The sequence below is a fragment of the Amblyomma maculatum genome, chromosome 6, assembly GCF_055883805.1.
Source record: "Amblyomma maculatum isolate TAMU_Amacu chromosome 6, ASM5588380v1, whole genome shotgun sequence".
Lineage (NCBI taxonomy): Eukaryota > Metazoa > Arthropoda > Arachnida > Ixodida > Ixodidae > Amblyomma > Amblyomma maculatum.
The window spans coordinates 143,122,714-143,411,071 of record NC_139349.1 but is presented as its reverse complement, the minus strand read 5'-3'; the positions used below and the strand labels follow the sequence as shown (position 1 = coordinate 143,411,071).

Below are 288,358 nucleotides of genomic sequence, written 5' to 3'. Positions count from 1 at the left end.
CAATAGCGGAGGTCACGGAAGAGGCAGAACAGCGCAGGCTAGAGAAGGACTAGAAAAATGAGACGAGACAAGTAGCACTCCTTCGCTTTCTAGCCTTTGTCCATCCAGCCTGTGCTGTTCTGCCTTGTGGTGAACAAAATAGCTAGAGAGGTGTTATGGAAGTCACAGACAGCATTTTGATGAGCAATTCATAATTTCAACAAACTGCTACCTATATCTAAGGTATAGGCACAAATCCACTGCAAATTGAGGAGGTAAGGCCAACACAATCCAGTCTGTAGAATAAATTTCTATGTGGAACATTATCGAAAGCCTCCGAATAATAATAATAATTTGTTCACAGGAAAGAACAGGCGCAGTATCTGTCAAACTTTCACTGTGGACACCTAAATCGCATCATGAAGGAAGGGAGGAAGATGGGAGCGAAAATTCAAAGAGAGAAAGAGGAGCCATAGTGGAGGGCTCCGGAGTGATTTCGACCACGTGGGGTTCTTTAACATGCGCTGACATCGCACAGCACAAGGACGCCTCTTCTTTTCGCCTTCATTGAAACGCAGCCGGTGGCGGTCGGTTTCGAACCCGGGTACTCCGGCACAGTATTCGGGCATCTTAACCACTGCGCAACCGCGTCAAGGCACGAAGGTCTTCGAGAAGTCTAAAAACAGCCCATCTATCTGGTCAAAGCTTAGCTGTAGCGTGAGATGCGTCGAGATTAGTCTCGAAGGCAAGCGCTACTAATTCCGTATTATTCCAGACATCCAGGATCCCTTAGCTGGTTCGTCTCGATGTTTCTGCGCTGGCTTTCAAGATATATACAAGCGGAGCAGACGCCACGCAAGCGGAGGAAGCGGCGATCGCCCTAGCGTGCGTTAGTACGGACGCGAAGGTGATCGTCAGTGACAGCAAATCGTCAGTAAAGAGTTTCTGCAAAAGCAAGATATCATTACGCGTTGAGCATATTATCGAAAAGCAAGATAGACAGAGGGATCACCCTAACCTGGGCCACCGCTCACTCCAAAATACCAGGAAACGAAGTGGCCAATGCCCTTGCCCAAGAGCTCATTATCCGGAGGGTACGCTGACATCAACCTAACTTTAAGGTCGAGACGCTCGCGACCTACAACGAGATCATTGAGCGCTACAAGTTAGAACGGCGGAAATATCCACCCCCAGATAGGTCCCTCACATCCACAGAGGCAGTCACCTGGCGCCGCCTGCAAGCCAAAAACCACCTGTCTCCCAGATGGAGATACCTCACGCAAACTGGAAATCCGGAGGACCAGTTCTGCAGATTCTGTAGTGATATAGGAACGTTAAAACATATCCTCTGGGAGTGCAGCCACTCCCCGGGCTACAATTTATTCAAGGACGCAGAAGCATGGGAGACCGCGCTTCATAGCGAAGACCCGGCGACACAGGCCAGCATTTTGCGTCTGGCAACCGAAGCGGCCAACCGCTTCGTCAACTAACCCCTGCTCCTTGGGGTGACATCGGGCTCCCTGGACGCCTGCGAGCGGTACCGGAACTCCAGTGTCACTTCTTCCGAAGAATAAAAGTTTTCACTACCACCACCTCAACTTAACGCTGCCGAATGCAACGGGCATTCTTAGTTCGACAACAGACGAGCACGCTTGCTGTTGTTATCGCCGCCGCCTGGTGGATTAGTTCTTTTTCGGGCGCAAGTCAGCCTGATAAAGTATTTATTTAAAGGCAACTGAAGGGGTTAATTCAACTTAAATAACGGAGCCGAATGTGTGAAGGCTAATGTTAAATTATCCTGAGTACATGGCAAAAATTAATTAGCCTTTTCTAAGCGTGCAGCGGAAACACCGGAGCGTTTTTCTTTTCCTCTTCCTTTTCTTTCGTCTCTATTTTCTCTTCTCTCTGCCCCGCCGTGGTGGTGCAGTGGTAAGACGCCCGACTACTGTGCCGGAGTACCAGGGTTCGAACCCGACCTCGGCGGCTGCGTTTCGATGGAGTCGAAACGAAGTGGCGTCCGTGTGCTGTGCGATAGCGCACGTTAAAGATCCCCAGGTGGTCGAAATTACTCCGCAGCCCTCCACTAAGGCTCCCCTTTCTCTCTATCCACTTTCACTCCCACCTTCATCCCTTCCCTTACGGCGCGGTTCAGGTGTCCACAGAGCAAGTGTGACAGATACTGCTCCTTCGCCTTCCTATGAACCAACCAACCAACCAACCAACCAACCGCAGAGCATGGTGGCCAGTCAGTACATCGATGATGACGTCATGTGTTGAGGTGAAGCATTTCCAACGCATAGACGTTGGCGGAGAGAAAGAAAAGAAAGAAAGCGGCTTTGAGTGATTAACAGAAGAAATTGAAGGAAATTTGAAACGTCACCGATAATGACGCCATTGCCTAGTTTTCCCGCATTGCTGCTGTGCTATGGGGAGGAGCCTCATAATTGTCGCGATTTTATTTGTCGACTACGTCCTAACTTGAAATGTTAGAGCAAGGCCACCTGGTGAACTTAATCCACAAGTTTCATGTATTTCAATGCATGTATCTCCTCAGATCTCCAAAACGGTGCTCAACTGCATTCAATCTGCATTTAATTTCTTCTACATCGGGCTCTTTTATGTGGTTTCTTCTGGATTCGTCTGCCTGTGCTTCTCACATCGTTGCAGCCACCTGTAAAGCTCGGTGAAGCACTGTGTGCTGTCTTACTCCCTGTGTCATGTCGAAAGTGCGCTGTTTTTCTTGGTGAGAATGTGCTTCGTACTGACGAGAAGCAGTTCGATAGAGATGGGGCTGTCAGCTTACACAACGCGCGCTATAGTTAATGATCAGTAAGAAACCCGCGCTGGATGCAAGAACACCGGCAACAGTGGCATTCCTCTGTAAATGCATGGTGTGGAATTTTTCGCGGCCTTATCGTTGGGCCATGCTTTGTTGAACGAAACATGATAGGCAAGAGTTGCAAGGAGTACATTCTAAATTATGTGATTCCGGACTTCGTGCCAGAACGTCCACTCAGCCTTGTGCGTGTGACGTGGTACCAACACGATTGAACACCACCACATTCGCTATCTTGTGCTGGGCGTTTACCTGATGTGAACGCGATGTATCGGGAGCGGCGGGCCCATTCCATGGCCACCGATCTCACCATAGTGAGATCGATTGCACCACTCCACTGGACTTGTTTTCTTTTATGAGGTGGAAGAGGAAACGAAAGTGGTGGGGGGAAGGGGGGGGAGGGGTAGCATGCAGTAAATGAAGTGTATCAAACAGCTCCGACAAGCCTCCAGTATTTCAAGAAGAACAGAATAACCACAGCGACCACAGCGGTGGTCAACGTCCCAGAAGACATCAGTGTGGGCTCTGTACGTTCAGTGAGAGACCGCACGCAGTTATGTATGGCGTGCAAGGCCACCATTCTGAACATTTTCTCTGAGCCCCATCAGCATTCCTACAAAAAAATAAACAAGTTTCATGACTGCAACCACAGTGATTCGCTGTGTTTGGCGAAATTGATACCTGAATTCCGGAGTGCCGAAGCTCTAAAAAGATTTTCATGGCGACCTCGGCGGTAATACAAAAAAAAAAAAAATATTTCGCAGGGGTCAATTCATTTGCGGGTCGTGGCCACACTCGGAAATCGTGATCACAGATTATATTTTGGCGGGCCAGGAGGCTCTAGCGGATGAGTAGCACGACTTTTTTAGCGCGGCGTGCGTGTGACATGTACAAGTACGAGTGACGTCAACGCAGGGGCGTGTGTTTGGGGCGCTCAACTTTCGCACGGAGCCCATTGCGCGGATCTAGAAAACTGAGGTCCTTAGCGCTGAAGTTGCGCGCAATTATATATTCGTTAATCTAACGATGCATGTAGGGTTGACTGAACAGCTCGGTACAGCTAAATAAGATGCTCGTTCATTACTAATCATTAGTTTTGCGGTATAAACGTGTAGCTGAAACAAATATAAAAATTGTCGACAGCATTTCCCTATCGCCTTAAATTCATTTCATTGTTACGATGCAGATATGACTCTGTGCTCTTTGTATTAAGTTGGCTCGACTTTTTTATTTTGCAGATATTTTTTGTAACTAATTCTGCACTCTTCGTTCCGTTTCTCTTGTCCTGTTTATGCTACGAGCTCTTTATCTTTTTGCGGTAAGACCTGGACTTAACATCTTCGCTAGGCACCTGACCTGCAGCTCCTAACTTTAACCTCTCACGTCTTGCTTTCAGCTTTTGTTTCTTTTTATCTTACTGTCCCATGGAGTTATTTATTTCCAGGGCCGCTGAATGGGTTGCATTCCGGATGTCGCAGAGCCCGACACCTCGACTGATTGATTGATTGATTGATTGATTGATTGATTGATTGATTGATTGATTGATTGATACTGAAGTCGTGAAGTCACGGTTACTATTACTGTTACTACCTTTAAAATTTGGTTATTACAGCTGCAGTCAATAAGTGAATTGAGCCTCGTTCAGTTCACATCTGTATTTATGCTGAACTGGTTTAAAAGCTCCGACAGGTTGCTTTTCTACGCAGAAAAACGCTAAGTAGGGGTGGATTCGAAGCTTGCGGAGCAGTCGACGGGTGCATTAGGCGCCTGTTGATTGCATGCGCTAGCAGTTCTTGCGATAACAATAAAATGCCTATTTAGGTTGCGCAGCCGGTACCGAAGGACGTCGTCAGGTTGAACTAAACGCTCTGGACGCGCCGCAAGCGCGCCATCTATCGACGTCGCGGCCAACGACAAAATGAAATCAGTGGAAGTAGCTGCCTTCTGGACGCTCTGGATTCTCCATAGGGGCGAGCACAGGAAAGCCCACGCTATGCCTCACTGAAATGGGAAAGAAGGTTACGAAAGCTACGCCACGAGTGCGCTATAATTACGACGGTTCGCTAAGCTGCTCGCCAGAACGCACTGTTTCTCACTGTCCTGGATGACTGTCTGCCCTGTAAATGGCTGTCTCGCTTAGATCTCGTGAATATGCGCCGTTCTTTATTAAGGCTCTTTTATTTTCGGCACGATCCCCTCTAGAATGACTGTGGTTAATATTATACGTGCCCACGCGTTCATGGCGCTTCCAAGACGACTGACACCGGGGAAGGATATTGGGCGGACGTTGCAGTGGTCATCGGGGCTAGCGTCAGTTGTAATCGTTGCGCAAACTCGCGAGGAGAGCGCGAGTACTGCATTATTACTGATTTCAATGAAGGCATAGTTAGGTGCACATTTTGATCATATCGTTTAGTTAAAACCTGAGGTGATTCGAACTGGTTTCGCATGACATGAACAATGATAACGAATGTTGAACCATGTTGAACGTACTGCTGCGACCAATGACATATGCCTTGATGTGCAGCGCACTGTGAAGAATCGTCACAGGAGGTAGGAATTATTCCGGAGCGCTCCACCTGAGTCGCTTTGGGACGTTCAATTTATATATCAAACCTTATGTGCCCTACAACAAACACTTATTTGAGCCGAAAGTTGGTTTTAATAATTTAGCAGTGCTACTTTGTTCATGCAACTAACATGCTTCTGGCAACTTCTGACAGTGTTTCTTACCAGAAATCTCCATTTATTCACAACTTTGCACACTTCATTCCAAGATATTTCGGAGCAGAAATTAAGGCAGGGGCACCAGCCTATCATATTACTTTTTATTGCATGATATAACGCTGTAACATGGACTGACAGTGAACCTTGTCTTAAACATGCCTGCTCAAAAAGAGTCAACATTGTGCGGTTCCTTGTGCTTTTGGGGCATTTTGTTATTGCAAAAACATTAGTACCTGCATTCTTAGATTTCTCCGTAGTGGCTGCGAAACCTACTTTGAGAAACCACCTTTAAAAAAAAAAAGTATGTGTATGACCGCCAGCTGGTTTCGATTAGAGGCTGAGGCAAAGAGACCGCCTTCACTGGCTACTGCATTAGAACACTGCGCCAGGCTCAGCTTTCCTTTTTTTTTTTTTTATTGCCAACCTCAAAACTTTATTTCACGAAAATTAATAGGCGAGGGATGAGGAACATTGGCTAAAAAAAAAAACGTCACTCTCACTTCAGGTTGCGTGACTAATTTTAAATTCACGAATGTTTAACAATCTTCCCATTCTCGGAAGCTACTCCAGAACTGCGTCTTGCGTCATGTAGCTTTCAATAGCACTGCAAACAGACTCGCAAAAATACTGTCTTATCATTCTTTCATCAATGTCTGCGTGGTTGAAAGCCATCCGAATCACCAAATACTATGATCATGCCAAGCGGTACTCTTCATTCTATGTGGGCAACATTATGATTCCGAAAGCACTGACCGGAAGTTCTTAATCGTGCGTAATAACCCCCCCCCCCCCCCCCGTTCAACAATAAAGAAAGCGAAAGGCTTCTCAACAATTTAAGGTGTGTAGTTCCTGGCTTTCGACATATCAAGCAGTGATATCCTCAAGGTACAAAAAAAAATCCTCTTTTAAATACGTTTTATCTTCTGCTGTATGGACACTGAGCTTGAAAAAGAAACTTTTTATTCCCTCTGGTACAGGCATACTTTTCACGCGTTTAAACATTGAGCCCCATGGACCTGCACAGTAGAACAATCTCTACGAGGGTATTGGAAGGAAGTCATCACATATATCCTTATAAAGTTTATTTCGCGACACAAACCAACACCTCCTAAACTTGTTCCAGGCCTGCGCGTCACGTGCCTCGACGTCAGCTACGTCACCACTGCCCGTCCCAGGCGACGCGCCGCTTCCAACTCTCCCCTGCTTGTTGGCGCTTGCTGCGTAGCCGCGCTCAGGCTTTCCATGAAGCTACGCGTGGTTGGTGCGCAAATGACGTGTAGATGTAGCACATTATCGTTGAGATGTAGGAAGAGTTAAAAAAAAAATAGAAAAGAATGAGAACGTTTGACAAATAGCATGTCGTGACGTTCGCTCCAGTTAAATAAATGCAAAATGCTTAAAAGCTTTACAAATGGGGACAAAATTTATTTGCGGCACAAATGATGAAACACAATAAACAGCCAACAATTGCTTTCATTATCACTTTTTGGTGACAGTCTTTAATTTGCGTGCTTTTGCATCAGCTTTTGCAGCAGCAGTGGCAGTATCGTTCCTGTCTTTACAATAATTGTTCAGGATTATATTTGTAGCACATTTTGCTGCCATATTAATTACAAGTTCTGGCTCATGGCCGTTTTCACATGTGCACAGTTCTTCGAACTCTGGCAGGCTTTTAATCACAAGGTGCTTCACAATGTCCCTGTGATTAGACATCTGCAAGAAGTTCGTGGCATTTACGGGCTGCAGCAATTTTTTTACAACAACTTCGGCGTGCATAACGATGGTAACAACACACGCACTGGGAAATTTTAAGCCCCCTCGACTGAGGTTCGCTGTTAGTGAGTACATATCCGTGTCTCTCTCATCATCTCTCTCAACAACAAGCTTTTCCTTGCAGGTGTCGCACTTCAAAACTTTCAAGACAGAGTGCGCGCAAAAGCCTGCAACATAGCCAAACACAGCAACACGTGAACTCAACTTGTCTAAGTCTTCAGACTCTACGGTAATGTCGAAAGACGCTTTATGTGGGGCACTTTGTGAAGAAGCAGTGTCTAGCAGATCATCATCGCTTAATGCCGGAAGGGTGCTCTGCAGTCGCAGCCTGCCTTCACATTCATAAAGTTGTCGGATGCTAATGTGATAGTGGCCTCCTGCCATTTGCCTGTACTGACCGAACCTGTGTTCGAGACCATCTGTCTGCACCTTTCCGAGAAGTACGTACTTGTAACCAAGTTCAACAGTACAGTACTTTGTGAACTCCAGCAAAGCGTAGGCTGAATGCCTCCAAGCAGTAAGAGTTTCTCTTGTGAGTGTACCATTGTCATGCTTATAAAACTCCCACACGTCCAACCAAGTCACTAAGGCACCCAAGAAGGTCAGCTTAGGGTCATCTGTCCTTGATGAAGCTGGCTGCTCGTAAACATCCCGATGGTGATACCCTTTGTGCGGTGTTTTAACATTTACAATTTTCCACCATCTAACGATTACTCTAACAAAATTTGCAGTCTGCTTAGCATGTTGAAATGCTGGCAAGTCACTGTGGGCATCTAATGCTTCAGCCACAAATTCATTAAATACCTGTAAAGCGAGCTTGACATTCTGTCTCTCTAAGTTGCTGGGGTTCAGTGCTTTTGAGGAGAGGTGGTAGCTGTATTTTAGGAGCTGCGAAGCTTCAAGCTTATGAAGCTCACGTAGTTCCTTGAAAGAAGCCCACTGTATGGCATCATGATGCACTGTGTTATTTGAAAGGTCAAACAGTGGGAAATAAAGGTTAGTTCCAGGATTTTTTTTATTTAACCAGTTGTTTCTAATGCACTTGAGCAAATGCACGGCATCTACAACATAAAATAAAGGCCGTGATGCGTCAGCCGGATTCGGATAAGCTATTTTCAGCTTGGGGGGACTTGAAAACATACTAAGGGCTTTCCTGTTGATCGAATTGTTATCCGACACAACAGCTAGCACTCTGAATCCAAGTTTTTCAAGCCCGAGGATGACTTCCTTCAGCACTTTGTGCAGAGACTCGGCATTCAGCGTTCGCACAGGAAGAATGTGTACAACTTCTCGAAAAGAGCTGAGCATGCTTTGCAACATAAACACATGCGCGGATGTAGCGGCCACATTGGAGTTTGCCGCTGCTCCACTGATATTGCCACCTTTATAATCAAAAAATGGCTGGATATGGATTTCATCTACCATCAGAACAATATCTTTTTCATATTGCTTCAGTTGTTTGGATCTGTGGGCGATGTACTTCAGAAAATTACCATTCCCAGATTCATTTTGCGGTGACAACTGAAATGAAGAGCAGACATTTCTTATTGTACTCGGATGTGGCAAGACAAGAACACAAGATGACCTAAGGAACTTGTATGCGTGAGGGGATATGGTGTGCAAAATACAAGCAAGCACCATAATCTCTGATGAATATTGGATGCGTTCCTTTACAAGCAATGTCACCTGTTCTTTCAAAAATCTAATCATATCCCTTTTGCTGTCTGTGATGTGTTCCTCAATTTTTTCCAGAAGAGCACAAACAATATCTGGAAGGCCATCAGAAGGACACTCGTCGCTCTCAATGCATTGCATTCGATTCAATATTTCCAGGAGAACATTGACATCCATGACCTTATTTGGCACCAAGTAATTTCCAAAACGCTTCAAACTTTTGCCCAAGAAACACACGCTTAACTCCATATCAACGGAGATGGTCACGGATGACTGCAAAACAGGTGCACTCTCGTTCACTATGTTCAAAAACAGCGCACAGTTAGGGCGATGAATGACTGCCCACACATCAGGTACACACACTGTCTTCAATCGTTCTTTCAGTTCAGGAAGCGAGAAAAAACTACGCTTAATTTCTTCACTGTGGTAGGAAGCTGCGGATTCAGAAATCGCACGAGCAAGGTCTGATGCTTCTCGGCGTGTTCGTTTGCTATCTGGTGATATTCTGGAAGGGCAGGCGTCTTGCTTTGACAAGTAGGATGGGCATCCCGGAAAGAGAGCAGGCACTGATCCTTTTCAAAGCCGGGGTATTTTCAATGAAACCTCGAGCACTCGCCCGGTCCTGGGATCCGTGTACGAAGTTTTCCGTTCAAGACATGACTCCTCGAAGTGCAGTGCGCATACCTGCATGCAAACAAAAGCGAAGGCATACTGATAATATGCGACTGCTAGAGCGAAATACCTGCTATATACTGTTCTCGTTCGATAAAAGGAATAATCGAATTGCGCTTCAAACGTAGTCTAGAAGCACAGTGTAACAAACAAATCTCTTACCTTGTTATTCTCTGTAGGAATAAAATCCTTCCTCGGTATCGCCCGCAGCCACTTCGTGCGTTGCACTTCGTCCTTCGGGAAGGAAAACACTTGGGCTTTTTCCCCTGTTCGGTAATTGCTTGAACATGCCGGTACACAACACTTGTTCGGCATGTCAAAACCAGCATATGCCGCAAAACATGGGCGCACAGCAACCAAATAGGGCAAGAAAACACACGCAGAACAGCAGCCCACTCGCACACGGCACAAAGCAAATATGGCGCGCGGCTGACTGGTGCGCCGGGACGCCGGGGACGCAGGGAGTAGGCCGGCAGGAAGTGACGTCACGTCGGAGCGCGCAGGCCTTGAAAGCTGTCTAGGAGGTGTTGCACAAACAAACATTCAAATTAAAATCAAACTGTCAAGACACGGCATGCCATTTACACTTTATTTGTCATGCGCGCTGTCAGTCTTTAATGCTGCGCTTCGAATGCCGTCGTCTTCATCATCTTAATCTCACGTGATAAAGTTGCACTAAAGATCTTAATCAGACCTCATTCCTCCGAATAAAAGCCTGAACCACTTGCTTCTTCACACATGCATGTGTTTTGACAAGCTACATTGGCGCTCAATTTTATGTCAGATGCCACAACACTTACAGTTTTTACAATCCTGTTTTATAAATATTCGCGTTAAAAGGTCGTCAACGAATCTGAAGAACTGAAATACATTCGTCTCTACTAAGGACAGTTTCAACGTTTTGTCTTTTGAGGCTAAAAAGACGTCGCCTAAATAGAAATCTGCACGCCCCTTCAACACATCGCTCCGTAGGTAGGTTCATCAACTTTCTTTCCTACGTGCGTAGGTGCAGGAATTGGTTAAGGTTTCTAGATCTGAAAAGTGCAGATCTGTACAGTTCTGTTTTTCTAGATGATTATCGCTCGACCCCAGTTACCGTTTTATGTAAATTATCAGTTGTTAGAGCGCCCACGTGTGTGCCTCGCATCTTCTCTGTCCGCGATTTACTTTCGGTGCATGTTTGGCAAAAACGCAGGCACGTACTGAACCCAAAATTATCCGGATTGATCCTCCCTAACGAAGTGAACTTGTTGCAGAGGGGTGAATTCTAAGCAAGAATTACGCTATGAGAGAGTAAACTAAGAGCAACAGGCCCTCCAGCGCACTCCTTTTTAAAAGGAGCAGGCTACGAAAAATCTTAGTTCATAACGCCAAAACGTAATAGCACGTAATCTGGCGCTGGAATTTCAAACACCCTTTAACGGTCACGTTAAACGTCACGTCACGGGCGCAATGAAAGTGATTAAAGCGCAGAATGTAATGAGAAGTAAAGGTCGCCAAGTGTCTCAAGTGATTCATATATAGAATGCAATTAATTTCGGTTAAAGAAAAATTCCAATAATTTTTGGATTTAGGCGGGATTAGAACCCGCTGCCCTCCGGTAGCGATCCAGACACGCTACCGACCAGGGTATGCAAGACACACTTTTACGTCTTGGGAACAGCGAGTGGCTTGTGTTTATGTCGCGTAGTCTTTCACGTAGTGTGCTACTTTAAGACTGTATCTGTGTGCTAATTCGTGTGCGTGTATATGCAGAGCACCACAGACTGCTATCACGTCATACTTATAATGCGGATCTTAAGTGTCTACTTAATTTCTGTGCGCACAAATTTGTGCAGTATGCATTAAAAGCGACTGGATGTTCGAAACGATCGATCTCGAACCTCCCGCGTGCAATGCGGCTGAACAGCTTATTACTGCCGCTCGGCGATTATGAATATAGCAACGCGATTTTCATTCTCACTAACCCATTTACGTGCAGAAACACTCCAGTCCATCGGAAGTCAACGCAAATATCCCAACAAATAAAAACGGGCCAAACATCGGGACATATGGTTATTTCATATGTCTGTTGATTTCCGTCTTTCCAGCCCAACCGAGCTATGCCCGCTCCTATTGAAGCGTGAATGGGAACATTTACTACTTCCTGCTTGCACTGAACCCATGGAGTGTTTCAAAAATGGCTACGAGCAATAGTCTTGATGCAGGCTTTCGGCAGAAGTGTGCAGCAAACGTATGTGACAGTTTAGTTTGTACGGTTTACGCCCCACAGTGACTAAGTTCAGGAAGGCTGTAGTGGAGAGCTCCGAAAATTTCGGCCACCTGGGTTTCTTTGACGTGCACTAACATCGCGCCGTACAGAATCGTCTTGCTTTTCGCCTTCATCGAAAAGCAGTGGTCACACAGCTGGTATTCGATCACATGTCCTTGTGTTGAGCCATCAGCACTAAGTCACCGCGTCGGGGCGAAAGTGAGCATACTGATACATAAACTAGACATGCAACAGTGGAACCTGGAGCTGACATTCGAAGCCCCAACATGAGTTTAACTGGTGCATGGTTACGTCGACGCAGCTCAAAGCAGACACAAACTGGCTTTAATTGAACAGGCCACCCTTGAGGGAACTGCCCAGCGAAGCTCAAAGATTTCAACGCGTAAATATGGCGCCTTCTGGGCGTTAAGGTGACGTAAGCAGTGTCCATGTAGCGCGTTATAAGCGATTAAGTGTATTTTTATGCCCAGAACAAATGGCATGACTTACGACCCTGCGTCGAAATAATTTTTCTCCGCGCAACTGAAACCGTTAACTTTCGTAGCCGTTGTAGTAAGTGAAAAGCTTTATTGCATAAAGTTTTGGATTCGCTTGGGTGGTGCCCTCAGTTCAGGGCCTCAGTGGTTTTCGTAGTCTTGCGAGCTGTGCCGATCAGTTTGAGCTGGTGATCAAGCTTCGAGCAGGACAGCGCTAGTAGCCTGTAGCGGTAGACCAGACAAAAACGGCATATATACAAACGTATGTGACGTCGGGAATTATCTCGCTCTCCAATTTACGTCACAAACATCAATCGATGATATAGCTTTGCATAGGCGCTGCCCCCATTTTAGCATCTCAAAGAACAAAAGCCAAACGTTTGCAAAGTATTTAAATATTTTCGCTGATTCCGGACTAGCGGTATTGTTGGATGCCATTTGATATCGTTTGATTCGAATTGCGCGAGTGATATCATAAACTAGCTCGACAATCACCGATAATAAAGGGCTAGAATAATCGCTCCCAAACTGTGGCTTGTGCATTAGTGTTGTTGTACGTGACGGGCAGATTACCGAACCTATTGTTGGCAATTTCTTCCAGTTACTTAATTCTAAACAAAACACTAATGATACGGTCATACGGTATTACAAGACTGAACTCCTTTGGCACAATAAGCTACGCTTACTGCAACCAAGAAGAGAGAACTAGTCGGAGAAAGTCGTCGACTTTTTTCCAAATAAGGAAGTTTTACACTCATATAGTGTCTACAAAACATTGTAGCAGACCTAATATCGCGTTAATTTTAAAACGGCGTTAATACTTTCAACACAAATTCAACGCGTCGCGCTGTACCACATTGAAAATGTGATCAATTGTTAGTAAATTAAAAGCCCAAAAGTTCAATAGGTCATTACTAAGAACTTTTCTTCGGCATCTGCTACTTTAACTTAATTAAAATTTACTTTTCATTTTTTAACTTTAATTTCGCGTTGTGGGCGTGAGCTGGTACTGATGTGCTGCTTCTGCTACTCTATAGTGACTTTATCCACTCTCTGTCCAATGTTAATTTTGTTTTGTTTTTTTGTTTTTTTTTTCTGAAGTGCACTGATCAGATTTCGTTCGTCCTATTTTTTTCTCAAAATTAAGAAATCTTCTATTGTATGGTGTCTCAAAAGACGTGGTCTGTAGAAATTTGAAACGAGTTAAACAGACATTTACTACGTGCGATTTTTATCACGACTAAATGAAGCATCTCTCGGAGCGTTGAAAAAAGCTTTTTTGCTATGTGTACAAACGCTGGACAAAAACAGCATTGGGAAATACCACGCTCTTTAAATATTTTACCCATTGCAGTATACTTGAAAGTCATATTTATTTAGTGGTGTTCTGTTTTATTGGGGCTACAGATTCGGCCACTTAACCAATTCAGTTTTGTAGGTGGACGTGGCACTCATAACGATTTGGGAGGAAGTGTGCGACCTCTCAAAAGACTATCGATGGCTAATTTATGGACGTGTTTTTTTTTTCTTTGGGTGATTCATGCATAATGTCTAACAAGCAATCTTATAAAATAAATCACGTAAGCAGAATGTGCCATAAGTCCTTTAAAGACTAGTTTTAGAGAAATTTGATTGTGCTTCCTTCCTGACTGGTAGTCGCTGGAGTAAATCATTGCACATGACTTTCTTTCTCACTGCCTTAAAGGGAATCACTAGAATACGCCATTTAATATAGAAAAAAAACTGCAGATTACTGAATTCGTAACCAGTTTCTATCGCGTGTTATGAATTACATTTGTATTACTGACAAATTTCATGTTTTCCCAGTGAATTGATTACTGTCTGAAGGTATACAATTTTACTGAAATTGTATGTTCATCATCATCATCATCATCATCAGCCTGACTATACCCACTGCAGGGCGAAGGCCTCTCCCATATTTCGCCACTTAACCCGGTTCTGTGCTAGCTGCATCCACTTGACCCCCGCGAACTTCTTTACCTCATCCGCCCACCTAACTTTCTGCCGCCCCCTGCTACGCTTTCCTTTCTTGGAATCCGGTTTGTTACCCTAAGCGACCATCGGTTATCCTCTCTTCGCACTACATGTCCTGCCCATGTCCATTTCTTCTTCTTAATTTCCACTAGAATGTCGGTAACTTGAGTTATTTCTCTGACCCACTCTGCACGCTTCCTATCTCTTAATGTTACCCCTACTATTTTGCAAAAAACGCACACTCGTTCACTGTAGCGTTTTTCAGCATGCTGACGAAAGACTTTTGATACCTCCACATGCTTGCTGAGGCCAAGCAGGAGACTAGCACCTCAGTAACACTGGGGTAAGCCATTCTAAAACTAGACTCATTTACTTTCGCAAACCACTCAAATCAAATTTTGTTGTCAGGCCGTTTTACTAGTTTTGATGTTCTAGTTTTAGCCCTTCTGCAGCGTGACTGGGAATTTTTTTTCGTGCATCTACGTCGCAGAGTACCCTACTTCTTGTGTACTGAATTCCACAAAGTTGCCTGGTAACTGTACTCTGTTGGATTACAGCACATATTACAACTTCACAAGCAAATTGTTCATACATCGGTTTATAATGTGGTACGCTTCACCATGCATGCTAGCTTTTATTCTTTCGGTAGGGTTTGACGCGCGAATGCTGACAGATGCTTAAAGGGAAACTGCACCGGTTTCAGATTTTGATGAATTTCGAGGGGCCGATTGTTTATAGCTTGCTGTTTAAGCATGCCAAATATCTTGGCGTTAGCATTTGAATCATGGGTGCAATTAGCAATTAAAACCGTGACTGTTATCAAGCTTCTCTGCACCACCAGTGACAGTGGGGAGGGGCATGATGACGTCATTCACGGTACCAGTACATTTCCTGCTTAGAAATGCTTGGTGTGAAGCAGTAAAAACAACGCCAACGAAAGCCTAGAAACGTTGTTTGGCGGCATCAAAAAAGGTACCGCAAGATGTGGGCGAAGGCAGAAAAAAAAAAAAAAAAAAAGATTATTACCGTCCGTCGTCATCACCGAGCTTCTCTGCACACTTCAATGCTGTGAGGAGAAGCTCGAGGTTTAATCGTCGATTACGCCATCAGTTTGAATACTAGCGCAAAACCACTTTGCATGCATTACAACAGCCAATATAGATTTGAATCCTTGAATATCGCGGAATTCTTAAAAAGTGATGCAGCTGCACTTTAAAGAGTACGTATTATGATATCGATGTTGTTTCGAGCACCTAGCTACAGCTGCAGGAATCTGTTCATGTATCTGCCAGTGCCCGATTTTCCTCAGCTGATCACAGAGTTACAGCGGCTCCTCAATGTATGCATAGCTCGGCACCTGGTAGCAGCGGGTCTCTTGTCGATCATCCCGTCCTCGTATACTGGTTTAGTTTGATTTCTAGTGTTTAACGTCCCAGGACGATTCAGGCTGTCAGAGACGCTGTAATGGAGGGCTCCGGATATATCGACCATCTGGGGTTTTTTAACGTTTCATCACACAGCACACAGGCGTCTTACTTTTCGCCTCCATGGAAAAGCGGTCGCCGCTGCCTGGATTCGATCCCGCATCCTTGAGCACAGTAGTCGAGCACCCTAACCACTGCATCACCCTCATGCATAGCATGGACGCAATAACCACATCATCAGTCCTTCTTCGACTTCACTGGTCGGCAAACCTTTTTGTTGTTGTTGTTGTTATTGCTTTCCTTAGCACGTTGTACGCCCTCTTATGCCCTGGGTCAAAAACAGCTAATAGAAAGTCTTCGCTTGACTTTTACAGGTGTGAATATGTATTTTGATACAGTTTTATTGATAGACTGTAGGTGGCAAGAGCCACTAAGGAGTCAGCTGCGACCTACAGCTAGAATGCCCACGCATATCACTGTACATGCACCGCAGTGCAGTGATGCAGTGCAATGCCCGAGGCCTGCGCGGTCGTCTGAGTGATTTCCGACAGCTGGTACAGAAGTACCAGAAGTACCGCTTTCCTGTGATTGTGATATGTGAGCCCAACATGCCATCTGCCTTCCGTATTTCTGGATATGTTCTGCTATGGCCTCGAGAAGCAGACGAAGCAAGCAATGTGATAGTGTGCGTACGCCGAGATATTGCGCGCTTCCGCCATTCTCTACAGCCCCACAACGCGAATCACTACATTTGTTTGATATTATCCTAAAACGACGAGTCTTTTCTTTATTATTGTGGGTGACTTTGATGTTCACCACCCTTAGTGGGGTAGTGCCATAATGAGCAATCGAGGAAGAGGCCTGGCAGACTTTATGCATACGCAACATCTCGTCAATATAAATTACGGTTCACTGACGTTTCTGCGTGGAACAACCTACAGCAGCTGCTTAGATGTGACATTTGTTTCTAGAAGCATCCATCCCTCTGTTTCTTGGTTCAGTGATGTGGAAACACATGGGAGTGATCACATACCAACGTACTGTAGGTATGCATAAAATAGTTTGCACCAGCCACTTCATCTCGTGTGCGATACACAGATTGGTCCGCCTTTAGGGCATCTGTGGAGACTTCCTGTGTTTCTGTTTATGTCCTGGGTTTTCGTCTGCCACCTCTACTCGACAAGAGAGCAGACATTTTCCTCTCCATTTTGCCACTTCCTAGTAAGGAAGCACCATTGGCATAATATTTGGAATTTGCTGGCAATGTCCGGCCATACCCACGCAGCGCAAAGCACTGGTTCAACAATGGTACACCGTTGACAGTGTATTCGCCGTATGCAGGGCCGGACATAGCCAACACAGTACCAATATAGGTCACATGGCTTATGTTGCTCGGGTACACAGGAATAGTACATTGTCAACACGCTGCAATATTGGCCGATAAGCTGTGCTACTTGGTCGGACATAGCCAACGCAATGCCAATATTTGTCCATGGCTTCTGTTTCTCGGGTTGACAGGAACAGTACATTACCAAACACGCTCCAAAATATTGGGCCGATAATATGTGCTTTTTGGTCGGACATAGTCAGTGCCATTGTTCCATGCCTTACTTTGTTTGGGTACACAGGAACAGTGCATTGCCATCATGCTCCGACATTGGGTCGATAATCTGGACTGCCTGGGTTCTTATTCGTGGCAGGTGGTTATTCCGTGCTTCAGGGGGCAGCTGGCAGAGTCTTCAGACACACGGTTGACAGCTTTCACTTTCTATAGGCCCCTCTAATGATTTCACATTATAATACAAACGCGCTTCTTAATCGCTTCAGGCTGCACATATACGAAATCCATTCTTGTTCTTCCTCCCCAAACTTCCTCAATTAAATCTGAGTGTCTCGCGGCCCTCCACAGCAGTAATCGACACCATTCCTTCCTATCCTCCCATCTCATACTGGAGTGTCACAATATTGAAGTAACAGCTGCCTTACCCCAAACAGCTGTTTTAAACAGTTACCATACACAGAGAAGTTTCTTTTTCTTTTTCTTTTTTTTGACGGCGCAAATTTAAAAAAAAAAGGAAACTTGCTTCGTATTTATTTTAGCTCTGGGGCTGTATTTCGGGTTCTAGGACAGACACCAGGTAGAATATTTCAGTTAGTTCAATAATTAACTAACCACGTGAACTAATTTTTTAGGCACTATATGTTGTATTTGTGGAATTAGAGCTCGTCTTCCAAATGTTACCACCGCCGAAAAAAGCTATTTAAGAAATTATAGCACGCTTTAAGGCACACAGATGCCAGCCTAATAGGTGACTTCAGATCGTAACGTAGCGGCAGCGAGGGCGACTTGTTTGTTTGCGTCTCTCATAGCGATTGAGGCTATGAGAGACGCCGTAGAAGAGGACTCCGGACATTTCGACCACATGTGCTTCTTTAACGTGCACTGGCATCGCACAGCACACGGGTGCCTTGCTCTTCACCTCGAGTGAAAGGCGGCCGCCAAGGCCGGGATTCGATCCCGTATCCTTGGGCACAGTTGTCAAGCGCCGTAATCACTGCGCCATCCCGGCGGGGCAGCGAGCGCGTCTGGCCTGTGTTGGTTCAGCTCGGTTGGGTGATATTAAGAACTGCAACAGCGAATAAAACAGCAGAAATTGTGAAGTATAGGCACTTGCTACTACTCTTGCAGTGCTTTTTGCACTTAGCCGCTACAAGCAGGTAGCGCATTCGTCTTAGCTATTTCGGATACTGCGTCGCGCGATATGCAGCTGTCGGTGCATATTTAGTAGTCATATACGAGAACATATTTTTCATGTCGCTGGGGGAAGGATGCGTTCTTCATTGCGCTTTCGCACTCAGTCACGCATATATGAAGGTACGCCACGACACTGGACGGCATGCAGCCATTGTGGCTTGTAATGAACGTATACGCTCGAGGAAAAACACGCAACAAGCAGCGCGATGACCTTGTGCGGTAGCTAGGGTACACTTCTATGCAAGCATGGCAAATTAGTTTTGCAATGGAATGAAATTGCATGACTAATTACTTTTCTCAAAATCTAAAAAATACAATTACATAACAATTACTCCTCCAGAAAGTAAATGCATTGCATTACAATTACTTAAGCAGAGTAATTTAATTAGCCCCGCCGCGGTGGTGCAGTGGTAAGACGCCCGACTACTGTGCCAGAGTACCCGAGCTCGATCCCGACCGCCGGCGACTGCGTTTCGATGGAGGCGGAACGGAGGTGGTGGTGGTGAAAAAGCAATGATTCTTTTAAAGACATTGTTCTTTATAATCAAACTTGAAACAGCCTTTACCCTCGCCCGAGTAAAGGTCTATCTAAGACGCAGGAGCGGCTTCTACTCCGTCTCTATACCAACACTCTTCTGTGCCCGACAGCACTCAAACATTTTAATCCTTCCTTCACGGGTAGTTGTCCGCACTGTGCGGAGAAGTTTTCGGACATCTAACACATGGTGGGGGCTTGCCCAATCCCACCCAGCTATTCCTCCTCACCCCAACCCCACTCGGGAGAACTAGGAGGTGACCCTGCTAGGCTGCTATGACCTGCAGGCCCCAAAAGCCTTGGTTGGGCCCGCCCGGGCAGCGGCCGAAACAGAGGCGTCGTGTCAGCTGTGCGATGTCAGAGCACGTTAAAGATCCGCAGGTGTCGAAATTACTCCGTAGCCCTCCAATACGGCTCCTTCATCTCTCGTTCCACTTTCATTCTCACCTTCCTCCCTTCCCTTAAGGTGCGGTTCAGATGTCCACAGAACGTGTGTGTCAGATACTGCGCCTTTCCTTTCCTGGGAACCACTTATTATTATAATTTAATTACTCTTAAGTTATTCCCTGCTTTACCACCATTTGATAACTAAGTATACCCAGCAACCAAAACTTCAACCCAGACGCGACGCATAATTTTGTTCGCCTTCCCGCCAAATTTCGTCAGACAAATTCCCTCCCTTTAAGGACATAGTTTTCAGCGCAAAGGCACGCGGCCAAAGGAAAGAAGAAGAAGGAAGACTATAGGGACGAACACAGCGATGACTCACAACTGTTTATTTTTCTACGCACACAAGTTATATACAGCCAGACGCGCAGGCGCATACCGTGCCAGGGAAAAGATAAACAAAACGAAACGCATCACACCTTTTATCTCAAGAACTTAGAAAGGAAAATCTTTTCTGCGTTGTACAAAACTGAGGTATCGCTAACACAACCTGACCCAGCCCTCTGAATATAATATGCTTCTATCGTTTAAAGAGTGGTTTTTAATTTGCTTTTACTTAAAATCCTGACTCCAGAAAACAGCGGTGTACAATCTTTGCAAGTAGCGCAGTGCGCGACAAGATTAGCACCTTCCTTATTCTTTAGATCTCTTGCGTGCTCCTTCCTTCTTCCTCTTTCCTTTGGCCGCGTGCCTTTGCGCTGAAAACTATGTCCTTAAATCTAGAATACCAACTAGCCCAACAACTAACTCTACTGAAGTATTCTCTCCCTCTTTCCTACAGCACGCGTTTTTGCAGAGATAAGGCAATGACAACAAAAAAGCAGTTCAGTTCAGTCGTTCAGTCGTGTCCGACTCTTCGTGACCCTATTGGCCATGTCACGCCACGCTTTCCGGTCTCTCACTATCTTCCTAACATCACATAACTTCATCTGCAGTGCCTCGAGGATGCCATCTAACCATCGCGTTCGCTGCCTACCCCTTCTCCGGCGACCCTCAACCTTTCCCAACATCAAATCTTTCTCCAGCGACTCCTCTCTAATCATCAGATGACCAAAGTAGCTGAGCTTTAACTTTAGAATTTGACCCTCCAATGAGCAGTCAGGGTTTATGGTCGACAATATTGACTGATTTGATCTTCTGGCAGTCCAAGGAACTCTCAAGAGTCTTCGCCAGCACCACAACTCAAACGCGTCAATTCTTCGGCGGTCAGCCTTTTTCACAGTCCAACTCTCGCATCCATACATCACAACTGTAAAGACCATAGCACGAGTTATACGGATCTTGGTTGGCAGACTAATGTCTCTGCTCTTTACTAGGCGGTCAAGGCTAACCATTGCTCTCTTTCCCAGAAGCAGGCGTCTCCTAATTTCATGGCTGCAGTCTCCTTCCGAGGTAATCTTGGAGCCCAAGAAGAGAAAATCTGTCACAGCTTCCACTTCTGGTCCCTTGATGCTCCAGGACTTGATAGGGCAAGACGCCATGATCTTTGTCTTTTTAATGTTCAGTTTAAGCCCAAACTTCTCACTCTCTTCTTGTACGCGCATCAGAAGTCTCTTGAGTTCCGCTTCACTTTCTGCCATTAAAGTGGTATCATCCGCATATCTAAGGTTGTTGATACGTTTTCCAGCAATCTTCACTCCAGCTGAAGACTCGTCCAGACCGGCCTTCCTCATGATGCACTCTGCATATAGGTTAAATAGGCAGGGCGACAGTATGCAGCCTTGCCTCACTCCTTTCTCAATCGGAAACCAATCAGTAAGACCATGCCCAGTTCTGACTGTGGCCTCTTGCCCTTCATACAGGTTCCTGAGGAGACAGATGAGATGAATTGGAACTCCCATCTCTTGGAGAGCTTGCCACAATCTGCTGTGATCTACGCAGTCAAACGCTTTCGCATAATCAATAAAGCAGAAGCAGATGGGTTTCTGGAACTCTCTTGCTTTTTCCATGATCCAGCGAAGGTTGGCAACTTGGTCTCTAGTTCCTCTGCCCTTGCGAAACCCAGCTTGCACGTCCGGAAGCTCCCGATCCACATACTGCTGCAGCCTACCTTGGAGGATTTTCAACATCACCTTGGTAGCATGCGAAATAAGCGCGATCGTGCGGTAGTCGGAACAATCTTTGGCACTGCCTTTCTTTGGAATGGGGATGTAAACTGACCTCCTCCAATCCTGTGGCCACTGAAGGGTTGTCCAAATCTTCTGACATAATGTATGCAGAATGTTAACAGCGTCATGGTTGAGGTTTTGAAGCAACTCAGCTGGAATGCTATCAATTCCGCTAGCTTTGTTCTTAGCAAGGCTGGCTAAGGCCCATTCAACTTCACTGTTCTGGATGCCCGGCTCGAGATCAGTGATCACAACCGTCTTATGTTGGGTTTGCACATTCGGGTCCTTCTTGTACAGTTCTTCTGTGTATTCCTGCCACCTCTTCTTTATCTCTGCGGCTTCAGTGAGGTCCTTGCCTCGTTTGTCCTTTATCACGCCCATCTTAGCACAGAAGCTTCCTTTGATATCTTTGATTGTCTTATACAGAGTTCTTGTGTTCCTTAATTGGCTGCTGTCCTCAACTGCTTGGCACTGTATGTTCAGGAAGGCATTCTTATCTCTCCTTGCTATTTTCTGAAAATCCGCATTGAGAACCTTGTATCTTTCTCTTTCCCCCATAACTTTTGCCATGCTCCTTTTTTCAGCTATTTGCAAAGCCTCTTCAGATAACCAGTTTGCTTTCTTGCATTTCTTTTGCTTTGGAACTACCTTAGTAGCAACTTCTTGTATTATATCACGAACATCAGTCCACATCTCTTCAGGCTCTTTGTCTTCTAGATCTAATTCTTGAAATCGATTCCTCACTTCCACAGCATATTCTAATGGAACTTGATCCAGATTATACCTGAAAGGCCTTCTAGTTTTCTGCGTTTTCCTCAATCGAAGCTTAATCTTGGCAACAAGAAGCTGATGATCGGTGCCACAATCGGCCCCAGGCCTTGTTTTTACTGCTTGTATAGCGCTTCTCCATCTCTGTCGGCAAATAATATAATCGATCTGATTCCTGTACAGACCGTCCGGTGAGGTCCATGTGTACAGGCGCCTCTTGTGCTGTTGAAAATGAGTATTCGCTATGGTCAGGTTGTTTTCTTGACAAAACTCTACTAGCCTCTGCCCAGCTTCATTTGGCTCACCAAGACCGAACTTGCCTGTAATTCCGGATATTTCTTCACTCCCTACCTTAGCATTCCAGTCTCCTATGAGAAAAACGACGTCTGATGATGGGGTGCGGTCTAAAAGGCATTGTAGGTCCGCATAAAATCTCTCAACGTCAGCTTCTTCAGCAGTAGTGGTCGGTGCATAGATTTGGATAACTGTTATGTTGAAAGGGTGACCTTGGATCCGAAGTGGAATCATTCGGTCGTTTTTGGGGTTGTACCCTAGCACTGCTTTGCCCATTCTTCTGTTTACTATGAGAGCGACCCCATTCCTTCTCTTGGATTCGTGCCCGCAATAAAAGACATAATGGTCGCCGGAGTTAAATTCTCCCATTCCAGTCCACTTGAGCTCGCTGATACCCAAGATATCAATGTTCAATCTGTCCATTTCTCGCTTGACGATATCCAGTTTACCTTGCGTCATAGATCTTACATTCCATGTTGCTATGTGATACATCTCCTTGCAACATCGGACTTTCCGGTCGCTTCCCGACACATCCACAACTGAGCGTCCTTTTGGTTTTAGCCCAGCCGCTTCATTCGTCCTGGAGCTACTAGGAATCGCCCTTTGTTCATCCCCAGTAACATGTGGGACGCCTTCCAACCTGGGGGGCTCATCTTCCGGCGCCATATCATTAATGGTATTGTGACTGGCCATAGGGTTTTCTTGGCAGGAAATACTGGAGTGGGTTGCCATTACCTTCTCCAGTGAATCACATTTTGTCAGAACTCTCTGCCGTGACCTGTCTATCTTGGGTGGCCCTACACAGCAGAGCTCACGACTTCATCGAGTTTCTCAAGCCCCTCCGCCACGACAAGGCAGTGATCCGTGAAGGGGAACAAAAAAGCACCCCGCCCTTTTTTCATCTCGTGGCGACGAGTATAACCAGGGATCAATGTGCCTAGCCGACGCAGCAGGAATGCCACTGAGCGCTCCCAAATAGTTTTAAACCCCGATAGTACTGCACCATCTGCCTCTTTGGCGACCCTTTGATGTCTTACATATCTTCCTGCTTGAGGAATGATTGCAGCTACACACAGGCCAACGAAAGTAAGATATTGGTTATACAGAACACCGCAGGTCTCAGATGCAGGGTTCTACTCAATGCTGTCTTTTTTTTTTTTACTGATTCGTCACCCTTGCCCAGGTAATCCGAGCGACGTTCTTGTTTTCGCGGCCTAATACCGGGCGTACGTAGTGCTTTCTAAAAAAAGAAAGTTTAGTAAAAATATTTAAAAAAAGAATTACTTAGATTTGTTACAAATTAGTGCCGTCAAGTAATTCATATTAGAATACTAATTCATCAGACCAGAAGTTATTCATTACATTACAAATTGCTGAAAAATTTCAATGATTTACAGCCATGTATGCAAAAACGCGCGTGTACCCACATATACAAAAAAGTTGCAATGCATATTTAGCATGTTTTCATGCTTACCAGCGCGCTGGCATAGCTCTGGCATGGTCTGTACGGTTCGAGCTCCGAAACAAACACGGTCTGTCCGGTTAGAGCTCCATTTCAGACCGGTTCGTCCAGTTTGAGAACCGGTCCGTCCGGTTTCAGTTCCATACCGAACATTGCCCAATTAGAGCTGCATACCGAACAGGGCTGTCGGGTTTGAGCGCTATACCGGTCCGGTATAAACCTGGTTAACCTTGCACAGGGCGGGTAACGCCGGCGTAAGATTCGAACCCGGCCTCTATGCTGCGGTAAAGACCAGTTTGGTTCGATGCGGAATTTTTCAATAGGGTGCCGTCTGCCGCTCCCCAACCAGGTCCCCTCAGCATTAGACAGCTTTAGTGTACAGCGATTCACGATCTGTTACCGTGATCTACGCGCATCCCGTTGTGAATGCTCCGATCTCCTTGACGCCGATAGACGGCGCCACATGCTGCAAGTCGGCACATAGACCTGCCGCGTCGGCACCACTCAGCGCGTGCGAACCGCAGGTCGCTTTAGAGATCTGTCAACCCTCCCACCTGGAGCTGACCAAACCAATACCATCTGGTGAAATCTCACGTCCCCTTCTCAACGCAAACCATCAAATGAGCCATTCATGGACTCGACCCCAAGAAGACCCCAAGAAAACAAGAGAAACCCGCATGAACTGACTTTGGGCGTTGGTCACCTGCATCAAGATCGTGGACACCCGCATTCTTGGTTCATCTACGACAGCGCTCCCCACCAGAGACATATAATATGGTGAGGCAACCAAAAAAAAGAAAATAAAATAATATGCCTCTGCCCGTGCCACTAGGTATAACAGGCTCAATCCAATCGAATATAAAAGAATTGGTCCCGAAGGACAAGCTTGGTCTGTGTTTGCACCCGTAGGTGAAAGAACCCGAAGGTTCCAAAAAAATGCGGGAATCTCTACGCAGCGGCCCACAGCCGGGAGCGGGCCCGGGGAGATCCCCCGTGATCTCCCCTGGGAAGTAGAGGGAAGGGATGGGACAAGGGAAAGGGAAATGGGATATAGGGAAAGGGTTATGGGACTATACGCGATGCGCAAAACGCCGACAACGCCACCTATCGCCAAAGCCGCAAAGCGTAGGCGGGCTCGGTCGGGGCGCTGTTCGTGTCAGCGTCTATGCGCGCGCGTCGTGTTTTCGTCTTTGGTCGCGGTTTAACAGATATAACGCCGCTGTCAACCTTTAGCAATGTCCGGGAAGAATTGCTGCGTAGTTGGTTTTTCGAACACACAATAAACCTTACCAGAAACTTGTTGGTATAAGTTTCAGTGATGCTTCACGAGAACGACCGGGGCCGTGAATCGCGGCTGTTCGAAGCAGAAAGCAATCAATCGCACCCAAATGACATTTGTTCAGGTTAATGTCATTTTTTCGACGCGCTGCTACGCGACCAAAGCTAATGCCATTTCCAAATTATGGCAATTGTGATTGATATGCAAATATTGTAGTACCTTCAATATGTGGCGAAGGGGAAGGCGCTGTAAACGAAAGCAGCCTTTAAATTGACATTCATGTCTTGCATACCTTGTAACCAACCTTTTGATTAGGGCTATCAATTACGAAGTTAGCGACTGTGTCGGCGGCGTTTGTTTACGAAAGGGTACGGAAGGTGCGCACGTCTGCGCTCGACAGTGAAACGCGTACGAGTTTCAACAACGTACACTTTCCGCACTAAAGCAAGTGTCAAGAGCAACACGTAAAATAGGTAGTATAGTGTACTGTCTGACGGCGATTTTATAGAAACTTCGAGTATCGCCCTACGGCGCAGCATACTACAACCCAGTTAACTCCCGTACGTTTTCGCCGAATCGTTCGCTCGGCGTATTAAGGCCCGTCAAAAATGCTCGAGCTTAGCCTCATCAAAAAAGAATATCGGAAATTCGTAACGCCTGCTACATCGGATGCCGCGAGCTTACTGCCCGCGAAGGCGGCCAACGACGGTGCTCTGGCCGTGTGCAAGGCCCTAGTCGTCGCTAGGCTAAACGCCTAAACGGTTTCGCATAAAAGCCGTAGCTGGACGTGCTTTGGAAATAGTAAATTTCCTATTCATAAACTGCCTTACTATCTGTTCAATTGTCTCACAAATTGTCTTACAGTAAACGGAAGGTGTAACTTCGGCGACGCCTTAGCAGCTAGAGAACGAAATAAGGATGAGCTGCGTCAAACCGGCGGCAGCTGCTAAAAGCAGAAATTTGCTTGTATTGCTTTTGTCACTTCTTCCAAAATCTCGTTACAAAACAGCGCTCCTCAGTAACGATATTTTTTTAGATTCCTTCCTCAAAATAAGCGCCTGATACTTAAGATGGACAGAGCATGCTTTTCTGAAGGTGGCGAAAGAAATCCGTCGTGTCGGCGACTTGGCGCCAACGGACCGTGGCAGCAGAAGCGACCTGTTCCGCCTGCGCTGAGTTGGCTACGGGTTGGCTGGCAACGATGAGTGCCAGTTTTTTTTGTTTTTTTTTTTTACGATGCTATTTGGCATATTTCACATAGATGACTAGCTGCAAACTTACAGGAGCACAGTAGTATTTAATGCAGATGGCACTTTTGTAGTTTATTTTAGGTGCATCCTCTCACCGAGTGTCTGGTGTCGACATAACACCTTTCCTCGTTGATCGCATTCGGATGAGTACCTCAAACTCGTATACCTAATGTCGTTTTCACCAAATGTCATTATATTTTCCCATGTAGTAGCAAACAAATATCATTTTGAACGAGCGTCATTCGATGGAAAATACATTAAATTTGCCGTGTAGCAGGGCTGAGTGACAACTATGTTTTCAGTGTTTTCTGCTTGTCATTGCCTCTTCCGTGAACACTTCTTGTTTAAACTTGGTCGCGTCCGCTAGCCGGAAAGATACAATACGCATTAGATTTGTGAATCGCTTAGCCAGACGATCTTTAGCGTCCATTGACATCGCACAGCACGCGGTTGCATTTTGCGTTTCGCCTCCACCTTAACGCGGGCATCACGGTCGACTTCGGTCCGAATAACTCGATCCTCCTCAGTAGCCTGAGCCACTTCGGCAGGTTATTGAACAGATATTTGCCGATGTGCGTTTTGAAACTTGCCATGCAATTACATTAAGACTAGAGCCAGTGTTCCTGTTGTCTGGCAAGGTTACGAAAACATAACATGTCGCTGCACTTGCTATTCAGACTAAGGGCTCTAGAGCTTGTTATAAAGCACCTTGTAATTCTGCAGTTGGGCGCGAGGGTGACACAAATGAAATGAAGATTATACTACAATAATAATATAGGATATAAAATTTAAATCTAATATGCTCTTGGCTAACCTGTGATGATGCAGCTTTTCAGATATTGCTTCTGCTGATATCTCAATCCCCCATGAAATTATCTACCCGCTCTGCCTTTTTGACGACGGAATACGTGCAATCCATGCCGTACAGGCAGTGGTAAAGCGCAAGCATGAAAAATCTGAACTCTTATTACAGGAGCCCAATATGCGCTATTTTTCTGATGCTCAGAATGCTGGTTTGCAAGCTCGCTGGCTTTTCCTGCGGTCGCACCGGTACGAAACCGCTCGCAGTTTCGACGACGCTGCCTAGTTTATTGTAGCAATATATTGCATATAGACGAAGCAAGCGTGTACCATTAAGCAAAGAAAGAACATTGGTTCATAGGTCAAGGAATGGACGAATTATGAGCTCCACTTCGTACGCAACCTTGTTGACGCTCGTCTGCAGCAGACACTGATGCATACGGAGCCGATGTAGTTCCAGACGGCCGTGATATCGAACACATGTACACTATTATAAAGTGCGATCCCCTTGCGCACACTGTCACCGCGGAAGTGCCCGCGCGAGAAGCGCACAAACGGCAGATCGCACGCGCGCACCACTTGCACGCTTGCCGCACGAGGCCCGCCTCGGGTTCCGACGGCCGCCGCTACGCTTTCAGTGGCGCCCCTATAGGCGCTGCGCATGGCGTATAGGAGGGATCGGGGCAGCTTAGGGATTTCTCAAATGATCCTGATTCGATTCGAGCTCCAATTCCTTGGCCTTAGTTGAGGGCGAGCACTCGCTTTAGCCAATGCACAGCCCTCGGCCTTCAAGCGCATTCACATCCACATCACGTTCGCCGGGTCTCCGCCACATGAGACAGGCTGCTGGGCCATATTGGGGTTCCCCGTCCCCCAAGTCAGGCTCCCTCGCCCCGACTGTACTAGGGCTACTGGAGGGGCGCATTTCGCCGTACTAAGATTCTTTCAGCGTTAAAGATCCCCAGGTGGTCGAAATTACTCCGTAGCCCTCCACTACGGCTCCTCTTTCTCTCTTTCCACTTTCATTCCCACCTTCCTCCCTTCCCTTACGGCGCGGTTCGGGTGTCCACAGAGCAAGTGTGACAGTTACTGCGCCTTTCCCTTCCTGTGAACCAATTTAACTTTAACTTATTCTTTCAGCCCTACTCCAAGGTACTAAGAGAGGTGCCCAGAGTCACCTGTTGTAGACAACCCTCCATTCACCATTTTCTCTCCAACATATTATGTTTGACGGCTAATTTCTGGTTACCCAAGCCAGGTTCACCGTCTGATTATGTCCGCAAAGATACTCGTGCACGCACCTACAGAGGTACGGCACTGAGGGGTCGCCACTCCCCTTTTTGGCCCTGAGTCAGCGAGCCGCGGTTCCCTTAGTACTTCGCGAGCAGCGCCACCGGGGCCTTGGCAGCGGGCTGGGCTTTCCCTCGGCCAGCACTACCACCGAGGACCAAGGGTCTCGAACCCCCCGCTTCTTCCGCGGTTAGCTAGCCGCGGTTCCTTGCGTACTACGCGGGCAAAGCCACCTTTAGGTGGCCGGCTGGGCTTACCCATGGCCCGCCTACTAACCTCGGTTCTGCGGGGCGTTGCCCCCTGGAGGAGGTCCAAGTCAGCGAGCCGCGGTTCCTCTCGTACTACGCGGGCAGCACCATTGTTCCCTTCATGGCCGGCTGAGCTTTCCCTCGGTCAGTCGTACCGACTCGGTTCCTCGCAAGGGGTCTTTACTTCCCCTTGAATGCAAGCATATGAACCAGCCAGCCGCGGTTCCTCTCGTACTACGCGGCTGAGCCATTGTTCCCTTAACAGCCGGCTGGGCTTTCCCTCGGCCAGCCAACTGACTCATATCATTGCGGGGTCTGACTCCCCTGAGTAGTTCTGCGTGTTCGTTGAAGATACTGACAGTGAGGGACACATGTGCGTTAGCACATTGTGCGACCACCCTCTTTTCCCAAGTTTCTGGCCTACTCGAAACCATGTAGGCTAATTTTACACCGTCTTTTTCGCCTTTTCAAGGCTAAAGGCAAGTTCCCCAGAACCTGGACTTGGTTCGCCCCAGCCGCGGCCCCGCGAGGACCCGCTCCCCCTGGCAGCGGAAACCAACGTGTCTGCGGCTGGGAGATGCGCTCTCTCGCACCGAGGGGTAATTTTGATCCAACGTACGGAGTCAGCTAACTGCATTTCCTTTAGTACTCTGCAGCTACGCCGCCGTTCCCTAGGCGGCGGGCAGGGCTTTCCCTCGGCCTACCGACCGCCCCGTACATTGAGAATTTTGTTCTGCTTTAAACCGGATTCCACGTGCCCAGTCCGAACCCCTTCAGACTTGCCCCCGTGTTGGGCGTCGGACTACGTGGGCGCGGCACGCTCACAATGCCGCAGGGAGTAAGCTGACAACCTCCCCGGGGATTCGCAACCCCTCAGTATAGGTTCCGGCTGCACCCATATTGACCGCTGGCCGTTGCAACTGGACAAAGCCTAGCAGCCTTAACCGCTCTGGCCTATCCAGCTGGCGGGGGGGTGCAGGTCGCCAGATCGGATTTGCCCCCACAGTCTCAACTTGCCAGACCTGGTGTACCACAGAGGTCTACCTATGCCACAAGTAAGACCAGCCATTCAGTCCTGCCAAATGCGCATGCAGTCGTGATAGCAGCCGGATGTGTGCCCAAGACTCAACATGCTGGTTTGCCTCCGGTGCGGCATAGAGGACGTAACGCTCATCCATCTTTGTCAGTCGAAGAAATGCGGGCTCTGCGGTGACAAGCAAGAAACTGACTTATGGAGTGTGTCAAGACACTGCAGCCAACAAGAACGCTTCAGCCACCACCCACCCGCAATAACGCAGAGAATGTAATGTCTCGATGGGACAGGGTGGAAACATTCACGGCCATCACCGGTTCAACTCCGCGAACGGGGACTCGATCAGCCGCAGCCAGTCAATGAGTCGATCCACGTCTGGGCTGGGCTACTTGGTATCTAGTACAATTGTGAGACATTATTCCAGCGCACGAAAAACACATGAACAAAGGTAGAAAAGACATTACGAATGCCGGTCTTCAACTGAGATTTATTCTACAAACAGGCATATACGAGTATGTACAAAAGGGAGCGCAAGGCCATAACAGTATTCCGAGACCAGAGAAAGATATGGGAAACATACACTTCAGGCACGTCATGTCACTCTTTTTTTTTTCCTCCCCTCTCTTCACATCAGCACACCTTTTATCGCCTACCTGGCTGAGGAGGAGGTGATGAAGGGTGGCTGTTCCTGGCCCTACGGGGCTTGGACTGATAGGGCCACGCCGCTTGTGGCGGGGGCTAGCCTGCCATCGAATTTTTATCTGTTGTAGGCCGTCATTGCACCCGCCACCGCTTCGGTGGTGGACGACGGCTGTTGCGACGCGCGTCTTTCTCTCCCTCTTCTTTTTCATGCTTCTCTATTTTCTCTTCTGTCCGCACGAGTCAGCGGAGGTGGCTCAGCTACAGAACCAGTAGCAGGCCCGAGCATTTTCTTTTCCTTCTTCCTACCGTCACAACTTGCCTACCTAGCTGACCCAACACATTTGTCTTGAGGTAATCTATTTCTTTTTTTCGCAGTGCCACAGAAGGGCCGCTGAAGCAGTTCTCTTCTGCATTTATTATACAGACTGCTTCAAACATTTCTCGGCTCTTCTGAGTTTTGAACTGGCGCAACACAATGTGTCATATTCAAAAACGCCTCGCATGCTGGCCTGTGTGAGCAAGGCGGATGTTTGGTTTATTGGGTTTATGAAGTTTTAACTTCCCAAAGTGACTCATACAGGCTATGAGAGACGCCGTAGTTGAGGGCTCCGGAAATTTAAGCCACCTGGGGTTCTTTAACGTGCACTGGCAACGCACAGCACAGAAGCACCTTGCTTTTTGCCTCCATCGAAAAGCGGCCACCGCGGCAGGGATTCGATCCCACATCCTTGGTCACAGTAATCGAGCACCGTAAGCACTGCACCATCACGGCGGGATCAACGGTGATTGTGGTCGGCTGGGTGACCTGCGCCAGTTAACGAATGAGCTGTCCTACGATGTTCGAGCAAGGGTTCGTTAACGCAGCGTCCCATATGTCAGATATATCGTCTGTCACAAGCGAGAGGAATGCTGTACACCACTCCAACCGCGCATTTAACTAGAGATTCGGTGTGCTTAATTTTGCACGTATATAGGCCTCTTGGTGTCATTTACTAGGCGACACATGCGTCCCAGCTTTTCATGGACTGAAAATGCAATACGCACGCCGCACTTGTCGCCGACCTCTTGACGCGGTGTGACACCTGGTGGAAGTAGGGCAAAACTACATGTGCTGTTGCGAACGCGCGTTTTCTGCTTGCATTGCGCCGCTCACCAAACTTCACCTCGTGAATCTGGCTTTCAACCACAAGGCCACAATTTGTGATCGGAACCTAGCCTTCTGAAATCGCCTTAGCTTCGTGTGGACACTGTCACGCACTTGATGCTCGCACGACTTGGCAAGAGCAGAGCGGACGCAACTTTTTGCCACAGCTCTTTTCACGCGCTTGAAATGGGCCGATTGGTAATTAAGAATTTGTTTCTTCGACCGTGACTTGTGCTGCCAACACACCCGCGTTTCTTCAAATATAGGACACGTACATCTAGGAACACGATGCGCCCTTCTTGAGGTAATTCCCGAGTAAACTTCATGCCGACCGCATCACTAGCAAAGATTTCAAGAATGTTGTTCACGATCATACCTCTATTCGCGTCAATCACATTCACTACCACGAGGTAATCGTCTGCATACCTAAACACTTTTTGCGTGTTTGCGTAGTAAAGGGACGCTTGAATACGCTTGTCAATGCCTATGCACACTCCTTCTTTGTGGATTAAATGGCGCTCTTTAAAGGTGACGAAGGGGGATGAAAGATAAAACCTTAAAGGCTCTAAAGAATTGCCGCTTGATAACCCTGTCTTATCCTGGAAGGCATCGGCCCAGTGTCTTCAGTTAAATCGCTTACTGCGGAAAAGTTCAGGATGAGGTATTGAATAGAACAAATCTTCTGGATCAATTGAAAACGCCAACACTTTTTTACTTGAAGCTTCAGACTGACAGAAATACTCAATAACACCATTTCAATTCTTAACCAGGAACGGTTGATGAAAATTCACTGAGTGTTTTCTTTTCGGTAAAACGCACAAAGATTATATACCATTTAGAGTTATTGTGAAAGAAAAGGGGTCTTGGCCGGACAGAGGCATGTGACACGTGGAGCGCGCGTCTGCCGCAGATGAGTACGGAAACTCAATATGTGTGCCTGTGTCCGTATGAATAAAAGAGTTGTTCCGCGCCGTCTTTCAAGCTCATTCACATTTAAATGAACCTAATATGGTATGAATAATAAACGGCACGTTTCGCTGCATTGTTTCTCGCTGAGCAGATACCCAGCAATGATTGTCCTGCTCAAAAGGGACGAAATCGAGGACGTAAACCTAGATTGTACCCTTGTTGAAATCATTCCCATCGAGAAGGGACAGAGGAGTGCCTACGTCCTCAGCGTCTACAGCTCTCCCAAGGATCCCACCCAGGAAGCACGTAAACTTCTAGACAAAATTGTGAGGAAGGCCAGAAGGAATCAGCTTATCATAGCTGGGGACTTCAACGCTCAGTACCCTGAATAGGGTTACGCGAAAACCAATGGAAAAGGCACATCAATACTAGGGAATATTCAGGCTCTGGGCCTCACGATACTGAATGCTACTACCGAATCCACGAGAACCGGCAACAGTATATCGAGGGACACTAATCCTGATCTGCCATTAGCTCGAAACGCGATCAATCCCATATGGCTCAACACCGAGGAAGGCCTTAACAGTTCAGTTCAGTCGTTCAGTCGTGTCCGACTCTTCGTGACCCTATTGGCCATGTCACGCCACGCTTTCCGGTCTCTCACTATCTTCCTAACATCAGATAACTTCATCTGCAGTGCCTCGAGGATGCCATCTAGCCATCGCGTTCGCTGCCTACCCCTTCTCCGGCGACCCTCAACCTTTCCCAACATCAAATCTTTCTCCAGCGACTCCTCTCTTCTCATCAGATGACCAAAGTAAGGCCTTAACAGCGACCACTATATTCTGGCCATTACAATAGAAACCAACTCCCTTAATAAGAGGGCATAGAACTCCTGTAATCACACCGACTGGGATAAATTAAGGAAAGACAAGGAAGGCAATGCGCCGTGCAGCATCTCGGACTTGGACAAGTGGGTCCAGTGTATATGCGTAGACGCATAGTAGTAGCATAGAAACAGACTGGGAGCAAACCATCATAGACTCCAGGCTAGCACACATATGGGAAGCCAGAAGCGCCTTCATGAAGAAATGGAAAAAGCAATCGGAAGCTCAAGCTACGCATTGTACGGCTTGAGAAGGAAATTGAAGGTCACGCCATTGACCTTACACGCCAGAACTGGTATCATGTATGCGACGAACTTAACGAGCAGCTTGGAAACAAGAACACGTGGAACATTCTCCGTCACCTCCTTGACCCAGCCCAGTCCAAGACAGTCAACAGAAACGCTATAGACCAGGTCATCCATGCATATCCCGGAAGCGGGGAATAATTGATATCGTCGCTACAAGAGTAATTGTAAACTCCTGCAAAGATGGAGATTTGTACCCGAACTACACGGGACGGGACAACCCAACTCTTGAAGAGCCTTTCATGGACGCAGAGATCTGGACCGCACTGTTTCAACTCAAGTCAAAACCTGTGCATGGACCAGATAAAGTTAATAATAAGATGCTGCGGAACCTAGATCTGAATTCAGTCACAGCGCTCACTGATTACTTGAATGAGTACTGGGAGAGTGGTAGCATACCTCAAACCTGGAAGCAGGCCAAGATGATTTTTATTCCAAAGCCTAACAAGATAATAAATCTCGATAATTTAAGGGCAATCTCGCTTACCTCATGCTTATAGGCAAGGTAATGGAGCATGTTGTGCTTAATAGACTGTAATACTATGCCGAAGAATACTCGCTTCTACCACATACCATGGTGGGCTTCAGAAGGGGGCTTTCTACGCAGGATGTCATGCTTCAACTGTCGCATGGCATCATTAACAGATCTAACAAGGTAAGTATGCAGACCATCCTGGCTATCTACCTAAGAAAGCATTTGACAATATCTCTCGTTGCACTATACTGGAATACCTAAACGAAATTAGCCCGGGGCGAAAGACCTACAATGAGCGCTCGGTGGAACTGCACGTGGGCAGTTTGAAATCCGACTCGATAAAGCTGGGAAACAGAGGCACCCCTCAGCGTGCTGTCCTCTCTCCGTTCGTCTTTAATCTGGCATTAATCAAGATCCCGGATACACTCGTTAAAATACCAGGAGTACAGCACAGCCTCTACGCGTACGATATTACGGTATGGGCAACAAAGGCTCTCACAGTTTAATCGAAGCCGCTCTTCAAGCAGCTGTAGACGTCATTGATCAAGAGACCAGGAGAGCGGGCCTCGAACGCTCCCTTGAAAAATCGGAGCTTACACTGTTTCATAAAGGCAAATTAAATGCGCCCTTGACGACAGTCATTATAAAGGACGTGGAAGTAACAGAGGTCTAAGAGATGAATATCCTAGGGCTCAGGCTGCAAACAAACGCTGGAAACGCGCCAACAATCAACAAACTCCAATGGGCGGTTCACTAAACAGCCAGACTAATAAAAAGAATTACTAATAGAAAACGAGGCATGACAGAACAAGACCTCTTCAAACTCATAGACGTCTTCATCATAAGCAGGATTACATATTACATAGGTGTTCTAATGTAGAAATCAAATGTGTACCGCTAGGACCAAAGGAAACCACTCTCGAAATAACAAGGAAACTTGCATTGGCACTTGATATACCCATTGAGGATGACGATGTTGAAGCTTGCCACCGGGTTACGACTGCAGGCAATGACCAAAGCCCTAATATTGTGGTACAGTTCAAACACAGGGAAAAGCGTGACTGTTTTCTGGACAAAGCTAGAAAACAGCGACTTACAACCGAGGACATGGACATAGAAATGCAGCCAAGCACCTTGATTTACATTAAAGAGCACTTAAGTCCAGCCATGAAGCATTTGTTAAGGCTGCCAACGGCAAAGAAAAAAAAGGCACTTGGCTGGAAATTTGCGTCGTATCGAAATGGCAAGATATTCACCCGAAAATCTGAAGGCAGCCCTATTGTTTCCATTGCCCATCTTGGAGATCTGCAAAAAATGACGTATGAGTAACAGATGTGAACAGGTTTATTGCAATTCCCTATTTTTAAATATGGGTTTTATGCCTTCTGAACTAAAACAGCTTATATCAGATAAAAAGCCAGCAATGACATTTTTCCATCAAAATGTAAGATCTCTAGCAAGTAAGACAGATGATTTAGAAATGTTAATTCACAGCTTCGCAATACCTATTACTGTCATAATGTTAACTGAAACTTGGCTGACGCCCACGTCGCATACGTTCCAGCTTTCTGGTTATCAATCCTTCTTCTGTAGTCGTCGAGATAAGCGACGGGGAGGCGTATACCGCTTATGCTCAAAGAAGATATTGTTGCTGAAACAGCCCACTATATCACTGGTATAACTCCAGATTATAAGGTGCTAACATTGCAAAGCCGCACAAATGTGTTCTCTGTCGTGTACAGGTGATGCAACCCGCTTCCTTGCTTTCCTTTGAAAAACTCTTCATTTATGAACCGGAACAAAAAAAAAAGATGAATCTTGTTTTAGGAGGCGAAGTAAATATAAACATGCTATCATCGTCCCAGCTACAAAAAGATTTCCAGTCTCTAATTAAGTGCCCCGCCGGGGTGGCGCTGTGGTTACGGCGCTCGACTACTGTGCCCAAGGAAGCGTGAAGCAGCCGGCCTCGGCGGCTGCGTTTCGTTGGAGGCGAAACGAGTGGCGTCCGTGTGCTGTGCGATGTCAGTGCACGTTAAAGAACCCCAGGGGGTCAAAATTTCCGGAGGCCTCCACTACGGCGTCTCTCATAGCCTGAGTTGCTTAGGGATTTTAAACTTCACTAACCAACCAAACCACAAACCAATCTAATTACAAGTTCAGGTTTCTTAAACGCCATATCTGCTGCAACGCGTGTGACTGTTGATGGCGCCTCTTTATTAGATGTGTTCATTTCAAACATCAATATCGATTCTTTAGAGGCTGATGTTGTGTACACTGACATTAGTGACCATCTGGGTATCATTCTGCTAGTTAGAAAAACCTCTCATGTAACTCGGAAAACTAAGAAGCCGGTTTATGTTCAGTCTATTACTTCACCACATCTTGGGGCTTTTCGCCACGGAATCACCAAACAAACTTGGGAAAGCGTTACGTTGCACAAGATCGTGACTCTGCCTATTCAGCTTTTATAAATATTTTCAAAACTTTATATAATGCGCATTTCCCACTGAAGAAACTTGCAATGACATCTAAGGCGTGAAAACCTTGGCTAACTACCGAACTTCTTGACATGATTAAACAAAAACATGCCCTGTATGCACGATTTGTGCAAAATCAAGATGGAGCACTGCTTGCGGAGTATAAAAAATTTAGGAACAGTCTGACAAATAAGCTTAGGGGAAAATATTTTTTTAGGTATATTTAGTGACCCTGACAACCAAAGAAGTGATGTAATTTGACGCAAATTGAATGCATTGCTGCATCTCACCTCCAGTTCAGCTATTCCAGATATTGTGTACCATGATGGAAAGCCACTTTCCGGAAAAGCAATTCCACAAGCGTTTAATAAAGTTTTCACCGTGAAACCGGACCAGTATGACGATATCGCAGTTTCTGCCAGTAGATGGAAATGCGGCATCGCTTTTCCTTATTGCTCCAACAAGTTCTCCAGAAGTTTTTTCCTCTATCAGTACCACAAAAAATATCAAGTAACTGGATGCCGACGGTATCCAAATTCGCCCTATAAAGTACGTGATTGATATTATCAGCCCTGTTCTTGCTCATATTTACAACATAGTATTGTCTACAGGTATATTTCCCAAGAAAATGCAGATTACCCGCGTTGTTCCCATCTATAAGCGCGGTGATAAGACAAGGCTAACTAATTATAGACCTATTTCAATCATTCCGGTATTTTCGAAAGGTATCGAGAAAATAATGCCCGATAGATTACTATCATTTTTTGAGCGCCACATCCTGCTCCATGACTTTCAACACGGTTTTAGAAAGCAACGTTCTACCGAAACAGCCCTCCTCACTCAAAAAAAAAAAAAAAAATATTATAGATGCATTCAGTAGTAAACAGATGGCATTAGGTATTTACATCGATTTCTCCAAGGCATTTGATTTGAATAATCATTCTCTATCCTTCTCAACAAATTAGAAAATTACGGTGTGCGTAAAACAGCCCATACGCTTTTTAAATCTTATCTTTTAGAATGCAATTTGTGGATGCCAACAATGCCACTTCCGCAATGAAGCCGGTTATTGTGGGTGTACCACAAGGAAGCATTTTAAGGCCACTTTTATTTTTGATCTATGTAAATGACCATTGTACATTGCACAGATAATTCTTCCGTTATTTCGTATGCAGATGATACGAAGTTTTTATTACAGGCAGTTTGTACGAAGATATTGAAAGTAAGGCTAACAAGACACTAGCTGATTTAAAGGTCTGGGCTGAGGTAAATTGTTTGAAAATAAACCTAATTAAAACGAAGGTAATTTTGTACATGCCTAGAGGTAAAGTGTTGACAGAACAGACGAGTCTGTTTCTTGGCTCCCAACCGTTAGAGATGGTGGACTCTGTTGTAGTCTTGGAGTACATTTTTCAAAGCATCTCGCCTGGAATGAACACATTGACTATCTCCGATCGAAGTTGTCGTCTGCCATCGGTGCCATTGCTCGCGTGCAGCGCATTCTCCCCGCCAAAGTGGAAATCATTCTTTACAATGCTTTAGTGTTATCGCTCATGCATGCGCAGACTACATTTGCTGCTGAAAAGAGCCGTACGTTATATTGCTGACGTTCATTATACTTTCACCACGAAGCCTCTCTTTCCACAATATGATATTCTTCCTGTATTTTGCTTGTACAATTATAGGTTGATGGTACGTTATAAAGATTTGGTTAAGTTTCGCAGGGATTATGCAATTCATCTGGCAAAACTACAGGTGAACGCAAGCGATCGTCAAACCAGATATATAGAAATGTGGCTCGTGCCCACACTTAGAACATCTTATGATGAGCAATCTTTATCGTACACGCTACCCTCGCTGCTAAACTTACTAAACCGGCAGGAGTTTGATCCTACCTGTCACCAAAAGGATATCATCAAATGCCAATTTGCCAATTTGCTTTTTCGCAGGACTAAATTAATAGATTCCATTTTGTTCGCGTCCTTATCGACAGCCTCTATTTTATTGTTAATTATTTGTACTGGCATTTTCGTTTATTTGTTTTTCTTGTGTTTGCCACTTGCAGTGTGTATTGTTTCATGCTCTTTGCTACTTGCTTATTTTTGCAAAATTGATGTATGACTGGCCGTCATATTGCTGTTTGCTGACTTGTAAGGGATTGGGACCTCATCAAGCTCCCTGAGCTTTTAGTCCCGTACTCCTCCTTTTCGAAAGAAATAAAGACGTGATTGATTGATTGATTGATTGATTGATTGATTGATTGATTGATTGATTGATTGATTGATTGATTGATTGATTGATTGATTGATTGATTGATTGATTGATTGATTGATTGATTGATTGATTGATTGATTGATTGATTGATTGATTGATTGATTGATTGATTGATTGATTGATTGATTGATTGATACTCCTCCTGTACTCCTCCGAAGAAACGAAGTGGAGAGAGTCGACGCCATCATATATGGCTTACAAAATAGCAATGGGCCTACCTAGTTCGCTCGACTCCCAACGATGAGCTTCTCAAACTCGGGGTCCACAATACCTACGAGGAACTCAAAGAAGCAAAACGAACTGCCCAAATAAGGCGCCTGTATAGCACGCCCGCCGGTAGGACAATACTTGAGCGGCCAGGTATTGAGGGCGAACCCCTACAAGACTTCCCTCAAACTATTCCAAGCGATATCCGAAAGAGAATCACCATCAAACCTCTTCCTCAGAACATGGACCCCCACGCACATCAATGCCGAATAGAAGCACGAGCTAAGAGCCTGCACAAGACGCTGAGCCGGCTACAGGATGTCATCTACGTCGCCGCCGCAGAAGTCGTGGAAGACCCTAATAAATATTCGATATGCGGAGTCACACACCCCAGCATTAACCCAGCGAGACTCGTTATGGTGCAGACGGTTTCCACATCCAGACCCCTAACGACAGAGGAGGCCGCTATCGCCGCGGTTATCGCCTTTACTAATGTAACAACCATAGTAAGCGACTCAAAACTGGCAATCAGTAACTTTGCAAGAGGTAGAGTCTCCAATCCCACCTCACAAATACTCACTGAAATGAGAGAACCTCCTCTCCTGAGAGAGATCGATTTAATATGGACCCCCGCTCATGCAGGGAATCCGGGAAATGAGGCTGCCCACCAATACGCTCGAGAATTAGTCGGCCGAGCTGTGTCGCAAAATCAGGAAACGGAACCTTTCGATGAGCCAGTCATATCATACCACGAACTCATCGCACATTACAAAGCAATAAGAAGAACACTCCAACTACTCCATAAAACACTGACCAGACAACAAGTCATATGGAGACAGCTACAGCCCTCCCCAACCCAAACTACATATCAAAATTCATAAATAAGGATATGAATCCCTTCTTTCGCTTTTGCGGGGAGAAAGGCAACTTAGAGCATATGATCTTGGCGTGCAAAGCCCATAGCCTCCCTCAGAACTCTTGCCTGATCCCTCTAAAAAAGCTTGGGACAAGACAAGGTCCAGCGATGGCCCTGACATTGAGTTCAAAGCCGTAGAATGGGCCGGCGTCGCCAAAGGTCTCCACGGCATGCGGCACGCTAGCTGACTTCCCCTATTCGTCCCACTTATTGTGAATAAAGCTTTATCAGCCTCAGCCTCGCTGCGAAGGAAGCAGTTCCTTCGACGAGTGTCCAGACATGTTCAAAGGATCTTCGTATTGCTCGGTGATGCGTATAACACCAGCAGTGGAGGGAGGCAAAGATCCACACCCTGGGATGTCGTTGCTTGTGAGTTGTCATGCATTCCGTCATTATGACGGATCAACACACCGCCATCAGATTCTCAACATGCATAAACTCATAAATCAACATGCATGAGAAAGTGCTGCTATTTATAGAGATTAACAAAATTTTCTTATTCACAACCTATTTTCTTTGGGGCAACCTAGTATATTAAGGGACAGAAGAGAGCGAGAGAGAGAGAGAAGACTTCATTTACACCGACATGGACCTCGGGGCAGGGGCTCCTCCAGGGGGGTGGTCTCCTTGCAGGCTGTACTGCGCCGTGGCCGCAAAGAAGGTCTTGGAGTAAGCCTCCCCCCCCAGGCGTAGGACGACCTTTTGTTCATCCGCATTTGGGCTGCAGATGTAGGACTTCCAGGTAATTTGATCAAGGGGATCAGTTTCTTTAGCTCCCGGAGAATCGGGGCATTGCCATATTAGATGATTTTGACTCAGAGGTACGTTGCCGAGACTGCAAGCCTCTGGGTCATCTGTCAACTCATTATGCAGAGTAACATGAGGAAAGAAACGATTGGCCTGAATTTTTCGCCAGGCCCTGCATTCTGAGGGTGTTAGGGACCTATCTGGTGGTGGATATATCCTCCTGCTTAGTCTGGGAGTCTCAAAGAGCCCCTTCTAGGTGATGAGGAGGTCTTTGTCTCCGGGCAGCGGGGTTTCTATGGCCGCTCGGGTGTATACATCTCGAGCGAGGCAATGGACAGCCTCATTGCCTGGTAGACCCTCGTGAGCTGGAACCCAGATGACTGAAACCTCCCGGTTTAATGGGTGCTTTCTCAGTAGTCTGGCCACCTGCTTGGAAATTAGGCCTTTGCAGAAGTTCCTAACAGGCGCCTTATTATCTGAGAGGATAGTTTTGGCTTTCGTGCCTGTACTTGCTAGCGCTATCGCAGCCTCTTCAGCTATTAAAGCGTTACGCGTATTAATGGATCCAATTACTTTCTGGGAGTGGTTCCCATCTATCACTGCTATGACCGCGGCCCCTTCTAGCCCGCAGGCAGAATCGCAATAGGCTGATTCCTCAGGAGGATCGTTTATTAGTTTGCTTTGAATAAATTTTGCTCTATGCTGTCTTCGTTCCTTGTCATGAATCGGGTGCATATTCTTAGGGATCGGTGCAATTTTGAATAGTTTCCGTGTCTCAAACTCCAAGAGTTCAGCGACATAGGGTGGCTCACCTGACTGAAGTTGTAGCTCTTGTAGCATTTTTCGGCCCACTACAGTGGAGTTGAGCCGCCATATCTGGACCAAGATTGAGATTGAGAAAGGGGGTGGCATAATGTATCCTGCTGATTATGAAGGCACGAAGCAGTCTTATTATAGGCAGTGTTCTCTGAGGCCTTTGTTCCTGAGAGAGATTCGCATGAATATCCCCGTTGCCTGGTCGGCATACGTCTGAAGATTTTTAAGGATGGTGGTGGTTTTCCTATTCTGCTGTAGGAAATACGCCAGGATTCTAATGGTGCTGACTCTCGGTACCTTGCTCCCTCCCACGTATACCTCCACTGGTTTGTGTAGGTGCGGTAGGTGGGATTCTCGGGTTAGTTGTGCTTTGCTACACATTGAGAACAGTTCAGATTTGTGAGGAGAGCAAGATAGTCATCGATCTATGGCGTAATTCTACTATACACACCGCTTCCTGCAGCCTATGCGATATATTGGCGCTGGAGCCTCCATCGGTCCAGATTGTGATATCGTCTGCATAGATGCTATGTTTGATGCCTTCTGTCTTATTAAGATGGGACGAGAGATCTTTCATTGCAAAATTGAAGAGTACCGGGAAGAGGACATATCCCTGGAGCGTTCCTCTGCCTCCGGTACGGATGGGTTCGGACCTAAGTCCCACGAAGCTAATTTCAGTTTTCCTGCAGGTGAGAAAATATTTGGCATAGTTGAAGCACTTGATTCCCACTCCAGCCGAGTTGAGGCCTTCAAGAACCGCTCTGTGCCCAACATTATCCAACGCCTTAGTGAGATCAAGTCCCAGGATGGCTCTATATGATGCATCGTCCTCGGGAGCATCCATGGTGCCGTGCTTTAATCTGAGCATGATATCCTGTGCGCTTAATCCCGGCCTGTACCCTACCATCTCCACTGGCCAGAGTTCCTTGGTTTCCATATGCTTTGAGATTCTGAGTTGGACCACTTATTCCATGAGCTTTCCCATAAAAGAGGTGAGAGATATGGGCCTCATGTTGGATAGTTCAAGTTTCTTGCCCGGTTTAGGGATAAAGACCAATTTGGATATTTTCCACTCCTCTGGGATTAAAGCCCCTTCGCAAATTTTATTCTTACTTCGCAAATGAAGAGTAAAGCGTCTTCGTCCAGATATTTAAGCATAGTGTTTGTGATATTGTGTGGCCCAGGAGCAGATCGTTTTTTGAGATCCTGCAGGACCGCCCTAATTTCTACCAATTCAATTGGAGTATCTATGGCCTTATCGCGGTATAGCAAGTTAGAGGGGGGCCGGGATCCTGACATGTATATGTTGCCTTGATTGTATCTAGCAGCTCCTCGTCGTCCCCTTGAAACTTATGCTTGATCTTAATCTGGTCTAGTCTGGTCCGTCTCTTAGTGTTATTGAGATCGATGAGGTAGCGGAGGATAGCCCAGGTCTTGGGAAGGCTCATGTTGAAGCTCATCTCATCACACACCTCAGCCCAGCTCCTTTCGGACAGATTGGCTGTGTACCACTCAATTTCCTTATTGAGGTTAGCAACCCCCCTTCTGAGATTTATGTTCCATTCCTTAGTTTTCCACCTGCCCTCCAATTATCTCTTGGATTTAAGATGATGTAGGAGGTGTTTGTCTAATTTTGGGACTTGAGGATTCATCGCCTGTTCTTCCGTTACCTCCTTTATATGCCGATTGAATTCTTGTTGCCACTCAGTCAGAGAAGACCAGGACTTATTACCTGCAGCTCCTCTGATGGACCTAAATTTGTCCCAATCGACTATTTTGGCTCGTAACGCGGTATCCAGAAGATTAAATCTGAGCCGTATTTCTATGACCATATTGGCGCGAACCATAGTAAACAGAAGAATGGGCAAAGCAGTGCTAGGGTACAACACCAAAAACGACCGAATGATTTCACTTCGGATCCAAGGTCACCCTTTCAACATAAGTTAGCCAAGTCTATACACCAACCACTACTGCTGAAGAAGCTGACGTTGAGAGATTTTATGCTGACCTGCAATGCCTTTTAGACCGCACTCCATCATCAGACGTCCTTTTTCTCATAGGAGACTGGAATGCTAAGGTGGGGAGTGAAGAAATATCCGGAATTACAGGCAAGTTCGGTCTTGGTGAGCCAAATGAAGCTGGGCAGAGGCTAGTAGAGTTTTGTAAAGAAAACCACCTGACCATAGCGAATACTCATTTTCAACAGCAAGAGGCGCCTGTACACGTGGACTTCACCGGACGGTCTGTACAGAAATCAGATTGATTATATTGCCGCGGAACCTTCAAAACTGTATTTGTTGTATTTTTTAACAGCCGCCAGCATACAGGCTTATCACTCTGATTCTGGACCGCGTATCAGTTCCGTAATCTTTGTTTGTTAATGCTCGATGTCGCGAGTCACACCTTTATCAGTTTCGTTGTAGCGCAAGATGCACCGAGATCTGTCTCGAAGGTTCCGGCCACTCGGGTGTCTTTCCACAATGTTCCAGCCCGTGCTGGTAGCTGTTTGCGACGTTATCTAGATTGTTCTGTGCAGCCTTTAAATTGAGCGTATACGAGTGTGATGAGCATTCCTTGTTCGACGATCGACGAGCACGTTTGTTGGTTTCCGATTGAGAAAGGAGTGAGACAAGGCTGCATACTGTCGCCCTGCCTATTTAACCTATATGCTGAGTGCATCATGAGTAAGGCCGGTTTGGACGAGTCTTCAGCTGGAGTGAAGATTGCTGGGAAACGTATCAACAACCTTAGATATGCGGATGATACCACTTTAATGGCAGAAAGTGAAGTGGAACTCAAGAGACTTCTGATGCGCGTACAAAAAGAGAGTGAGAAGTTTGGGCTTAAACTGAACATTAAAAAGACAAAGATCATGGCGTCTTGCCCTATCAAGTCCTGGAGCATCAAGGGACAAGAAGTGGAAGCTATGACAGGAAGCTATGACAGATTTTCTCTTCTTGGGCTCCAAGATTACCTACCCGGGAAGGAGACTGCAGCCATGAAATTAGGAGACGCCTGCTTCTGGGAAAGAGAGCCATAGTTAGCCTTGACTGCCTAGTAAAGGGCAGAGACATTACACTGCCAACCAAGATCCGTATAACTCGTGCTATGGTCTTTCCAGTTGTGATGTATGGATGCGAGAGTTGGACTGTGACGAAGGCTGACCGCCGAAGAATTGACGCGTTTGAATTGTGGTGCTGGTGGAGACTCTTGAGAATTCCTTGGACGTCCAGAAGATCAAATCAGTCGATATTGTCGACCATAAACCCTGACTGCTCATTGGAGGGTCAAATGCTAAAGTTAAAGCTCAGCTACTTTGGTCATCTGATGAGAAGAGAGGAGTCGCTGGAGAAAGATTTGATGTTGGGAAAGGTTGAGGGTCACCGGAGAAGGGTAGGCAGCGAACGCGATGGTTGGATGGCATCCTCGAGGCGCTGCAGATGAAGTTATGTGATGTTAGGAAGATAGTGGGAGGCCGGAAAACGTGGCGTGATATATGGTCCATAGCGTAACGAAGAGTCGGACGCGACTGAACTAAACTGATTGCCGCGAACTATTTAAATCTTTATTTGTTCCTGTTTGACAGTCGCTGGCATGCGGCCTTATCATTGTGATTCTGGTACACTTATCAATTCTGTATCCCGTGTTTGTTCATGCTCGTTGTCGCGATACAACGAGTTATCGTTTTCTTTGTCGCGAACGATGCGCCGAGATCTGATCGAAGATTCCGATCACTCGCATATGTTTCTACAATGTTTCGGGTTGTGCTAGTGGCAGTTTGAGACATTATATCTAGATTGTTCTGAGCAGCCTTTAAATTGAGCGTTGACGAGTGCGACGGGCATTCTTTGTTCGACGATCGACGAACACGTTTGTTGCTATCGCCGTCTCCGAGTTGCTTAGTTCTTTTGCGGGCGCAAGTCAACCCAATAAAGAGCTTCTTCAGTACAATCGCCGACTCTTCATTTGTGTCATCGACCTTGCCACCACCACGTGACAATATGGTCGCTGCCGTAGCTTTTCCCGTGTTGCACCATTCAAATGGGCCGCACCTGTGAGTTAGTGTAAGATCCGGCATGGTGTCTTTACAGACACTGTTAGCCATGCGTTGGGTGTCGCCGCATCCGTTATTAGAGACAGCCCATTGGATAATATGGATTTAAGCACGCCCTTCCCCTTCTGTTATTGTGTATTTATATCCCCATTCCTGGTGTTTAGCATTAAAGTCCCCGCAGATTAGAAGTGGCTCGCAGTCGGCAACCTTTAGTGCTTTTTTGAATAAGAGCGAGAATTTCGCATCGATGTATCTCAGTGGGCTGTATACATTGAGTACAAAGAGCTTCTCCTTCTTAGTATATCCTGAATGGACTTCAACCAAAAACGCTTCAATGTCTCCATCAACCTCATGTTGAGCAACTGCCGTATTGTGCTCAACCAGAGTAGCCACCAGAGCCGAGTCCCCCAGCGAGCTGCGGAAACACTTGTATCCCTTGAGGCCAACATGCCTGGCGTTGGTCTCTTGTAATGCAATTACCAAGGGTGGTTCTTCGTTCGACTGTATTATCTGCTGAAGGACCCCCCTTTTTCCTACGAATCCCCTAACATAGAGCATTATTTTAATCTCAAATCTGGCGCCACTAACCAGCAAAAGCGAAAGCGAGATATTCTTTGTGCATGCTGCGCTCCCTCACGGCTGTAATTTGAACCATAAAAAAGAAAACTTAGAAAAATACATCAACAAATGAATATTTTCATGCCTAATACAACCATAGCAAAGCAATTTCACTGACTAATAAATTAAAAATATTTAAAATAAGTATTTAATTCGCAATGAAGCGCCAGGACGTGATGTGGCTACCGATGATCCAACGTCGTTCGCGAAGCCAGCCACATGTAAACGCACGCATCCTTTCGCTTTCGCGCGGAGGTGGTGCAGGTGTAGTGTTTAAGACGAAGTATCCTTTTCTTTTCCAAGTGTCCGCGTTTCTTGCAGCAGAATGTTGAAGTCCTATGTTAGCTTTGTTTTAGTTGTGTTATTCGCACTACTTAACATCGAATCCACTTCTGGGAACTACCGGAGAAAAGATGTGAGTTGTTCACGTTCATCCACTCGAATGCCGGTTGCCACGTATCGCACTACAACACTTTACCTAGACAGAATAGATCTTATTTAAAGCTTCCGCTAAAGCGCCGCATTAGCAACAGAATTTACATAGCACTGGTTCCTCTTTACCTGGACTTTGCGGAAATAGTCGGTTATTAACAAGTGCAGCTTACTTCACTGAAGTAATCGATTCTTTACAAGCGCAGCTCGCTATTCGACACTGTGCCTACTCGTGACTGCCGTTTCTTATTCGTTATATGGGGTTTTATGCTGCAAAAGCAACTTTGGCAATGATGCGCCAGTTCGATGAGCCAGTGCTGTTCGAGGACTAAGCTGTGTGTTCACTTGATCCAATCAAGTGATAAGGGCAGCACATTTGAAAGTTGAAAGTGCTCTCAGCAAAGGCGTCCAGGGAAATGTTAGCATTTTGTGACTGCGAGAGAATCTTTTGAAATGGCTGTAAGCAAGAAAAAGGACGAGAGGGGCCTAGCAGCGAAAAAAAAAAAAATGCCATACCTCTACTCGGCATTGTATGTTTGGAACCAGAGTTTCACATACGTAAAAGAAAGCAAACGTAAGTGAAGCAAAATAAATATTAACGAAACTTTGCTTTTTCAGGCACAAACACTTGGTGAACGAGTTCAGCAGCTGACAGAACTCAGCTTAAAGCGCCCAGTGATCCGCCTGAATGGGGAGAAGTTCCGGCACTTCATCAAGGCGTCTCCGCGTAACTACTCGTTTATTGTGATGCTGACTGCATTATCACCGCAGAGGCAGTGCTCCATCTGCAGGTGGGTCTTGCTTTCCCATATAGCCGCGCGAAAAATTTCGAGCGTGTAATGGGCATTTGATTGCAGACAAGCAAATGAAGAGTTCCAGATTTTGGCGAACTCTTGGCGCTACTCTTCAGCCTACAGCAATCGCATTTTCTTTGGCCTTGTTGACTTCGACGAAGGGTCAGATGTGTTTAACATGGTAAGCTTCATTTCATTGTGTTTGCAACCATGACTGTGAGTGTCTCATAAAAGGCTTCTTCAAGCACGTAATTTGAGCTGAAAACTGTCACTTTGCATACCTATCTCGGAAACTGTAATGCATTGATCGGGCTCATATTGGGTCACAGGATTCCTCTGACTTTGTTTCTTCCATAACTGGACAGATTCTGAAAACCATTTTTTTGTCTGTCTGGTTCATGAATTCCATCATTTTGCTGCCAGACTGTGAAGCAGAGGTAGTGGGCGCATGTCACTGAATGCCTATTTCCAGTTTTTGTCATCAATTGCTGCCATCTTCCTTTTGCAGCTTCAGCAAAACTCTGCACCAGTCTTCTTACATTTTCCTGAGAAGGGCAAAATGAAGAGAGCTGACCACCATGACATTCAAAGGTGCGTTCATCCTGTCAGCTCTCTATATGAACTCACTTCAATACAGGTATTCGATTTTAATGAAAAACGAAACAGCATGTGGTTTTTGACAAAACGTTTTTCTTTTCCCTCAGGCTTGGGTTTGGAGCTGAGGGACTTGCTAGGTGGATTGCTGAGCGCACGGATGTTCATGTAAGTGGTCTCTGCCTAGTTTTCAGGTAGCTGTCAACAAAACCAACTCTGTGTTCACACATTTAGCTACCTTTGATGTGAAGCCACATAGCTTTAGCACTAGGCTCCAGCTTTTGATGCATTGTACTTCAACTTAATAACTTTCGTTATTACACGGTAGCTTCCGCCATTAATAGAACCAATGGCAGCTGATTGCAGATCACAGTGAGGCACTTTAGCATCAACTGTCGGCAACTGCAACGAAGACTTGGAGGTTTATGAATCGAAGTCAGTGGTTTGCTGTGTCAGTTAACTCTGCTACATTCCCTGCAGGCATGAAAGTTTGCCCTCCTGGCTAGTATAGATGAAAGTCTGCTGCGTTCACTAAACAGAAGCACGCATATATATATTCTTAATTGGAGAGATTGAAGAGCAAAACTGTTACAGCTATTGTAAGCCAGTTAGTATCTTTATCACATGCCAAGCTTCCAGTAATGCATAGAGTAACACCAGCATTTTAAAATGAAAGTAGTGATATTCAGTCGATAGGTGGCACATGGCCTGAAAACTTGATTGAAAGGTGCAATTTCGTTTCATGTAAGGTCCCATACAAGCGCTGCAGGAAAGCTCCGCCTTCTTAGTCGACTACCAATAAAAACCGTCTGTGCAATGGTACACCGAGATGTTTGTCACCAGCTCTTGGTCGCATCCATTTATTCGAAGGGCCAAAGTTGCAGTGCCTTTTCCCCATAAGCAAGTAGTATGTGTGCCATTTCCAGATCCGTGTGTTCCGGCCACCAAACTACTCTGGCACCATTGCCCTGGTCATCCTGGTGGCGCTCATCGGAGCCCTCCTCTACATGCGGCGAAACAATCTCGACTTCCTCTACAACAAGACTTCCTGGGGGATTGCAGCTCTGGTATGTGGCGACATCTGCTGGCACAGTCAATGGTGTAGTTCAAGAAATAGGTTGATTGTGCTAGTCAGAATATTACAGGTGTTTCATTTTTTAAGCTTTTGAGTATCAAGCATTTTATGTCAATGGTGACGTTTTAGAAGCCAGGTGTCATCTAAATTAGTCTTAAATAAACTTACCTGATAATAGTTCACAAGTGACAGCGAGGCTACTGAACTAGGTTTTTCATGTTTCAAGATGGCAGCTTTAAAATTTGGGGCGCACTTAAGGTTTGCGTTTAAAGGTATCAGGGACAGCATTAGTGATTCTCATTTGTGGGCTCCCCTAGCAGATCCTTGTTCGTGCATATGCATTTGCCTACTCGCTTAATCACTAATCTTTATACTTTATAACGAATAATTACTCCCTTATTACTGCGCATCTACTATCATCTATTATCATCGGATATAAAGAAGCCATACTAACGTGCTTGCGGTGGCATGGGGACAGTGTGCCAACTCTGGATCTAAGGGTCCTGAACAACAGGATTCTGATCTCACCCTCCATTCTTAAAGAATGGAAGCCCGAAAAATGGAAGGAGGGAAGCCCAAGTTGGTAGTGCCTGACCTTCAGCCATCTCACGTGGTCTCTTGGCATCACACAACCTGGTGACCAGTCAGTTCATAGTTGTATTTATTACCTATCAACTACCACCTGCCGCTGGCACGCCCATGATTTTTCGCTCACAATGCTGATGCCACATTTTCTGGCCCCCCTTAATGCTAGTGCATAAAAAAGTAGCAGTGGTTGTAGAGGCTGTTAGATTGGATGACTGGGGTGTTTTGTACGCAGTGTATAACTGTTCCTATGAAAGAGTACTGAATAAGAAAAAGGAGATGATGAAACTTCACAAAATATGCTATCAGGCAGAAATTTGATGAATATTTATTTGTACTTACGAGCCTATTACCCTGCTTTGTAAGTCGGGCAGGAATTGCAGTGCATGATTGAGCATCTGAACAATTAGAGAAGAATAGTGGGACTGAAAATAATGTGAAGAGAACCAGAATGATGTTCAACAGGCTAAGAAGGGAACAATAGGCAATGAAGGATTGGAAGTGGATTGGGAATTCATCTGTCTAGTGCAAGTAGTGACTGCAGATCGAAGCCATGTGATCCAGCAGATCCGAACTCGTGTTAAACCGCCAAAAGCTAGTGAAAATGTCCTGTGACATTGCGGCAACTGGCAAAGGCAAAAATGCCTTGCCTAATACTGAGGGAATCGGGAGTTACATCGTTTAAAAATTAAAATTTTAATTTTGCAAAAGCACGCAAATTTTACTATTAAAGTTTGGTAATGGATGTATTATATCTTGTGACCATGTACCAGTATGCATAACTGTTGCTAAGTGCATTTTCTTAACTGTTATACATGTATGTTCTATAAGTGGTCACACTTTCTTGAGAACTTCTAGCCAAGATGTGTGCCTAAAAGCAGTGCCGCCTGCATTCTTCAAATTGACGAGCGGAAACCTTCAGCAGCAACCTTTAGATTGACAGTGAACATGAGTATTTTTCTTTTTTCCATAAGTGTGCACAATAGCATACCGTATGTATAACAGTACTGTTCTTATGTGTAAGAGCTCATAAATATGAGCGCTAGCGTAAAGAGTAATGCATCAGTAATGAAGGCATGCGCCAAGATAAGTCACATTGTTCAGTGCATGGTCACTTCCTTGCTGCAGGCACTGCATCCGTTCCTGGTGCCTCGATCCTGTTGCAATCAATTTGCTTGCAATGCATTTAGTTATCATTGTTTCCTTTCTTTATTATTCTTTACTTATCATTGTGTAAAAATTATTTTCAAGGGTGCTTCACTGTTTTTTCGCAACTTTGCTGGGCTGCACATTTTAGAAACCGAGTTTTTTTGTTACACCAAAAAAAAAGTGTTCTTAAAAATCATTTTCCAATTCATTTACAAAGCAGTGACAAGATCTGGAGGCTGCTGCCGCATTCTTCATATCATTGGATAGAGCTTGCATAGATACCAAACTGTCCCAAATGTGGAAGCTCTGAACATCACCAATGTCTTTGCGTTCTTCCCATAGTGCATTGTGTTTGCCATGACGTCTGGCCAGATGTGGAACCATATTCGTGGACCTCCCTTCATGCACAAAACACAGCGTGGTGTGGTGAGTCGCTTACCTTTGACTCTCGGCTTTTTATTGCTCATCGTGCAAGCCTGCATGAAACCACTGAACCGCAGTGCCTTGGTTTAGTTCTGTTGCTACCAAGCATCAGGAGATCATGAATCCTTTTATTTTTTTTTCCTTACCTGCAGGCTTACATTCACAGCAGCAGTGGTGGCCAGCTCATTGTGGAGACCTACATTGTCATCTTCCTGAGTATCCTTTTGTTGAGCAATTTTGTGCAAATCCTGGCCTTCATCAGCTGGAAGCTCATTGCTGGGTACTATGTTGAAGCCAATCGTTGCATTGCAAGTTTTGAATCGAAAGCTTCACTACACCAGATAGTTCAAGTCATCGGGTATACATGGTTTTCACCTTGAAGGAGATTTAGAGGTTAAACTTGTGTTAAGCCTGGTGGTCGCCATGTGACTTTGTGGCATAGTCGCGCAGGCCACGTGACCACTGTCAAGGTCACGTGAGGTGCCATCGGATGTGCATGGTTTTCACCTTGAGGGAGATTTAGAGGTCTAACTTTTGTGTTAAGCCTTATGTTCGCCATGTGACTGTGGCGTAGTCACGTAGGCTACCAAGTGGCCGATGACCACTGTCATGGTCACCTGAGGTGCCGACGGGTATGCACAGTTTTCACATTGAGAGAGATTTAGAGGTCAAACTGCTGTGTTAAGCCTGGTGGTCGCCATGTGATTTTGTGGCATAGTCACTTAGGCCGCCAAGTGGTCCGTGACCACTGTCAAGGTCACGTTAGAGGGCGATAGGTGTATAAATAGGAGCCCCTGGGCTCCTGTCTAGGTTACAACACTGCGCGAAATGGAGGACGAACACCCTGCTACAGTAGCGCGTTGGAACGCGAAGAAGGCACGTCGAAATGAGGCCCTCAAAAGGCACCATGTCAAAGAGACCGATGAAGAAGGGCTTTACATGTGGAGAAATGCACAATGTGTTTAATCCAAGCTTGGCAATGAGCGTAGCCATGTACAGTACTCACGGATTGAAATAGGACACTCGGAGCGCGTGGCCGTCGCTGCATGCAGCGCCGCCCGTGGATGCTCATGGAACCAAGGTGCTGCATTGTGGTATAGCGCGAGGGGGCAACATCTAAAAAGCAGAACTGCTCCTTCCGGTCGCCAATAAGCCGGCCTGTTGTTACCACACTGCCTTGCATGCAGCGACGTTGAAATAGGACACTCGGAGCGCGTGGCCGTCGCTGCATGCAGCGCCGCCCGTGGATGCTCATGGAACCAAGGTGCTGCATTGTGGTATAGCGCGAGGGGGCAACATCTAAAAAGCAGAACTGCTCCTTCCGGTCGCCAATAAGCCGGCCTGTTGTTACCACACTGCCTTGCATGCAGCGACGGCCACGCGCTCCGAGTGTCCTATTTCAATCCGTGAGTACTGTACATGAAGCTTTTGCTTCCTTCCAGGGTTAACCAAAGTTAAACCCCCAGCTAATTTTTTATTTAGATAGGATTTGTACTTAACATTTTTTTGTGCTTTTTTGTATTCATCTCGCCCCTGTCCTTCGATTGCACCCTCAGGTAACGAGTGTTCTTTGAGACAGCCTTAGCTCGCACAGTTTTGCCCTCATTCTAAAACACCTTAAACTCTGGAAGTGATCTGTTTCCTTTCTAGGTTTATCTAGGTTTATTCTCATTGAGAATCCTGCTATGCAAACTGAGCACTTAACAACAATTAAAGGAAGCTCTAGGCTTTGAAATTGGGAATGCACTACTGCACACTAGTGCAGACTTGCTTCTTTGCTTTGAGGCATAACTTGTAAAATGTACAGACCTCTTTTTTTTTTATGCACAAGCATTAAATGGGTATGTTTTTAAGGTCGTTTCACCAGAAGTTTGTCGACAGGATTACATTCGAACGAAACAAGCAGTAAGAAAAGAATGGTTGCACTAGATGGAGGATTAAAAAATCTTGCTGGGGAAAAAATTTGGTGCATGCAGAATAATTAACTAATTAATTAGAGCCAGTTAAGTCAATCAGATATTGGGTATGTTTTCAAGGTCATGTCACCAGGAGATTGTAGGCAGGATTACGTTAGAACGAAACAAACAATAAGAAAACGAATGGTTGCACTAAATAGAGAATGAAAAATATCACTGGGAGAAAAATTTGGTGCATGCAGAATAATTAGTTAATTACTGCCAGTTAAACCAATCAGATGTCGGGTATGTTTTCATGGTCGTATCACCAGAAGTTTTCTGGCAGGATTACGTTGGAACGAAACGAGTTAGTATAAGAAAGCGAATGGTTTTGTAGATAAGTAATGAGAAAAACCTCGCTGGGGAAAAAATTTGGTGCATGAGGAATATTAGTTAATTAGACCCATTTAAGTCAATCAGACATCGAAATAGCCAAGGGGGTAATGTCAACGTTCAAGTGCAGTCACATGGTACCCAACTTCGATGGGGTACTCTTCTTTCTTCCACAAAGAATGCTTACGCATTTCCCCAATGTAGGTGCCGCAGTGATCTCAAATGTTTTTATATTTAGAGACCAGATTTCAAGGTTGTTTTTGTTTTTTCAGAAAAAACCTTTCATAGCAAGCAGAAACACATACTGAAGTGTATTATGGTGCTGCAAAACGTGCAGCATTACTCGTATTGATAGATTACACAAATTAGAGTTGAGGGATTACTGTCCTTTGGGGCAAGTCAAATCCACTGTTGTCATAGTGGAGTTTACTTGGTAAAGGGCGGTGAATGGTGTTGTGAGTATAAGCATGTCCACCTCAGTTTAAAACCGTTCAATGACTAGTTGACTGCAACAAGTCCAACTGTCTCCCAACTTGGGCCAGGCTGAAGGAACTGTCCTTAACAGCGAATCGCACCAGATGCCGCCATTGTCTTTGGCATGATTCTCATGAATGATGCTGCCGAGTCGAAGGGGGATCCCAAGAAGCGCAAAAGTGAGTTCCAAAAGACGCGTCTCCCTTGTAGGCACTGAGCATCGTTAACAATATCAGAGTGGAGGCGCACTGCTCAATTATTTTGTCACACTGTTTGCATTCTTGAGCATGTGGTTAGGATAGGCCATGTCTGGCTTACCCAGCTAATTTCTGCCAAGATTTTATTTGCAGTACATGTGATAATGTAGGAAGTATTTCATAGTTTTGAAGAAAAGGCAGAGTGCAGTAAGAGCCAGTTGTTTGAAGCCATTATGAAGACATGATGGACGCTGGAGAGTTCCAGTCTCTAATTGATGTGCTGTAAATTTGTTCTGCACTGCATTTCCTTTTATTTTTTCAATGTTAGATGTTGCATGTACTTTCTTTGGCTTCCTACTAGTCTGTTGAGTGTTAGCAATGACCTGGGCTGGAATAATATAACAATATTGATTCTATCCCACCAGCAATGACATCAAAATTGCGTGCGAGGTAACGACAACGTGAACGTCACCATGATTCTGAGGCGTGACTTGGTGTTTTACAGAAAGAACCAATGAGATAGTAAAAGGCAAACCCAAATGCTTTGAGTTGTTTTGCCTTAACAAAGGCTCATAAAACAAGTTCATTCTTGAAGAAAATTCATTTTCTGAGAAGTTAGTAGCAGTGAGATTGATAATAGATGTTGAATGTTATATTATTGCAGAAAAGTGTAAAAACCTGACAATATACGCAAAATTATCGCTTTTGAACAGTCATAGCTTCGTTTACAACCGTCAACAGCGCGTTCCGTATCCAATCTGTTCTTCTAGGCAAAACAATCATGCCGGTGTGAGATCAGCTGATGGCTTCAAGGCTTTTAATATTTTCGCTCTTCTTATCAGTTGCTATCGATCTTGTTTTAGGGTCCCTTTTCTGCGAATAACTTTGCAAACTGCGATTGGTCTGCGAGTTCAACATCGGCAGACGAAAGTGTTTTCTACGAAGCGTGGCCGTCGAGTATCGATGGTAAAAATTAGCATGTGAACATCTCATACCTGCACGGTTAGACACTGCCGAGAAGCACCAACCATTAATCAAAGTCGTGCATGCGTCGTGATATTGTAGCCTTTGCGACACAAGACTTCTGCCTTTTTTGAGGCCCATGATGCTAAGAATTCTGCCATGCCAGAGATAATCTTCCTTCAAAGATCTTTCGGCGCCCTTGGTAAGTGGATGTACTTCTGCGCATCAGCACAGACGAATGCTTGCACTGTGTACCGAACGCAGGCACTCACAGTTGCATCTGTCCTCTTACTCCCGCTGCAAAGCAATAAGCTTTCACGCAAAAAAATGCAGCAAGCACACCTACCTTCACAGAAGAGCGGTTTCGCAAACACCACCGAGTTTTTTAGCTGGTTCGCCGCACAGTCATTGCGGTTTCTTTCCTCAGTCAAAAGCGGCACTTAACTCATCTGCACGTCAATCGCGTCTCGGTAGGTGTTGCCGTCTCTCGAAAGAGCTACCGCAAAGAACAACGCTGCCATTTTTTATTCCACGCAGACAGGGCTACTCAAAACGATTCCAACGAAAAAGGGCATCTCATAATCATAATTAGTGCGTAAACATCAATTTGACGTCATTGCTTTTTTACTTTCTTGTGATGTCGTGTAACTTAACCTCATTACGCACACATTCAAAATTGGTCGACCACCCGCAGGGAGGGTGATAGCATGAACTCGTTTTCTGGTGGAATAGAATCGTTATATTATTACACCCATGATCTCTGCCGTGTGCCGTGACGCATATGGTCTTCACATGTGGCGAGTGCTTCCCCTCAGCCTTGGACCCTGTTTGGCTTTTCCAGTCATGGCCATTGTGGGTCTGCTACTGGTGGCAGTGTTCTTCAGCTTCCTCCTTTCCATCTTCCGGTCTAAAGCTCATGGATACCCATACAGGTGAGACTTCGTCCAGCTTTGGAGCGATTGATTTTGAAGAGCAGGGTACATGAGGCTTTTTGGTACCTTCCTTCCACCAAAGTACTAAAAAGCACCACAGAAATGCCGGGCAGGCAGAGACGTGCACACGCAGCAATATGGAGCCGCACTGAAAAGTTTGTTGTGGTTGCTTGTCTTGATCTGCTGTGCTGCACACAATGAGGCAGGGCAGGATAGGAATGTGGAGTGCGTTCTCTTTGTGGCACGTCCATCTCCACAGCCAAACCTGTGGCTGGCCTTTCACACAATGCTGCTGCGTAATTACCTGCTGCAATCTGAATGGCCACATTACGGGAAGCAGCACATCCAAGACGTATGTACTTCTAGATAATTCTGTGGATGGGACACTTATGTTAAGCAGTGTGTTAGATCACATAACAGGCACTTCTGAAAAAACTAAGCTTGGCAGAGAGACTAAGTAGCTGCTGCAACTCACAAGCACACAGTGCCAAACTTCCGGAACCTTGTGGCTCCAGACCCAACATGAATCTGGCTGTTAGGATGAATGGTGCCCATCGCAAGTTTCTGACGGAGACTTCAAAAGGGAACCCTGGTCACTATAGCTGAAAGTGCCATGTGCACAACACACAGGTACAGTCGAACCTCGATATATCGAACAGCGCGGTGATTGCAAAATAGTTCGATATAGCCGGAATTCGATATACAAAATCACGTAGAAAACGCGTCAAAAACTAGTACAAATCAATCAATGAACCAATCGTGGCACAGTGGCGCAATAAATACTCACTTGAAGTTTCAAACAAAGTATTTATTCCTTTGGCTTAAAGTACTGTAGCAGCGTAGCTTGCTTCAAATTGGCAACCGCGTGCTTAACCACGGCGTCCTCAACGTAGTCTAAACGGTCCACAAGCGATAGTCCAGCGCCTTCTATTGCGCCGCAGTAGCGGCGTACAAGGTCCAAAGCAGCTACAGCCTCAGTTGCAGTCGGATCAACCTCGGCAGCGTCTTCGTTTGGCCGCTCAGCAGTAACTTCCGCCGCAATCTCTACATCTGTCAACTCCGCCACTGTTCCGGTGCTGTCATCACCGCCAACGAAGTCATCAATGCACATGCTGAAAGCTTTGGCGACGCTTGACTTTTTTTCACCATTTTCAAGGCGGCGGATCACTTCCAATTTCGCAGCAAATGTCAGGGTCGTCCGCTTCTTCGCGTTTGCAGCCATCACAACACCGACCACGCCGTGACAGGCCTAGGCCACCTAGGCCACACACGGTAACGACTGGCGCAGCACAAGTGGCGGCGCCGAGACGCGGTTATTCGTTGACAAACTAAATCAGGCTAGCCACCCTAGCCCGGCCAAGCCGCCGCGTGCATACGCCGCTACGTTCAAATGGCGCCCTCAGCGCGACCGATGTATGCGGCGATCGTGCGCAGCAGTCGGGAACGCCCATCGCGCCGCCGCTATCTTCGAGGGCGTTGAGGGAAAGCTCGTCTCCTGTCAACAGAGTGCACATGGTTTGGGGTGGCGGAGTTCGATTTATCCATTTGGCAACCGACGCCGTTCGAAATAAAAAAATTAAAATGCATGCGATTTTCCGCGTGATATAGAAAGTGTTCGATATAATCAATAATTCGATATATTCGTGTTCGATATATCGAGGTTCGACTGTAATATTTAAATGGTTGGAGTTTCACATAATGTTTCAGTGTGGCTTGGCCGCAGACAAAATGCAGTGCTTAAATTTGACTGAGTTTATTTGTTGCGCTTCGCTAGGCAACACTTTTGATTACCTCATACCAGAGTGCTGCCTTTCTAGTGCTTCCTTAAATTTGACTTTCTAATGCTTCCTTGTTTTGCATGGCTGTGTTTATTGTGCAAGTCCCTATGTGAAGCCTGCGGTTATTTGCTGGGACCCCAAAGTTGTGGTGCAATTTCCTCTCACTCTTCTTCACCATGGCAATGCTTGCTCATCCAAAGTGCCTCCCCTCTATTCGTCCAAACTAGCTCCAACACTTTCCTCCCATCGTCTCCAGCCCACTTCTGCATGCCTGTTTTTTGCTTCGAATCTGTTGTCATCATCCACTCTTCCCCACTGCTTTCGCTCTTATGTGGCGGTTCCTTTGCTTCCACCCTGCTGCTGCCCTCTTTTTGTCATATTTTCGTTTGGGTGGTGCTCGGTAACCCTTAGTGCTGTTCCTCCCCTTTGCCTTTGCTAATTGAAATTTAGGACTTGGTTCTGCCATTTCTTGTTACCACCATGCCCCATTTTGCTCCTCTTCGTTCCAGCTTTCTCTTCAAGTGAGCTCCGTCCCAAAGGCAGTGTGGTTAAGTCACCTCCACGCCACCTCAAGCTTTTGGCCTGCGCCTGGTGGATTGCATTCACTCCACGCTTCGGCTCTCCTTCTTCGAGCTGTGTTGTACATACATACCTCAAGTTGCTTCCATTTTGTTTCAACTCTGATATATATCTCTTTATTGGTTGGTGTTTTTAGGTTTTTTTTTCTAATAAATTGGTACAAATTTGATGCTGTGCTGGCAAGTGATGCTTTCCACTGGAATATGGCACTCCCGCCGTGGTGGTGCAGTGGTAAGACGCCCGACTACTGTGCCGGAATTCCCGGGTTCGAACCCACCCACGGCGGCTGCGTTTCGATGGAGGCGAAACGTGCGTTTCGATGGAGGCGAAACGTGCGTTTCGATGGAGGCGAAACGAAGTGGCATCCGTGTGCTGTGCGATGTCAGCGCACGTTAAAGATCCCCAGGTGGTCGAAAATACTCCGTAGCCCTCCACTACGGCTCCTTTTTCTCTCTTTCCACTTTCACTCCCACCTTCCTCCCTTCCCTTACAGTGTGGTTCAGGTGTCCACAGAGCAAGTGTGACAGATACTGCGCCTTTCCCTTCCTGTGAACCGATTATTATTATTTGTCAAAGCACTTCTGCCTTCCAAGCGAGAAATTCATACACTACGTACAACAGCTGCACCCCAGGGAAAACTGCTAGTATGGATGTTTTGGAAACCACCATACCAGGCAATGCATGTTGCCATAACAGAACTGCTGCTTACGTCACATGAAAGTAGTCACTACAGTGCCACTTGAAACCCATGCATTAAAAATGTCTACGAGCTTATTCAGGACCATCTATATAGTCCCTTGATGGTTGCTTAATAAATCTTGAAGTTGAGCATATTAACATTAAAAAAAAAAAAAGGCTACTTTGCTGAACACAGTTCAGATTTGCCAGTTGCTAGTATTATGGGTAACAAAATTTTTCTTTGCTAGAGTGTTTCTTAATATCCTTGATGAGTCTTAAAACTAATTGTAAAAATGTTTCACACTTCTTGGGAAATGTTGTTACAAGCCTTTAAAAAGTTGTGTAGCAGACGACAGCATGCGTCATAGTTGCGATCTTTGCCGGATACAACCTGGTACCCAAGAGCCGCCTTGAGCCTGCTCATATTGGGAATGAACAGATTGCAGATTAGATTGCAGAGGCTAAAATAAGGCTTGGCAATCCTATGTCTGGTATAGTAAAGTTTTTCTGATTTTAAGCACGATCGCCATGCCGCAGTGAGTAGCTATTGGGGGCATGAACATGCACAAATGCAAGAATTTTTTGCAGTAGTGCAAAAATATAGAATTCTACGTCTTTTCTTTCACTTTGTATTCTTGTGGTGTTGAGGAGTCCTCCCGGTTTTGTCAGAATGAATCGAAACATTGCATCGGCTCAGGCTGGTCTCAACGAAAAATGAATTTTTGCAAAAGCACGTGGCAACGCCAGATCTCCTCAGTGACGGAAAGACAGAAGCAGGATCACAAAAGGCAGTTTTGGTTCGCGGCCATTCATTAGCACTGCTATAAATTGTTTGTTCATGTTGCATTATTATGACGTGGTCACTCACTGCAGTTTCTAAGAGCTACAGCAAGCTGCCAAAGTGCCACACTCAAGTTGTTCCATGCACGCCCATTTCTGCGTCATTCTGGCTCTTGGTAATGAGCGTCATTCAGTTTTTGTCTGGAAAGGAACAGTTTTTACGAATAATCGCAGACACATTTGCTTCTATTATGAATGCCATCATTTGTTCCTAACACACTCTTGACATACTACAAAAAGAAAGTTTTCTTACAGAACAAAAAATGTAAATGCAAGTGGCCTTTAATGACGCATGCATCATGCCTACAAGACAGATCCAAATCTCATACAATATAGATTATCACTCTTAAAATATTACTCTACATCTAAAACCATCTTCAGTATCAATGAGCTTGGGCAGTGTGTTGACTTCACTTTCATCAACCATAAAGCTTTTTTTTTTTTGACAGTCTCTGTTGCTAATGAAAGCAAGTAATTTCAAAAGTTTTCCAGATATGTTTAAAGTGTGCCATACACAGGAGTGGAAGCAGGCTCGAGCATTTTGGAGCAGCTTTGGAGCAACGAAACAATGGAGCATTTGAATTGTGTTTTGGAGCACATTTCCAAGGTCAAACACCTTTGATAATTGCAGTTTTCTTTTCCTGAAATACAAAATCTCCAATCTATTCTTTTTTATGCAAGTTTAATGCCTTTCCAATTTCGCACTCACCTCTGACATGACAAACAGCCATAGCATGTAAAGATGTATAATATAACACAGGCCGACCTTAGCAAAAACTTGGAACAGACTAGCAGCAAACGTAACGCTTGCTGGTGCACTTCATAACTGAACATCTAGTCTAACCTAATGTGTTTACCTATTTTGACTTGATAGATTCAATAGTCAAGTCTACCACTTCGATGCGCTCTAGCAGCGATATAAACTTTGAATTCAGATTAATGAGCATGACATTTCTGCTTCCTATCTTGTGCATATCTATTTTATTTATTCGGAATACACCTCAAAGCCCCCAGACATGGGGTATTACATGATCCCTTTTGATTCTATGCCTGGGTTGATAAATTTCTGAGCACATGGATATTTCATCTGCCAAAAGGGCACCTTCAGACCACAATAATGCGCATTGACAAGCTTGAAGCCAGTGCCGCTTCAGTGCTTTTTGCCTACCGTGGGATCGCAGACAACTGCAGCACAACCTTGATCGTCTTGTACGTTTGTAAATATGGTGGAGGTCTACAGGAGTGGAAGCAGGCTCGGGCATTTTGGAGCAGCTTTGGGCTACAGATAGATGGCATTGAAGGGTAGCCTTTTCATTCTACAGCTTTTTTACTTCCCTGCCTCCTGTCAATAGGTTATCATTCTTTTCTTGAGCAATGCTTGGGCTTCTTTTTAATATTTTGTCGATAGACCCCATATGCCTTTCCCAACACTCTTGAGAACCTTCCTAGTGAGCAACAGCTTTGGCGTACCAACCCATAACGCTTCAAGTATGGTTTTGTCTGCCGTAGGCCTGGCAAGCTTGCCACTGACAAAGGGGCTCGATGGTGAAGTACCTGCTTGTTTTCACTGCAGAACCATTAGAATAACACATGCAGTTTTTGCAGTCTTCAAGTTTTCTTCCTAACAGTTCACAATAGTTTGCGTTACCTGCTTCGCTTGTTGATCTCTCTTCTCTCCACCGGCAATTCAAAATGCTGAGAGGAGGTGCTAGGTCACATGCAGTGCATCTGTTTTTTCGCATTACCTTCGACCGCCAGTGGCTCATACTAAATTTAATTGCGAACATATTTATTATACTCCATGCTTCCTTCCCTTACAAAAAACTCATTTGTATTAAGCCCACTGCAAGATGCGTTCTATCTTTGCCACTGATGCAATGACATTGTTCCCGTGCTGTGCTAAATTTGATGGCCAAACATCAAAACAGCCAGTTTGGAGCAGTATTGGAGCAATATTGCATTTTGGAGCAGGGAAAGCAGTTTGGAGCAGAATGGAGCAATTGGAGCAGCACTTCCACCCCTGCATACACCTCATTTGCTTAGCAAGGTTTTTTCAAGCACCTATGTTATACTCTACTTGAATTTACCAATTTGTTGCATGATAATTTGGCTTGACAAAACTGCCTTTCCAGCCTCAAAATACTATCTTGGGTACTGCTAACTCCTGCATTAAAGAAATGCTGAGGCTTTAGGCCTTCGTGTGCAACAGCTCTCCCAAGCATTACTATTAGGTAAGCTTATTACAGTTAAAACTCTACTAATGAAACCCAATTTGACAAAGATACTGCAATTCCTCTTCAGGCGCCCATAGGGTCCAATGCTGTGGCTAACTCGAAATAACGAAACCAATTTCACGATCTGTCCCAAAAGCCCAAAAGTTCATTGATTGCGAGCTAATGTAACATAGCGGAGCACCTTCATCACGGTTTTACCAAAACTGCGCCATGTTAAATTGAACACAATAATGGTGGGCAATGTAGTAGGCGCCCATCATCTTCTGCGGCAGCGTGCTAGAATACACGAGGAGACAAAATAAGTCCTGGACACACTTCAAACTTGAGAAAAATAGGTGCGGTCGTTGCTTACAAAGCGCACGCAAGCAAAGATCACAGACATCTTTGCTGGGAGATAAATTGTATTCCCCTGGGGCTCTTCTTGTAGAGGTAACAATTTTTGTTGTTCTTCATACGCACTAGCAGTGTGGGCTGCTTCCGTGGGCTGCAGTTTCATTTTCGGAGCAGTTACACTTTGCCGAAATGGTGCCGCGGTAGGGTAGCTTTCTAGTTGCCGCTACGCCCCATAATCGAATGTTAAATCAAATCAACAAAGAAAAGGCTTAGGATTCGCAGCATTGTGCAGCATGAGGCACGGCATGTGTGGTTTTGCTGCACATAAGTGTCGCGCGCATTTCTCACCTGTTGCCTCTTAAATGACAGCAGTGGAAGACAGTGCCGTGCACTTGCAAGGCTTTAGTTTTCACATGACATTACACTCAGTTGTATTTGTAGCCATGTTGCATTCAAGTAAAGAGGTACCTCCACGACATGTAAACAGAAAATCTAAAAAATGAGAACTTGCACTAAGAACCGATGAGAGATATGGATTTTAGTGTTTCTTTCATAAGCCAACAAGACACATTTAGCAAGTAGCCATTTAATTAGGCAGCATCCTGAGGACCATGTCATCACCAACAACTAACATAGTGAATAGCCTAAGATTTCTGCCGGTCCAAAAGACTTTACTATAAAGGGTTTTTACTGTAATAGTTCAGAAAATGTGCCAATTGCTGGTAACACACTGTTATAGGAAGTAAGAGAATGAATTAATGCCCATTTATAACAATTTTATTCACATTTTTTTCCAATGTCTTTATGGTTCAAATTATATGTTTCCCCAAAAAAGTTTTTCCTCTTAATTACAAAGCATGCCATTGAGGTTTTATTCTACCTGATCTTTGTCGTTATGTGGCTTGCATAAAGACAAAGCACCCTCCACATGCAGCTTAGCATCCGAATTCTATCCGCAACAGATGCAATCGTCTGTAGCAGAGGCCACTAATATGAGACTCTGGATACATGGTTGACCTGTGTGATAGTTTCAAGGCACTATGAAAATTCAGCAGTGGTATTCACACTGCGCACATACTTTGCAGAGCTCGGTCAACTTAAGTTCATTTATGTTTTCCTTTAAACCAGCAGTGCCAGAGTACCTCAAAGGCATGAAAAAAAAAAAACCTCATTTGTCAACTGCTAAACCAGTTGACAGCTCTTGCCAGAAGTAAAGTCAGGCAATCTTACCTCTAGTCAGTGACCAACCATGTCAGCAGCTAGCTGCCGCTTACCAGCACCATGCTCGTGATTTCTTGCTCATAACACCAATGGATTTTCAGTGAACGGTGAGCACTAAAACGCAGCCACCATTCCAAGTGCTTATGCTGTCGTTCCCTACCCCATTTTGCGCTCTCCAATTCCATTTCTTACTTAGCCCACGGCGCAGGTGTCTGCAGTGGTGAGCAAAGCCTTCCTTTTATTGTGCCAGTCTCGGGAACCAACCCACTACTTTTTACATTTTTATGGCTGGGCTTCAAAGTTACCACCTGACGCAGGCTCCCAAGTTTGTTTTGTTTTTCCCCACAGCTATCACAAAGTGTTTCAAATAAGCACATTGAATTGGGGCAGGTTTCAAGTGTACATTTCAGTTCATTTTAAGGCTGATAGAACGCATCTTGGCAACGTTGAGGTAATCCTGACTGCATACCTATACACAAACTACAACGAAACAGCCCATACATTTAAGGATGCACAACACATTTGGTGTGACAAATTGTGAACATGATTTTCAGTGACGTGTTATAGGGTACTGAAACTCTTTCCTTTTGAGAATTGTTTTCTCGTATCAAGTGATCTGTTGAGGACTGCATGTTCAAGGTCTTTGTTGTGTGTCTAGAGTGCTCATCCTTTATTATATGTTGAATGTCAAATTGTTTGGGGCTCTACAGCAGCTCTGGTCGTTTGTACAGAACCAGTAGTACAACCTGCTTAGTGATGACCACCAGCTTTGACCATCTCCTAGAATTAAAATTCTTGCATTTCAGCGATGAGGACTAGAAGAGCAAGAAATTCCTGTCCCGAGGAAGACTGTTGGAAAGATGTAACCGGGTTTACAAGCCATTCTGCCAACCTTGCCACTCAGTTTTTCGCTCCCCTCCGAAGAATAAATGAGTGCCATGTATTGGTTTTTCAGGAATTTGTATATCCTGATGACAGGCACGATACACAACATGTTCCCATACATACTTACCATCAGCTTTAGTCAACTGTATACATTTCAACTGAGAATAAAAATTTTAGAAAAACAAATATGCACTTGAAGTTATGTGGGGCCGTATTTGACGTTTGTATATGAAACCAAAGCATGAGTTCAAATCAACGAGAGCCCACTTTAGTTAGTGAAACGAGAACCATAAGCCTCTCAACATTTGCACATGCAACTCAAAACAGGCCAACAACCATGTTCTTCCCGAGCATAGTTATGAGTGGTGGTCAGTGCAGTTTACGCCTGCCGGTGTTCAGTTCGTGCAGCCTTTTACAAACAAGAACTGGTAGTGGTATGTTATCAGTTGCGGAAAGCTGTACTGAACAATGGGCAGTAGAAGATTGGGGAATGTAAAGCAATGTTTGAGCTCCTTTTAAGCCACGCGTTTATCATGGATGGATACTGCCCACGGTTTGCTCAGTCACATGGGTTATTTCTTCAGCAACTTTCTCTGCATTTTATTAGATGCCAGCATGAGAGAAACATGGATGGATCAAGTTTGTAAACACATTTACTTTTAACACCAAAACGAAACACCAAACTGACTGTAAGACTTGTGCAGTGCAGTGGTTTGCGGAAAAACGTCATCCTTCAATACAGGCTGCAGCAGGAGTTTTTGAACAGTTGCGACTCTAATTTGATATACATGTAATGGTGCCAAGCAATCTCAAATTTTTTATCAATGTGATCACGATTGGCTTGCCCAGATATGAAGTCACTGCATCAAGGACATTGGGACAAATTCTTTATTGAATGGGATGGCGTATGAGTGTGCTAAGGCTGAACATTTCTCCCTCCAATAGAACGAAAGAAAAATAACATTGTTCTCGATGTAACTTTGAGCTACGCATGCCTTCAGCGATTCAAGTGAAAAGAAATGGAGACCATACGCTCCCAACAGCCTCACACCAAGAGCGATTAAAAAAAAAAAAAAAACGCTCTCGAAAGTGAGCACACGATCTGATGCACCATCAAAGAAAGGTGGAAAGGACACAAGAGAGTCGTACGCTGACACAGATGTGGGGTACGCCAATCATGAGCGGGGGGCACGAGATGTCCGAGTAATGTACAAGCAATGAGGGGTGGCACGATTCTGAATGAATGGCTGTTGGGTGACGAGAAGGGGGTAGTCCTGCTCCTGCTGTGGCTTCTCGTCGCGTTGAGAAATTCACAGGCCAGGGGGAGTGGGTGCCGGAGTACTGCCGCCAGTTGATGGATCTCCGCTCCCGGCTGGGGCCTCGCATTCGGCTGAGGGGAGGAGGACAGATGCATCCGCAACCCAGGTTGAGCAAATAAGCGGTGACGGCAACTTTTACATAGGAATTAGGCAGCCATTGCAAAGAAATCCTGGTTATCAACCTTAACCCAGTAGATACTGTTACAGAACTTACCACTGAAAAAGCATACCAAGTAATCCTGCTGTAAATTGTAACGAACAACTAGTTTCGACACCCAGAAGGACAAAGCCGAATGTAGATAGCTACCTTAAAGGGCAGCTACATCACTTTTCGAGAATTCCGAGATATTCAAGAACTCAGATTTGTATAGGCTGTAGTTAATGCCTGCAAAGTATTTCTGCACTAGGATTCAAACTGATGACGTAATCAACAATTAAAACTCAAGCTACTTACAGCACTGCAGTACTGCAAAGAAGCTCAGTGATGTCAGGGATGGTAACATTTCTTATTTTTGTTGCCTTCCCCACATCCTGCGGTTCCTTTTCTGATGATGCTTTCGGTAGCATTGTTCTTTCCTCAAAGCGAGAGTTTCTATGCGGGAAAGGTATGGTCAATGACGCTCACTCGCGCACCCCACCCATCGCAGTACAGAGCCCGATAGCCGTGACGGTTTCAATCGCTAATTGCGCCACTGTTTCTAATGTTTGCGCCAAGATATTTCACACGCTTAAACTGCAAGCTATAATCATTTGACACTTCAAACTCATTGAAACCTAAATCAGGTGCAGCTTCCCTTTAATCGAGTTTTGCATGCAACCATTCTGTACTGCGTAAAAGTGGCAGCACGTTGCCATATTTCACAAGCAAGGGCAAAGTTGCTTCTAATGGACATCGTGGAATATATGACAAGTTCAAAGGCTTCATGTTTGCACTAGTATCATGCTCCTCTCTTGGAGAGGCAGTTTTACACTGCTTAAGGCACTGTCACATCAGGTTAGGTTATTTACATGAAGGCCTAAGTCATATAATCAGTGTAATGCTAATAGTATCAGCAAGCTTTTATCAATGGCTAAATCTTGGAATTGCAAGAGCTGCATTATGACCCAAATGAGTGCAGATTCTTATGTGCACTGTTGGAGCAGTCAAACTGTACAGTCAGGGACAAAAGTTTGGGGGATGTGGATTTGTGGAAAAACATTTCTTTCTTCGTTGCCTCACTAGTCTTTCCTGTAATACTTTTCCTCTGAATGGGGCATGCATGTCCCCTCATGATTCAGCACATCATTTTCCATATTCGCCCGACTGCACAAATATATTTTTTCCATGAACTCAAGTCCCGCAAACTTTTGTCCCTGACTACAAACTATAAGTGTATAGTTACTTGTAGTAGACTGATCAAAATGCTTTGCAACGCACCATTACCCTTCTGCATAATCATAAATTCTGAACTGATGCACAGTTATATTAACGTTTTAATCTTAAAATAACAGTTAGCCTCGAGCAGAGATGTATTTGTTTCTAACATACAACATTTTGGGATACCAATGCAATACTCCTCTGCAGCTGATCATTTGCATCATACGCCTGTTAATGAAGAGTGACTTGCTACAGAACTCACTTTGAACAGGACGTGGTTTAATAGGTACCTGTCAAGTGCATGTGCTTCTGTGCCACAATGCACTTTGAATGCACATTAGAGGCCATTAAAAGACGCTCAAAATTTGCCTTGTGATGGAAAATTTGAAAGCCTTATACCTGTGTTACACAGGCAGTTTCAAGTACCATTCAGTTGAACGACAGTTCAGCTTTTCAACTGATGTCAAAGTGAACAACAGTTGGCTGCAGTTACATGAGACTTCTCACAAAGCTCAGTTCAATTTCCAATTCATGTGATCCTGCCATGTGTTATCAACTTATAAATAAAAAGTGCTTTGTTCTTCATAACAACGTTTAAGCAATATTTTCATGAATTATATAATTCAATCGAAATTTCTGCACACGTTCTCTCTTTCAAATACGCCACAAATGAACCTGACACAAAGCCAAGGCAATCTATTTTGAGGCACATTTGGCTTCACTGATTAGTCTTTTTTTTTTTTTTTCATTCTTTTTGGTGCCACTTTACGTGCTTGAGCTACTCATTTGACCAGTTGAAGTTGAAGGCTGGGACTTATATTAGACAGGACAACAACTTTCCGTGCGATTTGAAAGCACATGGCGGTTCCATGCGCCGCAGACTCAGCCGATTCGGTGCGTTCGCTGACAGCGATCTTCTCAGTTCACCAGTTCAACTGCAACCCCCGACCTCAGTTGAACCAGACTGCCGCTGAGATCTCAACTGCAGTTGCGCACTGCCGTGTAACATCGCTAACTGCTGCTTAATTCAACTAACCATCAACTGAACTGCCGTTGAAAGCACCTCTGTAACAATGGTGTTAGAATACTCTGAGGCTGGCATTGTCTCGTGATGAGCTGTGGCAAGCTTGTTGTTCACTGAATTAAGACGCCGCTTATCTGAGGGAGGGACGATTGATGAAACAGAGCACAGAAGACAATGACAAGACAAGAAGGCACGGGAGAGAGAGAGATAGACGAAGGGGGCAAAGTCTAGCAACCTGGGCTTGGGGCAACGCCGGGCGTGCACTGACTGTGTGGCGGCTGAGGAGGTGGAGGCTGAGGGGGTGTTCCTTGCTCCATCGGGGACGAAGCACGCTGGGGTCCATTCCCGTTCAAGGAGGGCGCTCCGGCTGCCATGGCTAGAGCGGGTGTAACGAGTAAACAGAAAAGGGGATGGGGAACGCACAAAAGGAGGCCATAAGGGGAGGCCGGGTGGGAGGGGAAATGGAAGACGAAACAAGTGTTACAAGGGGCACACCAATTCACACAGGACAAACACAAGACAAACTCCGAAAACAATCTAAACAATCTGGACAGAAGAAACAGTACGGGACATACAACACATGTTGCTCTAAAATTGATAAAGCGCAGACTGAAGCAACCTGCAGCAGCTGCTCAGCTCTGAGGGACCCATCTTCGAGTACCAGTCTCAGTATTAAAAATTAAAAAATGATTAGTGCAAAACTGAGTGCTCATTTCAAAACCGTACACTCAAGGCGCTCCAAGTGGTCGTGAGCGTATGCCGTACATTTTGAATGTCTCACCAGCATGGGCTTTGCTACCTGGCTAGTAAAATTAACTTTACGGTTGTAGTAAACCTTTACTATTGCACAGCATCAGACATTGCTTTCTGCCACCCTCTTTAGACATGGAGGTGATCCTGTGTACTGCAGCCCCCACATTTGTGGTGTGCTGAAGTTAACAAAGAATCATCTCTGAGGGTTGGCGAGCTCCAGATAGTTTAATAAGAAGTATGATGTGCACTCAAAAAAAAAAAAATAGCTAGCCAGGTTGCCCTTTAACCTTATATAGTAAAGGCACTTTCCTGCCTGGCAACTTCAACACTCGGCGTGAGACGAAGCAACTACACCTCATTGGGGCATAGTAGCGAAATGCCAGGGCCTGTACTGAATGCAAACCACTTAGTCACGCCGCTCAAAATATGGCACTAAAACAGCACCATTTAGCCTAGGCTCTGTGCCTTGTGCAACACCTGTCACAAAACTGTCGAAAGCTTTTCGATTTGTCGCAACAAATTATGTCCAAACTTTACGTCCTTGGCCTTCTCTTCTGAATATAAAGCAAAGGCTTTAATGCAGTTCCCGCAAGCAGTCTCTGCTCACAATTTTCAGAACCCTTCATGCACTTTGTGTAGGTAGCATGAAGACAGTGTGATCCTCATAAAAACCTTAACTGTCGCAGAGCTCACTCCAAAAAAGAAAATGTAGGCTACTATATTGAAACTGAAATTTTTTACACAAGCTACTCTTTCTCTCCTTAACAGCGATGAAAATACCCGGAATACTTGAACTACATTTTGAGCATTGCAGCAGTGCTTTACATAAATTTATTGATTTCCTCAACTAGTTCACAACTTATGAAAGCATGTGAGCACTGCAGACCGTGCATGCACGAAAGATTGTTCAGGAGGCCAGGTGTTCAATGCAAAGGCAATGTAAAGTACTATGGACAGGGCAAGGAAGGCAACACAATTTAGAACCACCAGTACGAAACTCTCCCTTTCCCCTACATTGCTATGGTCAAGTACTTTGCACTCTAGGGAATAGTTCTAGTCAAACTGTGAGTAGCAAGATAATTCTTTTGCAAGGGGCGTGCCAAGCATTGCTAAAACTCGCCCTCTCCTTCACGATAGCTCATCGTGCCTTAGGCACTGTAGGCTGGGTGATATTGTAATTTCTTTCTTAAAATGCCTAGATTAAAGAATGTCCATTACAACACAGATGCTAAGTTGCTAGAATTTATAACTGAACTAAAATACTTTTGGCCAATAATTCCCACTGCTTCTCAGAGTGCTAGCCAGTAAATTTGCACCGAGATAAAGGGCACTATGTGACATACGCCTCAGTAACACCAGAACTGTCACCTAAATATGACTTCAGGCTGATTCTGTGAACCCACTAATATCATAACTGGAGATGTGGACAGCTGCAATCAAGCTAATATCTGTTCTGGAAGTAGCGGGGTTAATGACAAGTGTGTAGCAAGTGAAGCTAAATTTGCTGGTCACATAAACAAAAAGAATTAGAAAGCATCACCTTAACCTGACATTACAAGCACACCACAAACAAGTGACAGCGCAAGCCACGTAAACGCATGGTATAATGAAGCCCTGCACTACACTACTTCAAGGACAGTAAGAAAGAAACGGCAGAGTATGAACGGAACGGAAAAGCACACGACCACACCTTCATTTATCCTTGCTTCAGGTAAGGCCGAGTGCCACAGACTAAGCACAACCAGGAGTAATCCTAGATAAAGCTATCACGAGTGCCAGACTAAGCACAACCAGGAGTAATCCTAGATAAAGCTATCACGAGTGCCAGACTAAGCACAACCAGGAGTAATCCTAGATAAAGCTATCACGACGCAGACACATAAAAGTATTCTTGTAAACCTTTTAACTCCAAAAAGCATGGAAAGGGGAAGATGCCACACTACGATCCATGGAAAAATTGAATGAAAAGCATGAGGCCAAACAGCAGCAATGTGGGAGGGCAAGAAAGAATACTGCAGAGAGGCAGCAAATCATTGGCAACCTCCTTTTGCAGCTGCAGACTGGCAGCAAATCATTAATCTGCTTCAGAAGCTGCAGGTTGGTAGTAAATCATTGAGGTAATCTCCTTTGGCAGCTGCAGAGTAGCATCAAATCATTAAGGTAATTGTCTTTGACAGTTGCAGACTGGCAGCAAATCATTGAGGTAATCCGCTTTGGAAGCTGAAAACTGGCAGCAAATCATTGAGGTAATGTCCTTTGGAAGCTTCAGGCTGACAGCAAATCTTTGAGGTAATCTGCTTTGGAAGCTGCAGCCTGGCAGCAATTCATTGAGGTAATCCTTTGGCAGCTGCAGGTTGGCAGCAAATTATTAAGGTAATCCCCTTTGGCAGCTGCAGAGTGGCAAATCATTGAGGTAATCTCCTTTTGCAGCTAGAGACTGGCAGCAAATCTTCAAGGTAATCTCCATTGGCAGCTGCAGACTGGCAGCAAATCATCTCCTTTGGTAGCTCTTGATGTAGCCTTTGAAAATTGCAGAATTTATAAGTCGTAGAAATCACTTCTAGCCTGCAATTACTGCACATATATACCGCTTCCTAAGAGACTGCAGCTTCTGAACTTTAGCTATGGCACTATACGGGAAGACCTGGCATAGAAGAAATGTGAAATGACCCAAGCCTTGGCAATGCCAAAAGGAGATCCGACAAAGAATTCACAGTGTGGCATTCCTGCAACATATAATTGCCGGACATCATGGCATGATGCAAGTTTTCTGAAATGAAGAGCTTGCCTTTACAACGACTACATTCCAACATGCTCCCACAAGAGTGCCAAATTTAGAAGAGAATTCAACAACACAATGCTGAATTTATTATTTCTTTGTTGCCACTTTAAATCAAGAGGGAGCGCAATTGCTACCGAAAATTCAGTGCAGTTCCTTGAAAGTGGTCCCAACTGTAAACTAACTGTCGCTGTATTTAGCAAGTTATCTGCTGCGAAAGTCGCAATGGCAGCACACCTCAAGGTGAAAGACTAAATTACGTACATTTGGCAGCTGAACAAGCAAGTCTTCTGCAATTCTCATGAAATGCTCATTTGATTAAATACCCCTTCATTCCCTGCTGTCAACATGGCATTTGCTTCCAATGGAATATCACATTACTTCCCCTCCAGTGCCAGGGACCTAGCTTCAACGACCACATCTTTCAAAAAATCATTGCAAAAGCCTCCATTCACTGTGTGAAGATGCTGGAAGGCAACTGCTGCCAAGGATATACATGCAAGGACACATCACATATGAAAGAACACTTTGCTAAGGCCAAGTAGCAAGGCTATGCCGCAATGCTAGATACGCTGCAGTGGGAGAAAGCACCCTGAAGGACAACAGCAGTGTGAGAAACCACGGTTCACAATGCACCAGACGCAAAAATGTTACAATGTGTGGTCCCAGGAGCTGCAGTCAGAGTCAAAAAACTAAAAAGGCGAGCGAGACTCTATCATAAAACATGGCATGGATGCCAAGCTAAGATGATTAACTCGAACTGGAGGCTATTGCCAATGTGCTTATTTGAGTTCGGAGGTCTTAACAAGGCACAAGTTCAACCAGAAAGTGACTCCATTTCATCTGTTGGCATGGCCCTTAAGTGGTCACCATGGGTCATGACCATGCCCAAACATGGGATCCACCCGTGGCAAACAGCTAACAGGGTGCGCTTCTTTCTGCTGCTGTTCCTCACAAGTCAAACTTACACACAACTTTTCCAGATCAGAAAACCTTAGCCAGTGGTACTCAATTCTTAAACAAATGCAAACTACCATATTTGCACGATTCTAACGCGCACACATTTTTCCTAAAATAAGCGTTCAAAAATAAAGGCGCGTTACAATCAGACTCAAAAAAAAAAAAAAAAAACTCCAAACCGAAACCTACATCTCAAAAACCGAAACGAAGCAGCTCAATGAACAATAGCCAGCCGCATTGCCATCGACATCAGCAAGCCATTTTGAGCCGGATCCATCCATGAGCAGATCCAGCGTTTTGATCGCCATTTTTCACAAACGTTCCGTTTCGCTGGTGTACCCAAAAGCTGCGTTGGATTAGTGCATTCACCCACAGCACAGTGACAAGATGGAAAGGCAACGATGCTTTCATTATGAGGCGTCGTTTAAGCGTAAAGTAACCCTGTTAGCAGAATAAGATGGGAACCGGGCAGCATCCCGTGCATTAGATGTTCCGGAGACATGCGTTCGCGATGACCATTTGTGGTCTGGGGACAGTGAAAAAGAGCAGTCTTCCGACTGACGGCGACTAGACTATGACGTTCCCATCTCGTGGTTGTGCTCGTGTGTTCCGATTTGTGTTCTTGAGTTCGAATAAATGTTTAGGCAACTTTCAGACGCTTTGCTGACTGCGTCATTCAGTGTTATTTTTGTGGTTTTCGGGCCTTAAATATTACTGCGTGTTACAATCGGGGGCGCGTTACAATCGTGCAAATGCGGTGTCTGGATAGAGCAGACCTCATATATATATATATATATATATATATATAAAGTATAAATCCAGGATATAAAGAGACGTACCAGGGGAATTTTAGAAATGTCTGCTGCCAAGCTCAAGCCCCGAGATTTACCTCGGTTTAATCCAACTGGCCTAATACACCGTGGCTGGCATGTCTGTCATGCTTGCAATATTTCAAAAATCTCAGGTTACATGTATTATATTCCATATAATGACTGTTTCCCATATCTAGTTGCACCATCTCAAGATAAGCTAGGAGTAGGCTGAAATCTGGCTACCTTGCACAACACCCCCCGGCTTGCACACCATCGCATAAGATTAAATCCAATAGGTATGATTATAACTGGTCACAATTCAAAATATGAACAATACAAATGAAGGGAGTTGGCAAGTTACCACCTCAACACACAGCTGTGACTCTCGTAACAAGAGCAACAGCAGTAAACGTGACGAGCGCCGACGACACAAGCACACACTGCCCTTCGTTCAACCATGCAGTGATCAGAACAAGCTGTATGCAGCTTTTTCTTGGTCTTTCACATGGCGTTCGAAGTTGGCTGCTACTAGTTGGATAGTTAAACATGCGGTGACAGCAATGGCACGTTTCTTCATGGGACACCTGCTTGTTACCATGGCAACCCAATATGACAGACCACCCCATGAACACATCTGCCCTAACAAATGCATTAGCTAGTTTCTGTGGTGGCCACAGTGCAGGTCAAACATACGCTGTAGATAGAAAAATGGCACTGGCTACAAATAAATGGCAAGCTGCTGCTGCAAAAGCACTACATGACACCAATAATCTGTCTAGTCACAAGTTCTAGCACGGTACGCGCACGCACACACACTGTCAACAAGCTTGTAGCCGGTCTGGTTCTCGCTCATCCACATATGTTTAAAACCACTTTCTTATGCAAGCATATTTGCATGTCTGCAAACACCTTTTAAGTACCATGTCCAGTAATTTTAAGAATGTGGATTGTAAGATGACTGTGTCTTTGCCTTCTCCTGTCGTGCACTCTCATTTCCGTCACTATTTTTTGCTAAAAGTGAACAAACTCGCCCAGCAACACCACTTCCAATTTACGAGTTGCAATAGTGCCAGCACGAGCTCAGAGAAAAGGCAAAGCAATAAAATTCCTTCATGCTCAGCGACAAGTTTGTTTCTTTTTTTTTTTTTACTACGAAAAGAAAGCTACATGGATGGAGCATCTGTAACTGAACCACTTGCCAACAGATTGGCCACAAGGCAGCCAGCTGGCTTACTGCATCACCATAGTGAGTATTAATAACTCTTTGAAATAAAACCATTAACTGTGATCGGTGACTAAAAACCTGCTGTGTAGAAAGAAGAGGCCTGGTTCTTACTTCCCCCACCCCTGTACTTTGGCAGCATTGCCAAGAAACGTCTTCATGGAGTAAACCACAATCAGAGGAGCCACAGCGTAAATTGGCATTTTGCACAGGCATCAATATAACACTGCTCTGCCCATACAGCACGAAGACTGTCAAACAAAACCTCCTGGAAGAGAGACTTCATTACTGCCGCGAGCCGCACAGACAGCAGGCAGCGTATGAGAAAGCAAGCCATCACAAAAAGCAAGGTGCAGCATCACAGAGAAAAATTTGATCAAAGTCTGCACGATGAAGTGCAACTAAGCATCAAGCAGGCATAAAGCACGTCTACGCAAATGCAGGTTCTGACATTCAAGCACAATTAGAGTGAGGCCAACTTTCTCTCATATCTTGGAAACTAAGCACAAAGTGCAACTATTGCTTTCAAATGCAATCCAACCTTACCTGCAAAGCTGCTTGCGACTACATGTGCCACGGTGACTTGTAAACACAAATCTTCCATTACTCGTGCAGAAAGGAAGCATGTGATGCCAAGGCACACTCGCTGGTACTTTGATACAAGCTCAAAGTAAAGGCTAACCTTCCAACAGCCTACTTTGCACAATCAGAAGCTTCTAAAGTTTCCGGGCAACACTGAACTGCTGTTCTAGTGCACATCCTTCTTTCGTTTCCTTCTCTTTAGTGCATGTCTGCAGAGAAAGCGAGAGAAGCCATGCAATGGCAGCAATTCATGCAGCAATATCATGAAAAAAAAAAAAAGTGAGAGAATCGAAATGGTGTCCACATCTTACTGCCACCTCAAATCTTGTGTGTCAGCAGTGCAAGAAAAGGGAGAAGGGGAGGAAGGAAAACAGCTGCAATTAGAAAACTGTAGCAATCAATGTAGCCATCGTCATGACGACATTGCTAAACACCCTCAGCGCCTCTGAAACTGAACTCGACAGTAGAGAATGCGTATCTTTTCAAGTTGATTGGGTGAGAGAGATAAATGCTAACTTGTGACTGCTATTTAGAAGTGACACAGGGAATAACGTCGAAACAAACAAATTCTTTATTTTGCATTACACGCATGGCATCTTGTATAAGCTTAAAAACAAAAAAAAAACTAAAAACAAAAGGACTTGACTAGACACCTCTGCACCACACTCTAGCAGCAGCACAACAATGGTGTTGCAGCATAACCTAACAACACAAGAGCACCAACAGACTGTGATGCTTTATGAAAATACTACTCTGCAATTCACATATATTATATCAAAAGCTTTGAAATGAAATGTGTGTGGAATGACCCCTTCCAGGCAAAAAAGGGCAGAGAACGCTGATCGTAACTGCCAATCATGACTCATGATGAACACAAAAGTCCAGCTTCAGGCCGGCTAATCACGTCGGCTACAACGTCTTCACTTGGAGCCGCTTAAGAGTTTATGGCCACTCGGTCGCGCTTGGCACACTTCAGGAAGAAGCCGGCTGTTTTGATATGTCTCCACTGTTTGTTGTAGCTCAGAGTGCGTTTAGTATGGATGTCCCATGAGAATGGAGGAGGAATGTTGCCGATAGGTGCCTGCCAGAAGAGATAAACACAAGCGCCAAAGCTCAGTACAGCTGCGGTTAAGCATGCGAAGTCAAGGCAGCGCTGCTCCGTCACCCCGCCAACAACCTTTGGCAAATCGGTGTGCCAACTTAGGAGAGACCACAACTAAATAAAGGCTGCCCACTGAGCATGGCTCTGCCTCCCCTTCTTCCCACAGCTTCTTCCCACTGAGCATGCTGTTCGCATACAGCCTTTATAGTAAAGTCACTCGGACCGGCAGAAATCTTTATGATATCAGTTGTTGGTAGTGACACGGCCCTGAAGATGCTATTTGTTTGACTAATTACTAAGCAATTCTTGTCACTTTATGAAAAAAACACTCTGAAATGCGTTTTGTTTCTCTCTTATTGTCTCACTGTGCAATCTCCTTTTCCTCAGTTATAACGATCTTTGTTTACATTTTGTGAAAGCACACATTCAGCATGAATGCAACGTGGCTACAAACACAACTGAGTTTCATTTTGTGCGAAAACCAAAGCCTTGCATGAATATGGCGTCTTCCACTGTTTCCATCATTTTAAAAGGCAACAGGCCAACGGATGAGAAACGTGCGTGACAGTCAAGCGAGGCAAAACCTCACAAGCCACGCCTCCACTTCTTGCCAGCACTGCCTCGTGCTTTGTCGCGTTCCACGTTCGTAGCCACCTTTTTTTGTACACACCGCACGCTTCTCTCACAGCTCCAAGACCCATGTAATGTTAACTTCTCTCAGTACTGGTGAGCCTAGCAGTACAGTCAATTAAAAAAAACACGAAATTTTCCTTTTTTTTCTCAAAAAAGAAAAATTTGTGTACGTCGCTGCGACCAGATGCACTTTACTATAGCCGTTTTTTACCAAAGATGTCTTTACTATAAAGGGGAAAGAATGTATAGTAGTCTATCGAAGACGAACTGCTGGGACTTCAGTTCACTACACCCGAGTTTTTACTATATCCGAGTTTACTATAGCGGGATTCTACTGTACTTCTCCTTTGGGCCTGCCTTCTCGTCCAACTTTTGCAATCTGTTCTGCTGCCACCAAACACACCAAATTTTTCAAATTTGCAAAATGCGTGAGCGTTGCTCTTATATCGACAGTTTCAGTGGCTGCACTATACAACAGCTGAACAAGACCAAGAGCCATTTTGATGAACGGTCACCATAGCAATACAAATCGGCCCAAGAATTACCAAGCCTGGCACCAAGTGGGCACACCCCCTTCCTCAGTAGCCTAACACATGCAGTAAGTCTCTCTTGTTGGCACGGCATGTGCAGCGATATGCACACGAGCGGGAGAGAAAGAGTGAGAAAGGAGAGTGTATAGGCAGCAGGTGTGCACAATAGCCAATCAATGCGCATTGCTGCTACAGAGTGGTTAGCAGTGCACACAGCATGCAAGCTTCTCAAGCAACCCACTCATTAGTAAGGAGCAGCACTGCCGGGCAGAAGCAGCTGGCGATTCAAAGCTGCAAACACAAATCAAATGTGTCAGAGCACTCACAATCCTGGTCGTCACTGAGAAAAATTAGCCACTCAAACTACTGCCAATGTTTAGGCACCTTCAAATGTATGAGAAATCCTATGCAATGTGCTTAAAACACAGCGATGCCAATCATTCTCCGAGACCGCGCACCAACAGGGGTGAAATATTTTTCGTCATTTCGTCCAATGAAAATACAGTCTTGATCAGTTTTTTTTATGGTGATTTCAAATATGTAATTACTATCCCAATATGTCAGTTGGTTTTCAGTATAGTTCACATTTTTACTCATTTGTTTATAGAAACAAGAGAAAAAAAACCACTAATCAGGAAACTATTATTAACAAGTGGACAGACATTATAAGGAACACAACATGGGAACTACTTTTTTGATCAAGGCAATATTTGTCATTTTACAACTTATTTTTGACGTGGGGGGAAAAGCGGTCGACAAACCAATTTAATTAAACCCAAAAAATTGGCAAGCAAAAACAAGACATCTGCTTACTCCCTTAAGAGCATGCTGCAATAAAAATTATTTCTTCATTTGCTGTAGATGCAAAGATATGCTCGTAAACTAGAAAATTGTCAAAGGTTTGTGTTTTGAGAAAACGAGAAAAAACATATAGAGATGGGATTTAATCAGCTCATCTGCACCTTATAAATTGGAATGAATGACCCAAGGACCGACTAAATTAATAGGTATGTAGGAAATGAGCTGCGAACTTATAAAATGTCGTTTTTGTTTTTTAATTTTTGACCCCTCAAGGGCCTTGTCTCCCCTTAACACTTTCCGCGCCTATTCCCATCGACAGCCCACTATCGATGCTTTCACAATTCGAATTTTCCCGCTTTCGAAGTGCTCCTTGACAAGTGGCGACCTCCAATGGAAAATACAGGAAACCTTCTTTCAGTTTTGCTTTTATTTTTTCTGCCGTACCACACCTGCCCAGATGGTCTACGGAGTCAGGTGATCGGTGCTCCTTGTTTACATCATGGCGTCGACGTCATGTGCTCCTGCTGCACGGAAACAGCCATTTCCGCAGAAGTTTACGCATCGGAGACCTCGTTTTTGGATGCGAACAGCAGCAGTGATGACTCGAGACGAATTCAGCTCTTCGTAGTCAACCTCGACTACTGTTTTCTTTCCTAACTCAGCGAATACTGTACACAGAAAGCTATAATTTGCTACTGCAATGTTGCATTGGTCCTTATTGTAAAAAAACGTATATATTTAGAAATTTTTTGTTTTATTTGTATGAAAAACTTTGATGCTTTTCTGTGTCTTTTTTTTTTAACTACAATTTCATGCTGATTGTTTTTTTTTTATCACTTATTCAATAAACATGTTAATTCTCACTAATACCATTGTGGATCCTCCTCTACAATTGATACTAAACACTCCTGTACCAAGCAAGTTCTGTTAAAGGAGTATAGACACCATTTTTTGAAGTGTCGGAAGGAATACGATTGCTTTCCTGGTTATACAGAGATGCTCCCCAAGCAATCCCAACCTCGCACTTTTCCGCGAAGATATTTTAATTTGATTTTAAAAACAAGCCAGGCAAGTACTCCGTTCTTCAAAACCCATTGGCATCGACATCTCTGTGACGAAAACGTGTACATAGGTAAACAACATGACGTCATCAAACAACTGTGACGTGGAGTCGGCAAAGCAAAGAGCAGTGACGACACATGGCCGGACTCGAACAGCGCCGCCGCCGCTTCCGGCCGTGCCCTGAGAAAGAACTCCGCTTCTGCTCGCTTTACTCGATGGCTTCTTCATTGGTGCATGTTACAATTACCTCCATTGCTGCAGCTGAGGCTCTAATGGAGCACTTCAGGTGAGGGTCAAAGGAAGTACCTTTGCAAGACAAACAGAACCACCTTTGCAGGCTGCGAGGTTCGAAACTGGGTTTGGGCCCACTGCGGAGGAGGGGCGCGCAGCGGGGTTTATGGAGCTTCTCCCAAACACACACCCCTGAAAAAGCCGAGCGCCAGGCCGGGGGACGCTTGTACCCATTTTTACCGGTGGGTGTCCGGCGGTGGGTTTCGAACTAACCACCTCCCGCAGCCGAGACGGGCGCTCTAACCACTAGGCCACGGCTGCGGTTCCTGAGGAAGGCCGGTCTGGACGAGTCTTCAGCTGGAGTGAAGATTGCTGGAAAACGTATCAACAACCTTAGATATGCGGATGATACCACTTTAATGGCAGAAAGTGAAGTGGAACTCAAGAGACTTCTGATGTGCGTACAAGAAGAGAGTGAGAAGTTTGGGCTTAAACTGAACATTAAAAAGACGAAGATCATGGCGTCTTGCCCTATCAAGTCCTGGAGCATCAATGAACAAGAAGTGGAAGCTGTGACAGATTTTCTGTTCTTGGGCGCCAAGATTACCTCGGAAGGAGACTGCAGCCATGAAATTAGGAGACGCCTGCTTCTGGGAAAGAGAGCAATGGTTAGCCTTGACCACCTAGTAAAGAGCAGAGACATTAGTCTGCCAACCAAGATCCGTATAACCCGTGCTATGGTCTTTCCAGTTGTGATGTATGGATGCGAGAGTTGGACTGTGAAAAAGGCTGACCGCCGAAGAATTGACGCATTTGAATTGTGGTGCTGGCGAAGACTCTTAAGAGTTCCTTGGACTGCCAGAAGATCAAATCAGTCGATATTGTCGACCATAAACCCTGACTGCTCATTGGAGGGTCAAATTCTAAAGTTAAAGCTCAGCTACTTTGGTCATCTGATGAGAAGAGAGGAGTCGCTGGAGAAAGATTTGATGTTGGGAAAGGTTGAGGGTCGCCGGAGAAGGGGTAGGCAGCGAACGCGATGGTTAGATGGCATTCTCGAGGCATTGCAGATGAAGCTATGTGATGTTAAGAAGATAGTGAGAGACCGGAAAGCGTGGCGTGACATGGTCCATAGGGTCACGAAGAGTCGGACACGACTGAACGCCTGAACTGAACTGAAGAATTACCTCACCGGTGTACGTATGGAGACTGCCTGCTAAACTCAGGCCCCAACAGCATGCCTGCACAAGTGCAGGGCTTACGGCAATGGTGCCTCTCGATGGCGCGCCGGGAACATACTGCGCCGCTCCCCGCCTACCCTAGACGTTGCTAGCCCTAGCTGGTTTCGCAACGAAGCGCCAGCGAAAGGCACTTCGGAACAGGCTACTGCTGTAATAAACGTCGGAGTTTAGCGCCGCTTTACTGGCAAGCCCATCTCGTAAAATAATTTCTTGCTTTGCGCGACGCCTTCAGCAGCGGAGCTAGCAGACATCTGGTGCGTCGCACCGGGCAGCCCAGCTGTAGGAAAAAAAAAGTTTGCTTGTATCACTGTAATTATTTCTACCAGGACCTCCGTATTGGCTGAATAATCCTCGCAATTTAATCGTGACTGATAGTCCTTTGTACAAATAGCTATGTAAGCGAATGAACAGCGATCTGCGATAGCTAGATTATCAATAGCGGATGCTATGAGGCAGTTATGACTTCGGAGTCGAGCACGGCGGCCACTGCTTTACGCACCCAGATTGCCTTGACTGCGCTAGATGGCGCCACATGCTTGAACGGCGGCACGCAGGCCTGCCGCGTCGGGACCAATCAGCGCGTGAACAGGCGTGAGCACGGGAGCCATCGGGAGAGCTTACGGGTTACGGTGGCTGATCGCGTCATTACTGAAACATTTTTTTTAGAACAGCTTGGCTCACAGCGTTGGCCAACCGGACTGATAAAGCAGCATCTTCACGGTTCCTTTGTTCAACATTCCTACCAGTTGACATTTCCTGCGTGTCAACCCACCAAGCTTTCGTGGCTGCTGCTGATTCCTGCTTCGTCGCTTGAGTCGCAGGCGAGCGGGTCGGGATTAAAGTGCCCGGCAATGTTAGTAACATCCACGCTATTGGGCGAAACAACGTCGCAGTACTAATTACGCTACGCTGAAGCGCTGCTCGACGACGATATTTTCTTGCACATGCGACAGCAAGCAGATGAAAAACGCGACCCGAATGCGTCATCAGATTGTGCTTACGCGATCGCCTACCTTGCCAGTAGGGGGCGCTAGTGAGGCGTTCTCGTTAAAGTCCCTTGATAATGAAAGTAGCGACACTCTCCTCCGCGCCGCGCTTTCCTCCTCGATTCTCCTCGCGCGGCGGCGGCGAGCGCTGCGCACGACACGCTTTTTCCCCTTGACGCCCGCCGGCCGGCCGCAGCAGTGAGTGAAGCGCGAGCTTTTGGGCCAGGTCTGCGCTCCAGGAGTGCACAAAATTTTTGAAAAATTGCGAGAAAAGCATTGAGAATGCCGAAAGTAAAGTTCATGAATTGATTGGTTTCTTCTTAGAACTGTTTGAATGGGGAATACTGATAAACAAAGCTTTCAGGCGAGTTCTGTGCTACAGACACTTTTTAAGTCTCATGATAAGGTTTTACTTTGTGCACTTAATCTAGTACTGCCTCTGACTTTGTGTTTTTTTTTTTAGAGCGTGAAATCTGTCACCGCGGTAAAACTTTGGAAAACGATCCAGGCTGGTGCTTTGAACTTCAAGATTAGAGAAGGTTAAAGCAGGACTTAGTCTATTTCGCTACTGTCAAGCTATCTCTCTAAGCATAATATATGTCACGTGATCAACCATGAGATTGGATTATTGGCTAATTGTACATGTATTTCGATCAATTACTGGGCCAAATTAATTGATATTTAGTAAATTGCAATTAAAATCTAAATTTTAGCTGCAACATCGAACCGTATACCGTTGGAAAGCTTAGGCCAAGTGTAATGGCACTGTGCTAGTTAGCGATCCGCGATAATCTGCGTTCATTAGTTAATTTTGTATAAAACCAAATTTTGAGCTGTTCCTTGCTGCTTCGAGGCAAGGAACAGGTTTTCCACGGCAGTCTTGATATGATGCTGATGGAGGAATTAAATAATTTTATGAGTATGCGGCCCCTGACTGACTTCGCGTGTGGTTAAAAGACAGCAGGGTACACTGGGAGAAGTGGTGGGCCCTATTGCCGATACACTGAAGTTCTGGGGCAAGCAGGCTGCGGTCTCATGCGCTGTGTAAAAGAGCTTGATTTCATTGAACGCAACAATCAAATAAAAAAATTACAAGGTGCACATAGGTCTTCAACGTGCGGAAATGAGAAAGCATATAACTGCCAATTCATTAACTATCGCTATCTTATCTATCACTATATCTACTAATGCCAGAGACCTATCGTAACTGTCACTATCCGCAACGAACACTATCACCTCACTATCCGGGCCTATTACCATAATTTACTATTATTATCCGTAACAGTCACCATCATTACCTGTCACTATTCATAACCATCACTATTTAATCTGATGCCGTCCCATGACCCATTGATATACTTTAATTTTCATTGACTTACGTTGTCAGTCATATCTCTATTATCTCATAATATCTGACGAGACAACTATACATTGACTTTTAATTTTTATACTTTCTTGTTTTCTCATAAATGGAGGTGGGAAAAGCGCAAGCCACAGAAATAACTGACTACTATCAGCGCGAGGTTCATGTCTCTGTCGAGGAGGCTTCCTTTACTTCAGGACAGGTCGGTGAGAGAAAATTGATGGAACTGCGTTTGGCCTGTTTTTTTTTTCGAGTTCGTGTAATATTGGCGGCTCAAACTGGTCTTCAGTGAAATGTAGCTAGAACATAGAGCGATGAGATAATTACTCAGGCTAGGTGAAAAAAAAATCTTCTAGCATACAATTGAAATGAGTAATATGTTACAGTGTTAAGAATTGTTGCTCGCAAAATGTTCCCCTATTTTTACATAATAACTATAATCATTATTGATTGTTTAAGTTTCGTAAATACAGAAAATTGATGCAATGATTCCGGCTGATTTGACATCGATGGGATAACTTTTCTCGCAATAAATGAATATGCGGAATCGTGCTTTTAGAGCTCCAGCTTTCAAAGCGAAGGTAACCTGCCAGCGCCTAGTAGTCATGGTCAAAGTGAAGCGTGTGTGATCATATGAACACCTCCTGCACATTGGCCGTATCCCTAATAAAACGAACGCATATTTTTTAACCCACGCGTGCGTCGAAGCATGGCAAGACACATTCAAGAATTGAAAAAGAAAAATGCCGTACGACCTAACTAGTGCAGACTACCCGCAATACCTCGGGTTTACTTGCCAAAGAGTTTTTCAGGGCCAGCATTCATTGCTCCCGAGTAACCGACGCACACTACAAGTACAAGCTGAAAAGGCTGGCTCCTCTACAAGCCCGAATTTTGATTTTTAGTGAAGGAGGCCAGGGATCCTAGCATAATCGCGACAAATGCAATCGAGAGACTGTAATTTTCCAGTTATTTCTGACAGCAAAAAGCAGGTTATAGCGCCCTGTTTCTGACTGTACAGAAGTCGAAGCGTGTTAAATGATGTAGCCTTGGAGCCTCGCAGAATATTCAGCATGTTGCAGAGGACAACTTTATTTTTATACAATGAATATGCTGCCGCCGCAAAAATATTGAGGAGCAAGCAGGAATAAAAAACACAGCGTCAGGTGACGCGTTATTACGGGGAGAAAGGCACCCGACGTCGCAAACAACTCTGTTGTATCTAGGAATAAACGTCTTTCGACTAATCTTGTGAATCCATTGACTCGTGCGCAAGCCGTCACGCTTGCCTTGAGATATCATGAATACCGCATAACCATCTTCAGGCCGCTTGCTGCAGTTGTACGCACAACAGCACGACATAGAGCTTGCACACTGCAATAAAAGCACAGCGCGCAATATTCGCTCGCCGAGACTAGGAGAAAAATGGCGCGAAGGAAAAAGAAAACACAAGGAAAACGCCGGACGCGCTTCGGTTTCCAATGGCAACGGCAGGGAGACCAATCGTCGCTCAGGAAATCGGGCGGAGAGCCGGCCTTCAGCGAAGGGGCGCGCAAGGGGCGAGGAGGAGGCGAGGAGGTAGCGCGGCGGCGGCAAAGTTCAATCGTTGGCGTAACTTTCAAAGTATCAAGGGGCTTTAGTTCTCGTATCTTTGACGTCATCGCGCGCTCGTGTCCGGAGAGATCGAAACCAAAACTGGCCCTGATAAATGCACTGATAACAAATTAATTGATCTGTGCTGGGGCTTTTTGGGTCGCAGTCCCTCTGTTTTGGCCCACTGTGGATCGATTAAAGCAAAAATACCGGAACAGAAAATGTACGTGTCTATACTCCTTTAAAGAAAAAAATATTAATGACGACACCCAAAAACCACCCTTTTTCCTGCGGGTAGGAAAGAGTTATGGTGTATTCATCAACAGACCACGGACTAGTCACATGGGCACACCTAGATCGCTAACAACGCACCTACATTTGACAGCGCTCCACATATTCCGTTTAATCCCAGACACAAAGATGAAGGGGATAAGACCCCGCCAGCATAAGCGGCCGGCCAGTGGTTACACTTAATCGAGGCTCCCGAACTTAACCGCAGTTATGCGAATAGCAGTTCACACCTGCTGCACAGCTTGCAACCGTTGCCCCTTGGGTGATCGGCATAACGAAGCTGCATTTACAAATATCTTACATAGGTATTCATAACACCGTGTGTGAAGTGGCTTCAGAGTTTGACGGCAATAGCTCGCTCAAGCATCACTCAAGGCACACCGTGCCTCCCAGACACTGTTGCCAACGGTACGGCAGTAATGGACAACGGTACGGATGCAACGGTCTGTCGTCTGCATACCCCTTTAACAGATGCCCTGCCGCGGGCTGGCATGAAGCTCACAAAAGCAAAAATATAATGGGGCTGTTCTCTTGAGATGCCAATTAACTTTTTGTCATGCCTACTACTACACACAAGTCAGAGGTGTGTGGACGAAACTGCAGTACAGTCTTGGCGGGGATATTTTGAAGACCACTTGCCGTACAGCCTGGTTTGAATAAACCCGGCACGAGACCTGGCACACATGAGTTGGCAAGCATCCAACAAAACAGACTTAACATGAGCATTGACCTGCACCAGAAATTCTATTTATTCGGAAGGAGGGAGAGTGGGTCAGATTAACGAGCTTTTACTGTATGCAGAGTCCTGCTGGACAGTTTCAATGTATCCACCCCTCTCTACTGTCGTATTTCCTGTTCTCCCACCTTGCAACAACACGATGAGCACAAAGCAAGCCAAACAATGCACACATATGCTCGCCCAGTTTTTGCCACAACACACCACAAAAACAGAAATCCATTTATACCATCCTTCTGGCACTCAGCACTACATGCAGGCCAGTGCTTTTTTATAGTTTTATCTGGTCTTTCTCTTTTCTTCAACGAGCCTGAAAGCAGCTGCTGATCATAGGTCGGCACCATGAGGAGGGGCTCACTCACACTCACGACCAGTGACACTCAACCCCACTCACTCGCACTCACACTCATGGCCACTCCTGCTCAGGGCCACTCACTCATACTCACAGTCACTCTGGTACATGTCCATTCACTCACGCTCACACTATGCCCTCTCTCATTCATGGCCACTCACACTCGCAATCACGGTGACTCTCATACACGTCCATTCACTAACATTCACACTCATGGCCGCTCCCATTCACGGCCACTCACTCACACTCATCCCTGTCCACACTCGCATCCACTCACTCGCACTCACATCATGGCTGCTCCCAATCACGACCACTCACTCACAGTCATGCCCAGTCCTGTTCACGGCCACTCGCTCACACTCATGGCCACTCCCATTCCCGGCCACTCACTCGCACTCACACTCATGGCCGCTCCCATTCATGGCCACTAACTCACACTCACACTCACGACCACTGCGTGAGTGTGAGGCGATATGAGTGCACTCATGAGTGAGTGCGCTGACCTACGCTGCTGATTGACCTGAGCCGTAACAGATGGCAGCACCTTGCCAATTAATGTGCCATGCTTACTATGGAGATTCGCAACTGCCATGCCATGAAGCTCACCTTTCTTGGAACGACATCATAAGCGGGCGTTACAAGAAAAGCCTAGTTTATGAAATGTAGACGCATGCACTGGTGACCACAAGCTAAACAGTCAAAATCCGTCAGTTAAACTTGGTACCTGGCAATAATAACAGCGTAGTTAAGAAGTCCAGGGCTCATATAGTTTTCTGTGGCATTTCTTTTATTATTATTTCCAGCAAATACCTATTAAATTCCTCTTTCAGTCAGATAATGTTAACATGTACAGCCGAACCTCCCTATAACAAACTTGAATTTGGCGCAAAAATTCGGTCACTATATCAGACATTTGTGTTAAATGTATGCACACAAATTCCTGCAAACAAGTCGGCTAATAACCCAAGCGAAAGGCACGCTAATATGGACAACATAATGGCGCAAAAGCGAATAACATTTAAGGGGGGACATGGGTCTTGAGCAAAATTTTCTTAATATTTGTCCTGTCAGTATGAAATTTGCAGGGTTTATGTAAATTCTTGTGCTGGTTTCAAATATGTTGTTAGTTTTCTTCTACATAAATTTGCTGAGTAGTTACAGCAACTTTGCTGTTCCAGACTTGCGGGAAGCTTGTAAAAATATCTACTGAAGGGAAATTGCTAAAATGCACATGGATCTGTTCCTGAATGTCTAAGGAACACAATAAAACAAGTTTTGTGCTCCTGCCTTACTACAAGCCAAAGTTATGGAAGTTTTAAGTTTCAGCTTCACAAGTGCAACCACCCCCTTTCTACATCTTCGTATGTTTAAAAATTTTTCATGCAGTTGAGACCTTGTATAATAGCTTTATTGTGTTCCTTTAACACTCACGAGCCAGTAAAAATAAAAATCATTACAATCTAAGGAGTAGGAGAGCCACAATGCCACCCGCAAAATAGAAGGGTAGGCAAAATTTTCATTTTGAGAAAAATGGAAAAAACGAATTGCAATGTCAAACACTAATTTAATCAAACAAAAACTGTAGAAATGCAGGCCACTGTGGCCTAGAAGGCTCCTGGACAGTAATCTGCATTGGGTTTGCCCTTCTGCTTTCGTTTTGCTGCAGTCTGAAAAGCTGCAGAGGAAGCACGCTTCCTCTCTGCTCTCAGACATTCACTGGTGCAATGCACACGTTTACAATTTAAAATGGCTATAAACCTCCAGGAATGTAGTCTCTTTGCTTTCCAACGTCCAAGTGTCGCCTCTTTCATTTTGATTTGCAGTTGCAGCACATTCAGTTGCCACTTTTTCGTTTCGTGTTTCTTTTTTTTTTTACGTTTGTCGTTTTGCTATGTCCTCGCATCAAGACCGCGGTGAGGAACGTTTATTGCGGAAAAGAAATGTAATTTGGAGCTGTTTGCTGCTTCCCAGTGCTCTGCATTGCACTGGAAGCAAGTGAATTCCCTAAGGACTATGAACGAGGTCCGATCGGCGCAAACGCGCGGCGAGCTCTACGAAGACGACGTGTCCCGCAGTTTACGCATTGGAGAATAAGTTTGACGGCGATTCCTTATCCCCGTTCACTTTTTTAAATGCCAATACGCCGCCGTATGTTTTACGCTTCGCCAATCTCGGCAAACTGTTTAGATCTGACGATCGTGAACTCCGCATCGCCAAGCGGACTGTCCGCCGCGCTGCCGTCATCGTTACGAACACAATCCGTCTACCGCTTCGTTGCTGGAGTTGGCGCGAGTTCAAGCTTTTCCTGTTTTGAGCTTATCTTTCTGCTCATCTGCGGCCAGCGTTATCACTGTCGCGGCGGGTGCGACCGCTGGAAGTAGCAGTCCCCCGTGCTGGGGAACACGCTAGGCCTACTTCAGGCTCGTACACACGATCGTTCGGCGCACGATTTCCGTCGGCCTGAGCGCGCACAGCCGGGGCAGGGCATCACTTGAGATGATTATTCAACTATTTTTTTTTACTTTTTTCACAAATTCTTGCCATGAACGCACCTCGCGGTTCGGAACCAAGCGCGGCCGGCGTCACGTCTCCGCCGTCTCCCCGCGGCTCGGGCGCGTCGAGCAGACGCCGTCAGCCAGCTCCACCAATGCGGGGACGCCTTATCGTCACGTGCACCCCGAAAGCCAATGGGATTGCAAATGCCACGTTTTCTTCTTTTGCTATTTTTTATGCGACCAATGGGCGAATGTAAACAGCAGAGGCGGCAATTTGAAGACGAAAGGCGGCTCTTTCGAATGAGACCAAGATGGCTACGGTGCCGCGCACAAAATGGGAGCTACGCCTCGCAGAAAATGGTTGTTTCGGGGGTCGTTTTCGGCCCAAATTTGGGCGACATCGATTATATAAATTGGCATTGTGACTAAAATACCGACCCTACAGATGAAAAACTTAGCAGATAGGTAGATAAAGAGCTACTGATTTCGCAAATCACATTTTCTAAAAAGTGATTTTTTCGCGATTTTTTGGTCCGCAAGACCCGTGTCCCCCCTTAAAATTAAAAGCTCGCCATAAACAAGAAAGCTCGCCTCTCACTCAATGCTGGACAGGGAAAATGAACGCACAGATAGGAATGTTGCCCCCTGGCACAGGTTTACTCAGAAAGCGGTAAAATCTTGGCTATGTCGGCAGCCTCTAAACAGCTTGGAGCTCACACTTTTTATTCCAGTTTGCTGTCATCAGCACTACTTGCATTGTCCGCAGGAATCAGCCGGTTCGGGCGCCACAGCGCCACAACCAAGTGACGAAGCCGTGATGAAGTCCTCAAACGTAATGCTGCGAAGCCCCAGTTGACGCGTCGACTAAACTAACACTCTTCTGATCGCTCTTCGTGGCAACATTGGAGTGGATGCCCTCAATCTTCTGTCTCCCATTCAAGCCGATACATTTTGCTGCTGCCCCTTTAAACAACACTTCTGCAATGGGCAATTCAAATATCAGAATACTGCATTTCTTGAAGTTTTCTTTGTGCAGTCAAGAGAATGCGAAAGCTGCTCTTTTTGTTTTTGTTGCACCGAAAAATTCCTACAGAACCGAACTCTGTTTCAACTTCGTTTTACCCGATAGTTCGCTATATGTCTTCGTTATAATGAGGATCGACTGTACGCCTCCCTTTCAAGGCATCATCATGTCAACTAACTCTCTATGACTCTGCAATTGCTGCTATAATGGTGGCATATTTCTCAAATGTAAACCATGCAGCGTGGAAGGTCAACTGTGCCATCTAGCAGAAAACAGTATTTGCGAGAATGAGTAAGAAGACAGTTAGCAGCCCTGAGCATCGTTGCTTCTGGTGAGCAATTAATTAGTGCTCTCCTGTGACAGCAATTCGAATCCTACCTTTACTTGCACTTTTCAAACAGCTGATTTAATATATTTACGCAACGCAAGTCGTTGGCCATTTACCCATCTGGGTGCGTTGCCTTTTCGGTGGCATAATGAGATACCTTTAGGCATAAATTACCCTTTGAGCCCAACAAAGAAAAATTTTTGACATCTTCTCTTCACATCAAATTAGCGGCTGGTAGATAATTCAGAATTTTTCCCAGCGCATTTCTCGCCTTTTCATTAACACTCGGAGGTGCTTTAGAACCAAAATCGCCATTTATAGCGCTTTCAGATGACAAGGGACGTTGGTGCACCGTACGATCCACAGTTCAGAAATACACACATTCGTTAGCCTGTGAAGCTATGTCCACCATTTACAACACAACCACAATAACTGCCGTGGCCTTTGCACAGGAATATAAGATGAGGTTTTTTCCATCACACGAAAAACGTCGAGAGAGAGAGGGCATTTCTGGCAAGACAATTCCTGCCAAATTCCATGTAGCGAGCTGCGTTGCATATGGAGAGACGGACCACAATTGCAACAGCTGAAGAATAGTTATTTTCCACCGTGCCACAACGAAAGCACACGGTGCATGCCACACAAAATATGCGCAGCATGCCAGCACCCTGCAATACGAGATACAGCAAATGTATGGAAAACAGCAGTGGAGGGCGCCTCACCTGAGGTGGGGTGCTGGCCAAGGGACGCGGGGGGAGGTGCTGCGGCCGGATGCATGCCAGGGCTTCGCACACCGCCTGGTCCCCCGGGCTGGGGGCTGCTCCCATGGGGCACTCGGAACGATGGGTCACTGGGTGGAGGGTAGGAGGGAAAGCCACCGGCCCCACCTCCAGTGGGCGGGTACGACCGAGCCCCGCCCATTGGGGGAGGGGCTGACCCATAGCCCGGGTAATAGGGGCTACGCTGCTGCTGCGGTGGTTGGTGGGGAGGCAGGGGAGGACGTGGTGGGTGCTGACCTGGGTCTCCATCGGCCGCAGAGCCGCCGCCGCCTCCTCCCACGGGTGGAGGTGCTGAGGGGGTCCCTGGAGGAGGTGCTGTAGGCGGGGCTGTGCCCTGCTGAGCCATCATCATGGCATGTGCCTGCTGGCGTGCTCGGAACTCGGCTGCTCGCAGCTGCTCCAGGTGGAATTGCTGCCGCTCCTGGATCAGCTGTTGCCGCTGGTACTCCAACTGCAATGGGTGGCAGCCTTGCTATCAGACACTTAGGGTTTCGTGCTGGCAAAATACTAAATATCGGTACCCCAGTATTCACTGCCATTCATCCCTATTTACCACAAAGTAGCCCTTCATTGCCAAAAAGGAGTAAAACCTCTCACCGTAGAACCTCAGTAATTTGGCAAATTTTCAGGAAAATCTCACTAATTTGAAACTATGGAGACTGGAAAAAAATAACGTTCAAATTATCTGGATTTTCAAATTAATTGAACATAGCAAAACAGAAAAAAGAAAGACTCAGGCAAAAAAAATTTAACTGTGGGAACACGTACATACTCCTGCTTCATCCCATTGTCTACTTAGTCATCGAAGTTTCCCGCAAGATGGCGTCGCAACAAACGCACAGCTTGAAGAAATAAATTATAAGCATGTTACATTGACAGCAGAGATCACAAGCGAAATGGTCCTCCACCTGGCCTTAAACACTCGAGTGCAGCCTGAATGGAAATCAGGAGGCCCTTGAGCAACAAAAGACAGGAACACCTGGTATCCTTTTACCGGCGCGTTTGAGTCGCAACCCGCCCACACGGCTAGCCTGCTGCAGGTTCTGCGCAGTTTGGATTCCAGGGCATACACATGCTCAAAAGATTATCATCAGACCAGATGCAGGCTTATGCTACTTACCACTTACACAACACAGCAGCGGCCAGCATGAAGAAGTCAGGCAAATTGAGAGCATTTTTGATTCACATACAATTAACTTCTTCATGGAGCTACATGCGTACAGCTGGAAACAGCCACAAAGCACCTGCTACCTGCCACTCGTCCAAACTACACCCTCCAAAGAGGTCGGCCAAATTTGATGGTCATTTTTCTGAAGAAAGGTTGACTTCAAAAAACAGCATTTAAAATTATCCAGATGCTGGTAACTTAACCCTGCAAACCATGACACACAAATAAAAGGAACGACACTATGTGTAGTCAACTCCCCCACAGTAGACCAGATGCAAGAAGGGTTGCATTGTGGTACACATACCGCTGCCAACGCCACCCTCATTCAAGTATGTGCATTTGGAAACTGTAACTAACTTGTTGTGGTGGTTGACCCTGATATAATGAAATCGCAGCGCCGGGTTATCTCCCAAATATTGCTAATTTGCTGAAAATGTTGTAGAACCCCTTAAGTTTCACAAAGATAAAGCACGAAGTGACGAGTGAAGAATGTCTACAATCACAACGAGAGACAGTAAATGGTAAAGCGCATTGTGTTTCGGCGCCAATGGCGCATCTCCGCTGCAACCACAGCAGTCTCCGCTGCAACCACTTTCAAAATGTTCATACTCAAAAGGAGCTAAACATAACCGGACAGAAAATATGGGGATAGGTGTGCCCATCATCGCTACGCGTTTTCTTGCGAAATTCTGTCACCAATAGCTCTCGCGAGTTGGTAGAGGACAACGGAGAGCCGGCGACATGATGAAAGACGGAGTCTTGTTTCCAGGGGAAACGGTGGCTGGAACAAGCACGAAAAATCCAGGACCTACTCGCCCAACGGCGGTACAACAGTACTCTGACTACTCCACAACCCCTGCCCCTCTCGTAGACACTTTGTATGAGCTGCAGTGGAGGTGGAGGCTCTTGCCGCAGTGGAGGTGGAGGTTCTTGCCGCAGTTACGGCAAGCCCCCAATGCGATCACGATACATTTCATCGCTTCTATAACTTCGAATAATTGGTATTTACTGTAGGCACTTTCAAGGCGGTTTCCATTACGTTCAATATTATTCTGGTTTCCGTTCTGCATTGTCATGTCTTCACGTGAAAACTGCGTATAACACAAACCTGAATGTGACGAAAAATCGCAGACATTTCACAATTCCGTTATAACCAAGTTTAAATGTATTTGCACTGCACTTTGCACTTAAAACGGTGACTTGATGGACATTCACAAGGGGTATGCGCTGCGCACGCATCCAACACCACTCCAACGAGTCAAAAAGGGTTGCACATCTTCACAACCTTATGCTTCGCACGTGTACTGTCTCGTGGTGCCTTAAGGTGGGTTCAGATGGGAGGACTGGAGAGCGGACGGTTTGCGCGCGTCACCTCTACCCGCGCCCTACGTGACACCGACGACACTGCTCTGAGTGACGGCGAGAGAGCAGCGTGGCCGTCCGGAGCCCCCGACCACGGAGCGGACTGAATATGCCAAGCGCCTTTTTCAGTCCGCGCGGACCGAGATTGTTTTGGTCTTTTTGCATTATCGTTGCTACGCCCGCGCTTTTCGTCTCATATCAGTTCGAGTGGGGTATTGTTTGTTGTGCATGCGCTGCGTCGATCGCTCTGTGTTCACAGCAGTGCATCGTTCTTTGTGTGTTTGTGCTTGTGGGTGTGCCAGAGTTGTACAGTCAAACCCGGTTATAACGAACTGCGTAATTCAACGCAATTTGTTCGCTATATAAAGTATTTCGCTATAACCAAACCCGTTTATAACGAACTTCAGTACCAAATTCGTTATACACGATGTCCAGACAGCGCAGCGAAAACGCACTAACTAAAGAAAAACCGTGCCGCTCACCATGAATCTACAAAAGAAATTTATTGCAGATAAATGCTCACTTATTTGCAGTGGGCAGTGATCTTCGCCTGAACACTGCATTTAACTCCATCAGAGAGAATCGCACTTTCCACACGCGACATTTCCACAAACTCCAGTCCGCTTCCCTGTATTCCGGAGCAGTATCGGCGCAGCAGATCGGTAGCAGCGAGGGCTTCGTGCAACGTCGAGCCTCCGGCGGCGGCTCCTCGGTCTCCTCGTTCGCACCAGATGCCAGCATGTCGGCAACAATTTCCGAGTCCAACGGGCTCGCTGTCATGGCTACGTTGTCGTCAACAGTGAGAAAATCCTCCAGGGCAACTTCTTCGGGCACAGCGTCCGGAACATCAGCGAGTTCTTCCCACAGCGCGGCAACATCGCTGTCATCTTGCACAGTGTGCGCTTCACTAGCAGCTTCTGCATCCTCTCGACATAGTCCAGCATGGTGGAAGCAGTTGCGGATTGTGGATTGCATCACGTCTTGCCAGGCACGGTTAATCATTTCTATTGCGGCCAACAAATTAATCTTGAGCTCGTCGTTAACCCGCAATTTCACCAACAGCCGCTCAACGACGCATTTCCTGTAGCCCAGCTTGAAAGCGCGGATGATCCCCTGATCGAGGAGCTGCAAAACCGCTGTTGCATTCGGTGGCAGGAAACAAAGCTCGATGTTCTTGAGCGTGATGCCGCAGTGGTGCGCAGAACAGTTATCGAGGAGGAGGCAAATCTTTCGCCCGCTCGTTGCAAGTTCCTCGTCCCAGCCACGCAGCCATGCTTCGAACAACGTTCTGGTCATCCAGGCCTTAGAATTTGAGTTGTATGTGACTGGGAGTGAAGTGCATCCTCGCAGGCACATAGGAGACTTGAACTTGCCTATGACAAGCGGCCGCAGCTTTGATGAACCGTCCATGTTTGTCGTGAGAAGAACGGTGACTCGGGCCTTATTCAATCTGCCGCCATGGCACTTCTCATTCTTTAGCGCCAAAGTTCTGCTCGGCAGCAGTTGCCAAAACAAGGCAGTCTCGTCGGTGTTAAAAATATTGCACGGTTCGTATCTCTCCGTGACAGCACGCCACACGTCTTGCACCCACTTTTCAGCACTCTCAGCGTCCACTGCTTGGCTTTCATCTGCAACCACCTTCCCGGTGATGGAGTTCAGTTCAGTTCAGGCGTTCAGTCGTGTCCGACTCTTTGTGACCCTATGGACCATGTCACGCCACGCTTTCCGGTCTCTCACTATCTTCTTAACATCACATAGCTTCATCTGCAATGCCTCGAGAATGCCATCTAACCATCGCGTTCGCTGCCTACCCCTTCTCCGGCGACGCTCAACCTTTCCCAACATCAAATCTTTCTCCAGCGACTCCTCTCTTCTCATCAGATGACCAAAGTAGCTGAGCTTTAACTTTAGAATTTGACCCTACAATGAGCAGTCAGGGTTTATGGTCGACAATATCGACTGATTTGATCTTCTGGCAGTCCAAGGAACTCTTAAGAGTCTTCGCCAGCACCACAATTCAAACGCGTCAATTCTTCGGCGGTCAGCCTTTTTCACAGTCCAACTCTCGCATCCATACATCACAACTGGAAAGACCATAGCACGGGTTATACGGATCTTGGTTGGCAGACTAATGTCTCTGCTCTTTACTAGGCGGTCAAGGCTAACCATTGCTCTCTTTCCCAGAAGCAGGCGTCTCCTAATTTCATGGCTGCAGTCTCCTTCCGAGGTAATCTTGGCGCCCAAGAACAGAAAATCTGTCACAGCTTCCACTTCTTGTCCATTGATGCTCCAGGACTTGATAGGGCAAGGCGCCATGATCTTCGTCTTTTTAATGTTCAGTTTAAGCCCAAACTTCTCACTCTCTTCTTGTACGCGCATCAGAAGTCTCTTGAGTTCCACTTCACTTTCTGCCATTAAAGTGGTATCATCCGCATATCTAAGGTTGTTAATACGTTTTCCAGCAATCTTCACTCCAGCTGAAGACTCGTCCAGACCGGCCTTCCTCATGATGCACTCTGCATATAGGTTAAATAGGCAGGGCGACGCTATGCAGCCTTGCCTCACCCCTTTCTCAATCGGAAACCAATCAGTAAGACCATGCCCAGTTCTGACTGTGGCCTCTTGCCCTTCATAAAGGTTCCTGAGGAGACAGATGAGGTGAATTGGAACTCCCATCTCTTGGAGAGCTTGCCACAATCTGCTGTGATCTACGCAGTCAAAGCGGTCTTTAAATCGTTGGAGCCAACCACTGCCCGCTGTAAACCCCTCGACGTCCAGGACGGAGGCAAAATCTTTTGCCTTCTGTTGTAGCATGGGGCCAGAGACCGGCAGATTTCGCGCGCGAACGTCCAAGAACCATTGGCACAGCGCTTTCTCTACTTGGTCGTAAGCCGGCTTGCGGTGGCGAAAGCCGTCACCATTTGGTCGTTCCTGTGCATTGCCTCTGATGGCCGACTGGTTTTTCAAAATGGTGCTTAACGTGCTCCGCGGAATCTTGAAATGCGCGGCAACGTCAGACTTTTTTTCACCGCGGCCAACGCGGCGAATTATCTCCAGCTTGTCGGAAAGCGGTAGGGCACGCCGCTGCTTCGTCGTCATCTTGCAGGATGTAGCGCCGGAATGCAAGCCAGCAGCAACGTAGGCACGTCCGGAATCGTGAGGATAGCAGCAGCACGACTTGCAAACGCGAACAAAGAAAGCTCCGAGGATGCGGGAAAGTTCGCCACTGACGCGTTCGTTGTTCGGAGGCTGCCTTCCCTTCGCCCAAACTTGAAACCAGTTCTGGCCAGTGTTGCTTCTTTCTCGAAGCGCAATAGGTCCGGAGCTGCTCGAACGTCTTTGATCACATGGTAGGCAGCTGCCGAATACGAGCGCTGCAAAGAGAGGCTGGCCGATGGCGCGGATTTTAAAGGCTACTCACGCTACTCCGGGCGACGGCCGCGCATGCGTACAGGAGGGTCCCTCGTGGAAGCTGCTGTAGAGAGCCCCTCCTGCATTTTACGGAAGCGTGGCATCGGCGCAGAAGCAGCAGAAGCACCCTAGCGGGCGCGTGATGACGTATGCGCTGTGTGAGACCTTGGGGAACGGAGCCATCGCCAATCCCCCTCCCATCTGACAACGGCATGCGCTAAAAGTATTGCGGCCCGGCAGCGTGGGCTGCTCGGAGAGAACTCGGAGCCGGCACAAAGGCCCGCCCGTTGGCGGGCGTTTGGCGACCGATCGCGCGCGCTGAGTTCGCTATATCCGATGTGTAGCTCGTTATAAAAAATACATTTTATATGCATAATGCTAGCGGAAATTCGAGTGTTCGATATAAAACATAATTCGCTCTATCCGAGTTCGTTATATTCGGGTTTGACTGTACCTTTACTCGGTTTCTAGTACTGATTATGAGTGAAGTAGTGAAAAAAGTGCCCAGTGATGAAGTGACAGTTACGTTTTTAGCGCTCGTAGAGAGCTGCCTACCGATATGGAATATTGAAGACACTTGCAATAAATGAACACTTTTTCGCAGACGCTTCGTCGTCGTTCTCGCACACATCAAGTAGAACAGCCAGAGCAGCAAGACTACGGTTTCGCTCGGCGTCCATGTCGAAACTCTCGGTAGAAAGGTTTTCAGCAGCGCTCGAACAGCGCTGGGGAGGAGGGTACACGCGGATGGTCCGCTGACTTCGTGTGACTGCTCGACCGCCGGACGGACAAGCAGCACGTGGTCACATGACACCAGATCCGTGCTGACGCGCGCGGACCGTCCACGCTCCGGTCCTCTCGTCTGAGCCCACCTTTACCAAGAGTGCCTTACCAGAGAAACTATTTTTTATACCATTTAGTGCCACTAAGGATGTTTCATAATCCTTCATTTCTTGAAAGCACTACCGATAAGCCCCTCGAGAAGGCTGGACCGAGTGTTCTCAATCCAACTACTAGCACTGAGCAATAACAAAACTGAAACCACAGATTTCGGCTCAAAATTGGCCAAAACCAGATGTAAAACAAGGCAGGAATTTGATGTGCTAAATTCTGGATGGAAAACCAACTACATGCAGGTTTTTGCAATAGGCAATGGCTTCACCTTCCGCACTGGCATGCATTGTTTCCCAAGCAGTCCTGCCAAAAGCGAAAATCAATTTTCAGCCGGGGAGGGACGGGGAGCCAACCAACATCTACCCACCGTCTCCCTTTCGCGGTCCATGATGGCCTCGAGCTCCTCAAAGTGGCGCAGCTTGATCTCCAGCTTCTTCATCTGCGTCTCCACCAGGAGGGCCACAAGGGACTTGATCTTGCGCTCCTCAACGCCCGCCAGGTGCTGAGGAAGAGAGAGAGAGAGAAGAGAGAACACTAATACTTACATGCAAAGCGATAAAGGTCTACACGAGCGAGACCACAGCATCGAGCTGATAACCACTACTCTAAATTACATGGCATAACCTGCTCCATGACCTCCGAAAAAGGGCATTTGTTTTTGTTTCTTTTTATTACCGCCCCTGCATCATCATCATCATCCGGACTGCACCCACTGCAGGACGAAGGCCTCTCCCATATTCCTCCAAATAACCCGGTCCTGTGCTAGCAGCATCCACTTGGCCCCTACAAACTTCTTAACCTCATCCGCCCAACTAACTTTCTGCCGCCCCTTGCTACGCTTTCCTTTCATTGGAATCCGGTTTGTTACCCTTAGCGACCACCAGTTATCCCCTCTTCGCACTACATGCCCTGCCTTTGCCCATTTCTTCTTCTTCATTTCTATTACAGTGCAATTAACTCGAATTATTTTTCTGACCAACTCTGCAGGCTTCCTATATCTCAACGTTACACCTACCATTTTGCGTACCATAACTATCTGCGTTGTCCTCAACTTACGTAGAACCAATGCATACTTTAATCTAATTCGAATTCCCAGATAGACAAACGACAGCACTTTAGTTCACCGTCACAGCCGATGGTTGATGACGGGCCAGCTCTTCAGCACCAAAGACTGGCCATCTGATGAAACGCTGAAGACGTGCTCCAGCCACAAATAGCGCGACAGAAAAGGATGGTAACGGGGACTGCAACTGACCAGCCATGACTTAACACAAAATGCGAAGTCTTCACAAAGAAACTGGCAAAGGTAAGGAAGCACTTTCCTTCAGGAACTTCCTCTCCTACCCCCCAGTTGCAAAAGCAGAGCAGAACCACACACTAGCGGAAAAAATTGGGTTAGGCCTGGCTCCGTGGTATTGGGAAGTAAGTACAAAAATCTGAGTCTTAAAAAAGTATCACAGCTAACTTCTGAACACGGAGGAGATCGTGGCACATGTGGAAAAGTGTCTCTCGCAGTGTTTCACTGCCGTATAGGGTCAGCAAGACACAGCTGTGTAAATTAAACCAGGCAGCTAGACCCGCATTCACCACTACACTTTATCAATGTCCTTCAATGCTTATTGGTCATGAAACTTCTCCACAATGCTGTGGGAGAGCTAAAGAACCCCAGGTGGTCGAAATTTTTGGAGTCCTCCACTACAGAGTCTCACAGCATGAGTCGCTTTGGGACGTTAAACCCGAAAAACCAAACCAAACCAATCATATACTGCTCGTGGCTGTCGTAATGTGGCACCATTGTACAGTAAAACCTCGTTACAAGAGACACTCAAGGGACCTGAAAGACATGTCTCTTGTAAACAAGGTCTCTTGTAATCAAAAATTCTAAAAGCACTGCGTTGATCAGTTTACTGACATCAGCATATAAATGCATTCACACGAATTAACAGGAAATTGTTCAGGAAAGCTTAAAGAAGTTATTCATACTAGTATGTATTTTTGTGAGTGCACAGTGTATTTATTCCTTCCCAAATTCTGGAGGTAAAGCACTTCACTTTGCAAGCCTTCCTGTTGCTCTAATACCTCTGAAGTACTCTTACATGCTCGTCACCCTCAGATGATTCACAAAGAGAAAGACATCAGGATTCTAAGCTTTCATCTTGTGATCAAATTTTAACAGCGAGGAGTTAAAAATGCTGGATGTCATTCATGCATTTTAATTTGCTTCGTAGGTGACAGTATGCGATGCCCGTGGCTGAAACAGCGGGGTCGTTTTGACTTTCCAATCATGGGGAAGCACTCCTCAGTTCCTGACATATACAGCAAAAAGGACACTGATATGGAACAGAATTTAGCTAAGGGAATCTGAAGTGCATCATGTACGAGTTGGTATGTTCTAGATGCATTGCATGGGCACACCTGGGTTGTGGCTCTTCTAAATAGTGAAGAATTTACTCCAGGGACCTTAAAAAAATATCCTTAGTAACAGAGTGTCTCTTGTAACCATGTCTCTTGTATGCAATGTTGTTAACATGGCAGACATAGGAAAACCAACCAAACCATTTTCAAGTGTCTCTTATAACAGGGTGTCTCTTGTAACAGTGCCTCTTGTAACGAGATTTAACTACACTGAAGGGCACCGTACGAGGCGCTGGGCACTGTCGCAATCGACAAAAAAACTCTTCATCTGTTCACTTGGCAACGAAATTAAACGTTGACAGTACTTTTGTGCATTCGTGTGATGTAATTCTTATGCCTTGGATTATGTCAACCACTTTTTACATGACTACATGTCATTCCGGCTACACAGGTATGACAAAAAAAGAGTCTCGCTGGTTCCCTGCCCGATGGCTAGGAAAACGAAGCAGGTCAATAAGAGATGGTTTCACCTTTGCCTTGAAATATGGGCATGTCTGTGAAGAACATGCAACGCGTTTTCAGACCCAAATGGCCGATCCTGAGCACCTTCCATGACGAGTAGACAAACTGAATCCGCTGAACTCCCAAGTGTGGGTTCGGAGATTGTGGGGAGCGAATTAGAAGGCTTTAGTGAATGCAAATATTGACAAAGTGCAGCTCTAGCCGCAGTGATACGAAGTCAACGACTGCATAAAGTCACAGGATGCACGTACAACTGGTGAAAATTCCGCCGTGATCCAATCTGCCGAGCATTGATGAAAGAGGAGGGTGGCTTCAGTTTTAGTCTCTCTTGCGGAACGCATTTTAGGCACATATTTATTTACTGCAAATTCTCACCAAACGTGCTAGATAAAACGATTTAGTACCAAATGTTGGTCACATTAATCAAAAATGCAACCAGCCACACGTGGCCTCAATGTGTTTCCCACAGCTACGTTCCCGTTCAACGGCACTGTTAGCATATTTATTGTGCTGTTAAAAACAAATGAAGCCGCTATCAGCACAGCGGAAGGAAAATATGTAACAATGAGGGCGCTCAGCTTGCATTTTACGCCATGTAAAATGCAATATCTGTTTTTGTACGCAGCTAGCAAGCGGCTGCAACGCCAAGGTGCAGTCGTTGCCATATCATTATCGTGAGTGTTGTCCTTGCCTCTCCTGCAATGGTCTAGTAGAGAGTACTTTCGAGACATTTTGAACAATGTTTAGGTGCAAACGCGAAACAATAAGGTGGCCAGCACTGCGCACCTTTGCCTTGACGGCCGCCGCGCCAAGAGCAGCTGCAGCTGCCGTGGAGAGCTGCGCATCCTTGATGAGCCGGTCACGGTCCGTCTCTGGCGGCTTGGGCTCCTCCGCAGACTCCTGGTCAGTCGCCCCTCCGGGGCTCTCCTTGGGCTCCTCGGCCAACTTGGCCACTTTCATCTTGTCGTCTGCCTCACTGGCCGCAGGCGCGGCAGCACCACCAGCACTGGCGGGGGCGCCATCGGCCGAAGCAGACGAGTTCTCCTGCGACAGCATGCGCGGACGACAGGCTCGCCTCAGGAAAATGAGACTCTTTCCCTCGCCCCTTCTTCAAATTCAACCCTAGGTAACTAACACATTTTTAACCGTAGTGAAATAATGATTTTCTTTTTTTTTAAGTGACCCCTAAGTTCTCGCGTCACATTTAGAAGAAAAACAACTTTTGTGCTGTCTGCGGAGGCAAAAGCTGTCCAGCCTAACAGCGAAAGACGGCTGCACTTTGCAGCTCATCTAATGTGACCACAACTAGCCTCGTAACCGCTTTTTGGACATAAAAGAGAAACATCACAGATCGGAACAATCCCATCATTCTTCATAGCTGCCTATCAACTACAATCACTTACCACTGTCTTGGTTCTTGGAAACATACCCTCCCTCCTTCCCCCCCCCCCCCCCCTTCCCTAGCAATTTTCACACAACAAAGTCCTCCCTCCTAGAGCCACTCATTGCGAACTGGTACCACCAACACCTTCAAGCATCAAGGTGCACTCAGGGGCCAGATCCAGCGACGGTTCCGTTCGGGAACTGGTTCCTTTCGCCGCTCCTAATTGGTTGCTGCGTCACGTCCGGCGTGACCCCCAAAACTTCCGGAGGCGGCTCCGCGTTTTACGCCTACGTCACGGGGCGGGGCAACTGCCCCGAAAGGAACTGTTTGATCGGCCGGCGCAGGAACCGCGACGAGTTGGTCTGCTTCGAGATGGAACCGCTCTGCGCTCGCTGTGGCGCCTCATGGCCGTAGTCAAGCGACAGCGCACGCCGCGCAGCTGCTTGAGTACGGCCGTGGCATCCTTTTTTTTTTTATTTCCGTGTTTTGTTTTGTTTTGGGGGGGGGGGGGGGCAGCGCTTTGCAGTTTTAGTAAACTGACGCAGTAAAAGAAAAAAAGAAAAAAGAAAAACGAGACGATGCCTTCTACATGTCTCGGGAGGTTTTGCGGCAACACTGGCTAAGACTGTGTGCCGATCACGAAGCGAAGTGGGGACGAAAGGGCGCATGCCGGGCTGCCGTCAGAAGCAAAGGTGCTCTACGCGCTTTGATCGCTACTTTGCGATCGGGAGCTCTCGGTCAACAGCATTGCGACCATTTGAATCCGGCAGTAGTAGAGACAAATAATTCGCGTCCGTAAGTGTGCGGGCTGAGTTTTTGCCTCCTCCTACATCAGCGGAAGGGGAGCAGACGGTGGCTGACTGGATCGAGTGCGGTCGGATTCCACACGTCATCGGCTGCGTCCTACATTGACAGCTATTCACGGAAAGTTCGCGCATACTCAGGATGCTTTAGCGGCCGATAAGGCTACGGACGCTGCCCCGCTACATAGGCAGGCGCGGACACACCGGCACGGTGCCGGTATCAAGCAGCTCGTTCGTACTCGCAACGGCGGCAGCAACTCCTCCGCCATAGAGCTAGCGTGATTCGGACTGCATACTACGGGCGTTGTAGACCTCGTTCTTAGGATATTTGCCATTCTGTGCGAAAGATAAAACTTACAAAAACTTCACAGCAAGTGAGGAAGAAAACGACGCCGCCGCGCGCGCGACACCATCTAGTGGCGAAAAAGGTACTCATGAGCCAAGAAAATTGCTTGGCAGTTGTTAACAGGAAGTTTCTAAGAATATTTCAGTCTATTATTCACTAGTTTGCATTACTATGTAATTATTAGATTTAGTTCGTGCTTAAAACCACTTTGGTACAAGTATTTGGTACCAGAAAAAGCCACATGCTCGTGGTGGACACGCCTACGATCTGGCGCCATGGCTGATTGGCCGCAATCTTTCCCGTCCTCGCCGTGAGGTGGCGCCCGCTCTCTTGCTGACATCATTTTGAAAGAGAACGGTTCACGAAAGGAACCTCCGCTGGATACGGCCCCAGTCCTCAACTAAATAAATAATAAAATGCACACCCAGTTGATTAAGTAGAGGCAACATATACTGTACATTAAAATCTTGCCAGTAAAATTGTTGATTGACCCCTGTTGAGTTGGAAATTCAGATCATTTGAACAAGGAGGGCAGTCTTGGCCAAAGCTGAGTAAGTATACAGCGTTACCACTTGTTAATAGGTGGGCTCGGTCCGGTCACCTCGAACTGAGGATCACGTCGAGCCATTGCAATGGCTCGACATGACCATAAGCTATTCGTATTCGTTTCTTCCCTAAACTAGAAAAGATGGGCACAACTTACCTGCATCACTTACAAGCATTACCAACACTGATATATTACTGATTACTTACTGTGTGTAGTAACATTGTCTGCTTACTTACATTGTATTTTTTACTATTGCTCATGCTACCATGTGAAACTCGGAACAATAATAATATAATATTTTCTTGTAAGCATTGATTTTTCTGTTTCCCTTACTTTTTTTGTATCTCTATGCTTTATACAGTCGAACCGGTTATATCGAACCCGGATATATCGAATTTTGGTTATATCGAACTCACGGAATATCCCCTTGAAAATCCCATGTAAAAGTATAGGAAAGCCGCGTCATATATCGAACTTAAATTCACCGGTCGTTCGATACAGTCGCCGACTGATTTTTCGGACTCCAAAAATTCGGACATACTCGATTATTCGGACTGCTTCGCGGCACCGTCACCCTTCCCATAGGCCGTAATGCATAACAAATACCGAAATTTCAGACACTTCGCAACCTCTCATTTGATTTTTCGGACCCTACTCGAGCCAACTCGATCAACAGCAGCTACCCACACTGACGCTGACTGAAGCATGAAGCACCATTTCTGTTTTGGAATGAGCCTCCTTACTGCCCCAAGAGGTGGCGGTAGGAGCGGAGTCCGCTCATCATCATCGTTTTTGTGCGTTTCGGCACAATGGCTAGTTTCGGTCTGGCCCATCCAAATCCAGGTCAAATCCAGTAGCCACTGGCCCGGTCGTCTCTTCTTTCCTCTTACCGCTCTTTCTTTCCTCTTCTTCTTTGTGACGGCGTGCGGTGTGGTTATAGCGTGCAGTGTTCATTCTATTTGTGTTCCTCGTGTTGTGTACGCCTGGCAGCGAGACCAACGAAGCACACGGGAATGGCATCAACATCGGGGCAGTCAGCGCCAGGGAATTCAGCTAAGAAGCTCGGCAAATACGCAACGATGACAATGGCGAAGAAGATCGCCGTGATCCATCAAGTGCAGAATGGCCGCCTGCAGAGCGAAGTTGCCCGGGAATTCGGCATCTCGAAGCAGACTGTGTCGGACTACATGAAAAACAAAATGAAGATTTTGAATGAATCATTGAAGTCTTCTTCAGTGCTGGAAAGAAAAAATTTCAGAGAGGGCAGCCCCCCTGAAGCTCGAAGAAGCGCTCCACATGTGGCTGTGTGCGACAGTTGCAAAGAGGATCCCAGTGTCGGGCGATCTGAAACAAAAGGCGGAGGCCCTCGCACTGCGAATGAACATCGAAGGCTTTAAGTTTAGCGATGGCTGGCTCCGTAATTTTAAGAAGAGGTACGACCTCACTTTCAAGAAGATGTGCGGCGAGAGTGGTGCCGTGGACCAGACTCTTGTAACTAATTACCGCTCCTACAGACTGGAGTCGCTGCTGGACCGATTTTCGCCTGATGTCTTCAATTGTGATGAAACAGGCCTTTTTTATAAGATGTTACCCAAGAAGACACTGTTCGTGTCTGGTGACCCCTGCCACGGCGAAGGCATAGCAAAGACCGGGTCACAGTGATGGTTGGCAGCAACATGTCGGGAAACGAAAAGCTCCCGATTCTTGTGATTGGAAAATCAAAGAGCCCGAGATGCTTCAAGGGGGTAAAAACATTGCCCGTATGGTATGAAGCCAACTCGAAAGCTTGGATTACGCAGCATCTTTTCGCTGCCTATGTACGCAAGCTGGACCGGAAATTCAAGGCCCAAAATCGCAAGGTGTTACTATTTGTGGACAACTGTGGTGCACATGGCCACATTAATGACCTGGAATCCATTCAGTTGGAATTCCTGCCACCAAACACAACGAGCGTCCTTCAACCCATGGACCAGGGTGTGATTAAAAATTTGAAGGTGCTATACAGAGCATGCTTGCCAAGCCGCATGGTTCTGTGCATTGACGCTGGCAAGCAGTATGCTGTAACACTGCTGTAGGCGATCAGCATGCTTGCCGACGCCTGGAAGGCAGTGACTGCAGCCACACTCCAAAACTGCTTTCGGCATGCTGGATTTGTTGGAGTTGGTGAAGCGGATGCCGCGGCCCAGGATCTCCCGTCCGACATGCTTCCCACAGATAGCGAACGTGTGCTGCAAGACTTGCGCAGTGGCGGCAGGGTGATCCCAGACGCAGTCACCTTTGAGAACTTTTCAAATGCCGACAGTGCAGCACTCACATGCGCGGAGCTGGACGATGACGAGGTAATTCGTCAGGTGTCTGCTGTCCCGCCTGACGACGAATCTGAGTCAGAGGATGACGCACCACCTGTTCTGCTGCCGTTGCACGCGGACCTTGTGAATGCGATGACGATGCTTGCAGCTGCCTACAGTGACAGCACGACCCTTTCAGAGATTCATGCCGATCTGATTGCTCGCAAACGGAGGAGCGTCCAGCAGCGTATTCACGATTTTTTCCAGCCAATTGCGGGGCCTGGATAAGTGCATAGGGCATGCCAGTGCATAGAAATAAAGTTTTCTTTATTTTTTTTTATTTTTTTTTCTGATTTTGTTTTTTCGGACTCCTGTTTATTCGGATTTTTCGGCAGTCCCCGTGAGGTCCGAATAATCGGTCGGCGACTGTATATTGAACTACGAACTCCGCACCAAGTGTGCCTTCCCGAAAAACAATCACATCACCCTTGGCCATTTGCCGCTTGACGTTTTCAAGCCATGCGCGGAAGGAATGAGAAGGAACAGTTCGGCGACGGCTGGTCTGGGCAGTGGCACGCGCATCTGCAGTTATCGTTTCCCGCGCGCCAACACATGACGTTTGCAAGCCATGTGCATGGGTGTGCTTCTTTTGCCGAGCTATCTCCCTCCTTCAGCCTGCGCTATGCATGCACCAAGCCAGCTCAGCCAGTTTTCAGACAGACGTCGGACACTTTCTCCAGCGCGTGTTGCGAACCCTCTGCGCGCGGCGGCTGACGTGGCTATGGCGCCTGCGGACGTTAAGAAGCGGCAGCTCTCTCTTTGCTTTTTTTTTTTTTTTTGAGTCATCCTTTCTTATCGTTGTGCTGTTCAAACGTTAAACGGCGGCATTTTTCTTCTTTTTCTTTTTTTTTTTTTTTTTTTGCGGGAGTCTTTTATCCTGCGTGTATGAATCAACAAAAGCAGGCGGTCAGCTGCTGCGACCATGACGCCCGCCCCAAGCGCAGCGTAGCTTGTGCAATCAAGCCATCACGGGCACTCTGCCAAGTTCACTCCCCGCTACCGCAGGAGCTACCAAAAGATAAACACGCCCGGACGTTATCGCTGCGCAGCATCTTGGCGCGCTGCCAAGAAATGAGCTGTGGATGAGACCACCGAAACGGAGTGACGCGCGCTATCGACATGCAAGCGAAAACGCTTGCGATTTCTGCGGCAGAAATCGCGGCGACACAGAAACCTTGTTTTGAGCTGCCGTGGTGGCTCGAGCGGCGAGAGGGACGCAGTTCCATCAAGTTTGAAATTTTTTGCTCTGTCGCTGCTGCTCGTCGCCGAGATCGCTCAATCGCTTGCATGTGAGCGAGCTGGCCTTTACGCATTTTTTTTTTTTTTCGAATTCTCGGGTGCAAAAGTGGAGGGTGGGTTCATTACGCGAGTGGGTTGATTACGCGACAAATACGGTATCATTTTTTCGCATCGTAAGTGCTGTGTAACAAGCCTATTTTGGTATATCGAATTATCGATATATCGAACTATTTCGCGATCCCCTTCGAGTTCGATATATCCGGGTTCGGCTGTATTTGTATTTTAGTTTTCTTGTGTAAACTGTCTTGTTCTCTGCCCTCCCCTCTATAATGTACTATGTACCTTGAGTGTATAAAAAATAAATAAATAAATGGCTTGCAGTAGCCGCGTTTTTGCTCATGCTGCGTCTCCCAGACACACCCGCTTGTATGCAAGCAAACAAATACTTGTAGTTATCCCCCTATACCCCTAAGGCATCACAAAGAAGCCACATTTCTCCTCGTAAAGTCACGTCTCTGCAGAAACAGGTGCCTCGTATGTTGGCTCATTGGCTTTCTTTTGATTGTTTGATGCTTCGCCCCTTTGCACTCAAGGCACTGCAGGAAAGCAACCATAGCAGGTGAGTGCCGCTGATCAGTTTTTCATGTCGCGAGCGCTCATTAGAACAGGTCCAGCTGATAGCCAAACGTATTATATGACCACAATTTGTCAAAACTTCGAATGCAGTAACTGAGAAATCGTATTATCCGGGAACATACTGACCGGGATAAAATTAGTGTAACTCTACGGGAGATGTTTTACTACTCGCAATTTTGAGCGTGTGATACAAGAAATCGTATGAACCGGGAACATATCAACGCGGTTCCACTCTATATCCTTCTACAATGCACCCACATGCTGCTTCCAGTATACTGAAATAATGCATGCTGGTCACATGCAGTACCAGCACAGCGAGAACTTCACCGCGACGCTTCACCGCATAGACTGCAGTGAAGCATCCTCAAAGCACAATGGTACTGTTTTGCAAAGAGGAACCTCTGCTTGCCAGTACAATTCAATTCACTTACATTCGCTTGTTCAAAACCATTAATTTGCATTTTACTGTACAATTCACTTACAGCAATGCGATGTGAGTTAGGAAAGCTAATTCCTTATTGCCGACTAGCTTAATTAGGAAAAGCCAAACTACAGATGCCTGTCGATGCGTGAACAGGTTTGGAGTAAAGATCACAAGCTGTAAGGTGGCTTTAGAAACTACGGCAGGTTATCAAACAGGGAACCACCCAAGAGAGAGAACTCTTGTGCCTTGCCTCGGAGCTGCTTGGTTTTTCCAGCTTCAGTTCGGCCGAGAGGGATGGCTCGGTGCCTTCCTTGCCCTCTTCGGCCTTCTCCGACTCTTCTCCCGCTGAAATGGAGGTCACAGAGAGCATAAAGGGCAGTGAGATGATGGAAGCCAGGACAAGGATAAAAAGAAGCAGGGAGAGAAAAGGAGAAACAACAGAACAGACTGCACAAAGCAGATCTCACTTTCACAGAACAGAAGAGAGCCACGCAGTCTCTCCAAGCTAAGCACGCGCACGCACAACTCTTTGCAAAAGAACCGATTAGCGCAGGATTGCAATGCCTGTGTCATGTATGTTGAGGGGCACCGGGGACAGAGAGAGGCTGGACTAGACTGACGTGTTACAACTTTCCAATGGAAAAAAAGCTGCTTTTACAGAAAAAGCATATTTGTATGCTACAACGGAAATGTGAAGGCGAAGTGATTTTTTTTTTTTGTGCCCATACAACAGAAAACATAGTCCTGAGCGCTCACCAAACTTTCGTGCCCCGCCGTGATAGTGCAGCTTGTAGGGTGCAGTGCAAGGTCAGTGCACGTTAAAGAACCCCAGGTGGTCGAAATTTCGTCCCCCACTACAGCGTCTCTCATAGCCTGAGTCACTTTGGGACGTTAAACACCACAAACCAAACCAAACTTTCGCCTAGCTATGACTACACTGCGGTCCACTTTAACAATACCAGATATAATGACATATCGCTTATAACAATCAGATTCTTAGGAATTATCAGCCTTCCCATCGTCCCTATGTAAAAATAAACCAGATATAACAATTGATTATCTGCAGTATATCGGCTACAACGATAGCTTTATCGCCGCCCGATATATTTTTTCCACAAATCTATTTCTGAATATCTGATAAAAAAATAAAATAAGAATAGAATGAAGTGAAAGCTTAACACATGCGGCGAAAACAGACCGGCGTGGAGATATCCGCGAGGGCCATTGCATGCGGACCGCTATCATCATCGCAATCTCTGCCCGTCATTATTTTCCAATTTTTCCAAAGTTATTTTTCCAATTTTTGACCAAATTTGATAAAACCTGGTGTTCTGATTCAGTTGATTGATTTCGACTATGTAACTATTTTTCCAATTGGCTAATTAGTTCAAAAGATGAATGAAAAAATAACCGCACTACAAAAAATTCACATGTACACTTTGCGAGGTACTAAAGAAAGCACAATGAATACAACATTAGAACTTTTTTTCATATACCGTATATTTCCGCGTATAAGTCACCTTTTCTTTTTTAAATGTCCTTCCTAAAGTTAGGGGATCGACTTATAATAGGGGTCGACGTATATGTAGAGTCTTAAAGTCGGCTTATATGCGGGGTCAAAAGTAATTTCGACCGAGTCGCGGATAATATCACGCCCCGTGCGCTCATAATTTCATAAAAGTTGTCAGACACAATGCAAAAGTGGACCTGCTTAAAAAAAAACTTGATTTTAATTGAGATATGCACCAAAGGTTTGCTTTAATACGATAGCAACTTATCGACAAACCGTGGGCGTTCCACGAAAAAAACGGACAAAGACGGGCGGGCTGGCAATGTTTGATACAAATGGGACAGCTACAAATCCAATCCAATCCAAAACGACCACACGCGACCAGTCACATGAGCCGAGAAGCATTTTCGCGTGTTGTGCAACATTGTGTGCATTTCGCCATTTCTTCTCGTCGCACCGCCTGGACTCTAGCCGACGTGACAGCTAACAGCGGTGTATGTAGTTTGTGTCACTCGACGGACGCCTTGCAAGATGCCGCCGCAACCTCGGCAACAGAGCGCTGCTTTCAAGCGGCAAGTCATCCTCTACGCCGAGTCGGAAAACAACGTCGAAGCAGGACGGAAGTTCGACGTCTCAAAAACGTGCGTGAGAGGCTGGAGAAAGCAAAGTAAGCTTTTTGCGTGTGCTGCTACACGCCATTCCTTTCGCGGGCTGAAGTCCGGACAATACCATGCCGTTTAGGAGGCGGTTCGAGATTGGGTTCATGACCAGAGAAGCAAGAGCCTGAGTGTTTGCTACAATGACATTGAAACAAAGGCACGCGCTGTCGCAGAAGAGATGTGCATCCCGCGTACCAAGTTTAAAGTGTGTAAGAAGTGGGTGACGAATTTCATGAAGAGGAACGGTCTAAGCCTGAGGCGACGAACGACCGTATGCCAACAGTTGTTTGAAGCCTACGAAGAAAAATGGAGCGCCTTTCTGCGCTACGTGAATGACCTGCGGACAGCACATTCATTCCTGCTTGGTCAATAAGCAACGGTGGCCAGACTCCAGTCTGGTTTGATATGCCTAGCAATAGGACCATGTCCGCAAAAGGGGAGCGCCAGGTCCGCTTGCTGACAACGGACAACACGCACAACCGTTTCACGGTCATGTTATGCTGTACGGCAGATGGGCACAAGTTACCGCCATTCCTTCTGTTCAAGAGGAAACTGATCCTGACGAAGGAAAAGTTCCCGCCAAAAATCATCGTGCGGGTGAATGAGAAGGGATTTTTTAATGATGAAATGGCCCTCGAATGGTTTCGTCTCGTGTGGTGGTGCAGGCGTCCAGGGGCACTGCTGAAGCCCCGCAGCATGCTCATCCTGGACTCTTTCCGCGGCCACATAACCGACCCCGTGAAAAAAGCGGTAGCGGACGCGGGATGCGACCTGGTCATCATTCCGGGCAGATTGACACCTATTCTTCAGCCACTGGATGTGGTGCTGAACAAGCCATTCAAAGACCGCATCGGTGCATTCTACAACGAGTGGCTCCAGCAAGAAAACCCAAAGACGTCAACAGGGAGGCTGAAGCGAGCTTCTTTGGGCGAAGTGGCTCAATGGGTCAACGATGCCTGGTATGGACTACCAACAGACATGGTCTCTGCGGCATTCTCCACGTGCGGCATCTCGGCACCGCTTCCGACGACCAGCGGCAGCAGTGGCTCATAAGATGATGATCGCGACTGTGTCCTCACAAGCGACGACAGATGTCTCGTGAATGAATAAATGTTTCTTTATGACTCGGCCTTCTGAAATACTTTTTTGGGCGAGCTAGGACAGCAGGGTGTGGCAGCGTCGACCTAAACTCTGAGTCCAACTTTTTTTTGCCCAAAAGGGGTCGCGAGTTGGGGGGTCGACTTATAATCGGAGTCGACTTATAATCGGCAATATACGGTAACAAATATTAGCGATGTTATAGCAGTTCAAAGTTCATTGTTTTAAATATGGGTGCCCTCCTGTCTGATTTAGAGCAAAATTGAAAAAGTTTGAACTGCTATAGCATCACTAATGTGAATTTTTTGTAGTGTGGTTGTTTTTTCATTGTTTCCACACATTATGAACAATTAATTTCATTTCTCTCTTGAACTAATTGGCCAAGTGGAAAAATAGTTACCTATTTGAAATCAGTGAAAGAAACTGAATCCGAATACCAGGTTTTATCAAATTTGGTCAGAAATTGGAAAAATATAAGAGCCATGTCCCCTTAAGCGACGCACATCACGCACATTTCGCCAGAAACAGGGCACACCCCGCAATAACCACCAGTGCCATGAACTTCGGTCAGTTTGCACTGACTGGTCACAGCCCACCAAAAGAACAAAACACGAGTCGTTTCAAAACCAGTCCACTTGGTTGAACGTCCCTCACCATTTCCTTCCTGGGGCTCCTTGTCACCTGTGCCCGCGATGCCCGTCATGCCCAGGCCGGCCTTGGGGTTGACGTTGCCCTCAGCCGCCGCCGTCTCCACATTCTTGATGTGCGCATCGAGCAGGGCTGACGGGACCTCGTCCTTGATTTTGGCAAACTCCTCTGCAGTTCAAGGCGAGAAAGTGTCAAGGTAAGCAAACATTTAGCACCCTACCAATCCTCATCACATAGATGAACAAGTAATGCATACCCATGGCTGCCTTGGCTGCGGACGAAGCCACACGGGGGTCAACCACCGATGCCAGAAAGGCCACCGTGGACATGATCGGGTTGCCAGCCTTGGAGAATGGGATGGGCTGGAAAGCCAGGGGTCCTGCAACGCATCCATCAGGACTCTCACTGTCAAGGACGCTCGGAAAGCGACGTGCACACTCGAAGGAGGCAAACATTTGTCAACCGAGAAGACGAAATCCCTCTAGAATTCCTTGCCAAGTGCTGTGGCAAGCCAGACCGGCAGTCACGATGTAAAGCGCACCTATCAAACACTGTGGCACACACACAAGTGATGTAGCACCTCGATGCGCTGGAGCCCTATTCAGGATCATGCGAGACTAGCATCTGCTTAAATTATTGACTGCCTTACGACCGAGGTATCAGAAACGCCACCACCCCACCACCTGCTGTCCAATAGATTGAATTTCTGGCTTGTCTGGACATGTCTCCAATCCTAATCTTAAGTAGAAGGCATTAAGCGGCCATACCATGACATACCAGGACATACCACGGTGCCATCTCGAGGCAGCATCCACAATGTAAGGAGACCAGGTGTGCCACTCTCCCTCTATGCAATGTGTCCATTTACTGTTCGCATTAATGGCTTTGTGGTCCTGCCTTACAGTTCACCACATTTATTAAATAAATTCTTTCACAGTGTCGTCACTAGTGAGGTGCGAACCGGGTGCTGGTGGCCCTAGTGACGCCACTGCTCTTTCGGCAAAACAATAACATCATAGACTGCATGAACTGCCCTGCAAAACAATACAGCATGTTTCGCACACAATAAAAACGGTGTTAAATAGTCAGAGTCATAAAATGAAGAAGCGCCACCAATGAATGAACAAAAGGAAGTGACATGGACAATCGCTTGTCCATGTCACTTCCTTGTGTTCGTTCATGGTAGGCACTTCTTTATTTTATAACATGTACCAACTAACCCAACAAAAAGTTCTACTGAAATAGTCAGAGGTCAGCTCTCACCAGGCGACTAAATCCCGCTGAAGAGAGAATTTCTATACAGTAAACCCTCGTTAACACGAACTCGCATATCTCAAAAAATCAGTTAAGGGGGGACGTGGGTCTTAGAATAGTAAAAAATGGTCAAAAAATCGATTTTGAGAAAAATGCATTTTCGGAATGTTTGTACCTTCCAGCACCTGTCCAAAAAATATCAACGCTGAATTCAATCGGGAAATACAATAAAACTGACTTTTAAAGCACCATAGGAGCTGCAAAATGGCCCAGAACGAGCAAAATTTGTTCAAAATTCCCGCGCGCGCCACGGGCGAAGCAGCTGGGCGATCACCGCCATCTTGGGCTTGTTTTAAAGCTTGTTTCTTTGTGCGCATTTTGCGGCATGTCCAAATGGCGTCATTCAAGCCGAACGACTGCCATCGCAGGTTTTCTGAAAGCCGTTCTTACCCGCGAGCCCCACGTATCACGCTTCCCACTGGTCACCACGACTGGCACCATTTTCTTGTTTTCTTTAGTTCACAACCACAGCGGCCGCTGAGCACGTTCCTTTCGTGCTCTTGCTATCGTATCAATCGTGCTCGCAGTCGGCACTGATCTTTTGGACGTACGCAGTCAAAAGGGTATAAAAAAAAAAACTGGAGCATCCAGGGAACGCGCCGCTGAAGAATGACGGCGACGGGGCGCTGCCAGGGTCGCATGTTGAGTCCGATGCAGCGTGTACGGCGGCATAAAATCATCACCGAGCACGCCCAGACACCTTCAAGACAGCATGAATATGTTCTATTGAACTGTTCAGTTGATATTGATCAATTCCATTGACGACGTCATTCGCAGCTTTTTCATCGCATCACTTCTGACAAGAATTCCTAATAGCGCGCTATTGTCCGCGTTCCTCAGCCGCGACTTCCGTGGACGACCTCACTTTTTTTTCTTTTTTTTTTCTAACAGAGTGCGTGGTAAGTGCGGCGGACAAGAAATTTCGCGCAGCAGTACGCAATGGAGTGCATGTAGAAGTTATTGCTCCAGCAAAGGACTCTGCGTGCGGCTCTGCATCTGCTGCACAGCAATGTTTCATTATGGGACAGTGACCAGTTTATTAGGTCAATTTGAGAAATATATGGCACTGTGTTTTGGCCTTAAACCTTGTGAAAGTTTATTAATGTGGTGATACCTTGTTATTGCACGAATTTAAGTATTTCTTTATCTTATAGGGCACTGGAACAGGCATGTGAAGGGATAAATGTAGTTTCTCACGCTGATTCTAGGGGTAGTACATAGCTTTCTGACAAGCTTTTGCAATTTTGAGGGTATGGTACTGTCACATATTTAGTATAGACTTTCTCTTGAGGAGCAGAGTTACACACTGATGTCATTCACATTACTGTAGCTGTATTCTAGAAGTTACAGTTGTCTGAAACTTCAAATTCGTTTTTCTCATTTTGGTGTTTTTGGGCACTGCACTCAGCCTTACGGGGCTTTTTCCTATGTTGTTTTAAAGTGACACTGACAAATTAGGTATCATTGTAATTATACTAAAAAGATCTAGGGGGTGATGCTATTCATATTGCTCTAATGCAATTGTGCTAATTTCAAATTTGCATGGTAATGAGAGCTAATAAGAGAAAAGTGTATGTAGTAAGAGTTGGTCTGTTTCCATTGCCTATAACTTGCTTTTAAATTAATAAAAATAGCATCACCCCCTAGAGCATGTCTATGCAACTACAGTCAAACCTCATTATAACGAAGTCTCATTTTGCGCGGAAATTCGTTCGTTATATCCGATATTCGTTGTAAAAGTGCACACAAATTCCTACAAAAAAAAATTCTGTTCATAAACCCAAGTAAAGGCTACCCTAAAATGGAAAGCACAGAGCTGAAAAAAAAGCATTTTTTTTTTCTTTAAAGCGTGGTATAAGCACGCGAAACCTTACCTTTCATTTTGCACTGCCAAGCAAAAATGAGCACACAAATCGGGATTTAGGCCACGCAGAACTGATTTATTTAAAAAACGTCGTAATCTTCATTTGGCGGCTCATCACACTATTCATTAGAATAAATTTCTCAACGAAATCGACACTGTGCAGCGCTTTCCCAATGTCAGCTGATTTGGCCACAGGTAGGTTCTCAAGGTACCTTCTCAATTTCATCGCCATATCGGCGGCCTCGGTGCTGCTGAGAGCTCGCTCTTCACCTTCTTCTTCACTCTCATCGCTGCTCGTAGCATCATCTGTAGGAAGCAGCTGATCGACAATTTCTTGGTCGGTCAATTCGGGCACCACAGCCAAGTTGTCATTGGCAGCAATAAAGCCCTGGAACGTAACATTCGGAACCGCCAGTTGATGCCATGTCGTCTCGTTGAAATTGTTCGCTTCACCTTCAGAATCGTGGGCGTCGTTGGGCACACTCTCGCTGGTGGATGGGGCTAGGCCAGCATCAACAAAGCAATTTCTTATTGTCGACTGTGCCACTTCGTTCCATGCACCGTACAGCATGTCCAGCGTAGTTTTGAGGTTTATGGCCGTTGATATGCCCCTGTCTATGTCAAATACGAGCTGCGTAACCAATCGCTTTCGGTAGCAGCATTTTAGTGAGCGAACGATGCCCCTGTCTAATGGCTGCAGCACTGAGGTCAAGTTTGGCGGCAAAAAAACTAGGCGGACCGCTTCAAGTGGTACAGACACCTTATGGGCAGAGCAGTTGTCCAATATAAGGAGCACTTTCCTGCGCTGCTCTGCCATGTCTTTGTCGAAGGCCTTCAGCCATGCTTCAAAGAGTGACGACGTCATCCACGCCTTTTTGTTCGAGCGATAGTCCGCTTGGACATTCCGGGCGTTGCGCAGGCACCTGGGGCGAGCAGATTTACCAATAACAGTTAGCCGCCTTTTATCTGACCCATCCACGTTGACACAAACAACAGCGGTGATGCGGTTTTTGCTTTTCTTGCCTCCTCGGCATAGTTCGTTCTTCGCAACGAGTGACCTTTCCGGGAGCAGCTTAAAAAAAAGCGCAGTCTCGTCCAAGTTGTAGACATCGCGCATCTCGTAGCCATCCAGTTGCATGCGGAAGCTTTCTGCCCACTTCTCGCAGTTCTCTACATCGACGGCTGCTTCTTCGCCCGACAAGGTGTGGCAAACAATCTTGTGGCGGTCTTTAAATCGCTGCAGCCAGCCACTGCTTGCATAGAAGTCATCGTGGCCTAAGACGCAAGCAAGACTTCTTGCCTTCATTTGAAGCACAGCACCAGACACGACACAGGCAGGTTGCGCGCTCTAACGTCCTTGAACCACGCGAACAAGGCATCTTCAACATCCTGGTGGTGACGATACCTGACGCGCTTCCTGTTGTTCTTCACGGCGCCTGCAGAGTGCACGTTTTCTATCTTCTGCCTTGCGCTCAGTATGGTTGACAGAGCGCTAGGAGCAACGCCGAAGTCTGCGGCAATCTCTTTCTTCTTGCGCCAGCTATCGACCACCCTGAATATTTTCATCTTTGTTTCAAGAGAAACTGCTTTGCGTTTTGGCGCCGCCATGCTGCAAGACGACGGCACGACCTCGAGGAAAGTGAGCACACGCGCGGGTCGGCAAAATGTAGGGGCAGGGGCACGCGGGCGGTGGTTCGATCACGTGCAGGTCACATGCCAGGCAGCCGTTGATGCTAGATTCACTCGCGGTCCCTAGATGGCGTGGCGCGCGAAAGCGCGGGTGATTCAAACACATTTTAGGTGGAGGCGACGCGGGCGGTGGTTCGATCACGTGCCAGTCACATGCCAGGCAGCCGTAGATGCTAGATTCATTCGAGGTCCCTAGATGGCGTGGCGTGCGAAAGCGCGGGTGATTCAAACACATTTTAGGTGGAGGCGATTGATAAAACCGAAATTTAGCGTTTTGAAAAATTTTTTTTTTTGCTTCTTTGCGGATTTTGAGTCGTGTGAATACGAAATATGCTTTGTTATAGCCGATTTAGTGTCAAATTTTCAGTTTTTCATTTCGTTATACAGATAGAACTCCCATAGAAATAAAGCACAGCCAACCAAACTTTGCTTTTACTTTGTTATATCCGATAATTCGCTGTATCCGTGTTCGTTATAACGAGGTTCAACTGTATTTTTTGTGTTTGGCAAGGCAAAATTGCCAAAATGCCCCGTAAGAAGTACCCTTTGATTATTTTTCAGATCTACTGCAGTCCTTGAACCAATGTAGGTATCAAAAATACAAATACAGATTTGAAATCAGCATGAAAAACTGATTAGGACTGAAAAGTTTCATTCAGATTGGGCAAATAATAAAGAAAATTATTTTAAGACCCACATCCCCCCTTAAGTCGAAAATTTTTCACACCGTGCCTTCACCTCCCATAGGTGCTATGTATTAGCTCCCGTTTATCTTGAAGCATTTTTCGGGCGTAATGTAGATATCTCGAAATTTTGACCGGAAGGACCGAAAGCAAAGGTCATTACCGAAAGGTGATAGGGGCTCCGAGCGAGCGCTTTGTTTCTATACTAAGTGCCGAAAGCAGTCACGTTCGAAGAGCGAATACAAAATTTCCGCGAACACAGTCTTTCGCCTTGGGAGCAGTCACGTGAGCGCCGCTCGCGTGCGGGGGCTGATGGGTATTATCGGGCAGTCAGTTCAGCGTGGTTCGGTCAGCTGCCCTCCGCACGTGCATACCGGCAAGAGCAACTTATTTCTTTTTTTTTACGATGTTTATTGCACTATGGCATTTCGCATTTCAGCAATTTCATCGAACTATGTGCACGAAGCGTTGACTTTGATTTTTGTTGTGTATGTGGTGTTCGCAACGCTTGCTCCGCAACAAAGTTGAATGCAGCGGCAGCGACCAACGGCTCGAGGACGCTTTGTCGGGCCGAATGCCAACGCGAAGCAGGCAAGCATTACCCAGTCTTCCTTCAAAAATAATAAAATTCAGTTTTCCCTGAGAATTCTTTTGCGTTTATTACAAATGCTACCCTTGTGCAGTGGAGCGTCGACGGGCGCGACAGGCCGCCAAAACATTTTCACTCGTCACGGTGGCGCTCAGGTTCTGGGTTTTTTAAAATTTCGCATGTCCCCCAAATGCAGCTCGCGAGGCAGCCAATCGCAGAAGGCTTTGAGCTACTCAATTTCCGTCCTAAATTTTTTTTTTTTTTTTTCTCGAGCGAAGTTTGTTTTCTTAGTCCAGTTTGAGCGAAGAACCTGCAGACACTCACTTCGTCTGATCCGTGCATATATGAGCGCATCGAGACAATTCAGTAAAAGCTTGGTAGGGTAGTAAAGGAGAATAAAAAGGCTAGTGGTGGCTAGATACTGTTAATTTTCGAAAGGAGCAGGAAAAAGTCACTGCTTGCAATGCAAGTCTGCATCGCAGTGTAGCAGCACACCGCTGCGACCTTCATTCATCATTCATCAAATTTTCATCAGTGTTATTGTATTTCAATATAAAATCTGTGTAGTGTTAGGAAAGGGATATAGCGTAACTGTACTCCCCTTGACCTAACGACAATGGGGCGCTAACAAAGCAGTGCTGAAAGCGTGCCTCTCTGTCGCAGAGTCCCGTCACTCCGTGTGGTGTGCACCAGCGGCAACGACAGGCATTGGTGGCGGCGGTGCACGACGGATCGCCAGGAATGGTGCCAGGTATTTTCGGCATTTTGCTCAACTCGAAACTCCGCTTATCTTGAAATTTTTCCAGGATTTTACAACTCCGAGTTAACGAGGGTTTACTGTACTTTACTTGCAGAGCTGTGCAGAACACAAAGTCGTACCAATGCTGAACAAATCAAACATGGGCCAGTCTAAGTTCGTGCTGGCAGGTATGTTGCCATTTGACTGCTCACCTGAAATTTCTCAGGATAGGCAAAGCAAGGCACTGGGGATAATATGATACCAGGTCTTGGATAACACAGAGCAACTTTAGATGTCTAAACTGCGGACTTGCTTTTCAGCCAGCTCCTTTGGCATCAACTGCTACTTGCGAAGCAGTGGAGCGACAACTCCACGAACCTAATCTTGCTCCCTGAAATGCTTTCTGCACACACGAAAGTGCAGAGTCACATTTCTGTCACTTCTCGGAGTAAGTAACCCAGACCATTTTGCAGCCTCCCATCTTTCGAAATTGAAACCGGACCTTGCAACTGAAACCGGAGAGGCGACGTGTCGGGAAACCGAAGCATAGAGGAAAAGAGGAAAACAAAGCAACGGTATTCGAGCATAGAGGTTAGCAGAGGACGGATGTCTGGTCCATACTGCCAAAAGGCCTCTTTGGATCACCAGTGCAAAGCTGGCCTGATTAAAGGTCTATTCACACTTGCGACTCGCGAAGGACGAGCAACCGGCAGTCGCATGCGACCAGAGTGCAACCTATGTTCACACTTGCGAATGCGACTTGCTTTCCACATCGTGTCTACCTTGACTGTTCACCACATAGAGCAAAGCTAACTTACGTTCACGTCAGCTGAGCCGCTGATTGGTTTTACGGTTTGCGACCAGTTGTCACGCGACTGGAAATCGAGCAGTGCCTGAATGGCCCGCGGCAGTCGCTTTTCGACCGATGCGACCATTTGCAACTGTCGCTTTTCGACCAAAACGGTCGCGCGACCGCTGCGAGTCGCAAGTGTGAACGGGCCTTAAGTCATCAGAGTGACTGGACGCCATCGATGGCTCTGACGCTGGTCACAGAATTGGTTACGCTGCCACTGCCAAGTTCCTGGGGCTACCAACGCAAGTCCACTGGCGTCTCCTGTGTGTCCCCTCTGCTCCTGCTTTTACCTGGCTCTTCGTAGAACATTCCTGAATGCTGCACTGCCGATGCAACACTGCTCACCCAACCGCATCTGCCCGGACTACAAGACTTTTTCCTGGACATTCCTTATCCGGTGAACGCTTTCAGTTAAATTGTAGTGTTGTGCACGTTTTGTGTGTGTGTTTTGCGTTATGTCTGATTTCTTATTGGCGTTCTAGCTTAAAATTATAAAGTGGGCTTCATTTTGTTTTGTTTCATCTGTTTGCGATCTTGTTCGAACCTGCTTGCGATAGCACTCCCCCTTTGCATTTGGGGACGCAGTTATTAATTATCGCGACAGATACGCATCCAAACTTCAAGAAGACCCAATTCCAGCACTTTCTCAGCATGTGCTCCTAAAGCAGAATGAAATAAAACAGCGCAAGCCTTGGCCCAAAATTTGCCATAGAACCAAAAAAGTCCGCCGCAGAGCTTCTCGGGCTGGTGCGGATGGTTGGACAGAAAGCACCCGACAGCGACAAGACCAGATGCATCTCGGAAGGCGTCGATGTACTCTGCAAGTACCATTCATCCTCCAAAAAGTTTCCAGTGCGTCAGACCATTAACTATCTTCGAAACAATGAACTACTTCTGGTCCCATCTGACAAAGAAGGCGGCTTCACTGTACTATCGGCCGGTGAATTTAGCTCAAGAGCTACCAGTGCCCTCGAGACTGCGTTCAATAGGAATCACGCCAACCTCTCCAAGGTGAAAAAGCAAGCTGTGGCTTTATGTAAGTCCCTCAAACTGGACAATTTGGCTTGTAAACTTAAAGCTGCAAGTCGTCTCAGTGGAACTGTGTTTTTTTCTGCTAAAACGCACAAGCCTGGAATACCTTTCCTTGTAATCGCATCCGAAAAGGAGTCATGGCAGAAATTGCTCGCGACTTTTCTTAGAGATAAGTTAAAGTTGCTGACAGTTGATGACCCCTTTGTGATCGATGGCTCAGAAAAGGTTATAGATTTTTTAAGTATCAAACATAACTGCAACCTGAACGCCTTCTCGGTAGACATCAAAGATTTGTGTTATTCTTTACCGCACAGAGGACTGCTGTCTTGCATTGAGGAATCTATCAACACCTCCGGAGCCGTAAATTTTCAGAACGAAGTAGGCCTTTCCATTGACGATTTTCTACGACTTGTGAACTTTTATCTGAATTCTTCCTATGTTACGTCAGGTGAACATACATATATACAGAAACAAGGTGTTTGCATAGGCTCTTGCATAGCACCTATTCTAAGCGAACTGTTTCTTGCTAGATACGATAGGATGTTGAATGACAGGATCGCTGATACGAGCATAGTAAAAATTTTTCGTTACGTGGATGACTATCTCGTCCTTTTGAATTGCAGCCACGAAGCATTTAACCCAATGGTATCCGAAATTCTTTCCATGATTGGCCAATATATTCCTCTGGTTTTGACGCATGAAACGCCGCATGAATGTTCAATCAGGTTTCTGGACTTGCGACTGCATTTTTCCAACGAGCATACCTGCTGGTCCTATCAGCCCAGGGGTAAGAAACCTCTTCTGCCTTTTAAAACAGCGCCTGTGTCTTTGTCTCCCTTTCTTCGTGTTTCGTCCCGTTCGTTGCGCTGTTTTATTTCATTATGCAGTACCAACTAGCCCGGCATTTTGCACTCCTAAAGCAGGTTTCCATATGCACTTTGAAGCAGTTTGAATGAGAGCAAGAAGAGAATGCACAAACGCAAAAGAGAGAGAGGGGGGGGGGAGTAGCAAACACACCTAAGGCACCCCCTCCTGCGGCTGGGTCGTCCAGGTAAGGGTCTTCGATAGGCAGCCGCAGGAAGTGGAGGATGCACTCGTCCTGGGTGCGGCTGCCCACGTGCTCGCACACCTTGTTCCAGTCCTCGCGGTACATCTCCAGGGCCTCCAGGAGCAGCAGGGTCTCCTGCTCGGTCCACTCACGCGAAACCGTGGCGGCCGCCTTGTGGCGCAGGTAGGCCTGCTTCTTGGCGTACTGGTCCATCTTGAGGCCAAGGGCGTCGCCCCCAATGGTGGTGGCGCCCCGTGCAGGGGGGAGGCCACCCCCTTCGTCCTTACCGCCGCCTTCCTCCTTGGCCTTATCCAGGTTCAGCATCTGCTGCGCTGCTGAAGGCTGCTGAGTCCGGGGAGGGTTGAGCGGCTGCAGTCCCGACGGGGTGTCGGCCAGCACGTGGAAGTGAGACGTGGACGGCGGTCCCATGGGGCTCGGCCGGCTCTCGGCGTCCACCTGGTAGTTCACCAGCCCCCACTGCTCCAGGAATGCGTGCACCCTGTCGGGCAACTGAGAACAATCAGACTCGCAGGTAGAAACTAAGAAACCGATGTACCTCCTTGAGGGTATAATAAATAAATAAATGCAACCTGATATCACCTATCTCCACATGCTTCTTGCAACTTCCGCCCTGCAACGTAATTTGAGTGCATTGTTTTACTTGTTTGTTGAAATAACAATGTTGAGTTATGGTAACGCTATCGCCGCCAGCTGTAACACGCATATTGTAACAGTTGTTACACTAAAGAATTACCACAACTGCTCACCGAGAGAGCTGAACCAGGAATGCAGGCAACAGGAAAAGGCCGACCTCTGTTACAGGGGCACGTTTTCAGCGTTGCTTTGTTACCGCCCCGTCGTCGTTCGATCACGGAGAGTACAGTTACGCTATATCCCATTTCTAATACTGCACAGCTCGAAATACAATAACACTGATAAAATGTTATACGCATAGAGTTTAAAAAAAAACCAAAAAAGGTCGCAACGCAGCAGTCTGCTGCTACAGATGCATACTTCCATTGCAAGCAGTGGCTTTCTCCTTCTGCTTTCGAAAATTAACAGTATCTAGCCACACTAGCCTTTTTATTTTCCTTTACTACCCTACCAAGCTTTTACTCAATCGTCTCGATGTGCCCATATATGCACGGATCAGACGAAGTGAGCGTCTGCACGTTCTTCGCTCAAACCAAACTAGAAAAACGAACTTCGCTCGCAAAAAAAAAAGGTCAGGAAGGAAATTGAGTAGCCCAAAGCCTTCTGCGATTGGCTGCCTCGCGAGCTGCTTCTGGGTGAGACGCGAAATTTTCTAAAAACCCAGAACCTGAGTGCGACAGCGACAAGCGAAAATGCTGTGGCGGCCCTCGGCTCGTCGCGCCCGTCAACGCTCCACTGCACAAGGGGTGCTTTTGTAATAAACGCAAAAGAATTCTCAGGAAAAACAATTTTATTATTTTGGAAGTAATGCTTGCCTGCTTCACGTTGGCGTTCGGCCCGACAAAAGCGTCCTTGAGCTGCTGAACGCATCGCATAAACCATTGGTTGCCGCTGCTGCATTCAACTTTGTTGCGGAGCAAGCGTTGCGGACACCACATACACAACAAAAATCAATCAACGCTTCATGCACATAGCGCGACGAAACAGAACCACACAATCACTAAATCGCTCTTGCCGCTATGCACGTGCGAAGGGCAACTGACTGAACTACGCTGAACTGGCAGAACTGACTGCCCGATAAGACCCATCAGCCCCCGCGCGTGAGCGGCGCTCACATGACTGGTCCCAAGGCGAAAAACAACTGCGTCCGCGGAAATTTTGTATTCGCTCTTCGAATGTGACTGCGTTCGGCATTTAGTATAGAAACAAAATGCTCGCTCGGAGCCCCTATCACCTTTCGGTAATGAGCTTTGCCTTCGGTTCTTCCGGTCAAATCTTCGAGATATCTGCATTACGCCCGAGAAATGCTTCGAGATAAACGGGAGCTAATATACATAGCACAAATGGGAGGTGAAGGCGCGGCATGGAAAATTTTCAACTTAACCGATTTTTCGAGATATGCGAGTTCGTGTTAACGAGGGTTTACTGCATATGTGTTTGCTACATCATTCGTCTCTTTGACTGGAATGGCCTCCACAGAGCACTGCTGCAATCACCTGAATATCCATCTTTATGGACTGTATAAGATCGATGCTGAATTAGGAATAATTTACATTGCTTCTATTACCCGCATATCATGAAATACTTCCTAAATTGGGGGTCCTTTTATCATTATCACCATCATTATCACCAGCCAAACAACACCCACTGCAGGGCAAAGGCCTATCCCATATCCCTCCAATTAGCGTATTTACCCAATTCCAATGCGCACCTTTTTTTGCCCGAAAATATATGCTAAAATCGCATGCACTTTAAATTCAAGTATAAACTAAAACTAGCCTATAGCTGCCCATTGCCATCGCGACAACGCGGGTACGGCAGCTCACATGCGGTTGGCAACCATACCAATATGTTTCCGCGTCGTTTTCGGCATCTCTGGAACCTGGTGCTTTGTTGTTAACCAATCCGTAGCCTCTCCTTTCCAATAATCGATTCCGCAGCAGCGACAAAGACATGTAGTGTCAGCCAAGAGAACAGTTTTAAGCGTAAGGTTCTTCTACGTGCTGGAGAGAGCGGCAATAGGGAAGCAGCCCGTCGTTTTGGCATGTTTTAGACTTCTATCTGTGACTGGCCACGACTTTTTGAAAAAGTCAATCAAAGTCAAGTCAAGCAAAGGCCGGCACAGTCCGCAAGCGGTGAGGTTTCCAGACCTTGGACATGACTTGGCTGATTTAACAAGGCAGCTGTGGGGTCGGTCACTGCCCGTGACTTCCGAGGTGCTGAAGGTAAAGTCCCTTGAGCTAAGCTAGTAAAAGCTGTAGTGATTAAGTTCGCGTGAATAAACAGCCCGTTTCTACGTGCAAAAAAGAAAAACCTTTGCGTGCTTCATTCGCTGAATTCATATGGCCATTAGAATTGGAGCTCGCAGTTGTTTTTTTTTCTTGCTCACTGCAGTCGGCCATGTGCGCGTTACAATAAGGGCTTCCAGTTTTTTTTTTTCTCTTTAGGTCATGTAAATTGGGTGCGTGGTAGAATAAGGGGCGCATTAGACTTGGGTAAATATGGTAGCTCGGTCCTGTGCTAGCTGCATCCACTTAACCCCTGCGAGCTTTTCAACCTCATCCACCCACCGAACTTCCTGCCATCCCCTGCTCCGCTTTATTTCTCTTGGAATCAAATTTGTTGCCCTAAACAACCATCAGTTCTCCTCTCTTCGCATTACACGCCCTGCCCATGCCCATTTCTTCTTCTTGATTTTACTGGCATGTCAGTAACTCGAGTTATTTTTCTGACCCACTCTGCACGCTTCCTATCTCTCAACGTTACACCTACCATTTCTTTCCTGTCCTTTTAATTAGGTACTACAGTGAAGTGAGGCTGCCTTATTCTGTGACCGACACAAGGCGCTGGTTCGACAGCCCACTTGCCTCATAATGGCGCACACATCTCCCGCCAGGTTCCTCCGGCATGCTGTCACTGTCAGGTACTCCGTAGGATTGAGCCGATACGTGTCAATCATGAAGTTCCGGTACGCTATGTACCTGCAAAAATGCAATCAGACAATGCATGCACAACTTCAAAAGAAGGGAAAGAAAGTGAACATTTCTTCAGTCCGAACAGGAACCAAAAGACCTCTCACACCTAAGGTTCTCTTTTTCTGGAACTTGCTCTCCCTTGCTCTCCCATGGCACACACTACGATCTCCTGCTACACAATATAAACATATTACGATAAAGGATAGGCTACAGCAAGACTGCACAAGAAAAGTAAAACAGCAATCTATTACAGCGATAAAGAAACTACAAGTGACCGGAGGAAAGGGGGAAAACGAACAAGCCTTAAAACACGTGTAGTGCCGTACAAAAACAGACATACACTTCGGGTGTCTTGGACTTGTTCTTGGCGTTGAAGAACTCTGGCAGAGCACGCCTCTCAATAGCATGAATACTGCAAAGAGAAAAGAGTAGGGTGAAGAGCAATTTGCAAAAGCACATTACTCAACTGAACACAGTACATTCACCAGTTTCACCACACATGTACACACACACACCTTTCTCTACAAGTGTAAGATGCCGGGCTAGTTGGTACTGCATAACAAATATAACAGCGCAAAGAACAGAACGAAACACGGAAGGAAGAAACACGGACACGGGCGCTGTTATATCCGTTTCTCTACAAAATGGCAGTGCCACATAGGAGGACAGGTGCTGTCTTGCATGCGCGCCCATAAACCAGCACTGCAATTAACTGCAACACTGCATGCTTGCGAGACCAAGCATAACATACAAAACACTGCATATCACTCCAGACATGACAAAACCTAGAGGTCTCCCGGAACTTTCTCTTTCAACAACAAAAATACTGCAAATCTAATGAACTAGCACTTGACTACTTCCACATGAGTCTGACAATGTGATCAGTTCCTTCAGAACTAGTCAGCCCCCTTAGTAGCATGCCCATCATGGTTTCTCTACACTGTACTAAACAAACAGGAACAGCACAACAGCTCATGCTGGTCACGCCCGATTCCGTGTCTCTCATCATCTACTGCGCATCAAAAGTGCACTACTGAGCCTAACAAGCCGCGCTCTTCCTACACCCACTCTCATGGCTAGAGACAATGAGACTCCAACAGCGCTTACAGTGTGCACAGGGGCCAAAGTTAAATGACAAAATGCCCCAAGGCGACGACAATGCATTTTTCGCACTTGAACCGCACCCAGTAACATGGACTGACTGAGGACTCACAAACAGCGTAACTTTTTCTTTTAAATGCTCATGCTCACAGGTCCTCCAAGCAATCTATATAAGCATCACTTACTGCTCAACGCTTAGGACAATTTGCCACTGTACACCAGCAGAGTACTTTAGTCACAACGTGCACCCTGGTTCCAACCTCGACGAGAAATGAGCATTTTTCAGCTTCCTTCCATGACCAGCTGCACCGAACATCTTTGCCCCTGCGCCTCTCCAATGCACTATCGCAGGTATACGCAAAGGCACTGCTCACCTGTTGTAGTCGAACCAGGCTGCATAGCTGGGGATGATAATGTGGTTCGCCTGTTCGGTGACGTTGTCGTCATGCGCTTCCGCCTTCTCACTCTTGCCCACACCATTGGGGCTGCCTGGCCGGGAACCCTTGTCCCGGTCACCCTGCGATATAAGGACGCGCCCTGTTCAGAATACACCACAGCCACCCCAACTTTGAATGAGCCAGGCAACTTTTCCATCTGTGTTGTGGTTTTACCTTCTTCCCTTTATTATCGCAGTTTTTATCCTCGCGCTTATTCGCACAGTTGGCTTCATGCATGGATGATCCTCAGCGGATTAAAGATGTAAGTGGTTTGTTCACAATACAGCAGAACCTTGATGATACAATTCTCAAGAGGTCAAGAAAATGATTGGTGTCATCTGAAACGAACAAATTCTGCAAGCAAAAGCACAAGGAATACTCAACTCGTACGCCGAAGGGAGTCATAAAAAAATAAAGAACACAAGCAAGTTCAAAGCTCCACCCAGAAATACATCACTTCGACGAACTTCCAGTTGCAGCGCGCTCGCTCGCTAGGAGTACTCGCGTCAACCCGTCCTCGCTCGCCAGTTCGAGCAGCCCCTGTTCACAAGCAGGATTAACCACGGTTAGCGTAACCGCGGTTACGCAAAACCGTGGTTAGCCCATGTTACACGGCGGACCAAACCACGGTTACACCACTAACCGTGGTTATCGCAAACCGAGCTTGGCGACTTCGGTTTGCGTCATTAGCCGAGGTTATGGCGGCGTCTGTTGATGGAGGCTACTCGTCGGCGCCCGAGTGCGCGAAACGTACGAGCGCGTCTGCTTCATAAAGTTATTCATTTGCCCACTGTATCACGGTTAAAGATCGATATATAGAATATGCAGTGTCTGCTGTGCCGTCCGACGTCTTCGATTACGGCCGACAGCGCAGCGACTGCGTACTGGAGCCTTGTCCTGCCTGCAGTATCGTTTGAACGGCTTGTTGCTGAGCAGAACATCAAAAAATGCACAGCCTTAGAGTTTGCAACGCTTGCAGCAACGGGATGCCGCGAGCAGGCTGAGGTACATTGCACAATTACCGCAGGGGTGGAGCGTGCGAGCACGGCAAACGACGGCGCCGTACGTGAGCGTCCCTAGTCGTCACTAGGCCTAAATTGTTTCGCTTCGAAGCCGCGGCGGTTGGCGCTTTGGAACTGGTCAACTCTGTCGTAAATCGTCTACTTATGACACTGTCTTATTGTGAATCCTATCCTGGCATGGTAAAAAAATCATAGGATTAACTCTGGCGACGCATTAATCGCAGAGTTAGTACGAGCAGATCAGGGCCCGTATTCAGAGTTCGCGTCGTTACCGAAGTGTCGCCATCTCACGTGACCTCGAGCCATCTGACTGGTCGAAACGCCGGAACCGGGTGTGACCACTACGGAACTGGAAGAGGCGGCAATATAATGTTCCGGCGTTTCCACCAATCGGATGACTCGAGGTCACTTGAGATAGTGACATCTCGATAACGACGCAAGCTCGGAATACGGGCCCAGATGAGCCAAAATGCACCAGCGGCAGCTGGCTTGAGCAGGTGTTTACGGCGGTCGAGGAGGTGCTGCCATAGTGCGGTTCTTGACCATGCTGTTGACGCCTCATCGGACGACACTCCGGTATTCCTGAAACCACATTATATAATAAATTCAGTTTCGTTCCGCCGATCACTGCGTCACTTCGGTTGTTATACTTGATGCGCAATGGCCACCTAACCGAGAAGGGCGGCGAGCTGTGTAACAACAGCCCGCACACGCCTGAGGCGCCTGAGGAGATCGCGCAGCGCATGAGCAGACGACTTTCGCAGCTACCGAATGTGTGTCCATGACGTCATGGCTGCAGTGGCCGCAGCGAAAGGCAGCTTCTAGCAAGCCTTGCCAGTCAACTCACCCGTGACGTCACGGGTTAAGGATATAGTTCCATGCGGCACCGCCAAGCGACAACTTCTCTGCCCGTGAATTTCAAAGAACGCTATTTTAAAAATAATAAATCGCTGGCTTTGTTCCAAGGAGTTATACTTTGGGTTAATGCTCAAAAGGATTCGTTCTACACACTGAGCACGTTTATCAGTGGCTTCTTGGTGACCGTTTCTGTGGACTTTTAAAAAAGCCTTATGTTTATTGATTTCCCTGTCTCTCCGATGTACTGTTCATGATAGAAGGAGCATTCTAGAAGGTAGACTACATTTGAAAATGTGCAATTAAAGCCTGATTTTATGTACTTTTACCCTTGGTGTCTTTTCGTATATGGTTGCACATCTTACATCTGAGTTGAGAGCAAGGATGTGGTTGTGTTGGATGCTTATTTTCGTATTTAGAATGTACTAGAATATCTCTGAGGTTTGTATTAGGTTTGTAAGTTGCCCTTGGCGCCTCCGGGAATATTTTCTTCAGGCGTTCATTACATGTTAGCATGGAGTGGTATTTCCGCAAAAAATTGTTTATGTTTGGAAAGGCAGTATTTAGTTACAAAAGAAGGCTGGCAATCAGTGTTGGCCTTTGGTCATTTCACGAGCACATCATTGTGGTTTAAAGTGCTTGCTTTTTCGAGGGCCGTATTAAAGGAGTTACTGGGATAGTTTTATTTATTTATTTATTCATATACCCTCAGGGCCCGAAGGCTTTAAAGAGGGGAGTGGGAAAGATACATTGGTACAGGGTACAGTGCACCATAAAACAACATAGGAGAAACAATAACACGGCGAAAAGTGATCAAAATAAAAAAAAAAAAGGAGGATTGGCGCAAAAAAAAAAAAAAAGCGGAAAAGCACTTGAGACAAAAGAAAACATTTCCGACAGTCAACAATGTCACTGAAAACGAACAAAAACAATTGACTATCATCTATAAATATAGATTACATACGGCAGTCTTGAAAGAATTTGGGTCCGTAATATCAGCAATGTTCCTCTGAATAGTGTTGCTTTCAATAAATGTAGTTCGTTTAGATAGTCATTGTCATTGCCACATATTCTTCTAAGGCGACACTCGCCTGTCCTACAAATATTCCTTGCCTCAGACGATGACTATAAAATATAGGCATTGTTGCTTATCCGTTGGCTTTCTGTACAAGGAAGTTTTAAGTTTTTCATTCTCCACTGACACCGTGGTGTCGAGAAAGTCGATTTTGAATTGAGACAACTGACAAGTGAATTTAATGCTACAGTGATGACTATTAAGATGCAAGACTAACAACTAGAGTGGTTCTGATCCATGCTGCCATATCATGAAAATATCAATATAGCGAAGGGATATAAGTGGTTTTTCCAAAAATGAAATTAGTACATTGGATTCTAGAACTCCCATGAATATATTCGCTTAAGTCGGCACAAATGAAGTACCTATGCTGGTTCCAAATACAGTCCAAACTCACACTTGCTGGAGAAAGTGTGATAGTATACTGCGCCTTTCTATTCCTGTAAACCAATTATAATTATATGTAGCACTGCAACGAATGCCGAAAAGAGGCTAACGATTAGAGGCAAATTATAGGATAGGAAGGGTAGGCTTCTGCAAATAATAGGATGAATCAAACTCGAAATAATTTAAAGTTAAGACTAGGTCAAGGAGCGAGAGATAAAGTTCAGAGGCATGCAGATGGCGGTTGTTAATACTTGAGAGAGGGCGTCGATACCTTCATCGATAGGAATATTAGTGTCGAGTGCCGCGACGTCAAGTGTGACAAGTATACAATCATCTGCAAGATTGATGGTGTTATTAATACACTCAATTATTCGGAGAAAGTGAGGTGTGCCCAGCACAAACGAAGGAAGCTGGGTCGGGAGGTCTGCTAGGTGGTGATTTAGGAATATTGAGAGGTTTTCTGTAGGCGTATTATTGTTAGAAATAATAGGCCTACCTGGTATGTCTATGATAAACAACGATTCTGCGGAAACCTTGTGAATCTAAACGCCTTCCAAACGCCTGAAGAAAATATTCCCAGAGGCACCAAGGGCAACATACAAACATAATACAAACCTCAGAGATGTTCTAGTATATTCTAAACTGCACAAGCATCTAACACAACCACATCCTTGCTCTAGACCCAGATGTAAGATGTGCAATCATATACATAAAAGACACCATGGTTAAAAGTACTGCAAGCGATTTCACTTTTCACATAAAATCAGGCTTTACTTGCATATCTTCCGTTGTCTACCTTCTGAATGCTCCTTCAGTTATAAACAGTACATCGGAGAAACAGGGCAACCAATGAGCATAAAGCTTAATGGCCATCGGGCAGACACAGGCAAAAACCTCCCAAAAGCAGTTTCCTTTCAATCAAAAAAAAACCATAAGTTCGAAGAAATTAAATTATATATTCTCCAGTCGGACTTTATATCTGCACGGGACAGAAAATGTAGAGGCATATCCAATCCATGAATTTAGAACACTGAAACCAGCAGGAATAAATATTTCTAAAGGAACATTAGAATCTGTTAAATATATTCCCTCTGCACCATAACTAGTCGGGAAAACAATCCCATAGAGCTCTAATTGTAGTTATTCACAGCATGTGTTCGCTCTATTCCCCCTCTGCAATAGCATAAGCTGCACGTGTTTCTCCAAACACATTTCCTTCTTATCACTGCCTACTTAGTTGTTTTCCGGCATGGCAGGTGTGGTTCACTGTCCTGTTATTATTCTGTTTCTTTGTGATTCTCCCCCTTTTGCGGAAAGCTTTTGAGAATTGTTCCCCTGCAGATATATTATTTATCAGGACCCTTTGGAATGCCTGTCCTTTTACAAGAAAGGTGTGTCTGCACAGAACCTGCTTTAGGTGCTGACTAACCATCCACCCCGCATTGCAGTTTTTCCTAGTACTGCCGCATTTATTTCTTTTTCCGGCCACAGGATCACCAGTTCCAGGCTGAGAAATACATACTAAAGAAGCATTTTTTTTTTTTTCCACTCCTTGACCTACTTTCTTCTAACCCACTTTCCCCTACCCCTCATCCACCCTCCCCCTCCCCAGCTTCCCTTCTTCGTAAGCAAAAGCATATTTAAACCACTGCCAGTGGTGATCGTTCTGCCCAGACGACAAGTCCACTTGTCGAAATGTTGGCCCGGCCTGCAAAGTGAGGCTTCCCCCCTCTACCAGTGTTCAGTGGATATTCAGAAGAATATGACAATACATAGAAACTAAGGTGTTATATTTATTTATACAGGAACATCAATGACACTGATGTGGAGTGGACAATGCTCAGCTTGGAGAAACATCAAAAAGGGGAAAGAGAAAATAGAGGTGTAAAACATTAACCTTGCTTTATTGGTTGACAGGCAGTGGCTTTGACTTGCTGCATGTTGCAATTGCCACAGCTAACAGGTTAGGGGGTGCAGGACTAGAATTACATTTTCGCTAGCCAATCGTTTTGCTTAGTGCATTGCATATTGTCAGCACCTATGCCAGATGTCGTCAGTGTGCCTACGGACTTTTATTTCATGTTGCCACATTCAACCTGAGCAGTTTTCGAACATTTTCCTTTAAGAAACTTTTCACTTCATCTGGATAGCTCTTCAGTGGCAGTAAAAGCAAGCTACGTCACCAGCTGCCAAGGAACTAAACAGATGAAGCCTCGCAGCATCTACGAGATGTTTATCACGCCTTGCATGAACGAAACAGGTGGCACCAGCATCGAGAACAAGCATGTGAAAGAAATTGGAAAATGCCATGCTCAAACGCCATGGCTGCACGAAAAGTGAGAGAAATGGCATGTGACGTGCAAAGCCAGATAGGCAGACAATGAAATCCACCAGGAAGTTTTTTTTTTCTTTCCAAGCTTTTGCTTTCCGTGAATGAGAGAGAGAGAGAGAAAGAGAGAGAGAGAGAGAGAGAGAGAGAGAGAGAGAGAGAGAGAGAGAGAGAGAGAGAGAGAGAGAGAGAGAGAGAGAGAGAGAGAGAGAGAGAGAGAGAGAGAGAGAGAGAGAGTCACAACATGTCTGGCAGGCCACAGCTCATTGAGTTTCGTGGATAACTTGGTCACCATAATGAGTTGCTTTGGTACAGAGCTTGGAACAACATTCAAAGGTCGAGATTTAATTTTTTTTTTCTTGTTCTGCACAAACATTTTTGGGATATGTGCGTGGCAGCACGCAGTGGTGGTGCCCACGCATGCTAGGCAGACCGGCAGGTTCGATGGGCCTTGTCAAGAAGGCTAACATTTCATTTGTATTTATAAACTATACACTTCACAGGGAGGCTTTTGGAATCCACGGAACTAAGCTAAATGCTAGTGAGCATGACGCAGCATGAGTGATCATTGCACACCAATAAGTGAGCATGATGCAGCATGCTGATGAAGTTGTGAAAGGTGTTAGGCAAGGAGACACAACCTCTCAGGTACTATTCACCGCTTGCTTAGAGGAAGTATTCAGAGACCTGGAATGGGAGCAGTTAGGGTTAAGGGTTGATGGAAAATACCCCAGTAATCTGTGATTTATTGATGGCACCGTGGTGCCACTTACGTAACTCAGGGTATGAATTGCACAGAATGATTATGACCTAGACAGCAAAAGCAGAAAGGTGGGCCTTAAAATTAATATACGGAAGACTAAGGTAATGTTTAACAGCCTCGCAAAAAAACACCAGTATACAACAGGTAGCGAAGCACTGGAAGCAGTAAGTGAACATGTCTACATTGGAGAGGTAGTATGTAACCACAGATCCGGAAAATGAAAGGAAAATAACTAGGAGAATAAGATTGGGTTGCAGCGTATTTGCCAAGTACTCGCAGATTGTGATCGATATCGCTCAAGAGGGAAGTATACAACAGTTGCATCTTACCTGTACTCACTTATGGGTACTGAGACATGGAGGCTAATGAAAAGGGTTCTTTTGAGGTCAACTCAGAGAGCTATGGAACCGAAAATAATAGGCATAACATTAAGGGATAAGATGTATGTAGAGTGGGTAAGAGAAATAACCATAGTTACTGACATTCTAGTGGAAATCAAGAAAAAAGAAAGTCGAAACAACAGTGCACAAGATGTCGTTTTCGTGACAGCTAGCAGAGATCCATTCACAGCGAAGGTGCTTTGAGGAAAGGGGGATTTGCGTCGGGAGAGAACTTGGACGTCTGTCTTAATAGATATATTGGCTTCCCATTTCGAGTGCTTCGCTACCTATTGTAAACTGCTGTTCCTTCCCAAGGTTGTTGAACATTACCTTAGTCTTCTGCATATTAATGTTTGGGTATTGGTTTCAAAGTCCGCACCTCACTGTTGCCTCTCGCTTGCGGCTTGCTGCAGGTCTCGGCATTGCGTCTCGGCATAGCACGAAGCCAAAGAAGCTGCTGTGCTTGGATTGCCCCATGTTTCTCACTCCAGACAGTGCAGCGGCGGCACGGTGAGCAAGGTGAGCTAACCGAGTCCACTTGGCCCCAGAATCCACCATTTAGTTGGAGCTAGCACAGTTTTGGAGAAGCAAACAAGCTGCACACCCCAAACTTGCTCTTCTTGCTAAGAAAGTATTAGTCACTTCAGCTGCCAGTGGATGCAGCAGAAGAAACTTCAGTGCTGCAGAACTCTGAGCGCCACATATGCCTCTAGCCTTCACCATTGCCTACTATTACAGTTTTAGTGCACCACAATCCGTTACAGTGATCCACCACCGTGCGTTCCAATGTGAATGCAGAGAACCCCTTGACACCGATAGATGGCGCCACATGCTGGAAGTCTACACATAGACCTGCCGCCTCGGGACCAATCAGCGCACGAGGGCCACAGTGGCGGATCGCTCTACACTAAATCTCTAATAGCTTCAAATGATAATTCTATGTATGCACACAGCCTCTATGTATGTTCCAAAAATTTCTCCCCTGAAACATGAGCACTCAACACTTCAAGATTTAAAAAATATCCTGAAATTATTTATTTCTATATCGCAGCTTCAACTGCAATTATAGCAGGCCAAGCTGAACCGGGCCCAGACCCAGAGTGCTAGCAAGGGCCAGGCCGAGCCCAGGGTCTTTCAATGCCGGGCCAAGCCTCCTTTGGTAACAAAGCGCCTGAACCGAGCATCGCCTCAGGGAAAAAAATATAATACAACATTTTGGACGAGTTGGTTACATACATTCATTTTTACAGCGCAAAGACGGACGCAAGACAGCAGGCCCCCACAAGAGGGCTTCTGTACACCACTGCGGAGGACAGCGGTAAAGCTGCCTTGCAGGAGATTTGTTCCTGAGGGGAAGCTTTCTTGCAAGTACATGGTCAGATCTCGGCATCACGCATACATAATGTGCAGAGCGATGCCTCCCACTGACTAAATAATGTGGGTGTGCACAAAATAAACTGGCTCACTTCACGCATAGTGCAACAAATGCTCTATCTGGAGTTTATATTGGTTTCCCTACAGCAATGAACCGGAGGCTATTCTCACATATTTGGAAACTTCCAAGCATGCTTATGCACCTACCTTTCTTAGAAGCATTTGAGTTGAGACGAATAAATTCCTGGTCCTTTCAAACTCGTATTTGGAAGTCAAATTTAGTGCGTGCCAATAAGTGGTAGCGTCCATCTTATGTTTGTGAACACAGTAAAACCTCGTTACAAGAGACACTCACGGGACCCGAAAAACATGTCTCTTGTAACCAAGAATTTAAAAATCACTGTGTTGATCAGTTTACTGCACATCAGCATATAGTAAATGCATTCACACGCATTAACAGGAAATTGTTAAGGAAAGCTTAAAGAAGTTATTCATACTACTAGTATGTATTTTTGTGAGTGCAGAGTGTATTCCTTCCCAAATTCTGGAGGTAAAGCACTTCACTTTGCAAGCCTTCCTGTTGCTCTAATACCTTTGAGGCACTCTTACATGCTCGTCACCCTCAGATGATTCACAACGAGAAAGACATCAGAATTCTAAGCTTTCATCTTGTGATCAAATTTTAACAGTGAAGAGTTAAAAATGCTGGATGTCATTCATGCATTTTGATTTGCTTTGTAGGTAACGGTAATGCGATGCCGTTTTGACTTTCCAATCATGTCAATGCTCTTAACTGGGATAGTTTGTGAACGAATTTAGCACCATGCCTGAATTTCCAATCACAAAGAAGCACTCCTCAGTTCCTGACATACACAACAAAAAGGACACTGATAGGGAACAAAATTTAGCTAAGGGAATCTGATGTGCATCATGTACGAGTTGGACGTTCCAGATGCATTGCATGAGCACACCTGGGTTGTGTCTCTTCTAAATAGTGAAGAATTTACTCCATGAACCTGAAAAAATTGTCCTTAGTAACCGAGTGTCTCTTGTAACCATGTCTCTTGTATGCAATGTTGTTAACATGGCAGACAAAGGAAAACCAACCAAACCATTTTCAAGTGTCTCTTGTAACGAGATTTAACTATACTTGTATTATTTCTTGCAGCACAGCACAGGCTGTTGGTTGCACAATCTATAAACACTGTCCAAAGCACGCGTCGCCACCCAAGTTCAACTGTAACTGCTGGCTGACAATAAGAAACCTCGACATGCACAACTTTTCACCTTCTGCTGTTCGCTGTTCAATGGTTCAAACACCCGTGCCACTGAACCAGCTGTAAGGCCACTCGTATCATTCAATTTTTGTGAAAGCATTGCGACCACATTCCAAGTTCCCTGAGGTTTGCCAACTGTTTAATCACGAGCACCCCACATCTTGCACAGTTGCTCCAGCCTTTCTTTTTCAAGCTTGAAGAGCTTTTGCTTGCTCTCCATTTCAAGTTTGAAGAGCTCTTGTTCCTTCTCCATTTTAAGTTTAAAGAGCTCTTGCTTCTTTATATCAAGTTCGAGGAGCTCTTGTTTCTTCTTAATTTCAAGTTTGAGAACCTCCTGCTTCTCCTTAATTCCAAGTTTGATGAGCTCTTCCTTGACCATTCCAAGATTGAGCAGCTCTTGCTCCTTCTCCATTCCAGGATTGAGTTCTTGCTTCTCGATTGCAAGTTTGAAGAGTTCTTGCTTCTTCTCCATTTTAAGTTTGAGAAGCTCTTGCTTTTCCATATCAAATTTGAGAAGCTCTTGCTTTCTCTCTGTTTCAATTTTTAGAACTTTCATTTTAAAAAGCTGCTCTTGGTGCTCCATTTGCAACCCTTGCATCTCCAGTTGGTGCAGTTCATTTCTGAAAGCCATCTTTTGTCGCCGCTCTTCTTGAGCACGCCGGTGTAGCTCTCGCAGCAGCCGCATACGAACACTGTACTCTTCTCGCATGAGAGCAATTTGCTTTTCACTCGCTTGGCTCAGTTTTATCTTCCAAGGGACCACGCAGCCTCTTGGAGTCACACCAGGAGAGAGAGCGGCTGCACTAGACACAGCATCAGGCCGCACAATGGCCGAAGAGATACCGTTGTCGCCACCCTCCTTTGGCTTAGGAGCTGCTACCCCACTTGTGCTGGCAGCGGCCGATGCTGGCTGCGAACGATCTCTGCCCGGGCTACTGGGCTCCCACTGACCTGTAACAAAACGAGAAAGACAAAATGTGCGACACAACAACAAAAATCCAAGCTCAAGAAACGCCGCCCATCCAAGCTATTAGCTGGATATACGAAACACGGTGCAAAGCTGCTGCTTGTTATGACTTCAGATGCCGGGCATACACCAGAAAGCAATTTAAAGCAAATGCTGTGCTCTCATCTCAATCCAACGCGGATGGCACCATTCCTGTAGCTAGTTATTGCAGCCACGTGCAAAAAAAACCAAACACTCCCTATTCTTAACTAAAGGATGCACTGCTGGCAACTGGGTAATGTGGCATGGATGCATCACAACAAAATGAAGGGCACAGTAAAAGCGCTCGGAAAGCTCTTTGCTTCAGTTCTCTGCAACGCCATTCCATTTTTTTCTGCCGAGGCTGCCCACATAAACATTAGTGCATAGCTTCCCCGGGTGCAAACAATGCAGCCAGTAACACACGTTCATAAGTCCAGAAGCTCATACCCAGGACAAGAATGCAGCCTACTACATTATGAAGGGAAGGAGCAGAGCCTAAGCAGCAAAATTCAAAGCTACAAAGAAATCTGAAACTGTGTACAGTAAATCTCCACATTTGCACCTAACAGATCATGCTCGAAAAAGTGGCCTGATTATAATAAAGGTTTCGAGCTTAAGTAATTATTTGGCACACTGCATCGTAAAAGCACAAAAAGGCATGATAATGCATGCACATTAGCAACTACACGTTCTAAGGAACTGCACACTTAGTAAAACTGCATATAAGTCGGCGGGCATGAAAAATGACACAAAAGATGCCCAAGCTGGATGCGAGAGCAAGAACCAACCATCCAGTGCAGTTAAGGCTGAAAGGTCAGCAGTCCCTACCACACCGCCTCAACTTGGTCACCCTAACCATTTTCCAATAAAATAACGGGACACTATATTGACATCTGGTGCAAAGGTGAATGTATCCACAATGTGGTGCCCAGTGGGGAAGCTGCTTGGATCATGTCAGTGCCATGCACTGCCCATTGATGCTGCCTCTCTCTCACTCTCCCTCTCTCTACATGAAAACACCTCTAACCCCATTAACAGCACCTCTATACAGTACTGTCTTCAGCCGTGCTATTTTTGTTGCAGCCGAAAAAGGCAACCCTTCATGCTGCCTCTCTTATGGGGAGCTCACAGGTAAAGCAAAGCATCCCTGATGTTGACATTTAATGAAGTGCACAGAAAGAAAAACGATTTTCTTATTGCTCTGGTACACCCCAGGCGCAAAACACCCTGTCCTTGTTGGCTAGCTCAACATACATAGTCAACCACGGCCCTAAGCATTCCCAGTAGTGGTCGGCCCTATCAGTGATAATCTCATCTCCAATTTATGCCCCAACTCTGCTCCAATCAGGTTAGTGATGAGAGCCACAGTAAGACGTCCTCCAATAATATTTTTAGCCCACAGCAGAGCCAGATTTCCCTAATAATTAGTTCACAGGAAGGAAAAGGCGCAGTATCTGTCACTCTTACTCTGTGGACACCTGAACCGCGCCGTAAGGGAACGGATGAAAGTGGGAGTGAAAGTGGAAGGAGAAATGGGAGCCGTAGTGGAGGGCTACGGAGTAATTTCGACCACCTGGGGATCTTTAACGTGCGCTAACATCACACAGCACACGGACGCCCCTTCGTTTCGCCTCCATCGAAACGCCGCCCCCGAGGTCGGTTTCGAACCCAGGAACTCCGGACAGTAGTCGGGCGTCTTACCACTGCACCACCCCGGCGGGGCCCAGATTTCCCTAAAAAAACGTTTCAACTGAAAATTGTCCGCCATCACTTTTTCTTCCTCGCAGTGCTTGCAAACTAGTTTATCTAAAATGGTACCATGCCAAATACTGTACAGCACACACAATCCTGATATGCGTTGTTTTGATCAAGAGTAACCGTATAAAAACGAGATCGTGTCTGCCAACTGGAAGTGCGTACTCGCTTGACTGATAAGTGCACGTCAAGAGGATCTTTAGAAGTCAAGAGAATCTTGAGAGGTCATTTGTTCTGATCAGTGAACATAATGCCTATGCATGCTTTGGCTTGCTTTTTGTTCACTTATGCCTCCTCTGTGATGCTTCTTTCAGCCTGCTTCTCTTCGTGCTCCTCTGCACTTTCTGCTCCTGCCTTCTAACCTCCTGAATTTGTGCAACCTCTCGCCCCCTTTCGTCCATCTATCTTGGGTCATCTGATGCCCTTCCCGTGACCTCTACTCCTCGGCAATCTCTCCTCCTTTCTTCTCCCCGCCTACCATTTCATTGCGAAAGCAATACTACGCCAGGTTTCGAGCCTTCAGCGTGACATGGTCCAGTAGTTATGCTTTACACCACGTGACTACTGACATCATACCAGCCCGAGAGCTGGGCTACCAAGTCGGCTCTTCAGCGTAGCGTGGTCCGGTAGTTAGGCTTTACACCATGTGACTACTGACGTCATACCAGCGCGAAAGCTGGGCTACTAAGTCGGCTCTTCAGCGTAGCGTGGTCCGGTAGTTACACTTTACACCATGTGACTACTGACGTCATACCAGCGCGAGAGCTGGGCTACCAAGTCGGCTCTTCAGCGTAGCGTGGTCCGGTAGTTAAGCTTTACACCACGTGACTACTGACGTCATACCAGCGCGAGAGCTGGGCTACTAAGTCGGCTCTTCAGCGTAGCGTGGTCCAGTAGTTACACCAGGCGTTTCGCACTTCTCCCACTAGGTGCGCTGCAGTCTAACAGGTGGTGTGACGTCATAAGCGAGGCGACGATGGGCTACCAAGTCGGCTCTTCAGCGTAGCGTGGTCCGGTAGTTACACCAGGCGTTTCGCACTTCTCCCACTAGGTGCGCTGCAGTCTAACAGGTGGTGTGACGTCATAAGCGAGGCGACGATGGGCTACCAAGTCGGCTCTTCAGCGTAGCGTGGCTCGAAGCGCAAAACGCCGGGCGTTTTGCGCTTCTCCCACTAGGTGCGCTGTGGTCTAATAAGTGGTAGGGTGGCTCGATGCGCGTGCCCCTCTCCGCCACTCTGGAGGGTGGGGACATTCTTTGAAAGCGTCAGTGCCACCTCTACGCCTCCATATTTGAGCCCATGCAAGTGTGTCTCGATTTTGCGGCGGCTGTCGCGTGGCATTCCTTAGCGCGCGTTCAAGTGTGGGATTGCAGATGGCAGGAACGCTAGACAAGATGAGACTTCTGAAGGCAAGGCGCAGTACCTGTCACACTTTCTTCGAGAAGTGTGCGTTTAGATGGTATGCCATCGCTCCTGTTGCGTGGCATTCTTTGGCGTGCGTTCAAGATTGGGACTGCAGATAACAGGAACGCTCCTGAAGCGCTATGAGAAAGGTGGGCCAAAATATGGCGGAGTTGTCTCAACCCTTCGAGGGCGCGAGGGCGCGCGCATCGAGGCACCCTAACAGGTGGTGTCGTCTTCCATTGGAGACACTTCACCTCTCTTGCTTTCGCGATCTCCTAGGCTTAACTATAGCTAAGCTACTGAGATTTTTTTCCCTTCCAAGCTGCCCTTCCACATAAAACCTGGTTATATTTGTCAAACAGCTCATTCACCAGTTCCTACTTCAAAAAAAAACCCGAGTCCCTGCTCGGACTTAACGACGCTGCCCAAGTTGTTCACCCCCTAAAGAAACCTGCATCAGTGCACAACGCAGACTTGCCCGTTGACACACCGTAGCACGTGGCGATAATTAGCTATACATGGCCACAGTTGAGAGGAGTGACAGTTCATCTATTGTTGACGCCTGGTCATACCAGCTAGCTCGCACATCTGCGCATCTGCGACAAGTGAACGCCAAGTTTTTAGTGCGAAATAACTTTCAGTCTAACCCTAGCTATTTCACAGATGTTTGCAATAAAGAAGACGAGGCCTCAGCACAACTGAATAAAGGAATGAGTGGATATAGTAATGAACCAAACAAAGCTTAATTTTGGCAATGGCCCCACAAAATGTGAAAGAAAATGCATGGTACAGTCCCGGCTTACATAAAATTTCACCTTGGAATGACCTTAGCCTAATTTCAATGCTAATAAGTTGGCCTCGGGTGAGAATTGGCTCGGCCCATGCCTTAAATTGGGTTAGGGCCATCACGGCGCTGCCATGGTCCAATGCCAAAATTGACTTTGCCCAACTCGAAAACTGGGTTGATCGCCAAGTCCAAAACCAACTTAGCCCACCCACAAAATCAGGACAGATAGTTCATACATGCTGATGGACAACTGAGATTTGGAGGCTTTCACACGATACTATGTTGACTGACAGAATCGAGCCAACCCTCACTCTAGCATGGCAGTTCTACTCAACACAAAAATTGCTCACCACAATGTCTGCCTTGACTTTAATTTAACCTTGAGAGGCACAGTGCAGCGACAGCAGCTTTAAGTTAAACTAAGGTATCGTCTGGCACATATAGCTTACACACCACCTCACCGCAGTAACTAATGTCCACCATGGTGGACATGACCAAAGATCAGGCTTTGACCTCTGATCTCTTATGAATAGGTGGCGTCAAAGTTATGTGATGTCACAGCCTGTCTTCCATATAAATAGCAGCCCTGGAGCGCAACTGCTCATCAAACTCAGTTTCCAGCTAGGTTTAATTTGTTTTGTCACTGGTGGCGCAAAAAAGGGTCAGGCCATATGCATACACAAACTTAGGGTTAACAGACAAAATATTGTATGTGTACAATCACTCCTCATGAATGTGCTAACCTTGAATGCCTACTCGAAGACACTGAGAACAGTGAGGGTTGGTCGCTCTCTATACGTGACACTGCTTGATCCCTGCCGTCAATGTGCTGTCATTGCCCAAATTAACCATGCTGTCAGGAGAACGCGTGGGGCACAGCTTAGGTGCACGAACCCTTCATGCCGGTTATCCCGGCAGACGAGGGCCGGAAACTGCAATGGCAATACACTTTACCATACGGTGTCTAGCAAACCCTTTTCAAAATCCCTGACTTTTCCAGGTTTTGCCTGATTATTTCAGTTCAAATTCCCTGACGAGTGAAAAGGTTAAAAAATGTAGCTGTTGATGATAATGAGACCTAGTCTGTCCTTTCTCCTTATAACTCATCTCTGATTTCGTCTACCGCCTCCTCACTATCCATTATTTCTGCCGCCCCAGTTCAGGTGCTTCAGATACCGGGGCTAGCAAACACCCTTTCCTTCCTTTTGAATACATAATAAAATAACCACATACTACTACCAAATAATGAGCATAGATGAATTTTCCCAACAAAAGCTATTTATTAACCATATTCTGCAGTTTACAATAGTGAAAGGCTGTTATTATTTAATGACCGGTAAAAATGCCAAAAGTTTACTGAAAATTAAAAGCGCCTTGATGTCAGCCTCAGCAGAGCTCTTTGATACTATTAGTTGGAAAATTTCCTATAGGCAACATGTATCAAAAAACGGCAGTTTTGATTGGTCAAAATTCGGGTGTATATTTGATGCAAGGCACCCTAGGTGTATAATAATGGCAGCACCCGCGGCCATTAAAGTCAACTGCGTTAAGTTCCAAAGATTGTTGATAAAATGCGCAATCAGCTAGAAAATAAAATTAGTTGAAGACTTGCAGCAGCGAAAATTCTTACAGATAACAACCGTAGAGTTAATTAAGGGGAGACACGAGTCTTAGAATGGTCGAAAATGGTTAAAAACTGATCTTGAGAAAAGCTCATTTTCGGAACATTTATCCTTTCGAGCTTTTAAAATGTCACGGCAGCCACCAAATTCCCCCTGAAAAAAAAATTTTGTTTGAAATTTGTGTGCGCGCCGCGGGCATTGCAGCTGGCCATCACTACCATCTTGGGCTTGGTTTCTTTGTGCACGATTTGCGCTATCTCAAAATGGCTTCGCTCAAGTGGACTGCCTGTGCACGCCGGTTTTCTGCAAACCGTTTATGGTTTCTGATTAGCTCTCACGTGGCATGCTTTTCAAGCGTGCCGTTCCGAGTCTTTCATTGGCTGGCATGATTGGCGCGCCATTTTTTTCTTCTTTGTTTTGCGTTCGTCGCTGTGGCTGCCGCTTAATGTGCGTCTGTGTTGTGTTTCTTGATGCACCGCTTTTTGCAGAGGCTTTAATTGCAATCGAGATGCCGGTAAACAGTAGATTGTAACCGCGCACGCAAAGAGCCTTTGGAAGGCGAAAGAAACGGGCGTGGAATAAAAACGGGAAGACACTGGCCACAAGTGTGCCGTCGGGACCTGCATTATAGCCGGTGACAGATTTGTTAGATAGCCAAGCTGCCCGATGACGACACTGCGGATTCAAATTACCGCGCCAACTGCATCCCGGATCACGGTACACTTCGAGTTGATGCCGCCGCCACATACTATGGCGGAGGCAGCACACTGTGTTGAGTGGTCGGCACAAAATCCCTTCTGTCAGGGAAGTCAGCGAGACAATGCGAGTTTCACCTCGGCGTCAGCATGGAATGCGATGCTGGCATAAAGTTTGTGATTGTGGACATGAAAGTGTTAAGAAATTTTTCGCGCACACGAAATGCAGAACCTGCGGTGAGATCACGAAGATGTGAGCGGTCAACCGCTGGAGTATCACAACGGACATTTTCAGGACCACACAAATGTTTGTCATGGTGGGGCTCGGGCCTCCTTGGCTCTGGACTGCTAGTTCCCCCAAGAAACCTTCAGGGCTCAAAATACTGTCCTTGAAACTGGGCACCCTACCTAGCCCTGCGACCTCGTCGGCTAAAAAAAATTCAGCCCATAACTTCATGAAAATATCTTTTACACTTTCATCATGCATACGTCCTGACTTCTTTTTAATGTTTCCTTGGATGAAATAGGACACTTTTTGTTTTTGATTTGCAGGTGGGCAGATAGGGAACATTCAAATAAAATTTGCAGTTGAAAATCCCTCCCAAAATTTTCTGCAGTCAGTGTCAAAACTTCAAATGCAATTTTCTCGACTTCATATACTTTGCCAACATGACTAGCCTTACGGAACTTTTCATTATCCTATTGTTTCTCATTCTAATAAGCCTTATACCGCTGAATTCAGGAAGAACTGAACTGTACAGCTACACTATTTTTATGCTGCTAAGTGCATATCAAATTCTGGTACAGTCCGTTTATTTTTTAAATTATGGGGCATCGGCATAATTGGACACTTCAATATGATAATGCACCTCTCTAGCAATATAAATAGCATAGCTTCACATGGCAGGTCTTTGGCTATAGCTACATTTTAATCGGAACAAAATAATGTTGAGGGAAAGTGCCTTAACGACCCGCAAGGAATTACCTAATTAGGCTTCAGTTATGTTTCCATAGTATGAAAACTAGTTGAGCTATAGTGAAACAAATTATATTTTTTGAAAACAGCAGGAAGAAATACATGTGCATGCCAAAGTTTCCTACGATATCTAATAAAAAAGAATTTGGTTTTGAAGCCTGTGTCTCCCCTTAATAGAAAAGAAGAAAGAAAAACATGATTTCCAAAAGGCAATGACGGCAATAGCAAAAAGCTTCTATTGACTGTTTCTAAATGGCGCGACAATTCATAAGAACAAGAAAAATGCATGCAAAATCTAGTCACTTTTTGAAGCGGAGCTTACAAACTGGTATGATCCGAAAGCTCTGAGCCACAAAACACCCCTCCCCCCCTCCAAAAAGTGCTCGCTTGGCAGCTCAGCTCCCCGGTCGCTTTCATGCTGGCCGCTGCCGGCGCGATTATTCCTGCTTTTTGTCGCGTACTACACTCGCACAGCGCTACCGCATATTTTATTGAGTACCCACCTGACATGCGTATTGGTTTTTCTATTGTGGCAGCTCAGCCATGCGTTGGCATGAAAGTAATATATCGCACCTCGCCTTGTGGCGCAGCCGCGTGCTCAGCGGACACACACACAAAAAAATCTGCATGAATACTAACATATTTGCTGCGCACCTGCTTAAAATGAAAATGCAGTGCAGAATACATGGTGCCATTTTCCCTGACTTGGCAAAATTTTCTATGGTTTCCCTGATATTTTCCGGTTGCTAGACACACTGCACCACCAGCTCGTTTCTTCTGCAGTTACGACGTCCTGGTCATTTTTGACAAAACCAACATGCGCAATGAACGAGAAAGAAGAGCACTGGATACTTTGTGGAAAGCACGATATCAAGCATGTCTGCTTGTTGTACTGTTTCCATAACTCGGCATTATGACACCTGGCACTTACAACTGCGTCCATGCTCAGCACACTGAATTCTCACACCCCCAAGCATGAACACAAAACATCTGGTCATGCAAACAGGAAACATGGCCCAAGTGTGCCAAAAGCGCATGACTTGCAATGTGCACTTACCAGTTCTGTGATGCTCCTGCTTTTCTTCCCCTGCCGCGCCTTTCCGCTCGAAGTTTTCCTTTCGCTGGAAGTGGCCACGCCGCGCAATCCAGTGATTGAAATTGTAGCACTTTGCAATCTCTTTTCACATCTCATCTTTATTTTTTGCCAGAATGTAACATTCATTCTTTTTTTTCTTTTTTTTGCACTCCAGGAAGGCCTTGTGCTGGTCCACCAGTGCGAACAATGGCGACTTTTCATCGACAGCGAACCATGGTGCACCTTACGTCAATAGTGCATCCTCTAGCAAACAACAAGGCAGCTGGACCACTTTCAAGTTTTGCAATCCTTGTCATATGACTGCAATTAAAGGGGGACACCCCTCTTAGAACCATTTTTTTTTATTTATGGCCGGATTTACACCATATTTGCACCACTTGTGCATTTTCTCGTGCTGCTCCCCCCCCCCCCCCCCCCCCCCCCATTCCAAAACTGCAAACTGTTTTTACCTAATACAGGTAGATTTAAATATATTAGGGAAAACTGATCTTTTTTTTTGGAGGAAGCATGGTTAGTAAACATCAGATCTTGAGGAGAAGATTTTGATCCTCACATAATCTAGAATCACAAAGGGCTGCAGTAAGGCATAAATGAGCATTCTAGGATGATTTAGAAGGAAGTTGTGGCTTATCAAACTTGAAAAGAAAAAACGCTCATTTTGGTGACTGGGACAAATGATTTATTTTGATAATTTTGGCAAGCAAACAATGGTTAAAAAGCAGTGTTACTGCAGAACTTATGACTTTATCTTCCTGTAAAAAAAAAATGATAGCGATAGCTGCTACAGAAGCCGAGATATCGCTCCTCCAAAATGGTGACTGTGTCCAAAATTCAATCTTGAGAAATCGGGTGAAAATGTTTTTGACATATATTTGAATTAGCAAGGCTGACAGCAACTCGATCAAATGAGTTTTAACTGGTTTTTGGTGTGAATGCACCGTTTCCCATCAGGATAATTGCCCCTGCAACTCAGAAGGAAATTTATTCCTACAAGGTTTGTGATTCCGCATGCCGCGCGTGACAATGTTTCGCGATCACCGCTGCCGCCGCGCCACTAATTTTTCCGAGTGCTCGATCTGTCACGGGCATGAGCCTCACTCGGGTATCATTTTTTCTTCTGCATCATCACAATTACTATGCTTGTACACGGCAGAAATCGCCTCGAGGAAATCGCTCGCTCTCCTATCTGCCCTGCCGAGCACCACCGGCTATGATGTACGGTGAAATCTCGTTACTACGAACACCACATTATTGAGTTTTTCAAATTAACGAATTTTTAAGAACCACCAGCAGATTTCCTATGTTTTCAATGTAAAACTATTTCAGAATTATTAATTTCAAAATAGCGTATATTTCAGAATAATGTACGTATTTTATTTTTTCTTCTATAATCTAGGAATATCAGCATTACAATTTGGCTAAAATAACAGCGCCGCAGCTCGCAACTCTCGCGTGAAATAGAAACCGCTGCTTCTGTGTGTATGGTCCGTGGGCTGTAGCTATCATCATCAGCATATCTAGAGCCAACTCCTAGCGCCACAACACAGACGCGGTTTAATATGCAGTAGCTAGCAGGACTAGCCACCTGCCTTTTTTCTTCCTGTGTTGTGTGTCGTTCGCTGGTCGGTCATTCGTGCCATTCGCGCGTGCGGGACAATATTTTTAGTGCGTAGCACTACTAGCAGCAATCACGGATTTCGCTGATGTCTGTCCGAAGCCGCTCTCTCTCACTTCGTGAACTTGAAGTGGAGATAGAAAAGGTGGCGCCGCGCGCCGCACAGCTCAGCATTGAGGAGGCGGAGCGACCGCACAAATGCAGCATAAGCCGCTCTCTGTCCATCTGTCTCTGCTTGAACTTGAAAAGGAGGAAGAGGAAGTGGCAATGCCTGCATCATGCGACTAAACACTGAGGGGGCGGAGCGGCCGCATAGATGCACCCACTGAGAGAGTAAGACAGTGGGAGAGGGGCGTGTCAGTTGCGGACGTGGCGACCGTCACTGGGCAGCGTTCCACAAGCGTGTGTTACTCCGGAGTGAGCAGTCGTGTGTTACCCGCACGTCCTCAATTTCAACATCTCTCCCCTAGCGTAAGTCACTCCTCAGCGTTCACGGACAGCAGACGTGCACACGCGGTGCTCCCCGGACCTCAGCTCCGAGCCGCTCGCCACGTCGTGAAGCAGCTTGTGCTTACCTCCGCGCCTAAGCAGTGCTACGCACCCTACTTCACATTTGATTAACTATGCAAATCGGCCATAATGTTTTTTTTTGTCGCGGATTACCTTACTGCGAAGTTTGTGCGAGATCTGACGATGATTGCAGTGAACTGCCAAGAAGATAGGAGCGTAGCTTTCACTGCCAGAAATCGACACAAGGAAAAAGCGAATCAGCCTCTGCAGACAGCTAGCATTGCTCCATCGACCGCCGCGATCATTTTGAAAGACAGAGAAAAGATTTTCAAACTTCAGGGAGCACTGAAGATGAGGCCATATCGAACTCTGATGTTTTGTTTTTTTTTTGCACATGAACAAGGTCCGTATTTTCAGCGTTCGGTGCAGTCACGCACCCTGCACAAAGTGGAAGGTGCATGCTGTAGTGGTGTAAATGTAGTGCGTGGTCATGTTTGCTGCACGCGGCAGAAGAAAATAATCAATTTCTTCAAACAAATCAGCTTTGAAGTCGGTGCATTTTCATTTGAGTTCTTTCTTGTCAACACATGCACCTTGATGCCTATTGCCAAGGTACGTCTTTTTTCATACCTGGGTTTGAACACTGGCTCATAATCGCAGATTTTTCATTACAACAATATTTCAAAATAATGAGCTATTTTTTGCAGTTCCCCGCAATTCGTTATTCGACCATACTCTGCAGGTTGTGTAGGCAGCATTTTTCTCAATCACCACTCATAGTATTTATATGTCCGCTCAGCAAAACATACACTTTTCTAGATCTGTAGGCCCACATTATAACAATTAATGTATTGTTTATCTGCATCAATGACGAGCAGTCCGTCCTTGTGGTAAAACGCAAGCCTCCCGCTTGACAGGGCAAGTCATCGTGAACGTCTATGAAATGCTTATAAGTTCTTCCTCTCCTCGTACTAACATCATTCCCCTCTTCGTACGAACAGTGCAATACACTGCACCCTGATCACTTTTGACAAAATGTGTTTACGAGCCCCTACGACTGCCTCCCATTGCTTTCACCTGGAAATTCCTGCAATAGAAATCGGCCAGTGCACGATGGAATGGCTCGAACTAAACAGGGACCTCGAGAGGAGCGCCCCCAGGTGACCAAGCGGGGGCAAGTATGGTCCCTACCTTGTCGTCGAGGTCAGCACCATCCAGGTCGATGAGGGTGCCTCCCTTGACTGGCTGCAGCTCACTGTCCTTGCTGCTTCGTTGGTTCGGGTCTGCCAGAGCAGGGCAGGAAAGGTACAGCTTAGCACGCAGACAACTCTACCTGAACAGCCGACATTTTATGAAAACATCCTCCGCACTAGATAGATACTCGCCTATTCGACATGTAACAACTCACAAAGTGGAACACTGCGGTATGCGCACTTTGGAAAGTTCTAAACATAAACCTGGCATTGCCCACGAGCACAGTTATGAAAAAGGTCGTCTGAGTGAGCAGAAAGAATGGGCCATGCCACCTACCTGAAGCAGAAGCAAGCTAGGGTTCGGCTATGGTGGCTAGAAGGAGAGGTGTTAGCATCGTCGCGGTGTGTTCGGAGACATGCGGGTGTTTCATGGTGCACAGCGTGCACGTCGCTACCGAGATCCATCGAGAGCACCCGCCGACCGTATGCGCGCTAAGCGGCGGGACGGATACCGCGTGCGCTATACGTTCGTGTTTGCCTTGTGCGTCGTTTTGAGCTGTTAGCGGCAACATTTTGCAAATATGCCAGTTAACGGGGCTCAGTACTGTTAGGAATCATCTCGTTTATTTTCCATTTTGCCCATGGGCAACACCTCGGGGAAGCAACATTAAAGGAGTTGGGCTCCAAAGAAAACAGCTCGGGGAGGGGCGTACGAATTCAGACTCTCAAAGCACGCTTCACTCACCGTACAGCTCGCTTTAGCACTCCTAAAGCACCTAAATCTTGTTCTGGAATGTACTCGTTTTGAAAAGAGGGCAATGTGGAGATAGGATGTATGAAGAAGTCAAACGTGCAACACGTGCGTTCGAGCGCTGACTAAAGCTAGCCATCAGTAACTACATTATAAAAACAGTCCAAAATGTATATTCCATTGTTTCACACGCAAACCATGCCGACTACAGCGCTTAATCTGAAGTCACAAGAACTGTCAGATTGGCATTCATTTTGTATCAATTAAATGTGGACTACTTTGCTGGAGCTATATAGTAAGGGCATGAAAACGAACGACACACTAGGTAACCTGGTTATTGAATAACACACTGGGTCAGGAAAGATGGAGAAGTAGGAGGTAAATGTTGCACAGGAAAAAAACGTATTGCCTACCAAGGAGGGAGAAAGGGGTTGGTAGGAGGCACGCGGCACCGTGAAAAGAACGACTGCAAAGGTAAACAAAGGGTTGCAATTCTCTTCCGGCATGGCAAACGCACAATAGAGAAGAAAGCGGACAGCTAAAAACTAAGAAAAATGAAGATATATAAAAGACAATAAAAAACAGTAACAGCCGAGCTTAAGAACCAAATGAAGGCCTGGGAAGAAGAATGCAGTGCACAAACAGGCTACAAGCAAGCGTGCAATCGAATGCGTGTAAGGACACAAGTCTCGAAATTTAGGAGTCAAAAACTTTGTGAAACTGTACACTAATCTAGGAACGAACCTTTTTTTTTTTTTTTCTTTAAGTAAACTAGAATTTCTTGTATGGGGTAGCTTTAAAAACCCAGAGATGCGCACCTACTTAAGACATTTAATCTCAATGCGTTAGACGGCATGCTCAAATTATTCCAAATAATGTTTTCATTCTAGGTAGTTTTTATTACGCGTGAGCAAGTCATCAAAATAAAGCGTTCAAGTTTATTTGCTGATGCTTGTACCTGAAATGAGACGTCATGGAGAACACTGCTGCATCAAAGAGAAAACTGCACGGACGTTGTTTTGGTGATAAGCTCACGGCAAGTCGATGTGCTTCGAGGTGCCAGCGCGCACGCAGCTAATATACAGGGAAGCAAGTTCAAATGTAGGTAGTTTTCAGTGCCAATACACGCTTTGCTGCCAGCCTAAGAAAAGAGAGCAAACTAGCCTTCGTTGCAATCCGCACGGTATTGTGAAATAGCTGCAACGAAAAGCAGCTGCTATGCGCGCGCTCGCGCGCGGGGTCGTCTCGGAGCGGACAGCAGCGCCTCCGCATCTGGATGAATTCTCGCTCCCTCTCCGGCGCACCAATGCTGACACCTCTCCTTCTAGCCACCATAGTTCGGCTCAGCAGGTGGGAAGGTTGCACACTTCCCTAGGGAAGCTTTTATTTTCTTGTTAAAGTCAACATTTCTCTAGCTAAAACACTGCAAAAAGCGACAGTAACAATCAAAACAAGTGCTCAACTCGCCCACCCACCAAGTCGAGCTGTTGGTTGTTCCTTTATCCGGCAGGTGGGGCAGCCTGTCAGATCAGCTGTCAGATCAGTTGCCTAGCTCGCGTGTGTAAAAACTATACTTGCAGCTAAAAGCAACCTTTGCTTAACTTACAAGCTGCAGACAAATGCCGACACTCAGTTACATCTTAAAGAACATATGAGCATGATATGCTGCCCTCTAGGCAATGTTTCCTATCTTACAGCAGTCATTTTTCCACGGGAAATTCTTCAAATCCAGCAGATGAACACCAAAGTCTCTATACAGTGCAACAATACCATGCAACAAAAGCCTAACTAGTACTGCGGTGCCTTCTTTTGCAACGAATTGTGATCATAGATTTGAAATGGCTATGAGTCAACTTCTAGCGCCTTTTCCAGAGCGAGCCTAAAGAGAGATCGGGACTAGGCGCCCAGCTAACATCACCCTTATGGGGCAAACTGAACTGCTGCGCGCTGAAATCAGCATATTCAAACAAAAGTCCGCACGGTGCATGTTGCTTCAGGCATCTTGAAGCCTCCCATTGCATAACAACAATGCATCAAGGCCCTCGGAGCAGAATTTTATCATTCAAATTCAGGGGTGAATGCTCATCACCAGAATCCGGTGCGCAGTCATAGAGCTAGTAGATGGCTCTAGGTATGCAAGTGGGATTCACATTCACATCATTCCCACTATGTGGGGTACCATTACATGGAATTCATATAGCCTGTACTACGTCATCTTTGTACCTTTCAGCCCTTATAAACTGAAGTAGCCCACAGAGACCACACACTCGAGCACACTCACTGCTTCGGGGAATGGAGACCTCCTGAAGACTGGGCTCGGGGGAGGGTTCCTCCATGTCTTTAGTCAGGTCGTCAGATTCATCGTCGCGGAATGATCGTTTCTTACCCATTGCCGGGCTGCGCCCTCTGCACACAGGCGGTGTGGGGAAAGGGAAGCAAGGGTGAGCAAAATCTCAACAGCAAGAAAGAAAAGAAAGAGAAACGAGGATCTTTCAAAAGTACACGCCTACCCCTTGCGCTTCCGCTTGTCCAGGGGAGGGGACGGAGACCTCTTTCGTTTCTTGATGCCTTTCCTGTCGCGTTTCTCGCCTTCTCCTGAGAGCAACTGTGGGAGGAAAGAAAACAAAAAGAAACAAGAAAATGGTAACAATGTATGTGCGCTCCCCTCATCTGCAGTTCACTCTCACAGAGCGCGATGCTTATAAAAGTTCTACATTCTAGAAAGCTTCAGGCCAGAGTTACATACTTCAGGTAGGAGGTGGGGATGGAAGGTGAATTTTTTTAGTTTTTGGAGTAAAGCAATGAAATTTGGCCCACTTATTGAAAAGTGCACTGAATGAATAAATGCAATGTTTCACTAATGTAGCTCAAGTAGTTTTGACACCCAAAAAATGTTATATGCATCATCGTTATAACAAACTTGCAGAAAGCCTGGCATGATAAAAAAACAAGGTAGGAGCCTACAGTTGCTTTAATGTTCAGCCATAAAAACAGTTCATGCAGTGACATTCCCCAAATCTCTTTGATCAGCTTGATTTTTTTTTTTTTACACAGAACATTACATCCATGCTAGCATAATGCACTCATTTTCACCTTTTCAAAATAGCTAAAAAGTAATAAAATGAGACCATATTCTAAATATATGGGAATGTCACTGCATAAAGAATTTACCAAGGAATATAATGCATCAAACCTCATGAAAATCCATCAAGCCATTGTCGTGCTACGCTTTCTGCAAGCAGGGCAGCTGGGTCGAAGAGTACTTTTGAGAAAACTGACATTAAAGTTGCACAGCCACTTTTTACCCATTAAACATCTCTGGATTGAAATACTGTATCGCTAAGCTGCACACTTTTTTCTGAATTGTTTCCGAGGGCACAGAATGCGGTTCCAGGCACTTGAATGGCGCGAATCGGGTTAGGCAAACATTTGCCGTAAACCTGGCAGTACATCACTCGCCATCGCGAAAACGGACGCTTCTCCGTATTGGAACTGCATCGCGCATTGCGATGTCGCAACTAGTTGATGGATCCGGGACCTCGGATTCACTGCTGGGAATCGATTTCGGGCGTAGGTGCCGCGGGATTGTGCTATTGTGGTTACACAAACGTTCGCCCTCGTACTTGAGAGCTCGCGCCGCATCAGCGTCACCCGCAGTCACGAAAACGGAACTTTTCCCGTGTCGGCACTGCACCACGACGTTGGTTGACCGCGCCTGGTCTTTGGGTTCACTTCATAGCATTGATTTCAAGGGCAGGTCGGCCTTCCACGACATATTTCTGCGATCTTCACCGAGTGCATCGGCATACCCATGCGGCTGCGCGATCCGCCCTTTGCGGGAGGATGAGGTGCCATCATGCGGGAGCGGAGGGGAATCACATTGGACGGCAGTGTAGCAGACGTCACGAAAACGCATCATGCGAAATGGGCACGCCAACGCAGGTAGAAAGCGAAAGCTCCCCCCTTTTTTTTTGCCTTAGGGGCGGAAAGTAGTGACAGTGATTGCAGTATCATGTTCACGCAGTATGGGGGAATGTGTCAGCTCTTTCACAATCCACTCATAACGCATGCGTATATTGTCTTCGTATTGTAAGAGCGTGTAGCGCGGGCCATGGTGCGGGCTGTGTTCGACGCGACAGAATGAGACGCTCTAAGCGTGCAGATTCACGACAGTGAAATTTATTGTAAAAAAAAAATTGAAAGGAGAGCGCGGAGGCAGAGAGAAAGAAAGGACAAAGCAGCCAGGGGTTTGTTGATGCTGCAGAGCTAGGTGGAATCGTCTCCTGTGACTTACAAGCGGCGCATATGCGCAGGGCATCGAGTTACTGAGCACAATGCGGTCACCGCGGCGCCGGCATGGTGCAATCGGCGTCGCTTCCTCCTGAAGTCATCCACAAGCGTGCAGCTATAGGATTTCATCTACGCAGCTTGTCAGAGAAGGCACTTATCCACACCCCTGAACAGGGCATTGTCCCGGCCGGAATGCACAACAGAAGCCTGCAGGAAACGCGCTGAGTTTTTCTAGCATGAATGATTCAGCGCTGTAGCCAGTTTCTGCCCCCAGAACGGATGTGGTCGCAGTGGTGAAAAGGTTCTCGATGCACAGAGAATGGTCATTCTGTTGTGAAAGGATACCACAACTTTTCTGCCTCTGCAGCGATTTGTGCGGAATCAACGACCTGGTGACACATGCACATCTCCTACACATCGGATGTGCATGTCGCTCAGGAACCAACGCTGTTCCGTGTCCAGAGCGCTCCACTCCGCGAGTGAACAAGCATGAACCCTCCAGGAGACTCATTTGTGCCCAGCGGTTTCCTTGCCGCTGCAGACGGTTAGACGAAGACGACGACTTTCAAGCTCCCTAACGAAGTGCAGGAGATTGCATACACCAAACGAACAAAATCTGAATGCTTCGGCGAGAACGAAGGCGAGCTTGTAAGGTATAAAAAGAAAGAAACAAAAGCACTGTGTCGTGCAAGAGTGTCAAGTGCGTCATATGCTCCAAGCAGCTAAAACACAGATACTACATGTTGTATGCATCTAATGGAAATATGCATGATGAAAAGTACCTACTGGAGTTTGCACCCAGCCTGTAATGCACCAGTGATAGCTGCAATGAGGATTTGTTCGGTGCGTGTTTGCTTTATGTGCGACGGGGCCTGATGGCGGTGTATTTTGTTGTTTGTTTTCTTTATGTGCGAAGGGGCCGGGTAGCACAGATATCCCAGGCGGCTGTGTGCGCTAGACCGTAATATTTAACATGTTTTATCGTGGCTGCCACCTGACTAACAAGAAAAAAAAAAAAGAAAGATACAGTGTTTGTTGTGATGCACCGCCGTTCGCGAGCCTCATGGCCAGCTCAACCACTTGGCTCGCGAGCGGCGGTGCATCACAACAAACGGCGTATTTTTTTCCCCTTGTTAGTCAGGCGGCAGTCGCAATAAAACATGCTAAATATTACGGTCTAGCGCACATAGCCGCCATGCGCTACCCGGCCCCTTCACACATAAAGAAAACAAATGACAAAATACTACATCGCGATCAGGCCCTGTAGCGCATAAAACAAACATGCACTAAACCAATTCTCATTGCGGCTATCACTGGTGCATTACAGGCTTGGTGCTAACTCCACTAGGTACTTTTCATCATGCACATTTCCTTTAGATGCATACATACCTGTAACGAAGTGCTTTTCGCGCAGTTGAGAGTATGCAGTCGGTTGCTGAGGTCACCCATTTACATCTTGACACTTGGAAGCCCTAATTCAAGCTTCACGTCGTTGTTAGTCGCGGCTCACCGAAAGGAACCTGAAAAACCGCATCTTGCATCCTGGCACGCCTCGAGAATGGCAACCGTAAGCGGCAGATGTGGTTGACATCGCTTTGCCAAGCCTGTGACAGTCACCGTGCCACTAGCCCCCGTGCACTGGCGGCGACGAGAAATACCGTTGACACCGTCCAATGTGTTTCAATCAGTCGCCGCTGGGACTTCGTGCATGCGCATAAAACTCGCACAAAAGGCTGATTGCATCAGTCGAGCTTTCCGTGCACCTGGAGACTTCCGTTCGTTGGAGCCGTACCGTGTCGGAACAAAAGTGCGATATCCTTGTCGCTTTCACTGCCGCTTCTGCTTCTTTGCCTTTCGAACGGACCGCATTGTGTGCTGATACTTTCCGAGAAGCGTTGATGCCAACCCGGTCCTCGCTTCGTTCGATTTATTTGCCGCCGACCGCTTCTTTTTCTAGATAGAAGGCTTCCATTCGCGCTTCCCGCACGCATACTTCGTCCTATACTTCTGAACTGTGCGCCGCTGCATCACTGGCACACAGACGAAGCCTCGCGCAACAGTGGGGGTGACGAAAAATGCAGAACGGCAGTCGTGGATTCACAAAGTACCGAGCAGTTGACAAAAGCGTGTGCGAATGAGGCAGGAGCAGACACCGCGAGCAATGGCACGCTTTCCAGCAGCCACTTGAAGAGCGCACTGAGAGCCACGTGACTGGCGCGACCAATCAGCACCTAGAAGTAGCTCTGCAAGGCCTTCGCCTTTTTGACGTTCGTGCGTTTATTTTTATTGCAGACATGTGGCTCTGATGAGAGGAGTACTGCGGTGAAACAAGCTTTTCAGTGATACCAAAATTTTTTTGCGATCAGCGTTAAGGACACGAAGTTATCGTGTTCGGAAATCGACCATTTTCGTGAACATTTCGGCTAGTTTTTTTGCTACCAGAGGTCACAAAAACAATTTTTAGGGTCACTCTGAGGCTATTTTCAACAACAAAATTTTTTTGCAATGTGATTGAACCGGCCTTGTAGATTCCAAATCTGATCTTTTCTAAAAATTGCTGTTTCGCGAAATTTTCGCAATTTGATCCCCGCGTCCCCCTTCACACTCACCTTACCCGCCCCAAAGAGCCAAACGGATCACTGCATAACCCAAATATAAGTGCAGAAGTAGTGGTACTCGCACACCTTAATACGTAGCTGCACGCATACAATGCAACGACCAACAGCGCTAAGGAAAGCCTTAAATATGATGAAAGCCATGCAAAGAACATGTTCCTTTACTGTCCTTGTCCGCCCTCCCACCCATGGTTAAAAGGAACCGATGAGCTTCAGTAGCATTTTCTGCGTTTCTCATCATCTGTGCTGAAACCGCAGTCAAGTACTCAGCTTACCCCAAGAACACACACGTCAGGCTGGAAACGAGGATTAATTGGTTTGGTTTACGGGGTTTAAGGGGGGACGCGACCTTTGAAAACCGAAAAATCGCGAAACAGTTGATTTTTGGAAGATTATATATTCCAGTAGTATGTCTTATAAACTACCATTTCTGTAATTATCAATGCCCAACTCGCCGTAGAAATACTCGAAATTAATTAGTTAACAAGTGGCGGCAGCCGCAGAGCAGCGAGCAAGTGCCGCAAATTCTCAAACTTCGCGCGCGCGCCATTCCTCTCCCGCCGAACTGAGCGCCGCCATCTTGGTTTCGTTTTGGTTGTGAATTCTTGCGTTTTCTTCTGCCACCCTCGGCGGCAGCGACGGCGGCACGGTCGAGGCGTGGCTTGCTTCCGATTAGGAGCTTCTTGGCGGCTTTCAAGTTTCCCGCGCTTGAATTCAAGGCTGCGATTGGGCAAAGCGCGCGCTTCGCGAGAACGCGGGGGATCGGGCGACTACTATTGGCTGCTGCGGCTGCTGACGCGTCTGTCTCCGCTGGCTACCTACCCGCGTCGTCTGCTCCGGCCATGGCTCCGGCTCTTTGCTTGCTGTCATTGCTGGCTGTCTTTGTACTTCGAGCATTCTGTTCGCCTTTCGCCATTTTTGCGATCGCCGGATTTACGATCTCTTATCGTGCCCTCTGACCGGTTTCGTGCAACGTACATTGCGTGGTCGCTCACGATGCCTCGAGATGCGACACGCGTTTAGTGCAGACTTGGGTAATTTTTTTTTTTTTTTTTTTTTTTTTCGTTTCGGCGCTTATGCCGCGGAAGATAACCCGGGAAGTCGCTTGCCGCGTTTGGGCCGCTCCTCGTTCCTCCGGCGAGATGCCGCGAGAGATAAACCGGGAAGCCGCTTGCTGCGTCTGCGCCCCCCATCATGCCTTGGGCGAAATGGCGCGGGGGAATCGGGAATGACAATTATCGCGGCTTGCAGAGCACAGGATCGTCGGATCTCAGCATGTGGAAAGTGGTCCGCGGCACCAAGGCGTTCGCTGTAGCTGATCGGCTAGTCGCACAGATGTTCGTTGTAGCCAAGATGGAGCGCCATAGCCCTAATGTATATTTTGATGGCCGCACCGGACTTGTTCGTGATAAGCGAGTGTTCGTCTTAAGTGGGGCCGTTATAAGTGGGCTCGACTAAATGAATAAATTTTTTAGGGCAAGGGAAGCCCATGTATTCAAATTATTATGTCTGGAATTTGTCATAATTAATTTGATTAATCAACATAGGCTTAATTGATAACAAAAAATCCAGTGCTGTGATATTTTTCAGAAAGAAAATTTAGAAAAAGGGCTTTGTCTTCCCCTGAGGAACCTATCTAGGAATCAGCATGACTAATTGCACAATGCCAGTGCCTTTCGCAATTTCTCCAGGCCTGATATAAAGGACCTATTCGAACCAATTTGATATGCTTCTGTAACTTGAGAACTAGCATGCACAATTCTATGAAACTTGGTGGTTTTTCATTTGTTAATGTCATGCGCCTGTGCTGAAAATTTCACCATGATAACTTGCGAAACAAAAAAGTTATTGTTCTCTCAACCTTTGAGAGCTGTTTTCTCAGAATCAATTTTTTGCACAGTGTGGCTGCTAGGGAAAGTCATATCTCAGGAACCGCTTATTGGATTTTCATGAGGTTTTTTTTTGTTACATACCCAAGTACATTTCTGAAGGCAAGACAATTCGTTTCCTTCAAAATATTTCATGTGTAATTAGGGGCAGTCAATTAAAATATTGTTAAGTCAGGTGTAAATTTTAACACTAAATTTGGGGCTGTACTAAAATTTTTCAGAGAGGAAATTTGGAAAAAGGGAATTGTCTTGCCCTGGGGAAACTATCCAGCAATGACCATAACAAATTTCACACTGCTAGCACATTATGCAAATTCTCCAGGCCTGCCCCTAGGGACCTATGTAAACTATCTTGATATACTCCTCTAACTTGAGAACCGATGAGCCCAGCTCTATGAAACTTGATACGTCTTCAAATTTGTGTACTATGAGCATACCCTGAAAATTTCATTCAGATATCTCAAGAAATAAAAAAGTTGGTGTTCAAGGGTAGCCTCCCCCCTTAACGTCCCAAAGCGACTACGGCTATGAGAGACGCCGCAATGGAGGGCTCCGGCAATTTCGGCCACCTGGGGTTCTCTAATGTGCACTGACATTTTATAGCACACGGGCGCCTAGCTTTTCGCCTCCATTGAAAAGTGGCTGCCGCGGCCGGGATTTGATCCCGCATCCTTGGGCACAGAAGTCGAGTGCCCCAGCCACTGCAACGCCACGGCGGTGCAAAACTAGGATTAATGACAAGGCCCACACCTCTGCATGGTTTACCTTTAACAACGGTGCAATTAATCATAGTTCAAAGCATTACCAGGAGCATGGAAAACTTCAAACTATTATTTTGATTTTTAAGGCTGCATCATCAAATTCTCGTGGCATAAAACCCATGTATAACACCACTTAAATCGAAATATTCGTGCCAGGCTGTACACGTCACTGAAGATTACTGTTAATAACCAAACGTACAAGCGCAGTTTCTGTTCTAAATGCATTAGTGGAAGCAATGGGCGAACAAAGACTGCAATCTCACCTCATCCAAAGTGTACTTTCCCCTGGGAGACCGTCTGCGGCCCTGAAAGTGAAAGAACAATGATCAAGTTGAGGCAACCAAACACAGATCCCACTGACAAGTAGAATATAATACAAAGAAGAAAAGCCACAGCTATCAGGCCTTCTACACAATGCTCAACATAATTCTTGCTCACCATGGCATCCGTCTCAACTTCGTAGTCTTCTTCATTCATCCATTCGTTGTACTCATCCAAATCGACAAGCCACTTGGCATTGACCTGCATAAGAAAAAAAACAGCATCTATGAATACTAAGCCACCTCACTAAAGAAAGCTACATGCACACGAGCAGGAAGTGCAAGGGCAGCACATTTCGTATCAAAAGAGGAGAAAAGGAATTTAATAATCGGTGATCTGCAAGCAGAGTCAAATGTTTCCCGAAAAACAGTGGCTAGCTCCAAACTGCTCTTGCTGCGATTACCCTGCGGTGCACGTTAGGCCTAGCGACACTGAGCAAGCAGCGTGTAAAATGGGTGTACAGTGAAAGCTCGTTAATTCGAACCTCGGTAATTCGAATTTTCGGATAATTCGAACTACACTACTTGGTCCGGCCAAGCTCCATAGAGATCTGTGTATAAAAAAGCCCGTTAATTCGAACGCGGGTCGGTTCCGCTACGGATAATTCGAACTACGCGCCGCCGCGTCTGGGCGGCTTGGCGCACATCACGCGGCAAAAAAAAAAGGGGGGGGGGGGGTAAAGAAACACCTCCGTGATCCGCAGGCATAATTAGAGGCTGCGCACGTCCAAAACGGGGACAGAATAAAACCATGGAAGAGTGGGTAAAACTTAAATGGCGCCATGACCGGCGTGGCGGCCGGTGGCGTTGAAGGGAGGGGACGCGGCCGCGGCAAGGTCAGTGCATGGCCGCGCGGCGGCAGCTGCCTGCTCTCGCTTCTGCGCAACCTCCGTAGCTCGCAACTAAATACTCGTTAATTCCAACCCTGTTAATTTGGAAATAGGGATAAGTACTGTCGGCGCGGTCCCAGCCAATGCCCATAAAAGGCTATGATCTCGGACGGGCATTATGGGTTAAACTTTTTTTTTTTTTTTTTTTTTTGCGATAGCCATCCATCCTTCCACCTATCAGTCGTCAACGGAAGCACGCGAGTCAGCCGCGATCATGACGCCAGCTTTTAGCACCGTTCGCTCCGATGATTAGAGCGGCAGTAGACGGCGCCCGCCCAAGTCGCTCATAGCATGATAAAGCGAACGTACTGAAAAGGAGGCTTGCACAACCGGATAAGCGCTGACACTTTGCCAAGTTCGCTTCCCTCCCTGCGGGAGCTAAAGTCAAAAGATAAACACGCCGTTATCGCCGCGCAGCATCTTGGCGCACTGCCAAGAAATGCGTTGTGGACCGTGAAGGCGCGAAACAGAGGGACGCGCTAACGACTGGCGCCTTTATTACTTTTTTTTTCTTTCAGATTCGTAGGCACAAATCGGGGCTGGGTGGGTTCATTATGCGAGCGAGTTCGTTACGCGACTAAATACGGTACATTTACCGTAGTACAGACGGTTTTGGCCAATTTTTTCGAGGCCATTCGATAATTCGAACATCGGATAATTCGAACATTTTTCCCGGTCCCGTGAAGTTCGAATTAACGAGCTTTTACTGTACTATATTTTTGTTGCCAGGATCAAACCTGGGTCCCACTGCTCAGCAGTCGACCGCTCAACCCCTGATCACTGCATGGAGCTAAAGTGAGATTTAAGACCAGCACTGCATCCATTTTTAAATTTTGAAATACAGTATTGCGACTGCAATTCAGCAAGCCATCACGTTCAAGAGACTGAACAACACATTCCATAATAAGTAAAACCATACTTCCAAAATTTGATTTTTACAGAAAACTAACCCCAACTATTATACCGTAGAATCTCGGTGATGCCAATTTCGGGATAATGCGAATCCTAAAATTCTCCGGTCGGAGTGCACTGTGTGTGGAGTGCAGAAATTCAGACGTTCCGAATCGTCATCAGCGCCACTACAAATGATATGAACGTGTGAACCGCCACCACATTGTTGAGCACTATGCACAACCCTCACATAGCTAACTCCACCATTCTTAGCCACGCTATACGCCACGCAAACAGTTAGGCGGTTTGTGGCCTTGATGTCTCCATCGTAGCAATCACTACAGTAGAATCTCGATGATACGATTACGGCTGGTACGAATTTCGGGATGATATGAATTTTAAGAATTCTTTGAACGGACTACATTGTATAGAATACGTTAAGATTCGGGGTGATGCGAAGAATTTCTGAACCAGCCGTGGTTGATACGAACGTGCAAACCAGTCGCGCTTGCGAGCGGGCCGGCGCGGCTGGCCTCAAGAGGGTAACATAGCCGACGCGGCCGCCGCTAACTCCTCTCCCCCCCCCCCCCCCGCCGCGAATGATACGAACGAACGTTGTACAAACGCACAAAGCCACCGAGCAGCTCAGCGCAAGAGCTCACAGGGGGGGAGAGCTCTCCAACCCCCCTCACCCCACTAGCCACCCTACCCCCACCTCCCTTTCGTAGCAAACCGGCGAGCACTAGACAAGGACGGCCAAGGCGAGGCACGTGCCCAGTCGTGTACGTCACTCATTCGCTGGCAGCTCATTGGTCTGTCGAAAAGTTGTCTCGCCGGCTGTTCCCAGGAGGCCTGTGACGCTGGCTGCCCCCGCAGTAGTTCACCTTGGTAGTTCTCCGTTCGCCGCTTCTTTCTGTCATTCGCTGTGACGTGAAGTGCCCAAACGTTAGAAAGACGCAAGCGTTCGCTGCTGCCGAAATGTTGCGGAAGCGTAAAGCCCTTTCTTTTAAGGAAAAGCTTGAAGTGCTGAAGAGGGTTGACGAAAACCCTAAGAAGAAGCGTGTCGACTTAGCAAAAGAGCTAGGGTTGGCACCGTCGACGCTCTGCACCATTGTTGGGCAGCGAGATGCCATCTTGAAGAATGTGCAGCACTTCGGTGTGAACAAGAAGCAGGCTAAAACAGCGACCCATGTCAAGCTGGAAGAGGTTCTGCTGACTTGGTTCCGCGAAGTGACAGCAACCGGCGTCAACGTGGACGGCAAGGTGCTACGTGAAAAAGCCGACACCGTCGCGCTTTCGCTTGGAATTGAAAATTTCTAAGCGTCTGGGGGATGGCTGCACCAGTTTAAGGAGCGGCACGGACTTGTCTACCGGGTCGTCTCAGGTGAAGGCAAGAAAGTGGACCAGTCAGCTTTAGATGATTGGCTGAACACGCTGCCGGCACTGATTTCGGAGTACGCGCCACGCGACATATTTAATGCCGACGAGGCGGGCCTCTTTTTCAACCTTCAACCGGAAAGAAGTTTGTGCGTAAAAGGCCAGGCATGCCAGGGCGGCCAGAAAAGCAAGGAGAGAGTAACAGTACTCTTTTGCTGCAACTCGGATGGATCCGAGAAACTGCAGCTTATCGGCATCGGTAAGTCGAAGAAATCGAGGTGCTTCCGATCGGCGGAGCGTTTGCCTGTCTTTTACAAAGGTAACCGAAAGGCGTGGACGACTGGAGATTTTTTCCGGAAAATTTAGCTTTTCGTGGGCCAGTGCTCTGCCCACCCAAAGGAAATGACATTCAATAACGTAAAAGTCAGGCTCCTGCCGGCGAACACTACCAGCCATCTTCAGCCACTGGACGCTGGGATAATTAGAAATGTGAAACATCATTTCAAAGGACTTCTAGTGAGGCGTCTGCTGGCGAAAATTGACCATAAAGAAGCAAACTTGCGGATCAGTCTCTTAGATGCTTTGCATTTTCTAGCCATGTCGTGGGATAGTGTAACTTCAGACACAATCTCGAACTGTTTTACAAAGTGCGGATTTGCCATCGGACTTGCTGCAGCTTCGGCAGGAGATTGTCAAGAGCCAGATGAAGACCTCACGATTGATGGCTGGGACAATCTGGAAACTGAAGCTTCGGCTCGGGACTTAGTTACCGCGGACGACAACGTCGCGACCTGTGGGCTGAGGTCTATTGAAGACTTGGTCAACGAAGCAAATGATTGTGAAAGTGAGCCTGACAGCGATGGTGACGCTGACGACAAGTGTGATCAGCCGCCGTCAACAGCAGATACTCTTCACGCTTTGGACGTTCTGTGCCGCACCGTAAGTGCCGGCAGCGTGAGCGACGAAACCGTGGCACGGTTTTATGCCTTTCAGGCGGAGCTTGTCCACGACATCAACAGCAAAAAAGTGCACACAAGCATTACGGACTTTTTCGGCCGCAAGTAGTTCGCCATAATAAAGTTTGGTTCATTTTCAATTCATTCCCATGTGGAAGTTGACTTGTTTTGGATCATACGAATTCGGGATGATACGAATATTTTGCGTGCTCCCTTGAAATTCGTATCATCGAGATTCTACTGTAGTCGCGTAATGCACTTTAATCAATTGGTGGTGGCGCACAGAGATCACCGTTCATAGTTTCAAAATCTTTAACCTCTTTCTTCGTCACTGGCGGAATGTCTGACTGCTTTTCCCTACTGCCAATCTCATTACTGTCTCGACTACTTTATATAAAACTCCTCGGCTACTTCGACTATCTTGTCCGTACCTACCTACGTGGCCTAAATGACTATGCCCAAAAATCACATGGCGGCCAACAGGTCACGTGACCTTGACTTTCACAGCGCGGCCACTTGGTGGCCTATGTGACTATGCCCCAAAATCACATAGTGATCACCAGGCTTAACAATCTCCAAATCTCCTTCAAGGTGCATACCCGACGGCTCGAACTGCCTGGCGTAGTGAAGCTTTCGCCAAGAACGTCCGAATTAACTAAAAGATCTAATTATCATATGGGCCTGAAAAACTGCCACAAGCCGCTTGCATCACAGTAATTTTACCTGATGAGCACCTGAACGATGGATGTCTGCACCGAGATAAAACCGAAGTAAGAACAAAGTCCCCCCCTCCCTTGTGCCCTTGTTTCAACAAGTACTTCCGCTTTGCACACACTCTTGGGAAGGCCCCTCAAAAGACAGCCTCCTCGCGTTTTGACAATGCTTCACTGCACAGCACACGCGATCAAGCATTGCGGTGAATTGCACTGCACAGGGGAGACTGCAGTGAGTTCGAAATTTTTCAGTGATTCAGTATTGTGAAATATTTGTAAACTTCAGATATCAGTTTTTCAAATACGAGTTGAATAAAAAACATATATGATTAATAACTGAAATTTCACATACAGTCAAACCCGGATATATCGAACTCGAAGGGGATCGCGCAATAGTTCGATATATCGATAATTCGATATACAGAAATCGGCTTGTGACGGATCTTACGATGCAAAAAAATTATACCGTATTTGTCGCATAATCAACCCACTCGCATAATAAACCCACCCTTCACTCCTGCACCCGAGAATTTGTAAAAAAAAAAAAAAGGCGTTAAGGCCAGCTCGCTCACATGCAAGCTATTGAGCGATCTCAGCCAGGAGCGGCAGCAACAGAGCGAAAAATTTCCAACTTGTTGGAACTGCGTCCCTCTCGCCGCTCGAGCCACCGCGGCAGCTCGGAACAAGGTTTCTGTGTCGCCGCGGCAGAAATCGTGAGCGTTTTTGCTGCATGTCGATGGCGCGCGCCACTCCGTTTCGGTCGTCTCATCCACAGCTCATTTCTTGGCAGCGTTCCAAGATGCTGCGCAGCGATAACGTCCAGGCGCGTTTATCTTTTGATAGCTCCTGCGGTGGCGGGAAGCGAACTTGGCAGAGCGCCCGTGATGGCTTGATTGCACAAGCCTGGTTCCATTTATCACGCCGCGCTTGGGGCGGGCGTCATGATCGCAGCTGACCATGTGCTTTCGTTGATTCATACGTGCAAGGATAAACGACTCCCCCCCCTCAAAAAAAAAGAAAAACCTGCTGCTCTTTAACATCCGCAGCCGGCCACATCTTACGCTACGCCCCGCGTACAGCACAGCAATAAGAATAAACGACTCTCGCAAAAAAAAAAAAAACACAAAGAGAGAGGGAGATCTGCCGCTTCTTAACGTCCGCAGGCGCCATAGCCACGTCAGCTGCCGCGCGCAGAGTGTTCGCAACACACGCAGGAGAAAGCATCGAACGTCTGTTTGAAAACAGACTTGAAACGTTGTGTACTGGCTCGTGGGAAAGAATAACTGCAGATGCGCGCGCGCCTTTGGGGAATGGGCGCGGCGCTGCCCAGACCAGCCGTCGCCGAACTGTCCCCTGATTCCTTCCACACGTGGCTTGAAAACGTCACGCGGCAAACGGCCAAGGGTGATGCAATCGGTTTTGGGGAAAGCACACTTTCCAGTGCGTGGTGCGGAGTTCGATATATTGAACGACCGGTGAAATTGAGTTCGATATATGACGCGGCTTTCCTATACTTTTACATGGGATTTTCAAGGAGATATTCCATGAGTTCGATATAACCAAAATTCAATATATCCGGGTTCGATATAACCGGGTTCGACTGTATTCTCGCACCCCTAGAAACTATACTTCGCGTTGTCATGAGCACCAGAACCAACATGCCACACTTGAAGCACCCACCTCGTAGGGCCCTGTGTGTGTCTGCGGTGAGTCGGGCTCCATGTCAATGTCAAGTCCGGACACCCAGGTGTCAAAGCTAGTGGCACAAAGGGCAGAAGACAAAACACGATTGTTGACAGTGGTCGAAAGCAGGAAGTGGAGGCCACTCACCTATCGGGAAAATACCACCAGTGGATGAGAGCACTCCGATCCCGCTTCATCACCAAGCGCACGTATTCTTCTGCGAGCAGAGGAAGAAAAAATGAGCGGGAAAGCCGCCCCAAGAGAAGCAATGGTCCCCTTCGCATACCAAATTAAGTGCTGGGAATGGTGAAAAACTTTGACAGCTGGTGTTAGGTACTTCAACAGTGCATGCACTCAAGTATGCAAAATAATGCAAAAAATTTGAACTTTTACAGAGAATTGCTTGGAAGCACCCTTCCTGTCGAGACCTGGACTAGGTGTTGAATTTTCACAAAGAAAAAAAAAGTGCTAGATGAAACACATGGAGCAGTATGAAAGATTTTAAATGAGACTCTTATCTGAAGAGAAAACAAAAAAAAAAAGTTTTACTTGCTCCAATCACAGCTAAAGCTGATGTGCAAGAGCCGTTAATTTCCCATTCAACAACGAGTGCTTAAACATGCTCGTTTAAATGCTGCTTAGACGCATTAATAAGTATCAGCATGACTTTGCAAGATGGCAGCGAGCGAGCATTCATGCTTAGAGTGCAACACTGCTTATACTGACACTGGATAAGACAGTCTATCAGGTCACAGAACCTACTCTACTATTTACATACTTAAACCACGACCATCGATGTAAAGTGCAAGGATAGAGTTTTAGACTGCACAAAAGGACTCTACTCGATCTGGTACTCAACATCTATGTCCAAAAAGTAAAGGAGATAGCACAACTGCCAGCCGGTAGATTCAAGCAACAAAATCACCTGCTATAGTCAATTTCAAAGTCAGTCAAGGGCTATGGAACGAAAAATGGTAGGGGTAACATTAAGAGATAGAAAGCGTGCAGAGTGGGTCGGAGAAATAACTCAAGTTACCGACATTCTAGTGGAAATTAAGAAGAAGAAATGGACATGGGCAGGACATGTAGTGCGAAGAGAGGATAACCGATGGTCGCTGAGGGTAACAAACTGGATTCCAAGGGAAGGAAAGCGTAGCAGGGGGCAGCAGAAAGTTAGGTGGGCGGATGAGATTAAGAATTTCGCAGGGGTCAAGTGGATGCAGCTAGCACAGAACCGGGTTAAGCGGAGAAATATGGGAGAGGCCTTCGCCCTAGAGTGGGTATAATCAGGCTGATGATGAATGAATGAATGAATGAAAGTCAATTTAAAAATGCCCAGTGCCAACAATGATGAAAACAAGAAGTGTGAAAAATGTTAGTCACTCAGTTAGACAGCGTTTTACAGTGCAAAAGCAACTAAGGCTACGATTCACCAAACACAACGTTAAAATCCAATGGTATGAGTGGAATAGTTCGGTAGTTATAATTTGTTTAGAATGTTAACTTTTTTAAGGAACCTAAATGTTTGTGAAGAATTAACAAGTGCTTCTTCACCTACAAGTAGCATGGGGTGTGTAATGGGATGTTATTTGTAAAACATTGTAAAATATTTTTTCCTTAGTTCTTGCAGTTAGTTCTATGCAGAAAATTTAGATTTGATTTACTTGCAGTTTGCCGCCGCATCTTTCGCAGAGCGTTTTGTCATGTTTTATCCGTAAGAAATTGAGTGAGAAGAGTTTGTCCGATGCCTAAGTGACATAAAATTACTTCTTTAAGACACTCTGATGTCTACGCGGCTTCCCTTCTCCTAAGAACCGCAAAAAAGGCAACAAGCGACCATGGACAGTTACACTACCCCTCGAAATGGTGCCAAGACACAAGCCCGCAGCTGTCACTCGTTCCACTACAACACTCCGGTGGGTGAATTTCACTGTATTGCGCATCCTCAGTGTCTATCTCAGCACACGTGCCCCGTTAGGTGAACCAGCCGCGCTGGGCAAGTACGCACCAGAGGTATCCGTCGTGGGCACCGGCGGGTAGACTATGTGAGTGGCATCATCGGGGGACTCTGCAATCGTACCCTGATGCCTTTTGATGATGTCCTTCAGGCGCGATATCAGCTGCTTCTCCACCTGTGGGCATCATCGGGGCAGACAAGCTTTGCACGCACGCACATAGCTTAAATGAAAACACTGAGAAAAGCCAACAACTCCAGGCGCACTGCAGATAAGGATTCACTGAAACAACCGCTGCAGCTCATCAGCCCGAATTGTCAGGAAAACAGTGATTGCTTTCCCACTAACATACCATCTGCCTACCACGCATCATGGCTTTGATACAAGGAAGCCACCCTGGGTGGCACTTGACCTGCCTCTGTTGTGTGATGGCGCGGCTGCGTGGAGAAGGTAACCCAACGTGCGCTCATTTTTTTCGCAGCCTACAGAATCTCTGCTAGCATCTTCAGAATGGCACTAAAATTCGTAAAGAAGCTCCCAGCTACTCTACTAAAGATTGTCTCTGCTGCTACCTCATTCACTAAGTTGCGGCTGCTTTTGGTGGTGTTTTTGACTAAATTTTTTATCATGAATTTCAGCTGCATCCAATTATTTTTTTTTTTTTTACCTGCTCGCTGTGGTAAGGTTTAACTATACATGCAGAGGCAGAAATAAAACGGCCCAGTTAACCCAACCACAAGATTTCTACGACTTTCAGGTCTTCTCTGAAGCAGCAGGCAGTAGTTAATATTTATAATTAACACAGTGACTGCTGCGCTGCTACAAGGGCCCAACACTCGTCAACTTAGTAAGCCCAGCACACAAACGCAGTCTGGCTAGCCGAGCATGCACTTTCCCGACTGCATTTGTGTGTGATGCAGTCAACAACACTTATCCGCATGCGCTTGCCGCGCCTACAAATTTCCACCATGCGACACGTTGGTGGGGTCCGAATTTCAATTCGCTTCTGTCTTGCGCGCATGCAGTCCCTTCCGAGAAGGCAGACTCGTTCACACTCACCTCAGAGGAGATGTAGATGTGAGGCAGGGAGAGACACTTGTTTTGCACCAGGGTCTTTTCCACAGTCATGAACATCTCGACATTGCGGTCCATGCGCGATGGGGACTGGAAGTCAAACCTGCGCCTGCAATGGCACGACCATTTCGTGAGCTCCCCATTCAGCTGCTGCTCTGCTCAATCGAAGTGTACTGCAGGACTAGAAGCCTCCAGTGGCAAGACTGATTTCATTTGGTTTGGTTCATGGGGTTTAACGTCCCAAAGCGACACAGGCTATGAGAGACGTCGTAAGGGAGGGCTCCGCAAATTTCGACCACCTGGGGTTCTTTAACGTGCGCTGACATCGCACAGCACATGGGCGCTTCTGTTTCTCACTTCCATCGAAAAGCAGTCACCGCGGCCGGGATTCCGTCTCGTATTCCTGGGTTCAGCAGCGGAGCGTCCTAACATGCTGAGCCACTGCAGCAGGGGTTGCAACACTGATTTTCAGATCTCAAGCAGCACAGATATGCAGTTCCACCAGTAAAAATATGAGGTTGTGGTTGTGGGGTTTAATGTCCCAAAGCAGCTTAGGCTATGAGAGACGCCGTAGTGGAGGACTCCGGAAATTTCGACCACCTGGGGTTCTTTAGCGTGCACTGGCATCGCTCAGCACACGGGCGCCTTGCTTTTCGCCTCCATCGAAAAGCTGCCGCCGAGGCCGGGATTCGATCCCGCGTCCTTGGGAACAGTAGTCGAGCGCCGTTACCACTGCGCCAACAAGGCGGGGTGGTAAAAATATGAATCAAGACAATATAAGAAAGGACGGTCTTCACACTAAATGGAAGACAAAAATTAATAAACCTTCAGTAAGTGAAAATGGCAACAATGTGCAAAATTTTGGGTCTCCATGGCACTCGCAAAACTTTGACACCTTCACCTGCGTACTAATGTCGAGGAACTCATCCCGCATCTACGCAATAAATTCTAAATTCAAATTTTATACCCTTAAAGGGTAATGAGACGAAACTGCACCAAAGTTCAAAAGCAGGAACCATTGAATGCTTGTCAATGCTGTGGCTGTGGAATGAAAAATTTACAGCCAACCATCTGTTCACATTCAGTTATCCATAGCACATCTCTATACACTTGCTACCAATACAATGCAAAGACATGATGGGTCAAACATCACTTTTAACCACGAGTGCCTTTCCAGACTGTCACTCTCTTTTACTGTGCACACAGCGACAAGATAAAAATTCCACCTTGTTAATGCATCCACAGTAGTACTTGGCTTAAATTATAGCTGTTGGTAAGTAAACTCCATTTTATGCATAGCGGTCAATGCAGACAAGGCTACGGTGTCCGCTTACACTCATCCGTATCGCAATGCAGTGCACTGAAAATAAAAATAATAATGAACTGAAAATCAAAAGTGAATGTTAGTAGATACCGTAGTAAAATGATGCAAGTGTTTTATTTTGCAAATAGATTGATTTTCTTTCGTATTGCCCAAAACAGAGCAACTTGGTTTTCTAGTTTTCTCCGGCACCTCCTGTATCGGGTTTTCGCAGCTAGGCCGGGCGGTCAGTTGTTTGCTTTGGTTTTTAAGTTTGTGAAAATGGCATTGCTATCTCCTACTCGCTTGCATTCTTTGCCTGCTATGAATTCGAATACATCCCCTGCTCTCCTTTTATTCCATGCTGAAGTCTACAAAGATTTCGAAAGACTGCAAGGCAGTGATTATCAACGTCTAAGCTAGCATAAGAGAGCACGTCCCTGAGAAGACTGAGCGTAAGTTCTCTCAATTGTGAGAGAGATGATTGGGGCGAACCCTCGGATAGTTGCAAGGTTCAAGAAAGGAAGTTGCTCTGGCAGAATAAAATCAACACCAAAAAGACCTAGCAACGTGGGAATATCCAACTCTCACAGTGTAAATTATAACAGTTTTATGCTCAACGCCAATCGACTCAAGTTGCATTGCATGTACACCGAACGAGAAGTACCTACTTTGGACAATATCCTGAATGAAGTGAGCGGAGATGTCGATTTACTCGACATAACGCTACCTTGAGAAGATTGCTGAAAGAGATCAGCTTCAAGTTTGAAAAAAGGAAGCGAACTCTCACACTTATCGACCGAGAGTAAACAGCGCTGTGTTTTTCAAGGTAATCATTGCAGCATGATGAAAAATGGGCAGTTATATATAGCTCGTATTTTGACTTTCTACCTAGTGATCCTCTTAAAAAAAAAAGGAAAAATTCAAAAAGGAAGGAAAAAAAAGCTATGCAGACGGTTGAACCTTGGCTCCTCATAAAATGAACAACATGAATGCACTATGCACCACTGAGCCACGACGCAAGGTGAAATGACACATTGTTTTTGTTTTTTTCTTTTCAGCTACTTCCGTACCTTCGAGTGTGCCGACTGCTAAACCCGTCGTTTGCCACCTTCTTAATAAAGTTATACACACATACATATGTATGAAATGGAGTATAGGTACAGTATGGCAGAGCCCAACAATGCACCAAGGCAGCACGTATGGCCTACGAGAGACGCCGCAGCGAAAGACTCCTGATTAATTTAGACATCTTGGGGTTCGCTAACGCGCACTGGCTCTGCCAAAGCAGTGATCTAGAAGCTTGCCTCACAATAGAGGTGTAAACTTTACTAAAACACATTTACGGCATTTTATACACAATTTCACAAAGGGACGAAGGGCACTGCCACATAGGCTCCCAAAGCATCGCTGGGCGGCGCTGCAGCTCCTGATGGGCAACGCCATCTGTGGCAGAAAAACACACACTGGGATGCCGCCGGCTCGGCTCGCAGCCTTCGCGACATACGCTTTCTCTCGAACGAGCACGTGCCCTGACGCGCCCCCGCAGGCGTATCGCGACATGCCGCCTGCATTCCGTCTTGATGATTGAACAACCTGCCGCGTATTTCCGTGGAGGAAACCTAATTATAGGCGAGAAAATTTTTATTCACGTCTGCAATGTAGAGCAGACGACAGACGGCGATGAGTAAATATTGATTGTGAATGTGTTTCCCACGTTACCGAAAACGTCGGAAGTTTATCTCGAGGTAAGTCAGCTATGTAACTATATTGTCATATATTGTCACATAGCCGTTTAGGCCCGTAACCAGAAGGTTGGTTTTTAATAGGGGGTTGATCTAGCAGGTACAGGAGAGCAGGTCCAGAGCACCGAGTGACAGCAGCCGACTTCAGGTTCTTCTCATCGAACGCCACGGGGCCACTTCGAGTCCGCGCACGAGATTTTCGATGAGCAGCCAGCCGCCTAGCGGCTGCTGTTGCACACGCTACATTATATGTTTAAAAACTATGGAAGTATTATCAGCACTCTGAAATAAAGCTGCTCGCTTGTTGATCATCGTTTTGGCCTGTAGCATGAGATCTATATACGGTTTTGTTTTTATTATTACGACGTTACTAAAGCAAATCTTGCAGTAGAAGAACAAGCTATAGTCCGAAGGAGATGTTTCTTCAAAGACACGAACGCTAGCAGTCTCAAAAGCACATGCGTGCTCCGCGCGCTGCACGCGACATAACCGGCTCGCTGGCTCGGAAGGAAGGTGAAATCCAAGCTTGTACTACAATCGTGCTTTATTTCAGTTCTTACTAAATGGTTGTGCTTCATTTATATTTGGTTTGCATTTACGAAACCTGTGACACGAATAGGGTGCTCCGTGCGAGTAGTGTCAATAGAGCCATAACTAGGATCGCTTTTGTATTGCACTTCCAAAAATATTTTTGTTATGAATAATAATAATGTTGGTTCATTTATTGGCCAATTTGCGGAAATCTGTAGAAGCGGCTCAGCCAAGCATGTTTTCCACTCTCCCCCACAAAAAAAAAAAAAAAAAAAAAAAGGCCTCGTTCCTAGACATTTTCTTGGTCGTAGGGCACATTCAGACATCATTGTCGATCGCGGACGTCGCACGCTGGATATCTGTTAATTTGGTCGCTTTCAGAGCACTCGCAAAACAGGGAGAGAGCACAGAAAATCGGCAAAGCAAGGCACGCGCGGAGCGATGAGCAGGATAATCCTCCACCCCTTCACTTCGTATACATGGTGTTAAACCACTGTACTCTTTTGACCCCTCTCTAAGACGTCTTTGTCAACTGTCGAACATTTCTGAGTTTGTGGAGAAGGGGAAAATTGGCCCTTTTCGTTTCCAAAAAGAATGCGAGACTTCTCAGAATGCTGTCATGCGGTTGAAAAACAGGTCTTGTGGAAACGCTTCCAATGAAATTTGCAAAGTTCCACACATGAGCCTCGTCTTTTGGCGCTTCGCCTACCATTGTGGCTACCCATGACACAATGCTACTTAGTACCTCCGTTTCGCATCAGTAGAAGCGTTTTTGTATCGCCAAATAACCGCCAGGCGCAACTCGATCGCCGCACGTGCACAGGACGCTAGCGGAGCGTCTGCTCCGGCGACGTCCCATCGTTTCACATTTCGCCACCATGCCAGGAATGCGGCGCTGCCATCGCACGGCGAAACTTCAGCTTGGGTTTCCTATTGGGCACCGGGCTGCTCTCGTAGCACAGGAAAGAGCTGACGACTGCCCACCTTAACAGCCCCAGTCAAATCGACCTCTCCAAGGGTCGTGAAAACTTCTAGTTATAATATGAACGTGCAGTGCCATGCACACCACAATGAAATGCGTCCGAATCCAGAACGAAAATGCAAAAAAGTCAAACAAACAGCCACGGGTGGCTGCCAAGAGGAGAACCCCAGGTGACCGAAATTTCCGGGGCCCTCCACTACAGCGTCTTTCACAGCCAGAGTTGCTTTGGGAAGTTAACTACCATAAACCAAACCAGACCAAGTTGACGGAGACGAGGACATGCAATGCATAGCGCGAGAATATGCATTGCAGTCTGCACGTGGTGCGATCGGCTGCGGTGATCGCTATGACGTTTCGTGCACACTTCCCAAGAAAAACTGCCAAGTTCGAATGCGCTCCACCGTTTTTTTTCGTCCAAGTTCAGCACATGCAAGCCACAACAGTCTTGATTGGGTTTGACCTTGTGAAGTAGTGCATCCGCGTTAAAATTAACGGGGTTTAACCTAGTCAGACCGGTGATACTGTGGCAAAGCACTGTTTGAATTCCCATGCCAGGACACACGGACTGCGACGCCATGATATGGTGGGCCAATCAGGAGTCGGTCGCAACAACAGTTAACAAAATTCGTGCTTGGCTCCGCCGTCCGTATGATCGCTTTTGCCCTGCTAAACATACAATGACATGCACCAACTGGCTGACCTAGCCTTGAGAGGAAAATCCCACATCACTTCAAACGAAAAGTTGCCCAGAGGATACAAACCCTGCAAGGGAGTGCTGCCAGCAACAATGAATGACAAAAAAAATGCTCAGTTTCCTTTTAGCATGACAAAAACAAAAAACTCCAATATTCAAATTTGACTGCAAAGGCAGATTCTGAAGACAATTTCACAGACGAAAATATAAAGAACACCAGGGGCGTACCACTTATCCAATTTTTACTATCTTTTGGCCTCAGACCATTTCACTGAGAAGCAGAAAGAACATCTGGGAAATATTTGGAAATTAAAAACAGCAGCAGACACGGGACATGAGGGAGGCGACAACCCTGCTGCTATGCCTGCTGCAGTTTTTAATTCCCAAATGTATCGCCAACTGCCCTACACAGCCACCCTCCTAAGTTATCTAGGAAACATTTCCAAATGCTTTCCCAGAGACTGCTACTAATACTAAATCCTGGTTTGCAAAACATGTCTCCAATGACATTACACTAACAGCACATGCTCACAGTGGCACTGAATTCGGCCCTGCTAATTAGGGGTGCATGTATGTCTGCAGCGCTGCCTACGCAGCCCCAGACATGCAAAGTGTGAGGAGAAACCTCAGGCTTACCATCCCTGCTCGCTCTTGAACTTGTAGACAGCAGCAAAGATGTGGCAAAGTGCACCTCCAGGCTTAAAATCCATAAAACATTTCATCTGAGAAGAAAAAGAAATGTTGCTGCATTCAGATTAAAAAAGCACAGATTCCTGCAATTTAGAAGAACCAGGTTTCTTAAGCACTAAAACAAAACTCCACTTTCTAGCTGCAAAAAGGTACATTTCAACATTTCAAGATCATCCTGTTAAGCCACAAAAAAGGCCTCCATAACAATGACAAAACTAGAAATACGTAAACATGAAAATCAGTCCGTCCATATCCCCCCTTCCTTCCTTCCTTCCTTCCTTCCTCCTCCTCCTCCTCCTCCTCCTCCTCCTCCTCCTCCTCCTCCTCCTCCCCCCCCCCTGAAAGAGGGACTGACAAAACAAGAGGTGACATCTCAGCTTTCCGTGTTTCATGCATCCTCTCCTATTCACAAAGACTTAACACAGCCAGAAACATTCTGTGTCGGGTGCTGTAAAGGCCTGGATTCCCGAGAACCAGGCCTCTGCAAAAAAAAAAGTTTTTACATTAAACTGCAATGGCAAGAAAATCCACACACTTTTTCCTCGTAAACTCTATCGAAACCAAATGGGTCAAATAACTATCACTTTAAAGCCCATCATATGACAACCTGGAACACTTATGCATGCCTCTGCGACGGCCAAGCTCACCGGGAACATGAGCTATCTACCTGACCACCCTGTCCACAGGCTGCGATTTCAAATGGAAAGAAATGTGCAATATGTGGAGACTTACAGAGTTGATAGTTACACAGGTATCTTCTGAATCAGCCCACATACATCCACAGGTGAACAAAGGCCTCTCCCATCAGAATCCAATTATCCCATCTTCCCATCCAGCTCTATGACGACTCAGTTCAGTTCAGTCGTTCAGTCGTGTCCGACTCTTCGTGGCCCTATGGACCATATCACGCCACGCTTTCCGGTCTCTTACTATCTTCCTAACATCACAACTTTATCTGCAGCGCCTCGAAGATGCTATTTAATCTATGACCACTCCCTTCCCCCAAAAGCCACTCCCCTACCCCAATAGGGAATCCATTCCTTGCTCTCCACATTTCATGCCCTGTACAGTTCCTCATCTCGATTTCAACTATAACATCAACTCTTGCTTGTTCCGTGACCCACAGTGCTTTCATCTATCTTGTAATGCTATCCATATAATTTTTCCATTCTGTGGTGCACTGTGCCGCACCCAATTAAGTTCCGGCAGTTTTCGTTAGCCTCCAAATTCGAAAACTAAGGGTGAGAAATAACACATACAACTATTATACAACATTCTCTAAAGGGGTACTTCCCTCTTTAATGACTCACGACTCCAGACTGCCAGCTAAACGAACTCCACCTCATTATTATTTGTCTACCTATTTTTCTGCCATAGGCAATCTGCAGTGATAATTTGTCTTACAAAACATTCCCTGATCACATCCAGTACCTAAATTCTTCCTCCATTCCCGTACTCTTCACCATTACTTAAATTTTCTTCTCATTAACTCTTAAAGGAACCGAACCAGGGATTAAAGCGTCGGTCCAATGTTTTTCGATGCAACTGAAAGCTTGCCGTCTAAGGTGGCTGATTCCACTTTTTTTTCTCAATATTTTTTCTATCAGTGCATGCGCTCGGTTTTATGTAGTTCAACACTGGAAACCATGATCAGCGAATGTGACCGCAAATGTGCGTCTGTAAAAGTGATGTACCGAAACTAATATATAACTCTCACCTGTAAGACAGTAATATGGCATTTTCAGTACTGAGTAGTACCCATATAAGCCTCTACAAACAAAGGTGTTACGGCACAGGTACATACTCCTCGCCAGCAAAGTTTCTGTGCACCGTGGTCACTTCATCCAAGGAATTAAAGTATTGTGGCATTACCTAAAGAAAAATGCTAAAAGCCTCTCAAAGGCATGCTCGTGAGCGCTAGCCAACGAAGCTCTGGCGCCACTTCGGAGTCCACGGGGGGGTGTCTACTAAGGTGCTCCTGCAGTGTCCTATTTGGACAGATACTATATGGAAAGCACTTGGCTCAAAAACCCACAGTGTCGTCACACTGTGTGAAATATCAAAAAATATGACAAGCACTCTTGAAAGAAAAAAAGATCACTGTACACCTAAGAACATCTGAGAAGCACAACGCGTGAGAACACATCTGCTATATTTTTCAGAGATGTGACCACATGGTGAGCTACAATTATGGCAGCGTTCAATCACAAGACAGCAAGCAACTTTTAGTGACATCTTAAAGTAATAAATATTTGTTTCTGCGCTGGTGCGCTCAACCCATACAATACGAGGCACAGCCTTTTCATTTCCACAATCTTAGAACACTTTTTGTTTACACTTGCGGACAGCTTTCTGCGTATCTACCTTTGCTCCCATTGCGCGGACAATGGCCTACTTCGGCACTAGCGACCTGCACCGTCTCTCCTTTCACAGCTCTGGATAGCTAATGCAAACAACGAATAACCCACTTCCCAAGGAAAAAAGGTACAAAAGCCTGTTGCTTTCCCTTTCCTACATAGCCTCTGCTGCAGAGCAGGAAAAAGTTGTCCAGAAGTATAGTGTTCGCTCCCTTTGAGTTACGATATAGTGCTTTGAGTGCGCACATCCTTGAACATCTGTTCCTCTCTCTCTCTTGAGTTCCTCAGCAGGCCACCGGCATCAAGAAATCAGGCATTACTGAAGTATGCTCCATAAACTCTTGCCCCCAAATTCGAAATGCATATTGTAAGAATGTAGTAACACCGGCTTGGCGGTCGTATAAAAGTACCGCAAGAACATATTGCCAAGTAGGATTTGCGCAAAAAGTGTGAATTTTCGTTTGTATGTTTGCAATCCCAGTTTGCCTTCGCCTATTTGGCAAAAATACCCCTAGAACGCCAAAAAAGCAGACCAACTGCGAGGCCAGTCTGACTAGCCACAAACAAGGCGCCTGCAATCAGCAGGTCACATGTTAAAAGCGCCAAAAAATGCCAGACACAGCAATAAACAACACTAAAGAAGATGGCTTTGTTAAAACAGGTGAGGCACTAGATGCCTACTCAACAGTTTAGTTTCGCATGCGAAACTACGCACGAAATCAGGAGCATGTTGCTTCGTGATGCCGATTTCGGCCATAAATGTGCCGGAACTCGGGCTGCAGCACTCACCGGGAGTCGTGTCAGCGGCGGTTTGCTCACGCTCCTCCCAAAGGCGTCTTCTTGAAACTGAATCAGCTGAATGACCAAAGCTGACAGCCCCTTGTTTGTAGGCGGTTCGGCTTGTGTGTACTGCAAAAAGAAAACACAAACGGAGTAAAAGCGAGGATAATTTGATACTTCAGAGGTTGGGCAAGCGGTACCATTTCTTTTTTTTTCTTCGCGCGTGCGAACACCGCTGAACACAAGGCTGCCAAACAAACCTGGAAGCGTAACGCACACTTCCTACTGAAAACAATCAATCACATACAAATGAACCGAAAGTAATGCTATGCACCGTGCAAACATGAAATAACGAATTAAAATTTGTGAAAACGAGCTTCGGGGCTTGCTCCGCTGAAGAACAAATGAACCGATGTTTACCGACTCTACAAGAGCAGCTTCGCTTTAGGCCTAGTAAAACAAGAAGCCGTGAACGGGCATATGTAGCCAACTACAGCGATTTTAACGCAGCCTTCTGCGAGACAGCATCGCATGTGTTTCACAGACCACGACCGAGACAGCGCGAAACGCGCGCACGCTACCGCAGTTGTCAGAACGCGGAGGACGCGGTGTCGATCTCCGATTCAAATGCCGGTCGCTCTCTATCGGCTAAATAGGCTTACTTTGGCAACACGCAAGCTACAGCAATGACGAACCAACGTACCTTCTTGCAGTTCTTGTGGAGCCATTGTCTAACCCCGTCAAACTGTGCAATAGTTTCCGAAGATTCGTAAAATTTTAAGTTTGGCCCACCGTCCCTTTTTCTTTGAACGACCGCCATGTTTAACAACAATTATTGCTCCGTTCGGAAGACGCGGCTTGGGCTACGGCTAGTGTCGTCTGGAAAGCGTAACTGTCAAGGATTGTTGTATGATAATCGTCACGTTGTATTTCAGACTTTAAAAAAAAATTCGTTTTAAAAACAACGGCTAAACATTTTAATCACTAAATTTTATTAATGCCGTAAAGTTTGGATTCGCTGCTACACGGACAAGGTTGGGTTGACTACTACTTAACGCAAATAAAGAAGTGCAAAACAATTACAGCTTTCGCCACGTAAATTGCAACAAAGTCATCCCTCTCTAACTTCCAGCTTTTGAATAATCTTGACTGATCTTGACCATGGCGATCCTGGCAAATATATGATGTCGACGTGGTTGCTATGACTACGGCAGTATTACATCAGTGTGTAGCCGAGCCGAGCCAAGACTACTTCACTACACGTCACTCAAAATGGAGTCTATGCTGCTGGTAAGTTTATGTGAGCACCCAAAGTAAAACGTATTGTTTGCTGTAACTGACACTGTTAGATCTAATCGCTAATTTGCCTCACAGCTGCTTACTCCCTGAAAACAAACAATCAATTATTAAGGCTTCTTACGTCGCGTGGAAGCAAAAGCTTCACACAGCCGTACCACCCGGCGTAACGGACAGTAGTAGTACAAGCTGTTTTGTGTTTCATTACTTGTCTGTGTGTGGCATTTAACATCTGCTCCCGTGCAGGAACCTACACTCTACACAGTGAAAGCAATCGCCATCCTCGACAACGATGGGAATAGAATCTTGGCCAAGGTACAAAAACTGATTTCGGGCCGTGCCCGCTCTTTCATATTAGCGACATCGCAAGTTTTTCATCTGTTTAAACGAGACTTGCAACCTTTCCTTCCGCGCATTGCAGTACTATGACAACACCTTTCCGTCAGCCAAAGAGCAGAAGGCATTTGAGAAGAACCTCTTCAACAAGACACACCGGGCGAATGGTAAGACGGGCAACTGGCAGTTTGCTGTAGTAGATAGCTTTACGTTCTTGTTTCTCTTTTTTTTTTTTCCTCAATTTCCGCTAATCACGTGGCCCTCTCGCCTTTATTTCAGCGGAAATCATAATGTTAGATGGGTTGACATGCGTCTACCGGAGTAATGTGGATCTTTTTTTCTACGTGATGGGAAGCAGTCACGAGAACGAGGTAGGCAATCATGTTCCTGTCCTTCGTCCGGACCTTTTGTAGTTACGTTTCTTCCGATAAAAAAGAAAAAACTAACAATTAATAAAGCAAGTGTCACTAGCCCCCAGAAGCTTGAGCAGACTCCATTTAGTAGTGGTGTTAACGCTGCTTGCTTACTCCTACTATGATAGCTGATACTATAGTTTAATTATGTCGGTGATGTCACGTTATGAACGTAATTTTGATTTTAAAGATACTGTTTAATCATTACAGCGTACTGTGGTGTCTGTTATTACTGTAATGCATAACAGAAAATGAGAATGGTGCCAGTTTGATTTACATACTATGGCCATCCGTAATTGCCACTAATTTTGAAATTGCACAGATAGCTCTGTCTTGACTGATTTTCATGATGGAAACGAGCATGGGCTTAATTCAAGAAGGCTGCAGTCTTAGTTGAGTATACCAAGTATTTAGGTGTTTTTTTTTTTTGTTTTTTTTTTGCAAAGAATGTCACATTTTTACATTTTTATTTGTGTAACCAAAGAAAAAAAAAAAAGCAGTCTCAACCTGTGACTGCTTTGGTTCTGAATTTGGTGGTGTCTGTTCTCCCGCATATTTCTGTGGCTAGGCGGTACTACCGACAGGGAAAGCAGATGTACCATGAAAACAGGTTTTTAAAATTTTATAACTTGAAAGCTGGCATTGTATTAAGTGGTTGCTCATTCAGCATGGAGCAGCTTCAAAGAGGGCAATTTCTATGCTTAACATATCCTGGCCGCAGTGATAAACTGACCTCCAGTAAAAGCTTGAAATGACTTCTGCCGTACATTCACTTTTCCAACCAATAATCCACTAAGATTTAACAGTTTCGTAATACCTCAGAAGTCTGCATTTCCCATGCTATGTAAATGCCTGTGACAATAACAAAAACACATACAAGCCTCTGCAGGGGAAGAAAGCCACATTCTTGCCTTATTTGTCAGAGCAACAGCAGTTAACAGAGGGCGTGGATTTGGTCCCTATGGTGAGCCTCCGTCCTGTTTCCTCCGTCCGTCCTCCGTTGGCTCGGCGAAAACGTCACACGTGATTCTTGCAAATTAATTATCGCACCGTTAGCCTGCAAGAAGTCCAAGACAAGTATGACGTCTTGCAAACAGTGGCTAAGAACAATGAAGTCTCCAACATAAACACACCATTTTTTCCGTCCTGTTTCTTTCACACCATTCCTGTGCCATGTTGAACCTCCTCTGTAGTTGTAATTATATCTTTATTTCTGATCTTTGGCCCTCTTTATGGTACAGGGGTCCTTGATGTTTTTAATTTTGTTATCAAGGGCCCATAAAACACTGCAGACGATCAAAGAAAAAAGGGGCAGACACACTAAAAACTTCTACCAAAAGGTGCATAACACGTGTCTGCTTCAAGAAAGTGAGGATGGAGCGCAGAAAAAATGATGTAAGGAAGATTACAAAATGACAGTGAAGCATGTGAAATGAAGAGTATGGGCATATAAAAATGAAGTTGTTCTGTTGATATGAAAATTAGTGAACATTGAAAGCACAATTATTGAAGGCTGTGAATTGTACAAGCCACCACTCTGTGCTGTGTCTTCAGAGTAGGAGGTTAGATATCTGTGTCTCTCATTACCTCTATAGGCAGCTATCAACAGGCATTTTTTATATATTTGTTTGCTTGACACTCTCGCATCAACCAATTTTATCTTGTGTGCAGCTGATCCTCTGCAGTGCTCTGAACTGCCTGTACGACTCCATCAACCAAATACTGAGGAAGAATGTGGAGAAGAAGGTTCTTCTGGACAACCTTGACATCATCATGCTTGCTGTTGACGAGATCTGCGATGGCGGGTGAGTACCACTCCTCATCATCTGCTTGCAAAGGAGCTGTTTGCGAAATTCTGACAACTTGCAATACTTAAGTGGAGCAAGTCAGCCATTGTAAATATTAATCTAGAATGAATTTTTCAAGACTGTCGCCAAATTCAGTCAGTAGTATCGGAGTCCTTGTAGTATCTTTATAACCATGATTACTGGAAGTTCGTGTTATTGTACATTCCGCAAGCTTTTTGGTGAGTGTTTCAGTGGAGCAGTGCTCCAAAGTAGAGAGCTGTCATATTTATTTGCCATATGCCTTGTATGAAGTACAAGGTAGTGAATGCTTCATAAAGCTGATGCCATGCGTGTTTTTCTTTTCACATTGCAGGCATAGTTTACTATATTGCTGCAATATTTTTATGGAGTGAACTGATTGAATCCTGGTTAAGTGCATTAGGTGCTTCAGTTTGATACATTCGAGTCCCATACAATTTGCAATGTGAAACCCAATTAGTTCATGTAAAGGTGTTTCTAGTAATTCACCCAGCACCTTACAAAATATGTGCCAATTTTGCTTCTTAATTTAAGACTTTGTTTAATGCTTGCTGAGACACGCACTGCATGTAATTCCAAATGGCTGTGTTTGGACAAGTTTTAAGGGAAGCTTTATATTCTTAAATTTGTTCACTGCATATCGCATTAGAGCGAGAAGCTTGCCTTGAATATCAGCCTATCTGTGAAACTTCTACAGTTACAGAAGTGAGGACTTTTTGTTCTGCTTCAAGCATGATGTAACCATAACGCTACTGCGTCATATATTATGCATCGGTCACACATGTTTGAATAAAGAAAATGCAAAAATATATATGTGGACCCTGTCCGCTGATGGGGCTACAAGAATGGGCTGAATCTTGACATTTCAAGCTTCGTCCTCTGGATGCATAAAGGTGACATTTTTTCACATCGGGGTCTTTTTTGAGGAACATTCTACTGTATAAGATGACTATAAAAGAATTAGCATGTTCTGATAGGCCTGACAACTCGGGGGCAGTAAGGAGGGAAGAAATCGTGGTTTAGGCAGTAGTTTATATTTTGAATTGATCAAAGTTGTGGGGGAAATAGGAACCGCGACACAAACAAGATGAAAACGAGAAGGGGACAGTACGTGCGGTCCACTTCCGCAAGTCCTGTCCACTTCTCGTCTTCGTCTTGTTTGTGTCGCGGTTCCTATTTCCCCCACAACTATGTCGAACCAACTGGCCCAAATTTTCTCCCTGTTGAATTGATCAAGAAAGTCATGTTTGATCAGATGGTGGTACCATGCTGTGTCCTCTCATTGTGACTAACATGGTAGCTGCCTGCAGCAGGTGAAGTGAATATGCTACATATGACTATGCCAGAGCGTTATAAAGGCAGTTATTTTGTTCATATGAACTTAAAGCAGCCTACTTTCCTCTCATTCAGTCTTGCCTCATCTGCTTTTAAAATGCTTTAAAAAATATTGCGCAACCAATGCCACTGTTCTACTTGCAGTGACATCAACAGCACTGCTACCAGGAAAAACCATTGTTGGAATATCTGTGATAGATATTACCAGTTTTATTTAGGTGATTTTTCACTATCTTATTTAAAATTACCGTAGCCATCTCAATTATAGTTTTAACAACTCAGTATTGCCACAGCAAATCATCTAACAGACTTCTTGTCCATAGATTGCATGAATTTGCTATACTAAGTACATGTTGTGTCCCCGAAGTCAGGGTTTGCAGACACCATCTTCCATTGAGAAAAATGAAACTTACTTATCGAAATATTAAGTTTTAAATGGTTTCACTATGTTTCTCAGTGCCATAGCCGGATATTTATTAATTTGGGAAAGGCGTTTTCATTTGACACATGAAAAGAATGGTTGAAAAAGACAGTAGACAGTCCCTTTTAACTGTTAGCAGCAGTAACTTAAGTTCAGCATGCAGCTGGTGACAGAAGTAGGGCCTAGACAGAGTTTTAATATATATTTTTGATTACACAGAGAGCACAAGTAATGCTACAATGCATGTGCAGGAAATGTGACAAAAAGAAGAATTGTGCTAAAGTGTGCTGACATAAGCATCTCATTGCAAGGCTAAATTTGCTGCTGTAAGAGGTGGTGGTGCGTCAAAAAAAAAAAAAAAAAAATAGTTTTCCTTGTCATAAAAACTCTTATAATAAGGTCCTTCAGTTTTTATTCATGTGCTGACTCTGTATCTTGATGCCTCCAGTAGCAAATTTTATATAGTATCATAGAATTTTCTTTGCGTATGTCACTGGTTTGCAGCTTTCGAGCATGCTAGTATACTATATATCAACACTGCTGATGGATACGATTTGGGTTATTACTGCACTGACCTCACAAAGAAAAACTATTCTCTTTTCAGGATCATTCTGGAAGCAGACCCAACATCAATTCTTCAAAAGGTCGCATTGAGAACTGATGACATTCCACTTGGAGAGCAAACTGTTGCACAGGTTAGTACTTTCGATTCACTTCACTGAGAGTAGAGCACTGTAAGAAATGAAATGTGCAGTCAGTCCCAGATATATCGAACCTAGATATATCGAATTATTGCTTATATTGAACTCTCAAAGTATTCTCTCGAAAAATTCCATGCAAAAGTATAGGAGTCATGTTCACATTTATTGAACTCCCACACTTAAGTGGAACATTCAATATATCGAACTGCTCACCACGCCCCAGCTAGGTACACTTCTAAGGCCACCACAACGATCGTTACTCGCACACGGAGCCGTGTCAGCTGCGCAATCTTGGGCACCTCCCAACAACGTTTGGCACTTTAAACCTGTTGCCGAGGTGAACGTCGAGTCCGTTTGAAAGTGGCCTTCTGTCATTCGGGAAAGCCAGACTTGAATGCACCGGTTGTCGCGCGGTGAAGCCACGCTAGCTGACCGAGTTTGTGGCGGTTGTCGTGTGGTCTGCTTCGCTTTTGAAAGAGATGGAGAAATCAACTGTATACTACATTAACTGAGTTATTGTAGCGTTTATAGTGTCCCGGTAACACAATCACACCTCTTATGGTGAGCAGTGGCATTTTCCAAAGCACCATCCACAGCAGGTTTGATGTAAGCCCTAATCTAAAGGTCACTTGTGCCATGTGGCACTAGATGCTCGGCGTGCGAGCAGCGTGAGCTTTGACGCTGCGATCTGACTGTACCAAATATTTAGAGCACTCGCTTGCGTCCATGGAGCGGCACATTGGGTTGCGCTCCTTTTTTTTTTTGGTACCAGGTGCCGGGTGACCATCGCCGTGTGGGTGCGCGTACATGTACCGAGGTGGGCTGCTAATATGCAAATGGTGGCTGCAGAAAGCATGCCGCTGGCTTGGGTACACTGAATTCACTCTTCTGTAAGACGCCCGACTACTGTGCCGGTGTTCCTAGGTTCGATCCCGACCTCGGCGGCTGCGTTTTTATGGAGGCGAAACGAAGTGGTGTCCGTGTGCTGTGCGATGTCAGCGCACGTTAAAGATCCCCGGGTGGTCGAAATTACTCCGTAGCCCTCCGCTACGGCTCCCCTTTCTCTCTTTCCACTTTAACTCCCACCTTCCTCCCTTCTCTTACAGGGCAGTTCAGGTGTCCACAGAGCAAGTGTGACAGATACTGTGCCTTTCCCTTCCTGTGAACCAATTATTATTATTATACAGAACAGCTCATCTCTTGGCATGTCTTAATGTCAAATTATTAGTATGTATATCGAACCAATCCATGATCCCCTTCATGTTCGATATATCCGGAATCGACTGTGTTCCAAACTAAAAAAAACTAAGCTTGTATTTCCATTTTAGCACAAGTTGTCTACTCCCTATTAATGAAGTTATTGGATTGGAAACATGCCACTGGAAACAAAGAGAAAAACCTTGTTTTTCTATTTACGGAATTTTCTAGGGCATCATTTTTGGTGGCTTGTAAGCTTTACATTTGTGGATAATTCATGTTTATAATGAACAAATTTGCCTTTGTGCCAGAAATGTTGGCCTGTCGTAGTAAATTTTCTGTGTGGTGCAGTATTTATGTGCTCAAAGCAAGTGCAGTGACAGCCATCACTTTCTTGATTTCAGGTGTTCCAAACTGCCAAGGAGCAGCTGAAGTGGTCATTACTGAAGTAAATGATTATTTCTTTTGTTTTTTTTCCACGGTGTACATTCACAAATGCAGGTTGCTTGTATAATAAATCTTCTTGGAAAGCAACCGAGCCTTGGTGCCTGCATGAGTAGTGAGCACTTGTATAATTTTCTGAAGAGAGTAAAGATGAACACTGTGGGATGACCACTCTAAACATAGTGAAAAGGAAGTCATCTGGGCAAAAATCGAAAGCCACTGCACATGGAGGGAGTCCTGTCATCTGGAAATGTAATAATTGCTTTGGGGATGACTTTGGGAATGCCTGCCTAGGCGGGGATTTTAAATCAAACTAATTCAGTTCCTGGAAGCTGGCTGAAACCACTTTTCTTAGGAGTCAGTCTTGTCAGCGATAGAAATCTTGCATTTATGCACTAACCAGGCAAGTATTGGTGCCACTTAGTATTTCCTTACACAAAAGGTGCTGCAAAATTTTGTGCAACTTGACCACAAGCAAGGTATAGTAGGATACATGTTAAATAATAATAAAATAGTTGCTAACTACTAGACAATCTATGCAGCATGCATACTGCTAAACAGTAAATAGAATCAGATTTTGAAGTTTGGCCATACCAAGCAAAATGGAAGTGTGTCAAATCTTGGGCTTTTAATCTAGTTGAGTGCTTAGCTTTTCACTTGAGTAACTAGGAGAGCTTTAACAGTAGACTGCTTTCTGTTACGAAAGAATTTTATGTGGCAGTTACTGGAGACTTGAGTTGTATTCAATTGTAGTAGCTTTTGAGCAAATTCAGCGGGGAAGCGTGAACGTGTGCACCCTTCGTCAAACGGACCAAGGCTTGTAAGCGAATGACAGTGAGGCTCCTGTAGCTGGTTAGCAGCATTGATCTCCAAAGAGGTAAAAACTTATTTCCCTCTCGTTATAGGATTCTGGAGTGCTTTCAGTGAACACACTGAATACTCTAGAAGGCAAATCTGTTTGGTGACCTGCGTATTTTTGCAAAAGGCTGATGTGTACTATAGCATTGTAGTTTTCTTTTTTTATTATTACTATTATTCAACCACTTTCCTTGTGACTTAAGATTGGGTTGCCCTTAAGTTAAAGTGTCTTGTAGGCTATCATCCAGAAACTGGAGCAAGCTCCAGTTCTTAGCATTGTAAACCACAAGTTCACGTTTTTCTCCCTTGTAGCGAATATCTGGTTCCTGAAGTCTGCATTCCTGCACACATCCACAAAAGGTGGCAAAAGTCCACCTTTTGGGGACTTTAGGGCATGTGCTGTGCCCTGTGTCTTTTTGAGAGCTCCATCAGCACATCACCAATGGGGTGAGAGGCACCCCAGCCCTAATCCTTGTAAGGGGTACCTCCTCCACTCTCGTTAGGTTAAGAGGGAAGGGTTATGTAGGTACTTAATTCAAGTATTGAGTCAAATCCTCGTGTTCTTTTTTTGGGTTTCTTTTTTAATTTTGTGGGCATGGCCTTCTGTTGTGAACTAAATTATTGGAAGTGGATTTTTTTTTTAGGGTGGGAGGGGGAGGGGGATCAGCGTGAGATGTGGTCCCTTTCTCTGCTATAAATACAAAAAGAACTATCATGTCTGAGTTCCAGTCTGTCTAAAAGTACAGTTTCATTTGGATAAGACAGTATGCTATGCTGAGCTCTGTCTACAACAGGTCTGAAAGGAGATGGTAACCGAACTGGGAAAAAACGTCATTCTTATCTCGGTTTCGCTCCAAATGCAGACATCCATCGTACAGGTGTCATAAAATTACTGTGATGCATACGTTTTGGCCAGTTATTTTTTTTTTTTTCATACCCATTCGATAATTTGAGCTTCCAGTTGATTCGGACATTTTTCTAGTCCCCAGATCCGAATTAATGAGAGCTTACTGTATTCAGCAGCGATATGACAACTCTGCCTAGTTTCATGCAGGCCCTTCCTGTACAGAAAACTCGCACGGATTCCTGTATAAAATTTATACCGGATTTTTCAGCACTGCATACACTTTCTTGCAATTCTAGTTTAATTTTTATTTGCAAATACCATGTGAATCTTGAAATGAACAACATGAACAGATAGCTTTTTTTTTTTTTTTTTTCATTTTCAATTTTTTTGCACTTATATTCGATTCAATATTCGAAGGCATTTTTTCCCCATATTCGTATTCTATTCATATTTGAAAATTGCAATATTCGCACACTCCTATTCAAACTGTTCCTATTCTTAGTTGTGGAATCAACAAGAGAACACGCATGCCGCACTGTCCAGAAAAGTTTAGTGAACCATCTAGTTGGCCAATCAGTTCCCATTCAAGAAATAAAAGCATCCCGTACTTGCATTTAAGCTAAACACTGCTTTGGTGCAACTCATGCCAGCTAGTAATTAGGCAGCTCATTTGTATGAGCCCTTGTAACGAAATCAGACCAAACAATATAGGAGAGCTCTTCGTCTTGCCACTGATCAAGAAGGAAATTTTAGTTTGGTTGCAAGCAACCTCCTCGTATTTGTTTCTTGTTGCACCAATTTAGTAAGAGTGCGTGAATGAATGAAAGTTTTGTAAAGCCAATCAAATATGGATCCTCTTATTCAATTATTCGAAAGAATCAAACAGTGCTAGCTCAATAACTTTCAGTATGAATCGAATATATACTCGCCTTTTCTGATGCTTTTTGATTAGTTGGCATGGTTTAAAAAAGGGCTGCATTAATTTTCCCTAAAGACTGTAGCAAAAATAGAATGGCTCATGCATAACCCTCACGGCTCAGTATTATCCTTTTCTGCCAATAGAAAAAGGCAACATTGGGAACATAACATACCTCAAGTAGTAAGAACTGCCAAGGATTTGGCAATGCTCCCTGCAGTTCTCTATTTATTTATACCGTGACTTTACATAAAAAAAGAATATAATCATATAATTGTCCATGTCATGCAAAAAAAGTATAAAACAAGGTAGAAAAAAAATAAAGGAGCCAGAGCGTAATGAAAAGATTTTGTTTTATTTATGAAATTGGCCTACAACAGAAATGCTGGCCAATCAAGTGATCTGCTGATCTTAACATGACTACAAACATTAAATATCCAAGCATATTTGGTGCCCACTTGCGGCAAACAAAAGTGACATCCATTTCACTATTCAACGGTGAGAAGCACACAGGATTTGGAAAGAGCAGCTTAAACTGCAGTGTTCAGAGCGCGCATATAAAACTGCGTGTCCCTTCTTGCAACTCGGGTAACAGCTTGGCAGCCTTTTCATCTTTCTACGAGGACACACAAAATATATTTTAAGCACTGTATCCACTGGATGTATCAGTTAACAATGCCTCAAGCTTTGGTGAATCGCTATGCACCGTGGCGGGGCATGCGAATTGACAAGGCTGCATTCCAATGAGGGCGAAACACTTAGCGCCCGGGCAGTGTACATCAGTGGACGTTAAAGAACTGCACGCAGTGTTAAAATTTCGGGGCCCTAAACTATGGCGTTCCTCATAGCCAATGCTGCTTTAGAACATTAAAACCCATATATCACAACAGAGGGTAGCTTCTCAGACAAAAATTTAATGCACTAAGAAGTGGTGATCGCAGGAGATAAAAATAAACAGTGCTTGTATCTTAGAAACAGGAATATGCAATCTTCCAGAGTTTGCTTGAAGTGAGAAAAAATTAGGGCATGAAGTTGCGTATTTTGTGCAATTTAAAATAATTCAGGTTCAACTGCAAGTTCCAAGCTTCCCAAGGCTTCACTTCAGTTGCAACTTCACAGGTAGACAGCACTGACAACAGTACTTGAACATCACTGGCTAGTCAAATACGTAGGGTAAACAGCTATAACTGGTCCCATGTCATGAAATAAGGGGAAAAAGAAAAACTCAGGCGCAAGTTTATTAAATATGTAGGCTATAAAACCGTTTGCTGAGAGAGACTATGCACCAGTATCAAAATGTCAGCCAGAGTTTCCCCAGAGGCAAGTTCCAATTACTGGCACACAGAATATACTAGACTTTTCAAATTTATCTGTATACAACAAATTTCAAGTTGCTTCCGCAAAATTTAGGACTATGGAACAAGCCTCATGCTTTAAGCCAGATGTCCTTCTTTAGGGATTGCAATACATTGCAAAGCAAAGTACCGCTCTCTAGCAAACCCAGTAACTTTTTACCTTAACTGCCGTATTACCATAACTGCAGAGCTGGCATGGACTTAGGCATGGTCCAAGTTTGGGTACGTGCATAAAGCAGACAGTGGCCTTTTTCTTGTGTCGAGAAGGGTCAAATTAACAGTGACCACATATTTAAAGGCACTGTAAACTAGAAAACTTGCATACACAAAGCCCAAGATAAATTAGGAAGACGCCCAAGCTTTGCTTTAAGAGTAGATATATGATAGTGCCTTTAACACTGCCTTTTCATTTTGTAAATTTTTGAACGATAGTTTTGTTAAGTTGGTTTTTGGAGAAAGGAAGGTGCAGTATCTGTCTCACTTCTTGGTGGACACAATTAATGGTATAAAATTGACGGCACATATGTCGTCATTTTGAATTGCTATCGGAAACGCCTCCAACTTGACTAGCAGATGGATGCTAAATGGGAAGCAAGATGATACGGCAATGCAGCACAAAGAATAATTGCATCACAATTTTGATAAGACATCATGTACACATTTTTTCCAATTACATTGACAGCTGTTCTGAACGAATGAGTCCAACACACTCACTTGAATAATTACTGGGGCAAACATGAGCAGTTCTTTCTTAGCGACACCACAGGCTCTACTGGGGGTTGTACCTTCAAAATTTAAAAATTGTAAGTTGAAAGAATTTCATGAAAGCAAAAAATTTTGCCACGTCCATGCTCAAATGTAGATTTAAAAACACTTCAAGTGCTTATCAAGAGTTCGTGCTGCTCCGTTATCAATAAAAAGTGCAAAGAATTTTGGCAAAAATTCTCGAATATTGCGCGAAAGCAGTGCTGCACAGGTATTGCTCTTCCGTTGCCTAGCTTTGTGTAGTTGTATGGAATTAAATGCACATTTGTCACCTATTAAATCTCTGCTTTTATTATTAACTAGGCCGCATGACTGCAGTACAATAGTGTGAGACCGGCCATTGCCACGGCAACATGTTGCTATGCAACTGTATCTATGGCATACCACCTACAAGCAAAAGTAAGAGAGAGCTGCAAGTGCGAAAAGATATGCTCAGCTACATACACCACTACAACGCCTTATTGTCCGACCATAACCTTGACAGTGAGAACACTCGAATGGTTTGCAAGTCAATCATGACAGTGTCAAGAAGTTGGAGAGGAGGAGTGCAAACATCTCGTTGAGAAGGTTATTGCATTCACATTCAGGCCATACAGGCTTAAAAATATGCTTGAAACTATAAGTGTGTGTGAAAATTGAGGCCTCGCTCACATAAAATGTGCTCAAACAAACCAACGTTACAGCGTGCAAATCAAAGGCTTTGTGTAAAATTGTGTAAACTGCAAATTCCAGCAACAACTGACCATGCGAGGCAAGAAAAATTCACTCTGCAGTTTTTTCTGCATGCCATGTTTCAATAATCAAACTATTAACTATCACTGCCAGCCATCATATTACTTTAGCATACACACCACACAAACAAACCTGTTCAATTAAGATAGAAATTGAAATATGCAGGTAAAATCCAGACCATATTCACACAAGATTCCACTGCTGTTACTCTCACTGGTATTATTGCGCATGTAAATGTTTTTAACGTAAGAGGAAGACATCCCAATGTCACAAGGCAACAGGTACGTACAGTCTTTTTCATCGGCTCACGTTGAATTTTAGACCTCTATTCTGCTTTCGCTACAAATCACACAACCAATGACATCAAAAAAGACGCAACTTCCGACAAGCACGACACCTTCAGACAACACGAAACCACAACGCATGCGCTACATTATTTCTTACAATCGCCCACAGGAAATCTTCCTTTTCTGAAGTGCAGTGCCGTACGACTCAAAGCAGAAATAAAATCAATAAGTACAAGACGATAAAATCACAGCGTTAGTGTAATCCACCACCTTTGCATGGTCTATAAGAAGGAACAAATGTGAGGGTTAAATTTTCTCGCGAGGTAGCTCACTCGCTGACCATATTTGCCAGTGGAAAATGTGCCTAGCATGCAGAGATTAAGCCGTTGATAGATCAAGTACAAATGGCCAACTTCTACACCACAACATGATGTACTATGCCAGTGCGGGAGCTAAACGGGGCGTGATACACCAACCAATCCTGCACTAGAGTGACTTAAAGGCCATTTCCACTTATCTGATACTGGAAGTATGGTTCGACTTAACAGTTCTGGTTCCCTGACCAAACTACACACGTGACAGTCAGTTTCGTGAGTCACACGCATGCCGCGCCACCCACAAAGTGCCGTCGTCTACCTCGAAAAAAAAAACGATGAAACGTAGTGCTGCAATTTGGAGCCATAAAAGAAACGCCAGCAATACAGTTTGGCGACAAAGGGATTTTGGTTCCACGAGTCAAAACCCCAAGCAGGACCATATGCAATGGCCGACTTCTCAGCCAAGCGTCATGGGTGCAAAGTGGTCTTCGATGTGGGCCTCGATGTAGGTGCTGGGCAGGGTGGTGTCGAAGAGGCAGTTGCAGACGGGGCAGGGCTGCTGCTGGTGCACGTCTCTCAGGTGCTGCTCCAGATCGGGCACCACCTTGGTGCACAGGACACAGGCGTGCCCGGTATTCGATGGGAAAGGCCTTGATGGGAAAGGAAATACGCGGGAAGAAGCAGTTAGCTCCGCATACCATCTACTTCAAAGCGTGCCTTAAAGCAGGCACTTAATAAGCTAGATTTCGTAGTACCTATGAATCAACTGACACGCTTCCTGCATTCTCTGAGCCACTGGGGTTATCTTAAGGTTGAACTTGAGCAGCCGCGAACTGAACGACGTTGCAGACAAACCGAAGTTGTCCCATACTAATTCACTGCCACTTTCCAAAGTCGAAAACAGCTACTTTACTCAGGTGGAACAGACCTCATGTAAGCTACCACACATGGCACAAGGCTTTTTATTGCACTGAAGAGAAAACAAGAAATTACACACCTCAATATTAGAGCAACATTTGAAAACCTCTACCACTAGTCACCTCTATCACACAAGGAAGATGAAAACAAAAATTAAATTAAATTCATGTTCCCTTCATGTGTTCCACTCAACATAAGAATTAGTGACATTGCTGGTCCTTTGTCAATTACCTAAATTTACCTTCACGTTACAGTTGAATTTACTTTGTTTAAACTGCACTGACAGGCCCTTGGTGCATATATCTTTGCTGTGCTTGTCAAGAGCCCTCCGACGTTGCTTGAGTGATTGTTTCTTTCCCTTTTTCTATGCCTTCAGCTAGTAGCAGGGTTGATATTCTGTGCTAATTTAATCTCCTGTAAGGAAGAAGATGATACAGCGCCGAAGCTAACGACGATGAAGACGCCGATCAGCTGGCACGCGCACTGAGAGCTCGGACTGTCTTGTTTGGACGAGATTGTGCTTCGCTATACAATCGTCTTGTGTCACCGGTCGCCGTCTCCAGTCCTTCGAATAACTTCCAATAAACCCCTCTTCGATATATTGTAGCGTGTGCAACAGCAGCCGCTAGGCGGCTGCTCATCGAGAGTCTCATGCGCGGACTCGAAGAAGTGCCCCGTGGAGTTCGAGAAGAAGCTGAAGTTAGCTGCCGTCTCTCGGTGCTCCGAACCTGCTCTTCTGCACCTGCTAGCTCAACCCCCAGTTAAAACCCAACCTTCTGGTTACGGGCCTAAACGGCTACGTGACAATATATATATATATTTTTTTTTTCTTTGATGTCTGCTACTCGTTATGTTGTTTTATTATCTGTACACCCATCCTGCCTGCACCATTATCAAGGCCTGCAGTACTGTATAAATAAATAAAAATAAATAAATAAATAATAAAACAGTAGAAACATAACACTACCACAAAAGCCACAAGTATAAATCGCAAAATCTCGAAAGGGCTGCCTTGCCAATCCAGGCAGCCCTTTTGGATCTGATTGCAACACCTGTGAGCCTTTTTTTTTTTTTTTTTATGGGACCACAATCATCGACAAGTATAAAGGTCAGGCCTCACACCTGATATCAGAGGCAGTGGCATTAAAATTTCCAACTTGTACAGCCCTCTGGAGGTAGGAGTAGTATTTATTTGAAGTAGTCTGGAGCTTGAACATTTCTAATCGTGAGTACCTTTATAATTTAGCAATGCTCTGAACATGTAGCTGTGCTAGTTTACAAATCTCTCAAGTTGACAAATAGTGCTGGAAAAGTTTGTCATTACTGGCCCACAGCTGCGCATGACAGGCCCTTAATAGTACATTTTACGCTGCGTAATCGATGACGACAAACATTTGCAGTGTCGCACAATGTTTACCCGAAGAGCGCACACTATGTACATGTAATTGTGAACACAGCACCTCAAATGTGCTGTGCAGCTGTCCACTTTTTTTTACAGCGCTTAAAAGGCTTTAGTAAATCTCCTCCACTTCAAAACCTTTTCAGTTTATCATTTAGGTCAGCGAGTTCTGTCACCATTCATTATATACTTGTGCCTGTCTCAATCAGAAGTGACTGTAATAAGAATTATTTGTCTGCACATTTTTGTGAGTCGTGCCAGCCTTGGTCCTTTCCCTGGGCTAGCTGAAGCATTGCTTTTGACAATTCTGCATGGAGTATAAAGACTGGAGTACAAAGACTACGCAATGTAGAGTGCTTCATTTTTCTTTTTAAACAACTGGTGAAGTGCCAGGGCCGCCATGCTGCCCTATTGAAATAATGAAATCAATGACAAAATTCAAACACAGCAACTCCACGCAGTTGTGCCTACCGTATTTACTCGCATAATGATCGCACCCCTGAATTTTGGGGTCAAAATTCGATTTTTTATACTCCCTGCGTAATGATCCCACCCCAAACTTGCCTCTGGCGCCATTTTTGTTTTCATGTCCCGCACTGTTATAGCGGCAGCCACCTGTTAGTTGATCTGCAGTCATCCCGCAGCGAATACATTCCGACGAGTTCCCATGATTCCTTGATAAAAACGCGCTTTGCGGCATTCGCCATTTTGCAATTCGGCAGCGTGCTTCGCGGTTTTGTGTGAGTTTATGCCATTTCACCATGGGGCAGTATGCCAGTTACACCACCGCATTCAAGCTCAAGGCTGTTGATTATGCACTGGATCATGGCAGCCGCGCTGTTGGCAGGCATTTCCGGATACGCTATTGGAAGAAGTAGTGCGAGAAACTGATGGCTACAAACAAAACATGGCGGGCTTTTCGCGGACCAAAAATGGGCAAGTTCCCTCGTGTTGAGGAGGCGGTCCTAGAATATGTGAGGGACCTGCACAAAGATGGTAGTGCAGTATCACTAGAAATGATACAGACACAGGCGCGCACAATTGCCAGGAAGCTGGGAACCGCCGCAAAAGATTTCCGCGCTAGCTCCAGTTGGACGACTCGCTTTATGCGACGGAATGAACTTTCCCTGAGGCGGCGGACGTCGTTGCGCCAGCGGCTCCCATCCGCGTATGAAAGCAAAGTGATAGACTTCCATCACTTCGTCACTAGGCTTCACGAAAAAAACGGTTACCTCATGTCACAAATTGGAAACGCTGATCAAACTCCATTGACCTTCAACATGCCCCGAAACACAACTGTGAACGAGAAGGGTGCTCAGAGCGTCCTCGTGAAGACGTCTGGCGCAGAAAAGCAGCGATGCACAGTCATGCTTGCTGTGATGGCCGACGGGCGGAAGCTGCCACCATACGTCATCCTCAAACGGAATACTATTCCCTGTGGCATCCATATACGTGCACAAATGAAAGGATGGATTACTGCTGACCTGATGGTCAACTGGATTAAGACTGTTTGGGGATGAAGACCAGGAGCCCTTCTGCTTCCCTCGCTTCTGGTTTTGGACAGTTTCAGGGGTCACCTTGTGGACAGCGTGCGTGCTAAGCTTAAAGAACTGCGCACGGACATTGCAGTGATTTCTGGGGGCCTCATTTCGCTGCTGCAGCCTCTCAACGTGTGGCTGAACAAACCGTTCAAGGACAATGTTCGAAGACAGTATGCAGAGTGGATGGCGATGGCCCAGCATGATTTGACGCCGAGCAGAAAGATCAGAAGACCATTCGTGGAGATGCTTTGCTCGTGGATCATAGAAGCGTGGAACAGTATCCCCGACGAGGTAGGGGCCAAGAGCTTCAAGAAGACAGGCATAATGAACGCGTTGGACGGAACAGAAGATGACTTTCTGTGAGACTGTGAAGATGCTCCCAACGACGACACTACCGTTTCCGATGATGAGTCATGCAGCAATGAAAGTGAGGATGGCGAGGATTCAGACTCAGATTAGAGTATTGAATGAGAAAAAATAAATGGGCATTGTGCAGTTCATGTGATGCTTATACAATGTGCGCGTTTATTGCGAAGGAAAGCCTTACTCGACTTTAATTTTTGTTGTACTAATCGAGATATCTGTTCTAAGACGTCTGACCTGCAACTTGTTTGCGTTTTCTGTGCTAAAAAAAATTTTTTTGTGGAAAATTTACCCCATGTAATGATCGCACCCCGAAATTTGTGTCACTTTTTCTTTTTTTTTAAGTGCGATCATTATGCGAGTAAACACAGGATTCATGATGAGCATGGACCTAGTACAGACGAGGTTGACGAAGCAGCTAAAATGAGCGTTACAGTGCAGTCCACTGATAACGATATTGAGAAAACCAGAAAATTTGATCATTATAACCGAGTATCGTTATAACTGGACTGACCAAAAAAAAAGAAAAACAAGCAAAGAAGCACACACCCATATATTATCCCATGCATGTAGGCTTGCCTACTTTCCAGCGATGGATGACCCGGGCTGAACAATGCTAATCATCGTAAAAAGCATTAAGCACCTTATTACAGGATACATCAATAGCCATTAAATAACTTAAGCATACTTTAAAGAGTTGAAAATTCACGCTCGCTTGAGCAGCAGCTAAAGCTTGACAATTGCTGTGAGCATCGCTTCCAGTAGCACATACTACACTGGCAACAGTCATTTTTGCATGCACGAAACCGATTAGCGACTAGATGAACTACAGGACATCCCCAGCCTTGATGATCGATAAAATCGTACGGTGCGAATGCCTGTATTTTTTCTCGCGAGGCTTCCAACCTTGAAACCATGCCAGAAATCCCAATGAATCTGCTGTTTGATCTAGAGAGCTGACTTGCCGCCGTCATGGTTGGCGCCATCTTTCACGGACGCACAATTGATGATGGCGATGACGATACGGCCGCACCCTTTGTGCAGTAACAGGCAGCGATTGCGATGATGATAGCACTAATTTCCTAACCACATGCAATGACCTTCATGAATTTCTCCACGCCTGTTCGTGTTCGCCGCTTATGCAGAGTTTTCCCAACATTCTCCTTAGTTTTTTATTTTTGATTAAACATTCAGGCATATTTTCGTGGTAAACATGCACCGGGCGGCGATAAGCCTCTACATAGGGGCAATGGGAAAACTGATAAATCCGAAGAATTTGATCGTTATAAGCGATATATCATTATATGTGGTATCGCTATAAGTGGACTGCACTTATAGCCCTAAATCTCAGGTAGAGAGAACGTCTCCCCAAAATTCTCTTGGCTGTCATGAAATGCATGGCCCAAAAGGCTGTGCGTAGGAGTGTACAGCACGGCCACTTTCTTCATTGCGAACGTATAGACCTTTGCAACAAGGGCCTCCTGGGCGTCACCATATTGCTCTCTGGGCTGTTGTGTGCACCTGACGTCAACAGGGTGGAGGCGGCAGCGGAACTGGTTTGCAACAGTCCAGAGAGGAGATGTTGCGACAACCTCCTCGCCCGATGCAAAGGTCTATACCGGCATCAAAAACTTTCTGTGCACGACTTGAAAATGCTGGTTCACAAAAAGAAGCAAAAAAAGAAAAAAAAGCCCTCCATTCATCCCAGAACCCTGGTTTGGAGACGCTTTTGGGCATACTACAAGGCAACCCGAGTTAAGCCTGGATCTCGTGGCAATGATGCAGGGTGGAGCAAGATGCTGCTGGCAACACTGCCTACCCTTCTCTATCTCCCTCCATCTCACACTTGAAACAAAGCAGTGTGTGTTCTATTTCACAGTCGGCAACAAAAGATTTCGTTAACAGATTCCCGAGCGTCTCTCATCTCCTGGCAGGTAGACGCGCATCCGCTGTTCGCACATTGCGCTGTGGACCAAGAGCGCAAAGCCATGCAAGGTGAACAAGATGTTCCTCTCCCCTTTTCGCACATGCTTCCTCTTCTAATGGTTTAGTTCACCTCTGCACGCGGGCGAGACGTTCCCTCGCTACGGTGGTTGTTTTCGAATATTGCGTCGTCATTGTGTATTTAATTCAACGCTACAAACGGTGCTCTGAGTATGCAACTCGCGTTTGCACCCTACGGGCCGAAACTGGCCCGTGGGAACTTGTAGCACTGTGTGTAGGGGATCACAACTCCACTAATGCTGGTGCTAGAAGGCAGCTACCATGTCATGCCCTTTGAAGCATTACTACAAGAATAACGACCATAACATCTGCAGTAGCATGTCTCCAGTATACTAAAGCATCTATTCTGGCATATTCAATGTGTCTATATGCAGAAATTGCCACACCTGCACATGCAATTGATAGCACCAAGTGACATTTGCATCATAATTAAAGATAATTAAACAAAACCTTCAAATGCCCGACACATTAGACCTAACCAATACAGTAAAACCTCGTTAAGCCGGAACTCGGAAAACGTATGTACTAAACGGTACTGCGGCTTAAGGTGGCGGTTCTACGGTCGCCATCTTGGAAGTAGTTCAGATTCTGCCACCAGGCTACGCCACTAATCCATGACTGAGGAATTGAGTACCCAGCCACTCAGCCTCTCGACTTGAGCTGCCTGAACGCTCTTCTTGTGTTGCTGCTTGGACTTTCAAAGATTTTTGCGGCTCCACAGCAGTGTTCAGGCAGAGAAGGGGAGGATTTTTGTCCCCGTCCTGCGCAGCATGGGATGCCCCATTGAACTCCCCTCTTCACCCCACCGCACCACTACTTCGAACAATACGCGCCCTGACAAGTGGACAAGAGGCTTCCCTCTCTTGCCTATACTTCGTCTCACAAGATGTTTGCAGCACAGCGAAAAGCAGAGGCACCCCAGCCGGTCCAACCAGGATCACGCGTACAATAGGCAAATGTGCTTCTAAGCGCCTCTCCCCCCCCCCCCCCCCCAATTGGTGGGGGTGAGAGTAGGAGCACAATTCTCTATTATAGTGCGCACAGGCGAGAGGCACTTAGGAGCACAATTGAAAGGGCTCCTCTGCCTTTCGCAGTGCTGCAGATATCTTGTGAGACGAAGTATAGTTTCCGCTGTAGAGCCACGAACATTGCTCCTACCCGCCGAGTGTGAGGGGGTTGGACTGGACTGCAGTAGGCTAGCTTGACTGAACACAAATAAAACGGTGTCAACATGATTGCACAGTGCAATCTTAGTACGAGTGAAAAGGAAAAGCGAATGGCATTATTTCTGCACACTTCGTCAATGAACCTTAGTTGAAGTCGGCGCCTGTCTTGTGTTCTTTTGATCCTCGTCTTTTGGGCTGTGCAATCGAGTGATCATTAGCGAGCTTTAGAATACGGCGACCCTATCCGTAAGTGGGATAGAGGAATAGCGAAGCGTGCGCACTATAATAGAGAATTGTGCTCCTACTGTCACCAGCGCTATTGCCCTGTCCCCCTAAGCGGTAGGGGTACCATATTCTAAACCTCCCTATTGTTGATGCCATAGATATAGTAAGGATCGGAACACTCCTTGACTGTAGTGGAAGCTGTCAGCTCTTGCGGTCACCAGAAATTTGCTTTATCAAACGTGATTACAAATATGATAATATAGCTATAATTAGCTGAACTTCAGTCAACAGTCGCCCTTGTTTATTTTTTATTCGTGCTTGTCCAATCTTGGAAACTAGAGCTGGTAAGTTACAATGTGCAAATAAGTGAATGATTGCCAATTTTTTCCTTTTGAGATGAATCGATATTCCGAAATAGATGTGAAATCCACCAAGAGGCTTTGTATCGCGCAGGAGGCCGGCATGTATTCATGTTCTCTTCGGCACTGAGGAGGCGCATTCGCACTAAACTATGTGGGAAATGGGGGAAGGGGAGAAGGGGTTGTAAAGGAAGGTTACCAGAAGAAAGGACCTAACGGGGACAGTTTTTTAGGCGCTTACGGCGGCCACTTCCCCACTCCCAGTTGGATGCTCCACAGTCTTCATTTTATTTATTCGCGCGTGCGTGCGTGCGTGTGTGTGTGTGTGTGCGCGCGCGCAATTAAAGGAACACAGTATTTTCAGGCAATTAGAATAAAATTTTAACAATCAATCCCCTAGAAATATTTTTCTCCTGCAGAATTTCACTCGACACTGAAATCTGATGTGAAAAGTGGCATGCTATGGAAGACGCTGACCTGTCCTGCTGCAGCTTCCCGTGATGATGTATGCGCTTTCTGAACCAATATATTGGGTGGACTACTGTAGCTTGTAGCCTACTTTATTGTACTCATTTTACAGGGCACACACACGTATGCAACAAGTATACTTTAGTGTTGAGCCCGCCTTTTGGCTTCATGTGTTGGTAGTAAATAATTTCGTGATGTGGCACTTGTACATTCACACATTTGCAACATAATAATCAGAGCCCAATTTTTACTCCATGCAAGAGCGCCCATGCTTACCAAATGTTTTCCTGCAAATGCCAAACGATTAGACGCATCGATCAGATCGCGTTCGGTCAGATTTGGCATGTGCTATAATTTGTGAATTTGTCCATACCAATGCAGTACAGCGGTTTTGCTTCATGTGGTCAAATGGAAGCACGTTCTTTGTATGCTTCGAAATTCTCACACGCTTCTATGCCACTTTTGCTAACATGATCAGATACCTTTCAGAGCACAGGAAGTCGAGTTGCTTCAAACAGGGTTCAAATATAAAGTCAACAAATTGGGCGTTGAGACGGCGGGTGTGTGGACGCCTGGGTGACACGGTATCTACCTTACTCGATATAAGGGCCCCATTCTTTTGGAAACGCTCTGCCTGCCGACGGGCTTTTAGAGCGTTAGCTCTGTTGCTCACTTGCGCGAGTGGCGCGTTTTTCTAAGAATCGTAAACAGAGCCATCGCCGTCTTCACTGTGCCCGGGCAAACTAGACCGAACGCTCCAAGCCCCCGGCCACAGCGGCAAAGCGCGGTAGCAGGCGATGCTAGGCAGGTATAGCATTATAGCAAAATGAACGCCAAACCAGCTTCCCTGCCGAATGCATCAACGGTTTACCCTAGACGCCGTAATGCTTCGAACAATCCGCGGTATATCCCCCTCCAAGAAGCGGAATTAGCTGGGAAGAGGACGGGACATCATCTACGTATAAAATAAATAAAAGCGCAAATAAAAGCATCGAACGGGAAACCAATTCAGTGTTTTCTCTCATATATATATATATATATGGGGCCATTGATCAAGTCAAAGTATTTGAAGAAGATATAAACGAACGCTTTTTGTCTGGTTTCTCGAACAAGGAAGCTGTAGGGCTGTCGAAACGATAGTACGTTTTCATGAAACTTTGACTTGGTCAGTGAGCCTGTATATTTTTTTATGCCACCACCTGATCAGACTGCATTTCGTCGAACTCTTGATTACAGTGGTTTCTCTCATTTGAGCTAAGCTCGACATTCGGTTCAGCAGCGTTGAGCCTCATCATTTTTTTTTTTTAATTTTTAGTGAGGGGCATGACGGAAATGCAGTGGCAAAACCCGATTCAACATCACATTTTTGTATTGGAGAAGCTTCACATGGCTGTTTCCTACTTGCCCATTCACCGAAAACATCCCCGGCAGCTACTGCGGCACTTTTACTATCATCACCGGAACGCAACATTCGGAAAAAAAAAAAAAAAGCATGACTGAAACGCTGGTGATTATCTTCGGCTGCCCACTATATCATTTTTTTCTCCTTTTCTTTGGAGCCTGCACTGCTTGCGCTATATAGAAACTTCAGTGGGAAGGTTGAAGAGGCATGCTTGTGCATGTTCAGGTTTTCAAGTTGTACTTGGCAGACTGTCGAAACATTTTATCTGTACCAGTAAAGTGGCAGAGGGTACAAGTATTCGTGCAATTTCTCCTAGGGAGACGCTCTTTGAAATTATATTAATTTATGCAGTGTTATAGTTCCGTGCCCTACTATTCATTTTATCGTAGAAAGGGGAAGATATTTTTCCTTCTTGCCACTGGAAAAAAAAAAGTCTAAATTCCACATCCTCACAATATATGCTAACACCGCGAACATCTCAAGATAGCTTTGTGGCGGAGCTAAGACGAGGAATAACCAGCTCCGACAGCGTTCAAGTTCGAACAGTTTTTTTTTTTTTTTTTCGCTGCTTGCACTGAGACGCTTAGTGCCAAATTCTTCTTTGTCCAGCGCCGTGCCGTTGTTTGTGATAAAAGCGCGGCGCGAGGGGCGCTACAAGACTACAAAACAAAACCAGAAAAAAAAGTTCAATATCTCCGCCACGATTATATCTTGCTGAGTAAGTAGAGTAAGTAAGTAGCGCGAGAGCCTTAGCTGGCAACGTTTCGGCACACAAACAGTATGACACACTTAATTCGAGGCGATAAATAAATCTCAAAGCAAGCAAGTGTACATTTGTCAAGGGACCATTTTCAAGTAGCGCCACTGCGCATGCGCGAAGCACCTGAGTGCGCGAAGCACCTGCACCTCAGTTCGACCCGACCACTCGACCCGACTCGCCAGTGTTTACCTCTCTCGCCCGATGGAAAGGAAAGGGCAGAGGGAAAACGTTGTTGAAGCACAATACCCTCTCGTAAATACCCCTCAATTCAGGGTGTTTGTGGCGCCATCCTCGTAATTTTTCTGAACTGCGACATTTTAGTGCACATGAAATTTCATAGGTGGCGCTACCTACTACGTTTATCACACGTGGCTCTGTTATTTTACTATTATTTGCTTTTTGTACACTTTGTATTTGATAATTGTTACCGGTTGAATAAGGGAACGAAAGCCCGAACCTTTAAGTTATATTCGCCAGAAACAAACAAGCCATGGAGCATTTCAATCATGCTTAAAATATTTCATGAAGAGCTCGCGCGCTTCAAGTGAACCACGAAAAATTAGCTGAAATCATCCTGACAGTGCACATTCCTCGAGAGTCGTAGAACAAAACCGATGCTTATCCTCTGACAGCGAGGTGAAAAGTTTTTCCACGCGAAATTTCAGCACAGATAAAAGCTTAAAGTTCAGCATATACTTTTAGCCATTTTGCAAAAAACGCAAAGTTTGATCACGAATAACTTTTACACTAAATGAAGCAGACAGATGATATTTTCAGGAAAAAGCGAAATATGTACGACCTCCAACTGCGCAAAAAATCTCCGCAGCAGAATGCGTATCTTGAAAGTTATTGTATGTATAATTACCTGTTTTATACACTTTTCACAGGCGCGTGGCTAATAAACTATACGATACACAGTAATAAAAATGCTTAACTTTGTTCATTAACATCTAATCTCAAAACATCTCAAACGGTGTTTTCCTAAGTGCAAAAGATTTTGCACAATTTTGCTTTTCCCGAGACAAGTAGAGCTGAAAAGCCGTTTCTTACCTTTGTGTTTTCCTTTACAGCTTAAACATCGGTGCAGCTATTTATAAATCAAATGCACCGTTAGAAAGGAGAGGAAATAAACTTTACAAATATATTAAAGTCATATTTATAAACTAAACTAGTGAGGCGCAGTAGGCGTATGAATATCGCCAAAAATGTCGTCTCTTCACCGCTGGAGTGGGACCGCCACCTTAACAGGAGTAGCGTAAAATTACCCACTTACTTGCCAAAAAACAAGCGGAAACGGGCAATAGGTTGAAAAAAAAAGATGAAAAAAAAAAATGCAGCCTTTATTTTGCACTGCAAAAGTCGGTAATCTTAGTCTGACGCCGCGGTGCTCTAGCAGCAACAACAGCAGCTTCAAACTCATTCAGGCCGCGAGCCAGCTTCTCGGCCAGCCCCCTTTTTTCAGCGAACGGCTGCACGACGCTCACAGCGCGCGCAGCTTCTGCCACTGTTGGGCCTGGGTCTTCCACACTTTCTGTGCCTTCGTCGTCACTGTCAGTTGGAGCCACTTCCGCCACCACTGAGGCAACAATGGCTTCATCCGACATGTCTGGCGAAGTTTCCACTTCGTTGTAGACGTCCCTGAATTCAGAGAAGGTAATGCCTTCTGAAGAACCTTCCCTCTCAAGTACTTCGGTCAGCAGGCTCTCACATGTTTGGTACGGGATACCGGTGGTATCGCTTGCGTCGTCTGCGTCACCCGAGCACACTCCGCGAGAACCTGCGTGCTTAAAACAGTTCTGCACGGTAGCAAACTCAACCTGCCGCCATGAGTTTTCCGGCAGGTGAATCGCACCCAGCAGGCCAATGGCATACGCCTTGCCGCATTCCAGTGCAAGCAGCATCCTGCGCAGTAGGTTCTTCCTGTAGAGCTGCTTGACAGCTCTAATGATGCCCTGCTCCAAGGGCTGGGCAATCGCTGTGGTGTTTGGTGGCAAAAACACCAGCTTCAGCGCCTTGAGGCCATCCACCGCAACGTGCGCCGATGCGGTGTCAAGGGTAACAACAGCATTTCTTCCTTTCGCCTCAAAACGGCGGTCAATGAAGCGCACATACTCTTCAAAAAGCTTCCCAGTCATCCATGCCTTGGTGTTATTCCTATAAAGGACTCCTGATGGCAGTGGGGCGCCTTTAAAGCACCTTGGCTTGGCTGACTAACTTCTCACTTCCAGACATATTGCATGCGAATGCAACTGAAATGCGGTCCGTGGCATGCTTGCCGCCGGTGCGCGGTTCTCCCTTGAACGCAAGTGTTCTATTCGGCAGCATCTTGAAGAAAAGTGCGGAATCATCAAGGTTAAATATGTCGTCAGGTGCATAGCCTTCCAAAATTTATCCAAGCTGGCCATTCCTCCAACCTTCTGCGCCTTCAGTGTCAGCCATGGCACCCTCTCCAGCTACGGTCTTCGTGCTTATTCCGTGCCTTGCTTTGAATCTAGCTAGCCAGCCATTGCTGCATACGAAGTTGTCATGTTTGAGCTGCGAGGCGAAAACCAGGGCTTTCTCAACGAGGAGAGGTCCGCTAACTGGTAGGTTTTTCGACCAAGCTGTTTTCAGCCATCGCACCAGTGCCTCCTTCACATCCGGAAATGTTGATCCTCGTACTCGACATCTCTTAGCAGTCAAGGCAGCATTGCTGAGTAGCTTTTTTCTGGCATTCCAAATGCCACACACAGTAGTTAGCGGCAAGTCTCTCTCACCTGCCAGCACTGATTTTTTTGCCCCTCTCTCGATGGCACGGACAATTTCCACCTTGTCATTTATACTAAGCACCCAATGCTTCTGCCCAAGCTTCAGCATGATGCAGACGGATGGAGAACTCGCGACGCACGCCGCTCAAAATCACCTCGTCACACGTGCGAAACGGTGGACCAAGGCCTAGGCGTACAAGGGACACGGAGCAAGAAGCGGTGGTCGCTCGGACTGGTCCAAAATAGGGCCCGCTAGGGGCAGGATGGAGTATGTGAATGACTCCGTGATCGGCTCCAGCGGCACGGCACTCGGAGGCCACAGCTAGTTTACCGCTTGGATTAGTGCACTCGCCGCAAGATGGCGCTAGTTGTATTATCATCATCATCGCAGCTGCATTTGGTAAATTTGGCGCCGATTTGTCATTGGCTATGTAGCTTGCTATCGCATCGGTCGTGTTTATGGAGGTTTGTCACAACGCTAGTCAAAGTCTTTTGTGAGGCGGTACTACCGCCGTGAATTGTACGATGAAAAGTGAAAATAGTACGTGCTAACTGATACGTCCGCGATAAGCTGGTACGGTTTATGTGGATGCGAAATGCATTATATTGAATAGGCGCCGAGTCGGGGACTTGACTTTACTACTTTTAAAACGAAACTACTGTTAAAGCGGGTATGTTTTAACAAGGTTTTACTGTAATTGGCTAGTTAGTCTGAATCATGGCGCTGTATAAAGAATGCAAGCTTGAGGATGTCAATTTGGCTTCTCCTTAATGAGCAAGCTGCTCATCTTATCTAAGCAAGAGAGAAATGGGCAGTGGCTCAAAAATATGTGCAAACTTCACTGTATCGAAGATGGCTCACATGCATGGCATATATGGTGCACCATGAAACTATGGGCTGCAATTTTAGATTTTATTAGTCCATTTACTACAAACTTAGCGACATAAGAAACGAATGCTGTGAGACAGTCATGTATGTCATAAGCTAGGCATCAACAACACTTAAAGTGTGAAGCAGCAGCCACAAAAAAAAGCTGGTTATGCCTGCCTGCACAGCGCTGTGTGGAGCAGTTTGGTGGAGGAGCACTTGCAAGAGTTTAATTACAAGACTTGGAAGCAAACCCCCTTGGGCTGTGTATTTTTGACAAAGGCTGTACTTGAATGTAGATGTCAGTGAAAAAAAAAACAAAATCAAAACGTGACTTACTCAGAAGCAGTGGTCAACTCGGACTCGCCGCTTGCCTCAGGAATCTCAATGGTAACAAAGTGGCCATCATGCTCTGCGGCTTCTTCCTCTCCTAGAGCTTCAAAATGAAGGAGAAAACAAAAAGAAAAATTGGGAGGTCAACAGTGGGCACTAATAGTGCCTTTAATTAACACTGCGTTGCATTTCACAAATTTTTGCCACTGACAGACTGACACAGGGTCTGGCAAAAAGTGTTAAATGTCTTCAGCTGGTTTGATTTTCTGCAGGAAAAGAAAGGTGCAGTATCCGTCTCCTTTCTCGCTGGACACCTACACTTAGAATCAATAGCGCACTGGTTTTGACTGGTTTGAACTCCGATTGCAAACTACCCTCCAACATGACTAACGGATAGATGATAATTCACAAGCAAAATATTACACCACCCGGAACGCCGCACAAAGAACGGTTGCATCGAAATTTTGATACAAAATAACGTGCATATTTTTTTCCAACACATGGCACATTTTTCTCAAAACTAAGGTACGGCAACGGCAACGCTTTTTCAACCGAACGAGCTGCACATGCTCTGAGTAATACAACAGGGGCTCAAAGAAGAAAAGGAAGCCCACACAAGGTAGCTATCAACCACCTTCAAAGCCAGACTAACTTTCATTGTTACCAGGTCAACCTAAATGACTTTGACTGGCTTACAGGTTTGGTTTATAGGGTTTAACGTTCTGAATCATCCTAAAGGCTACGAGAAAATTTGAAGTGAACGGATCCAAAAATCTCAAGCATCTGCGCTTCTTTAATGTGCACTGACATCGCACAGCACACGGGCGCCTTGCTTTTCACCTCCATTGAAAATCGGCCGCCACAGCCGGGATTCAATCCCGCATCCTCGATCACAGAAAGTGTACCGCCGCAGTATGGCTCTTATGCCCAAGGGGAAACGGATTCTGGTTAAGGACACGTTGCCGACATACTCTAATTTCACAGCCAAGCAGAAACTAGTGACCAGCATGGCAAGTTCTAAAGCTAACAAGCACAGACAGAGACAAACAATTCCAACCAATCAGCATTGTACCAGGCCTCGCCAGGGGTACTGCTGCGGCTTCCCCTTCCACCTGAGCAGCACTGTCCGCTGTCGTTGTTCCTTCCGTCTGCGCGGCCGTATCCTTGAGGCACGCGTCCCTGCCAAACCCTTGCGGTGGCGGAGCACTGGGCAGGTGCCAGCCCTGGCGGCACTGCGTGGCGTATCGGGTGCCCCTGGACAGGGGCGACGCCCGTGCCCTTCGCCAAGGTGCGGAGGCGACCTTGCGCGACTTGACGCATGTAGGAACCACCGCATCACCCTGTGCGTTCAGGACCGCCGCAGCAATCGTTTTCGGCCGGGCACCACCGTGACACAGCGCGTCGGACGTTGTGCACATGGTCCCCCCCACCGTGGGAGGACATTCCTGGCAGGCGGCTGTGTCCCGAAAGTTGAACTGGAAATGCCAGGGCAAGTCGACCATAGCTGGGAGTTGTCCGACTTCTGCCTCCTTCAACTGCGATAGCAAAATAGTTTTGCTCCGAGTTCTGTCGTTGGACCATGATGCACACCACTTACTAAGCCTACATGTAAATAAAAATAATAATAATAATTCCTAACTTGATGCAAAGAGCAAACACAGTCGAATCTGAAGATTTCCCAGCCGTAACGAAACAGGGCATTAGGGACACTGAGGAATACTTTTGGCATCAGGAGCATTATAAATCAGGAATAGCATCAGGGTGAGCTCTGCATTAATACAAAATTAGGAACTTTTATGTGGCATTAAAAGCTTTGCATCACAAATAAAAAAGTAGAAAAAAAATTCAAATAATAGCCTGAAGCCAACCAGTGTACCACACTAACAAGATAATGACACCAATTTACCACAGTGTAGCCATTACATGCACACTCGTAGTGCTCAAACACTCAATAACTGATGAACCAGCTGTGCCAAAAAGAGAAAACATGGCAGTGTCAGTGCAGTCATTACCTCAGCGATGCCTGGCACGCTGGCTGAAATCTTCCTTGGTGCAAGCATCCCAGGGTTGACCAGAGCCATCCTGGCAAAAGGATCCATCTCTGGAAGACGGCACAGATTTACTAAGTCTATCGCAAGTTGCATCCACGTAAAACTTGACTCAACAAAGTTTTGGAGGAGCAACATGCCTCAGACTGCAGAGCATGAGCTGCATTAACACTCGGTGAGACTGCCTCTCATCAACCCTGAGGAGCACTACAGGATAGGTTACTATAAAACTGAAGGGAGAATAAAATTCCTCTGTTTTAAGATTGCAACCAATATTTACGATACAATGGAACCCGGATATATTGAACCCGGATATTTCAAATTTTGGTTACATCGAACTTGTGGAATATCCCCTTGAAAAACCCATGTAAAAGTATAGGAAAGCTGCGTCGTATATCGAACTCAATTTCACCGGTCATTCGATATATCGAACTCCGCACCACGCATTGGACGGTGGGTGCGCCTCCCCCAAAGACGATCGCATCACCTCGGCCGTTTGCCGCGTGACGTTTTCAAGCCACGCGCGGAAAGAATGAGAGGACACAGCTCCGCGACGGCTGGTCTAGGGCAGCGCCGCGCCCTTCACCCAAAGGCGCGCGCATCTGCGATGATCGCTGCCGCTCTAACACGTGACGTTTGCAAGTCATGTGTGAAGAAACGAGAGGGAATCAATGCAGCCGTGGTGTTCGGGAGAGGGGAAAAACGCGATAGAGCGAAACGCAAGGTGTGCCGACTCTTCTGCTCAGCTTTATCTCTCCCCTTCCTCTCTCTTTCCCGGTCTCGTTCGCAGCAGCATGCACTACGCATGCGCGGACAAGCCAGCTCAGCCCGTGGCAGACGCTTCTCCAGTGTGTGTTGTGAACGCTCCGCGCGCGGCGGCTGGCGTACGATGAGCGTCTCGTGTCTTCGTGCTGAACGCGCGTAAGCTATGGCAGACGCTAAGAAACGGCAGATCTTTCTTTCCTTTTTTGCTAGAGTCATTTATTGCCGTCGTGCGGAACGTGTGCTATGGCGGCTGCGGGGGTTAAGAAGCGGCAATTTTTTTTTCTTTTGCTAGAGTTGTTCTTGTCGGGCTGAACGTGCGACGCAGCGTAAGCTATGGCGGCTGTGGACGTTATGAAGCGGCAGTTCTTTTTCTTTTTTTGCGAGAGTCGTTCATTCTTCATCTATGAATCAACGAAAGCACGCAGTCGGCTGCTATCATGCCACCGGCTTTTAGCATCGTTCGCTCCAAATGAGATTTGCAGCTATCACGCTTGCCAATGATTTTGTAGCAGTGGACTACGCCCGCCCCACCCCAAGCGCGGCACGATAAATCGAACCAGGCTGTGCAATCAAGCCATCACGCGAGCACTCTGCCAAGTTCGCTTCCTGCCATAGCAGGATCTATGTAAAGTATAGTTAAAAGATAAACACGTCGCGACGTTATCGCTGCGCAGCAGCTTGGCGCGCTGCCAATAAATGAGCTGTGGATGCGACGGTCGAAACGGAGAAACACGGCACCGAACGCTTTTTTTTTTTCTTCTTTTTTTTTCAAATTCTCGGGGGCAAAAACAGGGAGTGGGTTCATTATGCGAGTGGATTGGCTATGCGACAAATACCGTATCATTTTTCACGATCGCAAGTGACGTCTCAAGCCGATTTCTGTATATCGAATTATCGATATATCGAACTATTTGGCGATCCCCTTTGAGTTCGATATATCCGGGTTCGACTGTATATACATATATTAACCACACCACAATGAACAGAATTTTAACATGCAACGCAACTACATACAGTGAAACCTCGTTATAACGAACAGTTAAAAAATCGGAAAATAGTTCGCTCTATCCATAATTCGTAATATAAAATTTCATAGAAGATCCATGCAAGAGCAGCAAAATTCAATCAGAGAAGGCACAGCAACTCGGAGAGTGCCTACTAGGGTCACGTCCGTTTATTTACGCGCAAAGAACTGCGTTATCGCGGCCTGCTTTTTTTGTGTTGATCGCGTTCCGTATCACGCCCTGTTCCACAGTTTGCAAACGCTCAACAAGGGCAAACCCACTGCTCTCAATAGCACGGTAGTGGCGGCGCAGTAAATCCAATGCAGCAAGCGCTTCTTGTGAATTCGGAATGTTGTCATCGTTTGCACGGTCAGCCTGAGCTTCGTCTGCGGGATGTTCAGAAACGTCCACAGCGATTTCGGCGTCCGTCAGTACAGCCGTGGTCGCCGCGATGTCGTCGCCGCCTACAAAGTCCTCTACAGTCATTGTTGCGGGCATGTCACCTCATGTCAAAGCTCGCGGAGCTCTGCTTCTGCTTCGTCCCCATCGCCACTTGATGCGCAGGCCTCTGCTGGAACAAAAGCTGCGTGCCGAAAGCAGTTGGCAATCGTTTCGCCTTTCACGCTGTCCCATGCCGCTTTAATGCTCCCAGCAAGTCGATCTTCAAGTCCTGCTTCATAAGAAGCTTCACGAGAAGAGTGTCAATCAGTCTCCTCTTGTAAGCTGCCTTTATCTTGAGCTTGGTCTTTAACGTCAGTTCTGCTCTTTTTTTCACGTTCACCGCCATCACAGCACTACGCACACCCGCGCACCACACTCGACACGACGACCGACGCAGCCTCCGCCGAACGCTACGACGGCCACGCCGCTGCTAACACTAAAACCAAAAAACGCGAATGGCGCAAAAACCAAAAGAGCAAGTTGTTTCCTTCCTCCATTCAAAAAGGCAAAAAACAACATTCGATCGTGCCACTGCAGCCGCTGCTGAAGCAGAGCTGTCGGCGATTGTGAGATGCAAACAATTTCTTATGGCCTCCGAGATCACCTCCGTGCGCACAAACAGGCGCACAGGGGTAATCTCGGAGGCCATAGATTTCTTCGGCTGTCAACTCCCAATGCCGTCGTGGCATCTGTGGCGCTGTCAGCGCCTGCGAGGTAATCCTGAACGTTTGCTGCGCCGCATAATACACATGTAGTGCAACGAAGCCTGCCTCCTGCTATTAAAGTGAGGTAGTGCTTGGCGTCGCGAAGTTCGTAATATCCGTTTTATGCCGAACCGCGTTCGCTATGGGAAGTTAAAAACACATGTGTTTGACAAAAATATTTCGGAAGAGTTCGCTATATTCAATAATACGTTATATGTGTGTTCGTTATATCGAGGTTTGACTGTATCACCTTGACACTACTCGAGTTTCATGAGCAAGCGTAATGCACTGTGATCTCTTGCTTTTCATTTTCAGACTGGTGAACTAGCAAAATACAAAGGCGCAAGACACTCATACACACAAAGCAAGGATGAAGGGTGCATACGTGGGTTAGATGATGAGAGCCGGGCTGTAGGATGTCGATCATCCTGAAACAGGCCAAACAGCAATAGGCACAAGTAGTATCAGACGGGAAGGGAAGGCACTAATTAAATGCTATTGTGCGAGCCCAAGGCCACAACCTCTTCTCACCCTCTCTTCTCACAACCTCTTCTGCAAGACATGCAAAACTTAAGTTCAAAAAGACTGAATGACCACACTTCAGTTTTGATGCTGCAGTCGCTTAAAACATGACAAAGTTTTTGCTACAAGGATCAAGGAGTAGAGAGTATATCAGCGTCATGAAATCACTTATCTCCACGTCCAAATGGCCACATCTTATGGCTGCTTCACCTTGAGTCCAATGGGGACACAATACAATATAAGTAACGGAAACAACATAACAGGACCACGGATGATGATGGGTGCACTCAGTTTTCTTGAATCAACAGCCAGAAAATGCCACATCTCGAACCACACAAGAAAATAAGGAACTGCGCTAGCTGCGTCACGTGAATGGAACATCAAACAATAAGAAAAGAAAAATGTCCTCTAGTTTGATGCAAGCATCAGCTTCAAATTAGCTGACCAAAGTGACACAAGCAAGCATCATGCGTTTCTTTTTTTTTTTTTTCTTCTTACAAGGACGTTAGTGACACACAATGAAAGCTCTCTTATTTTTTTGCTCAATGAACCGGCTACCTTTTGCAACACTATAACGGTTCCAGTTTCTGCAACTTCAGAATATGAAAGACACTCTTCATCGTTTTCTGTTCTGACACTGGCGTGCCTATTCGCATCTGTCTACTGAATTTGGCTGGTCATGCACAAGTAGACAATTGCCTTTACTACTCTGTCCATGCTTGGGCTTTAATAGTTAATGTCACTAACTCTCCATGAGCAGCATGGTTATTGGCGCAAAACAAACACGAATGAAGCAGAAGCAGCCCCTCACCTTTCCAGAACATTGGCAGAGCGCCATCAACCTCTCCTGCCACTTGAACTTGCGGTAAAGCTGGGTGTATTCCTCAGCTGCAGCATTCAGTCGGGCCATCATCTCCTTCACCTTGTCTTCGAGCTCCTTGGCAGCAGACGCAGTCAGAACGACATTGTTGTTCACCTGAGAAAGAACAGATACGCAAAGGTCGCACTCAGTGCCAACAAATGCCACACTGGAAGTATTAAGAAAAACAAAACAGTCCGGCCCTTCAACGTTCACCCTTCAAGCTCAACGTCCCAAAGCGACTTGGGCTATGAGAGAGGCCGCAATAGAAACTACCTGGGGTTCTTTAACGTGCACCAACATCACACACCACACGGGCACCTTGCTTTTTGCCTGTCGAAAAGCTGACAGTGGTCGCTGTGACCGGAATTCGATCTCGAGTCCATGGACGCAGCAGTCGGGCGCCCTAACCGTTGTACCAGCACAGCGGGGTACAAACACGATAACCAACAGAGAAACACAAAGCGCACCAAAAAAGGTTCCAAGAGGATGCATCTGAATTCTACGCCTAATGCAATATCTTGTAAGGATCTCTTCACTGCCCTTTGTGTTTCTGCGCTAGTTACTACATAAAAGGTCAAACAAGTTTTGGCAGGCGACAGCTCCTTTGTGCCACAGGTGTGCTGTTCTCAAAATAACCCATGCGGTCAGCTTTCTTTGTTCAACAGCACGAAACCTGAATTGCTGCCCAATCACATATACTTGTAGTACACTTGTGGAAGAGCCATGTATGCTGCTATGTACAGCTGTCTTGAAGAGAATACCAGGGGTTCCTCCGACAGCAGGCGTGCTCAAACACTTGTGACGCGAGATTACGTAGCAAACACCCGCCAATCATTCACAGCTCCAAAATGACTGCATTCTTCACATGGAGAAGCACCGAAAAGGCCGGCAGTGTGCAAAACAAGAGGAACCTTGACCCCAAAGTCCATTCGGGAATTCCACCTCCAATAGTGGGCAGCACGACTTAGCTTAAAAGGCAACTGTGACAAATGCTACCTAATAAAGGTGCCAACTGGTCATGTTTGGGAGGTTCTTGCGGTCACTTTAAATGTTTCCAAAAAAAAGAAGGGTGTCTTTGTTTGCTGGCTCATTTTTTCCCAGAACAGCCATCGACTGGAACGGCCTTCGCCACGTCATTGCTGTCATCACCTGCCCATCGACGTTTGCGACAACTGTAACTTCACATACTCGAACATTATAAATCTCATTTGTTAAGCCACCCCTTAGTAATACCCCGAAAGGAGTCTTTAAGGTAATAAAATGAAATGAAATACCCAGTGCTGCTATGACTTGTCAACTTATTCACAGACATCACGCAAACTGATGCCATGAGATCTTCAACATATATGCCATCCATTAAAACTAGAGCACTACACTTGCCTATATTACATGGTTATCGTTACATTACCCAGGTCTACACCAGGTTCACGTGTCAAAAGCCAAATCGGGTGTTGTGCTGTGACAGTTCTACTTTAATCTTTAAGTTTGTGGGGAGGGAAAAAAGAAAGGAATGCAGGAAGCCTACCTCATTGTCAAACGTCTCGCCATCATCCAAAGTGCTCACACTACTGTCACACACCTGAAAACAAGATGCAAGGATGCTCTGTCACTGCATAGCAGCTATCCACACAGGGCAAGAGGCCAAGCCCAGCCAGGATGAATTTCAGCTCACAACTGTAGAGATGGACTTAATCAAGGTACAGTTGCCCAAAATATGGCAAGATGGGGAAGTAGTCAAGCAATGCTTGTAATACATTTTAATATCCTAAAGCTGCACCTGAGCGATGAGAGAGCGGCAGACTTAATATCCCCTCGGCCTGCCAGAATTTTAGTACCGAGTATTTCTACACTTCCCTCTTTACAAAAATGTGGTCACAATGGCTCTCAAAGACCTCATGCTCAACAACGAAATGCCACATCAATTAAGTTACATCAGCAGGTTGGGAGTTTGTCCAACGAAAAATGACATGAGCCCGTGGCAGCAAAGAAAAGATAAAATTTTCAAAGGACTTTGTTTTATTAGTTCAGAATAAAAGAATGTGTGCGACAATTATCGTTTTCCGTGACTCATTACAAGGAGGATGGGTGAAATGCTGCCAGTTACTGAAAAAAAAAAGACTGCTGGCTATCTTGACCATTATATGAGCAGGGGACAATGCACAGGCTCAAGAAAACGAACTTCCCAGTAGAAAGAACTGCTTCCACATTATGTGACAAGTAGGACGCTAAACAGTGAGCTGTTTTGATTTGATAATTCAATCCGTCATCCGTCAAAAACTACCAATGCTGCCAGAAAATCAAGCCTCATGCATGAACAAGGCGTGACACAGCAGTCACAGACAGGTCTGCAGTCATCATAGCCAACACACATCCACAGATGACGTCACACAAAGTTACCCATTTCTGGGAGCTCAAGCCAGATCCCCATCTACAAACCACTAGTTATATTGGGGGGGGGGGGGGGGGGGGGGGCACTCTAGCACACATGACGTACACCAGTACAGTTCTCGAACCACACTCGGCCGATGAAACCCAACCCCTGAAGACTTTGTACCACCACCGCTCCGTGTGCATGCAGGTCTCGCAATAAAAGGCGACAACGAGATTGTGCTGCAATAAGAAAAGGAGCCTGAAATAATAAACGTCTAACAATTACTAATCTGGCAAGAGAGGTCGCCCCATTCATCATGAAAAACACAAGCGAGTGAAGAAAGACTTCATATTTGTGTTTTTGCTGAAACGTAATAAATTGTTGATGAACTCCTTGTGCCTCCCCTGAAACTGCTTAACACTCGTCTGACAAGAAATCGTGATGAACATCAGCCAACTCCTTACAATTCTAGAGTAAACGCGTTTAAATATTTCTTCTTTCCTCGCATAACAGCAGACTGGAACCGACTCCCACCTTGCCTAGCAAACAGCGTCGACTCGACTGACCCAATCAATCCTTGACTACCTGGGAATAACCTGCTCAGATGTTGGTGCTTTCAATGATATACCTGTGTGTTTGAAATAATGATTTTTTTCCCCTGCTTTGTTCATTGACGTATTCCTTTGACACGGCCGCTCGATGGAAGCGCACTGGGTGCGGCCTGCTGCGTCGCGCCGCCGTCAATGGGCAAGCGCGTCCTTGGGGAGTTTACAGTTGCGCCCGCTATTTCTGCTGAGGGCGCCACTGTTCGGGGACACGTCGCCGCCGGGGTCGCCGGCTCTGAGCGCGCGGTTTGCTTCCTTTCTGGGCGCGTTCGCCTCGCGTCTGCGTGGTAAACGCAAACTTTTTTTTGTGTGCGCGTGTGCAACCACATTAACGTTAAGACGGGATGCGTTTGTTTTTTAAGGCGAAGGCCGTTCTAGGCTCATGAAACGAAAATCTGTGCGCAAAAGCTGTGCCTTTAATCTGTGGGTCGCATCTGTGTGTCAGTCGCAAAAGCGGACGTGCAAGGAGGGAGATTATTAATGAAGATGATTGATGGTAATAGGTAATCAATAAAAGTAATAAATAGAAATTAATAGAGGTAATGACTAATGATAATGACTAATAATGGTTAATAATGACTAAAATGATTTGTAATGACCAGTATATCAAACTATGACATGTAATGACCGCAATTTATTAGAAATGAGTAAAAGTGCTTAGTAATGTGTGGTAATGACTATAATAGCTAGGCATGACTCATCATTACTGTTAATGACTACGAAATGACCAATATGTGAAATGACGACATGTAATGACTACCGCTGGTTCTAAATGAGTAACCTGTTTAGTTATGAGTGATAAGGGCTACAATGACTACGCAGGCAGACTCATCATGACAGGGAAACAACCAATATATCAAACGACGACTTGAAATGAACTGTGGCAAACGATGAGAGGCAAATGATAGGAGAAGGGTAGGCTTTCGCCGTCCTCCACTTAAGAGATATCCAAGAGACCCTCTAATTTTATTTTCTGAACTCGCTTCAGGCAAAGACAGCAGCGAGGAGTGGAAATGCACTCGCTTCCACTGAAATGAAAGTGGCGCTGAGGTTAAAAAGTCCAGATGCTGAAGCATAATACCCTATCAGCTGCCATTGAATTTGCTAGAAGGGACAGCAGATTGGACTTGTTGGTGATTAATTATAGATTAACAGTGCAAACAACGTGACGGGAACACAGGAGAAGAGGACGGCACAACCGCGCTAGTTGTGTCGTCCTCTTTTCCTGTGTTCCCGTCACGTTGTTTAACCTATTTGGTTACCAGAGAGCTGGCCAGTGAACTAGGATTTTTAACGATGTGTTGTGAAGCAGATGAACATGATGAGATAGCACCAGAAGCTTTTCTCGCAGGCTATGTTGCAAGGGCATATCAGAAAACGCTACGAATTGTTTTTTTTATATAAGCATGCAATTTGTTCTAAATTTTGCCGCGCTAGTCTGAGTGGCCTTGCAAGTAAAGGAGCCTGTGCATACAACATTTGTTTATGCTCTTGAGACTGTTTGAGCCGATGCGATAAAATGAAAAGCCACGTTCCACAGAAACTCACGCGCCCGCTCTGTCGGCGGAAAGTCGGAAAAAAACCTCTCTGGTAAGAGGCACTTTAGTTGGTGATATGGCCAAACACATTTGGCGCAATGAGAACACATGACGTGTTCAATGTGGCAGGAGCTGACAAACCAGAGAGAGTCAATAAGATGTAAAGGTGAAATGGGAATTATTGAAAGCGGGACCCTTAGATCCCAAGTCAGGCACACTATACTCCTATAGGGCACGTTCGTACGGCTTCGGTAAAGAGGGTCTTTATATAGCTATGTGTAGGGTGCTATTTCATACAATGCGGTGGCTTATGGCTGCATTCTAATGATATGCGACAGAGGCAGCATTTACGGGATACCGTGAATAAGTAGGTAGCAAAGTGCGGGCACTCTAACGAGGCTCCTCAAGAAGACTGAAGAAACCCAAGTTTTGATTATCACTACCAGGTTGTTGCTTAATTTATGCGATATTTGGTAATGGTTTTGAGGCGACATATCAGTCGTGCAAGAGCCTGTTGCAGGAAATATGAGTCAATTGGACTAGTTACAGGTTAATGAAAACCAAGGACAATGGGGGCTTGATTTACCCCGCAAAGGAAGTAATCAAGCTTTGTCAGCTTACAAGCACCTTCATTAACAGTATGATGAAGTCTGAAGAGGTCCGGCGAAGTAGCAAGCTGTGTAAACTTTTGATTTCATCATTGTTTTCTCCGTGTACACAGTACCTGCAGCTAATCTATAAAAACAATGATCGTGTCCATGCTAAGGCGCTATGCAAGATATCGTTAAGTTGCTGCCCCCACTGATAGCAAGCTGGGCTGGAAATGTCAACTCAGCAGTGGAGCGGCATTTATGGCTATGGCATAAAACTCTCACAAGAAAGGTTTTCCGTCTGCGATTGGTAATTTTCTTCCTTTCTTTTGTGTGGCCATTAAATAAGCGTACTCGGCTGCTCGCTGAATCTCGGCTGAAGTTGCGCTCTGAAGTGTGAACATTCTTGTGATCGCAGCTAAGAGTTTCACAACAGGAACACTCGATGCACGTTCTTCTATTGAAAATTACGAACCAGCAAAATTGTATGGGTTTGCAAGCAGCCAATAAAAATAGTAATAAAAACTTTCAGCGCATATACGTAGCACCTTGAGGCAGACCGGCTCTATCAAGCGCGCTTACTTTGTCCGGTCATGCAAAATACGGGAAGCCATGACGGATAGCGTTCTGGCGTGCAAAGTTTAAGGTCTCCAACTGAGTCGAAGATCCCAGGTTATCATCTAGATTTAACCTAATAAACATCTTCATATTTCCACCGTAGCATTATTTGTCAGAATGAGATAGAAAGGTTGGTTACACGTCGCATTTTCACAGAGGTTGCTCATAGTAGGACATATTTTATTGGATAGCGCTGGTAGCTTAGAACAGGTGGACATCAATTTGTGAATAAAAGCTGTATGCAGGAATGAGTAAATGGTATGAAAATGACACACGGAATTCGCGACATAGTTAATTAAGGGGTTATGCATTATGCTACGGCAGCTGAACAGCTTCGAATTGTTCACAACCGGGTCACATTTTCATGTGACAAACAACTAGATCCGAATGCAACATCACGGTAATGCGAGCTCTCCAATCTAGTGGTCTTGAACCACCCTCACTATAAGTTTTTCAGGGTACACTCCAGTATACAGTCAACGACTGATTTTTCGGACGCCCAAATTTGGACATCTTCGCGGCACCGCCACGAGCCCCATAGAATCAATGTATAAAAACATCTGTAATTTCGGATGCTCGAACACCCCGCCGTCCAATTTTTCGGACTTTTTGACGCCTCGGAAGGTCCTCGAAGGTCCTTTGGCTCCTCGCGCAGCGCTCTTGCGAAGGAAATCGACTTGCAGCCGAAGCATATCACAACTTTGAGCCACAACTAGCCGAATCTAGCCGTCACACACCGATTTGGTCTGGCCACACTGGCTATGCTCACCAGCGCCAATTTTCGGAGGCGCCGCGGCGGCCAGCGGCGGCGGCGTCGTTTCGTTGCACATTTTGACTAGCGTGGCGTGTTCACGACCTACTGTATACATAGGCCGTGGGCGTGTTGTTCCGCTGTAGTGTGAAGTGTGCTCTGCGACGCTAGGCCTAGGTGCTTCGACGTTCGTCAAGGAACTCCACTGTTCTGAACTTGAGGATTTCGCTTGCCTGCGATAGCCCCCACTCCGTGTTCGTCGTCCTCGCCGAATGCATCGAAGCGCGGAAAGCAGTACCGTCGGTTTGCTGTTGGAATGCTTGCGGACGCATGGAAAGCGGTGAGGCAAGACACGATTCGCAACTGTTTTTGCCATGCGGGCTTCGTACTCGCCACAGAGGCAGTGGACTGTCCTGAAAGCACCGACGCGATTGACGTGTGCCCGCCCATGGACGAAGTGATCAACGACCTCCGCTCTGCTGGGGTTTCCATACCCACGGAAATAACTTTTGAGCAGTTTGTTGACGCGGACAACGAGCTCGACTTCTGCGCAGAACTAACTGACGAAGAAATAGTCCGTCAGGTTGTGGAGGATTCAGAAGACTCCGATGTTGAAAATGAGGAGCCAACGCCCGCGCTGCCTACGAGCGCCGAGTTGACGCGAGCGTTGTTGACGCTTTCATCCGTCTACAGTGCTGATATGACCCTTGCTCAGATCAAGGAGAATATGATCGCATGCAAGCGGAACGCCGTCCAAACGACGATCAGCCAGTTCTTCAAGCCACTGCAGCAATAACACCGGCTGCCCTGACGACACATTCATAATAAACCGGCAGTCTGCTGCATACAGAGCTTTTGAGTGCCTCTTTTCTTAGCCACTTCTCTGATGCTGTGGCAGTGTTTCGGAAGCGTGGTGCTTCGCCCTTGACCCTCTAGATACGAGAAAAAAAAAGAAAAAAGGTGCGTTTTTTGCATACATTCATTTTTTCGGACTGCCTGAATTTTCGGACGTTTTTGAGTTCCCTAGAGGGTCCGAAAAATCGGTCGTTGACTGTACATCCTTGCTGAGCAAGCGCTAAGTGCTGACATGGCTAACTAGACATGACAGTATATACTAATTCGTGTTGCCAAACTGTGTGAAGCGGAGCTCTTATATCCTTAAAATAAAAGGCTTCTACCACGCCGACACCTCCCTCAAAGCGCAGCCAGGCGCAGCTCTCCGCGCGCGGCTGTCCCCGAACGGTGGCGCCACGGCGGTGGCGACTGGAAGTAGGCGCCTCCCGCTGGTTTCGGGCGACGTAGCAGGCCGCACCTAGTGCGCTTCCATCGAGCGGCCGTGCCTTTGATTATTAATCAAAGTGTTTGGTTATTTCATCCCTGGCTGATGCAATTGTTTGTGTTCTGTCTGCATGTTTTTAATTTTGTGATAATATTGCTATTGCTGCCGCTCCTGGTAGGGACCTTTAAAGGGCCTGCTGTATAGTGTAAATAAATGAAATAAATAAGACCTATGATAATCACAATCACATTATCAACTGAAGTGAGATAACACTGTTGCTGATCCTGATTAAACAACAGGGCATGGAAGTCAATTGCCAGAACTGCACATGGGAAAGGAAAAACGTTTCACATTTATTTGCCGGCAAAGTTAAATTATAGCACTGCAATTCACGACGGCATCGATCGAGCAGCCATGGCAGCAGGCATCCTCCCCTTTATTGACAGAGTTTGAGAAGATAAGGTGCGCATAAACCGATCATGCACGTGATCAGCAAGGAACAGCAATCGGCAGCACTTACGGCAGGCTTTCGGGACAACTTCTCAATGGACTCCTTGAGGCTGTCGTTTTCAGTCATTACATTCAATGCTTTCATGGCAAACTGGAAAGAGGAAAAGAAAAACAAAAATTTGTAAATGTCTCACTACTCTTGGAAGTCTATTGTCCTCGTAGAAGTCAATGCTATGAACACTGTTTATTACAGACTTAGCAACAAAGCAAGTAGCTGAAGTCTGCTTAAATTTATTTATATAAATAACTAACTGTGACAGAATCTCAGAGCGGAAAAATATGATGAAGATGGTTTCCCCGTTGCACAAGGTGGGAAAATTTTTACACAAATAGCAGTAGACTCCCAACAGGACGAACTTGGTTATGGGGAGATGTCGGTAGAAAAATGCATTTTTCCCTCCCATATTTTTCACTTTTCAGTTTTTTACTTTTTTGGAACAATTAAGCATTGAGCTACCTACCCCATCTAGAAAAATACATAAGCGACATTCGCACTAGAAGTCAATAAATAATGCATCTGAATGAGTAGCGGTTGCTGAAGAAGCCAAAAATATCGACGAAAGTTGACCACCTTTGCTCGCGTGCCATGAAAGGCGGCTTCACTGTGCGCCACAACGATCGGTTTGTGAAGTGTGAAGACAGGCAGAGTCTTATTCTCACCTGTAGAACAGCCGTCAGTTTCGTATTTTCAGAGGAAATAATGATAAAAAGTGGTTTTTGCTGCCTCACTCGGGCCCCACTTCGATCATGTGGTGCAATTCCAACGCCGCCATTAGCTATGGGTGGCCTCTTCGTGCGCCGAAGCCTACGCCATAGGGTCAGGTTCTCTTTCGCTGTCGTGCTTCGCAAGCGGTTGGCCGTGGTCGCTTCTGCGCATTTCTTTTTTGTGCCTTATGGAAAGCCCTAAAAAGTGTAATGCGCGTGTTCAGAAGTTCCGCACCAATTTTAAATTCGAAGGAAGGAAGGAGGTGCAAGTAAATGCCGAGGACGTCTTGCGAGAAAACCGTCTAGAGTCCTGTTAGGCCTAACGACAGCAACGGCTCCGACGAAATCAACTCCACCTTGAACTTTATAAGTGCATCGCTAACAAAGAAAGAAACTGTGAAAGCTCTGCCAGCGTGGTAATGTGCGACAATGATGCAATAACGACACTTGTGAAAGGCGCGGCGTGCCCTACTTGCCATGAGTGCCAACTCTCCGCCCGGGTGTCGCCACAAAAGCGCAAGAGACTTTCATCACATCTTAACTTTGCTGCAACAGCAGCAATTGCTCGGAGTTTGTTCTCTCGACTTCGTACACCTCGATGCGTGCGGCGACAAACGGAGACACTAGTTACTATTGGATACAAAAGCACAGAGTGAAGCTACGGAAGTGGGAGCTCGCGCTACTGTGAAGGCAGCGGTAGCCGCTCGCGCAATCGGTGCGAGCTGCGCTCAACTTGCGCGTTTTTGTGCTATCTTGGAGAGTTCTAGTAATTGTAGATTATTGCTTTATAGCCTATGTCTCTGCTTGCCAAATTTCACGCAATTTCATCTGCATCGTGTTGAGTAAAGAGGTTTCAAACTTTGAAATGCATTTTTCTCTTTTTGCAATTTTCAAGCTTGCGCATAGGGCTCTTTGTGCCTTACACTTTCCATATCACAATGAAACTTGGCACACGTGTTCTTTAGGATGTATAGCTTGCAAATATCTATTCAAAACTGCAGTATCGCTCAGGCACGCTTATAAAAATTTGTTAGAGCAATAATGGTCCCCTAATATAAAGGGGCAACACATTTACAATTCTTTTTTTTTCATACCAAGAATTTTCATGACCAAATTTGGGCTAGTTATCTGAATTCTGCACTTAGTAAGGTACAAATAGAGCTATAACTCTTGTTTCCCGGTGGAAATTTGTTACACGAAAGCATGCGCACGAAAGACTCTTTGTTTTATGCCTATCAGCAACACTGAGCAAAAACCATACATGCTAGAAAAAAACTAATTAAGTGTTTTGAAAACAGCAAAAAAGACTACAAAGACGCGCAACATTTCACTGTTTTGGGTAGCTTATTAAGAAAAATGTTTTTTCGAGTAGCATCTCCCTTAATGTACTCTCAAATAAGATGAACACTGTGAGGACACCTGTCTGGTTCCCCATACAGTTAAGATGCACTTTAGGTGAACACTTCGCACATGCTAATCTGTTAAGATAACTTTTCAGGTCAACCACATCCCACGTATTCCCCTCTGTACTTGAGCATCCACACAGCAGTTCGGAGGAAAGGAAGTAAAAAAAGCGACAGAAATGAAAACGTGTCAGCAACTTGTGCAACGGTAGAAGTGCCGCTACTCTCTATGCGCCAGGTATGGTCTTTAAGGTCATATTGCTGGCTGTTACTATTCGGAAGATATTGAGAAAATTCCTAATATCCTTTCTTTTTAATCGAATGTGAAATATCAAACATATTTAATTCATATTAGAAATTTTGAATATTTGTGCACCTTTACTAAAGCTACTAAAAGCATCTCCTGAATGCAAATATACAGGAATAGGTTACTGAGCTACACAACACATAGTAACAAGGGGAAAAAAAAAAGGAAAAGGGAAAGCCCAGCAGAAATGAGCAGGCAGAAAAAATTTTAAAAATTACAGTCAATTTGCATAGTTAATGAAATGTGAAGTAGGTGCACATCACCAAGCGGCCCCCTGGTGAGCAGCTTGGAACAGAGATCAAGGGAGCACCGTGCATACACATCCGCTGTCCCTGAAGGCCGCGAGAAGTGACTGACACTAGAAGAGAGAGTCCGAATTTTACGATATGCGAGTAACACGTGGCCACTCGTTTGGAGAAACACGGATTTGTACAGCACTGCTTGGTGATGGCCACAACGGCCACAATTGTGCTACATGCCACTCTTTCATTTGCTAAGATGCACGGCATGGCAGAACACCACCTCAACTCGCGGCGTCGCCACCACCTTCCTGCAGAGAGAGAGCAGGCGTCAGACCACCGCCAGCCAAATCCATGATTGCGGCCAGAAGTGCTACGTGTAGCGTAGAGCATAGAGAAGTGAGAGCGTGGAGCATAGAGTTAAAGGCACAAGGAAAAAAAAATAATCCCTGCATCTTCCCACCTGTGCTCTACTTTCTTGGAGGTTCTTGATTTCAGCATGGAGCAAAGCTTTTGTGCTTTCTTGGGCACTCAGCTGCCCCTGGACATTCTGCAGCGCTTCCTTTTGCAGCCTGTAGTTCATCTACACAAGGAAAGGCGACATCAGGGGCGCTGCCTTTAAGTAGGGAGAAAGGAAAAAAAAGGAAATATAGCTCACTAACCATGAGTTCATCATCATGTGCCTGGAGCTCGCGATAACGCTTGCGAGAATTGTCAAGCATCTCCCTCAAGCTTGACATTTCGGCTTCCTTGGTTTCCATCTCCCTTCTGTGCCTTGTTTCCCTTTCACTGAGCGCTCGCTAGGAAATGGACACAAAAAGGAAACGCACAGGTTGAATCTCTCCAAAATGCACAAACTGGGGAAATCCGCAATGTGCGAAGCATTTCGCAAAAATAGAAGGTACAAAAATATGGACCCTTACTGATGTCGGACCAACGCGTTCTTTATAAAAATGAGCAAGAAAGTAAAATATTTAACCAATGCAAAGAAGAAGCACATTCACAATGGCGGTGCAAGGACACAGCAACCACTCACTAAAAAATGTGCGTCAGCTTCTGCTAGTGCACGCTCTGCGTCCACTGCCATGCAAACATCTGCTTCTATTGCTTGTCCACTCCAGCCTATGCAGAAGTTATTCTCATTGGACATTTAGACAAAAATGTGCAGTGCATCCAATCCAGCAGCGGCCCAAGTCAAGCAACTCTCCCACACTCTCATTACCACTGCACTCAGTAACACCTGACAGTTAAAATACTGTCACCTACAGCAACAAGCTCTGCAAACACAACACCGAAGCCAGTGGCCCCAAGTTTCTCGAATATCCTATTGGCATTGATGCACTGTACAGGCCTGTTGCTCAAGCCATTCTCGGCCTGCTTAGAACAACACACACCCACTAATCTACGCGTACAAGTACTGCTCCCTGTGAGAGTAACATGAGAGAGAGAGTCTGTAGGCGCTTTGCGGGCCTGCTACCACCACTGCTTGATGTGAACAAGTGCCATACCCAGGCTGAAACTGCTTTCTTACATGGTGCCTTCCATTCGAGGATCCCCTCACTGACGTTTACCAAGACTTTCCGGTGTGTCAGTTGCGTGTTTCTTTTAGTGCTTTAGCAGTAAGGCTCTCGATCCGACTATCGCTGTTAGTGTGTTTGCCTGGAGCGTCGAAGCTCACGCAACAGCAGTGCTCGTGTCTGAGTCTGCAGTTTGTGTGGCGTCACGAGACCACATGTCACAGCTGAAACTGGCAGGAGCTGCCACGGGACAGCACTTTTGACAACCTATCGGCTCCTTCCGATACCTCACACGTTTTACTCAAAGCCATACGGTTTGGTTAAATGGGAACACAGGTCTTAAAATGCGGGAAAAAAAAAAATCGCAAAAAGACAGCATTTACAAAAATTACATTTTCAGCATGTTATGCATTCACCTTTCCTTGCTCAAAATATCAAAGTTCAAGATCCAACCAGGAATGCATAAAAATTTGAAGCATTGCACGCCCGTGCAACCAATAACAAGTCAGTCAAAGTTTTCACGCTGCTTCTCGTCCAATCGGACACATGAACTGTGACGTCCCGATCTGGCGGGTCAATCAGGAGTCAGGCACAAGTAAGATAGCTGCTCAGCTCCGACGACTGTATGAGTGCTTGATCACAAAATGCATCAGCAATGAAGACTAGCACATACATCACAGCAGTAGCAGAATACAGAATACAAACTGACATAACTCATTTCTTTGTGCTGAGTAAGTGTGCAACAAAAACCATTGAGATCTTTCTATGAAGCATCAATATGAATTTACTGAATCACAATGCAAACTGACTGCTATAATACCAGCAGTTTTGAGACTCCTGTTCAGGTATAAAATCAGCACGACACTTTACTGGCATGATTTTTTTCAACAAAAAGATATATAAAGACCAATAATGAGGGGACACAGGGCCTTTAAAATGCAAGAAAAGCGGTGCCCCCCAATTATCTGTGCGACACTAAACTATGCTTCAGCTTCTAAACGTTTGCTCAAGCAAGAGCCTTCACTCATTACATTACACAGGCCTCATATCGAATATGAGGCACACACATACTGCCCTAGCACCTGCACCAACTCGGGAAAGATTTCCAGCTTTGCCTCGAGCTGAGACGTTTAAAGCCGACTGTCCAGTCAACTGTTTGTTTGGCATTCTAAACTGTGCTCCCCTCCAAAAGGGTGGCCACATTGTATCCTGGCCAGCATAGAAAGGGATCACACTGTCAAGAGCTGTTATTTCCCATCTGGGAAAGGGAAGTTAGGGCAAGTTGCAAGCTTCCCAACTTTGGCTGCTGGTGCCAGTAAATGGCGAGAGGTAGCAAGCCACCTTGCCACGCTTACCATGTACTCTGCGTTCTTGGCCGCGATGCCCTGCTTCAGCTCCCAGACGAGGGCCTCATTGAGCTGGTTGACTTCTCGTTCTTTGGCCCACGCGCGCCTCTCCTCGCGCAGCTGTTTCTCGGCTTGGCTCAGCTTGGCTTGGCACATCTGGACACCAGTGGGAGGGCGCAACATTTTATTAGACGCCGGGCATGCACCCCATACAAACTACCATGCAATAAAATGCAGTGGGTTTCACACTGTGCAGCAAACATCTCAAGTATCATTCCGTATGCCCCACAAGCCTAATTAAGAAGACAGCTAGTGAATGCTGCATATGTAACAAGCTTTAGTGCGTTGTTTTGAAACCTGTTCCCCATTATAAAATTAAACAGGTTATTGACTGCTTTTATGAAGCGAAAGCTTCCCTGCCCCAGCTTTTCAAGCGGTCTGCAACACAGAGGTTTTGACCTTCAAGTGACCTTGACATACTGCACGTTTCCTTTCTTATAAACAAATTTACAATAGAAGCTAAATGTTCCCTAGGCTAGGTGGAGCCAGTCTTCGCATGGCACTAAATTTGACCTTCAAGTACCCTTGACCTAATGAAGCATAGGTGTCCAGGATTCCGTGGTGTCCACCCGAAGTCTACTGTGTATGAAGTACTAGGTCTGCCCCTACTAGGTCGCAGTGGTGCAGTGGTAAGAGACAGCTACTGTTCGAGAGTTCCTGGGTGTGATCGGACCACTGCGGCTGTGTTCGGAAAATTTCAGATTGTGGGCTGTGTTTGGACAATGTCAGCCTGTCAGCCCACGTTAAAGATACCCAGGTGGTCGAAATAACTCCCTAGCCCTACACTACCAACTCCCCTTTCTCTCTGTTCACTTTCACTCCATTCCTCCCTTCCCTTACAGCTCTGTTCAGGTGTCCACAGAGCAAGTGTGACAGATACTGGGCCTCTCCCTTCCTGTGAACCAATTATATATATAAGTGCTATGTCTGGACTGCTGGAGGCTGGGTTTTAGTGCAGGGAAAATAAGATGCCTGTGCTGTGATGTTGTTGGAAGAAGGAAAAGAAAAAGAAGGGGCCTGCTACTGGCTCTGTAGCCCAGCCACCTCCCCTGCCTTTTGCAGACAGAAGAGAGCAAGTAGAGAAGAAAGAGAAAGAAGAGGGAGAGAAAAACTGTGCTGTCCACCACCTAGAGGGTGGGGGGTGCAATGACGGCCTACAACAGATAAAAATTTGGTGGCTGGCTAGCCCCTGCTGCAAGCTGTGTTGGGGCTGGGACAGCCACCCTTCACCACAACTCAGTGCAAATTAGAGATCCCCCAGGTAGTTGAAATTACTTTAAAGATCACCAGGTGGTGGAAATTACTTCGTGGCCCTCCACTACAGCACCTTTCTCTCTTTCCACTTTTACTCCCATCTTTATTCCATCCCTTACTACAGGGTTCAGGTGCCCACAGGACAAGTGTGACAAATACTGAGCCTTTCCTTTAATGTGGACCAATTATAAAAAAATTATTGAAAAGCGGGTGTTAAAGAGTCTATCCCTACAACACTAACAGCTTTCGCTCTATCACTAGGTTCAAAACATGTTTAAACCCCCCCCACCCCCCCCCCCCCAACTCCAACTATTTCCTCCTATTTCCCACACCCCAATTTTTCCACCAACTATTTCAAGCTCGTAACATCCCTGCCGACATGAACTTTGTGATCCCTCTTCAGAAGTAAATGTCAGTGCAGCTCAGCATCAGGTATCTGCACACAAAACACTGCCTCAAAGCCCACAGTTGCCTTTTTCCTGCAAACAGGGCTCATGATGGCAACAGCTGCATTTCATTTTCTGACTTTACAGCTTACAAAAGCTCTAATTTTGGGAAAAGTGGCCTCTCTTTAACTAATTCGGCAGTCTCACTATGCAGGAGAACTTTAATTCTTGCCTAACGTTGTTTTTTTTAAAGTACAAATGTTAAATTTGTTCCATATTTTCTTTTTTAGAATAGAATGCACCACATTAGTATGTATATATGGCAATGAGCAACTCACCAACTATCAGTAATACATAATTGGATTTCTTCTCATATTGTTTCAACTTCAGCATCGGAAGTCAAACGATGGCTATGATGTCGAAGCCGATGTGTTCCATGAGACACAAAATAACCATCCTAAAAATGATGCTTTGTATTTTCATTCATTCGAACCCTGACCACAGAATGCCCCAAGTTCCACAAATGACAACAAATGAACAACAAATAGCTGTAATATCACTGTTCTTGTTTTTACGTACCTCGAATGACAGCCTCAGTTCGAAATCCACCCCCCCTCTAATACCTAGCGCGTTGACATTTTAGGAATGAACAGCTTCTACAAATAGCCTAACATTCCTACCTACCAAGTGCAAAACAAACATCCAATTAAAATGTGCCTCAAAAGTTGTATTCTAGTATCCTAGTACACTTCTAGTTCTAGTACACTTCTTTAACCTGATTAACTACAAAATTAATTGCGATATTTAAAATCAGCTCAAAAACATAAATCAAGCACATTAGTTTTGTTACATAAGTACATACATCAATATAGAGCAAAACATACATTTTCTACTTTTCATGTATAAAATTCCTAAAACGTTCCGAAATATGTTACAAAGAAAATTATATTCCTATTTAGCTTACTTTGCAAATTACAGCCAGTTTATTGCATTGAGGATACATACAGTTACGTAAAAACCAGCGCTTCAGACGTTGCTTATTAAGAGGTTCTGAGACTATTTCAGAGGTTACTTATCAATGCTGGCATAACTAGCTATTTTAGAGCATTTTATCAGAAAAAAAAAAAAAAAACAGCCTCCACATAAAAGCCTGCCATAAGTGCATTTGCAAAAGCTGCACTAAGCATGCAGTGATGGAAACGCCACTTACTCGAAGATGCTTCCTGTAAACTGTCAGATCTCGGAGTTCCCTGACCCCCAGCACAAACAGGTCGTCGGTGTTGTCGCCTTCGTTGAACACAAAGGACTCGCTAATGGCAACAGCAATGCCTTCGTGCAGGAAGCGTGCCAGGTATTCACAGTCCAGCTTGATTTTGTGATCTGCAGGAATCAAGGTGGGAACATTAACACTCATAGGGAAACAGAAGATCTTGCACAACACCTGAAAGCATGTCATCCCTGTAAACAGGAATGGAAATGTGTCGCTACAATGATTCCCCTGGAAACGGAAGAGCAGCTATAATAATAACACTTAGCATACTGCGGCAACCAAATGCCTATCATGCTGTAGCTGACAAATGTTTTGCTACTTGTTACTTTTGCGTGATTAAACGCATGCACACGATGAACATATCAATTTCCTCCACTAGGCACACAACACCAAACCTTGCTCTGTACTATCCCAGCCATACTTGCACCTCAGGCCCCTTTTTAATCTACTTTGAGCAGCAAAGTTAACGAAAAGTATATTCTCATTTGGAAAGCCAAGTATACACTCATTTAGCTGCGATCACAACTGTACAGCCTTTGGGAATTTAAAGCTAATCATTCAACATACATTGAAGTCCAAAGATAAATTTTTTCAACTAACATAATGTACATATGCCCAGGTCAACTTCAATTAGAATAAAGGGGACATAACCAAGTGTGAAATTTTGTTGCACACACTTCTACATCGCAGATGTCAATTCAGCAAAACACTCCAGGTGAAAACCCACAGTAATGTGAATCCTCTGTCCTAGGTTCTTTTGCAATACAGCCATTATATCAAAAGCTGATACATGCTGAAACAAGTGCACTGCAGTGATGACAAAAGAAAAGATAGGTGCGCTTTTATTGCCTACAGTGAAAACCTGAAACGAAGATAGCGATATTATAGCGCAAAACAGACAAGACACACGAGAAGGCCGAACAACACCAGCGCTAGAACGGGAAAGGAAGTTCACTTGTGGATCACATTCTTTCTTGTAAATCGAGAACTTGCAAGCCATACTTTGAACAAACTGCTGTGCTAGCAAGAAGTTTAAATATGACCATATCGTATTCAGATATGGTCATATTGGCGAAAGGAATCCCAGCTTTGAAGACTGAAGCTCAAAGAATTGGAGCATGGAAAGTCGCGTACAGTGCCGACATGCACAGCGCTCTTATGTGGCTTTCCTTTCCTTACTTATTCATTTTACTAGTGCTATTTCATTTTTTCAAGGCGCAATACCAACTCTCTCACTTTATTTGTCATATGACCACACGTGTAATAATTGAAGTAGAGAGGATAAATGCTTCCGGAGAGACATGTGTTAGCACTCCGTCGATTTGTTTATGTGATAAGGAACTGTCTTTTCTCTGGCGATGATACTGTTAGCACATGTGATATCTTGTCTCTGGCGTATAAATGTGCTGCATGTGTGGAAAAAAAATTTGTTAGAAGTTAGCGCTCGTGTTGTTCGGTCTTCTCGTATGTCTTGTCTGTTTTGCGCTACAATATCGCTATGTTCATGCACCAACAAGCTATGCTTCTGAAATGAAGGACGCAAAACATTAGTGTGATCTCGTCCCAGTTCATCAGGTTTTCCAAAAGCTAGATCGCAAATACAAAGCAGATTGACTATAGCAGCATAGCGCAGTGAGAGAGTTGGTATTGCGCCTTGAAAAAATGAAATAGCACAAGTAAAATGAATAAGTAAGGAAAGGAAAGCCACATAAGAGCGCTGTGCATGTCGGCACTGTACGCGACTTTCCATGCTCCAATTCTTTGAGCTGCGCTACTTTGTTCTTTCAAAAAACAAAGGAAACGTGGGACTGCACTTCTGGTGTTACTAGAAGGAACAAAATTCTTCGAAGGAAAAGCTGTCAGGCCTGAGCACATTACCGCTGTGCAAAAGCTCAGTTTACTACAAAAACACATGCCAGGGTAGAAAATCGCATGAAATGGTTGACACAGCAATCACATGGCAGTATCTTGCTTTACAATTGTGTAAATAGGCACAAAACAAAGATGCTATTGCACTTAAATGCACCAAGCTATAAAAAAAACCACAGTTGAACACAACTCTCACCCTGGGCGATGAAGATGTTGAAGGTGTCGGGAACAGTCAGCTGGACCCACTTATCGTAAGGGATCAAAGTTACCTGCTTCATCGACTCAGCCATGCAGATCTCAACAAAGCAGCTACTCGGCACGTAGGGGCCCGAAATGTGCAGTTCGAGCTCCACTTCCTCCCAGGTGGCGTAGTCACGCTTGGCAAGAGCGCTGAAGTACGCGCCGAGGTCCGCCAATGGAAATCCATTACTCTCGCTGGAGTTGTTCGATGCCTGAGACGCGCCGCTGTTCACGTCAACAGTCGTCTCGGTTGTCGTTGGAGTCTCCATCGCTGTGGGATTTCTGCAAACGTAGTATGTCAACAATGTGGCTTGAGCACGCAAAACATTTGAAAAAAGGAAATGTCGCGCTTGCTATGTCATCAATTTAGGGTGCTTCACCTTGAACATGTAGCCTCAGATTAGAGGCGCCCGACGAACTTCTGCGCGCAACAGTACTAGCAAGCATGATTCTAGAATTATATTGAAGCCGAATGAATGCGCAAAGGCAGCAGGTGCCTTTCCGCAACAAGACTACCGACGCGAATGCACTGAAGCATGCTAGTCATAGCAGCCCAGACAATCAATATGACAACCCGTACCATCAATTCCAATCTGTAACCTTCGAGCGGCTTACAACCCGTATCTGGAGACATAATTCTCCAACAAAACACTGGTGCTAAACGAGGTTGCGCCTCATTTGCTCCCAGTCAACACTACCATGGTCGAGCAAGGTTATTAAAGTCCTCCATTACTGTGTTTGTGACACCAGTGCCAACCTTGACAGAGCAACTGCGCGTAAATAAACAGGTGTAAATTGCAAGGGCAGGATCCGCATTTTAATTGCCAGATTTACATGGCTGTCTTAAACATAACACACACATTTTCAACGCGGAAGCAAACGACGTCACATACTACAGATTGCAACAGCTGAACAAGCAAAGCGAGAGCTCACAGAAGTGCATAAAAAGCCCACTGACTTGCCGTTTGCTGACGTCCAATGAAAGCGTAGTACCAAGTCAAGGAAGATGAACCATCGCCGCGGAGATGAAGCAAGAAAGGCTAGCGATAAGGTAATCTAAACGTGTGCAAGAGACGACGCCAGACGCCAGCGATAAGCGGAATGCTAACAATCACAATGTCACGTGACAAAAATTTCCCAGAAAAAAAATAGACTAAAAGTGTTCCTGGAAAGAGTCTGAAAACTACAAAATTGTAAATTTTAAATGCAGTTGTTTGCACACATTTTAATTTGAGTTGTTAACAAAAGCGATCTATCTATGAGCCATCCGCGCGTTTGCACGAGGAGAAGGCGCGAAATTTAAACATTCTAGAGTTATATTCAGCACATGGCGCAGTCTGGGAGCAACTTTCTTTGTGAAATCATAATTTAAAAGCATAAATAAATACTTTCAAACGCTAGTCTAGCCTCAAATGTAAACCACGGAGCCTTTTATTTTATTTTTTTAATACGTTCGCTATAACCGTTTCGGCCACATGGTACGTTGTAGTGCCTCCATTTGGCCACGAAAAACTTTATTGAGGTTGGTTTACATTATCCTTGAGGATGTGATGTATCGCAAATGGCGGAAGTTTACATTTGGCACCACACACGAAAAACCAGGGGTAATAATCTGAAGTCAGGTACTACAGCAAAGCGAAAGTAGAAATGACCCGCCAGTATTGAAAATAGAATTTCGCAGCTGATCCGGAGTTCAAACGGTTTATGCAAATTGTTCACCAGCATCATCGTAAATGCAGAGAAGGCTTTCAGATAATCAAGAACTTATTGCTGTGCTAGTTGGTGCAACATTTCAAAAATGGAAGCGCTAACAAGCCATTCACAAGAAAGGGGACACAGTGAGCGCTTGTCCATGTCCCCTTTCTTGTGAATGTCTTGTTAGCGCTTCGTTCACTTTTGAAATGCTTTCAGATAAGGCCGTCTGTTAGACAATGACTTCCACTTTCTTCTTCTTTATTTGTCATGTATATACAGAGCCATTCTGTTTAGAGCTGATTTGAACTGAAAGGATCCCAGGATTTAGACTTACGAAAAGTGAAGTAAAGACGTTGACGACACAGCTAGCCATTTTCTGCCATGTGGTGTGGGGCAATGCAGCTTATTCCTTGTTCGAAACTATTCCCCGGTCTGTTACACCTATTATATAGGTACCTTGGAGTACCACTTGAACATTACAAGGATACAAAAAATTGCTGGAGTCATGAATATGAATGCGTGCAGGCGAAAATAACGAAGTGGGGTGGCTTTTATTTATCTATGTTTGCGCGTTAAACTGTGCCCAATTTGTCCATTGTTGGAAAGTCTGGTATATTGAAAGCGCTACCTAGGTCAAGGGTCAGCGGGCAGAAAATTCACAGATTGCTAGCTTTTTTTGTGTAGGGTTCGCTTTGAGAGAGAACATGTCCTACAAATTTGTTTCGCTCAGTTAAGAGTGGAGGACTTGGTCTGGACTATTTCTTTTTACACCAAATATAGTGTCAAAGTTTATATTCTCAGGTAATCAAACCGATCCTTTTCTGCGTACGGTTTTCCGAGTTAGTCTGTTCTGTGTCATGACTTACCCAAATTTTTGATGCCTTCTAGTGACATCAAACGCAGAAGGCCGAGTGTTCTTCTTTTTTTCTTTTGTGAAGAGGAAGAAGTACACGAGGAACATTCTAGGCAGTGACATCGTGATGATCGCTGCGCGTGTTGGACCTGACGGTGTTCGCTGTCGCTGTGGCCGCCGCTGATCGAGTCCTGCTGATCTGCTCAATAAAACCCCATCTTACACTTTTTTTTTTTTTTTTTGCTAGTTGTGGCTCTTAACATTTTTAAGTGAGATTCTCACTGGAATAACTAAGTGTTGTGACACAAAAGCGCCTGCACAAGGACTTGCTTGATGTAATGTTGTAACTGCCTATATATTGTTCATTACACTGTGGAGGGGAATGTAAGGGTGTCTTAAAAAGGGTAAAAAGATGGCAGTATTGGATCATCAGTAAAAAGTTTCTTCTTTCTTTTACACAGGGGTAGATGGTTGAGGGAAAAGGGCTTCTTTGTTCCGGCCGTGCTCAGTGAACTGTTTCCTTTGCCATAAACCAGAAACCATAGAGCATATATTTTCTTTCACTGCTGGGATGCTGTATTTCTCTGGGACATCTTTCAGAGGAGTTTGAGAAAGGACTTGTTTTTGTCTATAATATTTTACGCTCTTTAATGTGTTCGATCCTGCAAAACCAGTGAAATACACACTCATCATAGCCTACCATAAAATGCAGGCGTAGCTTTCATAAAAGAAAAAAAAATAGGGAGAATTTCAACTTTCGGTTTGGTTAATGGGGGTTTAACGCCCCAAAGCGACTCAGGCTCGAGCGCCCAAACCACAACAACCACGGCGGTAATTTCTACTTTTTTTTTTCTTTATTTCCTGTTCTCTATGAAGATTACATTGCGGTAACAAAAAGGCAGCACTGTGTTTCGGAAGCGTTTTAGGCAGCCAGATAGGTCAAAAGTGGCATACATTCAGGTTTTTCAGTCTGGGCATTTTAGTTTGCTTTGAAGTAACACTTTCACTCACTCACTCACTCACTCACTCACTCACTCACTCACTCACTCACTCACTCACTCACTCACTCACTCACTCACTCACTCACTCACTCACTCACTCACTCACTCACTCACTCACTCACTCACTCACTCACTCACTCACTCACTCACTGAGCGAGCGTGTCTCACGTCAGCGTGCTTCACAGCCACTCCCGCCTTCCGTCACCGTGGAGGCAAAGCAACATGATTAAGTTGTATGGCACATCCCCTTGTAAGGGCGTCTGCCATAATATGACTTGTGGTGTGCTGATGTAATCGGTCTGGGTATAGTAGCGTGTAATTGCGCCAGGCATCGGGTACAGGGCCATCGCTATAGCGCCAGATGAAGAAGGGAAGTGGGCCGGAGATGGGGGAGCAGGAAAATCAAAGGAAAACTATATTTACATATTTACAACGATGGAGATTTACAAAAGCCAACAAACTCAGAGCTGAGACGGCTGCTGGGAGACGCAACAGTGCCAAGCCGACTTAGAATGCTCCAAAGTCGCGACCTTTCCAGCAGGCACGATGCTCTCAATAAAGGGAGAGTGCCCGATGATCGCCGCGGCAACTGACCGAAAATCTATGCATAGTGATTCACTGCATGTTTTTGTCGACGGCTCAGTGAGGACCACCTCTTCAGCAGCGGCGTTTGTAGTGCCTGGAGGTGGAAGCTCGTACAGGCACCGCTTTAAACTTATGCATAAAACATCCACGGTAACTGAATTGGCAGGCGCAAGAGGTTGGTTGGTTTGTGGGGTTTAACGACGCAAAGCAACTCAGGCTATGAGAGACGCCGTAGTGGAGGACTCCGGAAATTTCGACCACCTGGGATTCTTTAACGTGCACTGACATCACACAGCACACGCGTGCACCTTGGTTTTCGGCTCCGTCAAAAAGCGGCCGCCGAGGCCGGGATTCGATCCCGCGTCCTTGGGCACAGTGGTAGAGCGCCGTAACCACTGCACCACCCCGGAGGGGTAGGCGCAAGAGAGAACGCAAATCACTGGACAATATTCTGCGACTTGATACCTGCACTACAGACTATAAAAACGTACATAAAACCAAGTGTGTGTGTGTGTGTGTGTGTGTGTGTGTGTGTGTGTGTGTGTGTGTGTGTGTGTGTGTGTGTGTGTGTGTGTGTGTGTGTGTGTGTGTGTGTGTGTGTGTGTGTGTGTGTGTGTGTGTGTGTGTGTGTGTGTGTGTGTGTGTGTGTGTGTGTGTGTGTGTGAGAGAGAGAGAGAGAGAGAGAGAGAGCAGCTAGTCGGACAAATTGCTGTTCTGCTTGCTGAGGCCTTCCAGCATGGCCCCGTCGTCAACTTTCAGTGAATCCCAGCCATTGCGGTATCGCAGGCAATAAAGTGCTGATGCGAAAGCCAAGCTGGCTCATGAAGACCAGCCTTCCATACACCTCTCATTCTCAAGGAGTGACGCTGCAACCTTACTGGCTCATTCAATGCAGTCTGCTATGCGTATATACTGGGACGATGTAAGCCATCAGCAAGACTGCATCTCTCGGCTAGATGCAAGCTCGCGACTTCACGTGCGATCTAATGTTATGCGACGTCAAGGAACTCTGCTCCATCGGTTACGGCGTTGCGTACATTAAAGGCTATACCTCCAAAAGATCGGAGTTGAAGCAAACCCGATCTGCGTGAACTGCAACATTCCAGAGACAATTTTTCATATTATTTGTGAGTGTCCTAACTATAGTGAGGCGAGGAGGGCGTTGGAAAATACTCTCAAGCAGTTGGGCCCTCTCTCTGAGGAAAAAACTCTAGGTGCCAGGGCAAAACAAACGGATAACTGGTGCATGATGAAGGCCCTGTTCGATTCTTTTTTTAAGTGAAACGGACCCCACCTGTGACATTTGCGTGTGCTGTGAAGTGATTATCACATGCGCATACGCGCTTGTGCTGAAATATGTGTCACTGCACCTTGAGCTTTTTCTGCTGAAGTGCCTCGGTGCGTGCTTCCTCATTTGTTTGGTTAGGTTTTGAGGGGTTTAACGTCCCAGAGCGACTCAGGCTATGAGAGACGCCGTAATGGAGAACTCCGGAGATTTCGACTACCTGGGGTTCTTTAACGTGCACTGAAATTGCACAGCGCACGGGCGCCTTGCTTTTCGCCTCCATCGAAAAGCGGCCGCCGAGCTTCTTCCTCATTTGTGTTGGCATGTGTGTTCAGGGCACGGTGTAAGAGCTACTTCTTACACCGTGGTTCAGGGACAAGTGGTGCGTGTCCAAGACATATACGGCACGTTGCGTTCTACCCGTGTGCATGATCTTCTCAAGAGCGCGAGTACCACACGTGTATGTGGTAGTGAAGTAAACCTTGTTGCTGAGCTAGTTGGTTCATGATCGTACGGGAGAAAAGTAAGCGCAAAAAAACACAAAAGGTTTTCTCGAGCGTGCCCCTGCATGCATTTGTGCATGCACGTGAGAGTCCAGAGTACTTTGCAATTGTGGTGTTTGTTCAATGACAAGATGGTGTGTGTCCAAGACAAGTGCGGCATGTTGCATTTCACGAGTTCGCTAAATGTGTGCATGGGGCCCTCAATAGCTCGGACCACAAGTGAAACCTCACTGTAGTCATCATCACCCTTCATTCACACCCTAACTCTCCTTTAACTCCACCCTTATACCCTCTTTACACGGGCAGAGTTAACCACGGTTAGCGTAACTGCGGTTACGCGAAACCGTGGTTAGCCCGTTTACACGGCAGACCAAACCACAGTTACACCCCTAACCGTGGTTATCGCAAACCGAGTTTAGCGACCTCGGTTTGCGTCGTTAACCGAGGTTATGGCGGCGTCTGTTGACGGAGGCTGTTCGTTGGCACTCGAGTGCGCGAAGCGTACGAGCGTGTCTGCTTCGGCAGTGTTACAGTGGCTAGTGTTACAGTGGCTAGAGTACACTGTAGCAGTGTACTCGTTTGCCCGTATTGAATATCCGGTGTCTACTGTGCCGCCCGGCGTCTTCGGTTGCGGCCTACAGCCAAGCGTCTGCGTACTGAAGCCCCGTCCTGTGTTTGCAGTATCGTTTGTGCGGCTTGGTTGCTGAGCGCGGAACGTCAGAAAATGCGCGCTCTTAGCTTTATAATGAAAGTGCACAAATTCGCAACGCTTGCAGTGCGGGATGCTGCGAGCAGGCTGAGATACGTTACACTTACCGCGGCGGTGAAGCGAGCGAGCGCGGCGAACTACTGCGGGTTGCTTAACACCCTAGTTGTCGATAGGCCTAAATTATTTCTCTTCGAAGCCGCGGCGATCGGCGCTTTGGAACAGATCAACGCTGTCGAAATGGTGCACTCATGAAACATCTTTATTGTGAATCCTATTCTGCCGCCGTAAAATAACGATATGATAAACTTTGGCGATACATTAATCGCAGAGCTAGTATAAGCAGAACGGCAGCTGTCTTGAACAGAAACTTGATAGTATCGCGGTTATCAGTCTTGCCAGCAATTTGCCGCTGGTCAGTGATCAGGAATGATTCAATTCTGATATTCGGCTCAGCATTCCAGGCGCCAGTAAATTTAGCACGCTTTGTTTCTGACGTCGGCGCTAGCGAACCGCCGTGTCGTTCGCGTACGGTCTGCGGGAGGAGGGGCCAACGCGCCGGTGTTTACGATGGTCGATGAGGTGCTGCCATCGTGCGGGGCTTCACCGCGTTGTTGACGCCTTGCCGGACGGCGCTCCGGAAACTACATTATAAATAAAATATTTGTAAATGCTGCTTCGTTCCGCAGATCACCGCGTCGCTTCGGTTGTACTTTATGGGCAATGGCGGCCGTAACCGAGAACGGCGGCGAGCTGTGTAAGCACAGCTAACCGCGATTGGCGGTTAACTGTGGTTAAGTTCGGTAACTTCGGTTAAGCGTAACCGTGGTTAAGCCGGCCGTGTAAAGGGCCTCTTTACCGCCGGCCAACCTCTCCACCTTTCTTTTCACCAAATTACTATCTCTCTCTCTTCATCCACGTCTGCATCCTTGGGTCAAGGTTCTACAGTGCATGGCATAGAAATTGTCTTTTGGCATTGTATTTGGAACACTCACATTATTTTGCACATTCACAAAGAATATGTAAAACTGTTTCCTCACTGCAACAGCTAGACGTCATCGCAGGTATAAGGTTAATTATCAACCATGCCGATAACGAAGGAGTAGTGGTTTGTGAAGGCAACAAGTCACAGGCGATACTGCTATAAAACAAAAACTTCCTTCGCGTCGTGGTAGGCCGGGTGTAGTCGGAAATATTAGAGCACAAATTTTAGCCTCCTGACTCTTGCCTTAAACTCATTCTCTACTTGACGTATTGGAAACGTTTCTGTATCGGAGAGGAGACTCTAAATGAATGTGATGTGATCATTAATCTCAATATGTACACCCTGCACACGAGTCATATGGTGCTTGGAACAGCTGTTAAAAGCAACAAAAGCAAAAGCAAGCAAGGTTTTGTATATGCTTAATGATTAAAAGACTTGCACCTTATGTGTGCAAATCCCCAAGTGCCCTTGTTGGTGTCGCCCACTTGTAAAAATGGCCTTTGAAGAGTTCCAGCCTGGAAAGCCGCAGATGGCTTTTGGCATCGGCCTGCGATTTTCCCAGGCGTGCTAGCTCTCGGCGCTTCAAAGTGTCCCATTACGCCAGCGGTCCTCCGCGCACAACGGCACACGGGGAAAACTGATCGAGCTTGGCCAGAGTCCCACGTTCAACACCATTACTATACGGACAATGCGAGCACGTTGCATTACTGGACCGAGACAAAGTACCGCGTGCAGTCGCCCGGACTTTTGCCCCCTTTCGTCACTACTCATGCACGGTCTCCGACGCAAGGTAACATATATCTCCGCTATCGTGCGCGCACTGACGTCAGAAACTTGCTCTGGTGACGTCTTCTTGATATATCTCGTGTCGGCGTCATGCATGTCTGTCGAACCCATCTCGCGACAGTCTGGGAGGATGCCAAGGTGTCACGGGCAGCGCGCGTACTGCAGGCCGAGTGTTATCTCGGTCGTCACATCCACGTCTGCATTCGACCGCGGAGCATTCGACGCAATAGTCAAGATCCTTCCTTCCTATCTCACTCTCTCTGCAAGATTTGTCATCTACTCGGGCGAAAAAGACGAAACGCGAATCCCGCATCGTCACTCTCGGTGAGGCAACAAAATAAGGAAATTTTCTCCGTAGAGTCACAGTGCACTGCGTATGTTTTGGAGACAAGACGTCGCAAAAATAACTGTCCAGATGCGTGTCCGGCTCTTGCAGAAAGTGAGGCATGAAGGATCTTCCCGTGACGTACAGCTACTTCCTAAGTTGCAAAAAATCGGCAAAAATTGTACACACTGCTTGTTGATGTGTATGAAAATTTACTTTTTGAAATTAACCATTTTCTTTCTTCATGTTAGCCAAATTAGAAAATTTCGATAGTGGATATGTCTTCACCTGAACAGCATCAGGCTAAAAGCCACCGCACTTAAATTGTTCGTGCTCCTCAACTGACGACACAGGGTGCATGCTTTACATATAACCTGAGCCAAGAATTTAGAGAAGCAGGGGTGCACTTAAGACTGTTACGTGCAGAAATGCGAAATCATTGCAAGTTCCGTGCATTTATAGACCGTCGATCCTCCTTCGAAATCCAGGCAGCTCCCGCCATCGCACACCACGAGCGACCGTTCTCATGACGGCAAAGTGGGGTTATGCAAATTAAAGACAGAACACCGAACAGGACGTTTTGGGCAGGACCAGATGTTTATTGGGTGTTTCCCAAAAATCGCTGGTGATAGTCTTGAAGAACCTAACCTTTTCGCTGGGGTCCGAAGGATGACAACAGAGGGAAAGAAAGCCGCAGGTGTTTACAAGACGTCCACGTCCCTTTCCCGCCGATCTCGACGCATATATCTTGCCCGTTGTCCTATTTCAGACAATGGTCGAGCGTCGCTTATAGTGAAGCGCTCTTGTGCCCGGCGAGTTACCGGCGAGGAAAGCACGGCGCTGGGCTTCGGTGTAAAGAGCAGTTTTCCGAAATAACGCACAGTTATATACACGCATCTAGTTGGACACAACTCAAGAAAAAAAAAGCGCAACAGCCATATTATCCCGTATAAACAAGAACTTTACAAAAACTAGTATAAGGACCAGGTTTAAGCTGTGCAGTTACGTTGATTAACCAAGCCACGCGGGGCCTCCACAGTTTGCTGCAAAGCGAGGAGCGCTCAGGTTATTCTTGGGTTCACCTCTGCGTCTGCCTGCACGGGCCCTTGGGCCGTAACAATGGAATGCATCCGTCATCCCACCTTGTTTACCGCGAGGTAAAATAAAAAATAGAAAAAAAAAAACATGACAGAATTTGTACTTCATGAGGCATGTGATTGTTCCTGTTATTCCCATTGTCCTAATACGCTTACTGCACGTATGTACGTACCCTTATGTTATGCAAATGGTTGTTTTCATGTGTTGCTACTCCCCGTTATTACTGGCGTGGTTTGTGGGGTTTAATGTCCCAAAGCGACTAAGGCTATGAGAGATGCCTATATTACTGCATGTATGTACGCATCACATCTGTGACCTATAAGAAGCTATTTCACGCAACGACGTAAGGGTCCCGTGTAGCTGAAAAGCCGACGTCTGCGCGTGTGTTGGCCGTGCGCAAAAATTCCTGATTGGTCGGCAGGGTCATGCATCGTCAAAGTTACATGACCTCGCACGTAAGTTTCAAACACCCCGAAATGCTCACATTAACCGTGACGTCAGTCATTCAGTGTATTACGAATTCAAGGCAATTTCACCAAAAGCAGCAGTTTCGCTGCATGCCGTATATACATTTAAAACAGAGAGGTCATGTTTTTATTAGGGTGAGAGGTTTAATTACTAACCTCATTACACGAAAATGGGCCTGTCAGAGTTTATTTCATCATTCGATGATACCCATAAAGATGGTCTCGCAGCAGCGCTTTGTCTACCAACCGAAGCGGCGAGTGGGCCCGTGGTAGGGCCCTCCTCCCCTGTCATCTTTGGTGGACCATTTGCCCGTACGGCACCTCCATGTTGTGCCAGATTTCCCATTTTTTCATGTAAAAAAAAGGGACGAGCAGCCGTTCTTCAGACAGCGTTCTGGATGGTGTCACATACCGTTTCGCTTTCCATTTAGCATGCATCATCTAGTCAAGACGGATGATATATGTGGCAGGGATTAGAACGTACGGCATTCACATTGGCGACGCGCGAAGGTCGCGTGACAAAGTTTCGTCGACGCGCGACAAGCGCCGACCGACACCGAGTGTTCAGACGGGCGTGCGACTCGCTTTGCGACAACCCTCATACGAACCAGATCTGAACGAGTAGCCATATTTCGCACCTTTTCAGCTCCTTTCGTCTGCTACCACGCTCAGATTACGTATATTAGTTCGGACTCCTGTCAGGTATGATTATGTGCAATTATTTCAGCGATGATGGTTATCATGTGGATGTGCAGGGCTGTTTGGGCGGCCAAAAGCGCTCTTGTTCGACGAAGACAGAAGCGGTGGTGCTGTGTGCGCCCTTGTTTGCGGTCTCGCAAAGTACAAACGCGAATTAGTACGCTTCACTCTCGCAGGGATCCTTGACATGCGTAACCAACAACGTTACTTCGTGAAGCCACACTGCTGACTCGAGGAGGTCGCGTGACTCGATTCGTCACGGAGGGCGCGATTAGTCACGGAAGGGAAGACACGAACAAGTCACTGGCGACCCGTTTGAGGAAGTCGCTCAGTGACCGATTTCCTTAATCAATCAACGAAACTCTACCGTTGTAAGATATCGCGAACAGCGGGCACCTCCAGGAAACAAGGAGCGGAGAGGGCACAGTCAGAGAAGCAGAAAGAGTACAGAGGGCATTGTGCTAATGTCCTGGGGAAGCGTTGGGAGCATTCATAAAGCGTGAAAGCACAACGGTTTCTATTAGCAATTTTCCGTTTTTTTTATCTCTCTCTCTAGTGTGAAGATGCTTGGAGAAAGAAGAGTGCACGTGCCCCGCCGGGGTGGTACAGTGGTAAGACGCCCGACCACTGTGCCGGAGTACCCGGGTTCGAACCCGACCTCGACAGCTGCGTTTCGATGGAGGCGAAACGAAGAGGCGTCCGTGTGCTGTGGGATGTCAGCGCACGTTAAAGATCCCCAGGTGGTCGAAATTACTCCGTAGCCTTTCACTACGCCTCCTCTTTATCTCTTTCCACTTTCACTCCCTTCCTCCCTTCGATTACGGCTCTGTTGAGGGGTCCACAGAAAACAAGTGAGACAGTTACCGCGCCTTTCCCTTCCTATAAATCAATCGGAAGAGTGCACGCCATAAGGCTCGTCATGTGGAAAAAAAGTCAGCTTTTGGGTCGTCCTCGTTGAATGTGCTAGCAATGGCCCAGAAGTTGAGAAGTGTAGACGATCAGCATTTCTGCATATCTCGCGCTGTGTCAATATCATTTAATCTGAGGACATATGACATGGACACAGCACGCGCGCGGTTATTGCCTTTGTATTTTGGTCCTCTCGCGCGACAGCGCTTACCTCAGCTTGGGTACCCTACCTCAGCTCTCTCAGCCCCTGCAGCGCTCTCCTCCTTTCTTAGCGTCTCCTCCTCATCGGGACGCCTCTCTCGGCCATCCGCGCCGCTATCAGGCAGACCGCAAAACAAACAAATGCCGCAGCCGACTGATGCCGTTGCGACAGCTGACCGCTCGATGTAGTACGTGCCAGTTTTTCAGTGACCTAAGCCAGTTGCGGGCAGGCCTCAAACAACCTACTGTGCTTTGTACTCAGTATATATACCTTCATTTTTATTTTTATCTTATTCTGTTCTTTCTTCTTGTTGCTCATCTCTTTGATTCTCATACCGCTTTCTTACTATCCCTTTATTTCCGCCGCCCCAGTTTAGGTGCATCAAGTATTAGATAGTAGATACCGTGACAGGCAAAGATCTTTTTCTTGTATTTTTGATATTTATCTAATAAACGTTAGAGGGCCTCGTAGATGTCTTTTAAGAGGATAATGGCGAAAGCTTACCCTTCCTCTGCTATCATTTGCATCTTTTGCCTTTCATTTCAGCGCAATACATATAATTACAACTGGTTTACGGAAAGGTAAGGCGCAGCATCTGTCACACTCTCCGGCAGGTGTGAGTTCGGGCGGTGCACCATCGCTCCTTTCGCGTGGCGTTCCTTGGTGCGAGTTCAAGTGTGCACTGATTGCAGATGGCATGACAGGAAATGATCTCGTGGAGGCTCGCGGAACATAACAGATCTCGCGCACGGGATTTCGTTCCATGAGCCTAGAGGGGCCTTCGCCTTAATGACCAATGGGGCTGGCACAGGCAGGTCACCGCCGCTTGCGGCGGGGGCTAGCCTGCCACCGAATTTTTATTTGTAGTAGGCAGTCATTGCACCCTTCACCGCTTCGGTGGTGCACGACGGCTGTTGTTGCGGCTCGCGTCTTTCTTTCCCTCTTCCTTTTCTTCTCTATTTTAACGCGGTAGCGTTAAGGAGCTCGTGTCGCAGAAAAACCCGGTGTCGTCGGCGGCGTTGGCCGTGAGCGATAAATCACGGCATGCACTTCATAAATAAAAATCAACTTCCAAGATGGGCTGGGTGGGAATCGAACCAGGGTCTCCGGAGTGTGAGACGGAGACGCTACCACTCAGCCACGAGTTCGATGCTCGAGAGCGGTACAAAAGCGCTTCTAGTGAATGCGGTGTTGCCTTAGAAACGTGCCGTAGAACGTTATACTGCGGTGTATATCGGTAATTATGAGCATGTTACTTACAGAAGTCGCAGTTACACGAGTAGCGAAGTAAGTTTCCGCTACATTTCTTCTGCGCTCTGCGCACATGCAGAGCCATCTTGCGGCAAACACAGAAGAACCCCTCCTCGCAATGTGCGGCGCTGCCCCGACACGTGGCGCGCCACTCGCCCCTGACGTTTCGCCGTGCACCCTCACGGGTTGTAGAATCAAGCGTCTTTCCTTTCTTTAGATCACTATCTTCGCTCACCCGCTTCTCCCCTTCGGGCCATAACGCAATAACGCTATCGCGTTCCACTCTTGAAGGCGAAGCTTAAGCGTCCTCCAATTTTTCTCTTCTGTCTTCGGCGGCTGCGTTTCGATGGAGGCGAAACGAAGAGTTGTCCGTGTGCTGTGCTGTCAGCGCACGTTAAAGATCCCTAGGTGGTCGAAATTACTCTGTAGCCCTCCATTACGGCTCCTCTTTCTCTCTTTCCACTTTCACTCTCAGCTTCCTCCCTTCCATTACGGCGCAGTTGAGGTGTCCAGAGGAAACAAGTTAGACAGTTGCGTGCCTTTCCTATAAATCAATCAGTTTCTCTTCTGTCTGCACGAGGCAGCGGCACGAGGCAGGCTGCCTACAATATAAATGCCTGGGCACATACGCCTGGCAATAATATTTTGTTGTTATTTATTGTATTTCTTCTCCAATGCAGGTGGCAGAGACAACTCTAAACTACGAAGCGCAACAAAGCAGCAGTCGCCTGCAAGTATGTCAGAGGAAATGCCAACATCAGCGACCCAAGAAACATTCAGCAATGCAGACAGCCCTCAAAAGGAATATCAGCATAAAATGGACTGCAGTGATTTGCTAGAGGATTGTGGGGTGACAAGAAGTGAAAGTGATGAGCAGCAACCTCATTCTACAGATTTTTTGCCAATAACAAAAACTGACGCTGTAAGCACCTGCTCTTCTTTTGAAATGACGAGATGTAAACACACTAAATGCATTCGAGTTGTCACTGCGATTTATGTTTTACTTAGATTTAGTTTCAAAGTATTTTGAATACCAAGAAGCACCTGTTGCAAATACATGAATGTTTTTTGTGTTTTTTTCAGGCATGCCAAACAGAACCTTCAAGGAGTGGAAACCTGAATATCTTTTTGTCAATGACAAATTGTGTGTGTGGGGGGGGGGGGGGGGGGGGGGGGGGGGTTTAACGTCCCAAAGCGACTAAGGCTATGAGAGAATGACAAATTGTACAGAAGCATCCACTCAAGTGACTCATATCGAGCAGACTGATGAGATATAACTCGTATTGAGCTTATCATCTTTTTATTTGCCTGTTTCGTCTGCAGTTCTACAAAAACGAATTTTTAAATAATGTTAGGAATTGCTGATATATTTTATCCCTACGAATTATTTGGTCTTGAAGCCTCTAATGCGTATTTTCATTCTAACTATTGAAGGTCACTAGCACAGACGGAAGTTGACAGAGAAGATGTGGTTTTCAAGGCTTCACATCACTGCAGGAAGACCAGGAAGCGCTGAAAGACCTTTGCGGGGTGACATTGCCAGTGTTCAGCCTGTAGTTGAACTTACTGCCTGCTTCAAGATACAAAAGCACAGATGTAACACGCGAGTACAAGTTGTGTCTGTTCCTGGCTAAACTTCGGCTTGGGCTAACATACAGTGCCTTGGCAGTTATATTCGGAGTCGGTGAAAAGACTGCATCAACTGTTTTCAAGAAAACACTCGATATTTTAAGTGTGGTGCTACGAGAATGGGCCTATGTCCCTTCAAGAGAGGTCATTCGGATGTCCATGCCGCCTGCATTCAAAGTAAATTACCCTAATTGCACTTTTATCATAGACTGCTCTGAAATCCGGACAGAGATGCCATCAAACCCAAACTGTCAGCATGTCCTATACTCTAACTACAAGGGAGGCTACACTGTAAAATATCTTCTGGGAGTTATTATTCCCAATGGAATGATTTCATTTCTGTCGGATTTCATTTCTGTAGCACCCGGGGATCTGGTGCTAAGTGACAAAGGATTCCCTCGCATCAGGGCAGGTGCAGAAGTCAAAGGTGCAGTTCTTCTCATCCCACCATTTAATTCGACCGGAGGTCAGCTGTGTGCGGAGGACATGGACAAAACTTACAAGATTGCGTCAGTGCGCATTCATGTCGAACGAGTCATCCAGCGGCTAAAAATTTACAAAAACCTGTCCAAAAGAGTGCCTCTCAACTTGGTCCCCCAGATGAGCAAAGTACTTTTTGTGTGTGCTGCTCTGGTGAGCATGCAGCCACATATAATAAAAAAAAAATAACCGGTTTGGCCTGACAATGTTCAACGGCGTCCTGTTCAAAAGATGGCAACATTCAGAAAATAAAAGTGCATAAAGATTTCTGGAGTATTTCGCTGAAACTGCGCTTAGCGCGCATCTCACTTAGAGCACCCCACACTTCATGACCCATGCATCCAGTCCAAAAAGCAAAAGTATCGCAAACAAAAACGGCACGCGTACGGCGCAAGAGTCGCCAGATGCGCACATGCCCAAAGGCTGGCGCATCGGGGCGCGCGAGACATTCATTTGATGCGCGCGAGCCAAAAACCGACGGCCGCTTCCTAGGTTGGAGCCGGCACCGAAATAAAATAAAACAATCGTCAGCATATTTAAATGACGTGCCGATCACTTTACAGCAGCGAAGTAGTGAGAACACGGCGCACACCTCTAAGCTCGTGTTCTCTTTTTTTTTTTTTTTTTTTCCTGGCGCGAAAAGTTTGTCTCTGCCATCTTGCCTGTAATTTCGGCGCGCGAGAGGAGGGAGGGGGGGGGGGGGGGTGCTGCTTGCTCGGAATTTTGCAGTACAATATTAATGACATTTAAGAGCAGACCATGTCCTCATAGAATAAGATGCAAATGCTCGTATATTTGTATTCAGTCATGGCCGATTTTTTGCAAATGACGATAACACATTTTTATTCATTTTAAAACGCGTGCTCAAGAATATAATACTAATAAGTAAAAATATGCACACATTATACACAAAATATACATATATACACAACATATCTAAATATTCAGACTATGCTTTAACACTTGTATTCAAAACTAAACAATAGATTGTGAAAAAGCAAGCATTTATAGATTTCCTTTCTTAACGAATAAAAACTAGGTTCGAAACCGCTCTGGAATAAAGAACTTGAAGTAGAAACGTTCCATCCTTTGGATAACCTCCCAAAGAAACAATTCATCTCTTAATACTCTTACAGTCACCGATTGATTTGGTGAATAAACATACAGTATGGCTTTTTGCACATTTAGCACGTACTTAGACACTTGTATCTGTGTGTAATATTGGTGTTTTTTCTTGAGTGATGATGTTGATAAATGTGAGATAGGGGAGATAGCAAATACGGTCTTCATAATTTATAAATGGTCCATCCTTAAATTTAAATGTACATTTAATTTCAATGAGAACGGTCTCTTCCCCCACTCTGATTATACCATCAGGACTGCAGCAGAGCCAGGCTTGCTGGGGCAGCACCACTAGCCCGGTGTGGAAAATCAAAGATGACAATAGACATCAAATCTAGAACAAAGAAAACATATCTACCATGAGCACACGCGCAGCAAAAGAAGGAAAATATTTACCTGGAAAATACGTGTCTCAAGCTTTCCTTCGAAGCTCTGCCGAGCTTCAGCTTCTGTCTTCGTGCCTGTTAAACGATAATTCGTTACGTATTAAAACTTTCATATCCACATTTGATTCAGGGTTGTAATTTCATTTCTTTTTTTTTTTTTTTTTTTTTTTTTTTTTTTTTTTTTTTTTTTTTTTTTTAGCAACTACTTGTGTCAGGAAACGAACCGTAGCGCATTGCTGCACTTGCATATGATGAAGATTTGGATAACTGCTTTGCGGCCTTTTGGAGTCCTTCGTCACGTTTTTTTTTTTTTTTTTTTTTTTTTTTTTTTGTGGCGACTGTGTGCGCCTTTGAGCTGCTCAACCGGAGCTTCCTCTCCTCATACCATCTGCAAAATGCAAAACATATTAGCCATGCTGACCGCGCCTAGCCGGACTGGAGATAAGAACGATCTGTTAAATCCGCAATACAGTGCACAGTTCGCCTGGCCTTGCGTAAGAATAGCCAGGTCTGCAACGTTTTCATGGGCAGATATAATAGATAGATATTTTCGTGCCTGATCGGCACTCAGTTCTGACACGAAGTCCTTTGCCTGCGTATTCTCATCTTCAAGGGGGATAAATAGGTGTCGACGACATACTTCCAAATGATCTTTTTCAATAGATTTTGAAGCTCTGTTCACAACTTCGTTGCGGACCTCTTTGCAAATTATTTCGTCTTCGTGAAGTGTCAACAGCTGCACTATTTCTTTCAATGGGCATACAACATGGTGCGACACGCAGGTTTGACATCCCGGCAGATGGGCTTTTGACCTGCTTTACGAAGCGACAAATACAAAATGTCATTACCCAAGATGCTTACAGATTAGAAGCAAGGTAGTAAGGTAGTAGCAAGGTAATAAAGCAAGGTAATAGAGGGAACGAAAGCGTAGCAGGGGCGGCAGAAAGTTAGGTGGGCGGATGAGGTTAAGAAGGTCGCAGGGGTCAAATGGATGCAGCTAGCACAGTGCACTGTTAATTGGAGGAATATGGGAGAGGCGTTCGCCCTGCAGTGGTTGTAGTCAGGCTGATAATGATGATGAATAAAGATACCACCATAGTAATGCTTTTCTATCTCAGATTTGACATAAATCTGGTTATAGACCCTTTGCAAAACTCTGGAAACCAGCTTTTCTGCACAGAAAAAAAGACCTTCGCAATGACGGCCAAACCTGTTTTGGGGGCAGAAGTTGGGTGCAGCGCAGAATACTTCTGTGTCAAGCCTGATGTCATGCATGAACCTGGGGAGCTGAATTCTTTCGCTTTTGAAAACGAGGAGGAAGCATACAGGCGGGAGAGGGGATATGAATGGCACTTCGGATGAACTGGCTTCCCCGATGGCCTCTGAATACCATAATTGCGGCAGCACCAACAGGCAGAGGGTGCAGGAAATGGACGTGGTCATTATTGTCACAAAAGATGTCCCCTGTACTGCACCCAACTTCGGCTCTCAAAACAGGTTTGTCCGTCATGGTGCAGGGGTTTTTGCTGTGCAGAGAAGCTGACTTCCAGAGTTTTGCAAAGGATCTATAACAACAACAACAACAACAACAACAAAAAAAAAAAAAAAAAAAAAAACGGTTGAAAGCAACCGCCTTTGCACACTTACTTGGAAACACTTTCACAAGGTCTGACGAGAGCTTGCTTCCGTTTCTTGCTTTTCGGCTTTCCCCATTCCTTGAGGCTGATTTGTGCAAAACTGCTCCTCATAATTGTGTATAAAGAAGCCCACAGCAGCAGCATGCTTGCATTGACCTTGATTGCCGGCCTTACAAGAGCATTTGCCACTGGTTATTGTGAGCTTTTTCTTTTGTGGGTATGACCATGAAAGCTGAAAAAAAAAAAAATATCTCGTCCTTTGAACAGACACATCTAGTTTCTAAAATATACACAGAATCATGGCTGAATGCCATTTCTGAAAGAAAGTATTAAAAATTGGCAATATTTGCTCGCACACGAGTGAGTTTTGCCTATGAGCCATGACTGAAAATAAACTGTTTTGTGAGCAATGCTGTAATGGCGGCTAGTTGGTTTTCCATCATCATGTAGGCGCGCTGAACTTTAACTCGAGACAATTCACCAACACAAGGCAAGACTGGCACGTGCGCTATTGAGACAAGTTTATAAGTGCAATTCAGCAACCCGTAACACCTGAAGCACCGCTTTCCATCACGATGCCTGTTAGGCTTGTTTGAAACGCGCGTAGGCGGTTATAAACAAATGTACCAGTCACTTACGTAATCAGTAGTGATTAACCGAACTAGAACATATTTTTCTGTTAACAGTAAGCGATCAGCTCGTAGGTGCTTTTCAAGTGTGTTTTCATCTATCTCTTCAGCCTCGTATATCATATTAATGGCTCCTTATGTTCAGAAAAACTTTTTTTTTTATTTTTAATAAAGGAAATACATAACAAAACTCTGACTATTTATGTCGACAAAATTACGGGCAGCAAACTCATCAGCCATATATTAAAAAACATTTTGCCAACACAACCATGCAAAAAAAAAAAAAAGTTATTTACCTCAAATTCCACGTCGTAATTGGTCTTGTCATTTACTTGCGACACACATTTCGCCGTCGCGCTAACGGCGTTTCCATCGATAGTCTGTTCCACCGCGTGAACATGATCTATTAGATATTCTCCTTTCTTCAGTTTGGCGCTCCGAAAGAAGTTTTCAGTCTGCTATTTCTTTGAATGCGCATCTTAGCCTGTACATTTTTCTTGCCTGAAGACCGTCAGCACACAAGCGGGAAGGAAGAAGCATGCGACTGAGCAAAAAAATATTTTCGAGCAGGCCAACACGTGTAGACCAAACTGGTATTTTCCACGAGCAACCGCGCTTCTCGCGCAGCTTTTCAATGGGAGGGGTGACTGGCCTGCCCGACCAATTCTGTTGAGGCGGACGGAGAGGGAGCATTTCAGTGGCACCTGCAGGTGAAAGCAGGTGAAGCAGCTCAAGTCACCAACATCAGAGCTATATTCAAACCTGATGCATCCCAACTGGCTAAAAGATTTGCTTTTGAGGAAAAGCTCTGGAGCTTGTCAATATGTCACTACAAATTCCTTCCCTCAGTAGACCCTCATCTAAGATCAAGATTCCCTCCCAGATTTCCTCGCTATCTGGAGACTTTGCTTGAGCCGTGCATTTACAAATAACTTGTGATACCGTTTTGATTAGACGAGCAGTCCGCATTGTGACAACTAACAGATAAATACTTCGTCTCACAAGATATCTGCAGCACTGCGAAAGGCAGAGGAGCCCTTGCAATTTTGCTCGTAAGTATCTTTCGCCCCTGCGCACTATGATAGAGAATTTTGTGCTCCTGTCACCCCCGCGAATTTGGGGGGCGAGAGGCGCGTAGGAGCCCAATTACCTATAGTAAACGTGATCCTGATTGAACCGGGGTGCCTTTGCCTTTCGCCGTGCTGCAAATATCTTCTGTAATATCTGCAAATATGGAGATCGCGGTGTTCAGCTAGGACCCGACTGCACAAAAGGAGCTGGTGTTGCAGGGGAGCTAATAGGCTTCAAGAAGAGAAGAAAGGAGCAGGGGACAGTTGCGCGCTTCCCTCCCATTGCTGTAACCCATCGCTAGTTTCCGACGCGAGTAGCGCGCGCACTCACGCGTCAAATATCTGGCATTGGTTGGTTGGTTGCACAACTTATTTCCATCGGAAAAGGGCGTCTTCTTCCCCGGCCCGCATGTCAGGGAAGACGGGGAGTCGTGCGCCCGAAGGAGAGCGTCAGCGATCGTGATGCCAGCGCCAGGTGCCGCGCGCATGCGCAGACCGTCTTCGGCTGACGCGCGCGACGACGTTGGCGCGGCAGCGCATGACGCGTGCGTGTTTGGACATCTTGCTAGAGTGCACCGCGTATGCTGACGAGCGTGCTTATACGAACACTGCATGAAGTTCTCCCGAGTGCCTCTAGCATTGGACAGTATTTTAGATACCTCCTCCCGTCTCGGCTGCGGGAGGTGGTTAGTTCGAAACCCACCGCCGGACACCCACCGGTAAAAATGGGTACAAGCGTCCCCCGGCCTAGCGCTCGGCTTTTCCAGGGGTGTGCGTTTGGGAGAAGCTCCGTAAACCCCGCTGCGCGCCCCTCCTCCGCAGTGGGCCCAAACCCAGTTTCGAACCTCGCAGCCTGCAAAGGTGGTTCTGTTTGTCTTGCAAAGGTACTTCCTTTGACCCTCACCTGAAGTGCTCCCTTAGAGCCTCAGCTGCAGCAGTCCTAAAAAAAAAAAAAAAAAAAGGGCCACATAATCGGCTGTTGCCGCGCAAGGCGGACTTATTGTTGTCCGATGGCGGAACGAATCACTGCCACATCGGCGCAACTATTTGGGCCGTGACCCCTTTTCCCAAGCATTTCACCCCAGAAGAGCCGAGCACCAGGCCGGGGGAAAGCTTGTACCCATTTAAAAACCGGTGGGTGACCGGCAACCCTAGGCAACAGAGACAAGCAGAACTTTCTGCTTGAATATTTAAAAGACATTGAGCTTCTTGACAAGCTTCAATCGCTGTGGAAGCGGCGGAAACGCAAATCATGTGTAGGGCTGGGATCTGCCAAGAGGTTCCCAATTGAGCTGGCGCCTTGTGCTGCTTGGGATAGCAACGCTATCTCGCGAACTAATATAAAAAATAAAATCTTTTCTAACAAGTAGACTGGTGTTGTGTTAATGCAGTCATATTTGAAGGTTATCGCGCGAGTGTCAACCAAGGACCGACATTGGAATATTTTACGGCGAAAGGGTATCAGGGCTCGCTTCCCTCACTCTCGTTGCTATTCTTCAAGCAGCCACCACTGCCTCGTGGGGAAGTCTATCATGTCTTTCAATTTTTTCTTTTTTTTTTTGTGCTCCACATTATTCAGTATTTGGCATTCCGAAGCTGCACCTGGCATGTGCAAAGCAATTTCCACGCAGATGCTATCGCCACGAACGTGCTGACATTAACGAGAAAGTTGTGGTAGTTCGTGGTGAGGGTGATTGTTGCGGCATGGAACAGCCAACGAAGGAGAAGAGATTGCGCAATCTTGATTGTCAGTGTTTCGTTGTTTCCATTTTCGACTGTTTTCGGGCAGGGTTGGAATCGAACCAGAGCGCAAAGTGCTTCAAGCGTATTTTTAGAAGTGAGGACGATGTGGTCATAGTTGTTCCGTCGTGTTTGTAGCGCGTGCAAGACGCGCCAGTCGCCGTTCGTGCTGTACGCCGTGCTGCCGACGTTGGCGCAGGTGTTGAACTTGTGCCCATTTTGTGACATCCGTCGTGCACGGATAGTTGACAGAGATCCGTCACCTACAGTCCCGGTGAAGATTCTTCGGCGGGGCAGAGCTGCGTTGCATCCAGCTTCATACTGGAGGAAGAGGAATCAACATTTATTATGCCCGAAGTAATTCGGTGGTGCATGCAGGCATCAGACGGGGTGGTTCCCTAGTTGCGGGACCCATATGTTCCCAGCAGCTCCTGGCCCCTAGTGCGAGCTGGATGGACAGGGCGGGGCTGGATATCAAGGTCTCCCATCGCTCAAGGAGCTGGGGATTGGGGGTAGCAGCTGTCGGATTCATGTCAACTGTCAGATATGTGTGCACCTGGGTGTTTCGTAGGAGGCACCTCCGCCTTGCATTCGGCAGTTATAGAGATTGACGCCATGTGTCGCCGGTTACTCTCCGGTTTTCCTATGGGGTTTCTCTCTTGTGTACTGTGAAATGCCTGGGAGGAATGTCTTGGGCCAAATAACACGACTAACCACTTTAGCGATGGTGCGATGGGGCCACGCAAATGCCGGTACTGAATCAAGAAAGCACGCCCCGGCGGATGGAGTCTTCATTGGTGCGGTGCGACAGCGAGCTCGTCACAAATTTAGCCACAGGGCGGTAAGCTATGCTGGGTGTGGGTAAAAAACTGAAAAGAAAAAAAAATGCTGGCTGTGGGCAAAGAAAGCGGCCCCTGAAAAAAGAACGTTCCAAAGGCAAAAATTTGTCAAGAATGAATTGTTTTGGGGCTCACTTCGCAAAAAAAAAAAAAAAAAAAAAAAAAGAGAAAAGGAAAAGGAAAGAAAAGGAAAAATAAACACTCATTAACACAGGTTTCATCAACTGGGTAATATTACTTATTCATTCGAGAATCACCCACGGTAGGAGGGTCACTGGAAGAACCTCGCAGATGTTGAGGGGGCGTCAGCCTTTTCTATGGCGACGATGTAGAGTTCTTGTTACACTTCCGGTGGTGATTGCGATGCTGTACTAGGGATGGCAGGCCGAGTCATATCTGGTCGTTCACCGTGGCCACCTGAAGCACTGTTCGCAGCATCTTGATGACCGAAGGCGGTGGTCAGCCCATTCTTTAACCCGAAAAAAAAAAAAAAAAAAAGCTCTAACGAGAGTGCTGTCGACAGGGCCGCTGTTGGAATACCGGATGATATACCACGACGATGCAGTGCAGGTCGTGGCATGAAACATCACGCTTAAAAAACACTTCGACCAGTGACGTCGTTGAAGCACAGAACGATACATAAAGGCCCTTGCCCTTTGCCAATATTTTTCTGCTACCATCAATTTTGTTATGAACGCCCCGCATCAATATGATATTGCCGTTTGGCCACTTTAAATCCGATGGGTAAAACACTGTATATCATAAAATATTACAGCACGTCATGGGGAAACGCAATCTGCGCCTTAATTATAGGACGTGGAAATTAAGAAAAAAAAAAAGAACGATGAAGCAAAATATATATTAGGTTCAAGCTGAAACCTTGGAAGAAGTAAGGTCAGTAAAAACCGATGATCGTCACTAATAATCCAGGCATCAGGTGAGGCGAGGCTTGACGTTTGATGGCACCCGTCTGGGGCCATTTTTTTCCTACTTCGCAAATGGGGTAATTTCTTCCGGGGGCGTATTTACCGGAACCAAAGCAATGCTATCGCAGTACTTCATTGCAGTTCTTAGGAAGTATCTGCGATTTTGTTCCCTTCTCCGTTTTATATTTTTGCATTGGCGCTTGTTTATTCTAAACACTCGTGCGTACGGACCGCAAGTAACACATCAAAGTGAAGAGACTGAAAAGAGAGGGACGTGTTTGGGAAAGTTGGAGCTGGCAGACAGAGAAGAAAAAGCGAAGTGACGACGAAGGTGAAGTTAACGTCTTTTATCTAAGAACGTTGCTTGCAATTCAACCGCTTCACGCCTCAGAGTTAGATTACTGGCATGTGAAAGCAGGAACAAAGAGATGTGAGCAGTCTTGTCCCGAAGCGCACGATTAGTCGTGAAAACGAATCAAAGTGTCCCAACAGGTACTTCGTGTCACGGTCAGTATTTGCGCTGAAGCGGAGCTGCATGGAATGAGCTCAAGGAATGACCTTTCTCGTGGACGAACATTAGCACGCTTCATGCGCTCCGCGTGCAAGCTCCGTATCCGGCGAGCCCTTATTCTCGATCGTTCGCTCGCACTGGCCCTGGCCCTCTGGAACTAGCTAGACGAGTTTAATTTCGCCCACAGTTCCCTCAGCTATTGTGATGCGCTTGGGGTGACCATTGACGTTCACAAATCCGCGGTGAAAAGGCGGCATGCAGACTGCATGGAGCTGGTCGAACTGGACGCATATTCCAAGATTCATTTCACTGACTTTAGTGGACGCTTGTATTGAGCGCGTTTTCATCCACTGTGATAATGCGGTGCTTTGGGACGGCCTGTCGCGCTCAAATAAGCATTTTTGCTCGCACCACATGGTGTTAGATTACTGCCTGTGGTAGAGAACGCGGAACTTGTAGCAAGAATTCACGACGCAATGATAGACAGAGACTGCGACGAAGAAACTGTGCTGCTATTTATAAGCTCAGCACAGCTGAGAAGGTTGCATGGATATGTTACCTGCCAGCTAAGAATGCTGCAGTTTTGTGTGCAACCACTACAGGCTTGTTATTGAATTTATTGCGATTGAACTCACTGAAAAAAAAAAAAAAAAACCTTACTGAAGGTTTTGTAAATAGGTCATGTAAATAATATAGTTGCGAGTAAAAACAATAGCACAGGTTTGGTTTAGGTTTGGTTTACAGGGTTTAACGCTTCAAAGCGACTCAGGCTATGAGAGGCGCCGTAGTGGAGGACTCCGGAAATTTTGACCACCTGGGGTTCTTTAACGTGCACTAACATCGCACAGCACACGGGCGCCTTGCTTTTCACTGCCATTGAAAAGCGGCCGCCGAGGCCGTGACTGGCGACCAGAGACCTCTGATTAGACATCACGCGGTACTAGGGCGCTGTGGCTGGCTGCAGTTCGCAACAAGTCTATCGGGACATTCCCATTTCTGCAGCTCATGCACATGGGTTGACGGCAGGAAGTGAAATTCATGAATCGTGCCATCACCCGAGCGTCGAAGTTCCGAGCAACGTGAGTGTCATTTCTTTTCTGGCTCTATCTTAATGAGCAACAATGGGTTTTTTTTTTTTTTTGGTTCCTTTTATCTCAGCAAAAATAAAGTTTGCTATGCCGTGACAGTTCGCTGAACCCCCCTAATGCAGAAAAATGGAAACAGTCCGCTATTCTCGTTATCAGCCTCTTCTCCAACCGCAGCGCCGTGCGTTGTCATTTCCGCTATCCGGTGATCCGCCACGTGTGCTAATCGTTTTTACTCGCGATTGGACATGCATATTATGACTGAATTAAATACCATGTTTAAGGTGAAAAGCGCTGAGCGATCCAAAGCAGCTGCAAGCGAAGCTGATTTCATACGTATGGTAAGGTGCAACCCTCGGCTTACGTCGAACCACTAAGTTTTAGTTCACGTGACCTTTCTACTGTGAACGCGTCAAAACAAATACCGCTAACAGCTGACCTCTTTTTCAGCTTCTCTGCAAGGCTTGTTTTCTGTTGGGTTAGACTAGTGCAATATGGTTAGACTCCCACGGCGCCTAACAGTTTGCCGGCCGCTATTGAAAATATATAAATTGGAAATAAATGAATAAATAAATAAATTTGAAGCAGCGGGTAGAAGGAAGTTCTACTTTCTAAGTAAACTCGGGAATGTTTCCAGTTGACTTCGAGATGATTCAGGGAGAGATTTCATAGCACTTGGGCATGCTAGCCCAGCCTCCCGACAATAGCGACTGCTGCGGTGTAAAAGCTTGCCGGGGACGTATTAGCGTATGCGATTGCACCTACCCCTGTCAGTGCGCACGTACATTCAGAAGGGGTCGGCTTCGGCAAGCACAACACGCATCTATACTGTAGGATGCGACTCAAAAACGTTTGTATTTATTGGTATTGAGTGTAGTAATTGGTTTGACTCGATGTAGTGTAGTGCTATGCAAGATATATATAAAAGATATATATATATTGTGAGCCCTCCACGGATCTTCTTTCATTTGTACATACCATGATCTTCTTCTTCCTCCTGTACATACCATCATCATCGTCCCGCGGCGCCGGCTCCGGCGCGCGCTTGGGTTTTCTCCATCAGATTAAACGCTGACACGGCATACCTTGCCTTGCCTTCACGACCTTGCCGTCTAAACCTGGCCTTCTTTCACAAGTGGTGAGGTGAAATTCGATCCCCTTGCTGTCTTGTGCCCTGCCTCTTCCTGGAGCTACGTTCCGGTCGCCGTTTAACAACTACCATCGTCATGTCAACCGAGAGCACTCCCGACCCGGCCGGACCCTCTACCTCGGCTACACCGCCGCCTCCGATGGTGCCCACACGACAACGCGACCCGCCGCTGTTCGCTGGTCGTCGCGACGAAGACGTTGATGACTGGCTTGACACTTATGAACGCTGCAGTGCCTACAACCGGTGGGATGACGCTTTGAAATTTCTGAACGTATCTTTCTACCTTATTGAGGTCGCCAGAAATTGGTTTATTAACCGCGAGCCCCACACCACAAACTGGCCCACCTTCAAGCAGCAGTTCCGACAGTACTTCGCCGACCCGGCTGTTCGGACGGAGATCGCAAGGAACAAGCTCGCTACCCGCCGTCAAGGTCCCGATGAGTCCTATGCGTCATACATAGAGGCCGTGCTGGCACTCTGTCGGCGTATCAGTCCCACCATGCCGGAATCTGAACGTGTACACCATGTCTTGAAGGGAATCAATTCAATGGCTTATAACACCCTAGTTGCCCAGAATCCATCAAGTGTTGATTCCATTATAACGACCTGCCAACGCCTCGACCAGCTACAGTCCTCCCGATTGCAGCCCGGCTTTACTACTGCCCCGACTTCTATACTGACCTCGACCTACGAGCCATGATTCGAGCGATAATCCGCGAGGAGCTCCAAGCCCTCAGCCCTTTCTGCCGGCACGGGTGCGATCATTCGTCTCCTCCTTCTAACGACGCCGGCCTACGCCACATCATTAAAGATATCATTATATATATATGGGGCTGAAACGTGGAGGCTAACCAAGAGAGTTCTACTTGCAGAGGGCTATGGAACGAAAAATGGTAGGGGTAACATTAAGAGACAGGAAGCGTGCAGAGTGGGTCAGAGAAATAACTCAAGTTACTGACATTCTAGTGGAAATTAAGAAGAAATGGGCATGGGCAGGACATGCTGTGCGAAGAGAGGATAACCGATGGTCGCTTAGGGTAACAAACTGGGTTCCAAGGGTAGGAAAGCGTAGCAGGGGGCGGCAGAAAGTTAGGTGGGCGGATGAGATTAAGAAGTTCGCAGGGGTCAAGTGGATGCAGCTAGCACAGAACCGGGTTAAGTGGAGAAATATGGGAGAGGCCTTCGCCCTGCAGTGGGCATAGTCAGGCTGATGATGATGATATATATATTGTCACGAAGACAGGGATTTATGGGTATCGGCAACAGGGGCAGATACAGTCAAGGCAGAGGTTCCCGGGAAACGGTAACACGAAGACACAAGCTCAAGAGTACACAGTCCTAGCTAGCCGAAGCGCGCGAGAGTCTCCAACTTCTTCGTCGTTCAAGCGCTACCTCGAACCGTCAGGTGGCAATATATATATATAGCCGGATCGGCGAGCTGCGAGAACTTTTTGCAGTGTGCCGCGCGTTGTTTTGTTTTGCAGTCACATGCACGAGCGCGGTTTGCGCTTTGTTTTTCTTTGTTTTTCTCGCGCGGGAGCGCTTACCTCAGCCTTCGGGTAAAGCCCCTCCTTCGGGTCCATGTTTCGCTGCCGCACCCCCCTCTCCTATCATGTCACCCTCTCAAAGAAAGTATTGAGAGGGTGTTGTCTCACCCGGACACGCCTGTCGGCTCAGCTCGGTCCCGCGCTGCTTATCAAAGGAGGGGCAGCCGTCCAAATGCGAATAGAAAAGCGACAGCGGTCTGATCGTCGTGACAGCTACTGTGGAGGCCCGCCTGACGTGTCCAGTGTTTCAGTGACCTAACACAATTGCTGGCGGCCCTCAAACAATTAACCTACTGTTAATGTTGCAAGTTGGGCGTGTTGGTATACATAGTTTTCAGAAAAGCAGTGCAAAAAAGTTGAAGGTTTATTTACATTGTTAGCAGTAGGAAAGAACTCCGGAGAAAAACTGATGATGCCCGCGCACACAGATAGTTTTAAAGGGTCCGTGTTCCCCAGGTTCCCTAGGTGAAAGGCGGGCTCGTCGTCGAGGGAGCGTCCTTATCGCTTTTAATGTCACACACATTAACGCGCTTTGACTCTTGCAGACCCGCCCCCTCGAAAGTTTGGACTTGAAGGTGAGGAGGAAGCCGTCGTGGCGGTGTAGAGGGCAGCACTCGAGGAGCTCGCTGACTGCCGGCGTCTCATAGTCTGGCACACACCTGCGTCGACCGGTGTCTGTCGGCTTCCCATTGTCGGGGGCACCGCTGCGTCGAATGCACCACCGCGCGTCGTCGGCAAGGCGAATTGGAGAAGCGTAGTGTAGATGGCAAGTGAGGAACTCGGCGACTGTCGGCGCCTTTTGGTCTGAGCTAACCCGTGGGCGTCGCATGGACCGCCGCGCGCTGTCGGCCAGACGAAGGGGATGACCGCGTGGCCGCCTTGAGGGTACTGACCCATGCGGAGGACACCGGGATCCACTTGAGCCTTTTTGTTTCCCGATGGCCCGACTTGGACTGCTGTCGCCGTCCGGCCGAACACCCCGCGTTCCTTTCCGGATTTATTTTGTGATGGCCCTTGACAGTCGAGTCTCGTTGTCGCCGTTCTTGACCCCTCCACCTCTTTCGATCGGGAATTCTTGTCCCGATGGTTGAAAGCGGCAGCTCTCGCGCCCGTCTCGTTGTGACTGACCACTGCGAGCCGTGCTTCCCGGGAAAAAGGGAAAACACGTGCTGACAACAAACAGGCATTTATTGCTGCAATAACAACAACACCAGCTAGCAGTAAAACTCGCTAATGAATCTAGGTCGTCCGACTCACCAGCAAGGTTACGGGCGAATGTTCGCCCACGCTAGGGCAGGGGATAAGCTTCGCACGGGGCTCTAAAAGTGGTGCTACACAAGAGTTGGTAAAAATAATAAATACCGGTCACAATGAAAGAAAACTTCTTAAAAACATTTTCAACAAATTGATGTGAAGAAGTGATGATAGGGGAGGAAACCTGGGTATAAAAATGAGAAAGGATGCACATAACATCCTACAGGCTGTTACCATAACATCTTATATACAAGTTGGTCATGCAGGCAGTGAAATTAAAGGTGCAAGCATGGGTATAAAGTAACAAGATACTCGGAGAACTTCAGAACGGCTTTAGAAATGGTAGGCGCTTAGATGATAGCCTGTTCGTGCTTACCCAATGCATCAAAATATCTAGAGTGAAAAATAGACCTTTGTATTTGGCCTTCCTGGACATAAACGGGGCGTACGACAACGTAAACAAGAAACTCCTGTAGTGACATATTAAAAGAAGAAGGTATCAGTCATGAGCTAACTGAGTTTCTACAGGAAATATACCGGGATAACTCAAAGTAGAAATTACATGGGAAGGGATAAGAAGTAGGGAAGCTGTCAAGGTATGCAAAGGATTAAGACAAGGCTGTCCTCTATCACCGGGTGTAGCACGCTTCCCCGTGTGGCGGTTTCCGCGTGTCGGAGGCAATGGGCCATCTCCCCGCAGTGCCGAAATCCCGTGAAGTAAGTGCCACGCGTGTGTTTCCCCGTGTGTCGGCTCCCCCTGCTCCAATCCCCTCTCACCCCACTCTTCTTGTCGGTAGTCGAAAAAGCCGGAAAGCAGGGGTCAGCGCCCTACCGCCCCCCCACAGAAGTTAATGGTTTTTAGCGGCCGTCTTGGCGACGAGATTGTGCGCGTTTCCTTCTTCTTCTCTCTTTTTGTGAAGGGCGCAACTGGGTTATGCGAAAAGGAGGAAAATGGCCTTTTCTTCCTCATTCTTTCTTCGAGCGTTGTACGAATAATTTCTATGCTTAAGAAACAGCAAAGCCCTTGATTTTGACATTTTTTTCTATGTCGAAAACAGCAGCTTGTGGTTGTTAACCGACTAAGTGCATATAAGTAGTGGCGGTCCATGGCGTGTGAACACTCTAACAGAAGTACGTGAACATGTCATACGGCTGCTACAGGTGTCTAATAAGCCTCCCGGCGTGTCAAAGTTCAACATGCTTTTTTTTTTTTTTGAGAGAGTGCAACTGGATAAAAAACAAAATAGCAAAGCTCAAGGTTTTTGTCTAATCTTAGCGGCACTGCCCACTGCAATGAATAGAAGCTATCTTGAAACCAATTAAGAAGTTTCTTTTTTGTTTCGAAAAGAGTCAAATGCACCTTGGGGGAAAGAAAGCAAAATGCAGTTTTATTTTTTTTATCCACAGCAACACATTGGAAGGCTATAAGTGACAGCTTTGAAGATCTTTGAGCAAACTAAAAATTGCAGCTGAACTTCACCTAATTCGGTGCCCAGATCTGGCTCTTTTTTTTTCTATTTCTTTCTTTCTATTTTTTTCCTTGCTTTTCTTCGCGCTTTAAAATTACAGACAACTCGCCTTGCGAACACTTTTGCTTGGGAACAAAACTGTGTATCTTAGGAAATGACAATTATATACGAATCGCATATTTGACGATTCACATTCCTTGAACATTGGATTAAAGTGCTTTTTGAAAAGTAGCTGCCGCTTTCTTGAGTGACTACAGCCGCACGAATGGGCGCGCCCGGCTCTCCTCCGCGAGCGCTCTACGGCCGCATGGCCGAAAACAAACTAACCAACACTAACAAAAGGCAAAAAAAGAGTAGCACGCCCTCCTTACGCTCCCTCCTTCTCCCCCGCCCATCCTCTCCCAACCTTCTCCAATGTTCCAAGGAGTGAGGAGGGGTGAGTCGTCAAGAGGGGTTGTCCGCAGTGGGAGAAGGAGAAAGGGATTCTAAAAGCGCGGGGACTCGAAGGCGGGGGAGATAACGCATTTACAATACTGCATGGGAAGAGTGACCTGGGTTTCGACACTTTCTTTCATATATATGCTTTATATGATAAATATGGAACGGAGAATACAAGAAAGTAACCTAGGTTTTAACCTGTCATATAGAATAAGCGGAAAGGCGGTAGAGCAGCGTCTCCTCGGTTTAATGCATGCAGACGATTTTGTGCTGCTAGCAAACTCTAGTTAAGTATTGCGGAGACGAAGGGGCGCTCTAGGCTTCAGTTTTAGCGCAGTTAAGTCGGGTCTGTAGATTTTCAACGGCTCAACGGATCAGGGTCTTAAAATACAAGGCCATGAAATACCTAGAGTAGCAGAATATAAATATCTCAGGGTATATGGGTAAACGAAGGATTGGCATACATTGAAAAGAATGAGCAATCACTTAAAACAAAAGGGCGAAGAAATGCCGGGATAATCAAGCATAGGGCTTTGTGGGGATACAACAGGTATGAGATTTTGAGGGGTATTTGGAAAGGAATTATGGTGCCCGGGCTTACTTTCGGAAATGTGGTTTTGTGCCTAAAATCAGAAGTACTGTCGACATTAGAAATAAATCAGAGCCGTCGGACGATTAGCACTGGGTGCCCACGGCAAAACCACAAATGAAGCGGTACAGGGAGATATGGGCTGGGCATCTGTCGAAGTACGGGAAGCTCAGAGTAAAATATTATGTGAGGAACGTCTGAGGAAATTGGACAGTAACAGGTGGGCAGCTAAAGTATTTAAATACCTATACCTAAAAAGCGTTGACTCACAATGGAGGAAAAGACCTAGGAAACTAACCAGTAAGTATGCTGGTCACAAAGATGAAGAAATAAAGAGCGTTAAGCAACAGGTGAAAAACACAGAAGGTAAACATTGGATAAATTCTATGGAAAAGAAACAGAGTGTGGAATTATACCGAAAGTGGAAAAGGCAGATCAGGAAGGAAGCTTTCTTTGATAACTCAAGAGGCAGTGCCCTACATTTTGAAGCTAGATCAGGGTGCTTTAGAGCACGCAGCTACAAAAAGAAATTTGACAATGAAGGTGACACATGTGCAGTATGTGGTTAATCCACAGAAACAATATCATATTCGAATGCAATGGTATCCATCCGGAAGTCGGTGCAGGCGCAATCACTGTTCCTGAAGCTCTGGGGTTTAAGGCCCCAATATAGTCCGACGTAACGCACGCGCGCGCGCACGTCGGCCTCCGCGACGTTAAGTCGGCGAAAAACCGAGGTCTATAGTCCAACGTCACGGCGTGATGGACGTAGCGAGCGCGAGCCGACGCGGCCCAACGTCGCCGACGCGCAAATAGAATCTCGCCTATTTCTCGCCGACCGCGTCGGCCACGCATCCCAGCATTCCTCACGCGCAGTGAAGATGGCGGCTTGCATGTAGACAGCGACCGCGCGCGCATTTCAGACACTGTTGTGGAAAAGCTGCTAGAAGGCATTCGAGGGCAGCCCTGTGTCTATGATACCAAGCGGATTGACTACTGAGTAGTTCAGAGGAAAGAAATATGCCTGGGATGCAAACTGTCAGTAGTGCGGCCGGGCACAGCTGTGAGTTCTTCGCTGCGGTGCGTGTGTCATACACGTTTTAATGCATTGCTCTAGGAGGTGTAACGATGGTGTTGTTTCACTTATCTGCAGTACATTCATTGGAAGAATACCAAAATCTGCGGAAGCGGCTTCGCATAGAGTTGTGACCTGCACACGCCGGAATCGAAGGCCGTACTCGACTTGGCCACACGGAACGTCAGCGGCTCAACAAGCAGGGAATTCGCGAAATGTATGGAATTCTACAGGAAGTGCGGCCGGCCGAGAAAGTGATCCTCATTACTGTGTAATCTATAACTCTTCTGTAATCGTACAGATACTTAAATTATGATTAGGTTTCAGTAAAACACGCACGTACACAATCATCGTTCCGTCTGTAGCCGTCGTCGACGCGGGCTCAGACCGTTGCTGGGCTGGACGTCTCCACGGCTGGCTGTAGATGCTTTGTGTCATTTGAACATTCGCAGTAAACACATCGCATCATTGCCTTGATCACAACAGTAATTAGTGCCTCGATAGGCAGCCAGTTCGTCCCTGTAGGTGACCTGTCGTCTGCTCGAAAATGCACACCGAAAACGTACCAGCCCCTCGAGGGCGTCTTGTGCGCATGCGCGACGCGGCACCGGTCACGCCAGCCGCGCCAGACTGTAGAAGCGGCAGTTTTTTGACGCACCCGTCGTAGCCGACGTGCCGTGGCCGACGTCGCCGACTGAGCCAGTCGCGTCGAAAACGTCGGACTATATTGGGGCCTTTAGAGATACCGTTGGCCGGGTGATTGAACCTGCGGTGGAAGCTAGCAAAAAACGATTGGAAGATTGGTGGCTTAAAAGCAGAAAAGTGACATAATGTTAGTAAGGTAAACAAAAATTCAGTGAATAGAATGATGGCATAGCTAACCAATCTAAAACAATATTTAAGAAATAGGGGGAAAAAATGAGCATGATAGCAACTCCTACCACCCCGTTTCAAAGGGTACGCTTCTATATTCCATCTATCCATCCATTCATCCATTCATCCTCCCCGCCGCATTGAAAAGCACGTTGTCGTCTGCTCCGTGCTGCATTCCAGCGTATGTTTACGCGCGCGCGCACGATTGTTTCTCTCCTCCTCCGGCCGCGTTCTGGCCACCGTCGCGCTCCAACAAAAGGGGGGGGGGGGGAAGAACTAGAATAAAAAATGACGGCGCGCTTTTTTCGCAGAACTTGTGTGAAAATAGTAACCGGATGGTTGTGGACTTTTAGTTTTTTTTTTTTTTTTTTTTTTTTTTTTTAGGTATATCGTATCACTCGTATTTCGCACCTCTGTTTGTAACTGGCGGTGCCGCAGCAACCATCGCGGAACCGAGTCGGCCTCAAGAAACAGATATACGTCAATCGTTCTATCCTCATACGCGATCCTATAGAGGAGATAATCGAACTAGGAATTGCACAGCGTAGCTGTGGAATTAAGAAGACAAAGGTTTCCGTGGAGAGATGTCCCCGTCTGCATGGAAAGTCGTCAGGCATTTCCTCGCCCTTCGTCTCGTGGAGAGAGGAAACTGTCGCAAAAATGGCATGTCTCGGCTTCTCGTCAGTCAGTGACCCACGTCGTTGGAACCCCTCATCGTTAAAGGTAGACAGGTCATTGATTTCGAATGGCAGCGCCGCAGCAGCGAACTTCCCCTGGCATGAACCAAAGGCGGCATGCTTTGTGTCTTTGTATAGGGAACCCGTCCAAAACGCGCCGAAAACAGGCACCACGGCGCCGGTAGCATCCGGTGGAGTCGTCACATTGCTGAAGCGAATAGGTCATTATGGGTGGCAACATTCACTTTCTGTTACTTTGTTGGGGGGTCGCCTAGAACGTCTGTCTCCAAAGGGTTGAATGGGCCCCTTTCAAGTGGGCAGTCACAAAGGGAAAGGAAGGTCCACAACCGGCGCCCAGAGCACGCGTATTCTCCAAGAGAAGGCTGGACCCTTAGTTCTCTGAACAACATGGACAGACACATCAAGAGGTGTCGCTTCAAGTCCTTCAAAATACTTGTCGCTTGCCCCTCGCCTTCGAATAGCGAATTCGCGTTGTTGTTTTTTTGTCTTATGTCTGAACCTGCCAACAAGCGCTCTTGTTGGCAAAACACGGTAAAAATTTAGAAGAATATATATAAAAAAAATTGTGGCGAACACCCCTCCTCCCATGTGTGGTACAGCATCACAAAGGCTAGCTCGAACGCCCCAAGCTGGGGTGGCTCAGAAAAAAAAAAAAAAATAGTTGCGGGGAATCGAGCGGCCGAGATGGATGGGTTGAAGAAAAGAAAAAAGCCTAAAAAAATGCAACAAGCCTGAAAACTCGAGAACGCGATTACCAGGGCCTGAAAATGCCGCAGGCACTTATATTACGCAGACGGCTTTTTCTGGTGTTTTCTGGTGAGGTGGTTGCCACTTTCTCGATGATAAAGGAAAGGATGGCACGCGGTCGCTGATACAGCGACACAGCTATGAGAATGGAAACTCCATTACAGCAGGGCACAAGAAGAGATCTACACTTTCTAGTACACATGCATGTCTTCCTCTCTGTCACATGTCAGAAATGTAGCAAGTCTAATTTTCTCTTTCGTTGAAAGAACATCTTGCCTCAAATCCCCACTGAAATGCTAGTTGTCTTTCGTAAGTTTCTTTTTTTTTTTTTTTTTTTTTTTTTTTTTTTTTTTTTTTTTTTTTTACGATCTTTATTGCCTCTATATAACGGCATTTTCAAGTCCTCTGCCCTAAAATTTAGTTTAGACAGGGGAGGGTAACTGGTGGCAGCCAGCCGCTCGACCACTTGTTTGGAGCAGGATGGCGTGTACTGAATGCAAGATCTGTTCAGATCATCCACGAATAAAAAAAAAATAATAAAGATTTTATTTTTTTTTTTTTTGCTATAGTCTCGATTGAGCAGTATGGCATGAAAAACAGCTCATCATCCGCGGTTCAACAGCTCAGTAGACATCGAAATGTCATTAACACAACTAAATGAATAAAGCGTATGGCAGACAGGGGCTTTATGAATCACATCTACAGAGGAGGGCGAAGCAGAAAGCTGGTACTTCAATGTTAGATAGAATTTTTTTTATATATTTTTGTTTGATTTGCATTACATTCCAGGAAGACAAGACGCTCATCTACGTAGCTGAAAGTTTCAGCAAATACTTGGGGAAATTATTAAAGTGGGTCAGACAATCGGCCAATCGTCCGATGTAGGTTGTCAAGGCTTTCGGCAGCTTCTGTTTCCTATGTTGCGTAAAATCGCTTCATGAAATTTTCTTTCCAGCTTGTTTTAACTTCTTTTCCAAACAGTTCGTTATTCTCACATTCTTTCTCCGCCCTTTCCTTTCTGCCCCACCCCCGTCTTGCAACCCCGTCTTTGCTCGCCCCCTCCTCCCCTCCACTCTTCTCGTTGTTCGTTAACTTTGCTGCCTTTCTCTGTCGTCACCCAGATTGTTTTCCGGTCTCTCTGTGCCTAAGCTACCAATTTACCTCCAGGGTGTCCGTCGTAGGCGACATGTTCCTGGCTGGCTTACCACATGAGTGCAGGCCGGAGTGTCCAGAAAGTGCAAGCATGTTGCGGCTACTGCGTTATTTCTACATTCCGCCATCTGCGACAGCAAAACAAGCCGACCGCGAGCTTGGGGTGTTCCGTCGTTACGAAAACATTATCCCAAGCGTTCCGTAATTGGAGCTTCCCTAAAAGAACAAGGTCAGGGCACGGCACGGCTCCTGGTGTGAATTAAGTTGATCATAGCATCAGAAAATGATTCTAAAATCATAAAAGGAAATCATTCAGTTCAGCTGCACCCACTTGCGATTATGTTTTGTTTCAGTCCGGACCAAGAGCTTCCCTTTCTCTTACGTCTTGGATTTTTTTTGCGAGATATACTGCGCACTAGTGGATACACTGCGTGCTCAATCTGAAAGTTCCCCTCCAAAGAGCCAACCAGACCTTGCAGTTGACTGCCAACCACTTGAATTATTTGACTGGGAAAGAGTGTACAATAAGTTTGACTTGGATTTTTTTGGCGAGATATACTGCGCACTAGTGGATACACTGCGTGCTCAATCTGAAAGTTCCCCTCCAAAGAGCCAACCAGACCTTGCAGTTGACTGCCAGCCACTTGAATTATTTGACTGGGAAAGAGTGTACAATCAGTTTGACTATTTTTCTTCGGAACAGCAGGATAGCAGTCTGGTTTTTAAAGGGGATTAACTTCATTGACACGTAGGCGAATTTGTATGCATGCCTGCTGTGTTAGTATAATTTTTTGATACGGCCTAGTTTTAATCAGGGTGAAATGCTCTCATACTCTTTGAACATGTGCCACATTATTTACGTGGCACATGTTACTTACGTTATGTGATTTATGTAGGCTGTCCGGCCCACTATTGCAACTCTACCAGAACACCGCTGCAGTTTTACCAGATGATATTCCCAGTCTATCGAAACAGACAATGTTGAATAAAGCTATTTGGGGAGATGAAAGGTTCCCCAGAATTACCAGAATTACCGCCGCGAAGGTACCACTCATTTCATTTGTTTTGCTCGAAAAGAGACTCTTTTCCAAAATCAATGGACATTTATTAATCGACACTGAGTTTTCACAGGCACACAGGACCTTGATCTGCCCTGAGGACCGGTTTCATGACCGCGCAAGGCGCATTATAACAGAGGCGCCATTCAGCGCTCCCTCAATTCGATATGACGATCGATTCTCAGGCTCAGGAGAAGTGCCTCGCATGCTGCCGTTGCTGCCGCTGTCAGCTGCCCCTTCCTCTGGAACCAGAACTTCGTCCATTTTGAAGGTAGCGCAAAAAACGGGGACCAAGAGTAGAAGGACACAACACGTGCACTTTTTTTTTTTTTCGCAACTAAACTTTTTATTGGAAAACACGGAATAAATACCCATCTCACGATACTGAAACAGAAGAAAACAAACATGATAGCATCAAGTACGGGAAAAGCGCTCGTGTTATGTCCTTCTACTCGGGTGTAGTACGCTTCCCCGTGAGGCGGTTTCCGAGTGTCGGAGTCCCCGCAGTTCCGAAATCCCGTCAAGTAAGTGCCACGCGTGTGTTTCCCCGTGTGTCGACAAGAAGAGAGAGCCCGCGAAGACCAACGGCATCAAAAGAACAAAGGTGAACAGGCTAAAGAAATACGGAGGAAATAGTAAGGTCGAAAACAAACTAACCAACACTAACAAAAGGCAAAAGAGCGTAGAACGCTTGCCCTCCCCCCTCGCCTCCCTCCTTCTCCCCTTACATATCCTCTCCCTACCCTCTCCAACCTTCCAAGGAGTGAGGAGGGGTGCGTTGTCAAGAGGGGTTGTCGGCAGTGGGAGAAGGACAAAAGGATTCTGAAAGCGAGGGGACTCGAAGGCGGGGCAGATAACGTGTTTGCAATACTGCATGGGAATAGCGACCTGGGTTTCGACACCCCTTCTACTTGGTCCTTGTTTTTTGCGCTACCTTCGAAATTGACCATATTCAATTCGCCCAACTTTCAACCTAACCACAACTTCGTCGTTCTGTTCGTCCATATCAGCAGACTGTTCACCCACATCAGCAACTTCCTCACTCGCTTCAGCAGCCTGCTTGTTCAACAGCATCGACCTTTAGTATTCCCTCCTCTTCATCCTAGCGTAATTGGGATAATTTTTGAATTACGAAACAATGTGGGCCGTCAAAAGTTTTCAGTTCCACTAGGTCGATTACAAAAAGACAAAGTTCTGTTCCGTTACTGTTAAGCTAAGGCTCAGTTTTATTGACATCTCTTATTACCTTGTATAGCGATCGGCAGAGGGAGGTCCGGGTACGGCCCTGTATGAATCTGGGAATATGGAGGGGTAATGAGAGGGGTGACCTTCTTCGTTCCCCTTGACGCGTCCACGAAGTGCTTGCTGCAGATTTTTGTGTACGGGGTAGGTTGCCCATCTGTGCCGTCCGTGCAGAAATATTGAGGCCATTTGCACGACCAGAAAAAAACCAAGAAGCGATACTTCATACTTAATTGTAAAACTAACAAAAATTAAACTGTGACCGTTACATTTTCTGCGAAATTTACTCAACTTTACGGCTCCTCTGATGTCAAGCCACCAACAAACATAAAATTGCATATATTCTATGCTGACAAAAAAAGGTTTAGAAGTGATGGTGCATATGAGTCCTCCCCGCTTCAACTGCCGATTTCAGGACAACCAATCGATACCCCCCCGTATATTTAAAAAAAAAAAAATTAGTGACCGCCTTCCCTAAATCACCAGGTATTTTGCTCAGCAATTGATAAAAAGTCCCTGATACTGCCTCAAGACACGAACAAACGTAAAAATTATTACCCGCGTGGTAGCGTGTGCGACTTCATGCGTCGGACGAGAGTGATTCAGCGTTTCCGTCTTGCAGCTTCGTAAGGCTTGTTGGGAAATGAGAAAAGTTTTATCCCTGGCGAATTTGCGTACGAGCTATTGCACATTGCGACGCAGCAGTAAAGCGAAGGATGGCGAGGGAAAAAAAAAAAGCAAACAAGAAACGTCAGGCTGGGGGACGGACAAAGGAAACCGCCCAAGAGGAGAAGGAAAGTAGCGGCATAAGCTGTGGGGATTCACAATCCCTTTCCTCGATTATAACGCCCGCGCATAATTAACACGCGTGATTACTCGCGCTGGTAGAGAGGTTGGCGGAGGAGAGGGCACGCTGGCCACCTTGGTTGGTTGGTTGGGGTCTTTGGGTTATTCTCGGGGGGGGGGGGGGGGGGGGGGGGGGGGGGATACCGGACACGGGTTATGCCGGCCTTAATTCGCGGCGGCACTCTTGGTGTCCGGGGGGAAGGGGAGATGGGATGTTGGGAGGGGAGGAGGGGGGGGGGGGGGGTCATCATCGTGGAGTCGCTCTCGTCGTCGTCCTCGTCATCGGCTCCGTCGCCAGCGCTGTGGCCAGCAGGTCAGCAGGAGCCGGTGGGCTGCCAGGGGGCTCCTGGCCGGGAAGAGCAGGTGGTCCTCGGTGGCAGCAGGAAGTCCGAGGGCCCGGTAGCCTGCCTCCATCTTGCGACGGTGGTGGGCGTGTGCCGGGCACACACAGAGGAGGTGCCCCAGCGTTCCTGCATCACCGCAGGAGGGGCATGCTGGGGAGGGGGCCCGGCCACGGACATACAGCTCCGTGGGCGTCCAGGAACCTCCGGTGCGGAGGCGTAGGAGGAGAGCCACCTCCCGCCGCCTCCCGGTCTCCTGCGGCTAGGTTGCCGCGGATTTCCCTCTTTCCTGCCGACGTAACCGGGAGACCTCCTCTCCAGTTCCGAGGGACGAGCGCGTCTGTCGCAACTCCCCGGGGTTCTTCGGCGGTTGATCGCGCACGCGCGCGGTTCATGATTTCTGCCGAGGAGACCACCGCCCTCACCGAGAATCGCCCACACACCGTAGGCACTTACCGCAACGGGATGTGAGCGCGAAGCCGTGTCAGGTGAGAAGACTCACCTCCTTGACGCGCTTCCCTATTAGGTGGTTTTTATTTCACCCCGTATTTCACCCCCGTTGGTTCACAGTCTATAATTACTCGGACAGATTAAAGCTTGTTCGAGTGCGCAGCTCGTGTTTGTCCCTTCTGGCCTGAACCCGCCGCAGTGGCGACTTCGCGCACCGCGGGTCGGGGGTCACAGCTCTATCTGCTAGGGCTGGCACGTCGGGGCTAGAAGGCGACTGTAGCGTCTAGCCCCCCCCCCCCCCCCCCCCGTGGCGCATTCTTGCGAGAATTAACCCCCATAAAGCTTGGAAGGAAAGGGTGTGGAAGGAAAAAAGGAACGAGCTAAGAAGGAGGAAATAATGAAAGCAAGCAACAACAACAACAACAACAAAAAAAGTTGCCAAGCCAAATTCGCGAAACTAAGCGCAAGACATAGTAAATGCGCGCTTAAAACGCTCCATTCCCGTTGAGTACTCTCTGCATTGTACTAGTACTTAATCAAGCTATCGTAGACAGAGAAATATAGACCGCAGGACAGCTTAAATAAAAATTATGCAATGAACAACTGCATCCACGAGCGCGGCCCACTGGGCACGCATGGCGTTCCCAGTAGCACTGATGCCTATAAGTTGCCCAATTTCTTTTTTTTTTTTTTTTTTTTAGGGTTGAGAAAGGATGCTAATGCAGGTGAAGGTAGTGTGTCCTTTTCCGGGAAAAATGCTTCGCGGTAAATCTGGACGCGGCAATACCTGGGCATGATTGCCAGCTCACTGCTCGTTGGACGGCAGCGATCCAAACTGAGTCGCTTCGCTTCGTAAAGCTTATTCGGTGACGTGAAAAATATTTTACCAGGCCAGTGAAAATGCGTGCAACACCAGCAACCCAGGGACTGCAACCTAGCAATTCATTTGTGACCATATAATGCCACGAATCGAAATAACGAACGGCGAATACGCCCCACGCACAGCAGATCCGCTGCACGGGTCACTACGAAAGTGTTCTCCCTGTCGTGACGCTGGGGCTACGTCGACCCGGCCTTCACTTGGTAGCGTGCAGAGACTCCGGGTTGAAGAAGGACTGAATCTTCGAAGTTGGTAAAATATGTACAAGCAGGTTTACTGGCACTTTGAGAAAACGTATTTACAAGATTATTTACACGAAAAAGAAGGGTACATCAGCAAAATGGCAAGCGTTAAGAGTTCATAGCGAGAAGCGACTGGATGAGCCGTTTACCCAGGGCCCAGAGCGACATTTCGTGCTCTGCAGCGTCCTTAAAACCCCCCTATGTCCAGCCCCTCTCTGAAGATGCTGACCAACCAAATCCAGGGCACGCCCCTCAGGTATCGGCATCCAATCGAACACATCACTGCACTGATGGTCTGAAGCACTGACTGGTCCGGCATTCATTCGTTGGGCGTGATCACTTGTTGGCGGGAAAAGCTTGGGAACGGCGAGGAGAGGAGGTACATTTCTATTCTTCAGCAAAGAAACCACAGGCTGGTTCTGACAAGGGGTTTTACTTCTCAGAAACCCGAGTGCACGTGGCGCCGCATAGGGCTCCCAACATTGTCCCTTTTCGACAATTGCAAATCTTTCCTGCATTCCCGGGAAATCACTTAATGGCCGTATGAGTCATGCTCCTTTCTGGTCCTGCACGTCAGCGGACATGTCACTCTGTCGTCTCCTTTGGATAGGAGGCATTCATCACTGGAGGATAGCACTTCTCGACTGGAAGGGTGAACAAAAGAAAGAAAGCACTTCCTGCTATTTCCCTCAGGGGGACGTTTCTTTGTGTTTTTCCAGACGTTCTCTTGACAGGGTCAATTTGGCATTTGCAGGTTGTCCACAAAGCAAAACATGCTTACAAAACAGGATTCCTGGAAACAGGCTCACTTAGAGCCATTGGACCATCACCACATATTCACAAAACTTATCCATGCCCACAGGCGAACAATAGAGCGCGCAATTGCGGATGCTTGGTCGTAACAGCCTCCTCCCCCGCCAGAAGAGTCTCGGAGGGCAGCAGTCCCAGCTGCTGCATGAAGAGACGACTTAATGGCCTGCACGTGAACGCTTGAAGCTCGCTGTTGCTTGTCGCGTTGTCTTGATTGTTGTAGGCCAAATTGATCGAGCTGTCTGAAACTCAACCACATGTCGAAGCAAGCACTCGGCTCCCGTCTGAAGAGACCAGGTCAAAAGAAAACTGCCATTGTTGTTCGAGAAAAGCCCACTCTCAAGACGTTCAGGACCCACGTATTCCTAGAAAACCAAACGTGCTGCTTTACATAGTCACACATATACAAGCGCACGAAAAAAAAAAAACCTGATTATCAATTTGGATACATGGTGAGGAACATCTCGGACCGCTTAGAAAGACCGGCTAAGCGCGTCCGCATTCCCATTTAACTTCCCCTTTTTGTATCTTATTTCAAAATTGTACTGCTGTAAAATCAAGCTCCACCTAAGAAGGCGACTGTTCTTCGATGTCGCAGTTTGCAGCCAAGCCAGGGGACAATGGTCCGTCTCTACGGTGAATTTGGCCCCTCCAAGATAGCACTGCAATTTTTGAATGGCCCATACAATGCAAGCGCACTCTTTCTCTGACGCGCAATAAGCCCTCTCTCTAGAACTCAGTTTTCTGCTCAAGTAGAGCACGGGGTGCTCATTACCGTCGTCATCTCTCTGGCAGAGAACAGCACCTAACCCTCGATCACTGGCATCACACTGGACCGTGAATTCTCGGCCATAGTCTGGAGCTCGCAATACCGGACGGCTAATCAGCACAGCCTTCAGGTTTACGAAGGAGGCTTCCTTTTGTTCGTCCCAGACTACATTTGTCGGTTCTGTCTTGCGGAGAGCGTCGGTCAGAGGGCTAGCCAAAGCTGAATAGTTAGGGATGTAGTGATTGTAGTACCCAGTCAGACCTAGGAATGCTCGAATTTCCGTCTTCGTGCTCGGCCGCGGATAGTCTGCTACCGCAGAAATCTTAATCTCGCTGGGTTTCCTGAAACCCTGACCTACATGGTGACCCAAGTAGTCCACGGTCGCCCTTGCCAGGCAACATTTCTCGGCCTTTACGGTTAGTCCAGCTTGACGCAAAAGGCTCAGTACAGCTCTTAGATGTACCATATGGTCCGCCCATGAGTCGGAAAAAACCGCAATGTCGTCTAAATAAGGCACCGCGAATGTTTCACACCCCTTTAAAACCCTATCCATGAGTCGGGAAAAACAAAATGGAGCATTTTTGAGCCCGAAACTCATCATTGTTGGCTGGTAGCTGCCCGTCGGAGTGACGAAAGCCGCATATCTGCTGGCGCGTTCAGTGAGCGGTACTTGCCAGTATCCTCGAGTAAGGTCCAGCGTAGTCACATATGCCGCTCTACTGACCTGTTCTACTCTCTCCTCAATATTCGGAATAGGATACACTTGATCCCTGGTGAGAGAATTTAGCTTTCGGTAGTCTACCACAGGCCTAGGGTCTTTACCTGGAGCTTCTACTAAGATCATAGGCGAAGCATAATCGCTTTCCGAGGGTTTTATTACTCCCAATTCCAGCATGCGAGTTACTTCCCTATCCAGAATTTCTCTTTGCCTTGGAGAAAATCGGTAGCACCTTGATCGCACTGGCACGTCTGAAGTCAGCTCAATATCGTGCTCAGTCAAATCAGTCCTGCCTGGCCTGTCCACGAAGCAGGCCTCAAACTCTGTTATTATTTTGCCCAGATCGGACAGCTGGGATTTCTTTAGTTCTAATCTCTGCTCCGTCTTTTTGAGAAGTTCCTGAGCGTTGCTTCCTTTTCCGCTGAGGCAAATCAAGTTGTCCCCCATCTCCTCGGGGTTTAACGTTAGATTTACCACGGCTTGCTCCATAGCTAAGTCCTCTCGGGTTCCACTTAAAAGTCTTGTGAGATTACTAGACACTGGCGGCAAGATGTTACTCTCAAGAACGTCCTCATTCCGCGTCTCATCAAGCTCACTTTCAAGTTGACATATCTGAGATGCCTCGCTCTCAAAGTTTTCTGACCCGCTATCTTCCGCATCGACCACTGTTTTAACTGCCGTTTCCTCCGCTGTGGAATTTTCTGGAATGAGCAGTGTAGCTAGTTCTCGCGCCTTTGAACGTGTTAAGGCTTGCACAACTCTGTCTCCGAAAAGGATGCCCCTCTTTCGCAGCAGCATGTCCGATTTGTTGGAGAACAAATACGGATAGCACTTAGGAAGCTTTCCTGAAACGGCAGCCTCGGTTGTTAATTCGCCGAAAGGGCCCTCGATGACCACGTTCGCGATCGGCAAGCACACACTCTGTTCCTCAACTACCTGTCGGATCCATGCACACTGTCCTGTATAGTCGGAAGGCGATACATACGCCGGATGGACAACATCCATCGTTGCGGCCGAATCGCGCAGTACCTTGCAAGGCTTCCCGTTGACTACTAGGTCATGCAGGTAGGGTTCCAAAAGCTGCATATTTTCATCGCAGTCACTGACATACGAGAAAGCAATCTTTTCTTTCCGGCAGTTGACGGCAATGTGACCCTGCTCATTACACCTAAAGCATGTGAGCGGCTTCCTAGCCTCAAGCTTATTCTTTGTGTTCTGCACGTTGGTCACTTCCCCACTTTTCTCACTGCCGTCCTTTCTAGGGAATTTGCCTGAAGAAACCTTCATTTCTTCGTTTCCAACTATAGCAAAGTGCCTTTCCTGACGGTTTTTCACACTGAACTTGGGATTGCGGGGCCTATCCACTGCTGGGTTGCTGAATTGTCGGCGCGAAGCATACTCCTCAATAAGTTCGGCAGCTTCAGTTGCCGACTTAATTTCGCCTCGGTCCTGTAACCAATTTCTTTCTTTTTCTGGGAGGCAGTTATAAAACTGCTCCAAAAGAATTCGCTCGACTACAGCGTCCCTATCACTGTAGGAATCTGTGCTCTTTAGCCACTCGCCCAAATTTACTCTTAAATTGTACAGGAATTCAGGGTAACTCTCGTCCCTGGACTTAGTAGCGTTCCGAAAACGTTGTCTGAACGCCTCGGCGCTAAGCCTATACTTTCTCAGAAGGCAAGCTTTGACCTTCTCGTAGTTGTCCGCGTCCTCCTTGCTTAGCCGCGCGACAACCTCCGCTGCCTCGCAGGGCAGAACCGTCAATAATCTCTGAGACCACGTGTCTCGCTGGAAGGACAGTTTTTCGCAAGTTCGCTCAAAGTTAGCCAGGTACAGACCGATATCCCCTGATATCACATATGGCTGCATGTACTTTGACATCTTGAAATCTGCCTCCTTGTTGAGACGAGGTACCGCTAGCTGGGGACAATCGCCCGACCTCTTGCTCAACTCTAGTTCTAATTTCCGGAGCTCAATTTCTAGCTCCAGCTTTTTTGCTTCTCTTTCAATTTCACGCTCTTTCTGCTGTCTGAGCTGTTCCTTTTTTTGACCGATGAGGTTCCATGCTTCACTGAGCTCCTCATCATCGGTTCCTAGATCAGTGATTGCCTTTATAATCAAGGGTTTTCGTGCCAAACCACTTGTATCAATTCCCAATTCCTCACACAATAGCAACAGGTCCGGTTTCTGCAGCTTTTGTAGGTCCATGATCGCTCCGAGTGTCGGCTACTTCCAAAACAACTGTGCAAACTACCAAACCTAAAGGCGTTTCCACACTCTTTTTACCAGTTCTAAAATCTAACCCTGTTCTAGAACCTGGTCCACATCAGAAGAAAAGCCAAGCACTCACCCACACATGCGATCGATGTTCCGAGCTGCCCTCTTGGCCGATTGTTGCTCCTGCTTGTTGCTTGAGATGCCACCTCCGATCACAAGGTGTTGTGGCTTGTAGCTTCAGATCCACCTCCAATCACCAGGTGTTGTGGCTTGCAGATTCAGATCCCAACGCTGGTCACCAGTGTTGGGGCTTGTAGATTCAGATCCCACCGCTGCCACCAGTTGTCGTGACGCTGGGGCTACGTCGACCCGGCCTTCACTTGGTAGCGTGCAGAGACTCCGGGTTGAAGAAGGACTGAATCTTCGAAGTTGGTAAAATATGTACAAGCAGGTTTACTGGCACTTTGAGAAAACGTATTTACAAGATTATTTACACGAAAAAGAAGGGTACATCAGCAAAATGGCAAGCGTTAAGAGTTCATAGCGAGAAGCGACTGGATGAGCCGTTTACCCAGGGCCCAGAGCGACATTTCGTGCTCTGCAGCGTCCTTAAAACCCCCCTATGTCCAGCCCCTCTCTGAAGATGCTGACCAACCAAATCCAGGGCACGCCCCTCAGGTATCGGCATCCAATCGAACACATCACTGCACTGATGGTCTGAAGCACTGACTGGTCCGGCATTCATTCGTTGGGCGTGATCACTTGTTGGCGGGAAAAGCTTGGGAACGGCGAGGAGAGGAGGTACATTTCTATTCTTCAGCAAAGAAACCACAGGCTGGTTCTGACAAGGGGTTTTACTTCTCAGAAACCCGAGTGCACGTGGCGCCGCATAGGGCTCCCAACATTGTCCCTTTTCGACAATTGCAAATCTTTCCTGCATTCCGGGAAATCACTTAATGGCCGTATGAGTCATGCTCCTTTCTGGTCCTGCACGTCAGCGGACATGTCACTCTGTCGTCTCCTTTGGATAGGAGGCATTCATCACTGGAGGATAGCACTTCTCGACTGGAAGGGTGAACAAAAGAAAGAAAGCACTTCCTGCTATTTCCCTCAGGGGGACGTTTCTTTGTGTTTTTCCAGACGTTCTCTTGACAGGGTCAATTTGGCATTTGCAGGTTGTCCACAAAGCAAAACATGCTTACAAAACAGGATTCCTGGAAACAGGCTCACTTAGAGCCATTGGACCATCACCACATATTCACAAAACTTATCCATGCCCACAGGCGAACAATAGAGCGCGCAATTGCGGATGCTTGGTCGTAACATCCCCTCAGCTAGGGGCGCGCGCGTCGCGCCGCGAGTTAAATGTTTTCATAGAAGGCCGCTCTAGTCTGCAGCTGCTCGAGGTAAAAAGGAATTTGAAAACGTTACGGTGCGCGAACGTGAACGTGCAACTTGTAGCTGATTGCTGGGGCGATGAGATATGCGTTTGGAGGGGGGGGGGGGGGGGGGGGGGGGGGGTTATAAGGTACGATGAGTGTGGGGGTGTGAAAAATTTGTAAAATAGAGATAGGCTGGTAACGCGACGACTGAGCGAAAGGGAGACAATTCGGGTGCAGGAAACGCTGATGTCAAGTATACGACGAATCAATAAAACGAGCGGCGCGATTTTGAAGAGATTCGAGGGCATTAATCAGATAAGCTTAATGAGGACTCCGAATGGGCGATGCAAATTATAGTTTAGACCGGACGAGTGATTTGTAGGCTACTAACTTGATATGCTGCGGAGCATGATAAGGTGGTGGTCGTAGTGGTTATTTATTGTATATACAAAAGGAAGGAAAAGATATTTGCCAGCCCCGGTATTTGCTATCTGATATCTGAAGCACCTGAACTGGGGCGGCGGAAATAAAGGGATAGCGGGGAAGAGGTAGAGGAAATCAGAGGTGAGCGATAGGGAGAAAGAAAAGGGTAGGTAAAAATGAAACAAATATATTACACTATGATACAGTATACAGTAGTTTGCTTGAGTCGGAGCATGATAAAGATCGCGTTTCAGGAAACCTAACGTCCTGTTTGTGGCCGTTATTATGTTAGTAACATGCAAGCTCCAAGAAATATTGCTAGAACTGGTTGTGCCTGAATACTTGTATGATTGAACTATATCTGCATGGAAACTTCAGATATATTACTTAAGGAAAGACAAGAGGATTACAGCGGCGGTTAATACACAAAAGACTATAGTTAAGTTCCATTAGCCACTCGTTACATCGGTCCTGAACAGCATTAAGATCGTTATGAGAGAAATTTGGTCAGCAGTGGTGAGAATAGCGCGATAAAGCACGGAGTCGTCAGAGAACATGCGTATATTAGATATTACGCTAAAGGCTGATCAATTATGTATATGAGAAAAAGTAGTGGTCCAAGCACAGATCCCTGTGGGACGCCAGACGTTACTAAGAGTGGGTTAGAATTCGTATTGTTAACGTAGAGAAACTGGGAACGATTAATCAAGAACTCTTCAGTCCACTTCTACTAAACTTAATTGAGAAAGTTTTATCAGCAGCTGTTTATGCATGGCTTGTTACGACCAAGCATCCGCAATTGCGCGCTCTATTGTTCGCCTGTGGGCATGGATAAGTTTTGTGAATATGTGGTGATGGTCCAATGGCTCTAAGTGAGCCTGTTTCCAGGAATCCTGTTTTGTAAGCATGTTTTGCTTTGTGGACAACCTGCAAATGCCAAATTGACCCTGTCAAGAGAACGTCTGGAAAAACACAAAGAAACGTCCCCCTGAGGGAAATAGCAGGAAGTGCTTTCTTTCTTTTGTTCACCCTTCCAGTCGAGAAGTGCTATCCTCCAGTGATGAATGCCTCCTATCCAAAGGAGACGACAGAGTGACATGTCCGCTGACGTGCAGGACAAGAAAGGAGCATGACTCATACGGCCATTAAGTGATTTCCCGGGAATGCAGGAAAGATTTGCAATTGTCGAAAAGGGACAATGTTGGGAGCCCTATGCGGCGCCACGTGCACTCGGGTTTCTGAGAAGTAAAACCCCTTGTCAGAACCAGCCTGTGGTTTCTTTGCTGAAGAATAGAAATGTACCTCCTCTCCTCGCCGTTTCCAAGCTTTTCCCGCCAACAAGTGATCACGCCCAACGAATGAATGCCGGACCAGTCAGTGCTTCAGACCATCAGTGCAGTGATGTGTTCGATTGGATGCCGATACCTGAGGGGCGTGCCCTGGATTTGGTTGGTCAGCATCTTCAGAGAGGGGCTGGACATAGGGGGTTTTTAAGGACGCTGCAGAGCACGAAATGTCGCTCTGGGCCCTGGGTAAACGGCTCATCCAGTCGCTTCTCGCTATGAACTCTTAACGCTTGCCATTTTGCTGATGTACCCTTCTTTTTCGTGTAAATAATCTTGTAAATAAGTTTCTCAAAGTGCCATTAAACCTGCTTGTACATATTTCACCAACTTCGAAGATTCAATCCTACTTCAACCCCGAGTCTCTGCACGCTACCAAGTGAAGGCCGGGTCGACGTAGCCCCACCGTCACGACAACTGGTGGCAGCGGTGGGATCTGAATCTGCAAGCACAACGACTGGTGCCCAGCGTTGGGATCTGGATCTACAAGCCACAACATCTGGTGATTCGAGGTGGATCAGAATCTACAAGCCACAACATCTGGTGATCGGAGGTGGCATCTCAAGCAACAAGCAGGAGCAACAATCGGCCAACAAGAAAGCAGCTCGGAACATCGATCGCATGTGTGGGTGAGTGCTTGGCTTTTCTTCTGATGTGGACCAGGTTCTAGAACAGGGTTAGATTTTAGAACTGGTAAAAAGTGTTGAAACGCCTTTAGGTTTGGTAGTTTGCACTGTTGTTTTGGAAGTAGCCGACACTCGGAGCGATCATGGACCTACAAAAGCTGCAGAAACCGGAACTGTTGCAATTGTGTGAGGAATTGGGAATTGATACAAGTGGTTTGGCACGAAAACCTTTGATTATAAAGGCAATCACAGATTTGGGAACCGATGATGAGGAGCTCAGTGAAGCATGGAACCTCATCGGTCAAAAAAAGGAGCAGCTCAGACAGCAGAAAGAGCGGGAAAAAGAGGAAAAGGAGCGGGAAAAAGAGGAAAAGGAGCGCGAACGTGAGAGGGAAAGAGAGGCAAAGAAGCTAGACATTGAGCTCCGGAAATTAGAACTAGAGTTGAGCAAGAGGTCGGGCGATTGTCCCCAGCTAGCGGTACCTCGTCTCAACAAGGAGGCAGATTTCAAGATGTCAAAGTACATGCAGCCATATGTGATATCAGGGGATATCGGTCTGTATCTGGCTAACTTTGAGCGAACCTGCGAAAAACTGTCCTTCCAGCGAGACACTTGGTCTCAGAGATTATTGACGGTTCTGCCCTGCGAGGCAGCGGAGGTTGTCGCGCGGCTAAGCAAGGAGGACGCGGACAACTACGAGAAGGTCAAAGCTTGCCTTCTGAGAAAGTATAGGCTTAGCGCCGAGGCGTTCAGACAACGTTTTCGGAACGCTACTAAGTCCAGAGACGAGAGTTACCCTGAATTCCTATACAATTTAAGAGTTAATTTGGGCGAGTGGCTAAAGAGCACTGATTCCTACAGTGATAGGGACGCTGTAGTCGAGCGAATTCTTTTGGAGCAGTTTTATAGCTGCCTCCCAGAAAAAGAAAGAAATTGGTTACAGGACCGAGGCGACATTAAGTCGGCAACTGAAGCTGCCGAACTTATTGAGGAGTATGCTTCGCGCCGACAATTCAGCAACCCAGCAGTGGATAGGCCCCGCAATCCCAAGTTGAGAGTGAATAACCGTCAGGAAAGGCACTTTACTAGAGTTGGAAACGAAGAAATGAAGGTTTCTTCAGGCAAATTCCCTAGAAAGGACGGCAGTGAGAAAAGTGGGGAAGTGACCAACGTGCAGAACACAAAGAATAAGCTTGAGGCTAGGAAGCCACTCACATGCTTTAGGTGTAATGAGCAGGGTCACATTGCCGTCAACTGCCGGAAAGAAAAGATTGCTTTCTCGTATGTCAGGGACTGCGATGAAAATATGCAGCTTTTAGAACCCTACCTGCATGACCTAGTAGTCAACGGGAAGCCTTGCAAGGTACTGCGCGATTCGGCCGCAACGATGGATGTTGTCCATCCGGCGTATGTATCGCCTTCCGACTATACAGGACAGTGTGCATGGATCCGACAGGTAGTTGAGGAACAGAGTGTGTGCTTGCCGATCGCGAACGTGGTCATCGAGGGCCCTTTCGGCGAATTAACAACCGAGGCTGCCGTTTCAGGAAAGCTTCCTAAGTGCTATCCGTATTTGTTCTCCAACAAATCGGACATGCTGCTGCGAAAGAGGGGCATCCTTTTCGGAGACAGAGTTGTGCAAGCCTTAACACGTTCAAAGGCGCGAGAACTAGCTACACTGCTCATTCCAGAAAAATCCACAGCGGAGGAAACGGCAGTTAAAACAGTGGTAAATGCGGAAGATAGCAGGTCAGAAAACTTTGAGAGCGAGGCATCTCAGATATGTCAACTTGAAAGGGAGCTTGATGAGACGCGGAATGAGGACGTTCTTGAGAGTAACCTCTTGCCGCCAGTGTCTAGTAATCTCACGAGACTTTTAAGTGGAACTCGAGAGGACTTAGCTATGGAGCAAGCCAATGATCCCAAGATACAGGAGATAAGAGAGCGCCACCGCGCCACTAAGACAGCAAACAATATTTCTTTCGAGATGAGAAAGGGAGTGCTGTATCGCTTATTCAAGGATAAGCGCGGAGTAGAGCGGGACCAATTAGTCGTTCCCCAAAAGTACCGCGGAGACTTACTGCGACTTTCCCATGGCAGCTCGTGGTCATGTCACCTTGGAATAAGGAAAACAAAGCAGAGGCTGTTGCAAGAATACTATTGGCCTGGATGTTTTAAGGACACGGAAAATTTTGTACGATCATGCGACACGTGCCAGCGGGTTGGAAAGGCGCAAGATAAGTGGAAAGCTCCGATGGTGTTAGTACCAATCATTACCGAGCCGTTTCACCGGTTAGTAATAGATGTAGTTGGGCCACTTCCTGTGACAGAGTCAGGGTACCGTTATATCCTCACTATGTTATGCCCAGCCACAAAGTTTCCAGAGGCTGTTCCGCTGCGCGAGGTGACGTCCGAGAGTGTAGTGGATTCGCTGCTGTCAGTGTTTGCACGAGTTGGATTCCCTTCCGAGGTCCAAAGTGATCAGGGTAGCGTTTTCACGAGTGTCCTTACCACCTCATTTCTCGAGCGATGCGGCATTAAGGTAGTGCATAGCTCGATCCATCATCCGCAGAGCAACAGCGTAGAAAGATGGCACTCTGTTCTCAAAAGAGTCCTGAGGGGACTGTGCTATGAAAACAAGCGCGAATGGGATACCTGCCTGCCTGCAGCTCTTTTCGCTTTGCGGTCAGTGCCGCACGAATCCACTGGATTTAGCCCAGCCGAGTTGGTGTACGGAAGGTCACTGCGCTCACCTTTGCGAATGGTGCGCGAAGCCTGGGAGGGGCGCGGAGAAGACCCAACAGTAGTAGAATTCATTCTGAACCTCTTGAATCGCTTACATAACACTAAGGAACTCGTTGAGGCCAGCATGAAGTCAGCCCAGGCTCGTTCCAAGGTGTACTATGATAAGACAGCCCGTCAAAGGACGTTTTGTATCGGGGACCAGGTGATGTTGCTGAGAAGTTCAAGGCAGAATAAGCTCGAAGTACAGTGGGAAGGACCGGCTGAAGTCGTTGCAAAGCTTTCTAACACTAACTACGCAGTGAAAATTCCCGGTAGGCGTAAAGAAGTGCGCATTTATCATTGCAATCTTATGAAGCCTTATGTGCAGAGGGAAGCCGTGGTAAATCTAACGTTAAACCTTCCCGAGGAGATGGGGGACAACTTGATTTGCCTCAGCGGAAAAGGAAGCAACGCTCAGGAGCTTCTCAAAAAGACGGAGCAGAGAGGAGAACTAAAGAAATCCCAGCTGTCCGATCTGGGCGAGATAATAACAGAGTTTGAGGCCTGCTTCGTGGACAGGCCAGGCAGAACTGATTTGACTGAGCACGATATTGAGCTGACTTCAGACGTGCCAGTGCGATCAAGGTGCTACCGATTTTCTCCAAGGCAAAGAGAAATTCTGGATAGGGAAGTAACTCGCATGCTGGAATTGGGAGTAATAAAACCCTCGGAAAGCGATTATGCTTCGCCTATGATCTTAGTAGAAGCTCCAGGTAAAGACCCTAGGCCTGTGGTAGACTACCGAAAGCTAAATTCTCTCACCAGGGATCAAGTGTATCCTATTCCGAATATTGAGGAGAGAGTAGAACAGGTCAGTAGAGCGGCATATGTGACTACGCTGGACCTTACTCGAGGATACTGGCAAGTACCGCTCACTGAACGCGCCAGCAGATACGCGGCTTTCGTCACTCCGACGGGCAGCTACCAGCCAACAATGATGAGTTTCGGGCTCAAAAATGCTCCATTTTGTTTTTCCCGACTCATGGATAGGGTTTTAAAGGGGTGTGAAACATTCGCGGTGCCTTATTTAGACGACATTGCGGTTTTTTCCGACTCATGGGCGGACCATATGGTACATCTAAGAGCTGTACTGAGCCTTTTGCGTCAAGCTGGACTAACCGTAAAGGCCGAGAAATGTTGCCTGGCAAGGGCGACCGTGGACTACTTGGGTCACAATGTAGGTCAAGGTTTCAGGAAACCCAGCGAGATTAAGATTTCTGCGGTAGCAGACTACCCGCGGCCGAGCACGAAGACGGAAATTCGAGCATTCCTGGGTCTGACTGGATACTACAATCACTACATCCCTAACTATTCAGCTTTGGCCAGCCCTCTGACCGACGCTCTCCGCAAGACAGAACCGACAAATGTAGTCTGGGACGAACAAAAGGAAGCCTCCTTCGTAAACCTGAAGGCTGTGCTGATTAGCCGTCCGGTATTGCGAGCTCCAGACTATGCCCGAGAATTCACGGTCCAGTGTGATGCCAGTGATCGAGGGCTAGGTGCTGTTCTCTGCCAGAGAGATGACGACGGTGATGAGCACCCAGTGCTCTACCTGAGCAGAAAACTGAGTTCTAGAGAGAGGGCTTATTGCGCGTCAGAGAAAGAATGCGCTTGCATTGTATGGGCCATTCAAAAATTGCAGTGCTATCTTGGAGGGGCCAAATTCACCGTAGAGACGGACCATTGTCCCCTGGCTTGGCTGCAAACTGCGACATCGAAGAACAGTCGCCTTCTTAGGTGGAGCTTGAATTTACAGCAGTACAATTTTGAAATAAGATACAAAAAGGGGAAGTTAAATGGGAATGCGGACGCGCTTAGCCGCTCTTTCTAAGCGGTCCGAGATGTTCCACACCATGTATCCAAATTGATAATCAGGTTTTTTTTTTTTTTTCGTGCGCTTGTATATGTGTGACTATGTAAAGCAGCACGTTTGGTTTTCTAGGAATACGTGGGTCCTGAACGTCTTGAGAGTGGGCTTTTCTCGAACAACAATGGCAGTTTTCTTTTGACCTGGTCTCTTCAGACGGGAGCCGAGTGCTTGCTTCGACATGTGGTTGAGTTTCAGACAGTTCGAGCAATTTGGCCTACAACAATCAAGACAACGCGACAAGCAACAGCGAGCTTCAAGCGTTCACGTGCAGGCCATTAAGTCGTCTCTTCATGCAGCAGCTGGGACTGCTGCCCTCCGAGACTCTTCTGGCGGGGGAGGAGGCTGTTACGACCAAGCATCCGCAATTGCGCGCTCTATTGTTCGCCTGTGGGCATGGATAAGTTTTGTGAATATGTGGTGATGGTCCAATGGCTCTAAGTGAGCCTGTTTCCAGGAATCCTGTTTTGTAAGCATGTTTTGCTTTGTGGACAACCTGCAAATGCCAAATTGACCCTGTCAAGAGAACGTCTGGAAAAACACAAAGAAACGTCCCCCTGAGGGAAATAGCAGGAAGTGCTTTCTTTCTTTTGTTCACCCTTCCAGTCGAGAAGTGCTATCCTCCAGTGATGAATGCCTCCTATCCAAAGGAGACGACAGAGTGACATGTCCGCTGACGTGCAGGACAAGAAAGGAGCATGACTCATACGGCCATTAAGTGATTTCCCGGGAATGCAGGAAAGATTTGCAATTGTCGAAAAGGGACAATGTTGGGAGCCCTATGCGGCGCCACGTGCACTCGGGTTTCTGAGAAGTAAAACCCCTTGTCAGAACCAGCCTGTGGTTTCTTTGCTGAAGAATAGAAATGTACCTCCTCTCCTCGCCGTTTCCAAGCTTTTCCCGCCAACAAGTGATCACGCCCAACGAATGAATGCCGGACCAGTCAGTGCTTCAGACCATCAGTGCAGTGATGTGTTCGATTGGATGCCGATACCTGAGGGGCGTGCCCTGGATTTGGTTGGTCAGCATCTTCAGAGAGGGGCTGGACATAGGGGGTTTTTAAGGACGCTGCAGAGCACGAAATGTCGCTCTGGGCCCTGGGTA

General features: G+C 46.3%; 4 protein-coding genes and 2 pseudogenes across 14 annotated transcripts; 3 read left to right on the top strand and 3 right to left on the bottom strand.

Annotated features, from left to right (window-relative positions):
• Window positions 1-7,284: 7,284 nt before the first annotated feature.
• On the bottom strand, window positions 7,285-10,097 carry LOC146186948 (uncharacterized; annotated as a pseudogene).
• Window positions 10,098-46,769: 36,672 nt separating this feature from the next.
• On the top strand, window positions 46,770-65,096 carry Ostgamma (oligosaccharide transferase gamma subunit). 2 transcript variants are annotated; one of them, XM_084607515.1, is made up of 11 exons: window positions 46,770-46,984; window positions 47,620-47,792; window positions 47,859-47,976; window positions 48,304-48,386; window positions 48,500-48,557; window positions 49,316-49,456; window positions 51,541-51,624; window positions 51,774-51,837; window positions 54,488-54,562; window positions 56,385-56,475; window positions 64,945-65,096. In XM_084607515.1, the coding sequence occupies exons 1-11, from the start codon at window positions 46,895-46,897 to the stop codon at window positions 64,955-64,957; spliced, it is 990 nt and encodes a 329-aa protein (XP_084463641.1). In that variant the 5' UTR covers window positions 46,770-46,894; the 3' UTR covers window positions 64,958-65,096. The 2 variants fall into 2 exon arrangements, with proteins under 2 accessions (XP_084463641.1, XP_084463640.1); XM_084607514.1 differs by lacking the exon at window positions 64,945-65,096 and adding an exon at window positions 58,763-59,002 and having other exon boundaries at window positions 46,771-46,984.
• Window positions 65,097-65,895: 799 nt separating this feature from the next.
• On the bottom strand, window positions 65,896-179,921 carry mor (SWI/SNF- related protein mor). 3 transcript variants are annotated; one of them, XM_084607502.1, is made up of 24 exons: window positions 179,760-179,921; window positions 179,066-179,185; window positions 175,866-175,951; window positions 169,963-170,086; window positions 168,957-169,080; window positions 167,096-167,165; window positions 166,946-167,021; window positions 160,557-160,640; window positions 160,382-160,423; window positions 153,074-153,168; window positions 152,845-152,969; window positions 149,811-149,902; window positions 127,648-127,790; window positions 126,513-126,584; window positions 126,065-126,178; window positions 122,513-123,042; window positions 112,989-113,111; window positions 112,739-112,900; window positions 109,068-109,162; window positions 101,877-102,134; window positions 98,581-98,715; window positions 91,322-91,829; window positions 68,959-69,099; window positions 65,896-66,413 (listed from the first exon to the last, which is right to left on the bottom strand). In XM_084607502.1, exons 1-24 carry the CDS (start codon window positions 179,874-179,876, stop codon window positions 66,334-66,336), a joined length of 3,516 nt encoding a protein of 1,171 aa, XP_084463628.1. In that variant the 5' UTR covers window positions 179,877-179,921; the 3' UTR covers window positions 65,896-66,333. The 3 variants fall into 3 exon arrangements, with proteins under 3 accessions (XP_084463628.1, XP_084463629.1, XP_084463630.1); XM_084607503.1 differs by lacking the exon at window positions 68,959-69,099; XM_084607504.1 differs by lacking the exons at window positions 65,896-66,413; window positions 68,959-69,099 and adding an exon at window positions 76,373-76,912.
• Window positions 179,922-180,280: 359 nt separating this feature from the next.
• zetaCOP (COPI coat complex subunit zeta) lies at window positions 180,281-187,119 on the top strand. The gene is made up of 7 exons (XM_084607501.1): window positions 180,281-180,346; window positions 180,599-180,667; window positions 180,774-180,855; window positions 180,968-181,059; window positions 182,773-182,906; window positions 185,288-185,378; window positions 186,986-187,119. Exons 1-7 carry the CDS (start codon window positions 180,329-180,331, stop codon window positions 187,031-187,033), a joined length of 534 nt encoding a protein of 177 aa, XP_084463627.1. The 5' UTR covers window positions 180,281-180,328; the 3' UTR covers window positions 187,034-187,119.
• Window positions 187,120-189,982: 2,863 nt separating this feature from the next.
• Window positions 189,983-233,969, bottom strand: LOC146186944 (uncharacterized). 8 transcript variants are annotated; one of them, XM_084607510.1, is made up of 14 exons: window positions 233,793-233,969; window positions 232,816-233,141; window positions 230,691-230,860; window positions 227,790-227,936; window positions 225,580-225,717; window positions 225,381-225,500; window positions 222,274-222,354; window positions 215,527-215,580; window positions 213,951-214,115; window positions 213,003-213,045; window positions 209,668-209,756; window positions 208,713-209,190; window positions 207,662-207,758; window positions 189,983-193,752 (listed from the first exon to the last, which is right to left on the bottom strand). In XM_084607510.1, exons 2-14 carry the CDS (start codon window positions 233,126-233,128, stop codon window positions 193,560-193,562), a joined length of 2,088 nt encoding a protein of 695 aa, XP_084463636.1. In that variant the 5' UTR covers window positions 233,129-233,141; window positions 233,793-233,969; the 3' UTR covers window positions 189,983-193,559. The 8 variants fall into 8 exon arrangements, with proteins under 8 accessions (XP_084463636.1, XP_084463631.1, XP_084463639.1 ...); XM_084607505.1 differs by having other exon boundaries at window positions 233,818-233,969; XM_084607513.1 differs by having other exon boundaries at window positions 208,728-209,190; window positions 233,818-233,969.
• A 9,395-nt stretch (window positions 233,970-243,364) lies between these two features.
• Window positions 243,365-248,569, top strand: LOC146186943 (uncharacterized; annotated as a pseudogene).
• Window positions 248,570-288,358: the final 39,789 nt, after the last annotated feature.

Coding starts and splice junctions, on each gene's coding strand:
- Ostgamma (XM_084607514.1), top strand. CDS start 46,895: ATGTTGAAGTCCTATGTTAGCTTTGTTTTAGTTGTGTTATTCGCACTA. Junction 48,558..49,315: donor CTGAGCGCACGGATGTTCAT/GTAAGTGGTCTC, acceptor TGCCATTTCCAG/ATCCGTGTGTTCCGGCCACC. Junction 51,625..51,773: donor ACAAAACACAGCGTGGTGTG/GTGAGTCGCTTA, acceptor CCTTACCTGCAG/GCTTACATTCACAGCAGCAG.
- mor (XM_084607502.1), bottom strand. CDS start 179,876: ATGGCGGTCGTTCAAAGAAAAAGGGACGGTGGGCCAAACTTAAAATTT. Junction 160,424..160,556: donor AAGTTGAGACGGATGCCATG/GTGAGCAAGAAT, acceptor TTTCACTTTCAG/GGCCGCAGACGGTCTCCCAG. Junction 109,163..112,738: donor GGAGCCCCAGGAAGGAAATG/GTGAGGGACGTT, acceptor CCTCCATTTCAG/CGGGAGAAGAGTCGGAGAAG.
- zetaCOP (XM_084607501.1), top strand. Junction 182,907..185,287: donor GACGAGATCTGCGATGGCGG/GTGAGTACCACT, acceptor TTCTCTTTTCAG/GATCATTCTGGAAGCAGACC. Junction 185,379..186,985: donor GAGAGCAAACTGTTGCACAG/GTTAGTACTTTC, acceptor TCTTGATTTCAG/GTGTTCCAAACTGCCAAGGA.
- LOC146186944 (XM_084607510.1), bottom strand. CDS start 233,128: ATGGAGACTCCAACGACAACCGAGACGACTGTTGACGTGAACAGCGGC. Junction 209,191..209,667: donor GCGTGCCAGGCATCGCTGAG/GTAATGACTGCA, acceptor TTGCTATCGCAG/TTGAAGGAGGCAGAAGTCGG. Junction 207,759..208,712: donor GCCTGGTACAATGCTGATTG/GTTGGAATTGTT, acceptor TTCATTTTGAAG/CTCTAGGAGAGGAAGAAGCC.